Raw genomic sequence first — 288358 nt, 5'->3', positions numbered from 1 at the left:
GCAACCTCTTCCTTTTGATTATCAATATATCTCTTCCGGACAAAGTTACTTGTTTTTATTTTTTATTATTTTTTTTTCATTATTTATTTATTTATTTTTTATTTATTCATCTATTTATTATTTAATGTATTTTTAACATTTGTGTTCCTTAGCAAGGCTGTTGATTTTCTTGGAAACTTAGATACCACTTACCAGTCTGGATTTTGCCTTTATTTATTTATTTTTTTATACTTTTCATTTTTTTTTTTTTTTTTGGGGGGGGGGCTAAATTGATTTGTAATTTTGAAAAAAAAATGTTTCCTTATGGGAAGACCACCCTGCCGTTCATTTTTTTCATTAATATTAGGGGACAAAATTTGATCCTCTCATTCTTTTAACCATGCCCCAGTGTTTTATGAGTGCTTTGAAAGTGTCTGCTTGAACTCAAAAGAGGTCTTGTTCAACATATTCACACCTTATATGTCTCCATTCACTTTCTTTCCATCATGACTACTGCTAAAAGTTTGATCTCGCTTCTCTTGCCATCCCTGTGCTAATCAGGTTTGTATGATGTGTCTTTAAACCCCAAATTTCTCATTTTTATTACAATAATTTGTTTAAAAATTATATTTCAATTTGTCAATGAATATTACTGACAAAACGCTTCTTAACCATTTCGCATGGGAACACGTGGTTTGAAAAAGTCTGTTCCCCTAATCAAAGATTCTCGATACGAATCTTTGTTTGGTTTATAACGTCTCAGTTGATGTGAAAAAAGGGAAAGATGGAAAAGACGGAATAGAATTTGAGATGTGAATAGGAAAGGAAAATATACAGGTCAGTGCATGAAGAGATGGTTGAAAGGAGACAGAGTATGTATGTCCACTGCTTGACTATTTGCAGTCTGGCATTTGTTCACATACAGATGTTCTCCTTCCATAGTAGGCATGTCTCGAGGCATCCTTAGTCACAAATATGAAGAAAATATTGTAATCCAGATCCATTTAAACAAGATTTGAAATCCGACATACATCCATGACCATTTCTGAATGTTGGTATCTTTCTCCAGTAATTCCTTTCTGAACATCAAAGTATCATTTTCCAATAACTCCTTTACCGACCGTCAAGGTAAATTGAAGGTAATCAGTCGTTGTGTTAACATGTTTGTTGAAAGCAAGGTGTATTTGCATTTTAATTAGCACACCTTTGATGTTGTAACGCAATGTCACAATCGTAAGTGGGAGCAGAAATGATCCTTTAATCTTTTTAGCAAACTACTATTTTGTATTCTCTGCAGGAATATTTTGCACATGCCTTGAATATTGATATAGAGTTTGAAAACAAACATTTGGGGGTAAAAAAATGCAACTATTTTCAAACTGCCTGTGTTTCCTCCCGCAATCGATCCGTCCCATCTTTCCAACAACAAAAAAGATCAGAAGTGCAACATTAAAGGAAAATTGTAATAAAAAAATGTTTTTTTCATTTTTCAGTATGATACAAAAGGAGTTCGATATTCTAATGATTTCATTCGGAAGAACTGGTTATAGACATAAAACTTTCCCAAGTGAATGGGAAAACTTCTTGTGAATGGCCAGAACTGAATGTTATCAAATACAATGATTGATCCCCAGGATTGAATCATGAATAAAAACGAATCCCAAATTCTGAGGAATCAATTTACTGCACAGTCAGTGACTCTCTATCACTGGATGCGTTCATACAATTAGGCAAGCCATTAATCACGTTGTGGAAGACTTTTCCTATAAGTGGCTGCATTAATCATTGTTTGAGTGATCAATCAACGTGCAGACCTACGAGGCAACGTGAAGGTGTCTTCACACTATGGGTTGTATGAGACAGGAGTGAATGTGTAAATATGACTGTGTTCACATGTACCATTTCAGTGTACTCTCATTCAGGTTGGAATCGATGGAGATTTCATGTTCAACCTATAAGTAATGTTCAAACAGTATGTTATAAAAGCAATGGGAAGTACCCTTCTTAAGACCAACCTCTCATGGTTTGTGTTTTTTTTATGTATTCAATTATTTGTGTTTAAATGTATTCAATTATTTGAGAGAGAGAAAGAAATGAATTAGTAATGATGAAAATAAATGAGAGAGAGAGAGAAAACAAAAATGAAGTGAAAGGAGAATAATAGAACACAAGGGAAGAGAGAGGGAGGTAGAGAGTATGATTAGTAATGAACCAAAATTCTCTGAAAAAAATAGAATTAAGAAAACAAGAACTTTGTTACCGCAGATGTCTGTGGAGTATGACTACAAGAATGAAAGGAACGTATCCATGGCAGTTGTGTTACCCAATGCAATTTGATTGGATTCATAGGAACAAATGGAAACAGTTTGACAATGTTCTGGACAATGGATGAATTTTATTTTGAGAGCACTTCAAAGACTCAGCAAAGAATTAATCATAGCTTGTTGAACTTAAACTTGAGACGACACATGTTCTCTACCGAGTAGTATTAATTCTGCATCACTGCCCATTTATGTCATCTTTAATCTTGATCTTAAAGTTCTTGCGGTGGGAGGAATCAGTCGTTTGAGAAAAGCATTGTGTCCTTATGTACAGCTGTCTTAAACCGTTGTCTGAACCTATGTTAAGCTTTAAAATTTTGAAGAAATAACATGGATGGAAGGAGGAAAAAGATAGCGAAACAAAAACAAGTACCCTGGTGTCAAATTTGATGTTTTGTAAAGTTTCAGGTGCCAATGGACAAAAGCTTTCACAGCGTAGCCAAAAATGTGTCAATGCCTCCCCCATAAAGACACTCACTCTGCCCCAGTCTGTGTCCGAGTCATTGTGCCCGCCTCTCCAACGCTTGCTCTTTTCATCCCCGATTGTACCCCACTGATGCATCGCCGAGCTGTGGTGGAGGAGAGAACGGCTCGGCAGACGCGCTCTCCGGCCCTCCCACTGAGTAATTGCCTCCATGGGCCCGTATTAATCCCCCCAATTGGAAAATAATTTCATTCAATCCAAAATATTCATCGGCACTAATATACACCAATAGCCCTTGGGTCTTGAGACCTCTGGAACATTGGGTTTTTTGGTGAGGTACAGTTGAGAGGGGTGTAGTCATCAATGGCTTCACCTTTTTAATTCAGTCATATGATTCAATTGGATTTTATCCTTTCTAATTTTGTTCTTTCCCTCTCTCCTATATGATATTGTAACTCTTCTGCGCTCTTATTTTAATGATATTAGAAAAAAATTGAATTCTTCCTTATTTTTTCCTACTTTTTAGTGCTTATAATTAGGCTTGATTTGTTTGTGGGGATTTAGATTTTCAAAGATAAAAATCTTGTATACATTTTATACGAATATCCTTTGTCTTTCAACTTCTTTTAGAAATATCAAAATATTCAGGATTTAATATTTATTCATCCAAACTCCTGATAAAGATACAATTGCTTTATTTTCAAGATTCTTTTAACAGAATTTTGTTGTTATGTTTCTTTGTTTGGGATGTTTTTATTTTCTTCACGTAGGCTATCCTTCATATTAAGAAAAACAAATTAAATCAATTTATTTTTAAAAATCTATTTCCATAGTGTTTAGCCTTGGTATATTTCTCTCCATTTTTTTTCTCACTGATCAGCTAAACGCCTTGGACTTTTTTTTCCATCTCCTTTTCCTTCGTCCATGCAGTTTCTGCTTTTCCACTCTCTTTCTTATTCACGTCCTTTTTCTTTTTAACTTCTGTTTATCATTCTTTCTGCTTTTCTGTCTCTTTCTATCTTGCATATTATCTATGCACTTACATTTCTCTAAATTTCTGTCTGTATGAGTTTATGTCATCAGTCTCTCTTTGTCTAGTACAGGTATCTCTGTTTTTTCTGACTCTCTCTTTTTCTCTCTCTCTGCATATCTCTGCCTATTTCTTCTCCTCTCTGTTTGTCTCTCCTCCATTCTCCTTCATCCATCCTCTTTACTTTTTCCTTTGGTTTGCATCAACGATTCTCCTTTCCTCATCTATCAAAGTTAAGCTCATTATGTCTGTTTCTCTATTCCACTTCTCCACGCCACGCAGTTGCTAATGAAATTTACTCACTTAATGCGGGGATCCCTGTCGGGCCTGCACTGCCTAATTTCTAAAATGGCTCCATTTTCACACTTTAATAGTATCAGTTTATTCCATATTGAAATGACTTAAATCACTTTATGGGACAAAGGAAGCTACAAATAATAACTAGTGATATAAATTATTGGATGAAACTCAGTCAAATAAATTTGAATTGATTTCTATTTTATGATTTTTCAGAATCTGTTTCATATTTCTTCCTCATTTTTTTTTTTTTTTTTTTTGGGGGGGGCTGATTTCAAGTTATGAATTGTAAAAAGAAATAAGTTTTTTGAAGGTCTTCTATAGTTTAATTGCCCTTTTGAACAATTAAGATATTCATCAGTTTTATATTTTTTCTGTTTGTTTCTACATATATACTTCTTCTTTGACAACCTACAAAAAAACTAAGTGAAAATTCAATTTTGACATTGTTAGGCAGTATTAATTTTTGTGCTTATTTTCGTTTTAATGAATATAAGAATAAGAGGACAAAATATATTATGTATTTGGCAAGGCTGTAAGAAATGGCTCTGTGTTATCTTATATTGAGGAAGAATATCTAAAACCTAAAAATTTGTGTGTTTTTTAGCAGCAGCTGATAATCGGTCACTATTTTGTTTTTTTGTGTAATTATGTAATATCTTGAGAAATTATTAAGTAGATATGCTATGGTTCCAGCTTGTTTTGTCTTTTTTAATCTCCTTGATTTTCATATAAAAACTAAAATTAAATGAAACCATTGCTTTAAAAGTTGAATTCTGCATTTTCTTCATACATGTATATTGAGATTCTTTTGTTAACTGAAAACCTTCCTCTCTGCAATATCCATTTTTCTCAAGCCAATCCTTTCACCCTTGACTTGATATACGCCCTGTTTATAGGATCATTATTTCCAGGCCGTAATTCAAACTATATCAAGATACAAGCCTGTAACCGGGTATCAGACATCTACTTTCCATGTAGGAAGCATGGGTTTTGGCGTATTTTATTGCTCGGCTGCCCCTGAATCATTGATGAGGGAAAAATTCATATTTTAGAGCTTCTTTTTCGGGTGATTTATGAAAGTGATGGGATTTGCACAACGGTGCCAAGAAATTGAAACTTGAGCATTCTTTCTCATTAGTCAGAAGCCGCTGATACCCGCCATGGGACTCCTCCACGGTAACGCCAGGCACTGGGAGTCTTGAAGTATTGATGAACTATCTCCATACTCTTTCTCTCTCTTTACCCCCACCGACTACTCAATCTCTCGCACCCTTTCTGTATCCATCTCTATTTCTGTTTTTTCCCCCACCATTTCTCCCCCTTTTTTTCTATTTGAAAACAATTTTATTCAAATTTTCTTCTGCCTATTTATCATTTATTCATCCATCTCTTCCCTATCAGTGCCTGACGAATCTAGTTTAGTCCCACTCTCTCTCTCTTACTTTCTTTTTACATGCTTGCTCTGTCTCTATTCTATTTATCTTTGCCACCCCTCTTCCTTAATCACCCTTTCCCTTTCTTTGTTTTCTCCTCTCACCCTGTTATACACTTCTTTCTGTGTGTATTTTTATTCAGATTTTGCTCCTTCTTTTACTCTTCCCTATTATCACCCAAGATGGCCATTCTTCCTATGAACAAGTCGGTGGTTAGGATATCATTTGTATTCATTGCTTAAAATTAGTTAAATACTTTATTCTAATGGAGAATCAAATGTTTCATTGACCCCTCCCTATTCAGTATTTCTGACACTTGATATTGGCTTCATTCATGTGCAAACCACCTTTGGATTTTGTTACTTTATATGTTTAACTTTCTTAGGACAGACCCTTTGACTACCGAGATAGCTTTAGACCATGGATTTGGGCAAAATTTTTTACTTATGTGATGTTGATGTAAACAAGTTTTATTTTATCCTCCCAGAGTGGCCCTACCCCCTCTAAAAATGGGGGTAAACAGATTGTATATGCTGAAAGTGAAAATTATAGGGTTTTTTATGTACTGCTAATGCCATTCTTGTTCTAAGCCAGTGAAAGTCATTCTGGAGCTCAACATACTACTCCTCTTTAGAATGTTATTTCCTTCATTGTGGGTTAGAGAACAAAGTAAGTGAAGGTCATGTGTGACATATGATCATTTGTCGTTGTTCATTCCTCTTGAAGAACCACAGTTTGCAGGCAAGATATTTGATACAGATATTCCAATAAATGAGGTAATGGTTTGTTAGTAGGTTTTGACCAAGGGAGTAATTTGCTTGGAATCGGGAGGATATGAAATCAATCCAAGGATTTTGCGGGCATGATAGCCATGAAGAGCGCAATCTCGGCGGTATATGATCTCTAATCCCCAACTCCATACGTCTGCTTAACACCCGGCGATACCGTCATGAGCCCATCCAATGAATTTGTAATTTTGGCCGTAGACCCGAGGGTTTTCTCCTTGCTGATTTCTCAAGGGAGACCGAGGGAGTCCCGTTTACCTCCAATTGTTGCTCAGCGGAGAGGGAAAATTGGCTCTTCCAGTCGGATGGCTTGTGCAGCGGAGCCCACGCTCGACACAGGATGACAGAAAGTCTTTGGAGAATAAAACCCCTTCCCAGGAATCACAGAATCTCTGCGGTGATGCACAGTTAAATGTGATTTAGTCATGGGGGCTTCTTCGCAATAATTTTCCAACAGATGTAGTCTTGGTAGTAGCTCCATGCTTCTCATCGCTTCTCGTATGCTTAGTGATCTGCGATACGATGTAGATTTAGGGTGTTGAGGGTCGTCGGGTTTCGTCAAACCAGCCTCATGATTGATTTAATTGAGTAATCCACTACTGGCTCCCAAAAGGGGTACAAATCTTTACCATGTTTACCTTACCCCTCAATCCTCTATCCTGCTTTATTATCATCCCACATACACACACACACTTTCCACTCATTTAACACTCATTTTTATCCTCTTTCCAACAAATTCTTAATTCATTTTACCAAAAAGCTCCATGCATGGGATTAAAGTTTGACTCAAAGTGTTTTTTTTTGCCAAACCTGTCAGTCAAAACACCAATTACTAAATGGGGGAGGTGTTTGGGTTTTTAAATCTCCATGAATAAATGCAATTAGATGAATTAGATCTTGAGAGTATGACATGAAAACAGAAGATAGTGTACTTTCATTACATTTCATTATCTTGTAAAAGGAATTGGACTGAAAACACCATAAGGTGCATATTTTAAAAATACTTTTTTTTCACACATTTATAAAGCCATTAACATATTATGTGGGACAATATTCACTCAATACAGTTGTAAATTACCTCAAGGGAATTACATTTAAAGGGACAGAAACAAAGTATTGCTATATGCATATGTTTCAAAATAACAAATAATGTGGTTAATAACATCTTCATGAATATGTAAAATATTGACTCTGGATAAATTGCTCATTGTGTTATCTAAAAACATCCAATGATTAGAGTCAAACTTTTAACATTGGATGTTTGTGGAAGATGCTTGATTACATTGTCCACAGGACACATATACAGAATGTTATTTCATAATTTTGATAAAAGTTTCGGATTGTTGTTTGAATTTCTTTCATTCAGAAGAAAACAACAGTCGGTTGATAACGGACGATCACCAATTAGTAACTACATAAATAGTAAACAGTGTTTTACCATATTTTTGTCTGATTGACAAAAAAAATGATTAAGTACGACTTTGTAAAAGCAAAGAAAACTTATAAGATTGAATTGAAAGGAAAATGCAGTCATTCATAGATGCAGTTTGGAGAGATACCTGACTGATAGTCAGTGCAATGGCCTATCCTATCCTACCCATCCACCCTCCTTGTGTGATGATCCTCTAGAACGGGTAGTATGGACGATGTCTTATTAGTGTAGAACAGAGGCTCTGACTGCACTACACCTGTTGGGAGCAGCTAAAACCGCTGTTCGGCCTGCTCACCGTTCACCCAGATTAGTTTCTTAACACGATTACTTTGATCTGCTTTCACCAATATTAATCTGTCCATGATTTCCCCGAAGGCGTCACCATATTAGATTCCCTGCGCGCTTCCAGCAGGGCCGAAGATCCGCTGCCAGCATCGAGGCTCTTTTTAAGCCTCCCCGAAAATGACATTTATGGAGCCGTTTGAATTTAATTTTTGCGGGCTGATTTCCCCGGTGACCAGGGTAGGGTGTTTAACACATCATTGATTGTTTTTTAGGAGTTGTTTGGGCGAAAGAGGAAGTGATTAAGATGAGGCCTTAAACAATTTAGCTAACATTAGATGGGCCTGTTTCAGTCGTAAAGAGGCTTTCTTCTCTTACATATCATGAGGTGTAATTTGCAATTGGAAATGTCTTACGTTACGCATCAAGTTGTTCAGTCAAGTCACAGAGAAGAGTCGTCATATTACTCCTTAAGTCAATAATAAAAGTCTATCCATCGCATTTTCTTTCTGTTGGATGCAACGCATATAACAGTTTTGTTAGCTGTTTGTGATTCAAAAGAGATGAGGGATAATTTCTCAAGTAAAAAAAAAATTGAGAATATTAATATATGATTAGGTGAATGTGACCATGGGTGCATGAATCATCCATTTGTTGTTTGTTTCATTTTCTTCAACTTCAAATGATTGTTCACACTTTGTAGAAAACACATATAAAAAATCTCTCAAAATGGAAGTAAAAGATTCCTTTATGGAGGACAGTTTCTACAAAATATATTTAAGAAAAAGGAGAGTATAAAAATAGTGACAATGTTTTTTTTCTGAGAAATTAGTTAAGAATGAATATAGATTGGCAATATCATTATTTACTGTACTAGAGTGACCACAAGAATAGCTAAAAAAAAATAAAGCAAATTTAGAACACATATTGAATGATGTCTGTCATTGTAAATTTACTCCTTAAAATGTGAATGTTTGCACTTTTTTTTAGTGAGGCGAGTTATCTTTAACTGCAGGTATTGGGGTAAGCACACTATGAAATCATTTTCCTTTGTTTGATTTTGAATAATGGAGAATTAATTCATCTTACTCATCACAAACAAAGAGCCAAAGAGTATGATCCGTGATGAGGTCACCGCAATTTTATTTCATAAATAAAAGATCATTGTATCATCTGCAAATAGGTTTACCCTTAACGAACTTGGTCAACATGACCAATATTATTAGACTATCATCTTTGCCGAGGATCACAATACCATATCAAGTCTGGTTGATTTGTCTTTTGACAGTTCCACGTGCAATCATTCTTAACCTAGTTTTCAAAATATTATTCTAGATTGTGGAGCTACGGGGTAAGCCCTGGGGTGTGTTGGGTTAATAAAGAACTCAGTCTGTGGACAAATAACCTACAAATTGTAGCATAAATAAAACCATATGGTCGGGCGTTACAGCGTGCAGTGTTTAGCCCAGTAAGTATGGAAAGCAATACATGAAGTGAAGAATGCTTTGTAAATATTTTTATTTGGTTAAAAAAGTCATTAATGATGAATAGCATTTTGCTTAGTGCTATATAAATCTAATTAGTCTGAAATGATGTAATTTTGTTTGAGTAGCTAGAATAGAAATCCATATGATACATGAATCGGATGAATGTTAATTGATTTTTGAGGTTTCAAGGGTTGCTTTGTTGAATAACATTCCTTGTAATATTTCTCTATGTTCATGTTTGTATCATTTCCAAGTACTATTGCTTACCTGAATAATATAACTTTCTTAAATAAGAATGGTGCTCTATATTTATAAGATAAGAGCATGCATTTAAAACATATTTTCTTACAATAAAGATATAATATTGATATTCTTTTACAATAATGATTATGTAGTTTTGAAATATATTTGATGCGAAAAGTATAGTAACCTGAATTGACCCCTGTGTAATTAACACAGACCTATATCAGGCCTCAAGCTGTTGTTACACTCGATTCTTTTGAGATTGGTTGATTTTTTTTGAGGAGGCATTTGGATTTTATTTGATAGATTTCTTGATAGGATAAAAGATGATGGGATGGAAAAGAAATAAAGAATGGCAAAAAAAAGAATAAAGCAGATAGACAAAGAATAATGAGTGTATGGAGGGGTTAAGAAAAAGAGTGAAGGGAATTAACAACAAAAAATAATGGTGCACTGAAAAATAACCTTCTGAACCTTTTGATTTATGTTTCAGAAGGTGTAAATTGGTGATTATGATATAATTTTTATATTAAAATTGATAAAAATTTATAACAGAACCTTTCTGAATAATTGATAACAGAGCCCACTTAATAGTAACTTCCTGAATATCAAATTTTTTGTTTTTGTTTTGTTTTGAAATATTTAATTAGTCATTGAAAAGAGTCATTATGGGTAATGAATAATATACCTTATTAGGTATATTCATACTAGTCGTTGAGAATATTTATATGCTTGCTCAATCCTTTTTCTTGAAGATCATGTGACCGTAAAAAATGTTCATACAAAGTTGAGGTTTTGAATGATGCCAGATTCATGCCTCCTCACTCTTTGCAATAGCTTTATTAGCTTATATGTTAAATTAATGAACCAGAAAAGTACTTTGAACTACAAAGGAGTAGCAATATTATTTTGTGGTGTTGATGTGGGTTGAAGCAGTTCTACAAAGAATTTGTAAGGTGAAGAAGCCCGAAGTAGTACCCCTAAATTGTTTACAAGAGATTGTCACAAAGGAACTTACAATATAGATTGAAAAGATTTCTGTTCACAGCTCCATTTTTTTTCTCCTTCTGTCTTTGTTCACAACTTCCAAGGTTAAGTGATTTGTGTATGTAGCTGCAGATCTTTTCTTGTCCAAATCAAAAGGAGTAACCATTAGAATTTTCTGCTCAGTGACACCCCAATGCGGGAGTAATCCTGCGTGCTAGCTTTAGCGGTATCTCGCTTTAGAGGGGTGTAGAATATACACCCAATCAAGTTCACCGGACGTTTGTTGTGATTAGCTTATCCAAACATGGAGGTGGGCCATGGTGCGTCTTTCTCCACCGGCTTTCGCTCCCTCTCCAGCGGTTTCTTTTGATGCCAGCATAGTTTATCCGATATATCACAAAAGGGTTTGTTAGTTCATGGCTACATCCTCTCGAGCTGATTTCCATGTAATTTATTCCATTCAAATCACTTCACCTTTACAAACAGGTATTGAAATTGATCTGGGATTTGATCGCTTTATCAAGCTTACATGTGTTTGGCTAGCTGTTGACATGGCTTGCTTTCATCACCAAAGAAAAAGTGCTATCAAAGTCATTTGTTTGGAAAAAAAATCTCATAATATTGGAAAGATGCTGTAAGTAGCCACAGAGTTCAACTACAGTTTGATTCCGACTGATTTAATTTATTGGGACTTTCAGGTGTATTCAAATTATGTAATGCTTCCTGTCACTTTTTAATCAAGTGAAGTAATATTCAAGATTTTTTTTCATGTTTTGGATTATTTAGGCCTACACAAATTTTTACAATTCTCATAAAATGTATACATATTGACAGGCTGAAATTTCTTTATTACATGTTAATATTTCTGAAGTATATTAATGTGGTCATGGATATTCTCTCAGAATTCATAATATTGAATATATCTAAAATTCTAAGCTGTTATCCAACATTGAGAAATCAATTTGCTATTGCATTATATCTATTTTGTACCACTATTGTTTGGTTAATAACATGTTATGCGAACATTGCCAAATATGTTTAAGAATATTTTTTCAAGGACTTTTGAGTCACAGTTTGACACCCTAATTTTCTGATTATTGATACTGTACTCTTATGAGCACATTGTTGTCACCTGTCCCTTCTAAGCTGAACTTTTTGGTGGTGTTAGTGGTGGTTAAAGTCAACAAGGAGAGAATGTTGTTGCTTTGCAACTGTCAAGTGTTGCTTCCACCACACCTCTCCCAAATTCCTTGACACCTGTTTGTGACACCTTGGTGTTATGCCTGCACCCTGTCCCTCGCCCCTCCCCTTCTATTGTGTACCCATCTTGAGAACGACTGGGTTTGTGGTCTGTTCCGTGGATGGGATGCTGGGAGCTGCCCTGGAGCGACTGTGCTAATTACCTCTACTTCCCACCCATCCCCCTGGAACCCTGCATCGGCAAAGCTGCTCGGCGTGTTAGGCTAGCCGGGGTGCAGCCGGCATCCCTGTTCATGCGCTCCCCAGGCTCCCGTGCATGGGACAGTAGAGGCCTGGGGAGGGGCTGTAGGACAGGAACTCCTTATCAAAACGTTTCATCAGTGTGCGTGTGATCCATTATTATATGCCGTTTGTTTCCTTCTTTCTCGAAGATGCACGATGTGGAAGTTGGGGGCGAAAAATCGATGAAGAAGGGTGGGTATGTTACATCTCATAAACATAATGAAGTATTGATTTCAGCTGGAGAGGGATCATTTTAACAAAGGATATGTAATTTATAGAAAGAATATGCTTATTCAAACATTAGACATCCTTTCGGAATACCCTGCTACTTGGCCATATTTTGTATAGAGCCTATGGCCGACTTGAATGTTAATGAAGGTCCTTATCCAAAGGAGATATGAAAACACTGTTTGTGGAGTCAGGCTTTTCCCCTGACTCTCTCTCTCTCCCTGTCTGCCTCATAATCTCTCTCCCTCTCTCTCTCTCACTTTTTCTTCTCTTTCACAATTGGTTTTCTTTTCTTTTTTCTTTTTTTTTTCTCTCTCTCTCCCTCTCACTTTTTTGTTTCTCTCTTTCACCATTTCCTTTGCTTCTATCTCTCCAATTTCCCTGTGTCCCGTCACCTTTCTTTGTCTCCTGTCTTTCTTGTTACTTCTCCTCTTGTTTTCCGTTTTTCACCCAACTTTATGTTTCTTTTTTTCTCATTGATTGGCTTATTTACTATGCCTATTTCTCAATCAAATTACCATATATTCCCAAATCATGTATATATGTTTTCTGTCCCTCTTGTAATCATTCACAGTTAAGCCACGTTTTATGAATTCAATCTTTGTATTAGTTAACGAAACAACCCCGATGTCATTACAAAAACAAGATTGGGCTGTACAGCAATGTTTGAGTTCTGTTTTAAATTACTTAAGTCTTCAAGATTCATGTATTGCCATCGGCAAGCATTCTTTGGTTGATTCTGAGGTTTAGAGCCACCTTGGGATAAATAATCATTACACACAGATAGAATGCAATTACAAACCTCTCCTATTTTCTCTTTCCTAAGCCAACATTTCAACCTCCATTTGACGCTGGTTTTTCCACCTCTCCAACATCAAATCAGCACGCTAGTAGCAGCAGTGGGTGATTGTGTTTGTTGATTCTCTCATTCTGAGATTGTTAAGCTGTCCCAAACTGGTCGTCGCAAAAGGGATAGAATTTGATAAAGGTGTCAGTTCGACACCCACTCAAACAGTGGGCATCGTGCTCAATGGCATTTCCTTTTCATGCAGGGTGTCGATCTCGACCTTGAGAAAAAGCCAAATTAAATTCGCAAGTTTCCTTCACAAAAGGATCGACTTGTTATCTTTTTAGGGAGGATCGGAGGGGGTGGTGTTGTGGAAGATCTGGAAGCTTTATGATTTTTCATGCTTGACGTTGTTCAATTGGAATAAACAGCATGCATACTTATGATTTCTGTAAGTCCTGGGTGTGATAACATGCACAGATATGCTCTTGTTTGGAACGAGATTGAAGGGGTTGTGATTCGAGCGTTGAGATTCCTTAGGGAGACCAAAAGAATTGATAATGCCTCCATGCTGATGGTTTTCATTAATGAAAATCACTGAAATGGAATCAACGGAATTGGAAGAATGATATGAACAATTGCAAATACATTTTCTAGGTGTTGAATCTATAGAAGAACTTGTTGCCTGTAACTTATGGGGTTCTGCTTTGGATAGTTACCGATTGTTCCCCTTGTCTGAACAATTTCCAAATGAGATAAATTGACACATTTCAGTTTCAATTTTGCTTATATTATATGTTTAGCATTATCTATATTGATAAATCATTTTGCATATTAATTTACTCAAAGAGTGAAATAGAATTATCATAGATTAATAATAGAATGATTATACAACCATAAAGCGATTCGTTATTTAAAATAGATGAAAGCTATGCATTTTGGAGTCTTTCTGTTCTGATATTTTTGAATAGTTGTCAATCTAAGCAAGAGAATTTTACCATGGTAACATGGTCATATAGACCTTTTATGAGGCAACTTCTTTATTTTAGGATCTATACGTCAACAAGACAGTAAACTAGTTTTTCATGGATATATTTCGCTTGTTGCTCAACAACCTCAATTGTTTCTTTCCCTTTTCTCTCTCTCTCTTTCTCTATCTTTCTGTCATCTCACCCAGCTGCTCAAGACCCTATATTGAATCGATCATTTTCTTTCCTACGCATCCCGTGTAATCTTAACCCGAGGCAGTGCGTGATTGATTCAGTGGAGCCTCATCCAGACAACCAAGAAAGAAGTCATTCCATTTTTACACTTCTTGTATTATGTTTTGCATCTTGTTCCTCTCTGAGGTATCCTAAATAGCTTTCATTTGTTTCCTGTTCCTCAATTGTTTTCCCATTCTGCTACTTTCACTTCTATTCTCTTGCTTGAAGAAGAGCTCTGGTACTGGTAACAACAGAAAATGAAATGTTCACAGAATCAAAACAGAACTTACACAGAATTTTAAAAACTGTAAATAAATGATATCTGCCAAACAATTTTTTTTTCAGGGAAATGTATAATTACAAAGTGATGAGCATGCATATGAAGAAAAATTACTGAAAATGCCTGTCAGATTATTGTGTGGTCAAATAAGTTCCTGCCTGTACTATCTACACAAGGAGATGCACATGGTAATGCACTGAATTATTTTAATTAAACTTTGTTACTCTGAATGAGCATTCTGACTTATGATAAACACTTAAGGATTGCTCCCAACCATTTCCTATTGAAATTACATTTCTTTACCAGAACTCGAACTTAGCCTTTACTTAGAGATATATTGCATTGTTTTATGCCAGCTGAAGAAGTCAATATTATTTAAAATTAATGATTTTTAACTGGCTTTTCTTGTTAAAGCCAGTTCGATATAATGTATACAGAATTTCCTGATAGATTTTTATAAAATAAAAAGGTGCTTCTGCATTTTTTCCCCTAGTTATCACATTCTTTCCTTTCCCTTTTCTTTAGTATTCATTGGATTTTACATTTTTCTCTTTATTTCTTATCCACATCTTTCCTAAAACCTTATGAAATAAAATTGAATGAGACATATTTATTTGAGGTTTAAATCCAGAATGTATTGGTTCACACCTTCCTGCATTGTAAAATGAATATAAAATGGAATACATTCCATTTCTAATTTAATTTCAATATTGTAAGTTACAGTTGTTGACAATGAAGTAACAGTTAAAATAGAAAAAAAAATGGATGTAATTATTGGTTTTGCAATGGTTTGGAAGTCAATCTTGAACATAATGCCTTTTTGGTTTTACAAGTTTTTGACCATTTATTAGGAATGGGAAAAGTTTGAGAGTGGTATTCCCACAACCTGTCACCATGCCTCTAAACACCATCCCGTTATCCTTCTCCTGGAAAACTCTCACGAGTGCAGCCAGCGTACAAAGTACAAAAAATGGAAATAGTGCTTCCAACTCATCTTGGAAACAAAAGGGAAATGTCAGGGTGACCCCAAGCCTGTCTATCCCATCATATTATCATCATCATCAAAACCCACAACAACAATGGGAGATGATTGGAAGGCAATCACCCCATCATTTCTCCATCATCAACTTGTGATATTCCTCCGTCCCCTGATGTCAAAAACATGAGCCATCCCAATCGAGCTTACATGTGTTCTCTCCTTGTAGGCTGATTTGTTGGTATCGTCTTGGGCTAATGAGCCATGTCCTTGCCTTTTCCGAAGTGGAGAGCCCCTCTTTCGCTCAACCGTTGTTCCGCGGATCGACGAGGAACACGAGGTTGACGCTGATGATGATGATGAGGAACCAGTGTGCGTCAAGGTCCTCCGATTGAATAATCATCTAGGGGAGCCAAATTCAGGGCGACAAGGTCTCCGGCACGTACTTAAGGATCAACGGAATAGGACTGTTATGATGTATAGAGTGATTGTCTTTTAGTGCTGCCTGCCTTAATGACCGCAGTGTTAAGTCACTGCACTAAGAAGATGCAATCAAAGTGGTGGCGTAATCAAGGTGAGGGGGACTTGCCTTGATGAACATCTTTAGTGGTCTAGGAGGTTGATGACCAAAAGAAATCTCCTGTGGTTATTCACTGAACACACACACAAGGTGTACTTTTAATCAAAGTCTGATGGACTCTACTATTTGGTTTCGCTGTCCAAGATCATGGACCTACTAAGAGATTGTCCGGTGAAGTCAATTCCCAGATTCTGTGTAGGAAAACAAATAATTGCAATCTCTTTACCACAATATGATGACAGAGATACCAGTACATCATGGAGTACTGGGGAAGACGTCATTTGCTCATAGTGTGCAGTGAAAATGTTTAAAATTTTATACAACTCTGTTTACTATACAAACCATATATAGTAATTGTTTAACACTTTAAACAACATGCTTATTTTTATTGATAATTAAGTATTGTTCAAACAACCAATGTAAGGTTCATATAGTTTACAGCATTTTTGCTGTGTGGTTAATGTTTAGTCAATTTGGCCCCAAGAGTTTGTTTTAACATGAATTTGTCCTTGCTTATCAAAGTGTAGAACGATATGCGTAAGATAGTATCCAGACGTGAACTTCCTTCTGTTATACTCCAAGTATTTTCAAGTAAAAAACCTTTGTGAGCATCATCTTGCTCGATAGTCATATAAGAGGCTGCGCTGCCATTCATCCGCACGATGCAGCCTCCTGTTGGGTCTCTAATGCTGTAAACCAAGAGGCAGTTTTTACTTGCACGGTGCACATTCACTTTTAATGTATATAAGTGAAATTTCAAATAACTTCACCATGGCACCTCGCACTGATACACAGAATGTTTTCATCCTGGGATAGCTTTGAAGCTGCTGAAAGGGATTATTCTTCAAGGTTCTTCAAAGTTCATAACAACACTGCCATCAGAAACTACTATCACAAGGTTTCGCAGATGCATGCTTTATATTTGTATGACAATATGATAGATGGCATCTCAGTTTTGGATCAAATAAATGTAGTTGAATGACATGTGTTAATCTGTATTTCCATCTTTGCAGTTCATAGACCATAGAGTATTATCACCATCTCTGAAATCATAATGCGTAAAGTATATCCTATCTCTGGAGTTCATTGACCATAAAGTACCATGGTCTGAATCAGGCAGGTTTCTAGCCAGAGCAGTGCGATCTGTAGGAAACTATTGCTATTAGATACCATTTTGCGTTGAAAGTAGTTTTCCAGATAACAGCCAGTGCACATAATATTTGAAATTTATATTTCAAGTTTTTAATAACCCTTGTTTCAATTAAACTGTAATTTTTGTGTTGGAATTCAAGTTGAGTTGGTACTATATACTTTGCTTTTGTCACATCCACAACAATGAAATGTTCCATTCCGTTCCCCGAACAATCTTAAATTTTACATTCAGATTCAAGATAATGGATAGGTAGAGTGAAATTATATATCCCTCATTTCCTGAGCCAAGCAATTTTGATTGCAAAATCAATCTGATGCAATTAATTGTATGGAGTTGCAGTGAACTAGTTACAATTCTCATATTACAGGGTCCAGGCAGTGAAAGAATCTTAAAATACATTTTCTAAGGTACCCTCCTTTCTTATTTACCACCTTGCTAATTGAGTGGACTACTGGAATAATGGACTTAAAACAAACAGCTTCATTACTTATGTTAGAATAATTCCTAACAGTTCCTTTCTTACTTTTAATCATGAAAAAACTCATGTACTTTAATTAGTAATAGTGTAAGGTGATTAAAACAAAGAAAAGGCCCATGTTTGGTCTAGTGAAAACCAGACACAATCGTTAAAGTGATGGAGCAATTAGTTGAAGGTCCACACATGACTATACATATAGTCATTACAAAGGAAACAAATTAGTTGAATCCTTATAAGTGCTATTGACTGCTTCCAATTAGTATTGTGGTCATAAATCTAAACCGTGAAGGACCAGTCTATACAAATTATTTCCTAATATTTGTCTAATGACTTTAAAAGATTTTAGCCCTTGATCATAAGGCAGGGTAACAAGAATCACTATTTTTTTGGCATGCAGGAAAAATGAAACCTAACCTCACAAATGGCCTGACCTTGTGTAAACTTGTTGCACAGGTCATTAACGGCTGCCAATCTTATAAGAGTACACAAAGCATATCCCTTTTCCGGAAAAGAAGGAGGGGTGTTTTGTAATCTTTGTTTGTTTGAAAAATGATTTATTAAAAATCAGTCTAGTCTTGCATGCAACCTCTAAAGTAGTTGAAAAACTCTTTTTTTTTTCAAAAAAGGGGGGGGGGGGATGGGCATGTTGGAACTTTGTTGCGTGGGCCTGATAGTGCTAAGATTAATTGCCAATTTCACCTCAATGCTCATTACACGTAAATCAAATGAGCCATTACATTTGCTTTCACAAACTTTGGGAACTGGCACACAGATAATGCAAAGGCACTTTGCATTATGACTTTCAGGAAATGGATTAGGAATGAGTGATGGGGTTTTAAACATTTAATATTTTTTTAAAAGATTGTTTCATTTTCTATGTTTATTACCAAAAGATAAGCAGAGTTCATGTAGTCTGTTACTTTTGCTCAAACCTATTTAGTGGGCATTTTTTAAATGCACGTAGCATTTTTAAAAGTTTAATAATTTGACTTTGAAAATTTGATGAAGATGATTTTTGTCTCGCCTGCATAGCAGAGCGAGACTATAGGCGCCGCTTTTCCGACGGCGGCGGCGTCAACATCAAATCTTAACCTAAGGTTAAGTTTTTGAAATGACATCATAACTTAGAAAGTCTATGGACCTAGTTCATGAAACTTGGACATAAGGTTAATCAAGTATTACTGAACATCCTGCCTGAGTTTCAGGTCACATGACCAAGGTCAAAGGTCATTTAGGGTCAATGAACTTTGACCATGTTGGGAGAATTATTTTCAAAATCTTAACCGAAGGTTAAGCTTTTGAAATGACATCATAACTTAGAAAGTATATGGACCTAGTTCATGAAACTTGGACATAAGGTTAATCAAGTAAAAGTGAACATCCTGCTTGAGTTTCAGGTCACGTGACCAAGGTCAGAGGTCATTTAGGGTCAATGAACTTTGGTCAAGTTGGGGGTATTTGTTGAATTACCATCATAACTTTGAAAATTTATGGATCTAGTTCATGAAACTTGGACATTAGGTTAATTAAGTACCACTGAATATCCTGTGGGAGTTTCAGGTCACATGACCATGGTCAATGGTCATTTAAGGTCAATTAACTTTGGCCGTGTTGGGGGTATATGTTAAATTACCATCCTAACTCTGAAAGTTTACAGATCTAGTTCATAAAACTTGGACAAAAGAGTAATCAAGTATCACTAAACATCCTGTACGAGTTTCAGGTCACATGACCATGGTCAAAGGTCATTAAAGGTCAATGAACTTTGGCCTTGTTGGGGGTATTTGTTGAATTACCATCGTACATGTAACTCTGAAAGTTTATGGATCTAGTTCATAAAACTTGGGATATAAGAGTAATCAAGTATCACTGAACATCCCTTGTGAGTTTCAGGTCACAAAACCAAGGTCAAAGGTCAGTTAAAGTCAATAAACTTAGGCAATGTTGGGGTAATTGTTGAATTGCCATCATAACTTTAAAAGTTTATAGATAGAGTGAATGAATGTGGACATGGGTGTAGTTGACAAGTCTTAAGTCACCGTTCAAATGTCATTTATGGTCAATGAACGTGGTATTATGTCATTATATGAATGGTGTTTTTGTGAATGATTATTTTATAGTAGTTTTCAAAGTTAGCACTGCTGCTATATTAAATTGCGTAATGCAGGCGAGACTGCCAGAGGCGTTCCACTTGTTTATGTCTTCTGTCAGAAAAAACAATTCATGTTTTCTTTCTCATTTTTTTTTTATTTCTCAAACATAACGAAATACGATTTTGCATATTCATTATCTCTATTAATAATAATAATAATAATATTCCGCATTTATATAGCGCTCGGCATACTACATAGGCTTTCGCATCCTACCGGGAACCCATTTAACACCTGGGTGGAGAGTGGCAAATTGCAATTACTATAATTCTTTGATCATTTGTATATTTCCATAGAAAAAAAGCTTCTCTAATAATGTATAACCTTTTAAATGATAGAGAAGAAGAAAGAGAGATAGAGACAGAAAAGAAACAGTTTTCACAAAAGAATAGAGAGTGAAAAATATATATGGAGAGAAAGTATGAAAAGGGGAGGAGTTGAATTGGGGAAATGACCCCCCCCCCAAAAAAAAAAAAAGATTGATAATACAATAAAGATACATATATATTCCACAAAAGGGATTTGTAATAAAGGTTGATGGCTTCTAGTTTTATGGTGGGAAAGTACCACCCTCATTGAAGAAGAAGCTTTGCAAAGCAATTGATGAAAACACATTTAGGATATGAGAGGGTTTTGATGCATGGATGTGGTTTGCTTCTATCCATTGACTATATTGTTGAAAGGAGGATAGAGTAATAGCGTATCTCTTGTTTGCGTTATGTATCACCTAAAAAGCTATAGTTCTGGCTGGCTGTATATCCTGTCATTACGAGTTTCCTCTTTGTTAAAAGTTTTTATTCAACCATCTTGACTTTTTGAGGTTATTTTCATGCAATGGAGGACATGGGAGTGCTCAGTTGAGCAGTATTGTGGGTTTCTGTTTCTGTTTATGGTAACTCCCACAGGAACTCGGCAGGACAGCATTTTGCTGGTAAACGCCAAGCTGGTTTATAACAATTACCTAGCAATGATTCAGCAATGATTTCTTTTGTAATATTTCTAACTATTAGTAGTTTAATTGTAATATTGATTTAATATCATTTGGATGTTAAAAAAAAGATCTGGAAGCATCAGTTTCATGGATTTCTGTATTAGACTCAATACTCTTTCTTCAATAACTTTCACTGTAAAAACGCTGTTTAAAATTTTAAGCAGGTTGTTTTAAGCACGCCACTCTAACAACTATTGTTTAAACTTTTTAAACAAGTAGTTTTAAAAGTTTAACTATTACAAAAAAGTTTAAACAACTTGTTGTTAGAGTGACAGGCTTAAACAACGTGCTTTTTTTGTTGTTTTTGTTGCTTTGTTGAACCATAACTTTTCATGATTACCATTTTTTAAACTATGTAGAAATTAACTCTCAGTTCTGATATCAAAACTAATTTGAACACTAGTCTAAACAAAAGTGCCACATGCAAAAGGGTTTTAATATATTAATACTGTTAAAAGTCTTTGTTGTTACATTGAGCAAGTTTTGCAGTTTATTTGTAATTGCTCATTCATTTTAATTATGTTCTTAATGTTTGTATACAAATACGTAAAAAAATTGTCTCTGATTGCAACAAATACATTTATTCAACAGAATATCATAAAATACGATTGAGCCTTTATTTATTGCACTATATTTTGGGGTGTATTTTTGACCCTATATCAATATTGGACAAGAGTTAATTGATATGTATTTCTAATTCATGTCATCCAAACTCTGTAAATGACTTCCGTAGACCATTGACAGATGTTTTTCTCCCAACTAGATTGATAGTATGTTTTGCAAGAGAAAAACAACAGAATAACACGTAAACAATCTGGAAAATGACTATTTGCTCAGGGAGCTCGTAATAGCTTTTCTTCTGCCCATTTCATGGCTCTACTACCATGTAAAGAAGCAACTAGGGCATATCAACTCAAGTTGATTGTCGTTGTAAAATACTGTGTTCCACATTCTCGATCAACAATGATTGTCATTGGGGGTAACATCTACAAATTATTCTGTGTTACATCCTCAACGGAGATTACCCTTCTACAAAATCTTGGTGATTAAAAGGGGAATGTCTTTGTGATTCAATTTTACACGGCTGTTACGCTGTAATTTAGCTAATGTAGTGTAAAAATATTCTCACAGGATAGATGTTATATTTTCACTCTAGAGGATAATTTTATTTTTTTATTTGTAGTGGTTATTGATTGTCTGTCTGTGTCTGCATTGTTTGGTCAAGCAAATAAAGACTATAACCATTAATAGGAACTTCACTTGAGTGGGTCAGCAGAGTGTTTTATGAGTCATAAATGAGTGAAAGAAGAAAGTTGATATATTTCTTGTCACTAATTTACAACACTGTTGTAAACAAATTCTGATATTAAAGAGGTTATTTATCATTTGCATTTGCCAATAAGAAGTTTATATTACTTCAATTTACTTGTTGAGTCTCAACTTGCTTTGAAGAGTTTGAGAAAGATCATTTTAAAGTTATTAATTTAGTTTTATTTATCATTTAATTATTGTGCTCACACTTAGATACTTGCACAAACTCCAGGTACAGGAAACAATACTTCATATGTTGCACAATCTTTCAAAATCATGTGCCTCATAAATGGTTCTTTCTGCCAATTTTAATGATTTTCTTTGCCACTATTGAAGCATGCATAGTCGTAATTGAAAAGCATAAAAATATCATATGTAATTTTTGCCCATTTTTCCATATACATGTAATTTCTATTTGTATTAAACAATTAACTGTATGTTTGTTTTCCTTTTCTGTTTTCTCTTTGTTCCCTCCATATTATCGCCTCATCAACCACCAACCCACAGGACTTTATTACCGTAAGTAATGATGTGAATTTGCCAAATTTATAATCATTTCATTTTGGGGTTTATTGTTTTCTATCCTTCTGAAACTCTGTTTTCTAATTTTGTTTCGCCATTAATATATTTTTAATCCATTAAATTTTGCAATTAAGTTGCTTGACTTTGATTAACAGATGTCATTTACAGGATATAAAAACAACAACAAAGAACATGAACACAAAGAAAATGTACATGTGACTCTTACAAAAAATATTTTAACGAGTTAATCAATGCTACGGTTTACCTGGATGTAATATACTGTTGTAAGATGTCACTTTTTGTTGAAAACATACTTTTTCACATTTAACATGTAGTACTATTATTTTCTTTTTTAAATTTCTAATGAGTCAATTTCAAAATAAACCAGGTGCTTTTTAACCCACTTTCAGCCATTTGGCTGGAATAGTAATTTGATTATGTTTTATTTTAGTAAATTTATTGTTATATTTGGATGAAAGGTATTACATTGCTTCAGCTTAAATTTGAAGTAGAAAATCAATATCTTGGATTATCAAGCCAGAATATGATAAGAGAAAATCACACTTTGGAAGCCCATATATCAAATAATTTCTTCAACTTTTAATTAAAATAATGCCTTGAACAACAAAAAATAGAAAAAATAAAAATATCTTGAAGGGCCTATTCATTAAAATGTATATAGATTTTCATCTCATATACGACTTTGTGCTCTATTTTATATTAAAGTTCATGAGTATATTTTTATTCCTATTTTTTATCATATCCCTTTTTGTTTGTTCTCTCATCTCTTTTCTTCTCCTGGACCTGACTGCTTCCTGACCAATCGCTCGATTTTGGGCTTTTCTAAACCGTTGACTGGCCTGGTTATTGTTGCTGTGTGCTGCCTCGTTTTTTGGCGGGTTTTGGTCACATCAGGGGGTGAGTAAGTCTGCATGGTGTTAACAAGATTAGCCCCAAAACATGGGCAGGTTTGATCTATACAGCCGCCATGAATTCATCTCTTTCTAACCCCCATACCCCTTAACAATGAGACTCCAACAGCAAAGTTGTGACAATACAAATTGTTATTGCAGCAATAGTGGCAATTCTCACACCTTTTCTTGTTCTTTTCTTATCATAGTCCCATTCATTTGATTTTATGTATTGAGCTTTCCCAGGATTGCTAATTATTAACCCTGTTGAAATGTTGAATATCTCTTAAATGGCATCCTTTTTTTTTCTCTCTCTCTCTTTGGATATTAGGCTTGACCTTTTTGGTTACTTTGATTCAGCTTTAAAAGTTATATATTAGAACACTTTATCCTAGATAAAATGAAATCAAGCAATAGGGTAGAATCTGGATAGCTCTAAGAATTCAACCTTTCTGAATGATCAAATAGTTTTGGCATTTTAGATTGCTCTAGTATATATATATATGTTCATGTATATCCTGTCAATCTCTTAATTCTTTTCATACACTTTTTATAATTTTATGTGTCCTGTTTCTGTCTCACGTTTTCACTGTATTTTCTAATAACACGTAAAGTCACATTCAATGTTAAACATGCAAAATTAAACATACAAAATTAGAAAAACACCAATATCTTCATTAGGGCTATTCCACGGTTACTCACGTTACATTTGGTGACACCTTGACTCATACTTGGAGCTGTAACTCCATTGTTATTGATAGGAACTAAACATCTCTTTATCACAACATAGTACGCAGTCTGACTATCCTTTGTATAAAAACAAAACTTGGGAAATTTCATTATGCTCCTGGCAAATCTTTGAAATGTGTCGGTTACTCATGTTACATGATTTGGACATGCATAACATGAAAAGTGGACATAAGTGAAAAGTGTCCTCATGCAAGGCTTTTATGAAAGTTGATTATATCCATTTCAAAGAAGTATATTAGGGAGACAAATTTGTATATAATTTAAAAAAAAAGAACACATGGTTTTTACAAGGGGTGCAGATAAAGTGGTTACTCACGTTACGGTTCAGATGGGCTATATGTACAAAGACACATTGAGCTCATGTCCACCAACCTATGGAATTGCCCATTATAATAAGAGAGAAAGAGAAGGAGGTAGAGAGAGGGGGGGGGGGGGGGGGTAAGAAGAAGGATTAGAGGAAGAGAAGTATTCCCCACCTTCAATCCATCAGACTATTCTGCATTATCTATATTTGATATAAAAGTGCGGTTCTTCAGACACTGATAGATTAGCAGTGTTTCTTGTGGAGGAATCAAACAAACAGGTCATGGGATAAAAGGGAACGACAAGAATAAGTGGATGAAAATCCTCCTGTTTGCCCGCATTGTAGAACACATGTCAATGGTGAAGGACTCTTCATGAAAGGCACGTCACAAACATTTCCGCTTTAGGGCTGGGACTAAGGGATGGAATCACTGATGGGATAAGCCGGACATTGGCATCCTACTCCAACATATCGGGGGTCCATCAGTGAGCGATAGTAGAGTGCCTCCATAAGAAGATGGATTAGGATACACCGCGCAGGGGAGCATCGCAGCAATCGCTCAATTGTCCTTTGGCCATTCATTGCCGATTTAGGTGCCTTCGAAGGTGTGAAATAACACTGTAGTCTTGATGTCTTTAATTGAATTAATCCAGTAAGTTTTATGATTGTGGTCAATAGTTTAAAAGCAAAGAGGGAGAGAGAGAGGGTGAGATTGAAATGAAGAGAGAAAAAAAAAACATGTTGCAAGGAAATGGTTTGCCATCTTTTGCTGAAGATGTTTTGATGAGCATTGATGAAGGATTACATGGGTTTGATGAGATTTTATAGGAGGAGGAAGCAAAAAGGTTGAAGTAGCCTGTTGTAGGTTGACACAAAAGCTTGGAGGGGGGAGGTTAGAAGGGGGGGGAACACTGCCATACTTCAGAATTAGATCAAAAGGGATTAAAGATCTTTAAATGTAAATAGGGATGATAAGCTTTTCATTTATTAACTGCTTGGAACACCTTTAATTGACGGCCATCTCAATAGAGGTGACTGGCCGTGGGTGTCCTTGGTTCTCAATTGCAGCTTTTCCAAAGGAAAATGCAGGACGTATAGAGATCGAATTTTATGGGGGAAAACAACTCTCTCACGTTGGAAATGTTTTTGAAGTTTTTGCGACTGTAGAGTATTAAGCAAACATGTTTAGTAAAATGTTAAGAGATTAAGAATTAGAAGAAATCAAATTACAATTGAAAAGTGGGCTGTATATATAGCAAGCAATGCCACCTGGATTTCTTTGATATTCTTCGCTGATGTTTAATTCGAAGGCTGGCATTGAAATCAGAAGAAAATTGAGAAAGTTTGGGAAATAAAAAGTGTGATGGTAATTATGACAAAATGCGGAAATTATTCATACATTAAACTGAAACAGGGTCAAATTGATTATCATAAGCTTGGTAGAACATGCTTAAACAAAGAACTGTTTATCAAACATTGAGGGTTAATCTATGTAGCAAATTGCTATCTCAAAATGACAATTTAATTTCATCAGCAGAACGGAAATCTTTTAAAATCAAAGTGCAGTTTAGAGGTAATTAACAAACATGATCGGTTAATTTTGGGAGATTTAAAAAATAAAGCCCAGATAATTTGAACAAGAAGGGTCACAGAAACACCTGAGAATTTGATAATACTTTCTTTGTAAACAGCAGGAATGTTTGCAAGGAGAGAAATAACTGATTTATTCTTGAGAAGATTGTTGACAGAATATGACCGATAAAGATGTCCGGAGTCCCTTGAATATTGTGTGAAAGACAGACCAGGGCCCCGTCTTACAAAGAGTTACGATTGATCCGATCAATCGTAACTCTATGGAAATCCATCAGTGTCATAATTTTTTCTACAGGAAATTTGCAAATTGTCCTTTGTTCACAAAGGGGAACACACTGAATTACCAAGAAAACAATGAATTTATGAATATTCATCAAATCTGGAATATATTTTGAACAAACATGCATTTAAATGTTGACCTTGCTGGCTTTTCATAGATCTATTTGCGATTGATCGGATCGATCTCTCTTTGTAAGGCAGGCCCCAGGGCCATGTAACATGAAGCTTAGCACAGATTTTAATGATCGATCATACACAATAATCATTGAAATCTATCATAGAAATTAGCCCTAATTGCTGAGGTATATATGACAGGGCCGAGATATGATTTTATGTAGAGGGGATAGGGAGACTTGGTATGGTAGAGAAAATTTGAAAAGTGATTTATGTATATGCCGAGAACTGAGTGGTGGTTCTTATTGACCGTCATGTCAGTCAATTTTGGTCCCAAAAAATACATTTTGAGATTTTTGCAGAAAATTAAAGTACAAGTACAATTTCATACATAAAGAAATTTATTTTAGTTTCTGAGGTATGTGAGAATTTTCATGGCAATGCCATACAAATTGTTGATAAAATGCGCAAATCCCATTGGAAAGGTGTAATGTAGCAAAGCAAACAACAGCTGCGCGTGCTTAATATGCAAATGCGCGGCCAGTCAAACTGTCGTATCTGCACTTCATTAACTCTGCACATGAAAGAGCGATACAACCTTTTGCTTTATCGCGGTCAGGGTTGTTGTATCCCCCATGGCATTTTTGTTCGGGAAAATCTAAACCGCTCAAACTGAAATTACAAGCATGTAGCTCTTTTGCGATATTTTCTCTGATCCTTGGTTTTGTGTTAAAATAAAGATACCAATGTCAAGTAATTGTCTTGGTCTTTCCAACGATGTATTTTTCTGGCAATGAAAATTTTGCAAGGCTGGGGAACGAAGTGTGGAAATTATAGTAAACTTTGAATTTACAGAAAATAAATTACACAAAAATTGAAATGACAATTCAAGTTTACTTTTGAAAAGGTAACATGATGACTTCACTTCCTGCTATAACATCCAGTAATTTATGGTCAGTTAAAAAAAAACACTTTTTAAAGAAATCTATCGCACAAAAAACATGGACAATCCATATCTTATGTTTCTGTAGCAAAATAACCTTTTTATGTTAAGATGTAAAAAGGAATTTGCGGCCATTGAAGAATTAAACCCGCAAATGTGGTCAATTTGTGGTCGTCAGATTAGTTATTGTGTCTTTAAAGTGAAGGCAGATTCAAGCATTTGCATGCATTGCAAGTCTGCTTAGATCCTGTATGTTCCATCTTATGATTTATTTGAAAGAAAATCTTGGAATAAAAGGAAACAAAATTATAGGATTGAGCTGATTTATCTTCTATTACAGGCAAAGTACATTATAACAAGGTGAAACTGATTATACCAAAGCTTAAATGCTTGGTAAAAGGACACTTAGGAATAAAGAAGAATTTATTTAGATATTTAGGGAAAGTTTAATCTCATAAATTGCATTGGGATATTCACTCAATGTTTCATATTGGTGTAAAGCAAAAACAACATTGTTTGCTAAATTAGTTGTGAACAGTTGAGCCTTCTCGTGATATCAGCATTTTCAAGGAAAAGAGGCTAGTGTCAGTAAACATTTTTTTTTTATTTGGACTCTTTTCACAACCTAACTCTTTGATATTTATGGTCAGACTTCAAAGTTTTTGAAAGTAATGAATAGGAGAGGATACATATAACACAAAGATGAAGTTACATTATGATGTTATTATTAGTATTTTATTATTAACAGTAGTAGTAGTAGTATAGTAGTGATAGTAAGAGTAGTAGTAGAAGTAGAAGTAAAAGAAGGAGGAGGAGGAGAAAAGGAGCAGCAGAAGACGAAGAAGAAGACGAATAAGAAGAAGATTCTGAAGAAGAAGATTCTGAAGAGAAAGAAGATTCTGAAGAAGTCTGAATGTGAAACTACCATACCGTGTTCTGTTTAAATGAAACGTCTTGATCTGAATTCTGGAGACGAGACTGGTTGATGATGTATAAGATCCAACATACCTCTAAGGTATCTCAGGATGGACTGCTATTGGAAGTCTGCCTGACTTTCTAATATTGACTCATACTACCACTGTACACGCAATCTGACAATAACCTCACTACTCCCTACAACCCCTAATCCATCTTCAAACAGCATTCCATCCCTTCGGATTCATATCCCTGCAAAAAGAAACCATTGATTTTGGACATAAACGACAACGGCCCGCTTTATGTGGGTTGTTTTCCCCCCAGCCGGGTTTCATTTTTTTCTGTGGGATGATCGCTAAACAAGGTGATTGATGATTGGGTTTTATTCTCTTGCCTAGCACAGAGTGACTAGGAGGAGGCCGGCAGAGATAAGTCAACGCCGTCATCACTTTAGGATGAGAGCTAGGCCGCGTTTAGCGCGATCAATGCGGATTACACACTTCTGTTCAAACACGGAGCTGCGTGCGTCGCATGCTTCTTACGTGGCCAGGCCTGGTCAAACAAGTGGCGACTCCTTGAGCAATTAAGAGAGGAACCAGTCCGTGGTATACCCGCACTCATCCCCGAACCTACTCACACCCCTGGCAGATTCGGTTTGGGAGATGAGGGGCAAACCATCAAATTGTCATGGCGATGGACCTGGTTTTGTCACGTCACGCTTTTCTTAGGACTTTCGTCCTGCAAACACTTGATGAGCTGGAGTACTTGGCAATAGTGTGATAGGAAGGAATGCAAAGAGTAGGAGAATGTAATTCAACCATGTCCCACTCTATCCAGAATCTCTTAATACAAGTATGACTATGAGTGAGAATGGTGTATACGTACTCAACTTACATTTATGAATGGGGAGGATGACAGAATTTCACCGGAATTTTATTTAGAAAAAAAAACCCCACAATCTTGTCTTGTTATTACCAAAGTTATTTCCCTCCTCTGTGTTTGACTGAAAAGTTGAGGATTTTAAAAATCAAAAGGGAGAAGTCTGAGGAATTATTCAACCATCAGTATGCATTCAAACATGTTGAGATGACAAGATAGTGAATTTTGACTGATGGATCTTATACAGACCAAATTTATAAGGACAAGCTTCAAAAGAAAGCAAAATTATTTCTTATATATAGGAAATTTAGGTTTAATGTTAATATAGCATTTTATATCCGTCATAATAATAATCTAGACAGATGATTGGTCTAAACCTTGTCATGTGACCAAAGATAGACTACTACTACTACTTATAATCCTACTACTACTACTACTATTTTTACTACTTCTACAACAACAACGACTACTACTATTACTACTATTGCTTCTGCTACTACTGCTCTTACTGCTGCTACTACTGCTGTTGCTGCTACTGGTGCTACTGCTGCTGCTACTACTACTGCTGCAGCTGCTGCTGCTACTACTATGAATGCAAAGAATTTGATTAGTGTATATAATTGTAGATAAAACAAAATATGTATGCCTATTAATTGATGGGTGAAAGAAATGTATACATGTGAAATTTGTAAGTTAGTACACTAAGATGATCAAGCACACGTTTGCTGCTGATACATTCCTACATAATGAACGTGATGATGAGTAGCTATCATTCAGTAGTTCCGTATATCCCATTGTCATGCCTGAATACACATGTAGGTCAGATGAATCAGCCTCCATCCTGACCCCATTCCTCCCCTCATCACCAGGGTTTAGGCGTTAATGGAAGATGATGAGGGTCATAATATTAGTTGCGTTCATATGGTGGCTGATCAACGATGATAGCTAATCATCAATGATAACAGCTCTTGAACTACGATGATCGTGCATGTGACACCTCATATCACAGAACTGGAAGTGTCACGATTACCCCGGTAGTACGAGGTCATGCTAAATTTTTAGATCTTTTTATGGTATCCTGTTCACATTATGCTTATGAAAATAATAATTATGATAATAATGGTGAGAAATAATAACAAATGACAAATAAATATTAAAAACATTAAGAAATGTATATATACATTAAGAAATGTATATATATATATATATATATATATATGGGGGGCAATATGAATGCAAAACATGCAGAACATTTCAAATAACGATTATGGTTAATTGCAGAATTTTCTATTTTTGATTAATAGATTAAGAAATTGAGATATCAATGGATTCAAATGCAATATAATATTGGACTACAGTGGATGCTGAACTTCAAATAAGAGACAGATTTAAAGTATAAAGAGTTTGAAAAGTGAAAGTGTTAGAATTGTTCATATTTAATGAGTACAATTTTTAATTCAAAACTATGAAGGGAGACCCCCTGAGCTTGTGGATAGAGAGATGGTCAAAAGTACTTTTAATCTTCAAATAAATTAGGAGCTAATCATTCACCTCTGTCAGTTATGAATGTCGTGTGAACCTAACTATTGGTGATATAACTGGTATAGATGAGGATGAGACCATATCAATGCTTCTGATGATGACACTGATATTGATTGGTGATGATGGATTGTGGGTAAATGGGAGATGGGTGATGCCCAAAGGAAGGTAACGAAGGGTGGTCCTTGTCCTCTACCTGTTCTTTATTTGCTTAAATTTTTGGAAATTTTTTATTAACATTATACTCATTTTTTACTGAAACAAACATCCAACATACTGTCAATATACATAGAGAACAGATAGCTGAACACACACATACATCTATCTAGGTCTATTAATTTCATTCATTTGTTTTTCTATATTCTTATTTTTCTATCTACCCTCTCACTCCCCTATCCCCTCTCTCCTCACCCTTTCTCTCCCATGCTCCTTTTTGCTCCCCTCTCTTTCTCTCCCCACTCTTTCCCTATCTATCGATCTGTCATTTCAATTCAATTTAATAATAGTATTTATTTGACAAGTTCAATTGCAAAATATTGAGGTGAAGCAAGAGTAAAGGTGAAATACTGTTAAAAGGTATTGCACAGACAGACATATTGAGAATTAGATCAATAAATTATTGTGAATTTAAAAGATTAATCATAAAAGGTATTGCACTATTTTGAAATCTCTTTGTTTTGCACCTAACTTGTTCATATTTCAGTTCTTTCCTCAGCATGTTTCTGCTTGTCTATCTATCTGCATGTCTATATATTTATCTACATACCTACCTACCCACCCACCATTTTATGTCAATTCTTTATTTTTCAAATATATGTCTAATCAATGCAATACTAGTAGTTCATTAAAGGTCAATTTCACCTCAGAAAAAAGTTGTTTTGAAACAACTGAGAAAAATCAGACAAGCATAATGCTAAACATTTCATCAAAATCGGATGTAAAATAAGAAAGTTATGACATTTTGAAATTTCGCTTATTTTTCACAAAATAGTTATATGCACAATTTAGTCACATGCATATGAGAGAATCGATGATGTCCCTCACTAACTATTTCCTTTTGTTTTTTATTGTTTGAATTATACAATATTTCAATTTTTACAGATTTGACATTAAAGACCAACTTGACTGAACCCTATAATGTTAAGCAATGGTAACTCCACATGTTCAGTGAGAAATGGAACTTTGTTTCATAGGACAATGAGGAGAAAATTAGAATATTTCATATTTCAAACAATAAAAAATAAAAAAGTGAGTGAGTGATGTCATCAGTTCCCTCATTTGCATACCGACCAGGATGTACATATAACTATTACGTGAAATTAAGCGAAACTTGAAAATGTCATAACTTTCTTATTTTACATCCGATTTCGATGCAATTTTTAGTGTTATGCTCGTTGGATTTTTCTCTTTTTATTCAAATCAACTTTTTGTTGGGGTGGACTTGTCCTTTAAGACATCTCACCTGAAAGCTTGCTAGTCCTTAAGTTATATCTGTAATGAGAAAAAAAATGTCTACTATATAATTACATTTGTAAATAATGATGAAATTGATTAATATTTGTTTTTCTTTCATTTGTTTCTTCCATGATTTGTCTCCTATTCTTTTCTTCCGGCTTCTGGTTGCTTATGGGTATTGAATCGCCAACAACAGTTTGTAAGTATCCAGTGATTATCCTTTATTTATATTCTATTTACATTTTTCTTCATGATTAATCCTTCCTTTTTCCTAAAATGTTATGGTACGTGTACAACACAATTATACAATTTTGATTGAAAAATGAGTCATGAATAAGGAGAGAACTTTGTTGTGTGACGCATACAGACAGTTAGATAGAGACATATTTGTATATCTTGTTTTAGATCTCTCATGAAGAGAGGTGGTTTATTAAAACTTATCACGAGAGATCTAGAAGATGAATCATAAATGTTCTCAGGCAAGAAATTGCAATTAAATCATTCAGGCCAATGGTACTAATCCCTCGCCCTGTACGTCTAGCCCACATATCAATATCGCTAGGACAACAATGGCATGAGGGAAAATCTTGTAAAGTTTTGAAAAGATAACAGTCCTTGGACTGAGTGTACAGGTCCTTAGACTCCATGCTTTGATTGAATATGTAGAGACGACGACAACGTTTTGAGGAGCTGAATTGCCGGTTGTGTTTACAAAACTCTGATCCTCTGCCTATCAGCATCCCCGATCTCGTTGCCAGAGGTGATGTGGTATCTGCGGAGTTTGCCCCCCTTCATAATGGAAGATGGAGGGGGCGGCAATAGCCCCCTATATAGGACTCGAGAATAACATACACCTACTGTAAACTCTAACCCCCGGGCTCTGTGCTGCTAGTAGGTGCGAATATATGAGCCCATGTCATTGCGCTGTCATATATGTACTCCCACTTGGTTCCTACGTATGGGTTGGTGTATGAGCGGTGCAATAACCAGGATATACTTTCCTCAGGGTCAAACCTCAGCAAGTGTCTTCTAATCAGGTGAACACCCCCAAGTAATTGCCAATCCCAATACAAACAATCCTATCCTATTTTCCTTTTCAGACATGATTATTTCTTTATTTCTTGTCCTATAAATTCTTCTGTATCTTTTGGTCGACTCGCTTATGTTCGTCTTGAGACCCGGGGAGCATTGCCAGGAGGCAGTGGGGTTACGGTGGTCTGTTGTTAGTGCTATGATTTTCATTTTGTTAAATTAGTGATCAATGTCACTTGTTTTATACCAATGCGAGGAATGGGTATCGGGTATCTAGACCTCTGCATGCTATAGTTCTTCACAATGATTGTTATTTTGCTAATAGGCTATCAGATAGCGAAGGTAAAGCTAGCCCACCATGGCGAAACAACATGTAGTTGGTTTTGTCAGCTGGAGAGGGTTTTGTGCCTTAAATGGAATATCACGTTCAATGAAAATTGACCTCTTCATGGAATGTTTTTGCATTTTTGCAAGTATGATATTTTCCTAATGTTTCAGAAATTAGATATTTCTCTTAGATAAGGTAAAAGGAATACTTAGAAATATCTAAAGTAGATAAATTCTGCGCCTGAAATTGAACATAGATCACACCAAAACACTTTTTAACAATGTCTTTATATCATTATTCCTATACTCTGGCTACCCTAGCTATGTAGGCCCTTGTTCAATTGTTTGTCAGAATTTTCGGACATGCAATTTTAAAACAGGCTAAATTTATATGATCAAGCATGCTTATTAATACCCAGATACACAAATGTAGCTCTATATAGATGGTCATGTGACCTCAATTAGGTCACATGACTATTGTCACCTTGGGGTCATAGAGGGCCCGGAAGAACTATCAAACATGGTTTGTTGTCCCGCCCCCTTCTCAAACTCTATTTCTTCTCCAGTCTGCGTACACTCAATAAGCAGTGATCAGTGCAAAAAAGGCACAAGTGCTTCTTGTTTTCTTTTCAGGAATAGATGAGAAAGTACTCCTATATTCTGATGTCATATATATATAGGTTTCCATACTGGCATGACTTGTAATGATGCTGTCCTTCTGATTTTGAGGAAGGGTAACATGATTTGAGTGAACCGATAGCTCAATGAATTCATTGTCAGTGCAATAGAAGTAATGGTTTTTGGAAAACAGTCTGGATCAATCTAGATATGTATTTGATAATCCATCAGATATAATTTAACAAAACTGATTGAGCTATTCAAACTTTGGAGTTATTAGTATCTTGTCAGAATATAGCAGTCTGCATATCAATGATGAATTCATTATTCTACGTACCACCTCTTGGTAGCAATGGAGTTATATCCTTTTGAATTTGAGATGTAGACCTATCAGGAACAATATCAGTTCCTTTTGTTTAGGACCTGGGGCCAAACACCAGACTTGGAACCAATTAAGACCCCCAATTAGACGCCACTAGGTCCTGTCCTTGGTACTTGACAGGTCCTGCTCTAGCCTCACCTCCCCAGCCGACCTTAGAACATGGATGTCAGTACAAAGAAGACCTCAATTATTCCACATAGTTGCCCCCCCCCCAAGAAGATAAATATGATGGGTTGGTGTATTGCATATTAAAAGAATTAATAGCTTACCCAGTTTTATAGTAGTGGAAAAGATCATTTTTTAGGAGGGATTGGGGGCATGCAGATATATTAACACTTTTCAATGCTCTTTCAGCATTCCTGAGTTGACATTTCACCATTGTATTGGTGTTTTCATGTACACCAATGGAAGTTGAAGTTTGGGTGGTGTTTGACATTTAAAATCATAAAAAATGAAATTAAAAAATATCAACTTATATCCTTAAAATTTGATATTTTTTAATTTGTCACTTCATGTCTTTAGAACAGGTTATGTTTTATAGTAACTTTTCTGTTAAATATTACTGGTTGAAGTTTTGTTTCCTCAGAGTCATTTTGTTGTAGCATGTGGTTGAATACCTCACTTAAATGATGATTATAAAAGAAAAGTTCATATTAGATTTCAAATTTGGATATATGTAGATTCATATTGTATCACCTTTGGCGCAATCTTTAGGAAGATATAGGAATAACTTTCCCCAGACCGCAAAGGTACAAAGGGTCATATGTTTTTCATCTCAAATAATTGAATGGTATTCATTGTATTATATTTTGGTAAATTCACCCTTTTTCAATTATGAATTATTGATTATTAATAATTTAGAAATTTAAAAATTGACTACTCCTGAATGATTTTTCCTCATTAAAGGCTACTTTATAAAATAATATGTAACTAAATTGTTGCTGATGATAATCAACTTATTTTAATCAGTGAAAGTCTGTATTTGATAGTCTAGGCAACCTCTGGATTATAGAAGTCCAATTAAGTTTGACATTAGTATCCAATGCCCTTTCCTTGTCTAGCCTCCTGTCCCAGGATGTCATTGCCTCAGGGCAAAATCACATCAATATATTAGGAAAGGGACATGGAACATTATATGTTCAATTAAAGTAAGGGATGTCTAGTAAGAGAGAAGGAGGGGGGGGGGGAGAAGAGAGTGTGGGTGGGGCCAAGAAGTAATAGAGATTCAAACTGAAACAAATGAGACATATATAGAATGGAATACAAATGTGCCCCCCCTAAAAAAAATGTCAGGGGGTGTTTGGTTGACAAAATGTGTTTGTTTGGGATCGTTAGGAGGGGGTTTTTGGAAGAGGATAAGTGAGGGGTAGTATTCAGGGGGGGGGGGTGCAGCGTTGGTTGTGGTAGTGGTGGTAAATGAAAGAAGAGAGATAGAAGTAATAGATATATGGTCTGTCTCCCAACACTAACAATGTAATACATACTTCCTATGTTTGTAAGAATGTGGAGTGAAATCTAAGCCGATCACTGACTCCAGAGTTAGATGTATTTTGAGAGTGAATGAGTGAGTGGTTAGGGTATGGCTTTCTACTCATATGACCTCTATTGTGATGTACATGTAGATATCCTTATTGTATTTAGCTTTTGTTTTCCTATTTTTTTCAGATAAAATTTTCTCATTATTGTCAGTTTATCCCCATGACTTCTGTAAATCTGCTAGTGCATTAAAAAGGCATTAATATCAATAATACAATAGGCCCTACAGGTATGTAGTTTAATATTTGCTATCATATTTTTAGTGATATAGTTGATTTTTTGTAACTTTCATTTTCTTATTGTTTATAAAATCATTGTGATTTATGATGTAAGTTTATTCACAAAAATACAATACATTATGTAGTTATGTAGTTATGTGCTAGATCTTATTCTAAGTGACATTGAATACAAATCAACAAGGCCTTTTATTCTTTGAAGATGTTATCAGTTTAAGCATGGACCTACCATGCTTTAAGAGCCTTCTGCCACCAACAAGAGTGCAAACCTGTTGAATTGTGTTTGCATGTTGATGTATACTTTGCTAGATGTACCTACACCTTTTAAGTTTGAACCTGATGAAGGTTGTAAGCTTAAAAGCTCTCCAGCTATCATCAGTGAAGAGGGAGTTAGGACCCTGTCACCAAGCATAACGCGACTCCTAGATTACTAAGTGGGTTTTGATATCACAGAATACGACTCCATCATAAACCACACTATTGCGCCATCTCCTTGGATTCCTCCCTCTTATCAATGTAAGTAATTTAGTTACAGCTGCCTTATTGATCAATTAATGTATGATTACAAAACCAGACAATTCAAATTGTCCTTCTTTACTCTGGCTTGATTTTTGTTGAGGGGGAAAAATGAAGGTCGTTGGTTTAATAGGTGCACTTTGGCTCTCACCCCCTGCAAGCATTGCTCCTAAAGGTTCCGTTAAGCTTGGTGAGTGAGCTTGCACTTCCATCCATCCACTCTCATGGAATGTATGGAACAGAACTAAAAGAAACTGATTTATAGGGTAAGTAAAGTCAATGTTGGGCTTCTCAATTTAATAAGAAAAAGGTAGGGAATAGAGGATGGGAAAGAAAATTTACCAGAGACACAACAAGAACAGACAGTTTGAGTAGCCCTGCTTTTCATTGCTATGTAGCGTTTGTCATCTGTCATTTTCTTTATTTCTTTTTATACAAATTAAGTTGCTTATCCGTGCTCACGCTATGTAGCATTATTCAATATCGTGCATACTGCATTGATTAATTATGCTGTTTGTTGGTTTTGGAGAAACAAGAAGGGTCTGGACCATCAAAATCGATTGTATATTATTTTCGTCATTCAAATATTCAACTTTGTCCTGATAAATGTGAAGCCCAAGACTGTTAATTTGTATTCATCACATAGGGGCCAATCATAAAAGTGGTGGCAATTTACTCTAAAAATGCAATAAAAATGATTTTTTAAAGAATAATGAAGAAAATCTATGAATGTCGAAATGTAAAGTATAGGATTAGAGTAAGAATGCAAGCAATACAATTAAATGGGTAAGATTTCAATTTTTTATGTGGAGTATCGCCAGAGTATAGAGAAGCGCATTGGTGTTTTTAGTTGACTGTAACAGGGAAGTGATTATTAAAGGATTTGGGAATATATATATCACTAGTGGAAGAGGAAGATTTTTTTTTAATGTGAAAGGGGAAATGCCAAATATTTAGAAAAAAAATGATGAAGCCTACTGCTCCACTTGGGTGTGAGACACTATCTGAAGAGAAAACCATGTTTTAAAGATGTCAAATAAAAAAAAAAGAATATTAGAATATTTTTCCCAATATTTTACCTTTGAAACAATTGTAAGGATACATTTTACACGTTCTTGTTTTCATTCTTGAATATACTCTGAACCGACAAAGTGGTCAATAAATTCATATATATCTTTTTATTACTTTTGATACATTTTACTTTAATCATTTTCTTTGTTTTCTCGTAAACATATTTCCATCAACATCTCATCAAATCAGATGACACTAACATTATTTCTACTATCTTATTTATCCTATCTGAATCAACATTGCATTAGTTAGGGAGTTACTTGTGGTAACAAGTGTTCCAAAAGTGTAATGGATATTGTGTTATATGTTTTCATGAATATTTCCAGCATATTTGTAGCTATTTAATGAATTCATTCCTTCTTATTTCTACTGAAATGTAGACTGTGTGTATGCTTTGTCAACAGCATTTGAACAATTTTCAGAGGCTTTTGGATGAGCTATGTAAAATATTTCTTTTAAAAAGGATGAGGAAAATAAACTGGTTTATTCATTAACCATGAAATCTACATGAACCATTATCAATTATAGTGCAAACTCAAATAGGAATCCCTATTTTACATAGGTTTAACCATTTTTATTGAAAAAATATAAATTCCCATCGATAGAGGGCAATATTCATCTTAAATGAAGCAGGAGTCTTCCAGTTTCTTAAGCTATGAATATTCATGACTTCATACTTATAACTCCGCCCACTGAGTGCAGGGATTTCCCACTCAGTTGCAAGCTGTCTGGCTTTGTGGAATTGCCTAACTGTATGATGATTGTGATGGATGGTGCGAGATCAATAGGGAGTGCCTTTTATGCCTAACTATTTGACAATGCTAACCGTCTTGTTTAGATCCTACAGACAAGAATCATAATTCCTTAGTTTCTTCAGGGAAATGACTGGGAGCCTACAGATTAATTTGACTATAAAATAAAAATAGAAAACACTTTCCAAAAAGGAAGAAATACTTAAGTAGCATAATGAAAAATATACTTTGCACAGGAAAATAAAAATGGATAGAAATTAGAATTTGGCCCAATGATTATTTTATTTTTTATGTACCTATCCCCCTCTATGTACTTTTTCTCATTACATCTTCATTATTATTATTTGAAATAGATAGTATTGCGGGTTTTTTTTTTCTAAAATGTATTTGATCTTTATGATCATGAAAACCTGCAGTCTACTTTTAATATGAAAAATCATATAAGTATGCTAAATTTCTAAAACATTTAAAATAAACTATAAAACGTAATCAAGTTATTTGTAGAACAAAAATGATTGAATATTTCTTTATATGCACTGTAAGGGAAAACTATTATGTGGGAAGAAAAGTGTCTCAGAATTGGAGGAATAAGGACCCCTACTCAAATTATAGAATGGATCAGAATGAGGAAGTGAGAGTGGGGGGGGGGGGGCAGAGAGGGGGTTGGTTGCGTTGCCAACTTTTGGGAATTTGGTAGTTATGGCTTGGTCATAAAATGGGAAGGCTACAATTTATACTGTGTTGTTTTGTATGAGTGTTAGGTAGAGAAGAGGTTAAGAGGGATAGAATAGAAAGAGACAGATTGATGGAGCTTATAAAACAACCTGAAGGAACCATCATCTCCTACTTGCACTCTTAAAGCGCTTTCAGACCCACTCGAAAACAACAAGTAACTTTCTGACGGAAAAATCTACCAATCATAATGCAGAGAGCTCGCAAACTTTCAAAGCAAATAAAATTTCAATATTCGATGCAACATACAAAGCTTTGACTAGTTTTGGATTAAAACTAGTTTTGTAACCACAGCATCTCCCCAAATGCAGAAATTAGTTCAATTTTTTTTATAATACTTTTTATGCTTCATTGTGAATTATATTCAAGGGGCCCGTAACACAATGCTTAGCAATCATCGTTGAATATTTTTTTACAATTGATTGCATTGACTACAATGTACAATCAATCGTGAAAGTCAAGTGTGCGATTAATTGCTAAACTTTGCGTTACAGGACCCAGGTGTTTAATTTGACATTAAATATGATACTGGATGTAATACCCCTTTCATAAACCCAATTATGCGGCTAATAGCAGCATAATTTGGTCGTAAAATCGGAGGAGGACCAGAGTTATCCGCATTATTTTGATGCTGCAATTATCCGCATAATAGCAGCATCGGGACAAGATTTTGAGTTTATGAACGTATTTCCAAATAATGCGGATAATTGCCATGGTGCGGTCACAAGGTCACCCTTTTCCAACACAACCGCATCGGAGGGGGCGTGTCCAGTTGTCATGACGATTATCCGCCTTTTTCAGGACGGGCACTCGTAAAAATAATGCGGATAATTTTCGGAGTTTGTGAACGCAATTTTTATTGAATTATCCGCATTACTATTAGGAGGCTAATTGGAGGATAGGTTTATGAAAGGGGTATAAGTTGGCCGGTGTCTTTATCTACAATTTATACTCTTCAGTTGGATATACCACTGATGAAATAAAGACTGTTCCACACATGAGGACGAATATCAATTACTTAACACCAAATTGAAATAAGAGGAGTTTGTAAAAATATTTCACAGAGTTTATTCTATTTGTCGTAATATTTTCTTTTTACAATTTGTTCCGGACACTGTGTGAATAAGTAGTTCATCTTTTTCACCCATATTTCATTTTTTTTTTAATTCAGTCCCTTGCACTATGATTTATGTAAGGTGGCTTAGCATAAACTACAGGTAAAATAATTGTGATGCCAATTTTTTAGCATGAACCTTGCTGTGCACAAATAGAGACTCCTAGCTCTGCCGTCTGGCGGCCATCGCTTATCAGTACTTGTCAATGGGAAGTGTTCAATTTCCATGTTCACGGTCTTTGTCCTGCTTTTTTAAAATAATTTACATTTTGTTTCATAATTACAGTAACAAATCAACTTGACAGCCCCTTTTCCTGTTCTTAATCTGTCTTTATTTCTTTATAGTTCAGAATTGCTGGAGTTTGTAGTGAAATGATTGAGATTGGAAGTATAGGACAAATTGAGGAAACTCTCATGAAATTGGGAATGCTAGTGATTTTTATTGAACATGGAATAGTAAAGTTTGTATTTATACTCCCATTTATTTGATTAATTATGTAGAAAGTTTTGTGATATTAAAAAAAAATCAATAGGGAAAGGGAGAAGGAAAAGAAAGAAATAGTAATACTATGGGCCTATAATGAAAGGAATAATGTGTTGGTGTTATGCAAAGCCCTGTTTGTACTTTTCAAAATTTATGATCAAGGAGTACAGAAAACATATATTGCTGCATTTTATGCTTGCTGTACTCGTGATTTGAATTGAGGTAAAGCGGATGTAGTTTTAACTGTTTATGCATAGTAAATGACTGTTTTGAGTTGAGTGTGTCTAAAGTAGTACAGAAGGGGTCTATTATATGCAAATTTTTGCATTGTTTTGTGATTCTAAGGCTTGCCCTTCTTGACTGCATCCTACATATCTTCATTTTGTTATAGTTACAGAAAGTGATTCCCATAGTATGACACGGTGGAAGGAGGCAAACACATCTACCGAAAACCAGTGATGTGTTTATCAATCGATTCAACACAAACATCTTGTTTGAAATAAATCTCTTCCTTGATAGGGCATAATTGTCACCCGCTAAAGTTCAGAAGCCGTTGTGACACAGCCCAGCCCCTTGCGGACCCTCGGTTCCAATAGCGGCAATAAGAGTGGGGCGGGACCAAGCGCCAGGCAGAAAAACAAGATCCAAATCACTTAGCTCTCTCAAACCAATAACTCTCTTAGCAAGTACACAAAAGGCATATCTTTTCCTTGCTCTCTCCTTCCTCTTATCCTTTCTTCTCTCTCTCTCTCTTCCTGTGCAAGTACAAATTCAAAGGTTTAATTTTCTTGATGTGTTTCTAGAGCCAAGACTGATGGAGGTGTCAAGCATAGGGAGACACCAGGTCTACCCGATAGGGGAGCGAGACACGTCGGGCCAAGCGCCCTGACACACTTTGCCAACCCTTGGCTCTGTGGTATGGCCCCCTTGAGAAGGCCAGAATAGTTGGAATAGGAGGAGAGAGAGAAAAGACAGTCAGGAGCATTGACAAGTGAGGGGCGATGAATGGAAGAATTATTGCATATTTCACACCCGGGCCTACCCAGTCCCACATACATGATGTTATGTTGTGATATGAAAGTACATATATTACCTATGTTCCTCATGGCATTCCCAACTAGGGTACTTATGAGTTCTTCATTGTGACATATTTTGGCAATTTTCCCTAGTGAATGAGCAAATCTATGACCTACTTTAAGAAGAGATAAAGGATAACAGGATACATTAAAACTGACTTTCATATGCAATATATGCAAACAGTTTTATCATGTAGGCCTGTATGTGATTTTTTATCAAATATTTTGTTATTATTCCTTACGGAAAGTTGAGAGTGCTACATATTAACATTTTCAAATTTCAAAAGAAACTCAGAAAGCTATGCTTTTATCAATTCTCAGAATTTGTATGCTTTTCCCATCCTGTATCTTAAAGATGTCTTTCAATGTGTTTAAGGTTTTTTAGTCTGTGCAAGTATCCCTCAGGCCTGTATAATGTTCCCTTATATGTTTCAATGCTTACATCCCTGAAATGTGTAACAGTTTTATGTGAGAAGTATGCAGCGGCAAATGAGTGTCAAGTTTATAGGACGCAAAGGATGCTGGAACCATCACATGCATAGCATTGCATGGTTTCCTGTGCAATCAGTTTTCTTGACTTAAGGTTCTAAGGAGGTTAGAAAGGTATGTTGTCTTTTATATCATCCTGGTACATCAAGAATCTTGCTATGGAATGCCAAAACATCCCCATCCCAGACATATCTTTCTCGCCACTCATTTCCGCATACATTTCAGCAATTCCAAAATTGATTGCTCTTATGCAAACAAACAGCTCTATATTGTCGCATGAGCTTGAGAAAGAAAGTGAGCTCTCGTTAAAGTGATCTGCCCAATACACTTGAAGATGTAATAATGAATGTGTGCCAATATTCGCAGTGGCATTTCACATGATCGATATGTAAGGCTGCCGACGACTTTGAATAACTGGCAGTGTTGTATGAAGGGCCTCCAGAACAGATGTAAACGTCACCTTCCCCTATTAAGAATGAGTCGACCATTATGTCCCTCAATTCTTTGGACATGTGTCTGCAGAGGCCAAGTTTTACCAGAGCATTCTTGCAGAGCTGGAACATGGTATGTCAGGAAGTTCAGGGTTGAATGAGTGATAGAGGTCCAAGGTTAAACATGTAACTTTCTCCAAACTTCGCAGATGAATTGCAGATATAGTTTGGTGTCAAATGAATTTCCGTAGAGGCGTAGGCCTACCGACAAGGTAGATCCCATGAATAATCTGAATTTTCGGTTAGTGTTAATAATGTCTAGTTAGAAACAGCAGGTCACCAAAATTACATTAAGTTACTGCCTTTCTAGTTTTGAACAGATGATGATAATGATGATCCTCTTTACCTGTATGGAATTGTACCAACACATTCTCATCCACCCAAGAAGTGAATTAAACAGTATTTTTCATTTTCCTTCATAAACAGATAAAGGAGGGTGGATTGATAAGGTCATTGGGTCTGTGTCCTTCTTTTCTGAACATCATTATTGCTGATTGAGAAATCAGCTTTTGTCGCTTGAGATGAACTGTGGTTATTAACTATCAAATTACTTCATAGTCCTTCAAACATCTTTATTGTCCTTTTTGTATGAAAGTATTGAAGCAAAGCAAATTTCCAAGTGTATCGATTCATATCATTGAATGCAAACTTCAGGCATCCGTGCTTTATTCTTTGTAATTGTTGTGGAAGCCACATTCTACCATATCCCTGACATACAATCATAATCCTATCCTGGAATCACTAATTAATTGAACGATTCATCATCACATCCCAACAAGCAAGTACTTAACACCCATACAGGTTTGATGTGAGATTATTAATTGAGCCTGGGTTGTGATGTAGATGTTGCATCGGTCATCAGCCTTGGCCTAGAACTGCGGAGGGGGCAGCATACCGATGCAGGCATCTGCTAAGGTCATGAAAATTTGCGAGTGGGGAGAATAGAAGGGGATGTGTACATGTAAATATAAAACATTTTTCCTCAATTAATAGAAAGAATCTGTGTTTGAGAAATAGTTGATTCACTTTTGTATTCATTACGTGTTACATGGACAGCTTGGAAGATTGATGGAGATTGGGTGGAAAGTTAGACAGCATCAATTCTGTCCCTTCAAAGAGCGGGTCGGGAAGTATTTTGCCAAGAAATTTATTGAGAATAGGTGGTGAATTTAAGCTAGTGTATATCAACAGATGTAGGCCTCCTCCTATGAGACTTATCTGTTAGTCCATTGGCCATCGCATGGATCACTAAGATAACAGTCTTCTCTGCATTGATATGATTGCTAGCTTTATATTATTTGTAAACATAAAGACACATGACATGGATGTGGTACTGGTAGGTCATTGGTCCTTCTGTCTTGATAAACATGCCATGAAGTAGGATGGCAAGGGGTCAGCAATACAAGTGTATTTTATTGCAGGTTGTTGCTTCGAATGGATGTATATTAAGAATTCGAATTGATTAAACTACCAGCTCCTGATGAATGATTACCATGCAGTTTTGAATGACTAAATCAAGTACAAGCAATTTGTTCTTTGCTATTCACGGATTTGCAAATCTTAAGTTCGCTACTACCCCCCCCCCCATTTTTTTCATCGGTAAGGGTTATTTTAAGTTACTGCAAACCAAGATGTCTGCTGCCAGGCCAGACTTCTTGGCTCTTTTTAGAGACGAGTAATTTGTAAACGTCAGTTTGGTAACAGAAAGTAAGCATTACTGGGTTTGTATAATAGCTTTAGCAGATCAGTTGTAAGTATTCAACAAGCTGGACTTCAACTTCAAGGAACTTGTGTGTATGTGCGGAGCTAGCCAGGGGAGAGGGATAGCGGTGGGGGGAACGGAGCTGATAGAGCTGGAGTGAGTAGTGGAGACCTTCAAGAAGGCCATAGGTTAGTTTGTTGTTCTCTTTCAACACAACACTGGTTACACTACCAGGAACATGTCTTGCTAACTCCCAGACTATTTACCAGCTGTACAATCAACGCATCAATCGCTTCTCCATCTGTTCCTCGTGTCATGCAGGTCCAAGAAAGGTCTAAGAACCCTGAAGACATCCCGGATTCTAAAGAATTTGCTATCTATTCCTTGTCCTGATTAAAGTCAATTATTCCATTGCCAAATTGAGATGACCGTCTCATCCATTTAAAAATTTGTCCCCAAGATATATTACAGTTTTCTGGACACTTGGCACTTGTAAGGAGGCCGAGAAAGAGTTTTGCCTCTACCAAACCAACATCATCCTCCATGCAGAAATTGGCCTCAAGTGTTTACCCCAACATGTACTATTGTTGATTTCCTCTTGCTCCGATGATTATCCTGCTCATCTTTGTTCTTCAGGGGATCATTTCATGAAACAAATGGTCAGTGATTTTCACTGACAATGGTTATAAGCTACTGAAATCATTGCATCCGATTGGCTCAAAACAAATTAGTCAGCAAAAATCACTGATTGTTTGCTTTATGAAGCTGGGGTCTTTCCCAGCATGGGGCTGATGGTAAATCATGCCACAAAGTATGTTTCTTCATTTGAAAGGAGGAGTTGATTTAAAGCTTTTTACACAGGGCAGGAATGGATAATAATCCACTCAATTCTTCTTTCATTACCTTTGCTTTACTACATTTCCAGAGTTCTAGGGACCATTACAACTTAAAGGTAAAATTTGTATAATGGTCGTAAATACAGTATTCTGTTGATACCATAAAAACTACAACTCTGTTAAGAACTCATTTTGTAATGCAGTAGGAATGAGGGGGGCGGGTTAGTAGAACATTTGATTGATTTTTTTTGTGAGTTAATTGAAGAAATTAACAAAATATCAAGAAAAGTAATTTGTTGTTTGTCTCAAATTGATTGTGAAAGAGAAGTTTTTAAATGTCAAAGAAACCTATATATAGGGAAATAAAATGAAATGCAAAAAAAAGAGAAGAAATAACAACATGAAGAATGTAACATTGTAGAGAAATGAAAGAATAATACAGAAAGAGAGAGAGAGAGAGGGAAAGAGAAAGAAAGAAATAAGGGGTGGAGGTAGATGATTAGAAAGCAAATAGTATGATACATAAACCCCGTTCTCAGTATATACTTTCTTCAACTGGTTTCTCTTTAACCAGTTTAGGAAACCAGTTTAAAAGATCGCTTTGCTAGCACTCTCATCGCCATCTCCTGCACTGGTTTCTTGCTACGGGAATGTGGTCACAAGTTTCGGGCAAAGTATGAAACCACAACAAAGGCATCCTACACACATTGTGTGGAGAAGTGTGCTTAAGATTGCTTCCTGAATAACGGTTGGGTCCTCTCCTACGCTTAAACTAGTTTAACGAGGTAAAGCGGTCTTGAAAATCGCATTGCAAGGTGGATTTTTAAACTGGTTTGGAAGATCGCTTCCAAAGCCGCTTTTGAGCATTCCCACTAGTTTCCACTTAACTAGTTTTAGGGCTGTAATGAGAATGGAGTCATAGATATCCTAGTTTGAGTGATCTGCTCTCCAAACCAGTTTAAGTCTTTAATATGACCAGCTTTGGTCCTTTATTGGTTCCAAGGACTGGAAGGTGATTGAGTTGAAAAGAATTATAGTCTCAATAACCAATTTAACATGGTTTCCAAATTGCATTATTGGTGATATTCTAGTAGACCAGGAACTCCTCGTAAATAACCCATATTGTACGGGGACCACATGAGGAGTCCAGGGCCATACTTGCTTGGTTTTTGCAGAAGTGGAGTACATTAGTCTTAATTTCTATTGTACAGATAAGGAATAAGCCATGAAAGACCAATTGTTGCTCTCAGCGTGCTCCTTGAATGAAGCAAGTGGAATAAGGATAAAATGACATATGGCAAACATTTCTAATCACATACAGTACAATGCCCCACTTCATAAAAAATGTTATTGATGTGTTAATTGGTTCAAGTTTTGAATGTTAAATCATTTAAACGCCATGGTTTGTTAAATGAATTTAATATTAAAAGGGTGATAGATGAATGTGGATGGGAGGAAAGGAGCGGGGAAGGGGTTAAAACAATGTTCTGGTTGCATTGTGTTTCTATATCATTCTCATTCTGTTTAGCTTGTCTTGATTACACAAGCAAATACCATGCATTGATACATTCAGAAATAGATAATGCAGTTGGTATAGCAAATAAAAACTTCTTTGTAGTTTGTTTGCAATTCATTATTTAGGTCCTATTATATCCATAAATAAAGCTGAATATAATTTATGTGATGTTTGCCTTTATTTTCAAAACCTCATAGAGAATTGAATTAAGATTTTTTTCATACATTAAGATATAATGCAACACACACAGTGAATGATATTCAGTGAATCAATATGTTATCATCTTCATAAGATTTAAACCTAGAGATCTCAATCTATGAGATTAGGTCTGGACATGTAGAAAGAAAGTGAATATGATCTTTCTTAGGCATCTGCATCTTGATTCTGTATTCATGGAAATACATATTAACTGATGATAAATATGTTTGTTATATGTGTATACATTAAATTGCTTGTTGTAAAAGTAAAACAAATGTAAGTTCACTGTCGAGCAAAAAATTTATTTCATTATATATCTATTTCATGCTTCAGGATTGATTCATTCAGCTTTATAAACTGCTTTACCAAGGCACCCTGCTGTTGAACAAACATCAAATATAAATTATCAATTTAACAAACATTGATAGTGATTATAAATGGTAATTTAAGAGGCATTTATAGCGCTTTTGAATCAAGGTGATTTATTTTCATTTTTTAAAGGTTTTACAAGTCTAAAGTGTGTTAAACAATGTGTAATGTGAACATGGGCCGGGCTGATTTTAATCGTGTGAATTTGTATTGCATAATGTGAACACAACTCGTGGATTTGAATGCCTTATGATGTGAATATTGTTATAAGCTAACAAACGTGAATGTGGTGGGATTGGAAGACAAGGGAGAAGGAGGATATAGAGATATGTATCATTGGATGACAGGTGAGGTTTAGAGCAGATTGATGAGAACCCATCAGGAAAGTGAATGTTCAGCAGAACAAACCCATGACTTCAACATATGTAATCATTAAACTAATTGGCCTTCCTGGATAGAAGTCTAAGGGCATTCATGCTAAACGAGGTCTGTTCACACGGCTCACCCATAGCATTCATCTGGATTGAGGGGTGGAGATTATATTATCTCATATTATAATAATCAAGGTAATTATTGTACTGAAATAGAATGTTTTATGTAGGAAAAGAACATGAAGGAGGACTGGTAAGTATGCAAGAGAGAGAGAGAGAAGAAGATAGGGAGGGGGCTGGAAATTAAAGTTAGAATATAGAAAATAGAATCTAGACATCCGTTTTGAAGTTAAGTATGCTCATATTTGAAAAAAAAATACTTTCAAGCAAACCCCAACCCCTCTCTTGTTTTATCTCCTATGATCTTTTTTAAACATCCAAACTATAATGCTATTCTTGCATTTGCTCAGTTTCTCAATTAAAGTATAATGTAGAGAATCTTACAGGAGTGCATAATGAACATAATGATTCTTCAACCATTTTGTAGGGCCACATGCACTATTTATTGGTTGCATTCTTTGGGAAGGGGTGTTGGGATTGGTGGGAAATTTAGAGGGGGAAAAAGTGGGAAAAGTTCATTGCCAGTTGAAGAGACAGTTGTCATCAGACAACATCCACATACCGGAAACTTGAATCATTGTTTCTCTGCTCATCGATGAGATCCGAAAGAGATCTTCATTTTTTCACCTTCCTGTTATTGTCAGGGGTACGTGTCATCCCTCTCTCATTGGTATGCCTCACTTGAGTGTTGCCCCTCTCTACCCCGAACTGCAGGCACCGAGCTAACCTTGTCCGAGCTCGGCTTGTCAAACATTTGACAAGTACAGATGTCTCTATCGAAGCCAGTTACACCTCAACTGTATTCACGCCTCCCATGCCCCCTCTTTTGTCTGTCGCTCTGGCAATCAGGAGTAATTTGGTCATTGGTGGTAGTGAAAGAGAAAAAGAATGAAAATACAGATGTTTCTTGGAGCATCAATTAATAGATGCCTGGGAGAATACCGACCCCGGTGTTAGGGGGTATGGTCGCCTTGGCAGCTGGAATTGTCAGTTGACATTGTTATCATACCTGTGCTCTTCATTTTCTTGCCATTTTGCGAGGATAGACAAGGTTATGTTCCGAGGGCCGTACAGAGGGCATGGTGGGTAAATACCCTTTACGTAGTCTATCTGTAAGTATCGGAAACAAATCAAAGGATTTTAATCTTGCAGAGAGAACCCCATTCCTTGAAAGATTTTTGCTTTTAATAACAAATTGATCAATGTTGAAGGGAACTAAAGATGACTTACATCAATTTTTCTTATTATTTGTTCATCTGAGGAATGTTTCTTTAAATTTTCTTTGAAGTGAATAAATGACTGTCAAGTTCACAACTTTTCTATCATACTTCAAAGACAAAGGCTCAATGTCATTCCTGTATATCCCAGATACTGGTTCCGTTTTTGCCTTTCTGAAATGATTATTTATCATTATTATTTTGTTGTTGCTTTGAAGAAGTCTGATATCCAAAGGCTAGGATGGTTGGCCATGAACTGCTCTATCAGTACCCATGCTTGTCACGCTGGCAAAATTGACAAATTTCTGACACGTCTAACATTTCTGGGAGTCGCATCCTTTCGCTGTTGGTTTAATCAGGGTAAATTTGTGGCATTCAGTGAGAGCATAAGCGTAGGTGTAAAGCTCAAATTCTTATCTCATTCACATATGGATCATTTGATGTCTATATCATCAACCAATGCTCTGGTGAGTGAGCCCTAGTCTTTGGATCCTTCATGTAGAGACCTGGTTATATTAGGACCAGTACCTAGTTAAGTTATCTTGAGTATTGTCCAAGATGCATAGAATGTTGGATACCATTAAGTGCCTTCCTGTAGACCCGGTAACATGAAGACCTTTCTAGTTATATGGAACAGTGTTAGAAGGCATGAAGTATCAGGAACTAGTTGTTTCCTTCGTATAAATTCATTACAACGATGCACTAGGACCAAGACCAGTCAAGCTATGAGGAATGTTGTTGAAAAGGCATAAAAACCATAGGAACTAAGTAATGATCCTGGTGTTAATAATGAAAATAGACTACATAGACTATATGATGCAGAGTAATTCTAAGCTATAATAAATTATTAATGCAAAGAGTTTTCCATTCATTTATGTTATTTTGAACACATTAAAGCATAATGGTTATGAATAGATTGGATTGAATACAGTAACTTATATTACATACACTTTAAGAAAAAAAAAAACATTTTTGTGAAGTTGTCATGTTTAATTTTATTTTTTTCCCCACATCCAATAATTTTGGGGTTGTGGTGATAAAATATTGATTTCATGATCTTTTCATTCAAGAGGGATATTCATACCAAGTTGATCAAAATGGTCTCAAGTCCAAAACTATCCAGATTTATTGCAAGAGGGTGGAACAGACGAAGAGACGATGGAAAGACTGGAAAATACAGCATCCTCCTGACTGTCTGTTGATGTCCCCCTATTAACTCATTTCCGTTACCCCGCCCTCCTCTAAAGTTTCTCCCTGGTATCATTGTTTGACCCAACTATGAGCTCTATCACCAGGCAATTAGACAACCCTAGTGTGTGAATTAATATGTGGTGGAGACATAGATCATTGCCCTTCAAATTCTTGTCACCAACCAACCGGGTGAGGAACCAATGGCCGAAGTGGTCATTGATACCCTGCTTGTTTGTACCCCATTATCCATGGTGCTTCCGCATTTCCTCTTTTCAGATGTCATTTGCTATCACTTTAGTTAGATGATTTACCTGTGACCGCGACCTGTGATAAGTTCAAACCCAGCATATTATGGAAGATTGCAAGCAGAGGTAGACACCGTTCTCACTGTACTTTCTAAAGCTAGTTTACTGGAAACCGGTTCAGGAAACTATTTTGGAAGATCGCTTTGCGAGTGGTTTTCAAAACCACGTCACGTAAAGCAGTCTTGTTGCTAAATAGATATTCAACACACAGTGTGTGGAGTAGCACGCTCAAAATATGCGAAGATTGCTTCCTGAAGAATTTAACGCTAGAACCAGTTTAACAAGGCAAAGCGATCTTGAAAACTACAAACCGGTTTGGAAGATTGTTTCCAAGACTGTTTCGACTGTTCTCATTACACGTTAAACTAGTTTCCACTAAACTAGTTTTAGGATGGTAATGAAAACAGGGTCATAATAGGTTTTGTTGTATGAATAAATCAGTTTTGCAGGGAATATGACTACCCTGTTTGCTACCAGAAAAAAAAATATGTGACATGGGTTGAAAAAAACAATATTTCAAAAAATAAAAAGTAAGAATAGTTCCAATATTATCCAGCAAAGCTATTATGCATTGTGAATTTTAAGCTTTTACTTAATTGTCATTAAAGCAAGGTGCATTCATATTGATAATATTATTTATATAATCTTTTATGAATTTCATTTTTAAAAGGGAGAAAAGAAAAAAAAATCCACTGACTCCGCATTTCATGGCAGATAAAACAATATTAAGTGAAGAGACAGAGAGAGGGTGTGGAATGGGTAGGGAGAGAGGGAGAGGAAAGTAAGAGAGAGAGAGAGAGAGAGAGAGGGGTGAGGGCAACAAGGGATTTGAAACTGTATCTTTATCTACTGAAGATTTCAACTTATTGATAGAGGATATCTAAACCCTACTTAAGGTTCCATTCTGACTGGGGTATGCACGTTAACTAGATTTTATCAACTTCCTATGAAAATTGAAAGAGTTGGAATATGTATTCAGGATAAATATGAATATAAATCTAGGATTTATACATTTGATTATATTTATCATTCTTAAGGTTTACTACTATGATATATCCAATATAAAGAAAACGACTTCCCCCAGATATAAGTTCTTTATAAAAAGAATCTATGCTTTTAATTATTGCATTTTGCTTGAGATAGGCCTGCTGAAGATTAAACTCAAGAACTGATGTTGTGCGATTCATTTTATACTTTTCATTCCCCTCTCGAGACCTAAAACAATACTTCCAATTTTCTAAACCTGTCACTGGGCTGAGATTTCTGACCCTATCACGACATTTGCCAATTGGCGTGTCAAGAATGGGGTATGAAACGAAGGAGGGAGAAAATATTGAAAGAATCCGGCCCTGCCATCACCAGGGACCTAGTCTCGGCGGCCCAGACTCCATCAGAGGTTAAACACAAATCAGACCAAACAGGCCTCGCAATCTGTTTTATTTATGCTCTGGCAGGCGCACAACGCTGCTTGTTGATGGATAAATGGCGTCGGAAAACAAAAGAAAAGAGAAAGGAGGAGTAACGAGTTTACATGCCTGGCACACATTATTCGTGTACATCTCGCGACTGGCCTTATTGTTGGCAATCACATTCGCATTAGTGCGTTGTAAATTTTCGTAGAATTCTCCATTGAATTGCGCATATTTTTTCCTTTGATTTGTACGCAAAGATTTGTCTTACCAATTTGTTATTTGTTTGTTTTTCTCCATGTTCTGAAAATAATTCCAGATGTTGTTACGCTGAAGCAAATACCCTTTTTTGGTCTTAAAGTCTGCGTAAAGCTTTGTATTGGTAAAGGGTCAATTTTGTGAATTATACTGGAGCATCATTTAACATTTCAATCTTACCAAGGTGTAGTGGCTATTTAATGGTTTTTTTTTCAGTGGCTGATACTTTGTGAAAATTTTAAATTGTATTTTTAAGGTATGTGGTACCCTATTTTGGTAATGTTTTTATTTTTCTTTAAAGATAACCCTTTTTGAGCATTTATCTTCAAGATTTAGTGATTTGACATCAGAAAGCTAAAAACAGATTATTTGCTAAAATTTTGAAATTTCAAGCCCATTTCATGCCCGAGAAGCGATTTTATAATATAAAAAAAAACACCCCACCCAGATATTCCATTTTAATTGGGCTCCCAATCCAAATAAATTTTCATGTAAAATTGCGAAATTTATCAAATAAATACATTTTATTTCAAATCCTTTACATCAAAACTGTTTAAAAGCATACACATTCATATAATCTAGTAATGAACGATATTCATTATTGATTCTGAGGAATTCTAAAACTGAAAATAGGCATAAAGAAATTGTTTTTAGGTTTTTAGCTTTTTTAAGAGCTTTAAGATTTCCGGGTTATGCAAAATATTTTGCTATTATGGCCATGTTTGTAAAGTTCATTCAGAACACAAATGAAATGGGCAGTTGTAAATCAACTCTCAATCATTAGGAATATTTTCTTAAAATGATTACGTGCTTATATACCTAAGCAGTATACATGTCAAAGAAAATGTAATACCTTTTTTATATCAATCAGGGAGTTGGTAGTAGCTGTATTTATTCATCATAATTGAATTATATAGCTAGCTCTTTTCCAATCAAGTTTTTAGTATCTAAACCAGTCATTAAAAGATATATAATGTTCTTATCTAGAAATTAATTTAAGTAATGATTTCAAATTATTACATGCTGTGGATATTGATTTTAAATGGTTTGGTAAAGTGATTTGAACATTCAACCTTTCATTTATATTTTTGTTATCAAGGTTAATAGAGTCAGCATTGTTAAGTTTGACATTTTCTCTTGGATTAAGACAGAGTCCAGCATTTAGGTCCAGGGTTGTTGGTTTGGTTTGTACTTGGCTTGAGTAGGCCCTGGGGAAGATGTAGCCAGAAGCATGGCTCCTTGGTGTTGGTAGTCTGCTTGTTTGTGAAGAGTGGCTGGCGTGAAGGAGATGGTGGCACTGCCGCAGAGAGGGAGATTGAAGAACTTGGATTTTTTGTTTATGTTTGGAAAAAACCCTGCAACTGTAATGAAAGGAATTGATAGTCATATTGAGTAAATCCTGTTCGTGCAATGGAAATGGTGAGAGAAATAAGAGAGGGAGAAAGAAGCAGGGTGGAGGTGTCATATTCTATAGGGAGATGTTTGCTATGTTTTGTTGTTGAAAAAATACTTGATATTGAAAATCAGAAGTGTACTCTCTATCTGTGTGAGTTTCAGTTTTCTTCAGAAATAGGATTTCTATCTGCATTTCTTTTTACCTACTATGTTTTGATCTCAATTTTCTTTTTCTTTTCTGTCTTTCTATCTTTCACTCATCTATCTGTATTTGTCTATCTCGAGTTCACGAGAATAAGGGTCTCTATACCCTCACCTTGGCACTGAACTTTACCCAGCTTGGTCACCAACCCCGTTACTACTCTCACCCACAGCCGCCCTCTAGAGACAACGAGATGCTCATAAAAATGACCACAAGGTGCTGCTTCTACCAAAACAAATGGCCTACCCTGTTGTTGGTTTGCCTTGGTTGTTAGAGCGGTATCAGCACCCCTCAAAGGGAAAGAGACACTCTGTTTGTGCTTTCACTCTCGGTGTTTCTCACAGCTAATGATGTATCGATCACTGTCATAGCGCCAGACACTTTAGGCAAGAATCAAGGGAGAACCGGCTTTATTTATGGCGTGCTTGCCATTCTCTAACCCAACATTGTATAAAAATATTTATTCAACGAGGAAGCATTGGATGAAGAGAATGGACGGGAGAGGGTTGAGGGTGGATGAATCAAGGGGAAAAGATGGATTGATAGAATAATTGAATGGATGGAAAGAAAAGACGAGGGGGGGGGTAAAAGTAATCGGGCAGAGGGGGAAATCAATGAAGGATAATATGGAACATTTTACCCATTGCACAAAATCATTCAGCATGAGAATAAGAAACAGAAGAATCCTGAGAGGGAAAGGTAAATTGAAAATATGATAGAAATGAAGATATGGGGGGGGATGGAGTAGGAATATACCAGATTTCGCATCATTAATTTTTTTAAGATCCAGAAAAGGAAAGAGTGACCATTTTAATTCCATCACCTAACATTAACTACAATATATTTATTGCTAAAACTGTAAGTACTTTGGTTTGGCCTGTTTTTGTTCACTGCCTCTTTATTACCAACCCACTTTATATGATCTATCAAGTGTTTTTTTTATATATTGAAAGTTTCGGCGTCAAGAGAACTTTGCCGGTTTCTGCCAGGAATTTTTTTTTAGTGAGTCTCTCGAATCATGTTTGCAGATTTCTGTAGGAAAAATTTTAAATGAGGTAGTTTCTAAAAAAAAATACCATCTAGGTTTGTAAAAGACTCCATGATTTCTATTTATTGCTTTGAGGAAACAGCACCATTAAAAATAAGAAAAAAATATATTGCATTGCATAGCTTTCTATATTCTTTTACTTTATTTTAGAAAGCAAACAATGAATGTTTTTCTTTTCTTACTCCATTATACTTTAAAAATCTTGAATGATTTTAATGTAATCAATTAAATAAATGACATCTTGTTTGAATGTGACACCTTTTTTCTGTATGTTTCGTTGTAGCTCCTGAGAAAAAAATCAAATTCCAATCCACATCACTTCAAAAGTAGTACCGTTTTTCAATTTCTAAATGCAGTTTAGTAAATGATAAGATGTTGGCTCTTTTATGGGTTAAACGTCCTTAATGATGACTAAGCTTCTCACAGCATCTTCTTGCAGGTTTGCTGCTTTTAAAAGACATACATATATCTTGTCATACATACTCTTTTTATCCCCCTAGATAATCATCCCGATGTCAGAGCCCCTTTTTTAAGTCATAACATGTTCTGTGTCATGTTAACATGGCGTTTGAATGACGGGTCAGCTTGCATACAAGGGATTAACCGACGTACAGCTGCGCCAGAAATGTCTCGCAAACGTACCTGACTCAGCCTCCATTTTATGTCGAAATTTAAAAAGATGACGGCCGATCAAAGAGATGATTTGAGCAGTGTATGAATCAACAACGGTGCACGGCTGTTATAGAGTTATGAGATTAGATGTATGCACGGCTGGCTACCTGCGTGTCGGGGAAAAGGAATTTCTGACGGACAAATGTTTTGTCTTCTTGGGTGTTCGGAGGTTCTTTGACAGCGTATTTCCTTAAAATTTGTCTCTGGCTTGAGGCTGTTTCCTTGAAGTATTATTTTCCCATTTCAAAATTCACAGTCCCCTGTTTGAGGTTTACAGATTTTACCAGTACAGTAATATCTCTCATTTTATTCACCGATATTTTTTGATAGTTTAGTATTTTAAAGCTAAAGAAAAGATAGAGGTGTTATTTTCTTCATGATTTGGTTGTAATGATTGAATTCCTATATACAAGAATACACAGAAGACAAAATCAAATAAGGGAAAATGAAAGCTGAAAGAAACAAATTGTGTTTAAATATATGTATAGGCCTACATGTATAGAGAGAGCTCTGATTGGCTGTATGAATAACAGATAACAGTAAATCTATGTGTAATATGAGTTCCTTTTATTTGAAATTGTCATCAAACTCTAACTGTCTTCAATTAGTATTATAAAGTAATAAATACTTGCATAAGGGAAAGGGTGCAACTATCCCTTTTAAAATAATATGCTTCAAGGTTTCAATATCTGTATATTTGAAATGAGATAAACAAAGGTCGTTATAATCACAGATTGCCATTCAATATCGTTGTCAGCTCTAAACTCATGGAAAGAATCACTCAACATCTACTAAATGCTTTCTGAAACCAAGATAAAAGGAAAATGAAAAAGCTCGTAACCCCTCCCCTGTCCTTACCAGCTGGTTACAAGCTCCCGAAGGAGGGTGCCGTTTCTAATGTTTCATAGCTCGTTACTGTCACAACTACTATACTCCCGTTATACTCTCCCATTGAATGTAAATAGCTATTACTGAAATACCAAACAGAAATAACTGACCCCTCATAAAAATACCACCATCATAACCCTTGAACTTCAACTTCTCTGTTTTAGCACTACTCGAGCAAATGTGCAAATAGAAAGTGACGTTTCTTTGTATGGGTGCTGGTAGCAGTGTCGGTGCAGATGGACAATGTAAGAGAAAGATAGAAAAAAATAGGGAGACTGGATGAAACAAAGACAATAATTGATTGTGAGATGGAAAGAAAAGTGAGGAAAAAATATTGAGGCCGGCCCATATAATTCAAAGCAATAGGATAAAGAGAATTGGAGAAGAATATACAAAATAGGAATCAGAGAAATGACGGGATTCTTTGAATCTCTATCTAGATCATGAAGATTGGAAGACAAATTTAAATTTATCTTAAAATACCATATCCTACCATCAACCAAAATCTTTGCATGTACTTTGGATATTCATTCTCTTTGTATATACCAGCCCAACACTTCAGATCAAATCATAGACGTAAAAAGGATGGAGTGACAACGAACTGCAAATTCATGGATCTTCCAATTTCAAAAGAAGTACAACAAAAAATGCACAGGTGCACTCTAGCCTTTGGTGGCAACCTGTGAAGCCTCAAGTTTCATGGGAAAACTGAAAAGTGATTCAAGTGGGAATATTTCCATTTTTATTTGATTGCACAACATGAATATTAATTACATGAAAATATATCTCACAGCATTATTTGGCCTTGAAATTGGGCAAAATGTTGTATGATAACATTTTCAAAATGTATAAAACCCTCAGAATTTGACAATTTTTAGATGAAAATTTTATGAATTTCCACATTACAAAAAATTAAGTTTGGTTTGTAGGAATATATCTTTGTGTGATGTTATGTGACAGCGGTGGAACATGTGGGCAGTCAAGACATTTCAAATCATATTTCAAGAAAAATTGAAACATTTATTTTTGCTCTCCCTGTAAAAGTTAGAAAAGTGTCAGCTCATATTATTTGTCCAGATATGCCAGAGGCAGCAAAAAGTAATTTTTATCATAAAAGCTTATTTGCTTTTGCAAGTGGTCAGTAAGTCCGTAGATAGCCAGGAATCTCTTGTCTACAATCTGCAAGAAAAATCTAATGAAACATAAACCTGACATATTTTATCCCTGCAGCATCAAACTTGGCTTTAAAGGAAGTGAGTTAGATGGTCCTAGATACCTTTTTTTAACCACCTTGCCCAGATCTAATTCAAAGTCCACATCCAACAACAAGTTGATTTCAACAAAAAGAGGAAAACAAACAAGCATTCACTGAAATTATCACCAATAACTTTAAAACACCAATATCTCCTTTATTCCCATCTGACCGGATGAATGACATTTTCAGTGTTTGATTATTTTTTTGTCTCCATTTATTCCAATGAATGTGTTGTTGGTAGACTTACACTTTACTAAGTTACACCAAGATCAATTTTACCTGATGCTAAATCATGAGTATCACACATCAAGCAAGGAAGGTGATTCACAAGGACTTAAATATGATTGAACATTGCTTTTAAATTTCCAGTTGTGTGTGATATATAGCATATATCATGTGCGCACTGGCACATAAGCATGAATTAATTTTTTGTGAAACACCCCCAAGGTGTAATACTGGAGGGTGAAGGACCAGGTTATGAGACCTTGGCCCCCCCCCCCCCCCCCCCCCCCCGTCTTGCAAAGAGTTATGATTGATCCAATCAATTCTTACTATGGAAATCCATCAGTGTCATAATATTTTCTACAGGAAATTTGCAATATGTCCTTTATAAACAAAGGAGATCACACCAAATTGTCAAGAAATCAATAAATTATGGATATACATTCATATCTATAATTTTTTTTTTAAAACATGCATTTTATATGTTGACTTTGCTGGCTTTCCATAGTTGCGTTCGATCCGATCAATCGCAACTCTTTGTAAGACAGGCCCCTGGGCCCAGTGACACAAAGGTTAGCAATTAATCGTACGCTTGATTTTCATGATTGATTATACATTGTAGTCAATGGAATCAATCGTAGAAAAATGTTCTACGATCATTGCTAAGCTTTGTGTCACGGGGCCCCTGGACCAGGTCCTCTTAAATCATCCATCTCATTAAACTTGACCTCTTCTACCAGGACCAATGAACCACAAACCATTCCCCAAAGTACCCCCAACTCCTTAAACCTTCAAAATATTGATTAGAACTTGTTGAGATGAATTACAATCTCGAGCTGTCTGGCTTTCCATTGTTTACAGTTCATGAGTTTGTTTCATTTGTTTCTGTTTGTTTTCTGTCAGATTTCATTGGTCAAATATTTTTTTCTAAATACTTCATCAAAACAAAATCACCAGGAACCTGCTGCAATGAATCTTCCACATGCTTTAGTTTTTCCTTGGTGTTGCATCCATTGTTTGCATGCACTTGTGAATGAGAGTCAGTGCTTCCACTTTTCAAAACGAAACCTCCTGTAATTTACCCTGAAAGTTACTGGAATTTTACAAAATATCTCAGAATTTTACAAATGTTCTCCAGTCTTTCATAAGATGTTATACTTCTCTTCTACACACAAAAAAGATGAAATATAGGGCCCAGTGCCGTAATGAGCCAAACATTTTGAGGGGCGAAATATGACCAAAGACGTATATCAGGCTACAGAATTGCGAGCGAGCAAAATTGTTGACATTTTCATTACAAAGATCCAATTTTGAGATAGGTTTTGACATAATATTCAGAAAATAATATCATTCTTGGAAATGATAACTTCCCGGAATTTCTCACTTCCCGAAATGATCTTGGAAAATAGCAAAAGTTCCCGGTATTTCCTGGATTTCGGGAAGAGCGGAAGCACTGATGAGAGTATTATTATCATTATACGCTTGTGCTGTCTCAGTATTTTCATCATAGACTGTAAGCCTCTCTTAACCCATTGGACACTGCATAATTTTGCTATATCTCACATTTTCCATAGATTCCAGCCCAAATATACACCGTCTCAGTCTCCAAGGGATTAAGTTTTGGTAAATCTATATAAAAAATGTTGGTCCCTATTCCAGTTCCATTATATGGTTTTTGTAAGTCCTGAAACTATGATGTTTTGAATATGATATGAAATTAAAATATGTTTTAGAGTATGTATTATGTGATTATACATGAAAATCTATTTTAGTTGAGGTCCTCTTCATTTTTTTGTGGTTGAATGATAACCATGTATCAAGTATGAATTTAGGCTTAAAATGTCTGGGTATATTGTTTGTTGTTTTCTGACATGCAATCGCTATGATTGTAAGTACCTTATTAAAAGCATGGACCCTACTGTGTAAAGGAAAACAACTAGCTACAGATCCTAAATTTTTAGGAAGAATTGCATAGAGTAGTGTGCATTTCAAAGACCAGAAGAAAACTAGGACCTTGTTATCCTGGAGAAACCCACTCCTCTCCCCACCCCTTCTCACTCAGCAGTACTCCCTGTGTCCCCCATGGATAGTAGCTTGTAACAAATGAAGGAAGTTGTTACAGCTGAAGTTTCAAGGGAAATGGCTGTACATTCTGTGTCTGTCCCCCATCATTTATGTCTCCAAAACCTCAAGATAAAAGTACAGTCAAGGAGAAGGAATTATTTATGGCATTGTAACTCTCTCTCCTGAACTCCAGCGAGACCCTTTGGTATCAAAAGAAAGATAACTTGGGCGGAGTTTGGGCTTGCTGGGGAGCGGGGCCACAGGGACTGAGGAAATTTCGGCAGGGTGCCGAGTGGGGTTGTTAAACCGATTGTACATGTGTTTGAGCTGGCTTAGGGGGGCAAGACTGAAGTTTGATCCCAGTTCTCCAGAGTCAAATTCACACCTGTCGACATGTTTTTAAGAGCCAGAAGTGGAGGACAAGTTTATGACCACCTAGAGCTGTAGCATTTTGCAGCTTGTTTAAGGTAGGGGGGGGGGGGGTGTCAACCCCACTGTAATGCCCCTCCCCTCTAGCATTTACAGTTTCATTTTCTTTTGTATGGGATCAACTAATAACCCTTGAATTGACCACTTCATGTCTGATGATTGACAGACATCCAACTCTTTGATCCAACTTGAAATGGTCAGTTAACTTTTTTTGTTAAACTATACAATACAGTAAAAGCTGATTCCTATGATATTTAATACCTGAAAATAAACGCATTCAGACATTGTATCCCTTTGCTACAGTACACAAGCTTTTGATGTCCTGGAAACCAAGACAAAATTACAATAGTAAAGTTTTGTTGCATTAATTTAGAATAGGACTTCCACTGTCATTTGCTGCAAAAGTATAAAAATTTACATGTTAAACCAAAACAGACTATTTTGATGCAAAGTAGACTGATAGGACAGTTTGGTTGAAGTTGAACACCAAAAGCACCGGTCTGTAACTTTGATTTTTCAACAAATAAACCTCGCGTTGATCATGAAAAAATTAATCTGCATACTCATAGCTGTATATTTTCAATTTGTATGGAGCCAAATTCCATCTCAATGATTGCAAATAAGAAAAAATACAAGCGCACATGATATAGACTGACATGTTGTTGAATGTTAGAAGGCCCCTCCGCATACCAAAGCACATATCTGTCATTAAAAACTTTATTGCAAGTAATATGCCCCATAAAAACTTCTACAAATCATTTATGAAGCGGAAACAGCAGCCCAGGCAATGGAGGTTATTGTAAATTCATATTCACTTCGGTAGATAATCATCATTCTATTGTTAACACTTTACTTTCTGACGTCTCTCATTCCCATAAGCTTTGTACATGAATTTACAATTTCAAGTAGACAATGGGTCAAATATTAATAGGATGCATGACCACGGTGTTGAATATCAGTGCATTCTGTATTCTCAAATTAAATGTTTAGTATGATAAGCAACCATAACTTGCATGTATTTTTTGTTGATGCTATTATTAGGGGATTGGAGTAGGTGCTGTTAGAACTACAGTTTAGTTACTCATTTCAGGAATTAAACTCTTCTTCTGTTTGCCCTGCATAGGCCTGCCGTTTCCTAAATTACTGCCTGCCTGGATGGCGAAGTTGGTATTAATAGGCTGAGTTTTGAACCTTTATCCTCACATTTTGTAAGTGCCTTTATAGAAGGCAGGAGGATGTTTTCAAAAGTGTTATGATCCATGGCTTCTCATTCAGTCGGGAACTCAAATGCATACATAAAATGTTTTCTATTATGTTTTCCTTTGAAGAAACTGAAACAGGGGACACATCAAAACCAATAAAATGTGGCAAAAAGATAGTATAATCTGTTGGAGATAGCTGTAAAAACAGTGAAAGTCCTTCAGTAAGGGTTGATAGCTTTAGTTCAAGTATAGCATTTTATGTCAACCGTTTAAGTGCACTATGAAGGATAACAGAATATCGCTACTTTTAACGAGTGCATTAAACGCCTATAATTCATACACCGGCCTTTCTCTGCCTGAAGTTACGTGCTGGCAGGTTTACGCTATTGTTTATCAAGATTTCTTGAATATTGTGCAATGATGAGTTATCCCATTGGAACTGACTGATGATGGAATATGTTATGGATTGTTAGTTTCTTTCCAGGACAAGCATTGAGAGATAGATTTTGAAAGGTCATTGAAGTGTTGATGAAGTATTCATTGCGATATCTTTGTTAGATGTGGAATTTGCCAATGTAGTGAAAAATCATCAAAAGAAGGGAAAGGGAAAGATGCTTTTTTTTATATAATTTACCCCCTTGTGATCAAGTTTGGGTTAATGGGGGCTCTACTTTTGCGCAAGTTATGGTATCCCTCTCTTCGCTCGGGATCATTATCATAATCGACAAAGAACAGTCGCCAGGGCCTCGTCAAGAGGCTAGTAACTTGTTTCAGTTCAGCAGATCCTGATAAAGGTTAACTTGAAATCTCTAAACTGCCATTAAAAATTCCATTTCACTGTCAAATATTTTCATCTGTAATTCTGTGGCTATCTGGTAAAGGTGTTTTACCTGGTAGAATTTTAATTATACATTTATTTCATTTAAGCCAACAGCAATTTAAAGTTTCATTTTTTTTAAACATAGATTAGTACTTCATCAAAGCCCTTGTATGAGTAATTACTATATGTGAAACAATTTGATTGCTTGCTTTTAATTTAGTTATCTCCTTGAATATCGGTTTAGATTTTAGATTGGCCTAAAGGCAATTAAAAAAAAAGAAATATTAATATTATTGCTCACTATTTCACCACATTGTATGCACAGGGACCTTCTGTCTCTTATATAAGAATTGAACTTGCAGCCTTTTGCATGTCAGTGGAAATTATATACTTGGCCTGCTTTTTGAGGGTATTTTATACTGTATCCAATGCCATTTTGTAAGGACCCCTTTCATAAATCTATCCCTCATGAACCTTAATGTGCAACATGAAGGCCAAATACATCCTGCTACATTTTAATCACACAATTAACGCCTCATAATCGTTGTTATATGACCTCAAGTGTAGGACCTATCATGGTGCTAGGTTTATGTCACTGTTTGTTTGGAGGTCTGAGCTTTTTTTTCTTGACCATTTTCTTTAAAAACACCTTAAGTATGTTTATTATGACCTCATAAAGGTACTTGCACTTTTTATGACATCCTTTCCAAAATTCTAGACTTTTTTTGTTAACAAAGTCGATTAAAGGCCTACTGTGTTTAAAGGTATTTGTGCCGGCCTACATTTTAGAAAGTTATTGAAGAGTATGGGACAAACATAACACATTTAAATGGGAATCTGACCTTGGTCATAAAAGAGGTGTGTGAAAGAGAAAAAAAATAAAAAGAATGTTGAAAGTTTTCAAGAAATCTGATAGGCACTAAAGATTATCAATTTCTAATTGGTAATGTTTGAAAAGTAGTAGGGACAACTTTCCCATAGGCTGTGTTCTTGAAAGTAAAACTTTTGAATAAAATATTTTTGCCTTTTTTTGCATATTGGAGCAAATGGAAGACTAGCCTACATCTTTAGCCAATTCCAAGTCTCCATAATTATTTAGTGATTACAATTTTTTTACAACTCTTAAAATTCATAACTTTCTTATTTTGAGGCTTGTATTTAAACTTTCTACTGTCTGCTTATCCTTTTTTTTTCTTTTCCCTCTGAAAACAACTTTCATTTTCAAATGATTTTATATTTATTACTTTGCAGCGATTCATCCCTTGTCTTAAATTATACCTTTTTTTTTCTGAGAATGCCCTTGCCTGCACATATGCTACATTGTTTTTTGTCTTTTGACAATCGAAACACAGTCTCTCAAATGTTTAAAGGTTTACCAATAGATATTAATTACTCATTGTTAGAGCCCTGCAACCAGCTTGGTGGTCATCACGTTTACAAAATGATTTGAACGGAGCAACTAGGAAAACACACAGATATATTTATTTGAATATTCATCTCCAGTCATGTAATCTTGAATGTTATTCTTTTTTATGGTATCATTACAGTCTGCTTTACACTGGGGAGCCAAGCATGGAAAGAAAGAAATGATCAGAATGGCAGTGGATAAAGGTCTTGATGTCAACATTAGATCGGTAAGAAAAAAAAACCCATCCTGTTAGTGGTAACACCATAGAGTACCGAAGCGATGACGTCAGTTGCCATGGTGTCACAGCGGCCTGGTTAAAACAATTTTTTAACCTGCCAAATGAAAGCGTGTGTTTCTCATAGGAGAAAATGGCTGCTATCGGAATTTGATCGCTTGCAACCTATTTTTCAGACGAGCCAAAGTCATACAAATGTGTACAGACGATCGTCAGCTGCGACTCTGTTTAGAACCAGCCTGCCATGACACCATGGCAACTGACGTCACACTTCGGTACTCTATTATCCAATGATAACAACCATGGTAACACTGCTCAACAGATATCAAAATCAAGGATTCCATGAAAGTTACCATTGGATGGCAAAGATGCTATAATGATGAATGCTATGCAATAGGGGAAAGCCTGTGAAAAACTTGAAGTTTGCTGCTTGAAGTGGTTGGTTACGTGCCAAGTTGTACAGGGGTATTTTACTAAATCTCTGGCATTGCATATTGGTCCTTATGCAAGGCTAAGCTTATTTTCTCTCAGTCTTGATTTTATAAGCAATATAGAATCATTTTATGGCAACATGATTCTATCTCCCTTTATCTCCAAAACTTGTATAAAATAGAGGCAAGGCGAATATATACATAATTATGAGTTTGACAACTATTTTTTATATATATTGTGTGAAATACAGAGCAGGAGGGTAAAGGGGACAATACAAGTGATAAAGATGAGAGAGGAAAAAGAGGGAAATCGTAGAAAAGAAAAGAAAAGAAAGAAAGAAAAAGTAGAAAAGATTGAACAGGGAAAAATAAATAAGAACTGGTTCTTAGATGGGTTTAGAAGGTTTGAAGTGGAGGCAACAGAGAAAGAGAGAGATGGGGGGGGTGGGAAGAAAGGTTGAGGGATAAGAAAACGGTAAGATAGCATAGCATAGATTGGAGGGGGAAGGCTGAGTTGGCTGAGAGAGAGGGGGGGGGGCGAGGAAAATAAGCCATTGAAAGATGACAAGCAAAGGTCTTGGCTTTAATTTTAAGTAAGGGTTATTAATTACTACAAGATGTTTGTATGGAATGACAATAATGTCATGTAGTATTGGTGAAGGGAGATAGAATCATGGGCTGGCTGGTACCTTGTAGCGGGGTTGATTTATGAACCGGGTCTGGGGGCTGTGTTATCCATTCTTAAGATTGCTAAATCAAATCATCATTAGGTGGCACTCATAGCCTAGTCTGTTTCTGCAAGCCAGAAGAGATATTTGGTTAAAACCATGGTGATAGTTGGCTAAAAAGGTAGATGTTATTATGGATCATGGTTTTGTTTTAACTATAATGTCATATACAAGCAGCCCTTCTTCAAGTCAAACAACTGAATCAAAATGATATATATGAATGTAGACATTCTTAGAAATAATGTTAATTATTCTAATCCCTAGTTAGTCAAGCAAAAATGAATTGAAATGTTAAATAAATGCATGGATTCTCTGTGATGTTATATTAAGTTACTATCACATTGTTAAAGAATTGGTTAAACAGTCACAAAGTGGTACCAGGAAACCTCCCAAAGTCAATGTAGATGAAGAAATAATAGTTTTTTAGTTTAAAAAAGTAAGATAAAGAAATGGCCTAGACAATTCCATCAGATAAATGAATGGGTCCATTATAAGAAAATTGATTTCTCTCCATATTCTGTTTTCCCCTTTGAATCGATAAAGCCCAAGTTTAGAGTTTAGGGTCTCGAGAAATGAGACTGGTAACTGCGTAGTAGAAGAGAGAACACAAGTGCAACATAGAGCAATTACACATACCAGAAATAACATAACCCAAACAATGATAGCATTCAGATCCAGCTGTTACAAACCTCCACTTAACTCTTGAAATACTGGGTAAAGTTATCCCACCAAATGATGTGAAATATGATTTGATTTGGTCTCCTGCATGCACTTGTGAATAAAATTAGGCATTAATATAGCCTCCCCCCCCCCCCCCCCCCGACACACACACTTCTTCAATTAAAGGTAAAAGAAAGTAGTTGTAGCAAACCATTATTTCATGAGAAAGTCTTTAAATTCAAGGTTAAATGCCACCATATTATTGATCTAGTTCTGGCACATTGAAATAATCTTATATTTGTTAAATCATGAAATCTTAGCTGAAAGTTGAAAGTTCTGATGATCACTAACACAAAAAGGCATATGTGGGACAGTATCAATATTGAATGGAAAAATTCCCGACATTTTATGAAATTCAGTGCTTATTTTGCTCATTTCTCAGCAATTACACATTTTTTCCCATAGTTATTTGACACATATTTTTCATTTATACATACAAATACTTGGGCGGTCATTATTGGATTATGTTCAAACTCATTTTGAGATCGTAACCACAACTGGCATTTATCTTCAAGTGATCACCAATCAGATTATTAATTGCACTCTTCACCTCTTGCCCAAATACTAACGTTCAAATGTCTTTAAATAAATGATATAAGCAAAAAAAATGCCAAGCAATGTGTATCAGGGTAAATTGATTTAAGAATGATATGAAATATCATTAAAAAATCGGAAAGAGCAAAGACGCAACAACCTTTTTGGAACAGGTGGGAATGATTGCTCCAAACTACTTTTTGATTGAGGATTAGGGGCTACAGCCCTACTTGACTTTCCTTTTTATATATATATCATCTTTAATTTACAGAAAGTACTCTTAAAATGTATTAACCAAATACTCTGAAATGTGGTTCATTTTTCAGTGGAATTTTGCAAACTAGATTAGAGATTTATATACCTGTAATTGGTTTACTTCATGCCGAACAGAGCTCCAAAGTGGTTGGAATCGCATTTGTGCAAAAGATACATAAATTTTGTTGTCGTTTTGAAATTGAAGTGAATTGATGAGGGGATCAAAAGAGGGAAAATGTTTGTGGAAGAGTTTAGGAGCATGTTAGCAGCAGACATTATAGCTTACAGACATCCTTGTAGTGGAGGCAAGCAAGCAATTAAGTATTTGATTCATGTCCACCAATCATGTCTAACTATCTCCATATTAAACATCCCACACAAAACACACCCATGTTCTTGGGGTTTTATTCCCCCACCACAGGTGTATACATTGGTAGTTCAATCATTCTGTTCACATTGGGCACACATTGGAATAAAATGTAATAAGTAGATTTGGAAAAACTTTGTTATAGTACGTATTTAAGATAGTGAAACTTGTTACAAAACAGTCTTGTATATAAGGATAATTGATTTACCATTATATTTTATACATGCACCAAATATTTGAAAATCAATATTTCGCTTTATTGCCAAAAACAGTATATGAATTTGAATGTTGTGATTCTACAAATAGACATTTGCTCTGTTATAGTAGGAAAAACATGCTATCTGTTGCTTTGCTGTACCAACACCAGTGATCTTCTAGTACATGACTATTTATTATGGAGGTTAATGAATTAGATTAAGTTTAAGTAACTGAGTAAAGCGTAAAATTTTGGCCTTGTGTGAACACGATGATGTAGGAGTACTGATATATGATTTATTGCAAGTGTTAGTTCACTTTAGACTTGTAAGGAAAACTTAATCTAAATTTTAGTGACCTTGTCAGTGGGGTGCTTGGACAAGCAATGTTAGTGTAATGTTAGAAGGTATATATGATGTGATTTATTACAGGAAAGGAGGAATATAGTTTGATCAATTTAAAAGGGGGGTGCTTTTCCTAAGCCCCATTGGAGACGAGGTCTGCTGGCTGGGATGTAAAGAAAATGGCATTTTCATCCAGTCTTCACCGGCTTATCATACAAACTCCATCACATTATTCCTTCATTTATTTTCTTCTGGTACAGTAATTTATTACAAAATTATATGGACCTACATGTATAGATGAAAATCTTGAAATTCAAATTCACTTTTAATCACAATCAAAATAACAAGAATGGATGCAATATAAAATATTTTATTTAAAGAACAATCAATACATGAAAAAAATCAATATAATGACATAAAGGAAGTGTAAAACAAATATGCTGTGGATCTGGTGCAAAAGTGGCCTTTTCGGGGCAATTTATGTTAATGCAATTAGAAAACATAATCATTATGGATTTGACAGTTCAATAGAATTTCTTGTAGGAAATGGTTATAATTTTGTATAGTATGTAGAAATAACACTTTAAGTGGGCTATGTATAAGCGCATCTGTTTTTTTATAAAACATTTCAGAAATGAAAACTTTTATGCTTGAGTTTTCTTGACTGCCCACTAAATGTACAATATTGGGTAAGTAGTGGAAGGGGAACCATGAAGGATCCTTACGTCCTTGGGCAACCTTCAATCTAATAGTGGTAAGATCATTTGCCAAACTCTACAAGGATCTTGCCTAACTCTGATACACAGATTCCAAGTCATTTAGGAAATGAATTATATCAAAATTAGGAAGGACAAAAAAATCCACTAGGTATTCAAAGTTTTTAAAGAATTTGTTATTTAGGTCCATGAATAAGATTTTCATTAATTAGATTTTCAGTAAATCTTTTTTTTAGATTTCTTTGTAGGCTTCATTTCTGGAGCTAATCAGGATAATGAATTACAATTCACTCTGGATGTTTGGTGATATTTGTAAGCACAGTGAAGTCTCTTACATTATTGTATTTTTACATCGTTTCTTATTTTCCCTCCCCCCCCCCACCTTATGCTACCTGGATCATGAACATCAATTATCTGCAACTGATACTGGTCTTTTTAGCAAGGGGTAAGTAGTTTTGACATTATATTCCTTTTTTTTACACTGAATTTTTTTCAGTTTGAAACTAACATATTAAAATAAATTCATTCACTTGGCATTTAATACAAGTGGACGTTTTCTTTAGGTTATACAATATTCTTAATAAAATTGTTCAAATAATCATTACAGATTCATTATTTTTCAATTGTAAATTACCTTTCAAGATGCTGCACTGTATGAGCTTTTAATAGATGTGGAGATGTAGGCCTACATGTAACTGTATTTGTCTGATAACCTGCAAAATGCTCATTTTTTATCATTGTTTAAATTTTCTCTTTCTCTTTATGTGTATTGAAAAAGGCTGTATTAATTCAAGACATATCTATTTACCATCAAATGGGGACCTACCTTGGTCAGAATCTCAAATCACCCCACCTTGAGGATTGACCAAAAACAAGACATCAAATGAGTCATCATGTTCTGATCAATTTCTGTGTTTTAATTGGACATCACCAATGTGTCAAGACACATGTTAGATTGTCAGTTTGATGGTGACAAGACCAGAATTGCGCTGTCTGCTTGAACCCTGAGGCTGTAGCCTTGGGATTCTCAACCAAGTGGCTTGGGGTTATTGCCAGATAGATTGGATTCCGGGTTCTTCCTTCAAGGGAAATATGATTGAAGTGTAAATGAGCGGGATATCTTGGTTTATTGGCAGAAAATTTGATTTTTAATTGTTGAGGATTGATGTCTGTTTGAGTGATCTAAAATCACGGTCAACAGGGAAATGACTTTGAGGTTTTGGGTGATCTTCTGACTATCTCCAGGGGGGAGGGGGGGGGGGTTCTGTCATGGTGTTTGATTTTTCTGATGTCTTCCATGTTAAACCATATGTCTTTGTCTGTTTCATATATTGTGTTTGATGACTTGAATCAATTTATTCACTTGCCTCGTTTACCTCTCCCCAAATTTTTTCCTGCATTCTCCCCCATTTTCGGTAGCTACATGCTTTTTTCAACTTAAAAATCTCTACTCTCTTTCACAGTGGCATGCATTAATTTTGCCTGTCAGTCTGATTGTTATTCTTAAACTTTTTGAATCAATGGCATTTTGCTTCATTTATTTCAGGCAGCTGTTACTTATAAACCATTTCTTATCATTTTCAGGTTCGTTCACTCTCTTTTATTCATGTTTATTCTTGTGTATTTCTTTGTGTTCTTCTCCACTCAGGGATACACACCTCTTCATGTTGCAGCGATGCACAACAAGGAAGCCATCATGCAGTTCCTTGTATCAGAGTACCGTAAGTACAACAGGGCCCCCGCTTTACAAAGATTTACGATTGATCAGATCGACCTCAACTAGATGGAAATCCATCAACATCATCCTTCTTTCTACAGGAAGTTTGCAAAATTTTCTTTGTAAACAAAGGAGAACACCCCTAATTCTCAAGAAATCAATGAATTTATGGATATGCATTCATATCTAGAATTTTTTTTGAACAAACATGCATTTCGTATGTTGACTTTGCTGGCTTTCCATAGTTATGATTGATCGGATTGACCTCAACTATATGGAAATCCATCAACATCATCATTTTTCTACAGGAAGTTTGCAAAATTTCCTTTGTAAACAAAGAGAAGCACACTGAAATTTTCAAGGAAACGATGAATATCTGAATATGCATCATATCTAGAAAATATTTTGAACAGTTTAGATGTGGACATTGCTGGCTTTCCATAGTTGTGGTTGATCGGATCAATCCTAACTCTTTGTAAGATGGGGCCCAGAACCTAAGGCACATAACCTAGACCCTGTCTCAATATACTTTCTGAAACTAGTTTACTGGAAACCAGTTCAGGAAAATAGTTTGGAAGATTGCTTTGGTAGCGTTCCCATTTGGCCACATGAAAGGGGTTTTCAAAACCACTTCACGTAAGCAGTCTTATTGCTTCAGGAATGCTTTCAGTGGGGTGACATGTTTCGCACCAAATTTGAAACTGCAGTGTAGAAATTCTACACACAGTGTGTGGAGTAGCGTGCTCAAAATGTGCGAAGATGGCTTCCTGAAGATTGGTTGTGTCCTCACGCTAAAACCAGTTTAACGAGGCAAAGTGATCTTGAAAACTACATCGCGAGAAAGTTTTCTGAACCGGTTTAGGAGTTTGCTTCCAAGACAGCTTTGACCATTCTCATTACACGTTAAACTAGTTTTCCACTAAATTAGTTTCCAGTAAACTAGTTTACAGACGGTTATGAGAACGGGGTCAAAGACATTTACAATGTACTGATGAAAATAACACACTATCAATAATTAACTTGTTATTTCAGAATGTAGCCTTTAATTCTTTATTCGATTTTCCTATGAGGAATTAGGAGAAATTGAATCAGTATGAAAATGCAACTGAAGGTAGATACTAAGTTTGACTTCAGAAAAAAATGATGTGGAAAATTTAATTTCGGCTGTAATTGAGGCACCACCATGTAGTCATAAAGAGGACTGTTGGTGTTCTTTCAGATAACAAATATTCCTACTTGCAGGTCTACTGTCATAGCAAGTCCATCTATTCTGCCAGGCCACCTTCCAAATTGATCTTCTGATTAAGTGTTGGGTTTCAGTGTATACTTTTTGAAATCCGTTGATGATTTGTTCTCCAACAACCGGGTAATCCTTTTCTTTATTTGGCATCTGGCTTGTGTGGAATGAATGACATGTATTATACTAAGAACAGATTCTAGAACATTAAGTTTAATTTATATTAGAGAGTAATGATTATAATTGTCTCAATAGTACTCAAAACACTGTGTATTATTTAATGTGACATCAGCTTTTCAATAATCATTTGTACCATTCCAGATGCGGACATCAACAAGCGAGACTTCAGCGGCCGCAAGCCCCGGCACTACCTCCAGAGTTCTTCCTCCAACTACATCAAACGTAAGCTGCGTCTTCCCAGTGATATCATAGGGATGGAGGATGATGATGCCCCCCACCCCAGGGAGACAGAGGGGGAGGGGGACCATGGGGAGGGGGATGCTAATCAGGGAGGGAAGACTTTCACAAGGGTCTTCGGGCGGTTCTCGTTCCGTAAGCCCGCCCCTCCCAAGGTGGTAGGACCAAGGCGGTCGTCAGTGACTCCTAGATTGGATAGCATCACAGATACCATGGAGTATAGTTAGATTCCAATGTTAACCGATACCGTGTAGAACTTTCATGATGAAATATTAAGTCCCCAGTTTCCCATGATATGGAAAATGTTAACAATCATATGCAATCTGGAAGAAAAAAATATATACAAAATATAATCTCTTGCAAAACACAATTTAGGGCAATAAAAGTGATAGCCTGAGTACCAGAAAAATTTTGATAAACAAAGCAAAATCCAGTAAAAATAAAACTGCATCCACAGAAAATCTACATCAAACCGAATTGCAGTGCTTAGCCAAAGTTCACTAAGCAACAGTACTACAGTCTGCAAATGTTAAGGAGGTTTTTTCTACACAAATCTGGCTATTTGAAAGTGCATTGTAATGTGTTCTTTACATATAACCAAAGAAAATAGAATTATTATCTTAGAACACCAAGTAACACAGAATTTGCTTTTTAGAAAATGCAAAACTTGGGACTTTTACGAAGTACTATATCTTTGCATTATGTCCAGAAGTTCTTACATTTATTGCATTCCATTACTCTAGAACATGTACTGTATAGGAAAATTATTTACCCATATCATACAAATTATAATCATTCTTATCACTTTATGTCTATTCTAGAGACTATCCGATTGTCTTCTATCTGAAGTATTAATTGAAAAAAAAAAACAATTCCCTCCTCCCCCAAGTGAATTTTTGTGTGTGCAATAGTTATCACATTATGGACAAAGCTATCTTATAGTAATATATTTTTTGTGTTTTTATCTGTACAGATACAATAGTGATCTAAAAAGATACTGTTATTAAATTGTATAATTGGCAACTGAAAGTATTATATTATTTTAAAACATATTTTATCTTCAAAAGATAAATATGTTACTGCTGTCAAAAAGTTAAGTAAGTTCCCTTTTTTGTTGTTATGCACAAAAGGCAACCGAGCTTTTTCTTTATTTCTAAAACAATGATTGCAGAATGTTGGCTCAACAGATTTTTTTCTCAAAATAACTAGGCTATTAATAATAAATATTTTCTAATGTTTAATGAAACATGAAGCGCAATCACAAGTTAATGATTTTCATGATAACTACTGTACACAGTCTTCCCCCATAGTAGTATCTGTAGTTTTCAGAGTTTTTTTTATTGATAGTCCAATATCCATCTACAAATTCCTGTCATGACTTTCTTTACATTTCCAACATTTAGATAGAACAGATCCCAACATTTCAAAAGCAATATCCATTATTATCCTGTCATTCACTTGCACTACTTCTTTTCATTGCTAATTGACTAATTGATTAACACAAATCTGTTTTATGTTTGCTCTATTAACCCCTGTGTGCTTTGACTAATTGCATTACAGTTCAGATTGCATAACAGTTGTCTCGTGCATGAAAATTAGTCTGTGTAATTCAAGTTTATATCATTGTATTTGTAGATTCATAGTTTGATAATTTCTGTTTAAGGCTTGTTTTGCAATGGTCTTTTGTTGAATATGTTACTTTATATTAATTTGTACTTTCTAATTTCAATAATTCAGTTTTTTTCATATGTTGAATACTCAATAAGCCCTTCTCTGTGCAATGCCAGCTGAATATTATTACACTAGGCATGAAAAAATGAAGAGATCCAGACAGATTTGATGGATGAAATATTATTTTGAAGATTAATTTCATTCAAAATTGATATTTCCTTTAACAAGCATGGTTCTCACTGATCAATATGCCTAAAAATATCTTGTTTATGATTTGCTGTGTTTGCTTTAGAACTCATCATTTCAGTGATTTTCTTCTAATCTTAAAGATGTTTCTTTGTCTTTCCATGAAGCTTACTGGCTGTACTTGTGAAAGTGGTGTTGTAGTAAAATGATTAAGTTGTCGCATCTGGTAAGAGTGCATATTCCTTTTTTTTTAAACACATGTTTTATTGAGTAAGCTGAAGCAAAAAATAAGTTATGTATTGTAAATTGTAAGTATTTCTTTGTTTGTCATGGATAAGTACTTAAAAAGAAACAAATCTCTTTCGGGCAAGAATGTATTTTGTGCAGAGTTAATGTTTTCTGGACTTCATATGGTAGATTCAATATGGAGACGCAGTTTTGTTGGAATACTTTTAAATAGATAAATTGCACTGTTAAATTATTAATCCATGGAAAGTTTTCTTTTTACAAGGATGGAATATGGTGGATTTTGTGATAATTGACAATCAAAGTTATGATATAATTATACAATTAAAAAAAATGGTAGAAAAAGAATTTTTTGCCCACTAGTTTGCTGCCATTGAAAAAATAATTATATTGCCAAAACAGTGTGTATATTAATTATGCCATGATATTGGATATAAGTGTGCTAAGGAATCAATTTGTGTATTGACAGTGATCTGTAATTCATTACTCAATTATATAGAAAGTACTTTTGGGGCAGCTTATGCTAAAGAAAAGTAATGAACAGTTTTCGGAAAGTGCCTTATAATTTTTAGAATTTTTATATTGTATATTTCATCTCAAATTTGAAAGGTACTATGAACAGCAGAAAATGCCTATTTTCAGAATTTATGTCGGATGGTTTTATTTTTGAAAAATTATGAATATGTTATTTCTGTAGGAGATACAAATGTACCAAAATAATGTGAGTACCTATATAAATACATGTGAGTAAAAAAATATTTTAGATAGGAAATTTCAGATTTTAATATGTATTTGAATATATTCAGGAAATATGATGGACTATATGATTAATTGTCATGCAAAAATTATTCAACGTAATTCAAGAGATATTCAGTGAAAATTCAATGGGCATTCAGGGGACAATATTGATCGTAGCTAGAAAATCAAAAGATATGAAAGACATGATAGATTCTAGTATAAATAATTTTTAAATAAATTCATTGATCATAATATTAAGGAACATATGTTTTTTAAAGGTGTATAATATCGTCCGAGAAATATTGCCTGGTTTGAAGTACTGTGTATGAGGGAATTTTGGCAGTCGCGATGGGACGTATTTTACAACATAGAAAATCTATTGTCATTTTAAGCCCTTCATGACAAAGCAGTCTTTGTCGTTGATCCAGCTCCCTTGCTGTTACCAAAATGATGGACTTTGTTTCCCGAGGTTTACCCTTGTAAATTGTAGCACTAGTACTCGAGAAACAAACCAGCTTCCATTGCCTTTAGGTGCACTAAACATGATTTATTTACAAAGCTTCGCCATCCATTGTTATCGTACTCTGGAAACCACCAGAGTCTGGCCTCCAGACTTTACATTTTATACATAACATACCCGTCACAGTCAACAATCGGTGAATCAAAACAGCAGTTTCGTCCTGGACTCTGGACAAACGACATATTTGCAATTTTTCATCATCTCAGAATCTTACGACGATCAGCTTTTTGGGTCCACCAATTTTCAACATAGCCCTCTGAGCTATTCATTGTGAGTTGATGAGCATTTTCAATAGGGTTTCTATGTTGTAGGATCTGTCCCTGTCGCGATTACGAAAACTCACTATTTTCAACATGAAAATATTCTTTCTTTCAGTTTCACATTGTTGATTCAAATATGTATTTTAGAATTAGAAGGGCGTTAAATGAAAATATATAAAAATATATGTTATTTAAGTTAGCACCCCATTTCTTCAAAATGTTTGACATGTAAGTGTACTGTTCAACATATATTGTATTACTAAATAGGTTCATTAGTGCAGAATGAAATAATCGCTAGAGGGTATTCATTTGTCTCGCAATCTACTATGGTCAACAAGGAAATTCGTGATCACTCTCGCAAAAAGTGTTCACTAGCTTTCTAGGAAATTCGTGATCACTCTCGCAAAAAGTGTTCACTAGCTTACAAGTTCACGAGCTTTCGAGTGCCGCTGCAACTCTTTATCAAGTGACGAAAATTATCTGATACGGTAGTCAATTTATACCAATACCATATACGCCCGACCAATCACATAACGGATCAGTGTCCACCTATTGTTCCCGCGTTCGTGCGTACGGTCCTGGGGATTGGTATAAATTGACTACTGTATCAGATAATTTTCGTCACTTGATAAAGAGTTGCAGCGGCACTCGAAAGCTAGTGAACACTTTTTGCGAGAGTGATCACAAATTTCCTTGTTGACCATAGTAGATTGCGAGACAAATGAATACCCTCTAGCGATTATATATTGTATTGTTTTCATATGATTATGATTTACATTTTTTAAATGATTGTTGTAGACATTTTTTAGTAATTGTAGATGTAGTTCTGGCTTGTTAATGTTGTGTTACACAGTATATTGTTGTGTTGTGTCACTATTACATTACCTTGCTTCACGTTGCCTGCCTCCTCCTGCATGAACATCAATGTGCTTGGAATGATCTGTTGTAAACCGACTGATGCATCTGAACCCGAGTCTTCTGTGACCTTTAACCTGATCTCACACACACACACGTTTGAATCAGCCAATCACAGACTAACGTGCCCATCTCTCAGTCTGATGAGGAACTTTTATCATTTTATCCCGCAGTGGAGGAGGAGGAAAAGGAGGAGCAGCGTGAAGAGGAGAAATTTGAGCTGGTGGAAGAGCGCCACCGCCTGAACACACGATTTGAACACTCATACAGTCTGAGCTGGCTCAATAAGAGCAGTGTTTTCTACTTTTAAAATTCCCAGTTTTTGTTTTATTTATTTAACTTGAAAAACACATTTTTTAAAATGACCTAATGAGGTGGTGTGATACAGCTAATATTCTTCATGTGTGGGAATGATTACATGTTGCTACAAATAAACTTCACTCTGTACACTCCTCATTACTTTCATAAACGGTCACTGCAATGTATGCGTACTTAATTGTTAAATAGAAATTGTAAATAATAAAAATGTACATTTGTAGCATAGAGATATATATCTAATACCTCAAAATGGAGGCGTTTATTTCATCACCATCTCATTGTGTAATATTAAGAGTATCTTCTATAATGGTTTGGGTTATTTTGAAAATTCTTGGGGTCATTAGAAACATTTCTTGCTTTGGTTCAGAAATTGGTTTATACAATTTTGGGGGCAGGATTATTGTGAGTTTTCACTTGTCAGCTTAACTGTATTTTTATTTCTCTATCTTTTTTTAGTGGATTAAAACCCAATTTGAATGTAGTACCTGCAATATAACTTTTTGTCATCTTGTGTTGGACCTCAAAACTACTGTAGGCTATTAGTTTATTTTGAAGAATGAAAAATATTGTCATTGCTATTTACCTGAAGCCTTCGTTGGTTTGAAAATGAAGTAATCTTGTTTAATCTTTTACTTACAAAGAATGAATTTCAATTTTAGTTAGAAATACTAGTCAAGCATTCTTTTGGAGCACCCCCCCCCCCTCTCTAATGTTATTAGAGTGCTTGAGTGCTGATTTGGGGTATTGCGACAAATAACACATCTCTTTTTGTCTGTATTTTAATATTCTTCCTGTGGTTAAAAATATTGTAATTATGCCATCCCTTCACACTAGAGCTAAATTTCACTGTCATCAACATGACCTTGATAAGGCTACAATGACATGAGCAGTGACCCTGTTCACACTAGTCTGTTAGTATGCTTCAAAACATGGGAGAAATGCTTTTCCTTCTTATCTTGGAGGAGGGATATAAAATTAGATAAAGTGTAATTACATTGGGAATTAATTAGTTTTTATACTACATTTGGGCTGTGTGGTCGCTTGTTTTAGAGAATTTTTTTCTATTTTTGACATTAAGATAATAATTTGAAGATGGATAATTGTTTTAATGTTTTTTTTTTTGTATAGTAGTAAGCTGGCATATGTTTGTATTACACCTCTGTTTGAATCAAGTTTCCATTATCAATAGTATTGATATACCAGGTGTTAGTAGTATTGTATTTTACATTGTGACTGATGGCTTTTCAGCTATAAGCAGGTATTAGCAGCTTTTGATCAGAGGGTAGATATGTAAATCATCCTAAAGTTTTTAGGAGCTTAAAATATGATTATTTTGTGAATCTGAACACCGGTCTAAGATTTATCCATCACCACCACCATCATCCCATCCTCACGGGCGTGTCCTCCAGCGCAGCATCAGCAAGGACCTTGAACCCCGATTCCACTCTACCAGATAGGTTATGCACTTTTCCCTCGCCCCTCTCAAACCATCTGCTCCTTGGCAATCAGGGGAGTATGAAAACCCCTCGTTGTGTCTCTCAATTAGCCCGAGCTGTACCACTCCCAATCTAACAATTGATGTCATAATTTTGGCCTTGTGTCTCCCAGCCTGATGAAGGGAACAGATTTGTGTCAAAATCAAGCTGTCACTCACCCCTGGAGGTCAGCGAGGGGTCATGAGAGTCAGAAGCACGTTCCCTAATCTCGTTAATGAACTTGAAGTTTTTTTTCAATCGGGATGTGAATTGATGACATGATTTTGTCTTGATGCTAATTTTGTGCCCCTCTTGTTTGATAGTTTAGAAAGAACCATAATATTGGAAGGTGATAGGTATTTCTTCCTTTTTTAAAATGAACTTGGGAGTTATTTTTAATTTTGGATGTAAATGTCGATTACATAATCTAGTCTTGATACTTGTTTGGTGCACTTTTACCTCAATGATTTGGAATTGTACAAAAAAATTAAAATGATGGAAGGTGATAGATATTTCTTCAAATTTTCTTAAGCAGTACTTGCACAGTACTGATGACAAAAAGGAAGGACATTAGTTTTTGGTTTGTTTTTTAATTCAAATAATATTTGTTTGTAGTTTTTATTTGTTTCTAGATTGTTAGAACACCTGGTAAATTGTTTTGTAAATTTAGAATGTAGTGTATGTACGTAGACCATGTTTATGTATTTCTGATTCTTGTATATGGACATGTACATGGAATTCTTGCCACTGAGTAATTTCAAGCATTTGTTCATCATATATATCTGGAAATTAATTATTTCACAAAATGGTATGATATGGTATGTATATACCGCACGTTTCAATGGGAAATTGATGAATCTGTACTTACATGCATTCTTGTGAAATGCCCTCCTGTCATTTAAAAATGTGAAAGATATATTCTTTCAAGGTTTAAAAGGCTAAAGAGAGATTGTAGTAGAGGCTTTATTATACACCATGGTTATAAAAGAAGAATGGTCTTGAAAAGAACTTACTCAACATACTTTCTAGTTGCCAATTTCAAACAGAGTTATAATCAAACGCAACTCTTAAAATCAAATACAGCTTGATTTTAAACGATTGCATATACGGGACTTGTTTTAGATTAGTTTAGTTTAAACGCAACCTTTGATTAACAACGTTCAACAAAAGACAGGAAGAAAAAGTGTACTGAAAGGTTGCACATTTTTTTTTAAAGGAAACAGTCTTATGGTGTATCATTAGGCCTCTACTCTCTAGAACATGAATTGTGGTAAAAACATGCTGAAACAGTGTAAAAAAAGGATTACTAACCCTCAATAACACTTCTTGATATTAACCTGCTGAATAAAGAAATATCTTATTCCTCTTAAAAAATAAAAATAAGTGCACACATGGCTAAAAAGAATGCATGTAGCATTTCCATTTATTTGAATATAGGATAAAAGAGTACTGTTGATTAAAATATCTTGCTCAAGAGCACAGGTGCCGTGGCCAGGGTGGGAACCAAACCTAGACTATGGTGCATCGAGTCAGGTGCGTTAGGCAACCGCACACCTTACGATTGGTCTGCGACCCAATTTCAGAATAAAATGTAGTAGAATTTGATGCTAAGATTGAGACTTGGAATATCTTACTGTGTAATGTTCTAAATCATCGTACGAATACCTATGTTCAAATCTGTGACTATGCTATCATCCTTCTTAGAATAAAAGCGAATTTAATATCTAGTCGTAATGACGTCATAGCAGTCGTAGGATTGGCTACGATTTGAAACTAATTTGGCCTTTACTCCAAAATAAAGGCTTGCAATCTTTCAAAATGGTTACATTAGTATTCTTTCAATTAGTTTTAACCTCAAATAAAATGATATGTTCCATTCACATTTTCAGAAAATGAGCAAAATGCGATTTGTTCCAAAATCGGATCGCAAACATTCGTAAGGTGTGCGGTAGCCTTTAGACCACTCGGCCACGGCAACTCCTATTAATTTTGTACAGGGATCACTCAGATCATGTAGGAAACGGGTCAAAGAAGATGCGTTTTGTATTAATCCATGTTATGTTACATATTTTACTAATTTCATCCACTAAAAGTGCTTAAGAGCTGGAGAAAGAATTATATATTGGTTGTATTTTACTGAACCATTTGATTAATCAAATACATATTCACCGGGCTTGGGCCAAGCAAAATGTAAAAAGAAGAAATATTGTATTTAGTGTTTTCATTGATTTACTAACAATTTGTTTCTCTATGTTGTATTGGAATCTAATCCTGTTTGGGTATTTTTGAACATGTGTGACTGTTGGTGTGATTTGTGGTATAGATTGAAAGTTTCATCTGCAAATTTGAGAGACAAAGAAAAACGATGAAAAATACCACAAGGTTCATCAGGAGATAGAATGGCCCACTCTGATTTTGAAAAGACTGAAATGCAAAGAGTTTGAGACTTCTTATGGCACGTTTCGTTTTCAGAACACACACTGACCAGACATTCTTTGGTTATCCAATTGTTTTCTTGGGGAAATCTAACTCTCACAATAACTTCAACCATTCTTAAACCAAAAAGCTGATTGGAGGTAAATGTATATGTATTCTTTGGTTTTCTCAGTTTTCTTGCCTACTCATTTGAAGATAATTCCAAATCAATTTTCTTTTCTTTTGCCAATGCGATGGTTGGTATAAAGTGCAGTTGACTGGTGGCATGAGCTTGATTTTAAAATTGCTCACAAGCAAAAAAGAAAAGAAAAATCAGTTTATAAAGACATTTTGATATTTAAAAGAGGTCATTTTTTACTGCATAATTCCTTATTGCTCCTGCACACCGTCGGAAACTGTTTGAAATATTGTTGTTTGTGGGGTATATATATGTTTTGGATATGATGAATGTGGACAACCTAAACGCAAATGTTCCTTTCAGTATTATCCTTCTTTCACCCATGTACACAGGTGAGTAACCATTATATATATATATCTTTCCTTCCCTTACTCTCAAACCAAGGGGGTGTTTCATGAAACATATGGCAATTTTCACTGTTCTGTTATAAGCTACTGAAATCCTTGCATCTGATTGGCTGTAAGCAAGATTGCTTCATGAAACACGCCCCAGACTTCTTACTAACATGCATGTCTCTCATCCATGTCATTCTTCCCATTTTTTCAATAACGGTGTAGTTTCACGCAGTCACCCTAATCCGCCACACCCACCCTTCACTTGCTGTTAGCCGGCAGATTCAATCACTTTATCTCATTTTACAGAGCACTCTCATTGCCTTTTATAGCGACAGATGAACATACAGTGTTTAGTTCTACATATAATATAGAGCACATCGATTTCACAAGTTTATGATTTCAGGTGTTTGTTAGAAATACATGACGATTTATTATTATTTACTAGCTGTGATTGTATGGGGGCTCTGAATGTAAATTATCTTCTATTGCTTTTTTGATATAGCAGAGAGTAATTTATACCTAGGTTTTTTACCTGACTGCTAAGAAAGCACGAATGCCTGTGAGCAAGCAACCAGGGGACCAACGGCTTAAGGTCCTCTCCGAGGGACCTTGTAATGAGGATAAATGCCTTACCAAAGGGCACTAGCGCACCACTTGGGAATCAAACCCGGGTCACCGGAATCCGAAACCCCCGCTCTACCGACTGAGCTATCGCGCCTCCTCTGAATGGTTTAAATCCCTCGTGATGGGAGGTTTTATAAGTCCTTCTAGTATATAAAGTTATTCACATTTTCCAGACTGGCTAGGATGAACATCTCCTATTCAGCTCTAAAGAGCATTTATTTTCACATTTTATTAATCACATTTTGTGGATGAATTGAAACATTTATTTGGCCCACATTTATGCAGGTTAGACAATCTTACACTCTTTATGTTTTTCAAACATCTGTGAACTATGTTTTATGATTCATAAATGTTTCTATTTACATGTACCTCCCCCCTTCGACCACTTATTTCTGTCTCAACTCCTTGATACACATTTCAATGCGTTTACACACTTACTTGAATCAAAATAGTTTTTCTTGCCTTTGCAATGTTTCAGTTTTAGTCTAACTGCATTTCTCTTGGTTGATTTTGGGTCATGTTTTTTTTCTTTGAATGCTGAATTCACATCTACCATATGGTCATTCCTTTGAAAAAAGAATCAAATTTTAAGTCAATCAGTAAGTTTCATCTTTCATGACTACAGCATGGAGTGAAAGATTATTATTATTTTTTTTTTATTAGGTGAACTTCAAATTGTTTGAATCCTTTGATTATCATTTGCTATATATCACACACAAATGAGATCAACATTTCATTCTGCAAATTCATTTGTTATTTTTTATTCCAAGATTTGCTTGATGCTATCTAACAATCAACACACATACAGCTTTGCTTCTTATTCTTTGGCATCATTTATGTGCAATTATCTTGAAGTGATTTTAGATACTTGAAAACATTATTCAAGCAAGACCAGAAAAAAAAAATGCAGGTCTATGATATAAAAAGCTCTTAAAGATGTTTTTTATGTTGAATGAAGAAATTACAATTTGAAAATTACATTATTTTAGATTTTTCCAGAATACAGAAATAGTTATTTCACTGGTTCATACTTAAATACATATTCTTTATTTCTTTACTGTTTTAACAAGCAAGTTAAATGAATGATTGAACATACAGGGAATATGTCACATCATCTGGGATAATTTTTAACTTTTTCCTTTTCTATTTACAGAAATGATGTTTGGACAGTCCACAGGTAAGAGTACATGGGAATAGTAAGTTATAAGGTCAATGTTTGTAAAACAAGCAAAAAAATAAAATAAAAATGAAAAGTATGAAAATTTTTGATTTTGCTATATTTTATTTAAACGTTGAAACTGTATCATCTTTGACCCAGTCTAAAAGGGATATTAATCAACTATGGAAAGCTAGCGCCAAAGGAACTCATCATCCTATAGCCTGTGTATAATGAATTATGACATTGGCTTTCCATAGTTTACATTTCACTCAAAGAGGGCACACAGATGTAAATTGAGATATACCTACGAATGATCCAGCTGACTGATGGATGTGGGGGAGCTGGGGTTACTATGAAATGGGATTTCATATTAATGATTCTATTACTTTTTATATTGCAATTAATATATCAGAATAATGTCTCCCAGCCCTTTATGACTGATTTGGCCAAAATTAGTATTTGTTGGTGTGTTTTTAAAGGACAAGTCCACCCCAACAAAAAGTTGATTTGAATAAAAAGAGAAAAATCCAACAAGCATAACACTGAAAATTTCATCAAAATCGGATGTAAAATAAGAAAGTTATGACATTTTAAAGTTTCGCTTCATTTCACAAAACAGTTATATGCACATCCTGGCTGGTATGCAAATGAGGAGACTATGACGTCAGCCACTCACTATTTCTTTTGTATTTTATTATATGAAATATTCTTATATTCTTTAATTCCTCTCTGAACATGTGGAATTAGCATTGTTTAATACTATATGGTTCAGTCAAGTTGGTCCTTATTGTCAAATCTGTAAAAAATAAAATATTGTATAATTCAAACAATAAAAAACAAAAGAAATAGTGAGTGATGGACATCATCGACTGACTCACCTAATTGTGCATTATCACATGTTTTGTGAAAAATAAAGCGAAACTTTAAAATGTCATAACTTTCTTATTTTACATCCGATTTTGATGAAATTTTCAGAACTATGCTAGTTTGAGTTTTCTCTATTTATTCAAGTCAGCATTTTCCTGGGGTGGACTTGACCTTTAAGCAATAACAGATATTTTTTATAATGTATCATAATATATTTGCATATATATTTATGTCTTTAAGAAAATGAGAAGATCAAATAAAGATTTCATCTGATGCACATGTGTAACTGTGTACTGTAATATTAAAATATATGAACTTTTGAACTTTCTTGATCATCAACGATTGCTCTGGAGTACTGAGTGGTAATGAAAACATGAACAAATTAACCTGTTGAGGGGGGTGGTTAATTGATATCATTAGATGGATGTGGGGGTGAATTAGAATCGTTTAGATGGTATACCAATCAAGATTTTACAACATGATGTCCAATTTACTAACATTAGAGACCCTATATTCTTTTGTGCCTATCCGCTCATAGCTTAATATCTTGTTTAAGACCAAAACAGCAATCTAAAAGTGTTTACAGGTGTGATATCCATTGAATTATAAATGTTTGATCAAGGGTCCATTATAGAAATAGTTATGCTCAAATGAAATTCAAGCACACCAGCACATATCAGTAATATGCACTTTTGATTTGTTTAAAATCACTATTTCTGCAATGGGCCTTTGGTATATCTTAGCTGTTCACAATTATCAAATGAGAATTGAATTTCAATCATAACAACTACCCTATTTCTGATAGTGAGTTATGTTGATCGTAAATTTTATGGTTTTTGTTTTGTACAGCGGAAGTAATCCAACCCCACACCCTCGCGTCACTGGCTGAACCAAAGCAAGAAGAGAAGCGTCATTCCAAGATAGGCTCCCTCCTACGCTCTTCCTTCAGGCATTCCTTCAGACTTTGGGGATCAGCGGAGAATCTAGAAGACAAAGATCACAAGAGGGATAGGACGCCCCCTGTGACCCCGCCCCCTTCACCCAAGAGCAGACCAAAGAATAGTGTCAATTATAGCCAGTCTTTGGTAAGATTTCTGATTTATTTGTAGTCAGCGTTTCTCTTAAACTCACAGTGGAAAACTGTTACAAGAAAATTAGTCAGTAGCAGGATGAATTATAAGTGTTCAAAACTCACGCATCTGACATTGTATCTCGGCAACTGTTCACTGTCCCTTTTAATTATTTCTTAATGGTCAAATGTGTAATGCCTTTCATGAGCAAACACAAATTTTTGTAACTTCATATATTTTCAACAACCGAAACATAAAAAACATGCAGAAACAAAGTACTTTAGATCTAAGATTGTAAATCATGGATACTAAAACTTGCGCGAATGATGGGGACATACTCAATTCTAAATATGATTTTCCTTTGATCGAATCTGGTACACAAATGAAGAGATGGGCATAGTGCTAAATTTGAGGACTTGTTTGGAGTCCTATTTCCAACACAAACCATTCATGAGCTTGAAAATTTATGTTGTAATTTAACCAATACTTTTATGAATTTGGAACTGGTACTGGGGTTCCAAAAATCACCTCAGCAGAAGAACAGGTAAATTGCCAATTTGTCAACTGCCAACTCATCCACTCACCACATGGTCTACTTTCATTTAGTCTAATGCCATTCTGTCCATCAACTTTTCGTCCAACAACCATTTGGTCCAATCATCACTTCATCTAATCACTATTTCGTCTTTGACCATGTCGTCTCACAACCAGTTGGTCTAATATCCATTTCATTTTCATTTATTTTGCACACTAACACTTAGTCCAATTGGACCAAATGGTATATTGACTAAATGGCTATTGAACCAACTGGTTATTGGATGAAATGGTGAGTGGACAAATTGGCAATTAAACCATGTGGATAGTGGACGAACCGATGGTAGACCAGATAGTAGACGAGTTGGCATTAGACGAATTGGAAATAAACTGAAGAACGGTGTACTGCATGGATTGGAGGCTCAAAGCCAAGTGGCATGTTGTGAATCCCTTTGTTACGCTTTAGAATCCATCAATGTATTGATGTATGCATACATTAGAAGAGTTACAGCTCCTTCCTAACAATTTTTTGATTGGAGTGATATTTCAACCAAAGTTATGCATCATGAATTGGTAATGAAAAAGAGATAGGGTGATTTCAAGTTCAGTATTGACCTTTTGGTGTTGGTGTTAGGTCAATTTTTACTCGAGTATAACACCAAACATAAAATGAAGATGGTCCTGAAAAGTCACTCATTAGTTGTTGAGATGTCAATAATGTGACCTGGATCAGTTTTACAAACTCTGAATAAGTTTTGGAGCTAGGGGAAGCAATCCAATTTTCAACACCGGACTTGAAATCACCCAATGTAGTCATTACTTACTTCGTACCACTGCACTGGCAAACTAACCCCAGACTGACCAGATCTATTACGTTATTTACAATGACATACCATTAGTCGGTTCTGAAGTCAATTTTGTTGATGTAACATAATCAAGTATCAAGTACAGTTCTCTAGAATTTGTTGGAATGTCACAATTATTATTTGATGTTGCCAGGGCAACAAAGAAAAATAAAGAATTTGCTGTATATCCCCATCTCAAGAATGATTATGGGACTTTCAAATTTGTTAAGATGTGAATGTGATGAAGTATGGTAGTGGATCGTATTACCGAACAATTTTCATGAATTCAATCATATCAAACACATTATTCTCATAAAATTCATCAAACTTTCACCATAAATACACAATTACCTTCAAAATATAAATATGTAAACATTTTGCCGAAATCATTTTTTTTTTAAACGATATTAGCTTCCAATCTGACCCCTCTTCGCATGTGAAATATTTTGGTCACTTGAAAAAGGTATCGTTTTACCGAACGTGTGTTTTCTATGGGAAAAATTGAGAAAACAAAATCACCGATGAGCTATTTTGAACATATTTTTATTATTTTTAGAATATTAAGACTTTGAAAATGTGTTTTTGACAATTTTTATCATCTTTCTATTCAAGTTCCCTTTGGAAGGATGTTGCAAAGTTTTGAGCGTATGAAATTATTTTCTGACGCGTACGATGCACGCGTTCGGTAATACAAGGCCGGTCGGTAATACAATCACTCACTATACTTCTTACCCAAAACACTGAATCAGTACTATGCTTTTGTTTTACAACGTTTATCTCAAGGGCAAAGTTTGTAATGCATCATGTGGAAAAAGGACCATCATGTTATTGACTTTTATGTATCTATTTTTCTGACAGTTGATGCCCCCTCCCTCAGGTTACACTGTACCAAACAGGAGTAGAAAATTAAGGAGTTCATCAGATAAAGACAGGTAATCAATTGTTAACATTATAAGACATTATTTTTACAATCAGATCATCACTACGGGACAGGCTCCATTCCATTGGCGTAAATCATTGCATCACACCTAACTTCAGGGAGGGATGATCTATTGTTCTATCCCCCCACTTAAATGGCATGACATCATGGATTTACGCCTGTGCTCCAATCATGAAAATGTAGTTTGAATATAATAACCAAATAATATTTTTTTGGGGGGGACAAGGTTAATTTTACCAATTTTTAATTCTTTTTTTGTGGGGGAGGTAGGCAACTTATATTATTACATAATCCAATAAAATCAACAAGGGCAGCTGTCATTGAACTTACCAATACAATAAAAATAAAGACTTGTTCTTGAAAAAAAAAACGTGACAGGGTTGCATGTTTGTCCATTAGAATTGTAATTTATTTTTGTTCCACTACCTTAATACACAAGAAATGTACCAATGACCATAATTCCCAAATAACATCATTGGTGCAATAAAAATGCAGAATTCAATAAAACAGTTGTTAATAATATTCAATTAAATTACTATGTCCCTTCAATACATCTAAAGTAGAATAGTGCAGTACATGATTTACCAAATATTATTGAAAAACACATTTCTATTACTCTGAAATTAGGCCATAAAACTGCTTATTTCTATTAAAAACATAACCTGACCTTACCAGATACCAGTTTAAACTGTTGCTTTTCTCCCTAGATTGATTTTTTTTTCACATTTCTCTGTCTTACAGATCTGAGACGATGAGAAAAAGTGAATCTGATCCCGATATGATTGTGGAGACCACACCTACTACCTACGTCTGAGCTGGTTATCAGAATAACAAAGGCCCGGTGCACACTTTAAACAATGTTGAACAAAATTATTAAAATCCATATTTTATTGTTCGAAATAGACATGAAATGAAATACTCCAAAAATTTGCTTTGCCCAATTGATCTTGGGCCCGGCAGCCGCTGTGCAGCACCAGATCTACGAGGCTTCATCCCTTTAATCGTTGAACGCCAATCAGGGTAGCAGCAACTCCCATCTTTTAATGTCTTTTGGTCTGACGCGGCCAGGGTTTGAACCCCCGACCTCCCGGTTGTGAGACGGACGCTCTACCAACTGAACCAACACACCGGTGAACGAATTTAAAAGCTTATTTCATTAAATGTGAAAGTTCCAAGAAGTGATATTATTTTATTTGAAGTTCGGTATAATGCTAGGAAATCTTCGACCAGAATTCTGTTGTTTTTGCTGCAAGCCTTCTGGTCAGAGTAAAGTTCAATTCAGCTTCCAGTCGCAGCCAATGATGTCTTCATTACATTTTGGAATTGAATTTGCTTTTATTCCTCCAGGGAGGCTAGAATTGGACTGGAATTCTGATTACAGTACTTGTATCACTATTTGGAACTTTGATCGTGAAAGTTTTATGGGTTGGAATGTTCATATCAAATGCTATTACAATTTCTTTGAAAACTGGATCACAATTGATCGTGTAGTGTGCCCTGAGCTTATCATCAGGGAATATTTAAAAGCTTATCACTAGACAGGCTGAAATACAAGCATATACTACTTAATATTTATAATTAGTAATAGATATCTTATATGTATATTACAGTGAATATATTTTCCCCATCCCCTGTACATTATTTTAGATATAGTGGCGAATCATTATCTTAAATATTTTTGTATTTATCTAAAGGTGATTGATATTACATTCCATTAAATTTAAAAATTAAAAAAAGTTTTCAGCTTGTTTAATGTGGGCATGAGAAACCTTTGACGTAAGTACACACACACTTCCATGTGAAGTCAATAGATTTAATATATGAATCTGTAACTGTACAAAGTGAACAAGAAGAAGACACCTATTTCATAATAATGCCATGGTTTGATTATACATCCATTTGAATTTGTAATTTACACAGCTCTCTTGTTCTTTAGGTATCTTAAACAAATGATTTGAGCAGTTCTGCTTAAAGGGGAAGTTTACCCTGATGATTACCTGCAATGCGGAAAAAAAATAGAGAAAAATATTAGTGAAGGTTTGATAATAAAAGTTTTATTTTGTGATGGCGTGTACTTGTATCTCATCCTTTAAATGCTATTTTCTCCCCCACCAAAAAATAAAATAGAAAGTGATTTTATTCGTGGGGCTGATATATATCCAGATACATCATTTCATACCCCCTTCTATAAGAAAATTATTTTCATTCTTGTTCATTAAATGAAAAATAGAAGTCATCTTACATGATATATGGGGAAGCTGCTTGCATATGACGTCCAATTCAACCATTTATAACTTTCTTATTCTTTAATGGATTTTCATCAAACCTTCAATATTTTTCTCTAATTTGTCTCCTTCATCAAAACCGATTTATCCCTAGGACCTACTTCCCCTTCAAGTGAATTCATTTTGGTGAAATATGAAAAAGGCTCCAAGTATTCAAGACTACATGAGTCTGATAAAGGGAAAGAACATTAAACCTTAAATATTTTGTAAGGAAGAAGGTCAGAGATTGTGAGCAACGTTTTTAAATGAAACCTTATTTATTTAATGCGTTGGCATGTTAACCAAATCTTGTGTATTTTTTAAAAGAACATGTGATTGAGCGATGAATATATAAATTGATGGGTTTTCTATTGTAATATAGTTATCTACATAGACATTGCTTTACATAGACACCCAAATCACCAGTCCTTACTGATATCAATCAAACTCATAAACTGATATGATATAACATGTCTGTTCAAGCATGCTGTAATATTACGAATAGACACTAGTGTGTGATGTCACATTTTTTAAATTCTGTAAAATTGCATGAATTAGAATATTTGCTTTTTGGGGTTGAACAACACCTTGAATACCGAGATATTAATGTCAAAGGAACCAATAAAGAAACAAGTAATCATAGGCGCAGTTAGCTCGCAAAGCTAAATGCACAGACATACATGGCCATGCAATGGTACATTTGGGACAGTACATTGGAAATGGTAAGAAATTTGCATGTTTAAGCTTCCATACAAGCTGATTGATGATCCTCTTTAATCCTCTGTAAGACATTGTAGGTCATACTAAAGTCAACTTGACATACATGTTGAACTGCCAAAAATTTCCTGTATGGTACATGTAGCTATTTAGTGCTTAAAAATAACAGTAAATAATACAATTTATATGAATAGATTAAACATTTTAAACATTGGTTGATCAGGGTTCCATCTTACTCTTGTTAAGATCGATGATCTTCCAGGTATTTGTAAAGAGATATTGCCATTAAATTCAATATGTACAAATTAATAAAAGGATGCTTTGTCTGTATTTATTAAGACTCACTGGTCAGGTTTGAATCTCACACCATAGACAAGATCATGGTGCTGCAGAAAAAGACGAGGCAGTCATTTTGGGGCGATTCCATACGTGTCGTACAGGACATTTTGACAATTTCTCGTATCCTAGCTGAATGCTTGAGCAATAAAATATCCTTTTTGTCAATGATAAAGCTATAGTGGGTAGTCATGTGAAAAACTAATAACCAACACAAAAAAAAATGATTATGTTTAAATTATAGGCAAAAATGCAACATTTTAAGCTTACATTCATCTATATTTTTTGTTGGTTGTCAGTTTTTTGCATGTCTACCCAGTAGTACTTTAATATTACCATAAAGCAAATTGAAGTTCTTTGTTCGTTTGGACAGCAGGTTGAAAATGATGTGAAAATTGCTGATTTTTCTAGCATGGAATTGCCCTTTGTGGAAATCCTATCATCCATGCATTATGTAGCCTTCCAGCAGCCCCAATGACTTGTCTGATGATTGTGGGTGTTAGTGAACGTTGTAGAATGATTGCTCTCAGTTTCAAGTCTCGACAAGATCAAATTTTCTTCTTTTCATGATGTTTAATTAGAATATCATGAATAAAAATGATAATTATCCCTTGGAAGGTTTGCCCTCACATTAAAATACAACAACAAAAAATGGTAGAAACTGTTGGACCGACAATTTGGGTGTATTCCAAGGTCATGTGGAGAGCACATGGTCTTCAGGAGAATTTATCCTTTTGGTGATTCCATTGCTTTACAGCAAACACCAGTTCTTAGATGCAATATAAACAGCCTTTCTCAATCACTTCGAGACAGTTAAGTATCCGGCTATGTATATATAGAATATGGTTAACACCAGACAGATTGTCTAGATAAAGACTGGTATCAAGAACAAATGCCTGGCAACCATCACTTTCGTATACACAAGACAGATTATTAATACCAGATGAAGGGTGTATATGAAGAGTTTGGTATCAAATTCATCATCTCTAATGGATCATACCCAAGAGTAAATATCAATAACTGTTCACACACCAGTCACTCTGTGTAGATGAAGATTTCTATTTGGGCATCATGTCCTTGTCTCTGGTAGACTATCTCTCTCAGTTATGCTTGGAAGAAGGTTAACACAAGATAGGGGTGTATCCATGTTGTACTGCAAGTATAAAGTGAGAGAGCAAAATATTCTAATACTATTTCCTTAAAAATAATTGTCATACTACACAGCACATGTACATAGTAAATGAGGTAAATTGTGCATTGGGACAAATGCAATCTGGGACAAAACAATGTCTCAAAAAATGTTTCCTTCTGAAAAGAGCCTATTTGATGTAAATGAACTTTGAGTTACAAATGAAATCCTAATTCACCAGATATCACATCATCTAATCAGATTCGGTAGGACATATGTGCCAGTCATTAATGCTACCGGTGTATCAGATTGCATCGTTACTAACATGGCTTATTAAAAATGATAGCATGACAATTTCAATTTTATCCTGAATGAAGTTGGAGAGACATAATTTATATCTCATGAGCTTTTCGTGATGGTTGACAATCTACCTTCTGCTCAAGACAAATATATATCATTCATGTATTATGCACCCAGCTCAGACCATCCATCAAAAAATATGTATATTGTGTGAGTTTGGCAATATGATTTATTAAGCATCTATTGAAGAATATCCAGTAATCTAGTTACTTTTTATTTTATAGTGAAAATAATAACTTACCATTCTGGCATCAGTAGTGTTGTTACATAATTGACTGCTTTGAATAAGACCAGAAAGTAGACTCATCTATGGAGAAAGAATGAGAGGGACCCTGAGTGTCATCTTCTCCGTCAACCTGGAATGCATTTATTTAAAAAATAATTTACAAAAGATTGAATTATTGTACAATGTATCCTCTGTGACAAGTGCATAGATAATACAATCTTATTTACTGGGTGCAAGCCAGAAATTTGAATTTTCAATTCCTTAAAATTTATTGTAAATAACAAATACAAAAATAAAAAAAAATAAAAATTTGCGACTAGTCAATCAAAATAATTAATTTCACTAGTAAATGTTAATATCATTTTTTTTTATTGTAACAAGTTCAACGACCTTGCTAATACAAAAATTGCGAGCATTGACAAATGCCTATTAAGGCAAATACATCTTTGTCTCCTGTTTTCAAAGCCATATATGTGGGATGGTTAACATACAATATTCAAATCAAATTTAAATTCAGGTAAACAAAAATTATGACAGTACAGATAACCCTGCTTATGTCAATCTCCTTGGACCATACAAATCTGTTCCACTTAAATTCGACTTACAGAAGGTAAATAACACGTCTCACATAATCTGGTCTAAAAATTGCTTTGACTTTAGAAGGCCAACTTATGAAAAGTTGACTATCTCCTTGAAGTGACGGCTGATGAAACTGCCTCAGGCACCACTTCTGAGAGAGAAGGGGAGAGGGGGCATGGGATGTTTACTTTTCATCCCATGCATCATATTTTTAAAGGGTGCAAATTTGCGCTTGTGCCAGGTGCTTCACCCCCGCCTCTTTTTTCTGATTGGTCTTAATGATTAAAGCATCTGATGCACCACTTCAAATTGTTTCTTGGAAATAGTGAGAATTTAAATGAAAAAATAACTTACAACTGTCAACGATTGACGTAGAGTGGAAGGTGGTCTGGTTTAAGACAGGTCAGGTACACGATGATTCCTACTACACTTCAATCAGCCTCACTTTCAACCTCTAGATGACCTTGGTAAGGGTAAAGGGCAAAGGTCGTGAAAGGTCACTGTCATCCCAGGTCGGTCTATAGAGTGGAAGGCGGTCTGGTTTGATACTGAGGAGAGCATCTCCACTATACCTGGAAATGGTGAAAATAAATGAGATGTCAATTCAAGACAGTCCTGGGATAACCTTCCCTCTCATTCAAGAATACATTGATATTGGGCATATTTGCAAAGTGGAGAAAATTTACTGTTGGATAAGAGTCGTTGACTATGAGAGCTCTAGGTCCCAGGTATTGTTTAACTCTTGACGTATTATGTTGACACCTATCAACAAACTCTATTCCTCCGTGGATGCATTCTCTTCAATACTTTGTTGACTCATTTTGATTGTTTATCAAAATATATATTTATACTTTCATGGTGAACAAAATTTCAAATTTCTAAAAAGTGGACTACATGTATAAATTCAAGTCAGCTTAAAATTCAAAGGCACTGATGTACTTGTTCTTATATCATCATGACTGTGCCATGGACCAGTGATGGCCTGGTGACAGAGTCGCTGACCGGCAATCAGTAGATGAGAAGTTCAAATCCCACTGGTTCCAATATTTGTTCTGACTTGTCCATCAGTGCAAATGTATCTTATTTACTGGGTGCAAGCCCAAAATTTGAATTTTCAATTTCTCAAAATTTATTATAAATAACAAATACACAAATTTATAAAGAAAATCTGCAATTAGTCAATCAAAAGTAACAATTTCACTAGTATGAGAAATAAATGTTAATGTCATTAATATAATTTTGTTAATGTAACAAGTTCAACGACCTTGCTTGTACAAAAATTGTGAGCATTGTCAATTACCTATTAAGACAAATACATCTTTGTCTCTCTCTGTTCTCGATGAAAGGCAAGATGTCTCTGATGATACGTGCTGCTTCTTGACATGATTCTACATTCATAGATGCTTCAATAGCAAGCTTGGTCTACAAAATTTCATAAGAAAAAGTTGCAACTTAAATATTCTGTAACTTCCTAAAAGAGAGAGTCCCTAGGCACTTGAAATCCATTTACTAGGCATTTTTGTTTTGTCCTAAGGGTAATGCAAGAATCTTATTTACAACAAAAATCAACTTGTAAATATCAAATTAAAACTGGAATTAATTGATCAACTACTAGTCACTCTAAAGCAATTATATTGGAACATTTTATTACAAGAACAAGATCAGCAATCAAATGCAAGTTTGTACCCTTCAGGAAAGCATCACTCCACACTTTGCCACTCGTCACCCAGGTGTTAAATGGGTAACAGGGGGGAAGCGAAAGTCAATTTAGTAAGCCTAGCAATTGAAAACTCATGCTCCCCAAGGAATGGAGAAATAGTAAACATTGTGTATGGGCAAGTCAAAATGCAATGACCGGGGTAATCATTTAAAATGCTTAAAAGACATGAAGCATCATTCTGATGTATCAATTGCTACATCAAAGCAGAATATTTATGATTAATAATATAATTTTTTTGGGGAGGGATCTACAATTGATTAATTTTTTGCAATAGTTTGTTAAATATGTAGACTTACCATATGCTCCATACATTCCCAAGAGTGTTCTAAATCCTCCATAGGTTTGATCCAGAATGATCTCTCCGTAGCATGATGAGAACCTTGCATCCAAAACTGTCTCAGCCATTCAAATTCAACCTAATAACATGTGAAGTACAACCACAGGTATAATGAGGTAGAGCTTATTCCAAGGTAGGCCTATTCTATATAATCTATGTAAATGTACTTTATAAGCGTGTTAATCAAAACACAATGATTTGGATAGGGAAAACTTTTCAATTTAAAATTTAATTTATAAAAAAAAATACATTACTGTGAATGAATGTCCAGATTTTTCTTCAAAACATGACAATTTCTTTTAGCATAAAACATACATAAAACGGGAAAAAAATACATATCTAAATTATTTCTTTTTATATTACAACATCTTTCAAAGAACAATGGATAATTTCTTGAGCTCTCCATGACAAAAGTATTGCTAAGTGATGGTGCAACAATGGCACATCAAAGCTCAGTGAAATTTAGTGACGGTGATGGTTACTGGATCCAACATTTTGGGGGTATCCTTGCTACAAAGACATGTAGAGACATCACGAAGTTCAATGCAAAGTTTTCTTTTTTGGGGGGGGGGAGATCAAAAGATGAGTACATACAAACTCTTGCAACATTATTTATGACTCTGCTTTGCCAAAATGATACTAATATGACATTGATTTGTGTTTTCACTCACAAGTTTGTCAATACAAATTTGGTTCTAGAACTAGAGATTTGACGTAAATAATATAACATAAATGAGGCACTTTATCTCATGATAGTGATGATCTACAGCATGAATATTGTGCCATATTTCTGTTAAAAACTTTCATAGGCACAGGCTCAATCAATGATGCTAATTACTACACATCTGCTGAAATAGGTGAGTTCTGACGGACGATAACACAATCACTCTGGATTAAACCTATAGAGGATTTAGAAGTCTCTTGGAAGTGTATGGGGCTTTTAGTCTAATCACGTATAGACAGTACATGATATTTTGCCGAGTTTTGTCGTGCCTTTTCTGAATAAAGTGCACTTTATTAATATGGGGCATGTAATAACAAGAGCTGAAATCAATATGAATATTCAAAAGCACCTTGATTGTCAACCAATCAGAACTCATTTGGGACTTGCGTCTGATTTTCAGAGATGGAAATAAATACAACTCTTTCTGCAAGAGACCTTTATCTCATTGTATGGGTAAGCCATGTGAAGGATTGTTTGTGGGAGCAGACAATTGAACATCGATTGTATACTACAAAAATTAATTTCATAAAGGACAAGTCCACCCCAACAAAAAGTTGATTTGAATAAAAATAAAAAAATGCAACAAGCAAAACACTGAAAATTTCAACAAAATCAGATGTAAAATAAGAAAGTTATGACATTTTAAAGTTTCCTTGATTTCATAAAAGTTAAACAAACATGAGAACGCTGCCTCATGCATTACCAGGGGGAATCCTCAGTTGTTTTCCACCAGTCACTGGGAGTTTCGGCCCGTTAGAAACAATACTCCCTCTTGGTGGTGGGCCAGCAATGCAAAGCACCACCTTCCCCGCTGGTAACAGGAAAAAAAGGGAAAGAAAAGGAAAAAAAAGGGGGAAGAAAGAAAGAAATAAACGACAAAAAGAAGTTGCTTAATTGCTGGTCACCCTCTTCCTTTGGACATACTTGGTCCAAATCCAAGCAGAACCCTTCTCTGCTGCCTCAGAAGCAGCCCTACAAGCATGCTTATTCTCTCTATTTGAGAAACCCAACTCCCGAAACCACCTAGACAATGATTTTGCTATGAACCCACGACAACCAACCTCAAAGGGGAAGCAAAACACCTTCCAGCCTTTGCCTGTACACTCTGCCACAAGTTCAGAATATCTTGTGAGCTTGCGCTCAAAGGCATAGTCAAAATTATCCTCCCAAGGGACGGTCAACTCTCCTAAAACTATTACCTTTGCAGAGTCAGTCCACAAAACAATATCGGGGCGGAGATTTGTAAACATCACATGCTGTGGGAAACTCCCTTTTCCGTCCAGGTCGACTCTCACCTGCCAATCACGAGCTGAGGACAAGATACTGGGCCTCGTAGACCTTGCCTTTAATCTTGGCCTAGCCCCCTCCTTCACAAAATCAATATGGGGCATACCCCCATTTGCAACACCCTTCCCAGAATCATGAGATGTCACCCTTTTTGTAACCGCCTCTTCAACAACCTTCAAGACCTGGTTATGCCTCCAAGTATACATCCCACAACACAGGCTAACCTCGCAGGCACTAAGTATGTGCTGAAGGGTACCTCTCCCTCCACAAGCACTACACTTATCAGGCTCGTTATACCACTTGCTGAGGTTAACAGGCGTAGGCAAAAGATCGTAGGTCGAGCGAACAACAAAGGAGATACGAAGTGGCTCCATCTGCCAAAGTACAGACCATGTCAACCTTCTGGCTTCCGCCCCCTCCCACTTCGTCCATGAGCCCTGCTGGGCCTGGCCAACTGCTGTGGCCCATCTCTTCTCCTCCTCAACCTCTCTGATCTCCTGCACAATGAGGTCGCGCCGCTCCCGGGCTGAAGCTGCTGACCACCTCTTGGTAGAAGTCCAGCGCAGGCCCAAACGACCGGTTTGGGCAGCACCAACCATCTCCTTGTGCCTCAGTCTCGACTCAGCCTCTTCCACTGCCTTATCAGCATGCCACTTCCTTCCCGATTTCACATCAGGCTGGTAATCTCTAATGACAGGATCGCTAGAATCACGAAGCATCATAAAAGATCTTGCTTTCGTCACCTTGACTTCTTCGACCAATGACTTGACGGGGATGTTCAACTTTGTCTCAGTACTATGGAGAGCAATGTTGGTCAGAGAATTTGGAACACCCAGCCACCTCTTAACATAGACATTGATCTTACGCTCCATGGCTTCGACATACGACAAACCTATCTCATAGACAGTTAATGGCCACATGATGCGTGGCATCAGCCCAAACTGAAGACACCACAGTTTAAGTTTGCCTGGGAGGCCACATTTATCAATTGACTCCAGACCTTTCCTGATCTGTTCCTCAGTGTCCTTAATTCTTCCTACATCTTTCAGGTCTTCGGTATACCAACGGCCTAAACTCTTAACCGGCTCATCCTGGATATAGATGGGATCTCCTCCCTACACAACAGGAAGTGAAAATCACTTAGCCTACCTCGTTTCAACACAAGGCTCCTCGACTTCCTCGTCTTGAATTTCATCCTTCCCCAATCCATTAATTCCTCGGGCCTAGTCATAATTTCCTTAGTAGCCTTCGTACTTGGACAGAGAATAGTGAGATCGTCCATAAATGCACGAATTGGAGGTAGTTCCTCTGCACCAGGGAATGTCACACCACATCCGAATCCTCCAGCAGACCTAACAAGGACGTCCATAAGCACAAACAAAATGGGAGAAATCGCACATCCCATTGGAATACCAACTTCCAGGCTCTGCCAGTCTGTGGTATACTGCTGAGTAGAGAACCTCATCTTAAAACCTTGGAAATACTGCATCACATACCTGGTTACCCGAGGGGGAATCCACAAGAAATCCATCGCAAACTCTATCAATGCATGCGGAACTGAGCCATATGCGTTGGCAAAATCAAGCCACACAACTGCAAGGTTCCGTCGCAGTTTCTTTGACTGCTGTATGGTCTGCCATATCATACTGGTGTGCTCTAGGCACCCATGGAAACCTGGGATCCCGGCCTTCTGCACAGAGGTATTAACTAGACCATGATCAACGACAAAGGAAGAAATCCTCTTCGCCAAAATACCAAACATGACCTTCCCTTCAACATTAAGCAAGGAGATAGGCCGAAACTGACCTAGTGAAGTGGAGTTCTCCTCTTTAGGAATATAAACACCATCAGCTTTACACCAGGAATCTGGGACAACACCTTGCCTCCAAACTACCTTGAGAAGACGCCATAAGAACTTCCTCAATCTCCCACACTTCTTATACACCTTGTAAGGGACACCATTAGGCCCTGGTGCTGAACCTGTCCTTGTCTTTTCCAAAAAGCTAACAACCTCTGAGAGCCTTGGCTCAGCAAGGTCAAAGGGTTCTCCCGGCTCAGTAGGCCTGGCCAGGCCAGAAATTGGAGGCATCGGGATGGTCTTCTTATTATCCGAGTAAGTATTGGACAAGTGCTCCTCAAGCTCTGCTTTGGAGATACTTAGTTGACCAGATTTACCCTTGATTTCATAAAACAGTTATATGCACATCCTGGTCGGTATGCAAATGAGGAGACTGATGACATCATCCACTCACTATTTCTTTTGTATTTTATTACATGAAATATTCTAATTTCTCCTCATTTTTAAGTGAAACAACGATTAATTCCTCTCCGAACATGTGGAATTAGTATTGTTTAATAGTATATGGTTCAGTCAAGTTGGTCCTACTTACCAAATCTTTAAAAAATGAAATATGGTATAATTCAAACAATAAAAAACAAAAGAAATAGTGAGTGAGGGTCATCATTGACTGTCTCATGTGCATGTCACTCAGTTGTGCATATCAATGTTTTGTGAAAAATAAGCAAAACTTTAAAATGTCATAACTTTCTTATTTTACATCCGATTTTGATGAAATTTTCAGCATTACGCTAGTATGATTTTTCTCTATTCATTCACATCAACATTCTTCTGGGGTAGACTTGACCTTTAACTAGGCGCAATGTGACCAATTACCTCATTGTGTACTTCCTCAGCAAGTTGGAGAGCCGCAGAATCTAGGCTTCTCAGTGCTGGTTTCCCATCAGACCCCTGTTCTCCTCCTTCAACCGATTCATAGATGATATTCTCCAGTGCTGACTGACATCGTGCTTGGATGTAAGCTAGGGTCCCATGGCCACTCTGTTCAGAAGATCAAATCCCAACAGATTAAGGAGGGGTGTTTCAAACATACACGCAAAGAAGAGAGTGATTTGGTGTTTGGGGGCCGAGGAACCGCCAAAAAATGTCTGCAATGGTCACATGAACTTGATGTTTCCATACCAAAAGAAAAAAAATTACTTACACAAGACTAAAATGCAATTTATTAAAATAGCTTGTATTAAGCTCGAAGCCCATTTGTATTATTTTGGCATACATACATGTACCAATTCTCGCTACCCCAAATAGCGATTTCGCCGAGATCCGGGAAAATCCCTGTAACGCGCATTGCATTATGGGATAGCTTTTCGGTATTACAACTTCCTGATCGGAAGTCCAATGCACTGTTTTGCCATTCAGATCAACAGTGCCGTCATGCACAACAACACAACGTCGCTTTCGCTCGGAAAGTTCGTGATCACAACCCTCTCTTTCACATTTTCACGTGAAATATATTTTTTATTTCTATTTATAATTCAAATGGAATAAAAACTGACCAAATTAGATAAAACGTATTATAATCTGTACATATTACGCTGATTGGCATCGATTTCAGCGTGGTGGAAAACTCAGTATCGCGAACCTCGCGCGAGCATAACTCTGAACCGGAAGTGGTGATGACGACCCGACGAAGTGAAAATTATCTCGTCTCGCGCATTATGAGATTTTTGTCCTATTTGGGGTAGCGAGAATTACGAGCTTAAGAATACACTCAACTTATGTCTTATGAAATATATTCTTGCATGCAATATGAGGCCATCAAATTTTCAATATCCAACATAACTGCTATTTCACATAATTATTCATTACTTACATCTACTACCCTATGGGTTGAGGCAAATCTTGGCTGATCCCCAGCTATGACACAATGCCTGTGAGTATCATTGAGATCTGCAAGCATGAAGTATGCATCACCAGAGGCTAGGGGGGCAGCTAAAGCAGGAGTGACCTCATCCCATGGTTTGTTGATACCTATCATCCAATTTCTACTCTTCTCTGAAAATATAAGAATAAAGATATATTTGAAAGATTACAAAATATCTTAAATTGAATCTTGATAAACAATATATTTGGGCGTGTGTGTGTGGGGGGGGGGACTTTTGTCTGTATTTTTCTTATTTACTCTCTAGATTATCATTGTATATATCTTACATCACATTCTTGTTGTTACGTTCGATATAAGGGGCCCCTCTCACAAGCTCTGCTTCTATGGGGTCCCAAACCTATCATGTATTCTCATTTTTTGTTAAACTGTATAATATGTCTCTTGTTTGATTGGTTTAATAAAACTTGAACTTGAAGTCTTACAGAAAGTAAACTGAACATATAAGATTAAAAGTGCATATAATATTTTATTCAATGAAACAAACTTTATTATGTAACATTAAAACCAAAGTTTTGTACATATAATTTTGTTTGTTTGAATTTCCTGTCTTGTCAATAAATTTTTCTGGTTATTGTTGAATACACATAAAAGAGAACAAGTGGAATGCCTCTGGCAGTCTCGCCTGCATTATGCAATTTGATATAGCAGCAGCGCTGACTTGAAAAATAAAAACACCATTCATATGATGATAAAAAACTAAGTTAATTGACACTATGACCTTTGATATTGGTCATGTACCCTGCAACTCATGCAAGATGATCAGTAATACTTGACAACGTTATGTCAAAGTTTTCATAAAAAAGTACGATATACTTTCAAAGTTATGACATTTCAAAAACTTTACTTTGGATAAGATTTCATTGATGCACCTAATCAAACAGGTGGAAAGCCTCTGGAAGTCTCACCTGCATTACACAGTTCAAAATAGCAGCAGTGCTCACTTTGAGAAGAATTCAGATTACTAGTAATTTATATTTCAAATAGAGGGGGGGAAATAAAATACTAAATGACCCTTGGCCTTGATCATGTGACCTGCAACTCATGATGATTAGTAATACTTTCTGTCTAAGATTAATGAAATAGGTCCATTTCAAATACATAGCCTTGGTCAGGGGCGGATCAAGCTTCCGTCAATAGGGGGATCTCAACATTCAATGCTCTTAACTTTCTCATCGTTTGTCCAATTTTACTCAAACTTTCATTGATATTATTCTTTCATTTTTCTCTTTTCATGCAAGCTGAATTGCTCCATGGTGACTCTATCAACACCTACCTGCCCCATATGCAGACTCACAGATATAGCTGTAGACCGCTACAGTAGACCCTCGGACAAGGTTGCCATCCATGTGCCAAGGAACAGCTAGTGGGCCTAGGTCATAGTAGGGTTCTGGTTTAAGACTCAGCTCTGGATTCAGTGGGTCCATGTAATTGATCAGGGCCACGTTGAAATCTGTTCCTTCGTCCATTGTCTTGGCTCTTGTTTCTTGCCTCTTTCGTTTGTTTCTGTAAATATCCTCCTTAGGTGCATCACCTGAACCACTCCCACTGCTTATCATTGAAGAATCTCCTGGAGCATTGATACTGTCTCCCGAGCCTTGTACTTCGCCTCTAGGACCGTTGCCTTGTTCAGAATCTTCACCAGTTCTCACATTATTTTCAGAATGATCTCTTAATCTTTCAGTTGACCTTTCCTCAATGTCCTCCACATTTGTATCTTTGCTTTCCAAAGTACTTCCGGTTCCTTCATCTGTCCTCTTTGCCATTTTTGTATTTTGGATTGGGACATCTACCTGTCTTTCCTTCAATATCGCACAGGATGTTGCTTTCAAGTACTGATTCAATCTGCCAATGATACTACATGCTTTCTCTACCTCACTAAGCTCCTTTCTATCCTCGAAGGTCCAGGGAAGGGCAAATATTCGGAGTCCTAGATACCTGTAAGTCATGCCTGGGTTACCCACTAGGGTCCTGGAAACAGGAGTCAGTACATGCTTGCCCTGAACAACCACCCAATGGCGATAGAAGAATCCCTCTGACTCCAACTTGTTGAAAGCCCATGCTACATCATGGGCAAGGTCTTCAGAAATCTCCGAGCTTGGTTGGTGAACAAAGTCAGGATATTTTTCTTCTCTCTGCATACAAAAATAATATTTCCCATGTAAAGGAAAAAATGCAGTGTGAATTGGTATGCAATCATTGGAATGTTATAAAAAATTAACCAGAAATTATGAGTGGAATATCAGGGGATATCTAGCATAATTCTCAAGGAATTCACATAACACAGGAATATTTTCATTAATTTTATGCCAATTATCCAAAGGTATCACAACCCATCATAACCTTAAGCTAATCATTTCAAGATAAGTTGATTTCAGAGGAAACAATTATTGTCCTCAGTGTTTTCAACTTTGCAGTAAAAAGGGATGGAGATGAAGAGGATTGTTACAAATATTTTATTAATTGGAAGCTTACTCATTCAGTGGCTATCTGGCAATGGCTCCCTATATTGTGCTCTCCAGTTTCTAGCATTTCTATTAAAAAACTTGGTAATATTTGTTTCACAAAAATATTTTGACAGTGATATGACAAAACATGGAATCAAATCAAATATCATGTTAAAACAAGTTCATGAAATAACCAATAAACATTTACTTACTAAAGGCTCAAAACCTGCATCAGGTGGCATAAGGTAGGGTAGAAACTTCTGCTTTCCTGATGACCAATTATCCATTTTCCTCTGTAAAAAAAAAATAGAGTTCATAATATTTGCCTTCCTTTCACCAAGCAACAAAAAACAAAATTCCATCATCCCAAGATAAAATTGGTGACATCTTTAGAAAATTAAAGTTCTAATACTATAAAAAAGCTGGATGCTGTGATTCCAAGTTCTTTCCCATGAAATTAGAGAATGTCAAACCCTGCATTGTTAGATTGAAAATGGCGAGATAGTTGTTGAGATCACACACATGCACATTACACAATGATTTGTAACACCTTGGGATACGTAGAAAAGATTTTGAATGCAAGCATAGTATGCCTCTATATTCAGTTCCAGGTTTTCCTCTTCAAGATACAGTGTACATGTAGCTGGCTCACTTCCAGGAACAGTATCTTACCTAGTCAAATCTTATTAGCTAATTTTCCCAACATATACATTTACTTGGCCTTGGTACTTGCTTCCCCCAAACTTTTGATTGAATTGTGCAATCAACTGCATCACTGGCGGGTAGCTAGGAGGCTCCTAGATAGTAAGAATCATTCACCAATGTGTGCTTACTCTCCACGGAGCCAGGGATTGTGCATATATCATGTGCACACAGGACAGGCAAATTCAAAATTTTGTCTGGAGTCAAAGACGAAAACTGATGTTTTGATTTACCAGTTTTTGACAGAAGGGCTTTTGACAATAGATGCTCTATGTTCTTGAGACGTGTCGTGGGTGCATGGGGGAAATGAAAACTCCCTTTATTAATTCTAAGAAAACACACAACTACATGTAGTTCAACATAACAAAAAAAAAACATTTTAATAACCTTTTCTTCACATACGAGTGGATATCATTTTCTTCACACTTTGAACATTATGAAACTTTTACACACATGATCTTCGATGTTATGACATGTACGAGATACATGTACATGATGCAATCAAATATGATTCAAGTTACTTGATTCTAAATTTGTAAGATTTTGTACCCCCCCAAAAAAAAAAATGTTTGTAATCGAATTCAATTCATATTAGCATTTCCGCTGTCCATTCAGTATCAAACTAAATTCCCAAACACTGACCCAATTCTTGTCAAGAGCAATATTATTGTTCATACATGTTATTTAATTATATGGAGAATTGGGGTATGATATTAAACAGAAACAGCTCAACTTACGTTTAGGGACATTCGTTTTTTGTATAGAATGTGCCCTAAAATTCTATGCATTAAAAGAGGAATCAATAAAGATGTTGTAATTAATGAGAAATTAAGAATTTTATTACACTCCATATTTGGAATGAATATAGTAAATTATCAAATGATTTGTATAATTTCATAGCAGCATTATCTTTAAAAAATCAATTAAAATGATTTATGAGTCTAAATAGTTTGATCGGGCCGTATATAATGCAATATTAGTAACTTAAGTCAGTAAATGAAATAGTAACTTAATTCAGTAAATGAAATATACATAGATCAATAAGACAACACATCTTTCGATTGTATAACAGGACGTAACATCCATAATTACCACAAAGTGTAGTGTAGCATTCCAAACCATTGCAATTAACCTCTAATAAATAAAATAAAATATTTAGGGATCAATATAATCAAAATTTATTGAAAACAAGTTCATGTAATTAATAGAAAAGGATCAATATGCCGAAGGCGATTACCATATTGTATAGAATATGTGAGTAAATTAAGGCAAGGTAGATAGAGTGAACAGGGAAATACAATGGCGATAAAGGTACCTAAATAGACTGATTTTAAATAACGCAAAATGAGAAGTACATGAAAACCGAGAAGAAGAATTTGGAAGAAGAAGGGAAGATGAAGTAGAAGGGGAAGAAGAAGAAAAAAGAAGTAGAGGTTGAAGAAGAGGAAGACGAACAAAATATAACCTATTATTGAAGAAATTGCCAGTTTACCTTAATAATAGCCAACTTGTGGAGGTTGTTGGGTTTCATCGCAAACCTTTTCTTTGTTAAATCGTTTCCAGCAAGAGAAAACATTCTCTCAGAAGTTAGCTTGACATCGAGCATGAGAATATTAAGACATCGCCGTTCTTGATAATTCTGGGTAAGCTGGTTTCTTGTCAAACCAGTACTTCCTCCCACTCTCCCTCATGGCCTCAACCCCCCCCCCCCCCCTCTCTCTCTCCATTCCCCTACCTCAATTTTAATTTTTTTTAATACTGAACATAGCAAAATATCGCACATACTATACAAAACAATAATAAAACATGACAGAAATACTTCAGATGAGTAAATAAATCAATCGTTGTTTCATAATATTTTGATGATTAACAATACAAATTTACAGATAATTATATCAATAATAATTGGGAAAGATATAAGCACAATCGAATTGTTACAATTTTAATGTTTATTTAAAATGTTAGTCCATGTACATGTAGATGATTTTGTTCATTAGTTTGAACTTTGACCCCCAAGACACATTTATCTCACACTTAATAATATCTGACAATAATTACACTTTCATCAATCTTAGCACTTTCTGTGGTGAGAGTACAACATCTCTTCCTCCAGCATGGTTCGAGCAGGGTTAGGCCTGAGGGGGAGAACTTTGATCTTTGTTATGCAATTTAAAAAAAAAAATTGTTCATTGCATGCGGTCAGCTAGCTGATCCCCTAAAGCTTTGTTTGTTTTGGGCGGCCGACGAAGGTCAGAGATCGAGAGTGATGAAGGGGAGGCAGCATAGCTCAGTCGGTTAGAGCGCATGGCTCGGATAAGATCGTAGATCTCAACGTGAGGGGTTCGAGTCCCGCTCATGCCGAAACGCGTCTAACAAAAAAGTCTGATGCTATAGCGTTGTGTGTTAGCGTGCCTCACCACTGTATTCAGTGCAGGTGTGAATACAGTTGGAAAAACACTCCGTCCATCGGAAAGGACACTAATGTTGGTCCCGGGTCATTCCACGGGATTGGGGCAACAGCACTTTTTTGTGTTCCTTATGAATTGTGAGCTTTATCCTGAAAATGTGTGTGGTGTTTTGATGTTGCAATGTGGTTTTGTTGGAAGGCAGTTGTGTATGTAATTACTTGATGCAGAAATAAAAAAAGTCAAACCGCAAGTATTTTTGATGGTGAGACTTTAAATGATGATGTCCAGACTCTTTTTTTGGGTACCAAGTGTGACATCCAAAATGGTCATTTTCAGTTGAAGATATCTAATTAAAAGATAAACTTAGTCACAATCAAATGGCCATGATTGATAAAGCAACATGTGTTAAATAACAAAACAGTAATGGGATAGCAAATGAAAAGAGGCTTCATATCATAAATCATTCCTACACCTCAGCATACCACCGTTACATGCAATGTCCATGTTTATTTTTTTCTGTAATGGTGGTTAAGTGGTGAATAACTAAAAGTCAGAAATCATTCTTTCCAAAGTTATGTGTCAAAAATAAAGGGCAGGCGGTAAGCAACTTTTCATCAAAAGATTAGCTTTGAAAACCTATCATAATGTCATGTAAATTATTCGAAGGTCGCCGATTTTTTTTGCGATGTCCGGGCCAAATTTGTAACGGTGGTTCAAATTTCATCGCGTATGTAAAAAGGAGAGACCAGAGAAGAGACCATTGTTGTATCAGACGGACGGGATGTTAGCTGAAATCCACGTGCACATGAACCGCTATGATATCGGGCGTTTTGAAGCCTTGCAATTGGGAATCTTCCCCCAATGTCCATGTAACGGTGGATTGGATCTCTGCGAAGTTTTCCCTTTCAAAGCGACGTAAGTACGGATATTTATGCCGATACTCGTATTGTGAAATCAGTTGAACCTTATCATTAAAATGTGGAACTATATTATCATGCAGAAAGTGTTTTTAAGTTTTAAAAAACTCGCGAATTTTCCATGATCTTTTACTACAGTCCCACATGTAGCTTTTCATGTAAGTGAAATATGTGATTGAGACATTGCCGTTTTTGTTCCAGATTTGCTTAACGGCCTCAAAGAAAATACAGTAACTTTTTTATTACTGTGATTCAGTGCAAAGATAATTTGAATGTTAGCTAACATGATTCAATCGCAATTTAGTTATTTTTTACACCAAAATATGTTAATTCAATAGGCCTATGGATACTCAGGAACTGCTCTATCACTGATGATCACGATGACATCTCAAATTTGGCACAAAACTTATCCTTTTTTAAATTGGCTCCTACTGATTCTAGGTAATATGGGTATCAAACATCTGATCAAATTTAAATTTGCAATATAAACTGAGAATTTAGAACCAGTGGCAGCGCCACGGGGGAGGCAGGGCTGGCAGGGCCCCCCCCCCTTTTTTGTTGTTGCTCGTCAGCTGCTCCCGGCCCGAAGGAGAGGGGGGGTGGGGCAAAATAATGTTTCTGTTACTACCCCTTATACATAGTAGGTGTGCTTAGTTTATGATGAGGCATGGCCATAATCTAATTACTAGTACTTCTATTAGCTGTAGGCCTAACCTTCCCAAAACTTTTCCTCCAGTTGAATGTTGATATACTTTTCAGCACTTATTCTTTTTTTCTCTCTCAATATTTTTCCCCTCATTTCTTTCTTCTGTTTTTATTGTATTTTAATTTCTATATATTTAATTGTTGGGAGAGGGGGTGGGTGTTTGTTTTATCAGAAAGCAAAACTATGTGTGATTGTTTTCAATGGATTTTTTTATTGCAATATAATTAGATTTTAAAAACATGTACAAGTGAACAGAAGAAAATGTGACACAGTCAAGTTTGTTTCACAGGCGTTTATTTGCTGTATCAGAAGGTAAATTGCAGATTTGAATTTCATTAATTCATTTAATCTAATAAAACATACATATATTATGTAATTGCTTGAACAGTTAAACTTCAGTGATGAAAATTAAATAGGGTGGTCATAAAAAAACTAAATGGAATTGTCTAGATAACCACCCTTTATTATAATACGGAATAAAATTAGATTAAATTCAATCATTGATAAATCAAATTTAAGTAAAGACAATTTATGAAAAGGTAATGGGCAAGTAATTTTATTGTGAAAACAAAGTAGAGCACAACAAAACAAATACAAAACCCTTGTATAAAACATAACTTTATATTTAATTTATGAACTATGAAATGACAAATTCTATTTGCTATGAAAAAATACAAAGTGAGAGTTCCTGTGAATTGTGCAAGAACAGATCAGATGCATTGTCATTGCCCAAGTATTCCCCGGCTCCCCTTTAAAAATGAGAAAATGTCAAGATATGTAAAGAAGTAAATGATTTAATACAAAATATCATGAAGACAATCAAGCAAGCTTTGTTCATTAATGAATTTATTAATAATGTATTAATTTGATTTGTTTAAAAAAATAGTCAAACTTCCAAATATTATTTTTCTCAAATAACTACAGGTAGCCTCTGTTGAAGGTGAAAATGTGTTTCTTCAGTACATGAAGTGTCAATCTGGTGACCTGTACTCCTGGCCTGATGGCGAGGCACAATTCTACCTTCATCTACTTTGTGACATTAACAGAATCCTCTTCCAAACTGAAACAGTTGTCATTGGGTCACTGGTCTTCTTGAAGTTCCATAAACTCTAATAGTTTTAACCTGAATGCAGAGAGAAATATTGCATGTTATTTCTAAGTCAGGTTTAATGTAAAGTCAAAGAAGTTTACCAAAGAGTTTTTAACCAAAGGAAAGGATTGTAGTTTACTAGTTTTGTGGTTTTATTCTTAAACATTTATTAGAATAGCTAAGTAGATTGTATTTTCTCGCTTACAACTTGTATAAAGGTGGTAATTTTTGTCCTTTTTGCATGCTGGAACTTAATGTTTTATCCAATGTATATAAGTTCCAGTGATGACAAGATTATTTTTAAATTAATGTCACTTCTACACTACCATTTCGAGGACATGATGTCCATGTAACTGAGGTAAAACAAATTAGAGTAATCAAATTGAACAAGTTTTATTTGTAAGGTATTAATGCGTTGTCCATGTCTTGCATTGCCAACTTTGTCTTGTTTTGTCTTGAAAAACCATAGCTTAGAAGAACTAAACTAGTACCTTTTCCATACATCGTTTTCACTTGGGTAATGTATCAAAGGTATCAAAATTATAATTGTGTATGAATAAAAAAAAAATTTACCTGTTCATTGATATGTCTTTCAGAAGCTTGCCTGTAGATGTTGTATTTCTACACTTGAATAAGATGAGTAAACTTGCATTTAGTGTGTTGATACTAGGAAAAAAAGTCAAATATCCAAGTAATACTATTCAATATTACCATGTTACAAGGACATGATGTCCGTGTAACAGAGGTATGTACATTTCAAAGTCATATCTTGAAGGAGATATTCACATTTTAAGGTAATAAAAGATTTGGAGATCATAAGATAGCACTGTTTTTTTTTCCTTTAGACAGAAACATAAATGTTTCCAGAGACAGACTGAAGTGGAACCTTCAGGATTAGTATGATTTTCAATATTATTTGTCAATAATTTTGTACATTCTCCTTGTTTAAACTCTAATTTAAATTGCTTTTATTTGCAAAGAATTTGACATGCAAAATGTTTTTCTTCTAGTAAAATGAATTGGTCTTGTGCAATATTCTTAGGCAGAAAGTGTAATTTGGTATGTAATGACCATTAATGGACCTTAACTTATAATGCTCCAAATAATATCTCCGTTACAGAGACATGATGTCCATGTAACGGTGGTAACACCAAAAATGGAAGGTTAGGCCAGTAAAAGTAGTTGAGTATTTCCAAAGAGAATATTCCATCCTGTTGAGGCATGATTTCTCTCAACTATTTAATTTCTTGACTGGTGAGAAATAAAGAACGACACAGAACACGGCACTGGTATACACATAGAGCATCAAGTTCCATTTATTAATGCTAAATCTTTCAAAATATATATACAATGGCTACGACCCTTGAACTGCTTATGTATTACGTACTTTCGATGCGCGATGCCGTTTTGAAAAACAATTCATAGATAAAAAAAATATTTTATGAATATTAAAACTTATTACGTGATTATAAATAATTAGTAGTAAGATAATAATTATTTATAATCACGTAATAAGTTTTAATATTCATAAAAATTTTTTTTTTTCTATGAATTGTTTTTCAAAACGGCATCGTGCATCAAAAGTACGTAATACCTACGTAATACATAAGCAGTTCAAGGGTCGTAGCCATTGTATTTGCGTTGTTTACATGTGGAACGAGGGGGTCTTCGCGACATCAGTCTGGTAAGAAACCCTATTTTTTATACTTTTTAAGTGACCATTTGTAAAACCTTCCTACGCATTACGCGTGGGAAGGTGTAGAAATTAATAAAATAAACCTATTTCGTGCGATTCTAGTGCACAAAGATGGATTTCCTGGGGAAATCCATCTTTGTGTACTTCCTTCGCTTACGTGTATATGAAACCCTGTTCAAGACTCCCATGATAAGAAGTATATGTCAGATTGATAAAACATCATCATGGGAGTCCTCAAGACTAGTTCACCCGGTGTATTGCACCTGCCGGTCCCGGCAAAATCCAGGTCAAGAACCCGATGCGTTTATGCCCCGGAGGGCCCTGCTTGGTATACATCCAGATCCAGAAGGTCAGGATATCAGGGCGAGATTGATGGGAGAGGTGGGAACTGGGAAGATCATAAAGGCATGCTTGCCGACATCTTATCTTTAGAGAGATTATTTTGTTGAAAAACTTTGCTACACTCTGCAATTGTGATGGTAATAATATGATTTATGTTAATTGTACTCGCGTGTCTATCATGTCTATGCAGGCCGTTAATTCATTCATCACATCACAACGGTGATCGACTGTGTGTGTGTGTTTTGACTTGGCTGTAGGGTGGTGTCACTCATCCTACGAACGAGGTTATAATATGGTGTGTGGCTCGCGATGCTTGGCAAGCGCAGGCATGAAACTTGGTTCACGCTTTGACTAGCTCGATGCTGTTTCGTCGCCTCCATGCTTGAAATTCTTGAATGTATTTGTTTTTAATTTTCAATCCGATCTTTCCGATTTTTATTCTCAAGCATCAAAATCGGAAATCTGAAAAATGTAGGAAAAAGGGAGAAATCGGATCGGGAATTGAAATAAAAATCGGTTACATTACTTTAATAGTTTTTTTATTGATAGATGTCTTTCATTGAAATTTCAATTCACTTTTTGTTCTTAAATTTGCGCAATCACATGCAAGTGCCGCATGCGCCGTGCACAGGAAAATAGCAGGCACGGCACATGCGACACTTGCATGTGATTGCGCGAATTTAAGAAGTCGTGTAGTCATAATAATAGTAGTATTACACTACGAGTTGAGCTCCGCCGCCTTTTGCCGGGTACGAAACGGCGCGGCACCGGTACCATACCCCGGTCCGGCCCCGGTGCCGTACCGGAGCGTACCCACTACTAGTACAACTGACTCAATCGAAAAAGGAGTCAGTCATCATTAGATTTACGAACACTAATTACAATTTTGCGTGTACTTACGATTTTTCTTCTATTGTGTTTGTTTCTTGGAAACCTTGCTATTTTTGAGAAGCTCCTTTTCAAGTAAATCAGGAAATCTTGGCGCGGCATAATCAAGAAAGTTTACACATTACTTTATGACTGGTTACGGTATAATTTATAAAAGATGGGGCAAATAAAAAAGGAAAAATTTATGCCTGCGCTGCAGAAACGCTCAATTTAACAAAATTGGATTTGCATAAATAAGAGAAAAGGGAAAGAGTTCCTTTGGAGACAGCCAACCCTAACCCTAACCTTATAATAATCTGGCCTAATCCAAGCACAAACCCTAGCCCTTACCCTACTTTTTAGATAAAGGAGTTTTTAATGTTCTATAGGATAAACAAAAATACACAATTTCCAAGATTATTCAAGGATATATTTAGCGATTTTATGAATGAAGTCTCAACTGACCAAAACTTTGAATATATTCTTCAGGCAGAACTATGAATTTATACTCACTATCTACTGAGTCTGCTCGCAATTAAATTTTATTGGTTTTCATTCAACCATTGAATGCATATTATTACATTAACACCCATCACGATACATGAAAGTAAAACTCAAGGATAATTCATTTCGAAATGTGGAATCACAGAATTGCCATCATACCATACCAAGGGACCAAGCGAACGAGAATGCTCTCGAGTATGGTAGGCCTAATATCAATTCGATGCACTATCGCCCGCAGGCCGAGGCAATACGAGGAAAAAATAATCTTTTTATAAAGTCTCGCTGATTATTTTGCTAAGCTTTGGAACGGATGAAGAGTATACTGCATCTTTTGTCAGACCATTTATTTCATAAACTTGTACATTGCATTTCATCTATACCATACACCAGATGGAGACATGGGGAATGTTTCATCTGCAATTTTCATCTGAAAAGGTGTTAGGTCACACAACTTTTCTCAACTTTGATTGGCTGAGAATCTCAGTTCCTATGGTTATTGTCGGATAAAACAAGACTTGTCGGATAAAACATCTGACAAGTCCTTTCATGAAAACTTCCCCTGCTCTGCAAATAGGACTATATGAAGAAGTAACGATTGCTCGTTGCTTAATACACGGATTTTATATAGTCATTAAAAGTTATAATGTTTGTCGTAAATTTCATATGATATATTGCAATAGCAGACAGCAGAGGCGTCGATCCTGGGGGGCAGAGGGGCGATCGCCCCACCAATGAAAATATTGGGGGGGGGGGGCAAACATATAATTTTGCCCCCCAATAATTCCGCATGTGCAACTAAAAATAAAATAAGATTGTAATGTTACACGAAAATAAGCAAGTGAGATCGAGATACCAACTAGTTCTTTATTTAAAATCGTGCTCAAAATGTCCGTTTTTCAGATTGGAATATAAAAATGTTCAGCTCGCGCTTTGCGCTCGCACCATTTCTGTAGCAAAAACCCATACTTTTCATGATTAAATAGGTGAATAGAATGTCCCGTTTTAAGTTCTAAACCGCAAAGGAACTTCCGCTTCGATTTGCAATAATCTTTTGTTAAATATATATCTTGTTCTTTATTAAAAATCGTCCATTACACTGTCATTTTTTCAGATCGAAATATCAAAATTTTCAGTTCGCGCTTCGCGCTCGCATCTATTGTTCTTCTAAATACCCATCTTAATGATTGGTACCAAAAAATACTTAGAATAACAAGCTTTCAGGTCAGAATATAAAGAAATTTCAGCTCGCTCTCGGCACTCACATTATCTGTGAAGTGAGATACATGTATCTATCCCCCTCATGAGTTTCTACATACAGTCCTAAACAGTTACCTTTTTCCTGTTTTCATGTCAGTATACTAAAAAATTTCAGCTCGCGCTTCGCGCTCGCATTAATTTGTTGGTGAGGGTGAGATATATGTCTCTTTCTCATGAGTCATATATATATATATATATATATATATATATATATATATATATATATATATATATATATATATATATATATATAGCTTTGATCCAGCTGAGGCATGGCGGCTTGTCATTGTTCAAAACCCACCTTCACCCGACAAAGGAAATTATAATTGGCATGGTGTCGAAAATCTGTCTATCTGACGGTCAATCGGATCTTGGTCGCCCTAGCCACTAACCCGTCTCTGTGGTCTAGTGGTTAAGGCACCGGCGTTCAAAGCTGGGGGCCCGGGTTCGATTCCCGGCAGAGACATTTTTTCGGCATCACCAATTTTTCCAAAGGGTAGATAGCTCTGGGGAACCTTGATTTAAGCTACGCCTACCTTTGTTCTCTTCATCCATTTCTTTACAATGTTTAAATAAAAAAGAGTTGCCAAATGCTGTTGTACATGTGTTACTTTACACATTTATATACATATATATATATATATATATATATATATATGCATATATAATATAGGCCTATGTGTGTGGGTGTGTGTGGGTGAGTTTGTTCGTTTTGTGTGATCGACCGCCTGAACGTTGATTCATGATTTTGCCCCCCCCCCCATCTGAAAAATCGATCGACGCCCCTGGCAGACAGTAGCCCATTATTGGAGTCAAGTCTAATGGAAGGTAAGTGATTGTTTTTGTATATTATTGTAGGGCGGGATTTTTTTTTGTATTTAGAAGTTTTTATTTGTCAACAACTTCAATTCATATACTAAATGAATACATATCATCTCTTTACAAATTAATAGATACATTGAAAACTCATATTTTTAACACTTTACATTTTCTCCTTTTTTCCTTGAGTGTTACAATACACCTGATGAACTCAATATACTCAATCTTTGTTTGAGTGTCAAATATTCACATCATAAAAAGAGATTTTCCAAATAAACAAAAATAAATCATTAATAAAACCTAGTCGAATTGAAGCCAATAACAAATATTTTTATAAAACCCCATCACTTCGGCCTGTTTATTCAGATATTTAATATCCTAACAACATAGTGAAGGTCATTTTTCGTCCCGAGAAATTTGACAAAAAAAGAAAGGTTTAAAAAAAGTGTAGGTAATTTTTGTTACATTTCTCAATTTTGTCACACCGTCCAGAATTTATGGGGGTGCTGCCTATGGAAAATAATACAAGCAGCACCCCCAAGGAAAATGTTGGGGTGCCCTAGCACCCCCAGCACCCCCGCTTCCCAGTGCCATGCCCCCCCCCCGACACTCCCTATCCCTTATCCATTGGACGACTGGCTCTGAGATCCTATAACCATGATAACTTGGTTTCCCATTTAGAGAAATGGATTGTCAGAGTCCCCCTCTGGGTTGCCAATTTCTTTTCCTCTCTTTGATCCCGGCCTATAATACTATTTTTTTTTTCATTCATTTTTTTTTTCATACATTTTTTTTTTTCATTCATTTTTTTCATTCATTCAATGAATGTTATCGATTATACATAAAAGTCCAAACTAGTCGTGTCCATTTGGCAAGTCAGTCTTCTTGACGAGACGACCATTTCTTGCAGACAAATTTATGCACCAGTGTATTTATTCAAGTTCAACTCATAATCTTGATCTTAAAATGATGTAAATTTGAAATACAATAAAAGATCTTAAACCCAGTAGCTGCCAATGTGTAGATCAAGACGCACACCTGAAATGTCGACATTTATTTCGATACAATAACTAGCCGACCATGTTAAAATGAAATCGTTTGTATCGGATATGATTGGCAAAAAATGTTAGGTATTCGTGATAATTGATTTGATTTGATTTGATTTGATTTTATTTCAGCATTTTTCCAACAGAAATAATTAACAAACATAATGTACAACATAAAGAAAAAAATAGTGATACATTTCTTTTTACAAAAAAAAATACAAATAATCATTCATTTGCAAAAATGTATATAGATAGTATTATTTTGCAATATTATAAGTTGTACTTTGTTGAGTAGACAAAAAAAAAAAATGCTGGAGACCGCTACCATAAGCAGTGCTTGACTAGGGTAGCGGCCTCAAAACGTATTAGCGAAATAGACAAAAAAGAACGAAGTACAAATCAAGCATTGACTTAAATTAATTATAAACAGATATTATTAATACGATATTTACATGCAAGAACCTTGTATGCCTGATATTATGTGCACATTTGACGTATTTGCATGTGTTTGTGCAAGTGCAAACGTGTGCGCGTGTGCAAATGTATATTTAAAATTGTATGTGTATGTTATGTGTGTGTGTGTGTTGAGAGTGGGTGTGCGTGTATGTGTGTCGGTATATGAGGGTGTGGGGGTAGTATTAATTAGGAATTATTGAATGGTTCCAGGATACAGCTTGAAATGATAGAAAAGTTTGATACTTAACTTTTTTTCATTTTCTGATGTAACAGTTTGTGAGATCAGATAGAAATTAAAAATTTACCAAGAAAATTGAAAATTGACCAAGACCCGTAGAACTCTTTTTATATATATGCATAAATTATTCAGAATTGTATTTGCGTGTCATAAATTTTTTAAAGGATGATTTGAATGAGTTAAGAGAGGGACATTGTTTTAAGTATTGTGGTAAGGAATTCCAGGTATCTGGTCCATGATGGCGAACTGATTTTTGAGCAAGAATAAGTTTGGGGTTGTGTAGATGATAATCAGAAGAGTGGCGAGTTGGATATGCATGTATATTTGAATTTAAATTGAATAGATTTTGGAATAATGATGGAAGATTATTGTAAGTGTATCTAAACATAAATATACCTGTTTGTAGAGTGTGAATATCCTGTATTTTAAGTGCATTTAAACGCTGAAATAGAGGTTCTGTGTGGGAAATATAATGCGAATGAGTAACGTTACGAATTGCTCGTTTTTGGAGAAGTAGAAGAGAGTTTATTTTCGTTATACTACAGTTACCCCATACAATATTGCAATACATCATATGTGAAAGTACTAGGGAGTTGTATAGAACCAATAATGATTTTTCAGAAAGAAAGTCTTTTAATTTGTAAATTATTCCTATGTTTCTTGATATAGATGTATGTACATTGTGTATGTGTTCATTCCACGTTAGATTGGAGTCAATTGTTACTCCCAAGAATTTGGTAGAGTGTTTTTCAGTAAGAGGTAAACCGTCAATTGATAAATTGGGAGCTGGTAAATGTGGATTAGCTTCTCGAAAGTGTATAAAATTGGTTTTGCTTATGTTAAGTGAAAGTTTGTTTGTTTTAAACCATTGGGATATTTTAGAGAGTTCTGAATTAAGAATATGTGTTAGAGTATCTAAATTAGCATGGGAATAGAAAATACTGGTATCGTCGGCAAAAATTATGAAATTTAGAATTGGGGATGAATTTATGATATCATTAATATAGATAATAAAAAGTAGGGGTCCCAGAATTGATCCCTGTGGTACGCCGCACTTGATATTTTGTTTTTGTGAGTTTTGAGATTGGAAATGTACGTATTGTTGTCGATTATGTAAATAGTCTTCAAACCAGGATAGTGCTTGTCCCCTTATTCCATATGACTTTAATTTATGAATTAATATTTTGTGGTCGATTGTATCGAAAGCTTTCGAAAGATCCATGTAAATTCCAATCGCATGTTCCTTTCTGGTGAAAGCTTCAATAATTTTGTCGTACATATATAATAAGGCATAATCTGTTGAGTGTCCTTCTCTAAAACCGAACTGATTAGGAATAAAAATATCATTGTTTTTCAGAAAAGTAAAGAGTCGTTTATAAATAATTTTTTCAATAATTTTAGATATTGATGGTAGTAAAGATATGGGCCTGTAATTGCTGATTAAGGAGGAATCTTCTTTTTTATAAATTGGTATTACTTTTGCGAGTTTCAGGGAATCCGGGCATTTGCCTGTTGAAAGAGAGAGATTAAATATATTGGATAGTGGATGAGCAATATAATGAATAATTTGTTTAAGCAAATAAACACTAATTCCGTCATGCCCACAAGACTTGCTAGATTTCAGTTGTTGAACAATATTAATTATTTCAAGTTCATTAGTTGGTCTTAAAAAGAGTGAGTTTTCACATGCTGGAGATAGGAATTTAGTGAAATGTGAATCATTTACATGAATGTTTGAGGCCAGATTGGGACCTACATTAGTGAAATAATCATTGAATGCATTTGAAATTGTTTCTGGGTTAGTAATTTCTTGACCATCAACATTAAAACTATTTGCAATATCATGTTTTTTCTTACCTAAGAGATCGTTGACAGTTTTCCATAAAAAAGTAACATTATTTGCGTTTTCCTCTATATTTTTTGAATAGTACAGTTTTCGAGATAGACGAATAATGGATGTCAATTTATTTCTATATTTTTTGTATTTGTCAAATTTTACCTTACATTGAGTTTTTAGAGCTTGCTTATAGAGTTTATTCCGTGTTGATATTGATCGTTTAATGCCCTTTGTGATCCATGGTTGTTTATTCTTTTTAAGGACCTTATCTTTTACAAGAGGTATGTTTTTGTTATAATAATGTAAGAGTTTTTGAATAAATATTTCATAAGCAACATCGGCGTTAGTTTCGTTCAATACTTCATTCCAATCTTCTTCAGCTAAATCAGTTTTTAGTGCATCGATGTTGCGTTGGGTTTCTTTTCTGTGCATTTCTTTTTTGTTTTTATTTGTATGTTGTTGAATTTTAGCTTGATTAGAAATAACAAATATAGGTAAATGGTCCGAAATGTCAGAATAAATTATGCCATTTATGAAGTTTTTGTTAGTTACATTTGAAATGATATTGTCAATGAGGGTTTTAGACGTACTTGATATTCGTGTCGGATTACTAATATGCGGGTGGAAAGAGTATGAAAGCAATGAGCTAATAAATTTTAGAGTGTAATTATTGTCAGTATTAATAAGATTAATGTTATAATCTCCCATTATGTAAATGTCTTTATTTTCCCGAGAAATAAAACTAAGACATTGATCGAGCTTATCTAAAAACAAATCAATGTCACCATTTGGGGGTCTGTACACATTACCTACGATTATGTTTTTATTTTTACTGTTTAAAATTTCAATGAAAATATCCTCCGTGCCTTGGATATGTATATCTGCCCTTACTTTAAAATGTATATCATTGCGCGTGTACAAGGCAACGCCACCCCCTTTACCATGCTCACGGTCAGAACGAATCATTTGATAATTATCAATGTTAAATAGAGGTGGTGAGTTTTTGTGCAGCCAAGTTTCTGATATACCGATAATAGAGAAGGGGTAATTGTTAATATTGGAAAGGAGTAATTCAATCGAATCAAATGATTTATTTAAACTTCTAGCGTTGATGTGCAAAAAACCTAAAGAATGACTAGACAAAATATGATTTTGGTCTCTAGTAATGCTGTTAAAAGATGTGTTGGTTTCGGTTGTAGTAACAAAATCATTCGGTGAAACGTTGAATTTATTATTAAAATCTTCTATTGTGAAATATTTACTTTCTGAGTCTATCATGTCTTGGTCATGCATGCTTTCGTCACGGGGTATCATTTAGACTTTTTGAATGAAACCGTATTGTAGATGAAGAACTGTGTTGTGAACTGAGGGTAGGTGTGTGTGAGTGTGTGTGTTTGTGCGCGCGCGCGCGCGCACGCGTGTATGTGTATATGTTGTGGTTGGTAGATTGTGACGGGTTGTGCGAGTGCGGGAGTGAATGTGTGTGCGCACGGGTAATAACAGGGGAACATACTTGCATGGAGTGATATGATGCATGACATGACATGACATGAAATTCACTGTAGTCAAGCGTGTATACACATTCAATTATAGTTTGCAAGATTTAAAATTATACCGGCAGAGTCCCAATTTACTGCACGGTTCACTTATTATTCATGAAATAATGCCATGTTTACTTATGCAAACCATGGACCTATGAAGAGATGGACGATTAACGCGAGCAATTCTTTGGTCCAATGATAGTCACCGTCGCCTGGTTATGCGCATCTTAATGAGAACATACAGGTGTTGTAACAATAGCAATTACCATGACTACCAAGACGTATCTGATCACCCAAAGACGGAACAGTTTCCCGGTCTTGATTTTAGTTGGCTGATACCCTGTTTCAGCATGTGCCTTTCAGTCAACATGCTTCATATTTGGAGCAGCAAACTTGAAAAGCAGACGATCTTTATGATATAAAATATGATATTATTCGATCCGCTAACTACCGCTCACACATAAGGACCTCAATAACATTGAGAGATACACGATCTATAAATGTTATGTACCACGTATATCTGGAATATTATGGAGAAACTTCGGAAAATTAAATTTTAAATGGTAAACAATCAATCACAATATTGCCTCTATATTACAATATGAAGACATTTCCCCAAATAAAACACATGGAACTAAGATTACCAAATGTAAAAAAGAACTGCACATCGATTTTCCATGATTTAAGTGATTTGTTGTCTATTGCGCATATAATTTGTGAAATATAAATGTCCAGTCACGAACTGCTTCCGTCCCTTCTCACGGTGACGATCATTGAACCAAAGAAGACTAGTATGAAGAGAATGTTATTCAGAGGACAATTACAGTCACCTGTTAGTGAATTCATTAAGTAAGCGATGAATGTCCATCTCTTCATAGGTCCATGTGCAAACAAAGCACTGTCAAAAAAAAGTACCAATCCTTGGCTGGTGACTTGTCATTTTGAACGATTGATTTAGTTATAGTCTATCCATCCAGCAGTGCTCTGAAAGTTTTATTTTCGTTCTGCGTCATTTGGAAACATTATGGTTGACCACACGAATGATCACGAATATGATCTCCATCAGTCGGCCTGTCCGTCTGTGGATAGGCTTAAACTTATTACGGCTTGCAGGGATATGGAAGCAAAGAAGAAGCTTTATAGCAAATGGGCTTCATTCTATGACGAGGTAAGTTTTAACAAACACCGAAATTTTCCATATTACAGTGTATCGATGACGTTCATTTACTTTATTTTGCTGGAATAATATACAACAACATCAACGAAAATGTACACAATCGTCAGCCATTGATAATAATGTTGATATTATTTGTTATCATTGTAATGATTAGAAAAGAAAGAATAATGATGATAATGATGATGATGATGTTAATAAGAACAACAATGCAAACAATGATAAATAAACATCATGGTAATGATTATGTACATGATGACAACGATCAAAATAATGACTATAATGATAATAATTTTAATAAATGACAGTGATGAATCTCGAGAATGTTGTCCCCCAACCACTCCCATCAAACCATTCAAGCCATCCATCATCATTTTCACATCACAAATTATGTTATTCCAAGTGTTATTCGTGTTGCTTTCCTTTTTAACATCGGGCGCCTTCATCAAGGACATGGACGTCCTTGGCTATCAAGGGTACGGTGTCATGGGTAAAAGGGTTACCGATCTTATTACAGATAAGGAAGCGAAGATCTTGGACATTGGATGTGGAACTGGACGTTTCGGATTAGAGGTGAGTTTGGGGGCATGGAATGAACCATACCGATTCAATCCCAGGGGGGGGGGCACTTACATTGACGAGTGGATACCATGCGCCACCAAAAAAAAAAAACACGTAAAAGGGATGTCTTTTTCAAGATAGGGCACGTAAGTTACGTAACGTACTGAGGGTGTCAAAAACACTAAAATAATGAAAAAAAAGGGTATCTATTTCGCTAGGAAAGCTACGTGTTTAGGGTCAAATTAGTGAGGGTAAAAATACTATAAAAAAATAAAGGATGTACTTTTTGCTCCAACAGTCAACACTATACGTGCTTAGATCGAGTCCGACTTGCGCGAGGTCTGGGAGGTGGGGCCGTACTAAACCAAAAGATGTAGGTAAAGGTAAAACCGACGTCCCGACATAATTATAACAAATAAAATATCACTGTACTTGTTTAGGGGTTCATTTCAGGAAATACTCGCCAAGGGTATCGTTTTGTTTCCAATACTTGTTAAGGGTAGTGTTTCACATACAAATACTTGTTAAGGGGTGCATTTTCAGAATATGGAAAATACTTGTTTAGGGTGCTTTTCGAGACCCCCTGGTCGCGCATGGTATCCACCCGTCAATTGAAGTGCCCCCCCCCCCCCCCGAATTCATCATTAATTTGGCCATGTAGCATTTAGACAGGTATAACCGTCTTTTCGTCTGGGTATTTATTTGAAACTTTCTTTCTTTTTTCCGTCATCCCCAAACCCCATCATAATTATGTAGTGTGGCAGAATAGTTTAAGCGGAACAACCGATTTGGTATATACACATACCATTTGGTGATACTGGAGCTTTGGGTTTATCATGTTATGCTATATGCCAGATTGAACCCTAACAATAGTCTACTTTACTCTTTACAATAATCATACCACAAATAAAATTTTGTTCATAATAACAATCTATAAAATGTTGGCGCCGACAATATAGGATTTTTTTCACTCCCACGGTTATAGTTCAAGGTAACACGACCTGCTCATAACAAAAGATATTCAGGTGAGGAGTGCCACCCACAAGGGATATACGAGCAATCAACGAAGTTCAAATATTGGTGAAATTTTGAATAATTGTTGTTCTTATCTAAGTAACCCCTTTCAATATTCTAATCCCGCAGGATATATCGCTCTGTTAATCACAAATAATGCTTCTGTTCGTTATTATATACTGTCGAGTACATTCAGAACGCATGTTACTATGCTAATGAGAAAATAGGCCAGATTCATCCAAATCTTCTCGTGGCTGAATTTACTGACCTCCCTGCAAAATCTCGTGAATTGTGAGATTTTGTTTTTCTCAATTTTTTTTACCACATATCTTTTTTTTTCATCTTCAAGTAAAATTAAATACCATTGGACCATTGGACAGAGTAAATGTTTCTCTTTCATAACGGTCATTTATTTTGTATTGACTATTTTGATATGAATTTCCGTGCAGAAAATGTACCTCAAAACTAAATTTTCTTACTCTGTTTCTGTTTTTTTGTGTGCAACTTTGTGCAAAACTTTTTATTTTGATCATCAACGTTCAAGGGCGGATCCAGCCTTCGCCAATAGGGGGGGGGGGGGGGACCCGAATTTTTTTCAGCCATATTTTCCCCGATCGGCCACTCGAAGATGCTTTTTGGTTTCTTTGAAGGGGTATCCCCAATAGCAGTAGAGCGGATAAGCCGAACAATTGTGCAAATTATGACTAAAGCATGAAACTTTCACAAGTATTAGTATATGCCTTAAGATTTATTTTAAGGATGGGAGGTAAATTTATAAATGCCATTTTCGGCCGTTGCCATGGCAACGGATTAATTTCTCCAAAATAACATACATTCCCATGTGAATGTTAAATAAACATGATATAGAATGTTAAATAAACATGATATAGATGACCAAAATTTTCAGGCTCCCAATTGAATACATATGAAATTTAGAAATATTCAAGATCACCAAGATAGTTTCAATTGGTCCGTTGCCATGGCAACGGCTTGTTTTTCCCCAGAAAAATCAAAATTTTGTTTAAAAAACGTTGTAGAATATGATTTTATCTTTAATTTCCCCTAATTTTACAGTGCTAAAAAAAGATATTTTGGTTGCTAAATGTGTAAATTACATCTCAAGCCATTGCCATGGCAACCAAATAACATCTCATTTACAAATATAATATGGTTGACAAGACAATGGACAGGTGGAAAATACAATTGGAATTGACTTAATCTGTATGCTTAAGTTTTGATCCCCCATTTGAACAAAAAATACAGAAAGTGTTCTGCAGGAGTTCTTTATAAAGATAAAAAATTATGTTGACTCAGTAATGCTTGAATTAAATTTAAAAAGAAATAATTTTGCAAAGGGCCCGTTGCCATGGCAACAGCTTATTTCCCTATAGAAATCCGTCTGAAACAAAAATCGAGATTTAGACCTAAAAACGGGACACTATTCATGTTTTGTAAATCATGAAAAGAATGAGTAAAGGGGATCTTCCTACATTAATAATGCGAGCACAAAGTGCGAGCAGAAAATTTTTGATATTGTGATCTGAAACTGGATAATAGAGAACAAGTTGAGTATCTGAATAAAAATGCGCGCGTGTTTTATATTTAGACCTAGAATCTGGGCATTCTAAATACATCTTTTATCATGAAAATCAAAGCGAGCGCGAAGCGCGAGCCTAAACTATTTGATATTCCGATCTGAAAAAGAGTCAATTTCAGCTCTATATTTCAAGCACTTTGTAGGAAAATTGTGAGGTGGATATGGATCGCACATTATTATTACATTGAGTTTTAACATAGGACCGGACATCCTTAGGACATGCATATGAAAATGATGACTGGGCGGGATTGGGGTGTGAGGCAGTCTGCTGTACCCTTCTGGCTGGGTCTGTTGCAGAGAGGGAGAGGAGGGGGAGGGGGGGGGGTTGGTGCTTGTGTTGATGGTTTTGAGAGTGTTCGTGTTTGAGGGTCTGTGTGTGAGAGAGGGGGGGGTGCAGCGGATTGTACGTCTCATTCCTTGGCCTAGCCCATCAACCATCTTTTGGTATGAATTTTTCATGCACCGATAGACGTCATTGCTTTTTCTCCTGTCCCTGGGAGCCCAACAAGCTTTTAAAATTTTGAAGCAATTTATTCTCGAGTGTCTTGTTTCATAGGTTTATTCATTTTAAATATACTGTTGTCTATTTCATGTCGTTTGCTCTGCCTTTTTATTATTATTGTTATAATCATTTTTTTTTTCTTTTTTCAAATAATTTCAATCGCGTGTATATATTTTAATTTTCATTGATCTGTTTTATACCCAAACCCGGGGGGGGGGGGGCACTTACATTGACGAGTGGATACCATGCACGACCAAAAAACACCTTAAAAGGATGTCTTTTTCAAGATAGGGCACGTTACGTACGTAACGTGATAAGGGTGTCAAAAACATAAAAATATTTCGCTCGGAAAAATATACGTATTTAGGGTCAAATATGCGGGGATGATAAAACAAAATCAAAATGTTTTATAAAGGATGTCCTTTTTGCCCCAACACTACGTGTTTAGAGTCCGATTTGCGCGAGGTGTGGAAGGTGGGGCCGTACTAAACCAATATAATGGTGTCTAAAGGTAAAACCGACGACCGACGGACGCGTGACATAACAATGAAATATCTCTGTACTTGTTTAGGGGTTCATTTCAGGGAATACTTGCTCAGAGTATCGTTTTGTTTCCTTACTTGTTAAGGGGTGCATTTTCAGAATATGGAAAATACAATCGCTGTAGGCCATTCTTGTTAAGGGGCTCAGTTCTGGGAATACTTGCCAATAGTATTTGTTTCCAATACTTGTTAAGGGTAGGGTTTCACACGCCAATACTTGTTAAGGGGTGCATTTTCAGAATATGGAAAATACGTGTTTAGGGTGCTTTTCAAGACCCCGTGGTCGCGTATGGTATCCACTTGTCAATGGAAGTGGCCCCCTGGGACCCAAACATTGGAGATTTGTTTATATACTGCGTATTATATGTTATGCATTGACTTTGTTTTAAAAAAAATGATGACTATCTTCCTATTCCTCTTGCTAAGCGCGAGATGAAACAAAATGAACAATTTAATTATTAAATTGATATCTTAATCATTAATGCCTAATGAGGGTGCGAAATCTGATGATATTATGGCCTGCAAGCTGGACATTTCAAGCACTTCTGTAATTATAAATAGGATGCATCAGTTAATGTATTTTAACCATTAATGCGAGCGCAAATCGCAAGCCAAATTTTTTGATAAACTGTCATGAAAAGGGGATTTTAAGTAGTTTGTTGTATCCAAAACACCGCGGCTCGTCTTGTTTCCTGTGTCCCTCGTTCTTCCCACATTACTCCTGTGCTTCGCGAACTCCACTGGCTTCCTATTACTTCTCGTATCACCTACAAAATTCTTCTTCTTGCTTTCAAGTCATATCATGGTCTAGCTCCTTCATACCTTTCTGAACTCCTTCCTCGATATTAGCCAGTTCGAGTTCTACGTTCTGCTTCTCAATCTCTCCTTTCTCGATCTCATACTTCTTACAAACAATACGGTCAGCGTTCTTTCTCTTATGCAGCTTCATTTCTTTGGAACAATCTCCCCCTACAAATTCGCAATGCTAACAGTGTTAATACATTTAAAGTTATGCTTAAAACTCATCTTTTTAAATCTTAAATTGATCATATCATATGTTTTATTGGCCCATTTGATGGTATTTTATTCATGATCTGGTGAGAAAGTTGTAAATTGTAATATTAGTTTTGATACATTTTGTTGTGCAAAGTATTTCTATTTCTATTTCTATTTCCTTTATACTTCATTTTCCTTTCTCTTAACCGCTTAGAGGCAATTTTGCGATTTTGCGGTATATAAAATTGTTATTATTATTTATTATTATTATAATCATTATTGAGACATACATAACTCGCCAATCAAAATGCGAGCGTGCAGCGCTAGCTGATACGTTTTGACAATCAGACCTGAAAAGGGATATTTTGAAAATTTTATGGAATACACGAAAATAATTGGTACCTGAAAAATCGAATTCTACGAGCGCGCAGCGCGAGCAGAAAATGTTAATATTCAGACCATAAAACTGACATTTTTACAGAGCACTTTATAGAAATCAATTTGTAAATCAGACAAAATAATGAAAGTTCGATTTCCGAGGTGAAATATGTTTTGTATATTGACTTCCAAACTTGACATTTAAACTCCATATTGGACAAGATAATGCGAGCGCAATGCGCGAGCGAAAATTTTATATAGTGACATGAAAGATTCTTTTTATTTTCCAAGTGTTCCCCTCATCTTATTTTATTCACTCGTCTTCCTCCTCTTCTTTTTTCTCCTCTCTTTTTCCTCCTTTTTTCCCCTCCTTTATTAATTTTCCGCTTTTTTTCTTTCTTTCCTTTTTCCCCTTTTTTTGCTCCGCCAATGACGTTATCTCTACCACCACAAAGCTGAAATTCTGTACTTTCTCGCAATGTAACTCTTAAAGGAATGAAAACAACGGTATGTTAATTCATAATTCTTAAAGTTCTGCTTCTCATTGACATTTTTTCAAATTTACCTCATTAGCTGCACTCACTTGGGTACACCAATATTCACGGTGTAGACGGGAATAACAATTTCTTGGAGAAAAGTCGCAAGAGACATGTTTATACCAACCTTAAACAATGTTGGTTTGGCGCAAACGTCATTTCACCCTATGAAAATGGTATGTGAAAATATGTATATTTATTATTCACATCTGATCTTTTATTTTTCATTTTGATTAATTACAATACGTATTGCACTGTTTGTCTGGTTTTCTTTCCCCTTTTCTTTCGAGGCCTCCATCATTTTCAAGCTCTAAGCTTAAGAATAGTCAAATATGACTAATCGCCACTCAAAACATCAGAAGGAGAAGATGGAGGTCTCCCACATTTCAAAATGTATAATGTCGATATATGTATATTTTTTTCTGCCAGATGTTTCAATAATAAAGAAAAGAAAGAAATTTTCAGGTATAATCATATTTTAATTAGAATGCTATGTTTGTATGCATATGTTATTCATTATGTTATTTGCTTATTTTATTTTAAACAACGAACAAAAAATTACTGTATTTGTATATACTTTTGTTATTGGAATGTTTGAATAAATCAAACCAAATAAAATCAAATCATTTCGCCAAATACTCCATTCCCGTCGCAATGCATGTCTTAAATTATTATTTGAAATAAATATAACTTCCCATATTTGACAGGTGCTTTTGATATCGTAGTAGCTGTGTCCTCATTTGGACCTCTAGTACTGGATCATAGTGCATTGCCAGAGATTGACCGTCTGACTCGAACAGGTAAACCTAGGTCACACGACAGAGAAATGGGCCAATTTTGTAAAAATATTTTGTGGGGAGTGTGAGAGGTATGCGTGAGGGTAAATTGCCAATTCGTCCACTGCCAACAAGTCCACTTACCATATGGTCTATCTTCATTTTAGTCTAATGCCATTTCGTTCATCAACATTTCGTCGAACAAGCATTTGGTCCAATAACAATTTTGTCCAATCATCTCTTCGTCTAATCACAAGTTCGTCTATGACCATTTCGTCTCATAACCAGTTGGTCTAATACTCTCTTTATTTTCAGGCAGTTTGCCCAATTAACACTTAGTCTAATTAGACCAAATGGTATATGGACTAAATGGCTATTGGACCAACTGGTTATTAGACGAAATGGTGAGTGGACGAAATGGCAATTAGGTCATGTGGATATTGGACGAACTGATGGTAGACCAAATGATAGTAGACGAGTTGGCACTTGGACAAATTGGCATTGGACCAAATGAAAATAAACCTGTGTGAGTGTGTGCGGTTTGTGTAATATTTAACATTCGGACTGAATTCTCGCTCCACTGCATGTTGAGAATATTTTTTTAAAGAATCAATGCTCAAGTCTGGCACCATGTTATTTTGATTGGGGTATAATAATCTGACGTCATATTTTTGTCAGACTTGAATAATATTATTGTAGGGGTAGTCATGCATGACCCAGATCTTTCATTTAATCTTTTAATTCCTTCCCTTTTCGTCTCTTTTGAAGCATCAAAGGGTCGGTCGCCGCCCCCCTCGCCTTATGGGATGACGACCCTGGTTCAGACCCATTTTGTTAAACTTAATTGGCCGAATGCCATCAACTCATTCTATAATAAAACTTCCAAGGTACGTTCAAAGTGTCCGAATGCGTCAGGAGCAAGGATCAAAACGAGGATGGCGTAAGACTATCCATAGTTGGATGTGACTTTCAAAATTGAGGAAGTTTGCGGCAACAGCAACAATTTTGAGGAAGCACAGATCTTGTCTTGGCCTAAGGTGGGGTGACACGACGTTTGCTCCGGCGACAATTGCTCCGGGTTTTATTTCGTCCAAGATGTAGGGTTAGGGTTTCAATAGTGTTTTATGCCTTATGTAAGGTTTAGAGTTATAGGTGTTAGTGTATAGTGTTCAATCCGAGGTTTGAAGTTGGCCATTCCATTATAATATGCAGAATTTGCAGCGGAGGAACTATCGCCGGAGAAAATGTCATGGAAACCTATAATGGTCAACAGGTAGATTAAGGGACAAAGGGACAGAAGCATGTTATCAATATCCTATTTTACTATTATCAATAGGTGGATATTTCATCCTGTTCATACGGAAATCAAGTCTAGAGATGGAGGATGAAATATTCAATGTCAAGTCAGTCTTTGACGAGTGGATCGCGAGTGGAAAATGGGAGCGACTTGGCGACATCAGCTCGGTTTACTACTCTGGAACGGATGACGAGTCGGAGCATGATGACCGTTTAGTTGAGCATGAGGGCGTTATCGTTACCCTATAAGAAAACAGGCAATTGAGTAACCATTTGAGGTGCATTTGTTTTGAACATGTAGAATGCAGAATACACTAAATATACTATAGTGTAATTACAGCCTATCGGAAATAGACGATTTGCAATTAATAGGCTTACGTATTTAATCAATATGTTAAGTAAAACTACCGGGGGAAATGGTATAGTAATTGTTTATTTAGCCTATAATATCGAATTTGTCTTCTGTAATAAATGCAGTATAAATACACCGACTTTGATAACAAGAGCAGCAGCTGTTCCTGCACAATTTCCAAAATTTACATTTTATTTGTAATGAGATATTGCCTAATTAACTCGCCAAATGCATATATATCCCATCTTCTGTTGGCTGAGACCTCATTGTGTGATTGAACCTTAGTCGGATCCCCAACTTTTTAATTTCTTCCTTTGTTATTTTTAAGCGCGTGTATCACTAAGTACCCAATTATTTCTATAGTTTCAAGGGGGGTCCAAACTGTACAAGCATTGCTTTTAGTGGACCCCTCATTTTTATTACTGTATGCTTTCATTGAAAATATTAATCTTTATTTGTATCTGATTTATATTACTTTGTATTATGTTTGAATGGAAATTTAATGAAATAAAGGAATTAAATGAATCAGTTCACTATATACTGTACTACCATGACGACTCTGAAATGCTGCAAGTTTTTATCAATCAGTGCTCCCCCCCCCCCCCCCGATTAGTAGAAGTATGTGTATAATGTAATAGGGGTCTATAGGTCGGGTCGGGAGATTCGACCTGAGTTTTGCTTTAATACAACTTTGTATATCAAATTATTGTGTGATATGAATTTCATATTGTGCTATCGGTAGATTGATTACTAAATCAAATCAAAACCAGATTAGATTAACAAGGTCTTGGAATTTCATTACCATCTGTCTGAATATTGTGGTCGTGTGGAAAGACCGCTATTATTGATTAAAAAGAATTGCAGGTAGATCGACAATTATTATTGTCTTAATTCCCATCCCCTCTATCTCCTAAAATATATCGGTATACTATACCCTCTTTCATCTTGTCCGTTCTTTTTTATTCAATTCCATTCCCACTTCACACCGCTTTCACCCCCCCCCCTCCTTCTCTCTGATTATATCTTCAATTTTCTTCACGGTCTACCTGCGAATATACAGTATATAATTGACGTGTCCTGCCTGGTCTTGCCAATAAATGAACAACTTCCTAGCTCGTTTGAATGTCACATACATAATGATCAAAGATTCAAAGTGGAATTCTACCGTATTTTTGTGGATATCATCTGACTGAAACAGGTAAGAACTAGAAAATACAAATATGTAATATCGTCATACGTATCGACCTTTTTTGTCGTCTTTTTGAAGGAATATGAATTGGCAACATTTTTATAGAATGTTACGCGGTCTAAACTATGTTAGACTCGATCGGAAACATTCTCGTCTATACCCCTTTCCGCATGACCGTTCTTGCTGTTGAATGCTGGTAGGAACATAAACATTAATTGAATGAATAATGGTTTACTGGCTATTCACAATCAACGTTATTTTCCTCACAATCATTGTAGCGTTTGTGCAGCAGTGGGGTATCATGCGCCGTGTTGAACATTAAAGATATACTGTATAGAGCGCGATCATGGAGTAAATATAAACACACAGAGAGATGTAAATGACTGTGCCGCTATCTATACAACAGCATCACCTAGTATTTGAAAGAGGGAATCACAGTATTTTGAGGCATCTCCGTAAATCTTGGAAATGGTTGGAACATGAATAGCTCTACGATTGGAATATACTTAGCGGATGTGCTTAAAACGAGTGCGGTGCAACTGAATTTGTACTAAAGCTATACCTAAGCGAATGGTAAACATTGATTGACACGTGCCTTATTCGCCTACCAGAGAATAGGAGAAATGTTAATATGTTTTGAAAACCACTTGAAATATATTATTGGAACATTTTATGAACTGCATGCATATGGTATATACGTATGTCTTTGTTGAAGACATAATAGCCTCGGATTCTTCTACATTTGCAGCTCCAGGTATAGTGCCCGGGTGTATAGTGCTGCTCATCAGCTCAGTGCACAAACGAAGCATTGGTTTATCCCGGTGGTTTATACAATTAAGCCAGTTTGAAAGAACCCCGGGAAAGAACCATTCATTTTATTATCTTGATAGCTAGTCAAATGAGAAGTATGATGAATGAAGTGTATATACAACACGAAGTGTATTTACAATTATAGACGGGTTGCGTACATGTTGTACATTCATTCCAGGATGTTCACTATGAAACTGGATATATATGCACCGGATATTCAGTAATTCTGCTACATAATAAAAATGACTTGGAATCGAGTCGATCTGCTTACACCTGGCATATGCACCTTGCAATTATATATTGTATATATGTGTGGAGGAGCTGTGGTGTAGTGGTTCTGACTCTCGTCTTGTAAACAGAGGGTCGTGTGTTCGAATCCCACCGCGGTCTAGCGTCCTTTGGCAAGGCATTAATCCACACTTTGCCACTCTCGACCCAGGTGCTAAATGGGTACCCGGTAGGATGTGAAAGTCATTGTAGCTTGTCCAGTACTGTGTGCGCCTCACAGGCGACTGACTGGAATACTCCCCAGGGAGTGGGGGAGTGAAGGATGTGCACACATTGTGTGCGGGAATGACTGATTGAATCCGATGACCGGGGTAATAATATATCTGTAAAGCGCTTAGACACGTCGTTCCGATGGATTAAGCGCTATATAAAAAAGCGGATTATTATTATTATTATATTCTGGCATCCTCAGGAATGGAAGATTGCTATAGATGGCCAAGAACAACCTTTATAACGTTCACTACGTAGCCTATATATATATATATACTTTTTCATAACTCACCCTTTCTGCGACATTATTTTATATGGCATTCAGTCTTCACTATGGCTAATCTTTATGTCTCAATTCATGCTCTTGGAGTAATCAATTCCAAATTTAGGCATCTTGTTTTCTTTCTTGCGATTCATAGAGGTATGACGTACGGCAAAGAATCTATCTGTAAAACCTCCACAAAATGAGTACGTGAAGGTTCCGACTTTACAGTGTACAGCTAGGGCGTATCAGTAAAAACAAAAATTAGTTTGAAAAAGGTCCTCAGATCGAGGCAATTGAAAATATACCATGGGGGTATTTTTTATATTACCTTGGGCTTCAGTGATTATTAGATTATTTCTTATAATTATTGTATTATTTTGATTATTGACAGAATTTTAAGCTTGAGTAAACACTCTCCACTTATGTAAAGCTCTCAGAAAATGGTTAGCGATTATTCATTCTGTGACAACAAAGCATCGGCGGAAATCCCAGGGGGGACAGGGGGACGCGCGCCCCTACCAAACATAGTAGTAATATCAAATGTCCCCCTACTATTTTTATCTTTTATGATGGAGAAAAATTCATCATTCACAATAAAAATAATACATGTATTTTGGACTAAATGACCTTACATTTCGGGGTGAAAACCCTTTTTTTTTTTTTGCTTGTCAAATTTTCCAGCCCCTGGTCCCCCCTACCTTTTGGGACAGATTTCAGCCCATGCAACAAAGAAGACGGTGATCGTTGTGCTGTACATTCTCATATAAACTACTTTGCATTTTGGGTATTGCTTATTTTGGCCCTAAAGTCAATTATTGAGAATTACTATTCGAAATGGTCCTATTGAGAAAGTCCCTTCAAAATGGGAACAAACCAAATAAACAGAACGAAAATCAGAGAAGAAAAACAATCACCATACTGGTTTAGGGTGCTAAAAATGGTGTTTCTTGTGTGCTGGGGCACAAAACTGCAAAATTCACATTCATTTATTTCATAAAGAGTGGTCATAATGCAAGTCAGTAATCCATTCAGATAATCAACAAAACACTTTTTTTAGAATGTATTGTCTGACTTTTTTTTATCTATTGAGAAATAACAATTCGGGGGTTAATGATTATTCTTCACCTTTTCAAGGTGTGCTCCGAAGTGATCTTTTTTGTATTTAATGTACGTGTAAAACCAGAAATAACGTATACATAAGTATAAAAAAGCAGATAATGTATGATGGGACTAGAAAACGAAAGCATTGATATGTCATAATGTAACATTTGGGGGGACACCAAAGTCTAATATAAATTTATTCATGACCATATTTCAGAATTTTCTATATTATTACTAATTATTTTTTAGGAATATAAAAAACTGTGTAAAGGCTGTAAAAAATAAATTATCTCACTTTGGAATGGTGGTATGGATTATGAACTCAAAAGTCAGTGTTTCCTATGTAACTGATTTAGGAGACACCAAAGCTTATACGGTGAACACATTTTTAGAGAATCACTAATGCCTACAAACATTAATTTCTTGAATGATTTCAGATCTCTATTTTCAAATTAGCTTGTTGTTTATCATCAATACTATATACAAGCGATTTTACCCCCAAATTCAGGCTGTAGTCTAGTACTGTATATTAACAATGAATTAACAATGTCACACATTTTTACCTTAAAAAGTGTTAATTTTATTATCACATATTACTTTGCTGTGGAAAATTAAATTTTAATTCTACCATTGGAAAGTAATATCTTAAACTTAAGCTAGAGTGGACAGGTTTATGCTTTGTCAGTTATGGTTTGATCAAGTCGCCGAAGGTGGCATTTTGCTACTGAGTCCCTTATTTATAGAAACAAGGAGTTTTAAGACGTGGAGAACCATCCAACACTAAACACGTTACGCAGCTATGTATTTCCATTGTACATTTCTTGCAGATTGTAGACAAAAAGATTCTGATACATTGGAAATACTTGAGGGTGGGGAATCGAACCACGTCATTCAGATTGAAGGATTAGAGTCATAACCACGACACACCCACAATATTATAGCAAACATATCATAATTAAGTGGTTTATCCCGGTGCTGTAGCGGTGTGCCTTCTCATTGAAAGAACACCGTATACCGGATAGGATGCGAAAGCAAATGCAGTAGGTCTATGCCTTGTATATAAGTTTGGAGGTTATTGCTGGATCGCTCCTCAAGGAGTGGAGAAAGTGCAATGAATGTGCCGGCAAGCCGGTGTGTGTATAGGCGACCGCACACCTTACGATTGGTCTGCGACTCAATTTTGGAATAAAACGTAGTAGAATTTGATGCTAATATTGAGACTTGAAATATCTTACTGTGTAATGTTCGAAATCATCGTGCGAATACCTATGTTCAAATCTGTGACTATGCTATCATCCTTCTTAGAATAAGAGCAAATTTAATATATAGTCGTAATGACGTCATAGCAGTCGTACGATTGGCTACGATTTGAAACTAATTTGGCCTTTACTCCAAAATAAAGGCTTGCAATCTTTCAAAATGGTTATACTAGTATTCTTTCAATTAATATTAACCTCAAATAAAATGATATGTTCCATTCACATTTTCAGAAATTGAGCAAAATGCGATTTGTTCCAAAATCGGATCGCGAACAGTCGTAAGGTGTGCGGTGGCCTTAAAGCGCATATAGATGCGTCGTTGTGATATATCAATTAAGTGCTATATGAAAGCGGATTATTCTGGTTATCATTATTAACAGCATATGTGTCTGTGTTATTTCAATGTCTGTTCCATAATCGTAAAAATATTCCTCGATGCTTTTTTTTCCAGGTAAATATACAGGAGAGTCTCGAAGAGACTTGAAGAGTCGCGATGGAGAAGGAAGGGCAAATTCGCAACCGTCCCGGGGAACGCATACTAGTAATCGTACTGGTAGTTTTATTCGGGAGCGGTGCATGGGTCTCCGTGTCGGGAGTTTGGACAGAATTACCAATCATGATATCAACTGGACTACCAGAGCAATACCGCATGACTTCAATCGTACACATTCTGATTCAGTTTTCTTTAGTGGGTATGATCGCCTTTTTAATCTGCAACAAACTCGTTGCGTCAACTCGCATTTACCGTCTGGAGATTCCCTGGAACTATGGCATAACTTTCCTAGGAACCATAGCTACATTCTTGCTGATATTCTTCTGGGACACGAGGGCATACGTGTTTGGTGAACTCCACAGTGTGGCTTTCCTGTGCCTGGTGTTCTTCGTATCTCTGGTTGATATAACATCCAATGTCACGTTCGTCGGCTTCATGTCTCTGATGAAACCAAACCTGATGAACTGGTTTTGGATCGGTGAAGGATTGGGTCACATCCTTCCTGCGTTCGTCGTCCTTATACAACAATCAAATGGCAAGATGAAATCGTGCGTCGTCAATGACACTTACCTGAACGAAACCGTGGTTGGGAATTCAACAGTCATGTATAATTGCACCTCTTGGGAAGAAGTGGCACCGCAACTTCTCTTTGAACCTAAGGATTATTTCGTTGTTCTGTTCCTGATGATGCTAGCATGTCATATCTCGTTCATTTGCCTGAATAACTTACCTTGCTCTCGACGGGAATACGTACCTCAGGCTGATGGGCACCACCTTAGAACAGACGGATGTGGTGGTCTCTTTAAACAGTCAGAAACCTTATCTGCAGATGAGGAAGATGGTGATCGCGTAAGACTTATGTCTGTAGTGAGATCACATGAAGACGGTAGTCCGAATGCTCCGGATGAAGAAAATGACAACTCCGGTAACGACTTAGCAGAACAGCACCTCACCAAACGACAGGTGGTATTTCTTTATACCGTCTTCTTCATCAATTTCACACTGTCTTTTGGTATCATGGGACCGATCCTTGGATTTTCTGGCAGTGCTTACGGAAACGATACCTTTGAAATTCTTGTGCCTATGCAGGAGATAGCCATCGCAGTTGCTTACTTTCTGTTCCTGTTGAAACCCATCTATAGCTTTAAAGTAGTTGCTGGGTCCTTGCTTTTGGCTATTGCCTGTTACACCTATGATTTTGTGGTTGCCGCAGCGAGCCCAAATCCACCATTTTACAGCATCATCTTTGGCAAAATATATATTGTAAGTAGCATTTTTCCCGTGTAATTTCACAATAATTTTTTGTTTTAATCAAACTTAATGATTTTCCAATACCACCAAAGGGACATTCATTATATGCAACTAAAGGAAGATTCTCATAGTTAATGATAATGTTACTTCTACTTTGCGGTACTCTTTCTTTGTATTAAAGAGATCAAACAGATACAGAATCGAGAGAAAAGGAAAACCTTCAACCACTCCATTTTTTATACACAAAACATAATTGACTTTCTAATTATGTGGGTATTTTTTTGCATGGTCAGTCCCCCACCCCTTCAAAACCGTTGCGATGCCCTTGGCTGAAGGAAAGTGGAAGGCATGTGAACTGACATATCACATGATTTTTGTACGATCTTTGTACTTTGTACAGTCTCTTTACGACTTTCCCCATGCCTTCCCATGTGGCTTATGAGACAACACAATATCCGTGAATTCATATTATGTTCTAGGCTTATTCATAGTCAGTGGGCAACGCCATCGACTTTGCCCCCAAAATAAACATATCGCATACAATCGCACGAAAATCGTAGTTTAGTCGTACAGTATCCGCCGTCAAAACGTAACTGACTTTGCTATCTCGTTGTCTTCACTGTCCTCCATGCACACAGGTACTAAACGCTGTGACGAGAGGTTTGTCTTCGAGATACTGCCATGCTTCGACTGTTTGGATACTACGTAACAGTACAGATAGTCGCCGACATCTGATCGTTTCTGCTGCTATCGGTCAAGTTGGTGTGTTCATTGGTTCGGTCACCATGTTTGTCCTCATCAATGTCTTCAACGTCTTTGAATCACACCATGAAACCAAATCATGTCCTTCTTTTACATGCTCCATGATGGAATAATGGGTTTATTTCCAATTCGTCTAATGCCAATTCGTCCAATTGCCAACTCGTCTACTATCATATGTTCTACCATCGGTTCGTCCACTATCTACATGGTCTAATTCCCAATTCGTCCACTCACCGTTTCGTCTAATAACCAGTTGGTCCAATGGCCATTTAGTCCATGTCCAGGACCAAGTCTTATTGTGCAAAATGAATGAAAATGAAATGGATATTAGACCAACTCATGAGACGACATGGTCATTGACGAAATGATTAGACGGGGTGATAATTGAACCAAAATGGTTGTAAGACAAAATGTTGATGGACGGAATGGCATAAGAATAAATGAAAGTAGACCATGTGGTGAGAGGACGAGTTCGCAGTAGACGAATTGGCAATTTACCGAATAATATTCCTCACTGTTTCACCCCTTTTCTCAAATTTTAGTTTATTTTTATGGCATTGTTAGTTGACTTGGTTTATTCGAGGTGCTTTATAGGATTTATATTATCTTGAATTTGTATTTATTTCTGGGTTGTTTTCCGAAAGGAGTGGGGTATAAGGAGAAGGTCAACTATATTGGAAATGAAAACATACCAAACATTGCTATCATAAAATACAAGGAATTGTATTATCATATGAAAGAGAAAAGTATAGCTATCGCCCTCTTTAATTTAAAAATCTAACTTTGTAATAGATTTTGACATGATATTCAGTAAATAATCATATTTAACCCTTATTCTTTTCCTTTCCTTAGTCTCCTTTTTTTCTTTTTAGTCGTGAAAGTTTGGGGTCCATGGCTCCCCGAGCCCCCTACCCCCTTCCCATCTGTATGTCAGTGTGCACATAGCACTAGATTCATAGTTATTTTGCTGTCAAAATAAAAGACACCAATCAAAAGTATCAAAATTCTTAATCAAATAAATAATATCTCTCGGGGAAAAAAATTCTTAGGCCAAGTCAGAAATCATTGGACCATTGCAAGTTACGCTTCAATGACGCAGAATGGTCTGAAAATATACATTACATAATGATTCATGTCCCTTCAGACACGGCTGGTCACAATCTGCAACCAGATGACAAACAATAGCTATACATGTATATGTATTTTCTCTTTCATAAATTATAGCCAGGTGAAATTTTTACAGCATAGTTCCTCTTCTCCTGTTATAGTGTTGTTAATATATAGTATACTGTATACCTTACTACCTTAGCATAGTTCCTCTTCTCCTGTTATAGTGTTGTTAATATAAAGTATACTGTATACTGTCCCAAAGATTTGTTACAAATCTTTGGGACACTATTCATCAATACAAGAGGAATTAGTGTGCTATCTCTCTATACAAAAAAAATGATAGGTTGCATGGAAATCAAAATGGCCGAGGAGTAACAGGGTTTTAACAAGGGGTAGAAGGTGCTATCACTCTTTTCCGCTCTTATTTATTTTTCTAGTGTGTAAATGATGATGACTATACTCAAAAGAGTATATCTATGGAAATGTGGTTGCGTAAATTGGAAATAAATGCATAACGTTTTAACAAGACCGCTCGCAGCGGTGGTGATTATAATTGTTGCGGGTAGCTTGAAAATTCGGGGGGGGGGGCACTTTCCTTGACGTGTGGATACCAGGCGCGACCAAAGGAACACGTAAAAATGATATCTTTTTCAAGATTGGGCATGCACGACGTACGTAACGTAATAAGGGTGTAAAAACACTTTTTCAGTATTTAAAAATACTGAAAACATATATATTTCGCTAGGAAAGCTACGTGTTTATGGTCAAATTTGCGAGGGTATAGAAGGGACTATTTTATAAAGGATGTATTTTTTGCCCCAACACGTGTTTAGAGTCCGCTTTGAGCGAGGTGTGGGCGTGGGGCGATACTAAACCCAATGCAAGTAAAGGTAAAGCCGTCCGTGACGTATCAATTGAAATATCGCTGTACTTGTTTAGGGGGCCAATTCAGGGAACACTTGTCAAGGGTATACCGTTTTGTTCAATTTCAGAATATGGTAGCACCCTAAACTACCTGTTTAGGGTGCTTTCCGAAACCCCACATAACCGGTCGCGCCTGGGGGCGTTTTATCAAAATTTTTATCCAAGAAGTATTTAGATCTGACAACTTACCTTAATTATGCCATTGGCTGAGAGGCACTGTTACTATGGTGACTGTCGGATAAATCGGGACTTGTCTGATAAAACGTCCGACAAATTCTTTCATGAAATGCTCCCCTATCCACTCGTCAATGGAAGTGCCCCCCTGGGCTTGAAAAACATTCATATTAGTTTCTTTGAATTTTTCGAGTACCTTAATTGATAGCAATAAAAACAAAATGATCCTCTCTGTAATGCGTTCTGTTCTCTTACTTCGTGTATCAAAACTTAAAAAGGAAGCGGTTTTGAAAAGAAAACTAATTCAGCAACTACATCGATGATACAATATACTGTATATCATGATAGAATGACAATATGAATGATAGGGAATGTGAAGAGATAAACAAATACCCTTCCCTTCTGATCGTGATTGTTTTTGTTTCTTTTTTCATTCAAAAACATATTAACATTATTCACTCTGATTTGACGAGCATGAATAAAAAATCAAGTCATATTTGACCAAGTTTAGCCCATGAAAGATTCAGAAAGAAGGAAAGATCTGTTTAATAACATCAAAATGAAATTCATGGCCGTCATCATGACAGCACATTTTAATACATCTATTCAGCCCCATGTCCCTTAATTCTGTCTTGTCTGAATCGATCCCTTATTATCCCTGCTATTTTTAACAAGTCACACTAACACCAAGTCATTGGAAATAACGTAATAGCTTTGATTGGTCTATATTGCCAGTGCAACTGTGACATTACTTAACAAAAACACCGTCCACTGCCTAAATTGAAACGAATCGATATCAAGCCAAGGCCGAGATCGCTATTCAATGGAAAATAATCAAATATGGTAACGGGTGCAACAGATGATTTAAATTGAAAAACAAATTGTTTGAACCTTCTAAGACAAGTTTACGTTATGATTGTGTCCATGCGAAATATTTTTAAAATAAAGCATTGAAATTTGCGGAATAAAGGCAGCGGACAGTGAAGAAGGGGAAGGGGGGAAATTATTAAAGAAACAAAAACACAAAGAAAGAGAGAGAGAGAGAGAGAAAGAAAGAAGACATACAGACAGACAGAAAGAAAGAATTAAGAAAACAAAAGATTAAAAGGGATGAGAGGAAAGAAATGTTATTCAGAGAGAGAGAAGGGAGGGAGAGGGATCAACAGGCAGATTGATGTGATAAAATTAATTTGTAATTTTTTGCTTTTGGGAAGGGGAGGGGGCATTGACAGAAAATATTGGTAAGTGGAAGCCCTGTTGTAGCGAAATAACAGCCCTTTGTCTTTGTAGAATAGAACAGAAAAAAAAAATATGAAGGCAAAAAATTGAATACTGACTAATTGAAAGTGTGGCTTGAATATAAATGGAAAAATTCAAGGAAAATCTAAAAGACGCTGTAGTTAACAAGAAAATGCATAACATGCTTATTGAGAGAGCACTAGCAGCAGAGATAATCATCATAATTGTTGCTGGTAGTACGACGAAAAATTCTGTTACATAAATCAAATGAGAGAATAATAATTGAGCTGCCATTCCATTATTTGTCAAGGTTGAAAAAATGTCTCCGCTAGCGGGTAAAAGAAACAACTCCGGGGAACTTGATTTAATTTTTTCGAAATTATATCTTTTTTCTTTGATTTGGTATGTATTATTTCCATGAGTTGATGAATACCGGTATGTAATTTGGTCTCAAATGTAATGGAATTATGCGGTGGCTTTACGATGGCGAAGATATTACACCGGTGGGTGATGGGGGACTTTAACGTCAGTTAAAGAACTGTAAATTTGCTGAAGCATGGCAACAAATGTCATATTTGGCTTCAAAAAGGCCAAACTATGAAATTATGATATTTAGTCACAAGACTTGTATTTCTGGAATATCTGCAAAATCTTACACCCGAGATCAAATAATCAAATCAATCCCTGCAAAAATAAATGCTTAAACTCCCCCAAGCCCGTATTCTGAAGTCAGGTTTAACTTAGACCATGGTCTAACTCTGTGCTTAAAGTATAGGGGGCCACAAAAATACACAAAAATGCTTATATTGTATATTTCTTATGTTTACTACTAGTATTTTGTTTCCCTTTGCTTTCATGATGAAGAAAATACTTCAGTTATCATTCTGAGACAGTTATACATAATATGAGTGTCATAACAGTTAATTAATTGATCATGTACTAGTAGAGATGTGTACCCCAATTGGCTCTCCATAATTAAACCACAACTTTAAATCAGGGATTAATTTAAACTTGAGTTCAGAATACGGGCATTAGACTATATATCCCCAGTTCTCCATCAAATTTACTACTTCTAAAACTGATATATTTTGTCTGAAATCAAATATGTCCAACATTAGTCAAAGTGGCAACAAGACACCTGGGCCCCATTTCATAAAAAAAATACATTCTAGCAACTCTTGCTGGAATGTCAACTACCATGGCAACAGTGAAATTCTGCTTCTTGATTGTCAACATTCCAGCAAAATTTGCTATGATACCAACTTTTATGACATGGGGCTCAGGAGCATGTCATGGTATTACTCGACAACATCATTCACACAGCTCTATTATTAAAAAGAACAAATCATGACAGGAGAAAACACAATTAGAATAATATATTAGAAATATATTTTACTTAAACTTTGAGAAAAGAATCAACATACACATAGAGCAGGAAATATACTTGGTGAACATAACTATTTGAATTAGAATGAAGTACAGTCATAATGGGAGCAAAGCCTCACAAATTTGCCACTTTAAAGGGAACAATACAACACCAGAACATGCCTGCCTGCAATTTAAAGATATGAAAACATTACAACTTGAACAAACTGTGATAATTGTCAGAATAAATTCATAATTAATTTATTGCCGATAATCCTAACAGTCACAATTTATTAGTACACATCATCTTAGGGTGGGTGACTATTCTTGTTACAAAAAAGTTGTAACTCCATTAAAGGAATCATTTAACTCTGAAAACAAATAATAATCTTTGTAGTTAACACATAGGTGGTGAAGAAAATTAAAGGGTGTATGTATTTGAGTTTTGTCAGACGTGTATCAATTAGATATTATTTACGTCTGGGACCGACCTTTAACATCACCATCCGAAAGACGTGACCAGGGCTCGAACCTCTGCATCAATTTGTAACTTCCCCACTTAGCTTGGATTACAGGCACAAGCCACAACGCCCAGTTGGGGCATTAGTTTATCATCATATTCAAAATATATCTAATGAAATACTAATCTGTCCAACAAAAATCAATTGTATTCTTAAATGCCCATATGGTTAAGTGTATAGGGTATATAAGAATGATTTGTCATGATAAAATTGGCATTTGTATAATACATAACTAGTTGTGGACTATATATCCCATAAAATCTTTACTTGTATTAAGTCATTAAATAATTATGCATTACATGTTTGTTTATTGAAGGTCTTTATCATACTAAGAGTTAGAGTGATAATTGCTTCATTGACCATCTTCAAGCTTAGATCATCTTCCATATGCCTAGCTTTTCTGATGGCAATAACTATACTCTTCAAGAATAAATAGATACATAAAGTATTTCAGCTTAGTCATAACAATTTGATATGATGGCATATCATGCACATGCTCAATGCATCATATATATGTATGTGTATCCTAAATGGGGAAAAGAAACATGACCATAAACATAAGAGCTGTAGAACATCTACATTAAATAGCAATCTAAGAGACTGATAACAAAACATCAAAGAAATGTACTAAATAATACTTTTTCTTAAGTTATAACACCTTCTTTTCTAGATGATAAATATTTGAAGTAAACATGAAGTAAACGTAATTTCACAGGAACTTACTGACAGTCCCACTGATAATCATACTGAAATTGGAAAAATTATCTTAATTTCTATTTGCATCATCATTTCCATATTACGTTATTGCACACGACTGACCATTCATTTGTTGCAGTAATCAAAGGAATAAATCAATTAACTATGAATTAATCAATATTAATGATGTAAAAGAATTCACTACAAAATACAAGGACAGCCAAATATCTCCCATATAAATGTTGAGAAAAAAATACACACATGCTTAAAACACACAAAGAAACGTCACAAACATTGTCAAGTGAACTGGAGTTGAGATCGTTCTCAATTTGAGTTTAATTTGGATCAAATGCAATTTTTTTTTCAACCCAGGCGCTGAAGCATAAAACATAAAATTTATTGTAGAATCAATATTTCTCCAAAGTTACAATCAACTGGTTACAAGATTCTTGATATTACAAGGTTATTCTTTTGTTACCATGGATGTTACACAGAGTTTACACTGTAATTCATAATCTCAGAGCTTTGTTAGAATATTGATAAAATAATAATAAACATGAAATAAACTTATTTTATTTGAAACTGCTGTAACCATATATGGCAAAGCCTGTTCCAATGTATATAATACAAATATACCTGGCTTTGAGAAAGTGTAGTGGGGAATTATTCATCCGAGGTTGGACTGGCAAGTACTATTTTATATAATCCCTTCTTTAGCTTTTTAACGATAAATCACGTTAATCTTGTCCGAGTTGGTCTTCATCCCCCGTCTGATCCAGATACGTTCAGTCACTGCACTAATGAGATCAGAGACTTCACAGCCATGTCAAGAGATGCCTACAAGAGAAAACCCACTTTTGGGTGTGCCCAGGACTCAGCGAGACCTCTGAATAGTTTTTTAAATATTTTTTACGGGGCAAGACTGTGCATGCTTAATGATATATTGAGCATGCCCCGGAAAATATAGTGAAAAATTATCACTTGAGCACCTACTAACCAATCATTTATTTAGAATATTCAAATGTCTTCTCAGCTTTCATGTAGGAATATTGCTTTCTTAAAAGAATGAAGGTGCAACATACACAGCAACAAAGGAAAATTATCATCCATTGGTTATTGTACAACGCCTACTTAGCTTGTTGTACGCAAGCATATGGGAGACTGAATGTCAAACATTCGTACCGTTGCACACACGACATACATGTACCATCCAAAATGTACCGTTGCACGGCTTTAGGAGGTGACGTCACATTACAATTCAATTTATTGCGCTCAGTAAAAATGAAGGTGCAATAGGCGTATAGCCTGCTGGCTAAATGCGCAATGCTGCCCAAGGTCATGTGCGCTTGTGGGATTTTGCTTTTCGTTTTCAATATTTTTGCTCCCTTTCCATAGATTACTGCAGGGAAAAACTCTTAATTTGTTCATATTTTCGCTATATTCTGAGGCGTTGTACAACACAAATAGCGAATATTCTTATTTGTGCAATGGTGCGAGATTTCGCATTTGGTGAAAGAAAGAGACGCTCTATCCAACTCGGCTAATGCCTCGTTGAATAGAGCATCTTTCTTTCACCTCATGCGAAATCTCAGACCATCGCACTCATGCCTATTTGCTTTTTATATACCAACAGATCTTGTAATAGCTTTGGTCAGTGAACAGCTAATTCAAATATTGTGTTGCCAATTTATTCAATATCGTGATGATTTTCTCAGTCACTATTGGGCAACCGTTTTAGCAACTTACTGCAGCACTTACTAATGCTATCATTTGAAAGCAGATTTTAAAAATCAAAAGCAACTTCAATTTCAAATCAATCACTTTTGCTTGATCTGAATTGGGAGTCGTATTCATGTGATTCAGAACATTGTCCACCGGAGATCACACCATGCTTGCCTAGCATAGCACTACAAAATGCGGCATCTAAACTTACTGCTTCCTGTATGTATGGATGGTGTGAGATGAATATAATGCTATATCACAAGCACTTGAAGGAAAGAAAATCTAAGCAATATTATCCAAAAATATAAAATGAAATGTAAGCCACACTCAAACCAAAACAAATTTGTTGCATATCAGAACCAAATTGAAGATTCCATCAACAAAAAGTATGGTAACAAATGAAAATCTACCATGGCAAATTACCTCTCAGAAACATGTATTAGTTGACTTTGCCAACCCCCCCCCCAAAAAAAGGAGGATATTCTAGATCCACCATATCTGTGGAGAGGAAAATTGTAAATATCATTATACATCACTTATTACTGAAGAAAGGGAAACAGGGAAAACATGTGGAATGACAGGGGGGGAGTTAGTATGCAAGAAGACAATTTAATACATAAAACATCAATACAAGGTAAGTAAGTACACTTAAATCTATCCCTTTTGTTTGATGGAGCCAGGATTAGCTAATAAATTCTATTGATCTTGCAGCATACAATGAGGTATACATAGTAATACATTCTAAAGACAGTCCTGATAGAAGTCCCAATGAAACAGAGGAAGAGGGAAGAGAAGGAGAGGGAAACGAGATAGGGAATTAGAGAATGGGAAGGATAAAGATAACAAGGATGAGGAATAGTAGGACAAGAAGATGGAGGAGAGGAAGAAGGCAAAGATGAAGAAAAAAAAAACGAGGAGGTGGAGGAGATAAGAGATGTGAAATACAGTAAAATGCACAGTCACTTTCGACAGGTATCTCCCTGTTGTTTGGAAGATATACCATTACTTAGGGTATTTCCAAATGTGGTGTTAAAAAGCTGGTGCTGGAGCTATGGTAATAAAACTATTCATCACCTGCTGGTGCTGACTTAACTTGGTGTTGAACTATCAATAATGAGACTGGTATGGTGTTTATAATCAATGTTCATCATATTGCTTCCAGCACCAACACCAACACCATACTTGAAAACTCCAAACTGTGCAACATTTCACTTCTGACTATTCTCTTAATTGAGTTGTAATGCAGATTTCATGATTAAAAAGATATTCACTGCCATTGTCTTCCTTTGAACAGGGGGGAAAAAGAAGTACATAAAGATATGAACTACTCTTCATCTTGGCAAACTCCATTAAGAGTGGAGCCTGATATTGGTATCTTCAAACCCTCTACAGGAGGATGCACTCTCCCTTGGTCTTGGTTGCTATGATACGCATCATCCTCAACAGTTCCTCTTGAATGATCTTCATGGTTAATATGAGTGTTAACACATCCAGGTGTGTTCTCACTCTCAAGGACTGCTCCATTTAATGATACATCGTCTTTGTGATTCACAGATGAACCAATGTATACACTATTGCTGTTTGAATTGTTTTGGCTTTGGTTTACTAGCGTTCGGTGTTCTGCGTCTGTCCTCGATACAGCGGAGCTCAAAATGGACGAGTGCGTCCCGGGTTTCAACGCACCATTTTCTTCCCCTGCATCACTAATTTGGTCCACTACTTCGCTTCTGTCGAGGTTCCCTCTTTCTAAAGTCTCTGTTGACTCCTTTGAAAAACTACTTGATCCGATGAAACCAGATAATCCATCATTGTCCCGTTCTATTGTTTTTAATTCAGATGGTGTCCTATCACTTTCTTCCTCTGGGTTGCCATGGTAACCTGATGATTCAGGTGTCATGTTGTCATGGTAATCATCCTGATGTTCTGGCATCACATGATCCGAGTCACTGTCTGAGTTCTCAATATGGGATGTATTGCTAATTTCTTTGATCAAATCAAAGAATGGTCCACTCTTATCCTCAGTCTTGGTTCGTCTCAGTTTCTTTTTATCAAAGTGCTGGATTTCAAGCTAGAGGTAAGAGAAACATAAAACCACAATATTGGTAATCATTTTCACAAAATCATACTACATGTAATTCAAGCATTTAAGTTTTAATTTCCTTAATGAAATGAGAGTTATGGGCCCCATCTTACAAAGAGCTACGATTGATCCAATCAATCATAACTCTATGGAAATCCATCAGTGTCATAATTTTTTTCTACAGGAAATTTGCAAAATGTCCTTCGTAAACAAAGGGGAACACTCCAAATTGGCAAGGAAACAATGAATTTATACATCATATCTAGAAAATATTTTGAACAAACAGGCATTTTAGATGTTGACATTGCTGGCTTTCCATAGTTGTGGTTGATCAGATCAATCGTAACTCTTTGTAAGATGAGGCCCAGATCACTTCTTTAAAGATTAACCCATCAGTGATTTTGAAATTCTTAGTGTGAAAGTGAGAAAAATAAAGAGAAAAGACAAAACTTGTACCACCCCGTAAAATCCAAAAGTTTGAACAACTCAACAGGGTAAAGGCTCCCAATTTCTGGTTCAAATGATAAATTATTATAGTGAAAACGAGTTAAGTGGAATATAACAAGAAAAAGCAATTAATAACAAGTAATAATAGGTAATAATAAAAGTAAATAATAGATGAGAGAAGAAAGGGGAAATACATATAGAGAAAGATGGATAGTTGGAATGAGAGATAGATGGAAAGAGTGATACAAAAATGAAAATAAAAGATAGAGGAAGAGAAGGCCAAATTATCACATGTATGTCTTACTGCCTATAAATCATTTACATAACCTTATAAGTATATACACAAATAACTGCATGTATAACAACAGATTAGTTGTTCTATAAATATAGTACAGAATATATTGGTTATAATAGCAAACGTGACAAAAATATAATTTTTCAGGCCAAAATTTTCAAAGGAGAATAAATCATATTGTAATGTAAACATAAAACGATAATTTTAAGAATAAGCAAAACGAAAGGATCAAGAGAGAGAGAGAGAGAGATAATTTTTCTGCACAACTGGAGGGCAGAAGCCATGAAAATATCAAATCAAATGGCAAATCAAAAATGAAAACAGAGAGACACTGAAATAGAAGGGGAAAGAGAGAGACATAAGGAGACGGAGGGAGAAATAGAAAGAGAGACAGAAAGATGACAGAAAAACAGAGAGAGCATTACACATGTAGTTGCATTGATGGAAGAAACAACAACAGAATAGATCAGTATGAAAAGATCCAAGTTCATATCTGTAAAACAAAGAAACTGTACATTGCACTCAAACCAACTAATTTTTTTTTAATGCACATTTATTTGGATCATGAATTACTTTTGAAACTGAGTGATTAGGGGTTTATATAAAGACACAATTTGAAAAGAAAACCCACGTAGGACAAGATTTAGTGTTAAATGTGATGAGAAGGCTCAAGAGAAGGGGATAGCAAGACATGTAGAGATAGAGAGAGATGATTGTTAGGGAGAGAGGGTGGGAAGTAGAAAGCAGACAGCAGAAAGAAAGAAGAGGGAGGTATACCCATACAGATAGATAAATACAGAATTAAAGAGGGTGTACATTAAAGAAAAGAAGGGAGAGATGGGGTGGGGGCAAACAAATAAAGTCAATAAACAAAAGAAACCACCATCAAAAACTTGATTCACAGTTTGAAAATATTGGTGTAGAGCAGAATATTTGGATCTATAAATATGGCTAAAGAGGTTTTATAAGCTATAATTATACATCTATCTAAAGGGGAAGACAATAAGATAATAAACTACAAAAAATAGTGAAGGGGTACATTACACTTGTCATGAAATCTAAATTCTGACCTTTGTGCATAAGTTCGTGCCTCATCTCATCCACCCATATACTATCAAAATAATTTGTTGGGTTTTGTATACAGGGAATACAACATGTCCAAGAAATACACCTTTTGTTGCATGGGAAGTAAACGGTAAAAGGTACAGCAACGTCATTGCCAATTTGAGGACAATATGAATATTCATGAGTAGCGATTGTAATTTGTCACCTCTTAAAAGGTATTAGACATATTTTTATATCTGATATGTTTTATAGATGATAAAAAAGAAAGAATTTATATCGCTCAAATCTTGTACATCATCAAGAGATACAATCAATTCATCTGAAAATCATTTTTAATTATTAGCACCATTGTTGGACTAGATTTTGATTTTGGTTGATATCAATATCAATTAAAATCAAGTGGAACGCCTCTGGCAGTCTCACCTGCATCACGCGATTCAATATAGCAGCAGTGCTGACTTTGAAAACTACTATAAAATAATCATTCACAAAAAACACCATTCATATAATGATACAATACTGCGTTCATTGACATTTGACCTTGATCATGTGACCTAAAACTTGTCAGTGATACTTGATTACCCCTATATCCACATTTTATACACTATATCCATAAACTTTGAAAGTTATGACAGCAATCTAATAATTAACTCTAAAATGGCCAAAGTTCAATGACCTTAAATGACCTTTGACTTTGGTCATGTGACCTGAAACTCGCATGAAATGTTCAGTGATACTTGATGACTCTTATGTCCAAGTTTTATGAACTAGACCACTATACTTACAGAGTTATGATGGTAATTCAACAAATACCCCCCACATGGCCAAAGTTCATTGACCTTAAATGACCTTTGACCTTGGGCATGTGACCTGAAACTCGGACGGAATGTTCAAAGATACTTGATTACTCTTATGTCCAAGTTTCATGAATCAGATCCATAAACTTTCAAAATTATGAGAGTAATTCAACAGATACCCCCCCCATGGCCAAAGTTCATTGACCTTTGTCATGTGGCCTGAAATTCGCACAGGATGTTCAGTGATACTTGATTACTCTTATGTCCAAGTTTTATGAACTAGACCAATAAACTTTTAAAGTTATGATGGTAATTCAACAGATACCCCCAATTTGGCCAAAGTTCATTGACCCTAAATGACCTTTGACCTTGGTCATGTGATGTGAAACTCAAGCAGGATGTTCAGTAATACTTGATTAACTTTATGGCCAAGTTTCATGAACTAGGTCCATATACTTTCTAAGTTATGCTGTCATTTCAAAAGTTTTGGTGTTGACGCCGCCGGAAAATAGTCTCACTCTGCTATGCAGGTGAGACAAAAACTAAAATTTATCTTTTATACTTCAGAGAAAAATGTTCATATCTTTCAAGGATTATTTTTCAAATATTGTCTAAATTTAAAAAAGAGTACCAACCTTTTAGTTGGCAAATACCAAAACTTCTTCAAATAATCAATGCTCAACTGACGGTTCATCCAGTCTAAGAGTAAGTTTGTTGGACTTGCAATGACATGATGACTGTCATGACTGCGATTTGATAACATAACTTTGGAACTTGGATATATGATCTCTAAGAAATTCTACTCCTACACAACTATTTACATAATTAAATATGCAGGAAAAAAACATTTGGAATGATGTTATTAGACCAAATTAGCTGAAAATGATATTAGTTTCATCCTGAAACTAAAATACAAAGAAATAGAACTATTATGGTTATTATCATTAACAGTCCTTCACTGAATTTACTATAAACTGATATTAAAAAAAAAGAAATAACACTTCTTTTGCTTGAAATATGAAAATCCTCATTACACTTGAACATGATGTCTATCAAATAAATATGATGAATATTTCATACCTGTTGTCTAAGATAGAGATTCCAGTTCTCCTGGTGCTTGTCCTCAACCTCGACATGTCTGAGTTGACGGGCGGGTTCAAATTCCCTGATGGATTGGTTCAAGGCACGCATAGTGGTACGGTCCGTGTCGCAGAAATAGTTGAAGAGGTCATGGACGCTTAGAGGTCGCGGGAGTGTATCTGAGAAGAAGAGATATTCAATTATCATGAAAAATATGACAATTTCCACTGGAAAGGAATGTTCTTCAAATGCCCTCACATTAAAAATACAACTAATAAGGGCACAAACCATTGGACAGACAATTTGGGTGTATTTCCATACGGTGGTGCTCAAAAAATGGTGAACCCACAAGAGAATGAACATGTTTAACGTGTTCAATTTCTGCCATGTTTTAGATATTTAATTGTGAAATTAGGTGATAAAATAGTACATTCAATAAAGTTTGTTTCTTTCGGCTCGCCGAACTTTGTAGTGCATTTTGTGGTGGGGTTCACTAACTTTTGAGCACAACTCTATGTAATATCTGTGTGCAGTGAATGTGACCTTCAGGAGAATGAGTTGATTTCTTATCACTTTGGTGATTCCAATGCTTTACAACAAACACTAGTTTTAAGGTTCAAAATAATAATAATATATAGCATTTGTGAGGTGCCAATTATCTAGTTGCCTATTTAATGGTGCACTATATATTACCCCAGCTTTAGCTCCAGCTGCTATTAGGACCTTGATGCATTCAAGGAATTAATCCTGCCGGGTACCCACTCACCTCACTTGGGTTGAGTGCAGCACAATGTGGGTAAGTTCCTTGAAGGAGAACACAATGGTTGAGATTCAAACCCACGACCCTCTGAAAAACGAGAGTCGTAACCACTAGACCACATCGTCCCTACTTATGTTCATAATTAACTGCCTTCACAATCGACATAAAACAGTTTCCTTGATTATTCAGATTCACAAATAGGATTTTAGTTTTATCTTTAGATCTTCATTAAACATCTAAGGGTGCACTTACTTTCATTGTTAAGAGGTCTAGGGGGTGGAGGTGTAAGAGGTGGGGGTGGTGGAGCTAAAGGTCGTCCCGTTTCCTGGATAGATTCTAGAGGATCCGTCTGAGAGGAGCCAGAGGATGCGTTGGTCTCCGTCGAAGTCACCGACTCCAGGTCATCGTCTCGTCTCATTGCTGCTTTCAACATCTTAGCAATTTCACTTTGTTTCTGAGGAAATATGGAAATATTTAAGTGGAATGATAAATAAGATATTGTTATTCAGTATTGAACAATTTTCATGATACCAAAATCATAAATATAACTCAAGATGGACAAGTATTTAAAACATAATTTTAAAAAATATTTGTATGCTTACACTACTGGCTTATGGAGTATATACTAGGATATAAAAAAATTGACGATGCTATCATATAATTACTGTCATAATTCATTTATAAAATTGCATAATCATAATTAAAAAAACAATGATAGTGTTGAATAAAACCACCACAGTGATAATTAAAAAAATAACAATAAAAATATTGAGTAAAATAACAAAAATGATAATAGATAATGATAGGGTACCAAACACACCAGAAAGGAAATGCTCAAGGTGTATGTGCAAAACAAAATTCAAATTAAACATATTATTATCTGCATTATAAACAAAATATCAAGAATACAATAGACCCGCGCATTCAGTGGCTTTCAATAAAGATAATTGACCTTCTAACAATATGCACTAACCTGAGTGAGCCTAAGAGGTATCTGCTGTGCTTTGTTCCTACAATGAGGATTAGCTTGACCGCTGTCCAGTAATAACTTGACCAGGGATGTGAAGTTAAACCTTGCTGCCTCGTGGAGGGGCGTATTACCTCTTTGATTGGTTTGATTTACATTGGCACCATACTGGAAAGAAAAAGAAACGTTTCAAGAATCTGTTACAACTGACAAAAATAAAATATGCATTGAAGTACCGGGTAATACCGTAAAAATAGTCAACCTTATTGTTTGTCTAACTCTTGATTTTTCTCCATTCCTGCTTCACTTCATAAACTGCCCAAGCCATGGTAATTCACGAGCATTACCGTACCACTTTTTATTTGACGAGAAAACAGAGAGAAATCATATCAGGAAAGGAATCACAAATAGAAGGTCGGACGTACAATACTTTATGGAATTTCTCCAAAATCCTTCACCCTTGAAGAGTGACATATACATCAAAGTACATCAACCTGGTTTGACTCTGAATTGAATGGCTAAGACGACCAGAAAATAGATGAGCATGAAGTCTTGAGAGTTTTGTCTTTGCACACTATGAAACTATTTTTGGCAAGTTAATCAGTAATTTAATAACTATACCATTCATCTTCTAGCCAAGCCACCCATCCAAATCTTTATTCCTGGTTGATGAAACATGATATAGTGTAAATATGGAATGTATAACAGTTAACAGTTCATAATGTAAGCTCTGTAATATAAACTGCTGTACTTAGGCAAAAGGAAGCATGTTACAAAAGCATCATTTGTTGTAAATGAGCAATGTGTGTTTGTTATTTACATACGCGTCAATGCAATTTAGCAGCATATTTTCTTCAATATCTTTCCATAGAACGATAATTTCTTCTCCAAATTTTGCCTGAACGTGCAACATACAAAGGGTGTTTCAGAAACAACAATAACTCAAATTTGACTGATGTGTCACTTGCTTCCTTTTGCCAAAGTTGGGCAGTACAGGTTTGCAATCAGTCACTAAATAGCAATGGCAAAATCCAGATTGATTTTTTGTTCACAACACAGATCAAACAATCAGTGTCCTCTCAAATTTGATGTCTGCTGCACGACGCGAAGTAATGGATAGCCTTTGCCGGAGAAACATCAGACGGACCAAGGGTCAACTATATCGATGCTCAAGTATTTGCAATAAGCACATATATCACACGTACGTGCAGTCGCCGCTGGCTAACGTCAGCTTAATGGACGCCGCCATATTGCCAGATTCAGGCAGATTTGGCCCGCGCCCTCTCCGGCTAACGCTCGGCTAAAGCTCGAACGCCATTCACCCATACACTAATTCCCCTTGATTACCGTTGTTAAAAACCTCTGTCAAATCTTTTCCAGCATTTTTATGAATTAGCGATTGATGTTTTTCCGTTTATCAGATATCCTTCATTATACACATATTTTTTTCATATTTATAACATTTTTATTTTAATCACAATTTTAGTCCAAACGCGGGTCAGTTTTTGTTAACCCACGTTGTTTGTGCATGCCCACGTATAGCCTTACGCGTATTGAAAGGAATGATGTTGGGTCGAAAAACAGAATTGTTATTGTTTGTTCCTTGTTTGTTGGGGATGAAACTATGATGGCGACCAGTCACGTTTGACTGTACCGCCAAATAGTTAAGATTAATTAATTAAGGTCAAGGTGAGATAAGAGAAATGAGCAAGGGGCATTGTGGTGGGGGAGGGGGAGAGGGAGAGAGGGGGGGGGGGTTACGAGGGCCGAGTGGGGATACAGTTTCATCATGCAGTACAGGGCGTCGATGAACACTTTTATTTTTTTCTCCAAAATATGGAAAGTGACAGAATAATCAGAAAAAGGTTGATTGGTTCTGATTTTGAAAAAAAAAACAGAATTTATCAAGATTGCTGTTATTCTTCATGGTTGTAGAATTTAATTTAGTTTCTCTGATAAGTATAATTCTTTCAAACAACGCAAATTTTGATTAATCGTATTTCATTTATTTCACTCTTTTCTTTCGCCTCGTTTTTTTTTCTTCCAAAAAACCAGGGAGCTGAAAAATATGAGAGCTAGAACCTAAAGATATGGGGTAGCTATGACGTTGGAGGGGGCGCAGCCTCATGCACTTGCAGATCCAAATCAATTTTCACAGGGGACAATTAGAGTAGCCCCTATTTCTTTAATATTATTTTTACAAGCAAAAAGAAGTCAATGAAGACATCAGGCCACCGACAGCTGCCTCGTCAAAGGGGGGGGGGGGGGGCGGTCGATTATTTTGAGTATTTTTTTTTTCATTTTGTCCTCAATAAGGGGGGGGGGTTCAATTAATTCTATATACACTTCTATTGTCTTTATATATGGGGGGGGGGGGGTCTGCTACTGAGCATGTTTTTAAAAGGGCTTAATAAGGGGCTTAATACAACAGAAATTGTACGATTTAATACAATAAAATGTATCATCGAGGTTAATACTAAATTAATACATAATTAATAATTGTTTTAATTGAAAATGAAAATAATAAAGGCACCCATAGATCTTAACATCTCATAAATACAGGCCTAAACCTGTATTGGAAGTTGAACAGGCATAAAGTATAAATGTTTAGCTATATAGCTGATGCTTTGATCCCGCAACCAAATAATGTTATCATAAACTAGTAGATGTTATATCAGTCATGTCAGTGGCGTAACAAGTGAAAATAATTGAGGGTACTACGATATGGCGTATCAGGCAAAATTTATAAAATATATAGTTGCAAGCAAGCGACATAAGCATAATTTTGACTTTTGGTTACAAAAATCCAATTGAACAATTTCGCAAGATTCTCTTACCTTTTCCTTTTTTTTCTTGTTCGTGAATTGGGGGCATGCAAGACCCCACCCCCCCCCCCCCATACAGCACCACTCTTTGTTGTCACTGTCTAAAATTTGATTTAAACTTTGAGAATTTGAATTTCTTATCTAAGTAATCCAAAGGGATAAGACAAAAATATTTGCAGATTACTTATTTCAAAGTATTTTTATACCTATATTATAACTCCCCAACTCTGCTCTAGCTGCACTGCACGTTGCCTAACGGCCTTCCACCAAAGGGCCAGGCCGACTCGCCCCGTGAGCAAGTGACCGCGTTCGCGTAAGTTCACCCGAAGCCATGACTGAATTCTGACCATAAACATCACCTAACTAATCACTCTCTGACAATATTTCAAAGTATCTTTTATTACAGTCGATCCTTTGGGCCATTAAACGATAATATTTCCAATGTTATCATGACAAACAATTTTAATGAGATAGTGGCATTGTAGAAAAAACAAATTTATAAGCACGAAATGGCACCAGATAAATCATCAAACATACAGCGCAGCGTTCGGGACTGGTGAGTGGTACGGCTCTCTTGGAGTTTTCGCCCCGACGAATTCGGCGAAAACGCTACCATTGCGCCGTGCGAATGTTCAATCTGCGGCGCTCAATCAGAGACTTGAATGTCTCTTTTTGCATTATCGAAAATGTATCATAGACTTTGTTTGATTTGTTTACAAGTAAGTTGCACATCCGTCGTGATAATTAGGAAAATCCATGATGTCTTCTTCTAATTCTGTAAAAATTACCTCTTCAAAGTGCCTGTGTCAGAAAATTGCCGGAAATCGTAAAAACTTGCCTAAAATGTCTCTTTTTGAAAGTTCATCCATGGTCTGGAAAAAAATGTTATAATTTATGTAGACGTATACCGTAAACAAATACATCCTCGATCACTGAAATGAAGTGTTTGCTAAGCTTTTATATCTCAGACCGCGTTACCATGGCAACTTGGGAAAACCTTTATTTTTTACTAATAAAATTCTGGTTTTAAGGGTCATTTTAGAGACATAAAACTAACCATATTTTGAAGTATTGGGTTTAAATTTCACATAAAACTGAATTATCTATGTTTATACTTTCGTATATGAATATTCATATTTCTTGTAGAATCTTAGTTTTTGATTGGTCAATGTTTCAGTCATGGATAATAACTGAGCGTTAAAAAATCTGAAAATGCGCATTTTATCGGCAACCAACAAGCAAGATGGCGGAACACATTAAGTTGGCGCTATGCACGTACGTGATCAGGGAGCAATATAGTGAATTGTTCCCTAGTAGTGATAAACCAAATACTAAAGGATGAGTTCTCGAGGCCTGGGAGAAAGAAGCAATCTGAGTGGCGGTCTGCCTATTTCCAATGCCATAGCGAGGAAGGCCCGGAGCATTCACCTCTGGGACCTCTGCCACAAGATGGTGTCGAGGGCCAAAAAATATACGTTCACGATCAGGTGGTGGCCCTCGACCTAAATTTCATCAACTCCACGAAATGGTCCTGGAGGTGATCCCTGACCCTGCATGCAGTGGCTTTCTTGGTCTGGAGAGTTAAGGTGGAAATTTGATTGCTTTACTGACAAATACAGAAGACAGACCACACAGCAGCAAAAAACTGCAACAACAACTCAGGCATGATATTTCCTTCTGAAAAAAAAATCTGAAAAGTAGCCAAGGGTGGCTACGTCCCCGCCGAAGTCCGAGATGCCCCGGTCGGGGTTACAAGCTCTTGCATAGTAACGAAATAGAAAATGATTTTCAAGGTGAGTCTGCATGATAGCTTCATCATTTGACTTTAAAAAGCAGTAAAAAACAGCATGAGAATGTTCTTGGGCAAAGGGTTTCAAGTAAAAAAAAAAAAAAGTCGGGATAATATCATGCCTGACAACTACAGCAGCAGCAACAGCAACACCAAACCAAACAGCAGCAGCAACATCACCAGTCGCACCTAACCCAGCAACGACAACAGCAACTGCAACCATTGCAAGAACAGCAGCAACAAGATCGAAAGCAATATCCGCAACATCATAACCTTAGACAAGGGCAAAAAAGAAGAAGCAGACCTACATTGTGAATTGCTGGAGTGCGAAAAGGAAAAGGTAGATCTGATGAGACAGAGACCAGAGGTGGAAAAAGAACAGGTTAAAGTGTTGATGGAAAGTTTAAAAAAAACTTAGTGACAATGTATCAGAGAATGACATATAATTTGAAAGGCACAAATTTTAAACCTTCACAAGCTAAGCTGTGGAAATTAAACTTGCATTTTCATGCTTTATAAACTTCAGGTTAATGTATGATTTTTTTTTACTTCATTTTTTGTTTCGGATGGAGTCTTTGACATTATATTTTCCAATAGATTATTTTTTTGTAATTTGTATGTTTTCTGTAAATAACAAAGTTTGATATTTTTACGCAGTACTACATGGGGGGGGGGGGTGATATGCTTCCGAGCAACAGCTATTTATTATGCTTTTATCACCCCTGACCAGCATGTAGCACTGCTCTATTCTGTATTGTTTGTTTTTACCATGTATAAAAATTCATATATGTTTGTATCATGATTCGGTCAAATAATAATAATATCAGAAACCTTGGTCAGTCTTGAAGCATTAAAGATAACTTAGTCTATTTTCAGACCATGACAGACACTTTATCTAATTTATCAAGCAGTATTCCATTCTAAGGCTTACAGTAGACCTTATGACATCATAATCTCATAGCGCCCTCCCTCAAAGGCTAAAGGAATATGTATAAACAGATTTGTCAGAGATGCACCAGCTGGAGATCAACAACGCATGCAACTCAATGGCTCCAGCCTCTAAGATGGCGGCGCGGTGACGTCAATGCATAAGGTCTATACCTATTACAGTCTGATATTGGTTTCTTCATGATGCAAAGAGATACAGTATCCATTACAACATCCAACCAGTGGTTAGAGCATTGGACTCTTTGCCGGAGAAACATCAGACGGACCAAGGGTCAACTATATCGATGCTCAAGTATTTGCAATTAGCACATATATCAGGGAGCAATGTAGTGAATTGTTCCCTAGTAGTGATAAACCAAATACTTAAAGGACGAGTTCTCGAGGCCTGGGAGAAAGAAGCAATCTGAGTGGCGGTCTCCCTATTTCCAATGCCAAAGCGAGGAAGGCCCCGAGCATTCACCTCTGGGACCTCTGGCACAAGATGGTGTCGAGGGCCAAAAAATATACGTTCACGATCAGGTGGTGGCCCTCGACCTAAATTTCATCAACTCTACGAAATGGTCCTGGAGGTGCTCCCTGACCCTGTATGCGATGGCTTTCTTGGTCTGGAGAGTGAAGGTGGAAATGTAATTGCTTTACTGACAAATACAGACGACAGACCACACAGCAGCAAAAAACTGCAACAACAACTCAGGCATGATATTCCCCTCTGAAAAAAAAATCTGAAAAGTAGCCAAGGGTGGCTACGTCCCCGCCGAAGTCCGAGACGCCCCGGTCGGGGTTACAAGCTCTTGTATAGTCAAGAAATCGAAAGTGATTTTTCGAGGTGAGTCTGCATGATAGCTTCATCATTTGACTTTAAAAAGCAGTAAAAAACAGCATGAGAATGTTCTTGGGCAAAGGGCTTCAAGTAAAAAAAAAAAAAGTCGGGATAATATCATGCCTGACAACTACAGCAGCAGCAACAGCTACACAAAACCAAACAGCAGCAGCAACATCACCAGTCGCACCTAACCCAGCAACGACAACAGCAACTGCAACCATTGCAAGAACAGCAGCAACAATATCGAAAGCAACATCCGCAACATCATAACCTTAGACAAGGGCAAAAAAGAAGAAGCAGACCTACATTGTGAATTGCTGGAGTGCGAAAAGGAAAAGGTAGATCTGATGAGACAGAGACCAGAGGTGGAAAAAGAACAGGTTAAAGTGTTGATGGAAAGTTTTAACCTAACCCAGCAACAACAACAGCAAATGCAACCATTGCAAGAACAGCAGCAACAAGATCGAAAGCAATATCTGCAACATCATAACCCTCGACAAGGGCAAAAAAAGAAGAAGCAGACCTACATTGTGAATTGCTGGAGTGCGAAAGGGAAAAGGTAGACCTGATAAGACAGAGACCAGAGGTGGAAAAAGAACAGGTTAAAGTGTTGATGGAAAGTTTTAAAAAAACTTAGGGACAGTGTATCAGAGAATGACGTATAATTTGAAAGGCACAAATTTTAAACCTTCACAAGCTAAGCTGTGGAAATTAAACTTGCATTTTCATGCTTTATAAACTTCAGGTTAATGTATGATTTTTTTTTTAATTCATTTTTTGTTTCGGATGGAGTCTTTGACATTATATTTTCCAATAGATAATTTTTTTGTAATTTGTATGTTTTCTGTAAATAACAAAGTTTGATATTTTTACGCATTACTACATGGGGGGGGGGGGGTGATATGCTTCCGAGCAACAGCTATTTATTATGCTTTTATCACCCCTGACCAGCATGTAGCCCTGCTCTATTCTGTATTGTTTGTTTTTACCATGTATAAAATTCTTATATGTTTGTATCATGATTTGGTCAAATAATAATAATATTATTAGAAACCTTGGTCAGTCATGAAGCATTAAAGATAACTTAGTCTATTTTCAGACCATGACAGACACTTTTATCTAATTTATCAAGCAGTATTCCATTCTAAGGCTTACAATAGACCTTATGACATCATAATCTCATAGCGCCCTCCCTCAAAGGCTATAGGAATATGTATAAACAGATTTGTCAGAGATGCGCCAGCTGGAGATCAACAACGCATGCAACTCAATGGCTCCAGCCTCTAAGATGGTGGCGCGGTGACGTCAATGCATAAGGTCTATACCTATTACAGTCTGATATTGGTTTCTTCATGATGCAAAGAGATACAGTATCCCTTACAACATCCAACCAGTGGTTAGAGCATTGGACTCATAATCACAACGTTGTACGTTCGAATCCCCACTCTGCCATTGTCTCCACTTTGATAAAAAGACCCCAGAATAATATCTGTCTTCTATAACGTTAGCCGCTATGACTGATTAAACCTAGACGTAAAATGGTTCCTAGGTATACCAGCTTGGCATTTACCAGCAAAAGCTGTCCTGCCGAGTTCCTACGGGAGTTACCATAAACAGATAAAGATAATAACAATGTCATTAGCAGCAAATGTAAAAATGTTACTTGAAAAACATAGATAGAGTAACCCACCTGTAATAAAGCCTCGGCTGGTTCCAGATGTCCATTCAGGCAGCAGTAATGGAGAGGTGTGTTACCTCTCACATCTCTTATATTGCACTTAGCTGCATGATGCAGGAGTTTGGATACAATCTAAACAAGAAGAAAGAACATTCCAATGACTGAAATAGATCGTTATCAATAAGATTGAGAAGAACATTCAACTATGTCTGGTGGGAATCACACAGATTTTGAGATCATTGTATAGCTATGAATAAATTTCTTTACAAATCATATTACAATCACCGGCATTGTCAAGAATCATGTCCCAGTCATCAGTATCTCATACATAATAAACTAAACAATCATTATTGTTTTCATTTATTACAGTTATGGTAACAATCTGGATATGAGCCATCAAGCATTCAAATACCCAACAAATAAATGACAATTACAGGCAGTTTGCTTTATTTATACAATAAGAGATTTCAGGGAAGACAGATATGTAGTTATATATATTTTTTGCATAGATAACATACACAAGATAATTCTGTGCTCAATGATGCCAACAACACAGTCAGGGTTGGCATCCAAATAAATCGCGAGTAACGACACGAGTCTCGAAGGAACGCACCTTTGGATGGTTGCACTGGCAAGCTAGATGAAGGGGTGTACACTGCTGACTACTGCCATTCTTCTGATTGACACCCGCCCCCCGACGGAGCAACACATCAATCATGCCGTCATGGCCGTGTAACGCAGCAACGTGGAGGGCTGTGTAGCCTTCTTGGTTGTGGGAGTTCACGCTCAGGCCGGTCGCGCTGATCGTGGTACGCTGTATAAGACAGAGGGGTACATACATCATTGATCGGGTGAAAATCCGGGTGAATTCTACCAAAGACACTACAAGGGGAAGACTTGACAGTTAACAGAGCGTGTAATGAAATGCTTAGGAAGAGCGCCCGACAGCATTGAGTAAGTAGACAGTCGCGTATCGCCATTGTTGGTTGTGTACAAAACGTGAGGGAAATGGTGGAGGGGTGAAAGAATAGACAAATTTTACATTTTAACTTTTTTTTTCTTCAAATTTTTTCCTCTAAAAGCAGAAATGAATATATCTTAGAGGTTTCTGGGAAAAAAGGTGGAATTATTCATATGTGCCTCCATTGTGCCCTCTCCAAAACTCCCCTCTCATTTTCCCCATAAGTTTCATACACAGCCGCTTGAGCTGTGCGAAGTTTTACTTACTCTACGCTAGTTGGCGCCCTTCCCCATTAGCGAAATCAAGCATTTCAAAAAATTGCCAAAGTGTCCAGTCTTCCTGTTGTAGTGTCTTTGATTCTACTAATACAAGAATGATAGCAAAGTTTTCTTCAAATAATTCAACAGTGCCACAAAAACATAAGCTTTGTAAGTGATGGTCATTAATAAAATAAAATCATCACGAAATATATCAATGTAAATCGCTCTCATTTTCAAAGATTGAAACCATTGGTTAATGTGTGAACCATCTTGCTTCAGAATACAGATTACATGTACTGTATACATATGTATCTATATACTGTATGTATACACTTTTATACCCATCTTTTCCTGTCTTTTTCAATTCATCAGGAAAGAAAAGTTACATGCCTATATAGGCAGTGAATCATGGCAGAAGACTTCTACTTAATGGCTACTTGCCAAATTCATATCACCTTGACAATCTTATTTGGTAATCTATGCATCACTGCCCACTGCTGGAACACTGGAACACATTGTATGCAGGCAAGCCAGAATCTAAATAACTTAGATCAGATTATAGCTTTGAAGCCCTTTAATAGAGGCAACAACATATGAAGAGTTATTTAGGCAGAAAAATCTTAATTTTTACTTACCTTTTGTAGCATTGCACATTTAGGACATTGACAGAGAGGATGACACAATTTAGAGTCCAATGGAATGTTGTCATCATCGTCGTCGTCATCATCGTATTCATCGTCGCTAAGCCAACCTAGATGATGCTTCATCATTAGAATGTCACCATCGGCAACACTGCGAAGCAACTTCTCAACCTGATAAACAAAATGTCGAAAAAAGTCATACTCAGGAGAGCTTATTCTGTTCTCAATCTTTCTTCAGCTCCATTCCTTTGGACGATACTGTAATTACTGTATATTAATTTCACACAGCTTATAATCCACTGCCACCACAAGAAAATTGAAGATCAATATTTTCTAGCAAACTAGTTCTTTCAACACAACCTGATTCAACAGTAGGAAACATGTCACTGAAAATGCTAAGTTAATTTTTTTTGCTTTTACAGATCACATTGTGACATTATAAATTTTCAGATGTAAAGGTACAAAAAAAGTTAAATTTAAGCCACTTTTTTTTCTCACAATTTCTAACTTTTTTTTACAGGGACATACAAAAGACACGTCGGCATGGGGGCTCTGAGGAGCATATTTTTGCACATGTTTTACACTATTTTTGCCGATTGCAAATTCAACAACCCGCGAAAATGTTGGGACCTCCGCGATTCGCTAAAAATTATGTACGTGAAAATAATAGCTTATACAGTACTGTTTCGTTCCCCGTAATTCTTGCATATAATGGTTTACCTCTTTCTGTGCAGGTTGTAGTTTCTTGGTGAGTCGAGTAACAGAGACCTTGATTGGTGTCACCAGAATATCTTCATCACCAACAGTAGATAGGATGCTTGCTATGGGAGGACTGGTGGCCTGTACAATCAATGTTGATATAAAAGGAAAGACTATTCAGTGTCACCCATGCCTGGGGGATGACAAGCAACTGGGCCCCCATCTTACAAAGAGTTGCGATTGATCTGATCAACCTTAACTATGGAAAACCATCAACGCCCATATATAATATGCACACTTGTTCAAAATATTTTCTTGATTACGATGTATATTCATAAATTCATCGTTTTCTTGACAATTTGGCATGTTCGCCTTTGTTAACAAAGGATATTTTGCGAATTTCCTGTAGAAATAATTGACACTGATGAATTTCCATAGTTACGATTGATTGGACCAAATTGAACTCTTTGAAAGACGGGGCCCAGAATTACAGTAACCTATCAAGTAAGAAATCCAAAGAGGGATCCCTGAAACCACACATCCTATATGATCATACAGGTTTCAACATAACCTTACACTAAAATTAGCAATCTCAGGGGGTGTTGCAAGAAAACATTTGCAATCAATTGCACATTTCTGATGCCAATTTACAATAGATGTATCGATTGTAACTCAGATTGCCTGAACTGCTTGATGCAAGAAGCAGATGAGCAACCAAGAGCAAATTTGGAATTAATTGCAATATTTTATGATGGATATTTTTACTCCAATTGAGTTGCAAGAATCTTTTAACTCCATTACACTAACCCAAGCTCATCAAGACCTGGTGGGCGTTTCATAAAGCTGTACATAAGATACAAATGAATTTACGCACGACTTGTAACCCTTTCTCATGCCAAGTGATATCCCTATGTAATTGAGTTAATTGAGATCATGTTCCAGTCGCGCGTAAAGTTGTGTGTAACTTTACGAAAAGCTTTATGAAACACCCACCTGGATGCCTATTCGTAAGCCCCTATACCGCTCTCATTAACATTCAACATTTTTGTACCTTTAAAAAAAAAATTATTTCTACTTGTGACGTAATGAAAGAATGCACACTTCAGGGTTGGCTTTGCTCTGAAACATTGACATTTAATGCCTCAATCTCCATTTCTAGGTGACTTACATCAAGGACATTGCAAGGGGAAGACTGGACACTTTAGCGATTTCATGAAGCACTCAATTTCGCTTATGGGGAAGGGCACCCACTAGCATTGAGTAAGTAAACCTTCGCACAGTGCAAGCGGCTGTGCATAAAACATACGGGGAAAATAAGTGAGAGGGTTTGGAAGAGGGCACAAGGTAACAATTCTACCTTTTGTTCCCTAGAAGCCTCTAAGATATATTCATGTCTAATTTTCAAAGAAAAAAAATGAAGGAAAAAATCTCATAATTCAAACTCGCCTCTTCCTTCATTTCCTCCATATGTTTTACACACAGCAAAAAATGGCAATCCATGAATGTCTACCTACTCAACGCTGTAGGGCGCTCTTCATAAGCATTTCATAACGTGCTCTATTGACTGTCCAGTCTTCACCTTGTAGGTGTCTTTGCTTACATATAATTTGTGGGCTATTACTGGATTTATGACACCGTCACACCAAAACCACCAACCCCAGGCAAAACAAATCTACAACACTGTTTTCAATGGGATATCATTGTCGGATCATTGGTGTAACTGTAGCAATAACTCACGTATGGAGACATTGAATTCTGGTCGGCCTCATCTTGTGTACTGAATAGAATGGTTCTTGAGATGTTGATATTATGAGAGCACATGAGAGGCGTCTCCTGTCGTCTGTTCCTCGCTTCTACTGATGCACCGTGCTCTATCAGCAGTGATACAATGTTAGCTGAAACAAAACATGACATATATGATGAGTCGGTGTGGATAAGACTAATCAGTGTGTGTTGGAGGGAAACAATTTGAATGAAGTGGTGTTTCACCAAGCTGAAGAAAATCAGGTAGTACTTCAAACGACCTAAAATTTCAGCACATAATCAATGTTCAAATCATGTAGAGCAATATCCACACATCAAAATGCAATGTGCAGCAATGACTGTTGGAGCCAATATGGTGATATACAGATAATTTCACAATTGTTCACTTATTAAGCATATTCATTATTTTGGTTTCATCTTCATGTGGAGATACAGATAAGGACTTTTTGGCCAATGTTGGACTACTAATATTCGCAGACACAAAACCTTTGTAAAATTTCACCTAATACAATACAATCGAAATACAGCTCTGATGAGCCACATCTTTCCCGCAGGTATCCTGCAAGGGTCTTCATCTTTAATCATAACATGTACACCCAAAAATTGAGGGAAGGGAAAGACACTGCTTTTTCTGCAGTCTTTCATGCATTCCTCAACCGTTTGAGTCTACTTGTGAGGATAAAAAGATGTCAAGATTCGGATGGAGGTAAGACTTTTGATCAGGTGTCCAAGACCTGACACTGGACACCTGACACCAGACATGATTTTCTTACCATATCCCCATCTTGATGCTAGGTGTAGTGCTGTATCTCCTCTGGTGTTTATTGCATTGATAGACACTCTCTGTGATGGTCTGGTAGAGTAAAGTAATGCCTTCACACACTGGAACAGAACACACGTAGATATGAGAAATATTTTTATTTATTCATTCATTTATCTATTTGTTTGTTTGATTTGTTTATTTATTTATATATTCATTTATTTATATATTCATTTATTTATATATTCATTCTATTTATTAATTTATACATTCATTCATTCATTCATTCATTTATTTAGTTATTTATTTATTGCAACCAAGACAGTTAGCTTATTATAGTTCAGATTGGTAATGTAACTTTGATATCCCATCATCTTTCACAATCAAATTCATGATCAATAGAAGTGATCACTTGCATACTTCTCAACAAATGTACTGTATCCAGTGTTATGTATGTAGATACATTAGTCAGGGATGGTTGAGAGAACATATCACTTAAAAAGAACCCCAACTTTAGACAGGTATTTTCCATTATAACCAAGCAATCAAACAAAGAAAATAGTAAATTGACAGGTTTACCTAAGAAAAGATCCAGTATTGGATTTTTGCACAAACCATGCATTTTTGCTCAAATGCAACCAAGTACCCAAATCTGTATAATGCCTTAGTGTTTTCTCTTACATTTATTCTACCCTGACTCAAACTCAGTTTGTTAGTATTGAAGGAACTATAAATCCTCTTGTGCTAATAATATCATACTCACCTCTTCATGGCCGTTAGCACAGCAAAGATGCAGAGGTCGATTGCCATCATTGTCCTCTATACTAACAAGAGCGCTTTTAGCAAGCAACAGTAACTGTAAAAAGAGTACATAATGAGTATTGAAACTCAGTCAAACCTGCATATGACTGATATTGGGAAACAATATAACTGTGTGGATGGGTTTTATATATTACAGAAGAAAATGCAAAAATATGGTTATTATGGAGAGTTGGGCAAAGAAAATGTTACTTTGTAATACTGTTGCAAATGGCCCTTCTCATGATCCGAGGAATTTCCATCTTATCTCTATAGAAACATTAGGAAACAGAATCACTATGCTATTTTCCTCTCCTGACTTTTAATGTTTCATTTGAAGCACAAATAAGTATCTGTTGGCTGTTTCATAAAGCTGTTCGTAGGTTAAGAGCAACTTCAAGAACGACTGGTGATCCTTTCTTAAGCGCTAAACCATTGCCAATTAACATTTTGGTGTATACCATTTACCACAAGAAAGGATCACCAGCCATTCTTAAAGTCATACAAGCAGCTTTATGACACACCCACCTAATGCAAGTTCAGTGTTGACCTTTTGGTGTTGGTGTTAGGTCAATTTTTACACCATTATAACACCAAACATAAAATGAAGATGGTCCCGAAAAGTCACTCACGAGATGTTCAGATGTCAATAATGTGATCTGGATCAGTTTTTACAAACTCTGAATAAGTTTTGAAGCTAGGGGAATCAATCTAAATTTCAACACCAACATTAAAGCCAACACCGGACTTGAAATCAACCAATGAACCTCAAGGTGATTCTACCCCAACAGATGAAATGTATTGAAAGTGAGACAAATTCAATTTCTGATATTATTTGTTAACAGCTATCAAACTTGGGTTAAGCAATTGACAAAACACTCCTATTCTGTAGGGATACAGTTGACCCTAAAGAAAGACAGTGACTTAAGGGGTGTTGCAAGAAAATATTTTGCAATCAACTGCATATATTCTTTTGCAATCTTACAACTGATTGATCACTTCTAGCTATTAGTAATCAATCGCAAATTTGTAATTAATTGAAAGACATATGCTTGATTTGGGGACCGAAAACAGACTTGCAATTGATCGCAAGTTTCTTGCAATGCCCCATTAGAATAGTTATCATTGGTAAAACACTACCAATACAAGAGTAAGAACAATACAGTGCATTCATGCACTGTAAGTATTAACACACTGAGTCCTATGCCAGTGATATCTCAGGCTGAGGTCAATGGAGAACATGTGTTACACTGAAATCAAGTCATATTCAATGGGTTAACAAGGTCACTTTACTGCTGACTCACTGTAACATTTTGATGGCCTCTCTGACAAGCAAGATGCAATGGGGTCGATCCGTGATAATCTGTTACATTTACTTCACCTCCTCGTCTCATCAGAATACTGATTATTTCAGGGTGACCTAAACAAAAGGAATATGGAGGAAAACATCGTCTTTTAAAGAAAACAAGGAAACCAAATAAATACAAATTCATATTTGATAAGTTGTGATTAATATAAAGCATTAAAGTGGAACTTGTTATAAGATGTTTTGAAGTTGCCAATTTTGGGATGTTTCATTCAGTAAAAATCTTTCAAGTACTTTTTGTCATTTACAATACTAATGGTAGCTAATTTGTATGAGACGTCCAGCGATGAATAATGCATTTGATTATATTTGGATTTTCGTTGTAATATCAAGATCATGGAAGGAGTCAAAACTGGGAGTTCAAAGGTCACAAGGCTGCTACATAAAAGGTTTCCCAATAAACCAAGGCAATACAAAGATCAGTAGAATGTGACATCAACTTAATCCCTTATTATAATCAAACAAATAATTTATATGAAATACCTTAAACAGAATGGAAGATGAAGCCCCTTCAACAAGCTCGTGTTTCCATTTCCTTACATATGATCATATCAATTCATGTTTTTTTTTAAGTTACCAGTCAATCATTGAGGTATCTAAAAAGCTGGGATATTTATCTCACCATAAGCAGCTGCAGCATGCATAGGAGTACAACCCCTGTTATCTCTTGATGATGCTGTAACTGCTCTGGGGTCATTCCGCTTGCTTCATGAATAAAAAGAGAAACACAGAAATAAGAGAATTATTTTTTAAATACCCAGATATATATATTAAATTCAAACCCCTCATTTTTTTACTTTGTACAATTTAAACCCTTGTTATTCTATTAAATGATGTGGATGGGTTGAGCTTGTCAATGAACAGTGTAGATAAGTTTTTTTTCTAGACAAGAGCTGTTCACATAGGTAAACAAAAAATGATCTACTAGCTAAAACATTCTATTTGTGTAGATTGCATCAATAGCTGGGATTTATATATGAATAAGCAACAATGTATTTCATTTCATTTTCATCAATTAGTTTAATTCATATTTATCTCAATAACATGTACCAATTCAAATAAGTATGGTATCAATTCCAAAATGACATAATGAAATTAATTATAAGGTAACATTTTTTGTCAAAAAACCTTAATTCATAAATATAGATAGGACTTGTTCACACATTATTTCCATGAACAAAGTCCATCAAATAATATACAAATAGCGAATAGGCATGAGTGCGATGGTGCGAGATTTCGCATGAGGTGAAAGAAAGATGCTCTATTCAACGAGGCGTTAGCCGAGTTGAATAGAGTGTTTCTTTCTTTCACCGAATGCGAAATCTTGCACCATTGCACGAATAAGAATATTCGCTATTTGTGTTGTACAACGCCTCGGAGTTTAGCGAAAATATGAAAAAAGAAGAAAAAAGAAGAGTTTTTCCCTGCAGTAATCTATGAATAGGGAGCAAAAATATTGAAAGCAAAATCCCACAAGCGCACATGATCTTGGGCAGCATTGCGCATTTAGCCAGCAGGCTTATACGCGCATTGCACCTTCATTTTTACTGAGCGCAATGAATTAAATCGCATTGTGACGTCACCTCCTAAAGCCGTGCAACGGTACATTTTGGATGGTACGTCTTGTGTGCAACGGTACGAATGTTTGACATTCAGCCTCCCATTTGCTCGCGTACAACAAGCTAAGTAGGCATTGTACAATACGAACTATGACCTGTTTCCATTTCCTGAACAGGTAGGATTGATTTCTTGAGAAGGACCCATTCACATTTGCCATATGAGATCAATTTATCAATATACCTTGCTAAGATCTGTTCACAACTGTCACAAGAGCAGAGTGGATGACACATCTTATTGATAAGCCAACTGTAATCGGTACTGCTGGCCTCTAACATAGACTCAACATCATTCTTGTTTCCCTCCATCACCCACTGGAAAACAAGTGTCAAAAGATAAAGTTCTGTGAAATACATAGCACGCCATGAAAGCCTTTAATTCTGATTGTTCAAAAAGTTTTTAAACCACATACTGATTAAAACTAAATAGGTTAAACATAAAAATAATTCAACATAGGTATATCATTGACAAAGAACAAGAAACACAATTTCTGGTTGGTAAAGTGGTATGCAATATTTGAAACTCAAGTTTGAAATAGATATAACTGACTACTTCACATAAGAAAGTTATCTCCTTTAATGATAAACAAAACCCATAATGACCATAATATAATTCATAATAACCAACAATACAACCATTGAATAGACCCTTTTCCATTTTTATAGAAGCTTTCTATCCTTTCCCCTACAAAAAATAAAGTTTTACTCACGCTAATAAAGTGGTTCAAGAAATGGGCAAGGAGTTTAAAGATGTATAAGAGAGTGATGAAATTGTAAGACATCTGACATGAATGACTGTATAATTATAAACACGGGGAGGGGGATTCATGATTCATCAATACTTCAGGAAGCGAATTAATTGACATTTGACCCCTGTCTGTGCTAAGCCATGTAATCTTAATTCCTGATAATTTGTACCAACCTGAAATAAGATATCTACAGCTGGAGTATTCTCATGATCCGAGGAGTCTATTTTCTGCCACAGGCTCTCTGACCCAGACTTTGAAGGGGAGGAGGGGGGCAAAGAATAGCGGGACCGGTCTATGGAGATGGGCGTGGCGGGGGTGGAGTTACTCATGGCACCGGACTTCACATGCTCCACGGCTGCCTCTATTGACGCCATGTAGAATCTGAGAGATGAATATATTATGTTTGACAGATTTTTTTTATTTAAGTAGATAAAGAATACAACCAAGAATTTAAAGAAAAGTATTAAGAAATAACCACATGGAGCAATTAGAGTAAATTTTCAGCAACATCCTCACAAACTTGCATCAGGAGATAAATCAATTTTGTTTTACAAGTTAGTGATAAAAGATCATTTATATAGATGCCTGATATATATATATAACAGAGTATCACCAGAAAGTTTGAGAGCAGTCAACCAAAAATAAACCATCTGACCTCAGTTTCCCATGAATGCTCTTAAAGATCTGGGACTCTTTCTTAGATGTCCTAAATATGGATTGGTGTCCTCTGAAAATACACGTGCTTGAATTCAAATTCATACAACAGTTTATCAAACTTTGACACAATTTGAGTGACCCATAGTTAATTTCTGTCAAGTGGATAAACTGATACAGGCTTGAGTACTGAATTATTAGTATCCTACTTACCCGAATTCTCCACCAGCAAAGTTTGAGAGACAGAAATTCTGCATGTATGAGAGAGTGGCCAGCCAGTTTGGTATGTCTGATTTGACCACTAAGAAGACTAACAAGGGTAGGAGGTCATCTGATGACATAGCACGAGCTAAAAAATGGTAAAAGGCAACAGAAAACCAGCATTATTATTATCACAACCACCACTACCAAGACCTTTGCCACATCCACTATCATCATCATCATCATCAATATTACCACCACCATCATTAATATTACAACCATCTCCATGGCCACCATCATCACCACCACAAACAATTTACAGCATCACCACTGTTGCCACCACCATCACACTTACCACTATCAAAACCACCAAAGGCACCATCATCACCATAACCACATCACGACAACTTCCTTTTAATATTCAATGTATGCTAAAAACTAGAAATTTGATGTGTCCAAAGGACACAGATGCCCCCACTTAACGCGATCAGAAATTCATTCAATATGATTGAACTTAATATCATGCAGAAACCAATATGCATATATATAATAAACAAATTTAGACCTTTGAACCAACTCGCATACATAATGAGCTGTGACCTTTGACCTGCAGACTCCGAATTCGAACTTAGCCTGTATTTTGGCGTCATCTACCTACACACCCATTTTTTTTAATCTGTTGAATATTTGATAAGTTATAATGTGGATACCAACTCGCATATTTAATGAGCTGTGACCTTGACCTGTGGACTCTGAATTGGAACTTAGCCTGTATTTTGGTGTCATCTACCTACACATCAAAAAAAAAATTAAACCCATTAAATATTTTTCGAGTTATTGCGCGGAAACCAACTCAAATATTTAATGAGCTGTGACCTTTGACCTGCAGACTCTGAATTCGAACATAGCCTGTATTTTGGTGTCATCTACCTACACACCAAATTTTTTTTTAATCCATTAAATATTTTTCGAGTTATTGCGCAGAAACCAATTCGCATATTTAATGAGCTGTGATCTTTGACCTGCGGACTCCGAATTCGAACTCAGCCTGTATTTTGGTGTCATCTACCTACGCACCAAAATTTTGTTAAATCCATTTAATATTTTTCGAGTTATTGTGCGGAAACCAATTTGCATATTTAATGAGCTGTGACCTTTGACCTGCGGACTCCAAATTTGAACTCAGCCTGTATTTTGGTGTCACCTACCTACGCACCAAATTTTTTTAAAATCCATTGAATATTTTTCGAGTTATTGTGCGGAAACCAAGTGGGGGGACGGATGGACGGACGGACAAAAAGAAGGATGGACGGACGGACAGGGGCAACGCTTAATGCCCCCTCCGGACTTCGTCTGCGGGGGCATAAAAGCAAGAATGGGAGGTGTGATATAACAGGGCTTGAACCCACAACCTTTGTATCTAGAGACAATTAAACCAGTTGACTACATCATACCTCTACAACACCCAGTCTTTCCACTCACCACCATCATTGATCTTCCCTCTGAATCCCTGCTGTGTGATCGCAAGGACCGTTCTCCTAAGACACTGCATCTTGCCAAGCGGGGTGCTGAACTTGTTAATGGTGGACATCTCTCTTCGTGCCCTTGGGACATTAGTGGTGAACTCTAACCTCACACCCACATCCTTGACCTGCAGTTCAGACAGGTTCCGGGTTATCTTGTTCAGATTGGCATCCTGGAAATCAATCAATCGAAATCATAATTAAATTCCGACAAATCATTTCAATTATGAATACTTGCAACACAATTCAAAATCACACATGCTTTATACAAAACATACATGATAAGTTACATATTTAGACCTTATTCTCTCTTTCCCTCCTTAGTATCAAGTAAAAATAATGCTTAAAAAGGATAAATACAAGAAAGAAATTTTTATATCCCATTCACTATCTAATTCTTCCATTTTTGTCTAAAACTGTCAAAATATCTCATTAAGGCTAAACCGTATTTTAATGATAAAACAAAAGGATATGCATTTTTGTGGGAGGGGGTGAACAAGGGTTATTATCAACTGCTCCAAACTGCATTTAATATTTCTTTGCTCTAATCTAATATCAACACCACCATCATGCAAATCAAACCATCATCATCATCTCCTTCACCATCATATTCAATCACCACAATAATAGTGCCTTTGACCATGCTTTGAGTGAATCTTTTATCATCATCATCTTCAGAATCAAAATCAGCATTAATCACTAAACAGTCCCTTTATTCTTATATTTTTCATAAATCCAATAATTCATTCTGTCTGTCAGCAAACGTTGGATGACTTCAATGCAAGATTCATGCATCACAGATCCCGAGGCATACTCTATCCACACGACTAAACAACCATTAAAAAGGAACATATGGAGAATCCAACCTCATGCTTTGTAAAGTATGGTACAGAAATTCACATGGATTTACATTTCCATGTCAGCATCATCATTATACTCCAACAATGTTATGCAAACTGTGGATATCACAGTTTTAACAGGACATTATTTTTTTCATCATTAATGCAACATTCTTTAAAACAAATTGTGCTCAGGACAGGGTAACAGATGCATTTGTATGATAAACTATATGATTACTGAATATTCATATTGTGAGAAAAACAATTACATACAGAAACTGAAAAAAAATATGTACCTTACGTGTTTTGCTTTCCTTTTATGATTATATTAAAGTGTATATCAATAGTAAATCGTGAAAAATATTGGAAATTATCACATTCATATTAAAAAACAAACAAACATAATCTAGATATCTGTTTGTGTGATTACTTTACAAAATGCTTTTATAAAAAAATACAAGCATAATCAAAGGGGATTGTCTTTGATCAACTTAAAGGAGAATGAAACCTTTGGAACAAGATAGCTTGTGTAAAAACAGAAAAATCAAAGAAACAGATCAACGAAAGTTTGAGAAAAATCGGACAAATAATGAAAAGGTAATGAGCATTTGAATATTGCGATCACTAATGCTATGGAGATCCTCAAATTGGCAATGCGACAGAGATGTGTGATGTCACTTATGAACAACTCTCCCCATTACTTAAGTATATATTTCGCTTCAATTGCCTCTTTTATCACATCTATCAGTAGATCATGTGTTCTTTCTATAGGAGGGCATGTAATACAGAGTTTAAAAAAATACATCATGGATGAAGAGTTTGTATCACCATAAGAAAGTGCAAAAAGGTACATTTTAGGCGTATTTTATAGTCCCTCACAGGAAAAGTTGTTCACATGTGACATCACACATCCTTGTCGCATTGCCAATGGGAGGATCTCCATAGCATTAGTGATTGCAATATTCAAATGCTCATAACTTTCTCATTATTTGTCTGATTTTTCTCAAACTTTCTTTGTTCTTATTCTTTGATTTTTCTGTTTCGACACAAGCCTACTTATTCCAAAGGTTTCATTCTCCTTTAAATACTAATCACCAGCAATAACAAAGAATGAAAACAAAACACACAATCATTAAGAGCCAACACAGATTTCTGGTTGATTGCAGGACTTGAATCATAATATTCTATTTGGAAAATATATCAATCAATATACCTCAACTGCAAAGAACTGGCTGACTGCCTTGAAAACCTTGGTGTAGATTCCATTCATGATATAAGTTTCCATGGCAATCTTAAGGTTATCCATATGGCCTGCATTCTTCTGCATTGTACGCTGAATAATAGAAAAAAGTAAATCGCCATACAGTATAGTTATTTGTGTCAAAGGGAAGTTCACCAATGCACTAAGCTGGTTTTAATAAAAGCAAAGAAATTGGAGAAAATGAAAATCAAAGAATAAGATGTTAAACTTCAAAGGAAAAAAATGTGCAGCCGATAGAGTTCAATGAATCATATCCTTAAAGCATGTTTCACATGATCCACAGTGGACACAGTGATATAAACAGATGCAGTCATGCATGAATCGAGTGACCCTGTACTTGACCACCAGAAGCAGACAAAATTGATGGTCAATCATGTGGTGGGCAGATAAAATGACAGGAAATACATTGTTCTCACTCAACGGAGAGTCCATTGAACACAATACACTTAATCCATAACCACTGACAATGTGACCTATGACAGTTGGTGTCTGGAGATTTAAAAAAAATCAATATGTCAGTTTCCTACACATCTGTTAGTGTGTGAAAGGCTAGTAATGCAGTTCTGTACTTGAATGACAAGAAATTAACAGTCAATCTTTAAGGAATAAAGCTTTGTTTAGAAGTTCTTGAACTCTGTCTGCTGAAAAATAATGGGGTTTCCCAACACAGAAGCCATCTTTCATATGCATATATTGCAATTTACCCCCCCCCCCAAAAAAAAAAAAGTTGATGTGAGCTCATCTTTGTGTATCATACCTGTGGTAGAGTCAGCTTACTGCTGTTGCCTACATATTGGCATCGATTGGACTTACATAAAAAGAAGCAGCTTAGTCTAAAACATAAATAATAATTGATATGCATCTGTAAACTCACTCCTAATTCTGTTGAGAATAATAAAAAAAAAATAATAATTTCAAGCGTTAACTTACCAGGAACACATCTTTAAGAGCAATCTGGATGCATTTAGTAAAGATAATTAATTTCCCTTTTTATCTCGAATGACTGATTGTGGTTATTATTCATACATTGTACCTGCTATGGTACTTTTTGTAAATATCCATTATTATTATTATTAAAGAGTGTACTATTAGCATCTATGATCTGTCTAAGGGTATCAACTTTCCAACAACAGTTGCAACAACTGTATCAACAACACTATCTACCCAACACTCCAATCCCTGACTTACCAAGACCACATCTTTAAGAGCAATCTGGATGCATGTTAATAGTGAAGAGCATACTAGAAGCATCTATGATCTGTCTAAGGGTATCAACTTTCCAACAACAGTTGCAACAACTGTTTCAACAACACTATCTACCCAACACTCCAATCCCTGACTTACCAAGACCACATCTTTAAGAGCAATCTGGATGCATTTAGTGAAGAGTGTACTCGTAGCATCTATGATCTGTCTAAGGGCATCAACTTTCCAACAACAGTTGCAACAACTGTATCAACAACACTATCTACACAACACTCCAATCCCTGACTTACCAAGACCACATCTTTAAGAGCAATCTGGATGCATGTTAATAGTGAAGAGCGTACTAGAAGCATCTATGATCTGTCTAAGGGTATCAGCTTTCCAACAACAATAGCAACAACTGGAACAACACTATGAACACAACACTCCAATCCTTGACTTACCAGAACAACATCTTTAAGAGCAATCTGGATGCATTTAGTGAAGAGCGTTCTAGAAGCATCTATGATCTGTCTTAGGGTATCAACTTTCCAACAACAGTTGCAACAACTGTATCAACAACACTATCTACCCAACACTCCAATCCCTGACTTACCAGAACAACATCTTTAAGAGCAATCTGATGCATTTAGTGAAGAGCGTACTCGTAGCATCTATGATCTGTCTAAGGGTATCAACTTTCCAACAACAGTTGCAACAACAGTATCAACAACACTATCGACACAACACTCCAATCCCTGACTTACCAGAACGACATCTTTAAGAGCAATCTGGATGCATTTAGTGAAGAGCGTACTCGTAGCATCTATGATCTGTCTAAGGGTATCAGCTTTCTGTGATGTACTACAGAACTGTTCCATTAGGTCTTCCACCTTCTTCTGAGATGTCTTGCTGTCTGTAAGTTGTCAAAAATCAAATTAGAAAAGATACAACAGACTTAAATATTTTAAAAAAAATATTCACAATGTATGATTCCATTAATCCAAAGAGCTCCATCCAAGTAAGTTGCAAAAATAACTTTTGAAATAAAAGAAGATAATTGTACGGGGATAAAATGAAAAAGTAAAAATATACCCTACCACTTAAAGAAAAATTTGAATAGAAAAACCTAAGGTAATCCGACGTTTAAATGAATTAAGTTAAGATTGTTTCTACATGTTGACTGATGGCACTTCATAAATAGTTATCCATGCACTGCATAAAAGAAGTAAGAAATTCAAAAAGGTGCATACATCTATATTAGTGTAAAACTCATTATGACTGAATGACTTCGTGACATGTACAGTATATTTAGAACAAATAGTTCACCAGAGTGAAGTGGCCAATATCATTTCTGACAAATTTTCCTACCATCATAATGCTCTGTCTCAAGGTATTACCTATAACCAAAATATTCCGAAGCAGACTTTCCACAAAAAAAATACATATTTTGCGATTATAAATATGTGATAATGTCCCTGGTACATTCATTCTTATACCAACAAAGATGAAATAGCTTACGTTTGTTTCCCCATAGGAAATCACAGCAATCTTCATAGGTCTCAAGACAAGTCAACACTGGATCTTCAATAATATCTGGATGAAAATAAAATGAATACTATTACTCTACTGCAAAAGATATCAAAGAAGAATGTTAACAGATGCCAAAACATAATACACTGATCAGGGGTCCTGTTTTATAAGAACGTGTTGTTATAATAACAAATTTCAATCAAAGCTACTGAAATCAATCAATTTGAGTGGCTGGTAACAAAAAATTGCATTTATTACAGTATATTAAAAAAGATTCTTTCAAAGCTGCACCCAGAACTGATACAACAATTTAAGTATCTAAAAATGGCTGCTGAGAAAACAGACAAAAAAGCAGTGTTATTTTTCAAAAATGGAACTACACTTAAATACTTACAATCAAAATATTCAACATCCTCTTTGAAAGGCCACCAGTTTGTGAGAAAATCACCAGTTAAAATAAATCCAACCATTTTGTCAAGATACGGATTAAACAATGAGATAAATGTATCAACTGTCTCCAAGATGTCTCCAAGATGTCATGCAAGGGCAGAAGCTCACAGGAACATCACCAGTTCTGCAGATTTATTTTCAGCACCACAAGCATTATATACATGGAAATGTAGGCTCCAAAATCATAGGGTCCAAATCAGATGAAGGTTTCAGAGAGAATCTCCCAGGCTCTGGTTTCTGAAAACATAGCATTGTTCTGCGTTCACTAACCCTTCAAGAAAGATAGGACATGTGAAACACATGCAAAACAAGACTCAACAAAGCATGATGAACAAAGGCCCCAGAGATCGGACTTGAATCCAGACAAGGTGGATGAAAGAATTAAACATAATTTGTTCATAAAAGACAAACTTCCTGTTGAGCTGAACATTCCTATTGAACAAAAATGTTCAGAACTTTTCTAGAAACTCAATTTCACGTAAAAAATAAATAATTACCATGGTAGAATTTGTTTTAAAGCATTGTATTGGGCCAATGGCGTTCTCCATCTTTTTTTACATGGAAAAATTAGCTCATCATTTGAATCATAAAAGGATGGAGCAAAGTCTATATACTAATGCCAATGCTTTTCAAATAATTGTAAGATTAACATGAGAAAAGACAACCGTATCACTAACTTTCTTTGGGTTATGAGAATCATTTGATATTCATGTGCCTATCAATCAGGTTTAGCAGACTGAGCCACACTTCACATGGATATTATTTTCAAAACATTCAAGAGTTTATTTTCAAACATTTTATTCACAATCTTATCAATATTTACTATATTTTCAGTCTGTAAAAGTGAAGGTATTTGAATTGCATGGCTTCTTCAGGATAGATGAATGTCAGGCAGTCACAACATGAACAAAACATTTAGAATCTTTAATCTTTAACAAGATTCTAAATTCACAAGTTAAAGCTCTTTGAGAAATAAAATACTGTCCAAAATTCTGCTATAGTGACATTTAGATGATTTAGTTCTGTTTTCTTTCTTCACAAAGAATATACAAGTAGAAATCATAGATTGCTGAGGTTTCTCAAAAATCAAAATGCAAGCTGAAAAATCTTGTTTTATTTCAAATGCTGACTATCAGAGAAGCAATCTGGATGAATATGAAGAAAATCAGTTTATCACCATTGATGTAACAGAAGACTTCAAACGTTCAGTTTAATTCAAGGGTGACATTTAATCTCCAATCACTTCACTTAAGTTGAGCTTTCAAACCTGAACACTATGAAGCATTTATAAAAATTGTTAAGTAGAAACCCCTCAAGACTTTTCATGTACAACAAGAAATCCAGCTTCCACAAAATACAATCCAAATAGATGAACAAAGAAGTACTGTGAAAGACAGAGAGGAAACCCTCATGAACCACTCACAACAAAGAGAAGAATACAAATGATGGCCCAACAAAGAATAGACATTAATTTGGAAACTGAACAATGAACTAACACCAAAATGAGTTCAAATCACCAAAATTTCCTTCAAAATATCTATAATTAGTCAAAACAACGTAACATCAGCAAGTTCAATAAAACAAGCACAATATGGTAAACTTAATAAATTATCATTTATTCAAGAAATTTGTATGCAGGTATAGTGGCCTTAAAGATGAAAGGTCATCAAATAAATGTGGGTAATTTTGAAGTCAAACATACTAAAACAACAATTCCATATAAACAAAGATTCTCATGTTGATTAACAGATCAGTTTTTAAAAAGCAGTAATTTTGCTCCTTTACAAACGTTACACTCAACCTTAATTCACAATGCTCAACCAGAGATAAAATCAAAGATTCATATCAAATTATTTTGAATAAATCCCCCTCTCATCGATGATGACCATCTAAATCTCTATAGGTGGCAGCTGATATCAAGGCCAATTAGTCCTCAGTACGTCATACATTAGTCGGCATGATACAGATGCAGATCGGTAGGTACTGTTCTAATTCTTTGAACCCAGGGGTTAACTATAATTGGGTCAAAATCAAAAGCCCCAATTGCCAAGTACAGTTGAAACTGAACTAGGGCTGCATTATGGAAATAATATTGAAATATTGTGGCATTGTGGCATTAACTCACTATGTATTGTTACCTGTTTTTTTTAAGAGATGAGAAATAAATGAATTTGAATTTGTATTAAACTTCAATATGTCCAATGTAGCTTACTACTGAAAGTTTCAGTTCAGGGAAACATGCTTGTTTACAAGCCCCCCCCCCCCAAAAAAAAAAAAAAAAAAAAAAAAAATGTGATGAAAATATGGGGAAATCAAATAAAAATTGGGGTGGGGATATGGGGTGAGGAATTCATCATTATTTCTTTTATATATTTCTTTTTTCTTTTTTTTTCAATTTATTCATCTATTTTATTTATATATATATATATTTTTTTTTTTTTGGGGGGGGTCACTAGTTCATATTTATTCATTTTATGCACTCACACAAGTGTGTGTGTATATTCCATCACATTTGATTACAAAAGCTTTTTTTCACTGGGGAAAGGGTACGGAAATTGCTTTGTTTCTTACTTGTTCCTCCTTCTAGCAGTCTGTCAATACATAGCACTCTAAAGCTCTCCTCGTTGGCATTGTAAAATGTCTCATCGAACAAGATGTGTACCTACATGTAGAACAGAATCAAAAGGGTAGATATTGAATGCAATAAGCATTGATAGCAGGTAACTGAGAGTCCCAACAATATCACTACTGCATTTTCAAAGGGTAGTGGAGTGTGCTATATTATATTCTTCTATTTTTTTTTGGGGGTGGTGGGGTTTGTTTCATATGATTATTAGTATTTGAAAAGCAAGTACTCATAGTTATCACTGCTTTCTGTTTTCTCATTCACTTCCACTCGAAATTTCCCCTCTCATATCTTTTGTTTCCCCTTCTATTCCTGTCTCTCTCCCTATCCCCCTCTCTCTTTCTCTTCCCTTACCAGTTCTTTCTCCTTCAATTGTTTGTTTCCTGAACCAAACAGAAAGCAAATAGTGATGCACAAGCAATTAGTTTTTTGTAATTGTTGCAGTATATAGTATACTTATGTAAGTATATAACATAATTTATTTATCACTAAGGGATTTTACGGAAAATGACATCATTTATGCAATACTTACAGACCTAGCCTCTTTAAATCCCTCTTCAGTGGTAATATCTATGCCAGTTACTTTAGCTTTCTGTATAGAAAAACAAATCATACATTGTTGAAGACATAAGAGACTCTAAGTAGTGAGTATTAAACAAGGAACTAGAAATTGCCCGAGATAGACCGTTGGAAATTCACAAAATATTCTCAATTATAGAGAATAAGAAGAATAAACAAATTAAAAAACGTGAGAGAAATTTTGGAATGAACACTCAAAAACAAAATATCAATGTCATCACAGACGACAAAAAAATGAACATTCATTGTATGGATTTATTAGCTCTAGGGAGAATACCTTTGCTATCCAAGGCATTCACTACAAACCATTTATAGATAGCTCAAATTTTCCTGAATTCTCCTTTATGAAATTGCCAAAAGATGCCCCACCCCTATGGATCAATTGAAATATTTATTATTCTTTATGAGTAATAGAATAAAAAGACAACTTTTAAAATTATCTCCTGATTTAATGAGAAATGTAAACCTCTGCACAAGAGCCCCCCCCCCCCCACCCCTTACTATGTATTTTCTCACTACCTCTCAGTATTCATTGTATCTTTAATGCATGTTCTATAAATACACATCACACAGCATGTACACCCAAGTACTCAAACCAGCTTAGTGTCATAAAATCTCAAATTAACAAATTGCATTACTTTATAAATGCAATATGATCCACTGTGCTAATCACCAAGCTTAATTTGAATGAAACTAAAGCTGCAATGCAACTACTTCAAAGTTCAAATGACAATGCAATCATATTCATATATCATGTACATTTAAATACATTATGTACATGTAGAAGTGGTGTATTACCGGCTTTATTCATAAATGATCATTGTTGTGAGAATGCATCTTTTGTATTAAAGGAGAATGAAACCCAAAATGTAATACCACATAATATCATTGATAAGTAAATGATAATCAAAATGAATCCACTTATACCCAAATCCGATTTCCCAGAGTGGAGTACCACCTCTTCAAAGTTGGGCTTCTTCACGTTCAAAGTCTCTGAATGGAGATCGCCATTGTTGCGAGGTTCGTTCAAAATTGTGACGTCAGCGACGTACAACTGCTCTTGGTCCTAACTTCTATGTGCAGCTAGTCACAGGCTGAAACCAACCCCGAGTTTGCATAATATAGATACTTTTTTTACAAGATATAAATATAATATACACAGAAAACACTTTAAAATATTATCAAAAAGCTATTCAAATTATTTTATGGTTTAAAACACAAATTTATGAGTTTTGATGAAAATGTTTACACATTTATTTAAGATATCCAAATTGGCAAATTTGACAAAGCTAAACGTTCGTAGACAGTACAGCCGTGCGGCCACCCACTCATCACACGTATTGCGAGGTAGTACTAAGCTAGCACCGTGTACCGTGTTTTTCAGTGGATTTCTATCTAGTGGGTCGCGCGTGCTGGGATCTTCCTTCTGGTGTCCACAACACACAACTTCCATGGCTTGATTTTTCTGTGCGCGGCAGCATGTAATGAACCCTTGAGTGCAGACCGCCGGCCCCTGAACCGAGTGATCGTGTTAACTGTTATGTTGGAAGTTTGGTTGTCTATCCCGTTTGAATATCGGTAAATTGTTAATTGTGCTATATTTCAATATATCTAACGTTGTTTATTATTTGTTACCGTCGATTTAAGTATTATCGGACGTTTGTATTGAAATAGAACTTAGTTAGAAGGCCTGAGAGCCTACGACTTCGAGCCCCAACACTCGGCCAAAGAAATCGGTAAAATACTCACTACGAACAAAATCATTTCTCTTGAATTTGGAAGAATTGTTGTATTTCTCCACCTTTAGTGCAGCCAATCATTTTTAAATTAAGAGATTTCTGGCCTCTTCTGCGGATCAGGGAATTTGGCAAAAGCTGCATTTTGTGCCCCTTTCTGACCAATTTTCGGCAGCCAGATCCACTCTGGCCCATGTATTTTATGCAAGCAATCAAAGGCGAGTGCCGAGGTCGGACACTGAGTTGTACGTCGCTGACGTCACAACCCCCCACAGAGATATAGGGAGTATGAGCAAAATGGCGATCTCCACGGGTCTTTCAAATATCAAAATATTGATAACTTTGACTTGGCATATCATGGGAAATAGGAAACCGTTCTGCCTCATTTTAATTTTTTTTAAATCAGTGAAATGTAATCAGTTTATGACCAGATAATAAATCTATCCTTTCATTTTCCTTTAAGGGAGGTGTATGCCATCCACTGACAAAAGGAAGCAATTCTGATTTTTTTTTTTGGGGGGGGTTCAAAATTGATTTTTATTTCTTGACTTAGGATTATTTCTGTATAATCTACATGATGCTAAAGAACTTAGAGTTGCAGAGTCCCAAACTAAATATTTCCATAAGTATTAAATATTTCCATTTAAATCAATGACACATTTTCAACATTTACTCATTCTACAGACTTGCTTCCTTTTGCCATTAAACAGCAGTAGGGCAATTCCATAAAATATGTACGTCCGACCCCCTTTATGTGGGACTTCATGAAATTTTCTGTCTCTGATTTTTTGTTCTTTTGACAGTGTGTAGTGCTCTCAAATGACCATGACTTGGTCAGTTTATGAAGTGAAGTAAAATTTGAGAAAAATGGTAGTCGGACATATAAAAAGGTTGATTATTTTATGGAATTGCCCAGTATTATAAACTCTGGTCAGTCTATTATGTCCACCACCAACCTTAATCTTATAAATGAAATATTCATTAATTCAAGATATTTCAGGTTTCCCCTCCCTTATTGGCAACCAATATACAAAGTACATTGTAAATATTTGATATCACACTCATGCAATGTACATATGAATGATGTTCATGGTTTGAGAGATAGAAGGGCATACAATTTGAAATGAATTCATAACTTGATTGCCTTCTGTCTCTGAATGAGAAAGGTGGGCAGAGGCCCCCTGTCATGTCCTTGAATTTGATGTACAGTATATTGAATTGGATCATGAGGAAGCGAAGGATGACTATAATTTTTTTTCTCTCGATCACATTGAGTACATACATGTACATATGTGAGAGATCTATGGCTCAACCGCACATTGATATTAAATGTGTTTGCATGAATTGAGCATGCAGTGACATGTAAAAAGATATACATAAAAGACAATAAAGGCCTTGCCCGTGCCTAGTACATACATGTTTAGTGGGCAATACAAAAATTAAGGAAAAACTACATGTGCTATTTCAGTCAAAGGTGTCATGTGCGAAAGGCGGGGTGGTCTTTGTGCCAAGATGAATCTAATTCATGGTCTTCAAATTTACAGGTGGTTTTTACATACCCCTGATCATACAATGGTAGTTCTACATGTACATTAACATAATTATGATAATTTGCAAATATATAATAATAGATCAAACTATGCCTACATTTTCTGAAGAAAACAAGAATCCACTCACATCATCATTAGTCACAATTGACTACAGTGCTGTGACTGTGAGTGTCAAAATCTCATGTTTGGGCTAGCTACGCGAATGTCATCAATGGTACTTGGCATTTGATAAAGAGTCTCTATTTGTCATTGAGTACATGGACTGCACACAATTATTAAACAAAACCTTGACTGACGTATCTGTAGTATTTCCTTGGCATTCAAACAATAGTTAGGCCTATAGTGGTTGGTATTCAAGGCAAAAGTCATGAATTGTATCAGCTGACTGGAGGTGATTTGAAAACAGGCTTACATAATAGCTGCAAACAAATTTGACAAAAACATCAGTTACAATATATCATACAGTTAAAGGAATAATTATTGGAAACAATTCATGGGCATTGTGAATATTCAACTTCTTTAGAATAGTGTCAGCACAAGACTAAAAGGTATTATTTTAAAAAAGAGTACATCAGAATACATCAGTACAATATCATATAGTTAACAGAATAATTCTTGGGAACAATTCATGGGCACTGTGAATATTCAACTTGTTTAGAATAGTGTAAGCACAAGACTAAAAGGTATTATTTTAAGAAAGAGTACATCAGAATACATCAGTACAATATCATATAGTTAACAGAATAATTCTTGGGAACAATTCATGGGCACTGTAAATATTCAGTCAATAGAACAGTGTAAGCACAAGACTAAAAGGTAGTCTTTAAAAAAAAATAGAGTCAGAATGAAGACTAAATTCAATTTTTGAAGAGAACGGTCCTTGACCCATCCTCACATGACATATCTCAGGATAGAGCTTTTCTCCTTTGATATAGATCAGCAAAAGTTTACGACTTGTACCTGTACCGTAATATTAACTTGGTTCATGTGTAACCCAAACCTTATTGATAATTGTGATTAGTCATTCAGAGTCTTCTGTTCATTTACATGTTATTGCTGGTCAAACAAGTATTCAAATCAAACCCTTTATTTTATTCTTAGTAATGTTCACTATACACATGGACGCCCCGGCCTACAGAGTAAAATGGAAAACTTTACCTTTTAAATCAAAATAAACATTGTTATGATTAAATGGTATCTGTTTTGCTAAAATTTTGAAAACTTAAAATTTAAAAGGGCTTGCAAGCAACACTATCTTGTTTCCTTCCTATAATTAACGAATTTATATTATAAGATTTTTTTGGTTTAATTTTTTTTTTTTTAGCCCAGACTTAATATAAAAAGAAGTATCATGTATAATTGCATAGTTTACATTTGGTCTAATATGCAATTTTGATTAATGGCTCTGACAGTATCTTAAATATAAGTTCTTCAAAGAGCATAAATATTCACACATCATGCAGTCAAATGAGCAAACGTGGTTAAAGTTCATGTTTACAACAGAGTAACAACTACCAGACGGTTCATTCACACAAAGTAAGCCATACAGTACAGTAGTACATGTATGTATGTACGCAGATTGAAAAGCTTCATTCATAATGATTCGGCATTTTCTGAAGACTTGGGAAATGTCTGTCAAATCAATAGTTACCAAAGTTACAATGGCGAATACTTCACTAGCAGCCATCATAAAAACATGGCTGATAAATTTATGAATCCCATGTAACTAACATCAAAGATCTAAAAACTAACTGGAAATCGTACACTGTTACAAAAATCTCCATGGAATCTGGTAAATTCATAACATACTAATCAATAGATTTCCCCATTTGTTTTGACTTCCAACACTCTTAAATGTTTCAGAGTGGTCTGTATTTTGTCTATATTTCACATGTTATGGATGCTCTACAATTCAATATTGGAAAAAACATTTTGCAAATCTTGATAGTAAAGAAAACTTGGGGGGACAATAAATCTTTTTGGTGCACACATTGGTATCAATATAAATTTATTAAGTTGATGTGAGAAGAGCAATGTAGAGTGCCTTGCCTGAGGGCAGTGCCATGAATTGAACCTTAAGGGGATGATTCGGGCTGAAAGTAGTTATAGCTTAATAAATAGAGTAGAAGTCACTGAGCAAAATGCCGAAAATTTCATCAAAATCGGATAACAAATAACAAGGTTATTGAATTTTAAAGTTTAGCAATATTTTGTGAAAACAGTCGTCATGAATATTCATTAGGTGGGCTGATGATGTCACATCCCCACTTGTTCTTTTGTATTTTATTATATGAAATTAGGTTTATTCAAATTTTTTCCTCCAAGAACTAGAAAAATTGGATTGACAACTGATTTAGTGCATTAGATATTTATTGCTGCAACTTATTTCATTATAAGGAGACATATTATTCACACAAGTATGAAAAAATGATGATTTTATGTAATAACATAACAATTAAGTCAAAAAGGGGCCTAAGCTTTCGATCCTAGCAGAATCTTCGTCGGAGGCAAAATGACAAACATATAAAGTGGAACAACCATAATATAGACCACAAACAAGCTACAGCAACACTAGAAACAAGGAGACAAAAGGGGCATTAGTGAGTAGAGAAGACCAATCAGGTTAGTGAAGGGGATGAAAGAAAAGGAGTAGGCAGACACAAAGGGAAGTTAGTGTAAGTAAGGCCAAGAGGGATTAAGATAATGAGGCAGGCAACATCAAACAGGATCTGGAACAAAACAGTGATAGAGGGATGAATAACTAGAGAATTAGTGAGAGGTGGGTCAAACAGGTTACAAAGAAAGGCTTAATAAACTGGTGCATAAGAGTGGGGGGGGGGGGGGGGAAAGAAGAAAAAGAATGGGGAACAACTGATAATGTGCAAAAGACATATAAGTATATATGATAAAGCATTAAACAAACTAAGAGAAGAAGGTAAGTGTAAATATGTATCTATAAGTGATATGTATATAAATATATCCAAAAAAGAAATGTATATGAAAAAATATATAAATATATACACATATGGTGTAACTGATATGGTAATCCGCTAGGTGTGACGGGAAAAAACATAAGACTATATAGTAGGAAAGAAAAAAAATCTGTATATGTGAAAAAGAGGAAGCAAATTGCCTAAAAAGGTAAAAGCAAATATAGAAGAGAGGGGGTGTATTATGAAGAAACCATAGTATACATGTAAATAAGCAAATGTGGTAAATCTAAAAGAGGTGAGTGGAGAAAAAACAAATATATATATATATATATAATAATTATTATATCGCCTGAATAAGGAAGGAAAAATTGGAGCTGAGCTTGTATGAGATATGGGAGGAAAGTAGAGTAAGAAACTATAATGTAACTATTCAAAAGAGCTGAGGGGAAAAATGATATGTATATATAAATTGAAAGTGGATAGGAAAGAAAAATCAGTCGTTCCCCTCTTGGATGTTCAGGCCATGAGGTTGGGTGGTGCGAAGTCGTCTCATCCAGAGCTTCTCCCTGCTAGTACGGACTGAGTCAGGACGGGTACCTAAAGATTCGATGCCCTGTAGCATCATGTCAGTGATGGAGTGGTTGGGGAGGTTAAATGGCGGCCAACTGGAGTGTCCAGCTTTGCTGTGTTGACGGTGGATCTGTGCCCGTAGAATCGTTTCTTGAGTGTGGTCTTGGTTTCCCCTATGTATTGTACCCTACAAACTCTGCAAGTGATGAGATATACAACATTAGTGGTAGTGCATGTGAGGGTAGTGCCCTCGTGAAGGTGTATTTCACATATGATGCACCTGTTGCTGGTGCATTTGAAGGTGCCATGCTGTATGGGAGAAGAATGGTTAGTGAGGGAGGGCACTTCAGCACGAACAATGAGGTCCCTGAGATTCGGTGGGCGTCGGTATGCTAGAAGGGGAGTATCGGGAACGGCCTGTTGGAGACGATCAGAAGTGTGTAAAATGTGGTGGTTATCAAACAGGATTTTGCGGAGAGGGGGTAGATTGGGATGGAAGGTGGTCACAAGCGGTATTCTGTCGGTGGTCTCCTTGTCACTTTTTGGTTTGAGAACTTCAGATCTGGGGAGAGAACGAACTTTGTTAATTGCCAGTTGGACTGCCCTGGCCCCGTGGCCCCTAGCACAGAGATGTTTCTGCAGATTCCTGGCATGGAAGGAAAAATCAGGGTCCTCGGAGCAGATACGGCGAAGTCTGAGGGCTTGACTGTAAGCGATGCCGGTTTTGCAGTGACGGGGGTGGCAGCTGGATGAGTGGAGGTACTGGTGGGTATCTGTGGGTTTAGAGTATAGGGTAGTGGTGATACCATTAGACTTTTTCTGGACTGTAACATCAAGGAAGTGGGTTTCCTGTTGGGAGAAATCAGAAGTGAATTGGATGGTCCTGTGGAAGGAATTGATGTGGTCAATGAATGTATGGAGGCTGTCTTCATCCCTGGTCCAGATGAAGAAAATGTCGTCTATGTAACGCCACCAAATCCATGGGCGACAGGGGGCTGAATCTAACATCTGCTGTTCCAGCTTTGTCATGAAGAGACAGGCGAATGAAGGAGCCATCCGGGTGCCCATTGCTGTACCGAATATCTGTAGGTAGTGCTTGCCCATGAATGTGAAGTTGCTTTTTGTTAGTACATGAGACATCAGAGATTTGATATCGGATATGGGGGGACTGGAATGGCCACTGGCGGCCAAGGCTTCACATGATGCTTGGATACCTTCGTCGTGGGGAATGCTGGTGTACAGTGAAGAAACATCGAAAGTGCCGATGATCGCAGTCTCTGGTATCTGGTCCTTGATGTCATTTAGTTTCCTGAGAAAGTCTGGAGTGTCGTGGATGTAAGAGGGTGCACGTGAGACAAGGGGCTTAATGTGGTAATCAACAAAAAGGGAGATGTTCTCTGTTGAGGAACCATTTCCTGAGAGGATGGGTCGACCGGGGTTGCCAGGTTTGTGGATCTTCGGGAGGAGATAGAAGCGGGCAGGTTTAGCATTAGTAGGGGAGAGAAATTTGTGGGCCTTCTCAGAGAGATACTCGCGTTCTTTCATGTCATTCAGTGTCGATTGGATCTGTAGGGAGAAATTACAAGTAGGGTCAGAATCGAGGAGTGCATAGTGAGATCGATTATTGAGATGTTTCATGGCTTCATCGATGTACTGCTGGCGGTCCATAACAACGACGGCTGATCCTTTGTCTGCAGGCTTGATGATGATGTCGGACCTGTTTTTGAGTGATGAGAGAGCCTGGCGTTCTTCTCGAGGAAGGTTGTCATGTGCTCTGGTGTCGAGGGTATCTGTGGAGCGAACTTGGGATGAGACAGCTTGGATGTAAGTTTCAAGGGAAGGAACTCTATTCTTAGGTGGAATCCATGTGCTTTTCTTGTAGAAGGGCTCGGGATCAGAAGGGGGTGCATCTAAAAAGAACTCTTTGAGACGTATCCTGCGATAGAATGTAGAGAGGTCTTGGCTGAGAGCTATCTGTTCAACTTCTGGTGGCGTGGGGCAAAACTTGAGACCTTTAGAGAGAAGAGAGGTTTCTGCTTGGGAGAGAGGGGAGGATGAGAGATTAACAACCAAATGGGGGGATACATCATTGTTGTTGGTATGTCGTCTAAATCTGTTTGACCGTTGTCGCTTCTTTGTGAGGTTGCCTATTTTCTTGTTCCTGCGTTCAGTGAGGAGAGACCTGTGTTTAGAGAGATCAGATTCAATTTCATCATTATACTGAAGCCATTGGGTTTGGGTACAGCAAGAACGTAGTTCGTCTTCCAGGCTACTGATGTCAGCTGAAAAAGAATCAAGAGAAGCAATACACTGTTCAGAGAGGATGTTAATTAATCGAACTGAAGCTCCATGTAAGGTCTGGTTCCATCGTTTGCGAAGTTCAGGTGTGAGCGTACCGAGACCGGGAGTGCAATGAAGTTGGAGGCCTGTGGGTATAATGCGATTAAGGGAATAAAATCTGTAATTGTCCTGGTGAAAAGAGGTCTTGAGGGCCTTCAGCTTGATCTTCCTGAGCTGGTGAAATAAAGATAGATGGTTAGTCATGGTAGAAAAGAGACCTAGAATAAAAAAAAGTGCAAAACAAAGAAAATGGATATTCATAACAAATCAAAATATAAAGAAGGAGAAAAGTCGAGTAGATTTGAACTAGACCTAAAACAGAATGTTAATAAGAATACACAAAGTTAATTGAATCAAGCTGAAAGAGACCTAGAATAAAAAAATAAAAAAGGTGTAAAACAAAGAAAATGGAAATTCAAAACAAATCAAATATAAAGAATGAGAAAAGTCGAGTAGATTTGAACTGGACCTAAAACAGAATGATGATAAGAATACACAAAGTAAATTAAATCAAGCTGAAAAGTAAAATCGACCAGACAAAGATACCAGAAAAAAACAAAAAACAAAGTTATGCAAGTTTAAGTATGGAAGGAAAGTAAACAAGAAAACACTAAAATACAAATACAGAAAATCAAACATATATGGATAAAACAAGACAAATTAGATAAGGAGGATCACATGGGAGTGATACAACAGCAGAATAGGAGATCAATGGCAAAAAGAAGCTGCTGAAAACTGCTTATCTAATAAAAGAGAGCCAATGGAGTAAATTATTAAGTCAAAAGGGGCCTAAGCTTTCGATCCTAGCAGAATCTTCGTCGGAGGCAAAATGACAAACATATAAAGTGGAACAACCATAATATAGACCACAAACAAGCTACAGCAACACTAGAAACAAGGAGACAAAAGGGGCATTAGTGAGTAGAGAAGACCAATCAGGTTAGTGAAGGGGATGAAAGAAAAGGAGTAGGCAGACACAAAGGGAAGTTAGTGTAAGTAAGGCCAAGAGGGATTAAGATAATGAGGCAGGCAACATCAAACAGGATCTGGAACAAAACAGTGATAGAGGGATGAATAACTAGAGAATTAGTGAGAGGTGGGTCAAACAGGTTACAAAGAAAGGCTTAATAAACTGGTGCATAAGAGTGGGGGGGGGGGGAAAGAAGAAAAAGAATGGGGAACAACTGATAATGTGCAAAAGACATATAAGTATATATGATAAAGCATTAAACAAACTAAGAGAAGAAGGTAAGTGTAAATATGTATCTATAAGTGATATGTATATAAATATATCCAAAAAAGAAATGTATATGAAAAAATATATAAATATATACACATATGGTGTAACTGATATGGTAATCCGCTAGGTGTGACGGGAAAAAACATAAGACTATATAGTAGGAAAGAAAAAAAATCTGTATATGTGAAAAAGAGGAAGCAAATTGCCTAAAAAGGTAAAAGCAAATATAGAAGAGAGGGGGTGTATTATGAAGAAACCATAGTATACATGTAAATAAGCAAATGTGGTAAATCTAAAAGAGGTGAGTGGAGAAAAAACAAATATATATATATATATATAATAATTATTATATCGCCTGAATAAGGAAGGAAAAATTGGAGCTGAGCTTGTATGAGATATGGGAGGAAAGTAGAGTAAGAAACTATAATGTAACTATTCAAAAGAGCTGAGGGGAAAAATGATATGTATATAAATTGAAAGTGGATAGGAAAGAAAAATCAGTCGTTCCCCTCTTGGATGTTCAGGCCATGAGGTTGGGTGGTGCGAAGTCGTCTCATCCAGAGCTTCTCCCTGCTAGTACGGACTGAGTCAGGACGGGTACCTAAAGATTCGATGCCCTGTAGCATCATGTCAGTGATGGAGTGGTTGGGGAGGTTAAAATGGCGGCCAACTGGAGTGTCCAGCTTTGCTGTGTTGACGGTGGATCTGTGCCCGTAGAATCGTTTCTTAACATAACAAAACGGAAAGTGGAGATGTGACATCATCAGCCCACCTAATGAATATTCATGACGACTGTTTTCACAAAATATTGCTAAACTTTAAACTTCAATAACTTTATTATTTGTTATCCGATTTTGATGAAATTTTCGGCATTTTGCTCAGTGAATTCTACTCTATGTATAAGATATAAATGTTTTCAGCCCGGACCATCCCTTTAAGGCTTAGGCTTTCATGGTGTAGTCATGCCGTTTTAAGTACCGATAACTTACTGTATGATTTTTTGCTCCACACCACGCCCTCGCTAAAGATAGTCCGCACCATTGCGTTCAATAACTATAGAAGACCATAACCGATTGTTCAGCTGGCCATAATTCAATATCAACAACAGTTTATCAATTATGCTTGTATGATTTGATTTTTGATCACTTTATTGACAATTTTCATTCAACAAAAGAACATGGGAGTACAATCATGAAAGAATCACAATATTCACATACATTGTAAGAGTTGTCCAGGCCATGATTCAGAACTGCTTACATGTAAGCAGTAAATACAGGACAATACATAGAAAAGAAGATCATTAGCATCTATATACATGTACGAAACTAAAATCATTTAGATATCGTCTAAATAATTTCTTAAAACATATAAATAACACATATCCATGGAGGAATTGAGCATAAATTCTGGTTGTGGTCACAAGCTCAAAATGAGTTCAAACAGAATCCAATAAAATGACCACCCCAAGTACTATATCATCTCCTTAGGCCTATAAATGAAAAATATATGTCCAATGGGTTCCATGACACTTGCTCCGGCGACAATTGCTCCGATGGATAATCTGCACGTTTGGCCTAACACAAAATAATATAATAATAATAATATGTCCATTTATATAGCGCTGTTACTATGTGCATATACTCAACTGCGCTTTGATACTTGGTATCATATCATTATCCCGGCTGTAGCTAAGCCGCCATATTAATAGGCGCTAAAGCGTTCAAGGAATAAATCCTACCGGGTAACCATTCACCTCACCTGGGTTGAGTGCAGCACAATGTGGATAAATTTCTTGCCGAAGGAAATTACGCCATGGCTGGGATTCGAACCCACGACCCTCTGTTTCAAAGTCTGGAGACTAATCCACTGGGCCACAACGCTCCACACCTGCAGATCTAAATAAACCCTAATCCTTATTTTTACATTATTCTGTTCCAAAAACCTGATTATAATCCTAACTCTAACCCTATGGCTTCTGAGATATTAAAGACCAGAGCAAATGTCTGAGGAGCAAATGTTGTGTCCCTGTCCAATGATTGTTGAGAAATGAGCAGGGCATTCCAGCCAGTCTCATTCCAAGCAAAAATAAAACACTATCCCACATGCTTTTTTGTGTTGGTAATCTTCAATGTGATAATTTTTCAGCTTAGATTCCATGATTTCACAAAATTAGGTTTATGTAAATCTAGAGGATCTAGATCTATGGTGATTTGCTGAAAATTAACCTTGATGTTGAAAACTTTCTGTTTCTCATAAAATCACTCCTTGCTGTAATGACATCATTTGTAGTTTTAAAAATTCAAGAATGACATACCTTGTTATTGAGGGTTTCATAGATGTTGAGTTGCTCATCTTGCTGCCGCAATATATGATTCTCGAAGTCTGTTTGGCTTAATGATATCCTTGTAAATACACCTGTCCTTGGGACACAGATCTAGAATAAGAATAAAATAGAGTGTAAGATCAATCTAAAGACAAATTCTTTGTTTTTTTCATTAAGGTCTCAGGTTTATCACCCCCACCCCACTAACTCCTTCTTTCTTCGTCTCCTTTTCTCCTTTTCCTTTTTTTCTGTACAACTAAATTAGATAACAAATTATGAAGAAATTTAACCAGTCAGGGATTGTCTAAGACATGTTGGTTCATGTTGAATGGTATGAAGTAGATTACTAAAAATAAAACAATAACTGCTAGAAAAAATAAACTAGATAAAATTTCCTTTCATAATAATACCCATCAATCTCTCAAGAAAGAAAAGTGTGACTAATAATATGAAATGCATTGGAAATTTACATACATATATACATGTAGAATCACTGTTTTATCCCATGCAATAGTTGGATAGATCTACATGAAGCTGACACACCTACAAATTTCATTCGCTTTAATACATTTTATAGAGTACTGTATAGAAGCAGAATGAACAATTATCCAGGATGAACTCTCTGAAGTCTGTCAGGAAAATATAATGTGCAAGTACAGTGTCCTCTTCAGAAAAGCTTTTGCAATATCTTTTGATCATTTAGGCCTATTTCATTCTTGATTTTTTAAAAGTGAAATTCACAAGAAAACATTTCTCTGGCAAAATAAATAAAACGATCAGTGATACTTGATTGCCCTTATGTCCATGTTTCATTAACTTGATCCAAATAAACTTTCAAAGTTATAATGGCAATTCAACAAATACCCCCAACGTGGCCAAAGTTCACTGACATTAAATGACCTTTGACTTTGGTCAGTTATACTTGATTACTCTTATGTCCAAGTTTTATGAACTATCCATGGACTTTCAAAGTTATGATGGCAATTCAACAAATACCTCGAACATGACCAAAGATCATTGACCCCAAATATGAAATCTGAACTTGGTCATGTGACCCGAAACTCGCACGAGACGTTCATTGATACTTGATTGCTCTTATATTTAAGTTGCATGAACTAGACCCATAAAATTTCAAAGTTATGATGGCAATTCAACAAATACCACGAACATGGCCAAAGCTTATTGACCCTTAATGACCTTTGATCTTGGTCATGTGACTTGAAACTCACACAAGACGTTCATTAATACTTGACTGCTATAAGGTTAAAGTTGCATAAACTAGATCCATAAACATTCATAGTTATGATGACATTTTAAAAACTTAACCTTGGTTATAAAGATTTTAATATGTTGACGAAGACGCCATCGGGAAAGCAGCGCCTATAAGTGCAGTATTTCATCTGACAACCTATGTTACTGTTTATATAATATTTGTAGTAATTATTTATTTGGTTCCATTATCGTTAGTTCGCAAGTACTTAATGGAGAGCTACAATTATACTATTTAAAATGCAAATTTGCATATGATTGATTCAAATTTGGAATTAAACATGTACAATTCATTTTGACTCATGTTAAATCCACATTTTAATTTCAAACTATGAAACAGAGTAAAAAACTATTAATTGTTGTCAATTAGATGACTGAAAAGTGATTAAATCAGATTTAGAATCATGCACCTTTTTATAGGTTACAACAAAAAAGAGAGATTATTCTTACCATACATCTCTGTTGAGTTGCTTGATGATATAGCTGCTTATGTTTACTCTGTAGAGTAGTAAAGAAGCGATTCTCTGTAATATCTTCATCATAAGATTTCTCCATCTCACTCTCTCTCCTGGTCAAAGAGAACCCCTCTTTTCACATCTCTCAAATCTATTGATGATCTCAGCGAAAACTCAATTCTCTGCAAGATAAAAATTAATTTTTTTTTTTAATGTAGAGCTTCGCAAATATTGGACAGCTGAAATGTTTATTTCAAGAAGTTTTTTTTTCTTCTTTTTTCACATTTTTTGGTTTTGTCTTCACATGCGGCTAGCCATCTCGCACAGTACTGTGAGGGACCTACAAATGTATGCCCCACAGGCTCCACAAACAAGTCGAGCATACATGTACCTGGCAGTCTCACCTGCATTACGTGATTCAATATTAACAGCAGTGCTGACTTTAAATAATTATTCACAAAAAACACCATTCATATGATAATAAAATGCTATGTTCTTTGACCCAAAATGACATTTGACCTTGATCGTGTGACCTAAGACATGGGCAAGATGATCAGTGATACTTGATTACCCCCATGTCCATATTTCATGAACTATGTCTATAAAATTTCAAATTATGATGGCCAAAGTACATTGACCCCAAATGACCTTTGACCTTGGTCATGTGACCTGAAACTCACGCTGCATTTTTTTACTTGATTACTCTTATGCCTAAGTTTCATGAACTAGGTCCATATACTTTCTAATTCATGATGACATTTCAAAAACTTAACCTTAGTTTACTTCAAGATTTCAATGTTGACGCTGCCGCAGCGCGCCATTGCCACAATCGGAAAAAAGGCGCCTATACATGCTCTGCGACGAAGGTGAGACAAAAAACCAGGGTTTTGATTTTTAATGATTCTTATTTTGCTCTAAAATTTCACCAAGGTGGTGTTGAATACTAGATTCTGATTATTTTTAAAAATTCAATTATTCAAAGATCTATCTTTTCATGAAAAATGTTGTAATAACAGTAAAATTAGATAATTATTGTGGGGATAGTTTCCAGTGGCTGTACAGAGTATAAGAATGACTTCAGTCAGTTAAAGGACAAGTCCACCCAAACAAAAAGTTGGTTTGAATAAAAAGAGAAAAATCAAACAAGCATAACACTGACAATGTCATCAAAATCGGATGTAAAATAAGCAAGTTATGACATTTAAAAGTTTTGTTTAATTTCACAAAATAGTTATATAATACATCCTGGTCGGTATGCAAATGAGGAAACTGATGACATCATCTACTCACTATTTCTTTTGCCTTTCATTACATGGAATATTAAATATTCTAATTTTCTCCTCATTGTCATGTGAAACGAAGTTTGATGATCCATGAACATCTGTAATTATCATTGTTTTAGCATTTTTTGGTTGAAACAAGAGGGTCCTAATGTCAAATCTGTCAAAATTGAAATATTGTACAATTCAAACAATAAACAAAACTAGGTCTAGGTCTAGTGAGTAAGGGACATTATCACCAAGTTGTGCATACATCAGGAACTCGATTTTAAGGTGCGCGAGAGCGATCGCGCGCTACATGCGCGCCTTAATCAATTTTAGGTAGCGCGATTAATAGCGTGCCTCGCGATCGCTGAGCTGCGCGGAAATGCCTAAAGTCGCCCTCGAAATCACCCAAAATCATTGCCGAGTGATAACAACTCAACGGCCCACTAACGCCATATGTTCGAGCTCCGCTTACCATTTAAAAATCATCCAAAATCCACACTCAATATCATGAATAAGCCTTGAAAATAGCGAGGAGCGCAGTTTCAAATTCCAAAGTTGCGCCTTTTTTTCTGTACCACGTATTTCCATACACATGGTACCAGGTATGGAAAAAAAATCAACGCAACAGTCGGGAAACAGTTGCATGTATAGGGGTCCATTATGACTACCACGCACCATGTGCAATTTCTAATGCACATGTTTACCCTACAGATATAACAATTCAGAGCCTAGTAACCTAGCATTGGTGAGTTGTCATTCGGCTTTGCTTTTCAAAACGGCCTATTAACATCCAAAATAAGCTACCTTATTTATTAATTATAACTAAAAAATCATTTGTTTTCTTTTTCTAGGGGATGAGGTAAATATCAGAAAATAAATCATCAAACAAAGCTCCATCTATTTTACAAGGCCAGCGGCAGGCTCACGCACGAACACATTGGCGCATGTAGCCAGTCGGAGCTCTGTCTCTCTGCCAGTGCTCTGGGGGACAATTCGCTCAGTAAAGGCCTCTATGATGGTGATTTTCTGTTTCAGACAGAGTTTACATTTCAGAAATATTATTCAAAACTGCCAATAAAGTTTGATGATTTCTTCATTGTCATATTTGAGTTCTTAATGAATACATTCTCACCAAATTTAGACTCCCCCATAGAGAAATGCAATTTTCATGGAGATCTGCGTTTTCAATGAACTTCAGGAAAAGTTAGGGTATGTGGGCCTTTATTACATGTACATGGCCGAGTACAGGGAATTGTACTGGAATAGACGGAGTAGAAATTAGGTATTGAATTCATTTATATCCAAGTCCAACTCACAGTCACACATACACGCACAGTGCCACACACCCACACACACCCACACACACCCACATCCAAGATTCTAAGCATGAAAAAATAACTTAAAAAATCATACAATATTTAACAAAAAGTAATAATTCATTAATAAGTGAACAGGTATTCCTCAAAATACAAAAAAGTAGCATTTAAAAAGAGCCCCCGAAATGCAAAATTAGCCCCCGAAATTTGACAAAAAAATTAAAATGGAGCCCCGAAAAAAAAAAATTGTCAGTGACTTAACTTTAAGCCAAAGTCAAAACCTCACTCAAACAGGTTTTACAATCTAATTACAATACATTGTAAAACAATTATAAATATTGCATATTCGATTGTTTCCTTCCTTTGGTTGTTGATTGTAACTTAGTACATATATTTCCTCCATCTGTTTTGTTAATTGGACAAAAAGCTCCCCTTGTATGTCGAAGAAGAGCTTTTTGCAGTGCTCCTCTACCGCTCTCCTTAAAAGTTCTAGGAGAGCTTTTTATTGCTCCCCTCATAATTATAAAACTGAGTCCCTGCATACATGTATAACTGTTTTGTGAAAAATAAGCGAAACTTTAAAAATGTCCTAACTTTCTTATTTTACATCCAATTTTTAATGAAATTTTCAGTGTTATGCTTCTATGATTTTTCTCGTTATTCAAATCCACTTTCATTTGGGGTGGACTTGACCTTGAACAGTTGAAGCAAGAAGTGGTCTAGCTGAACAACTGACAAAACAGTAACTGAAGCTTCCACTCTCAACAATGCCATGGCGATAATTGTTAAATGAATCCCTAGAAACGATGGTTATTCCTGTCTAATATGACTAGCCACCGCAGTGTCACTGTAGAGTAAAACCCCCAAACATTGGACGAGGATGTGCGTCTTGTAGCTTTGCAAAAGACAAAAGTGAACAAGATGGCGACGTAAACAACGCGGCAAGTTTACCCCGTCTTTTCAAGATATCTTTTTGTTTTATAATGAATTTTTTGTTTAAAAATGGAATTGATATCTTAAAAATGTCGGGAATGAAGATGTACATTATCCCATTTACATGATTTAGGGCTAGATCTTTAAAGGAGAATGAAACACTTGGAGCAAGTTAGCTTTTGTGAAAGCAGACAAATCAAAGAATAAGATCAACAAAAGTTTGAGTAAAATAGGACTGGCAATAAAAGAGTTATGAGCATTTGAATGTCGAGATCACCAATGCTATGGAGATCCTCCCATTGGCAATGCGACCAAGATCTATGATGTCACAGATGAACAACTCTCCCCTTTTGGACACTGAAAATATACCCCAAAATATCTCTTTTTGCTCATTCTAATCATATGACAAACGATTCATCAATGATATAATGTTGTGAAACCTCTGTGCTTGTCCTCTCATAAAGAGAACACCTCATCTTGTGATAGACTCTATAAAAGTGAGAATATAAGTGAAATAAGTACTAAAGTAATGAGGGAGTTGTACGTGTGTGACATCACAGATCTTGGTCGCATTGCCAATGGGAGGAACTACATGGCATTAGTGATCTCAATATTCAAATGCTCATAACTTTCTTATTATTCATTCAATCTTCCTCAAATTTTCAACAATATGTTTCTTTGATTTTTCTCTTTAATATGGATTCAGCTGGTTTCAAGGGTTTCATTCTCCTTTAAGTAGAAATCTCAGGGGCGAAAATTTCAGTTTTTTGCGGTACGTACACGCACATGAATGGGACATAATCCCTGGCTCCGTGGAGAGTAAGCACATGTTAGGAGCCTCCTGGCCAGTATCTCAGAATCTCAGAAAGGGGGTAATCCAGACATCGCTTAGAAGCACTATCGTCTAGATGTGATGACGTCGCTTTCATGCGATGTGCAATTTACTCTGGTGAATGACACCTTTCGAGGTATGATTTGAAGGACTGTGTGGAATTGAGGTTTTTTTAATCCCTGGTGGGAGATTGTTCCAGTCTTTTATTGTATTTGGTATAAAACTATTGAGGTAGGTTTTTGTTCTACATTGAAGTGGTACCAATCTGCTGATGTTGGCTCTTACTGATCTTGGTCAGTAGAGGCGCACGGCCAATATTGGAGACTGTCTCCAATGTGGGAGATTATCTCCAATATCAGAGACTTTTGTAAAGAATTTGGGTATCCAATTTCAGAGACAGTCTCCAGTTTTGGAGTCCAATTTCCTTTGTTTACATTTGCTGCAAAAGGATTACCTTGGCGGCAAATAAAAATGTGATAAGCAGATTCCTCATGAAAAATTACCCCTTTTCACCGTCTACTTTAAAAATTCACCGTCTACTTTTATTTTGATAAGGAATTTAGTTGTCAATCACACACAAAACAAATGGGCTTCTGACCTCAGTGAGACAAAATTTTGGGTGGAAAAAATCATACTTTTGTTGGTGTTGTTTCTTTTGTCCTTTTGCAAAGCAAGTCTCCAATGTGGGAGATTGTCTCCCCTATTGAAGAGAGTCTCCCATATTGGCCGTGCGCCTCTACTGTTGGTGCTTCCAACACATTCACATATTCAGGGATGTTTACAGCGGCTTCCTTATGGTGAGCTTTGTAGAATACGGTTAGTCTGCTGACAGTGCGGTCCTTTCTTCGTTGTAACTTGTAAGTAGGACCCTAAATAATTTCTGTTTACCATATTTTTTTCAATTCTAACTTTTTATGACATTAATATTCAACATTTGTACTATGGAAATACACATGATTTTTATTTGATTCAATGATTGTATTATTGTTTTGGTCGAATTATGCTTAAGTGTCCGATATTTGGGCACTTTACTCTACTGGCTATACGAGATTTATAGTATATCTATGACAACATACGTGCTATACCAGGTGATTTAGCTCCTGTGCAATTCCAACTACTGCATCACAAAAACGTGTTATCGCTACCTAGAAACGTGTACATAAAGCATCGCACACTGCTCGTGCCAATAGCCTCCTATGCGCCACTGCACCCTCTCCATATCGTCATCGTCTTTAGACTTTTAGTGAATGATTGATCCATTCATCAATCATGCATAAATATATATGAAACAGGGACAGATAGATTCATACCAAGCATTTAACAAAAAATAGGCCTACTTACAATCACAAATCTAAGTAATGGAGTCGCAGAAAGAATCTCGGGAATCAGTCGTCACAAATGTCAAAATTTGTTGACGAAGCTATGGTACCTTTGAGACTAGTATTTCCACCATCATCAAATTCAATGTCAACTTTTGAATCGATAACGTACCGTACGTATGAACTATACTAGTGAACTACAAATCTGACGTAGTAAATTCTTAAATGCGTAAGTCTCTCAGGTCCAGATTTACTCATACTTGTTCAAGAATGTCAATGACGGGATCAATGCGACCAATGACCAAACTACTAATTGTTTATTACAAATAAAAAGCGAGAGCTGAAAATATCTTATATACTGACCAAAAATTGAGATTTTTGTTGGAATTCCCCACATAATCATATAATGCGAGCTTTCGCGAGCTGATATAAAAAATCGACAATACAACACTTTTCTTGTAGCCATGAACAGGATTTTGGGAAAGTCTTCCATATGCACCCCCCCACTATTTTAGAACACAAAATAATGAAAACTATTTCCAACCAGACCAATTTGTGAATATGACTTGAAAACGGAATAGAATAAATCCCCATGTTCTTGAGGAGATTATTATCTCCCTTAACTGGCAATGCGAGCACGAAGCGCAAGCAATTTTTTTATTTTAATTTAATAATCTGAGTGTGTGCTCCCAGCTCTTATTTTATTCACTTTTATCCTTCCTCGTTTCTTTCTTCTTCTTTTTTTTCCTTCTCTCTCTTTTTTTTTGCGGCGCTATGGGGGGGGGGGGGGGGCACGGCATCTTCGCCCCAACTCTTGGATCCGCCTATTGTATAAGGTTGATTTTATGGGATCTCTGACCTGCTTCCCAAATGGGGCCGAGTCGTCCCTGATTTGATTTTCAAATATTTAAATCTTCTATATTGCTTTCTCTGAATTATGTATAGGCTTTTTTAAAAGTCCTATTTCTCTGGGTACTTCTTTATCAAATATCAAATTACGATTCCTGAATTTGATGAAAGTTTGATACTGGTGAGTTTTTCCTGCCAAGAAAAATTAAAAGAAGAAATATCCTTAAAAATCGGTTGGATTTAAATCTGAAATCTACGCACAGAGCATCTTGTTTATTTCTTGTCATTTTTTTTCCCTGCTAATGATGAATTATCTCATTCCTGACAAATAATTGAAAATGGCTGCTAAAAGTATTTAAAAAAAACCTTCACTATACGGACTCAATCACCTCACATTTTCTTTCCGATCATTGATGATACAAATAATAAAAACTTTAAATATATCTACCGTGTACAAACATAAGAGGAAATCATATAAATCAAGTTTTTAATCTGAAAAAAAATAGCATTGCATATTTTTAAGCCTTCTTGTAAAACCAGATATACTACATATAATTTTTAAAAGCATTATGATGTAATCATTATACTGTATACAATTATATCTTTTGGTCTCAGCACCTCAGCGCTCAGCCGCCATTATCAAGGTTTATTTTCATTTGGTCCAATGCCAATTCGTCCAATTTCCAACTCGTCTAATATCATTTGGTCTACCATCAGTTCGTCCAATATCCACATGGTCTAATTGCCATTTCGTCCACTCACCGTTTCGTCTAAATAACCAGTTGGTCCAATAGCCATTGATCCATATACCATTTGGTCTAATTAGACTAAGTGTTAATTGGACAAAATGAATGAAAATAAAACGAATATTAGACCAGCTGGTTATGAGACGAAATGGTCATAGACGAACTGGTGATTGGACCAAATGGTTGTAAAACAAACTATTGATGGACGGAATGGCATTAGACGAAATGAAGGTAGACCATGCGGTGAATGGACGAGTTCGCAGTGGACGAATTGGCAATTTACCATCATCAAATAGTGACTGTAATGTGTAATGTTTTGAACAAGAGATGGCGCTAGACTACATTTTAGATACCGCGTTGACTTCTACGCATCTAAATTCGATTATAATGTTTATAACAAGAGATGGCGCTAGACCTCTTTTTCGGATAGATGGGATAAGATGGATTGCCAAAGTCCGGGCAAACAGTTACTCATGTCTCTACCTATTCATTTACTTTGCGGTACAAAAGAAATAAAGTTGTATGAGTATATTATATACCTTCTCAACTTAAGAATAATGAATCATTACCTAGAATAATAAAAATCATTCAACCGGTACAAAGAATTTGCCAATCAATGTGGTTTAGGATACCCGTTTAACGTTCTTATGGCCATCTAACTTAATTTTAAGATAATTAATGTGTTTTCCTCATCGACGATTATCATTTCTGCCTCAGTTGAAATTATCTAACGTGAGAAGGTTCAGGGTATACTTCTGCTTAATAATCAAAAGACATTATCTACAGAAGAAAAATCCCATATCTGTTTTACTTAAAATAAAAAGATTTATAGGACAAAGCTCAAAGTGATTTGTCAATTTCCATAAAGGGCAGAACGTGCAATTTTTTTTTATCTGGTGAAAGATAAAAAGCAGGGTTGTTGTATTTGTCGTTCTTTTGTCTATATCCAAATATTATTTAAAAAATAGCGATAACCAATCTTTATTAATAATACTATTATTGTTATAATTTTATCTATGACTCACAATGATGAGTTAATGATTTGCCGATTCCTACAAAGGTTTTGAAGATGCAAATAAATTTAGAAATTGAGACCGTGATTTGGTAAATGTCATCCCCCCCCCACCACCAAACCACATCATCCCCGTCCTATGGCCATAGAATAAGAGCTTTTGTTTCTCCATTGTTCTTTGAAATGTTGCCATTCACTAGCTATTATACTTCCAATTCGTAATGGATTGGACGTTTAGAATAAGTTTAGATTAAATATGCCTATGTCTAATGATACAATTAGAGCTATTTCCTCGGGGAGGGCACTATTGCAGTAATTATAATTATTGAAATATATATTATCAATACTTACTCCCTTAATGTTTTCTACCTGCGTACTAACTTCCAGTCCTGATCAACTATCCACTTCTGGAACAAAGATGTGGCATAGCGCCATCTCTTGTTTAAAACATTACAGCCAGGCCTGACAAGAGTAAAAGCAATTCCCTTTTTCAAAGCCACCCAGATATTCAGATAATATTATTTTCATTTCTACATCTCAAACGGGATGTAGACATGACGAGATCCAAAATCTCGCATCCCATCTTATAACCTAAGAGATGTAGACATGGCGAGATTATCATCTGAAAATCTGGGTGGCACTTTTAAACTTCCATTCTTTTTAGTGATATTTTATTACTACTACGTCTTGTCAAATAAATACAAAATAGAAAAATATATTTAAAAAAAATCATACATAACAATAATTATTCAGAGTTCAACAATTTCCATCTATCAAAATAGAAATCTCAATAATCAAAATCTGACCCTGAGAGCTCTCATTCAGAATGACAGCTCTGAAGACATTGAGTGAAGCTACGCATCTATTATTCTCTCATTTTCATTTATTTCACTGTTTATCATTTACAAGAGAGTTGTCACCAGTTGTTTGCATTTATCTCAATTCTTTATATACATGCAAATAAACATAGTCTACGGTACAATACACATAACAAAACTACATTTACATTTTTTTTAATGAAAAGGGTAATACATAATTACATAATCATGTTTAATTCAAGAATTAACTTGAATCAAAAACGTTTTTGCATTTACAAAATAATTTAGAATCAAAATAATTATGAGGAAGTTATGTACAATACAGGGCCCTATCAATAAAACAAGGGAATATTTTGGGGGAAAAAAGTCTTAGAAAAAAAAATAACCTTGGGATTTTTTTTTACATACATATATTGTTAGCCTTCGACCTTTTCTTTTGCATCATATTATAGTGTAGTTATTGCCAAATTATAACGCGTAAGTGAACACTGCCCACTTTTGTAAAGCTCACTGAAACCGATTTTCGCAAAAATGCTATTTTTCACACTGTATCTATTAGAAAGAGATTCAGAATAGCATACATATTTCATTTTACAGTATTATATTTTTGTTATCATAGTATATTTTTCATACTTGCTGTATATTACTTTTTCATATATTTTAATAAACACATATTCATATCAGTAATATACAGAGCACTTTCATAAAAATAGGGTATAAAGTGCTAAACTGTTCAAATCATATTATTTTCAGCCTGTAGTACCCCTCTAATAGTTTCGAATAAGTGATATAGCGCCATCTTGTGTTTAAAACATTATAGTGAGGTCTTTGCTCATATAATGTACTACGTATAGTAATAATTTCGAATTAGTGATATAGCGCCATCTTGTGTTTAAAACATTATAGCGAGGTCTTTGCTCATATAAATGTATAACGTATAGTAATAGTTTCGAATAAGTGATATAGCGCCATCTCCTGTTTAAAACGTTATAATCAAAATGAACGTATCTTTTTACACTGGAGTGGGCAAATTTCCGCCAACTGCTCTGACATTGGCTCACTTTCTGTATCCTGGTTTTATTTTATTTTATCTTTTTTTTTCTTCAATGGACTAGTCCGTAACCGATAGTCCTGTACAAGCTGGTCCTACAGTTAAACAGGACTAAGTCTTCTTGTACATCATATTTTAAGCCTTTTTTTCTTCTTGAAATCAAATAAATAATTTATTAGAAAATAAATAAGCCAATGTTCTTTTCAAGGCTCCTAAATTATTTTTCTTTATTGATACAAAGGTCTAAACACCAATTAAAGGGTTTTATTCATTAATTTCTTATAATTATCCCCAGAGATCATGAAGATTGAAATTTAGTGATCCTTTATTTTTTAAATATTTTATCTATTCATTTATTTGATTATTCATTTAATCAATTAATTTACTTATTCATTTATTGGAGAAATCGATGGTGGAAATTCATAATAGATATAACGGCACTCTGCTTTTGTTTAGCTAAAAAAAAAAAAACATTTTTTTATATGGGGGAGGGCAACTCCATCATTTTGGTGATGATATGGCTTATTGGTCTAGGGACGCGGACCAAACACACACACACATGAAAGTCTGGATTTGATCATGAGCACTTCAAATAATTATGCTTTTGAGCAAAGAATCTGTTGTCTTTTATCGTATATCAGTCATGAAAACGCCCTAGATATTCAATCCGACTTCAGATTAAGCTTTTAGTATATAGCCATATCAACAATAACTGGAAGAGGGGGGTGGGGTTGCTTCCAAAAAAGGACGAATCCATTTTCACCAGGGTTATATACAATTAGACTAATTATTAGCCACGTGGGTTGCTTGCTATATCATTGCATAAATTCTTCTTCGTTAGGCTTACTTGAGCCCCCCCCCTCCCCTTCGTTCGAAATCACCATACAAACGACACCAAAATCGAATTGGCTGTTATCGTGATCAACATTATGCATTAAAAATAATCTAAACATGATTTTTATTTGCATCATTATGACCAAATCTTTAAAAAAAAATTATTCGAAAACTTTTTGCTAATAATTATCTGTGAACGCTGATTACTTTCTCCCTCAATACAGCCCGAGTAAATGAAATTTCATGTAATTTGATTCGTTTTATTTATTTATTCATTTATTTATTTTTACATAAATGGAAAGTGGCAATAAGTGCATACCCCATTGCCCCATACCAAGCGCCCACTGGACTCAATATGTCAAATATTTGTTCTGTAGATAACCAACTTTTTGAACCCTTGTTTTAAAATAATAATAATAATAATAGGCATTTATATAGCGCCATCTATCTAGAAATATTCTATTCCGAGGCGCACAAGAAAGAAAGAAAGAAAGAAAGTTTGGATGAGTGTCAAAGTGCCAATAACTAATACTGTTAGAAAAGATAAGACTTCAGTTTAGATTTGAAGGTCTCCAGTGATGGTATCATTCTTAAATATAACGGCAAATTATTCCAGAGAGAAGGTGCTGAGGCAGAGAAAGCTCGCGCACCATATGCTACACGTGTCTTGGGAGTCTTAAGGACGTTCCACAGTTAAAGTGAAATCCATGTCATTTTCACCAAACTTTGCACATAGATACTTTAGAACCTTAATATTCGAAATATGCAAAAATTGACATAGGTCCATGTGCTTGATTTTTTGCTATAGTGCTTCAAAGTTCACCCAAATTGATGTTCTTATAAATTGCGCATTCAAAAGAATTTGGAATTTTTAGACCGCCCAAGATTACTACAATGAGTTTAAACCTCTATTACTCAGTCAAAATACATGAAAAAGTCATCAAATTTCGCAAGAGAGTTAATAATTGTATCGTTAGAATGGATAATCTATTTATAGTGCTATTTGTTTGCAATTTTAAGTTTAACAGCTCTGTCAGTTCTTAAAAAAGGCGTAAACGATAACAAAATCCCAATCTGAAAAATGTAAAATTTCAGTAACAAACTACAAACGTACAATAAATGCTGCACTTTATTCAAAATCCATGTCATTTTCACCAAAATTTGCAGAGTTGTAGAGGAAGGTATACCTAAGAGGTACAAACATTGAAAAATAGGGGTTCATGTGCTTGTTTTTAAACTATCAGCATTTTTATTAGAGCAAATGTGCTTTTTAAAACACCAAAAATGCGCCGAATGCTTTGTATCTATGTGAAGAAAAAATCAAAATCACTCTACCATTTATTCAAACTCGGGGTAATATCCGTGATTCTTGGCAGCAATGCAGAGTAAAGTATTTTGAAATTGTAGAATTTTTATTTGAATGGTCCATGGAATAATTCAATATTTTAGCTTCATGAAATAACGCATCGGATCTGCAGTTAAAGTGCAGGAGATGAGAAAAATCAGCTCATACCCGCAGCTAATTAATCACTTGTTCATCCATTGTGACGTCAGCGCGCAGAGTGTAAACTATGCGCAGATCATAATGCGCACAAACATAACTGTGGAACGTCCTTAAGTAGTTGCTCGTGTGATGATCTTAGGATACGAGCTGGTGTATCAGGCATGACAAGGTCTTGTATATATGTTGGTGCCAAACCATTTAACACTTTCCAAGTGAGAAGAAGTATTTTAAATTATATACGCTTACGGATTGGCAACCAATGTAACTATTGGAGAATTGGTGAAATGTGTTCATATTTTGAACTGATGACAAGGCTTTAATCAAGGAGTCCCCAACCTGTATAGTGCGGTCCTTAATCAAATGACTTTGTGATTTAGAACTAATAATCAACAACTCTGTTTTACTTTCATTTAATTTCAACTTATTATTTAGCATCCATGACCGCATATCATCTATTGTATTTTGTAAACGAAGCCTGGCAGACAACTCACTAGCAGGGTCAGTTGGATCAAACGAAACATACAACTGTGTATCATCCGCATACCTAATTATGAATATTTATGTTTATGCGCATTTTTTGCCAGAGGACAGAGGGAAAAAAACAACGGCCCGAGGACTGAACATTGGGGCACGCCGAAAGGAAGTTTAACAGGAGATGACATATTTTCACCAATCTTAATTGACAACCTGTGATCTTTCATGAAGATAAGATGAAAACCAATTAAGTACAACTCCTCCTATACCACAATATTTCAAACGATCCAAAAGCAAGTCATGGTCAACAGTATCAAATGCTGAATAAAGATCAAGCAGAAGGAGGAAAACAGCCTTCTTGTCATCAACAGCACAAAGAATATCATTTGATACACGAACCAAAGCAATTTCTACCCCATGACATTTCCTATATGCAGATTGGAAAGGTTCACACAATTGATTATCCAAAAAATGGTCTACAATGAAAAGCAAACAACAATCAAACTTGATGCTGTGGTGAAATGGCTTCTTGCAAGAAATATATCATCATATATTTTTTTAATTGAGTCTGGAGACTGTATTGGCAGAAGGGAATTAAAGACACAGATTTCAGCTCCGGTTCCCAAATCATCTAAATTATTCTACGACATTTTACTTTCTCCTAATCCATACAGCACCATCAGTAGCTTATAACAATGCCTTTTAACTTGTTAATAATTATATAAAAATATATCTACTGGAACATACACATGAAATCATAATACAAGCTTGTTGGTACACCTAATACAAACAACAGCAACAACATCTGAATCAGAGAGAGAGAGAGGTCGCGGGGGGTTGAACTTGGTTGGAGGAGACATTAAAACAGGGGGGTCGTCCATTAAAGTATTAGCTAAACTTTCACCGAAAAAAATAAACATGCGTGACATAACTTTGTTTTTCCATTCTGTTCAAATTATTATTTGCAGCCTGGTGTATCACTTTTCGTAAATGGAATTGACAAACTTTACTTTTTGGTGTTGTAAAACCTAAAATGGCAGTATTGTCGATTGTGATTTCGTTAAAAACATTAAAACTTTCTATTCTTAATTCATCAAATCATCAATATTGGGTCCCTATCAATGTTATTAGTCCAAAAAGTGCAGGAAGGATGGAAAGAAAAATAAGGAGAAGAAGAAGAACTGAAGAAAAAGAAGAGAAGAAGAAAAGAAGAAGAATTAAGAAGAAGAAGGAGGAGAAGAAGAAGAAGATGATGAGAAAAAGAAGAAGAAGAAAGGAGAAGAAGAAGGAAAAAGAAAAAAAGGAAAAATAAGTAAAAGAAAAAGGAGAATTTATAATTTGAAAAAGGGTTTGTGCATGTACTTAAAGCTGACAAAAATTTGAGGTGGTTTTTCTTTTCCTGTGCACAATTCTTATAAAAGTCAGTAAAGAGTTCTTAAAATCGTGAAAATACAGGGTTGGTTAAAAATAAAACAATAACTTGAAGAAAGACATGCTATTGTGGTCTTTTGTGGGTCATTTTTGGGGAAGCAGGGTTCAGTACAAAACGAATAAGACACGAAGAATAAGAAAATCAATTTACTCGCAATTACAATTATTTTTTAATGGATTTGTGGCAGATACCAACTGAATGAAATTTGATGCAAATAAATCAAAGACGGTGCGACAGTATTTAGGGGAGGGGGAGCAAGATGATAGCCTCTCTTTTGACATTCTTTCCCTTTTCTTTTCTTTTCTTGCTCTTTTTCTTCTTCACTACTTGAAAACTCCTATAGAGGGCTGGTTGTCCCTCTACTCTCACACAGCACCGCCCCCCCCCCCCCCGAGTGGAACACTAAATTTTCAAAAAGTGGACCGTCATAATTCTATTCATCATACATTTGGGCTGCTCACAAAATTGAATCGCCCCATTGGCGGATTTATTATTTGGGGAGGGAGTAGTACTAGAATCGGAGTGACCCTCGCCCCTGGATCCGTGACCCCGAGTGAGTGCCCTTTTTCTAAAAAGAAAAAAATGTCACTCTGAATGGAACAGTTTTCTGAAATGGTTCGGCCGATATACTCCTCAGTCGAACATATCAAATAAATTGAAATCCATGAATTGTTATGCAACATTAATGAAGGGAAGAGAGCTTGCTCTGCTGATAAGCCATGCCCAGCTAGCAGCTCAGCTGTGCAGTGGACCGGATGCAATGGGTGCGAGCTTGCGCGATGATCATGTTATGCACAGTTTGGTAATTTTCATCCCTAGTTCCGGGTTGCAAAGTGGGGAAGATGCAGTTTCGAAACCAACTCATTAATTGCAAGCAAAACTAGCTCGCATTATTACAGATCAACGATACAGGGAAAGTTGTGACAGAAGCGTCCACACATCTTCGCCATTCTTCGTCTGTCTCTCAATTCATTTGAAGATGGATCGTTTTAGCTTGTTGCAAAGAGGGAAAGTGATTGCCCTGCTGCTCACCATCGCCCTCCTGCCAGCGGCCTGGGCCGTTGGACCGGGCGGAGATATCATCGAAGAAGGGTGTGAGGAGTTCGTGGCTCACCATAGTGCAGACTATAATGAATCAAATGAGGAACCAGAATCGTATGAAATATTGTCAGTCAATTTCCTGGAGGTGGTCACACCCCTGGTTCTTAGTTTCTGGATCTTGGTTGCTGCTGCCGCTAAAGTCCGTAAGTTCCACTATAACCAACATCATTTATTACTTTTTACTCTACTCCAACTTCACTAAGTTTAGTCTTCACCAAGTATCGAGTGTGTGAAAAGTGAGTGCAAGTAAACACCATGTGCATCAGTGTGAGTGAGAAGGGGGGGGGGGGGGATACTAACAAGTTCATAATCTAAATTAGGCCTCCTTGAAATAATATGTTGATAAAATTAAATTATCTATTTGATCCATGTAAACAAGAATAACATTGTCAGAAAGGGAATTAGAAATTCAATCAGAAGAATAAGGTGGAAGTCTGGATGATGATCAATAACACGTTTGTTTGTCAGCATTTTACAGCACATTGACTACTCAGACAATAAAATCAATATTTCAGCGGGACTTATTTCGAGCTAAGTGAACTGTTAATCTGCTCTGTTTAGCTTTTGGTGTTGTTCATTTAGGAATAAAGGAAACAAAAATTAGATATTGAATAATCAATCAATTAAAGCCTTTTGAAAGAAGCACCTCAATTAGTTGGGGTCAGAGATGTTTAGCAATTCAGTAAATTGTTTGTTTAAAAAAACTTTTAAGGCCTATAGCAATGAAATTATCCTTTGATATGTATTCAAACTCCAAAGAATCAAGATTCTGTTCCTACAACATGGAAACAGTTTGGGAACACTATACATGTAGGCTTTCTGTTCTGTCTATGCTGGGTTGTCAAGTTGAGAGATGTATCGGTCATTCATTCTAACAGACCATGTTTGTGAGCTATGAAGGGAAATAATTTTTTTTCAAATAAATGTCTTTCTAAATTATAGAAGAAGGACTTTTCTATTAAAAAAAAAAAAAAAACGTTTCTGTTTATGAACCCTTTAGCTTTTTCCCAAACTCCTAGAGAGGATGCCATTCCGAACATAAATGACTGCTCTGCAGGTACACCTCAAATTAAAATTATACAATCAAGTTTTACTCAAATACTTGAAGCCAAATCGTGCTGTTCATGAATTCACCTGTTTACAGTTACAATTCACTAGCTTGTTATTTCTGATATTAAAGAGAACGTTAAACACTTACAAACTCTTTGGCTTTCCAGCTTGTATTAAGTAGATGCCATGTCTTCCTATAAATTGTGTAAGCACTGCATTTTCTTATCTTTCCATCCTGTGTGGTGTGCGTGACTTAATCTGTGTATGTAGTGGGTAAGGCTATGAGATACAGCGAATTCAATAAAATTCAAATACAGTGACTCATGCTAAATAATGATGAACATCATTTGTATACAGCACCATTCAACTGTACACGTTCGAATGTGCTGGCTTTCACAATGCATTATTCACACAGCTGCTGAAAAAAGAAGAAGATAGGTTTTAGTTCAGATTTGTAATTCTCAAGGTTCTTAATCACTGAGGTGGATTAGAGAGAGAATTTGAAAGACAGGCAACAGACAGAGAGAGAAAGAGAGAGAGCTCTATCCCTGTATGTTTTTATGAAGGTACTAGGTACTTGAATATTCCAGCACAATAAAAGCTATTTTGAATTGTTTGTTGTCTACATGTACCTATCTACTCTCCAACATAGAACAGTAATATGAAATCAGGCCTGCCGCCCTGGGCTGGAAATATGCTCATTAAACCATACATGTACGCTTTTGTGGAACTGTTCAAATCCTACTCCCTCAGCTGCTTCATTTGGCAAAATTTGAATTTATCACTCATTAAGTGGTCAATTTCTACATAGGCCTATTGTCACAGACATTAGTGTTAATGATCAGAATTGTTAGCGTCTGCAACAAGAATAATTATCCCCAAGAGAGTGAGGCAGTATGTTATTTACAGTACTTCCAATCTGATAGTGATCTACGGGGATGACATATCTCCCAGAAATTCTGTATACTCTGCAGCAACAAATGGAAGAGGGTCGCTATCAGGCCCTGACAAAAGAATACAAGCATTACTTTATGGCCAAATGACCAAAATGAGCAACAGGTTTATCATAACAGTTTAAATATTAAAGTAACTTAATATCACATAATTTGTCTGTAAATGGTGACGAAGTAGAGTGTTGGCGCCGTATGAAGCATTAATCAATTACACCTACTCACCATATCATCAGATGTACCTTCAGTAGGCCTCGATGAAAGAAATTGAAAGTACATGTTGGCATGTTGAATGAGGTGTATCTATGCATCGCTGTGGATCACTTGTGCATGTAATCAATCAACATTCCCAGGTCAGTATCGTTCATCACCAAAACACAGCCACTCTAGCCTGATTAATCTTTGATACGGCTTAGATTAGATGAAGAAATCCCATTTTCATTAGCCCAAGAAGATATCTCGCTTGAAATGTGACCTTGTACTGCAGATCGTGTAGCACATTTAGGTGGTTTCAAACCGCCCCGATCAAAAGAATCCCTGTTAAATTACGAGAACTGTTTTAGGCTAAAAAATACCCATTAATTATTCCTGCATTCACAACGCCCCGAAACATACCCTTCGGGAAAAGTTCCTGAAGTTACAAGCATGCGCAGTATGGTCTGATAAGCAGGCAAGGCGCGAGATTCAAAATCACTAGCTCAGCAGCCACCCACGGCGCCCGCGCCCAACTACACGTTGGGCTAAAAGTTCCTGTAAATTGCTTTCATATTGCCAAAATACCTGCGACCTTGGAAAAATCCCTGGGAAAGTTCTCGTAATTTTGACAAGTACCTACTATTTAGTGGATATTTTATTTCGGGGAGATTACGCGTAATTTGCTTTCACATTGCCAATATTACCTGGTATTTTCTGATCGGGGTAAATTTCCCGATCAGAAAATACCTGGAACTGACGAACTTCGAGGCGGTCTGAAACCACCTTTTGACTCCATGTTTGAATGTAACGTTCAATAGTATGGCACCTAATCATACAGATCTAAAATCCATTTTCACAGTTTGCAAGTTAGCTTGATGATTGACTGCCGTAGATAAGGTAGGGTTTTATTTCACAAAATATCCTAATGTAGGGAATGTATTGTCAAGATGAAGGTGGATATGCAAAAATAGATTACTAAATTGTGTCTTTACTTTAAAATAATCTCAAGAGTATTCTGATTGGGTTGATAAAAAAATTGGCATGATCAGAAATAGGCAACTAACTTGGGCTGATGAGGACAGGCCTAATACTGAACTAGTAATGTGCCCCATGTGCTAATCAAGGATATTTCAATTAGTGACTGCATATATATATAACAGGTGTATTTCCATATTGTATTGTCTTGTAATCCACATCTTGTATTTCATTACCAATGTGTATGTAATTTATTCTGTATATGTATCTATTACATTTTAAGTGGTTGATTTATACAGTCTAGGGAAATATGATTGATCTAGATATAGCTGGTTGTTTATTTGCTTAAGTGTGTACAATCCGTCCTCATTTATTTCTTTTCTTTTCTTTTATTTTCTTATATCCAATTTCAGAATTGAGAAAGGGTCCATTTTACATTTTTGAAAGTAGGAGTGTTTTAAAGTAGCATTCTGTCCTTGTTTTGACGTAAAATAGGGTGTAAATTGTGAAAACTTTCCATGTAATTTACCTCAAAGGGGATAATTTTTTTTACTGACAAATGCATCCGTCCATAGGCTGCCAGGACAATGAGTAGATAAACACAGATTTTTTAAAGAACATGAATTCTGTTTTGCAACTCTTTTTGAACTTTGATCACCTATACCCATTTCCAGTTTTTGAAAGAAAATATGTTGGCCAGTGTACAGCCACAATGTTGGCCTTATGGGACTACTTTTCCCTGGTTAAAATGGTGCAATACAGACTGCTGCGAAGTGTAATATTTTAAAACATATTTAGGAAAGTTGATAAACCTGGTCACTTACAGAATATGTATAACTTGGTAGGGCCCTGGGAACAATTTGAAATAGGGGGTGCTGAATAAAGGTGATTTTGGTCAGAAAAAAAAAATGACAAGCGAAAAAAAAAAAAGCTTTTCACTCCAAAATGAAGGTGATTTTGGTCTGAAAAAAATTGGTCAAGCATACACGTAGGTTTCGCTGATTCGCTTCCCAGCGCCATGAAACTTGGAGATATTGATCATAGGAGAATATGTCTTCTCACTCGACACACAGTCAGACTAGCCCCAGACTTTCTTTCAATCAGTTGATGAATTACCAAGGCCTCTTGATTAGGGTTGATTGAAATACATGGAGTGGGGTCATAGACAAGTTCATTAATTATTCTGTATGTCATCACTTAGACCTTCCATACACTTTTGCTATATTGAAAACTCCTTGTGTAGTTAATACCAAACCATATTGCATTATATATCAAGAAATATTATTACTCATGTCAACAAGTGAAAGAGATATGTGTGGTTTGATTTATGATCATAGCATCCTCAAGGGAAAAATATACTTGAGTGCTGTTCAAACGATTCCTTTATATTTTCTGAATGCCGTGAACAACATAGCGAATTCTTACCTTTGTAATGATATAAAATTTGCATTTGGCGGAGGAGACATTCTTTCAATGAGGTGAACACATCTCATTCTAAATTTACATAATTTAGTACTGTAGTGTAGCACTCATCAGCTTTAATCACTAACTGCATGCAAAGTGTTCCATTAATATGATTGGTCTTACCAGGGACGTGAGAGGGCTCTCAGGTCCCTGGTCTTACGTAGTTTAACAAATGCTTTACAGTACATTAGATCCCCCTCTCACATCCCTGGTGCATCTCCACCAGGATAAAATGAGGTCAGAGTTCAAACTTCGTCTGCCTTCAGTCTGATGAAGAAGAGATGCAAACAGAAGCTCTCTTTAGCCGATCCACCTTACATGTAGGTATATTCAGACCGACTCAAAGTTTGACAATACCAGGTGTTTTTGGCAGTGTAAAATCATATTGCTCATGATATTCCCAAAAGATAACACCCACTTAAAAGTAGGTACTTGTCAAAATTATGAGAACTTTCACAGGGATTTTTAGGAGGTTGCTGGTATTCTTGCAGTTTGAAAGCAAATCACAAGAACCTTCTCAATCTAGCGAGTAGTTTGGCGTGGGCAGTGTGGTCGATTTTGAATCACACATCTCGCCTGCTAATCAGACCACACTACACATGCTCATAATTTTAGGTAGTATCTAACTACCTCGAAGTTCGACAGTTCCAGGTATTTTTTGATCGGGATGTTTGCCCTGATCTACCCCGATCAGAAAATACCAGGTAATTTTGGAAGTGTGAAAGTAATTTTTTAGTATTAATACCCCCGAAAGAAAATTCCTGCTAAGTCATAAGTACTAGTCAAAATTACAGGTGTATAAAAAAAACTTTCGCGGGGATTTTTCCAAGGTACCAGGTATTTTGGCAGTGTGAAAGCAAATTACAGGGACTTTCTTAGCCCAGCGTGAAATTGGACGTGGGCGTCGTGGATGGCTGCTGAGCTAGCAATTTTGAATCTCGTGCCTTGCCTGCTTATCAGACCATACTGCACATGCTCAAAATTTCAAGAACTTAAACGTATGTTTCAGGGCGGTGTTAATGCCGGAATAATAATCAGGCATTTTTTAGCCTGAAGAAGTTCTTTGTAATTTAAGAGGGATTCTTTTGATTGAGGCAGTTTGAAACCAACTTTTGAGAACTTTCCCCAAAAGGGTCTGCTTAAGGTCGGTGTGAATGCACAACCATGTCATTCTGATGAAGACAACAACCTTTGCGCTAAAGTGTAATACCATACCTCCAAGATCAGGGCCCCGTTGCATAAAAGTTACCATTTTGGTAACTTTGCCACCCAACTTGTATGGAATCCTTGGTTTTGATTGGCTGTTGATCAGTATTACCATGGTTGGTAGTTACCATTAGATGGCAAAGTTACCATAAGAGTAACTTCTATGCAACGGGGCCAAGATCAGTGAATCAAACTCCCACTTCCCTGATCAGATCCTGCTGTAGTGTGCATATACACAGGAAGCAGGAAACGGTATACTGCTACATCATCCTTCCGAAATGAGGAAATGTTTTGATGAATAAAAAAAATTAGGTCACTTTATGAATTGTACATAAGTAATGTATTTGACAATGTGAAAGGTTGAAATGGGGCATGAATAAATCAAATTAAAGATGAAGTCCATTATGAAATAAAGTTTTGTGCAAGATTATAAGAGTAGCTAATCAAAAGTTTCAGGAAACTCTGATTTAATTTCTTAAAGCTCTAAAGTGTTTCAGAAAGCTCTTTGTAAAGTAATGCATAACTTAATGCACGACTGGAATATGTTCTTTGGTGCTAAGTGAGGTACGTGCATGTATGATTCATCTACCGTTAAGCACAGAGAAGGGTCACCAGTCAGTTCATTAGCAGTTTAATTGAACAGCACACAGTGTTGTGAAAATTTCTGTTTACTAATAATTGGGGGAAAAGGGTGAATCAATCCAGAACTTCTTCATGTTCATATCTTAAATTAAAGTATTTCATATATTCATATATAGAATACAATAGAAATAGTTTGTGTCTCTCGTTGTTAACATATGAGCTGTGTTGTGCATTAAAATGAAAAAGCAGAATGTTTAGAATGTTAAATATTTATCCCTTTTTTGTTTTACTTCCGATTTTGATGATTATTTGATTTCCCCTTTTTATTCAAATGAACTTGTTGTAGAGATGAACATGACTTTTGATAACAGGATGGATTTGTTCTTTAAAGATAGTCTTTCCATTAGGGAGAAGATAGTCTTTGGTTTCTAAAGGGAGCCCAAAGATATGAAACTGATCAAGTATAGTCTCGCATTGTTTGCCTGGCATAAAAAATAATTTGTATGAGCTTGTGTAATATTCCTTTTGTTATTTTTGAGTGGATGCTAGTTTTAAAAAATATTGAATGTTTGAAAATAATGAAATATTATGATTTAACCATTCTGACTGCTTCTAGCAAAATATTAAATGCGCTGCATTGTTTATGGAATGGTTCTATAGAACTACCCCATCCAATTTAACCAGGTGGTGAATGTCTTGGGGTTTTTAAAAGAAGTTTTCATGGATTTGATAACTCAGGATTCACTCAACATTTATTAATTTGTTTTCACAATTTTGATTTTGCTCATTTTGTAAAGCGCTGTGATACAATCATTGTGAAGAGCGCTATATAAATACTTATATTGTATTGTATTGTATTGTATTCAATAGTTCAATTCTCGGGATTGAGCAAGGATTTAACCCCAGATTCATTCAGACCAAACAGGATTGTTGCCAGTATATATTATAGTACATCGTTTTTGCTCCTGTGGATATAAGCAGATTACATTTTGCTCGTTGGAATTTTCATGGTGATTTTATTTTCATGCCTCTGAATCCCAATAGGTGCATGGTTACAAGAAGCATGCTGTTTTCAATTCTTCTCTCTGTAGGCGGTGCTGCACCATCCCGGGTTTGCTCAATCTCGAGATTTTAGCCCGATCGGCCCTCTTCGCGATTAATCTCGAGATTCAAGAAACCCTGTCTCCACCATCGCAAGAAGAGTGATTCCTGCTCGAGCGAGGCATCGATGCATTATGGTCTGACGCCGTGAATAAATAATCCCGAGTGCGTCTGCACCTACGAATTAGCGCGATAATTCATAAAATAGCGGGCTATTTTGCAAATAATCCCAAGTTGACTTGGGATTGCAATCTCGAGATTAATCCTACGAAATAGCGCGCTAATTTAAAAACTTGGGATGGTGCAGACAGCCCTTGTCTGTCTCATTTTCCTTCTCACAGTCACAATAATAAACAGAAGGGCCATTCATTTAAAGCATCTAGGCAGGGGGGGGGGGAGCTGGTTGGACTCTGCAACCTTAACTGTAATTCATTATTCTTAATTGAAGAACAGATATATTCACTATCTTGAGTGAAATCTGAATATATATTTACCTAGTGAGTATGCTTTTTATTTGTGACCCTTGTGTCTTTTATGTCGTGCCAATGTTGGTTATATGTTTCCTGCTAACTTTGTCAATATTTGTTTAGATAATCAACAGAACATAAGGGGTCGATGGGGCAACAGTCCTATGCCCTCCCCAAGAAAAAATCGGGGACATTCACAAGTTAATCCCATTCATTTGTTGCATTTCACATGTAGTTGCTTCTTGAATAGTTCTTTGACTTTTCTTGATGTGATCATCCTGCCAAAATCACATATATACATTCTTTTGTTGTTTTTCTATATTTATCCATAGATCCTTATATCAATTCATAATATTATTCGTATGAAAAAATGAAATTGAAAATCCATATTTTATTGCTGAAACTGAAATTAGAAATGAAAATCCTTTGAAAATTCATTTTGCCCAATTAATTGTGGGCCTGGCAGCCACTGAGCAGCACCAGATTGACATTGTTCTATCCCTTAAGTTGTTGAACACCCAACATGTTTGCAGCAACCCCCATCTGTTAATGTCTTTTTTTTTTTGCATTTATTTATCTATCCACCCATACATCCACCCATTTTCCAATTTATTGATTTTTTTATTCAGCCTTTCATTCATTCATCCATCCATCCATTCATCAGTTTGTTAATTCATTTAATTCATTCACTTATTCATTCATTCATTCCCCTGATAATTCATTTGTTTATTTTAATGTACTTTATTAGTTTTTTTAACGATAATATGATTTATGTCATCATTGTGCATTTATTACAAGATCTATACATATATTTGGTTTAATATCGTTCTTCAACAAAATGTGATTCATTTATTTTCAAAGCAAAGTACAGTTTTGTGTTCTGTGTGCAGTACATGTTCATGTGTAATTGTGTATTCATTTTTCACATTGTGAAGGAGTTGTATGTCATAAATTATTCAAACCATTTTAGTTTTTGCAATTTGATGGGACCTCTACATTACTACCCGTCCCGCTCCCTCAGGAATAAGAACTGCTACATTGAATTTCAATCGTTAGGCATCTGAATATAGGAGTTTGTGTTTCACCCTCCAGATTAAATAAAATTTATCTCCAACACCCATTTACCTATTCGGGCCTCTGTTATCCTTTTTTTGGCTGTTATCATTTTTAATAAGCATTTGATAATGGGGGTTTTAATTCATCCCTTCAAATCAAATTAATTCCTCCCCTGTCCTTCCCAATACCCAACACCTCTCTCTGGCCTCTGGGATCTCCCCCCCCCCCCATGTAGACCCTTACCCTCTCCTTGGCTTTCGTATTCCCAAAATACCCAATCATATTACTAATCGTTTAACACCTGACTGGGGTATAACTTTGATCCCATGGAGCGAAGGTGAGGCATTTATTGGGCCGAGACACCTTAGCGCTGAACTGGAGAGCAGAAACCGCGTGTGTATGTGGATCACCTGATTGGTTGACTCTTGTAATATATTAGATTATTTGTAGTCATTAAGTCACTTATCATAAATGTTGCTTGTTTTCTGCCTGCCTTGACATTTATGTTCTTACAACAAACACTTTTAGCCTTGCTGCTTGCTGCTGTTTGGTAATGAATACCACCGTGATCGAATTTCACCCCTGTGTAACCTGAATTACTGGGTCGGTATCTATCGCTGCAGTATTATTAAAATCCTGACGAGTATTCATGAATCATGTAGGTGGAAAATTGGATGCAGCCATATATATCAATTTGCTTTTCAGTCGCATTCGCTGACTAAACCCGAAATATGCTCGCGTGTCTCATTTACGGGAGAATCTATCTCTGTGCATCTCGTGTTTGTCTCCTGCGCTGATAAGGATAACTGGTCACCGGGATTGTGTAATTCTTGTCACTTCAGCCAGTGTGAGCGGCTATGTTGAGATCTTTTGCCTCTGATCGTCGCTTGCTTGTGCCCCTTTTCAGTGGATGCTATATGAATGCCTATACTTTGATTATTATTATTATCATTATATTGATTCATCGTGGAGGCACACAGACATGATTACTTTCTTGTCATCGATCTTATCAGCATTGGAAAATCTTTGAGGTTCTGTACTTGTGGATTTTAGACAGCTTTTGGAATATTCTAATTGCTTTATATGTTTCTGTTTGATAGATTTTCGCTATTCAGTTGATTCTTCACTGTAAGGCAATTGACTATGGCAAAACTCATATTTTAATTTGAAATTTACATCACCATATCTTTTTTTTTCATTTTCTTCCAATTTTTCTTGAGTATTCTGTAATTTTTTATATGTTTTACAATGTATAATGGAGCTTAATAGTAAACGTAGGCCTGCTCTGTTATTCTGTTTGCCAGCTATATTGGTCATGATCCTAATTCTTAGCTTTGAAAGTTGCCTAAACCAGGTATGAAATAAAAATCATTGGGGGGGGGGATGTTCATACTGCTTTTTTCACCCCTGTCATGTTTTATGTTTAACCTAATAAATGATTTGTGGAGGCTGTTTTTTAAATTCTGGGTCTAAACTTTCTTGGATTAGATTTCCCTTGGACATACTTTTTTTTTCTTTCTTTTTTGCTTGACAAAACCAAATAAAGCTTTTCTTTCTTACCAGCCCAGAGCAACCATAATCATATCCCTTCATTACAGAAAGCATAGACTGCCTAATACATTATGGAAACAGAGCAAAATCAATGTGGGGTCACTGTGGCCATGCCATCTCATTGTAGTTCTATGCAGAATGTGTACATTGTACATCTTCAGACATCTACATTCGTCTATGACAGAGAATACATCCATCCACTGAAGTCCGCAGTAGATATTATTGGAATTGATATTCTCTTGAAGCAATAACCAGGGCATGGGATCGCTTCTATGATTCATATTTCATCAAATGTTGCTCTCAAGTCAATGTAGAATACGGTGTATGTTTTTGTTTATACCAAAACCTTTTTTGTTGCCTTTTTGCTGTTATGTAGAATCCATGCATGTTGGTATATAGAAGCCATGCATGCTGTAAAATTGTTCAGAGATTATTCATGTTTTTTGCTCTCTGATATACGATCAGTTTGTTATTGTGAAATATAAATCAGTGACATTTATTTGCTGTTTTTACCCCTATTTATCTTCCATTGTTCTATTATACCAGTAAGTAAATATCTATTCATACATATGTAAGTAAATATCTATTGAATTCTATTCATAGATATGATTAAAAAAGATGCTATTTTCATGTAGGCTTGAATTGTAAGTCATGTTCAATCTGGAATTAAAAAAAACGGTTGACTGACTTGGTTTTAAACTGTTTAAAACTGCCATCACATGTAATGATTAAAATGCAGATATTTTGGTATTACCAATATGATGTTCTATTGGCTTCCTGGAAAAACATGATGAAAGACCTGGAAATGAATTGCAATGTAGGTCCTGACTTTTGAGCCTGTGTTAATCACTGGGCAACAAAGCTTGAATCAAAACCAGTGAATCTAGGCCCTACTGTTTGTATAAGTTTTCTGTCAATATTAGTCTGGTCATGATTGGACATTTATTGTTTCTTTCAAATGTGTTAGTTGTGGTTTTCTTTCAAGTATTATTTACTAAGGGTGCGTTTATCCGCCACTTTTTTACCCTAGAATCATGATTTGAATCATGATTCAAATCATGATTCTGCAGAATCACGATTGCGTTTAGTCGAAATTGAATATAATCATGATTAGAATCACAAACATGAAACACGAAAAAAGGGGCGTTTGGAAAGACGTTTCTGCAGAATCACGTACGAAAATGTTCGAATAAACGATATCGTGATTACAATCATGATTATATGACCTCACTGTTGTGTCGGGCTACTTTCGGTTTGACTCTTGCCAAGCTCAAGACGCTCTATATGCTCATTGTATATTCATTTCTTGTCATGTTCAAGTTCTGTGTTGGTCATCGCATCGTCCACTACTTTTCATTTTTTGGTCATGTCTTCAACTTCAAGTTCTAGTAAATGAATTAACTGGACAGACAATGATCTCAGTTGTTGTTGAGTATACAGTATCAATATCAAATTGGATCTACGCTGAAATTCACTTCCGAACACCATTTTGGATAAACTAACAAGATGAATAGAAGCATATGGACCCTTTATGATAGAAGTAAACAAAATGAGGTATAGACTGAATTCTGATGGAAGCAAAAGAATTTTCGAGAGCCGAAACACTTGCGAAAAACTTCCTCTGTCAAACTGCGCACTTGTGATGCGCACTGGATTGGCCCGAATCTGAGGAGAAACAGCATTGGAATGAAGGTCGTCTAAACGCTGATTCTGTGATATTGTGATTCATGTTTGTGTTTTGAATCATGATTCAAATCATGATTCAAATCATGATTCTGGCTTGAGGTCGCATAAACGCAGCCTAACTAATATTTGCCAAACAAAGAGACAGTATACCCTGAATTTTATGCTGTGATGCTTAGTCTGGAATTATTTGTATGTTCTTTTAGGATTAGTCAATCATATTGTTGTTTCTTTTCACTAGATGTCTTCACTTTTCCCAGTGTTTGTCGAAACCCTTCCTACTAATGTGTGGAGTCTATTGACATCAAACAGAACCAAGTTTTATTGAGGCTCATAATAATTTTTAGTAGCATAATTGATTTTAAAGTTCAGATTTGTTAAACATACAGTCTCAGCTTGCACACCTTGAATGAAGATACATATATCATCTTGTGTTCTGCCTTCTGCGGCATGATTTGGAGGGGATTCCCAGGGAATTTCACCATGATATGATGGTCAATTTTGACTGACATTTACATTGCCATGAACCCTTCACCCCGACTGTAGGGTCAGATCACTAAATAAATGAAACTGCATTGGTATTGTGTAGATGTATTGGTCTTTTAATTTGATTCCTAACAGAGATACTGTCATTTTTGCCAATGATGAAAGTATCTGCCCATTTTGTTTCTCAATTGTTTTGTAAATTTTATCTTGAACCTTAAAAAAAATTTATTGGTTAGGTTGCTACATAAGCACTTGCCCGATTGCCCGGGGCAAGTAAAAGTTAGAGTCGGGCAAGTGTTTTGAAGTAAAGACCAAAACTACTTGCCCGAATTGGACAAGCAAAATTCTCACAGTAGAATGACCAAAATTAGGGTCGATGATATGATATTGACCCTAATTTTAGTCATGGCGGGCAAGATAAAATCACTTTGGAAAAAGAAATGCAATAACAAGGTAGATCAGTTCATGTCAAAAGAGAGAAAAAGGTCAATGGTTTATAAAACCGCAAAACTTTCTTTTGAAGAGATAAAACTTTTTTTTTCAAGGATTTTTTCGGGCAAGTGAAATAGATTTTTGGGCAAGTATTTTCCAACTTTCTAAAAATTTACTTGCCCGACTGGGCAACTGCTTCTAAAAAGTTATGTAGCACCCTGTCAGGTACACCTGTTTATCAGGTTCTACCAAAACTGGAATTTAAGAAAATTTATACTTGTGGAGTTGGAGGAAAAGAGTTCATTTTTATGGGTTATTTAATATTTTGTTATTGGTTAAAAAAAATACTCTGATGGAAATAGTGAAATTCAGGCATTTGGAAAAGGCACTTCACATTTTGTCAATTAGGATCTAGGGCATAACATGAAAAAACCACATCCTTGGTTATTGAAAAAGTAAGGTTTGGATGACTTGCTTCCTTAAGACTTTTGCAGTTATTTCTTTGAGAACATGTTTTCTCCTGTCAGGGAACAGTTGTCTGATTTTTATATTCTTATATTTGTGAGTATTGCCTTTTTTCTCCTGGGACCTATAATATTTGGTTGATGATAATTGCTATATTTGTTGGCATCATCTCTGGATGACTTCTCCACCTTTTAAATGCTTTAGGAATGTGCTGCCTCCGCATCAATGACACACCTTGAAATCATCAAGTATTCAACTATCGCATCCATGCTTGTCCTCTAAATTACCAAAGAGTCTCTGAACGGATAGTACTATTGTATTAGACCCTCAAGCCTTGTGTACATGTAAGCACTTGATGTCCAAAGAATAACCTAACAGATCTACCTCCAGACATTAAACCTGACCGTGCTTGATAGACAGATCAACCTTGCATACTCTGCAACGATGAGGAACACTGTTGATATTCTTTTACTCGCTGTCATCGCTTTCTTAACAACATTGTTGACCTCCTGCGATGCATTTATATCAGAGGATCCTGGTCAGACACACTGTGATGAATTGAACATTACTGAGATCACGTCTTACAAGATCGCATCCATTGAATTTGAAGAGGTTTCAACCCCGTTCATTGCTGTCTTGTGGATAACCGTTGGAGCTCTGGCAAAAGTGTGTAAGTTAAACTCTCGAGTATTGGCGTGCAAACTTTTCTGATCTTTTCATTCACTTTCAATGACCAATTGATATCTTGCTCTAAGAATAACTTACTGAAATCTTAAGATAATGTGGTGGCCATAACAGGTGGGGGTGGGGGGTTTCAGTGAGGAATAAAAGCACTTTCAATGGGCTATGCTATGAGTAAGGTGTGTTGCAATGTCAGAACATGGATATCCTTTTGCTAGTTATACCCGAAGGCCACCCTCTGTGACAAATTACTATGAAAATAGATAGGCCTGGGTCAGAACGGACGGAATAGCGGAATGTGTCCGATGTGTGCGGGTTCCAGTATTCCGATAAAACAATGTAATACATAGCATATAGTTTAACATTTTCTTCTTCTGAATATCTTAACATAATTATCGAGTGTGTTTTATTCAGTCTTACCAATCATAACCCAGGTTTTTTTGTTACATTTCAGGTGACCACCGAGAAAAATATGATGAGAAGACGGGAAAAAACTTGCCGATGTTTACGTGGCCATCTTGTTCTCTTTGTAAGTAGCTAAGCTACGAGATGCATATAGAGGGCGGCAGACTATATATGCGTCTCGTAGCTTAGCTACTGACAAAGAGAACAAGATGGCCACTTAAACATCAGCAAGTTTTTTCCCGTCTTCTCATTGTTACTTATGGTTAATGGGCCGTATGCATGTAGCTTTTTTGCTATTAGACATATCCTGGGCAAACTTTTCAGTTTCCCCAAAGAAAGTAAGAAACATTTGTTTTTGATACAGATTCAATTCATTATTCATTGTAAAAACAAAGAATATAGATAGATCTACATGTATGCTAGTAAACCTGTCTATTATAGTACAAAATATTGATAAACTTGTAGAATACCCAATTCCTGTAAAACCATACCCTTTGAGGTTTCTAGCTCTACATTAAAAAAATAATTGATTGCTTTATATCCTCTGATGTAGTCATCATTTCCAGCATCAAAGCAATATTCAACGTTTGTTAGTAATGGATTTTCATGTTGAAAGAGTCTGGCTTAAATTGATTTCTGAATATTTCATCATCCAGTAGATTGGATGTTTAGATTGATCAGTCATATCCGTTGATTCTGATTGGAGCTGTAATTGATCAGGTTATTCTTTGTCTTGGTGTATTCAGTGTATAAAGAAAAAAAAATCTTTTTTTAGATCTCAACATTACCTTATGGTTGGGGTAATTTCTGCATAGGACAAAGTTATCAAAGACAGATTATTTATAATCATCAATCATCATATCACCATGTGCACGTATTGTATCACCTATTATAAAGCTGTTCAGATCATTCTGTATCACTTTGTGAATTATTGGAATATATAAAATCAGAAATTGTAGGCCAAATGCAAAGCTTCCTTACAGTCATGGATTTACATTACAAGTGGCATTATGAAATGCCTCTCCCCCCTGGAAGCACATAATTGGCCAGACCTTTTTTTTTTTATAAAGTCAAATACATTCACATCTAATCAAGATCATATCCAACTACCAATGAGAGATTGGATATTAGACTAACTGGTTATGAGACGAAATGGTTATAGGCGAATTGGTGAATAGACGAAGTGATGATTGGACCAAATGGTTGTTAGACAGAATGTTGATGGACGGAATGGCATTAGACTAAATAAAAGTAGACCATGTGGTGAGTGGATTAGTTGGCAATAGACGAATTGAAAAAGTAGAGAGGTCTAGGCCATCTAATTCTAACCCTAACATGACGTCATATTTATTTCATCTTGCTTTATAGGACACCTAGGTAGATCCTTTTAATTTGATTGGTTGTTTGATATCGATCATTCAGCCCATTTTACAGTGATGTCATCATCCGTGCAAGTTTGGATCCATTCATTGTGCAATATTGGATCCATAAGATTTTGTCCACTGCACGTGCGTCGAGACCACCGGCGCTCCAAGTGTGTTTGAAGTGCGTGTGCTGAATCAGTGTATGCGACAATCGAAAGACCGCGTTTGCACTGAATGCACTTTTATTCAAATTTGTAAATGTCAAATGACAAGGATATTTTTTAGGTGACATATAAAATAAATAGTGAATGTTTTTTTCATTCGTGCAATGGACAGAATATTTCATTAGGAGAAAGATGAAATGAATGATCCATTCCACTCAGCTACGCCTCGTTGAAGGGATCATTTCATATTTCACCTCATGAAGTATTCTGTCCATGGCACTCACAAACATTCATTATTTGTATACTATCCTTCTAAATACCCTGATTCCTCCCATGTGTGAATTACCCCTTTCTAATGAGCAACTAGCAAAATAAGAGAACTGAAACAGTTATGTTTTCCTTTTTTATTATGTGAATTATATTTGCCTGTAAAACTATATCATTCTTTTGTATATTCAGCAGTAAATCTGCATGATTATCAATAACTTGTTTATAAACTCGTATAAATACATGTAAGGTTATGATCCGAACATAAACTGTCAACACCATTTGCCGTTGATAGTTTATGTTTGGCGATGATGAAGCACTTTTAAAATAAAGGAAAGTAACTTCACCATATCACTGGATGATCTCACTATGATGGAATTATGTTTTAATTCTAACCTTTTTCACTGTGTGAATAGTTCTAGGCATTGCGATTCAGATACCATTCAAGTGGTTTCCGATTTGCCTTTGAGGCTGACGAATTTGAAAGCAGATTACACCACCTTGATCCCGCAGGCTATGAAATGAGATCCAACCAAAGAGATAAAGTGAACCAATGCAATAAAAGGAGCTAAATGTTATTAATGCCCAATAAGGGCGGGGGGGGGGGGGGGGTAGAGAGAGATGAAAAACAGACTTACAGGGATAGAAGAGAGAAATAGAAAGAGGGGGGGGGGGGAGGTGCCCCAGAGTCTCTTCCGATCAGTTATTTAATTTAAAGGGTAATCTATAAAACCAAATGTTATTTTGTTTTGAGTTAAAAAAGAATCAACAGAAGAAGCAGATAGGTAAATATTTTGAACAAAAAATTCGACACAAAAGATATTAATTAATTTTTTAATTTATAAAAGATTATAATCACTTTGTATCAATCGCAAGCCTAGACTGGTAGAGTTTGAATGATGATTTGTTATGCACTTATTCACAGAGATGAAATTTGACATCATCTTTCTTAACGTACTGTATATGCAATGCAAAATACATTATATAACTCGAAACAGGAGCTCCTTCACGACAGAGAAAATTACAAATTATGAAATAAAGATATGTGGAAAATACATGGAAAAAAGGAAACAAAAATAGTTTTCTGCACATACATGCACTCGTACAGTTTGTTTGATTATTTTGATGTGTTCTTTGATCTTATGACCACAGAATAAACATTCATCTTTTTTGCGGTCGGATATGAAAAGCTGAATTTTATTGTTTTTTATTGAATGTTTGCCACATCATCAAATAGGAATTAACTTGGAACGAGGAAATACAATTTTGAATTAATGGTGTATGATTTCTAAATCATGCATTCTCATTCAAATGAGATTGCACATACATGTGCATTAGGAAATGCTTTTTTTTCAAAAAGGTATACAATGTGATGTAACAATATTTGTATACCAGAACTCAAATGCCATGTTGAATATGTTTCATAAGTTAGAAAATTGGATCATCGCAGCGGGGCATCCCAGCTTCGCAAAGTCAGCCATTGTTATACTGACTGTAGGCTCAAACATGATAGATTGTGCTGTCTGTGTTGTTTTTTCCCCGAAAAAAAGAGAGAATGTGATAAAATAGTTGCGCTGTGCCCTGATTTACTGGAGAATTACCCTGTCTAAGTTCTTTCGGTAATTTGAGTGAGATATTTTCATTAAAAAATAATGTGGTTGTAGGTAGACTATATTAGAAAATGTATGCAAGCAAAGTGAGTTAGCTTAGGAATTTTGATTGCAGATTGAAATCTCATTTCCCCCATGTACTTGATTAAAAAAACAAATCTTGGCAAGTATGCGTCCGGATAATAGAAAGATCCGGATAAGAGTGGTCGGAATGTACAACAGAAACATATTAGTTTTAGATATTAAATTCCAATATTTTTATTGTGTTATGTTTGTCACATCCGCATCATTAGTATTTCAATATTAAAGGAAATGTCATTCAATCATAAAGCAGTGTAGCTGAAGACACATATTTTTATTTAAAGATGATTGTTTTAATGATTTGTCACATCCTCAGGCAAAAGTGGAAATATCATCTACCTGTTATGTTATGTGAAAGGATACAATCTTAAAATGCCAATCTATTCATTGGGTTTGAACAAAATACAGAGATGACATATTATTGGAACTCTGTGACTTGAGATTTTACTATCAAAATGAAATACCTCTAATTGGGCATGAATATAAAAATGTTATAACTTATGATACTATGGTATTTGTATTTTCATGCAGCTCTAGTTAAATGGTTTATTCAACCAATTTTTATTTCCTTTTATTTATCTTTCACATTAAGATTTAAAAAAAAGATCAAATGCCAGTGATTTCAAAAATACAATAAAAGCAAGAGAATTGTGCAATAAATCTGCAACTTTTGATACAAACAAATGACTCTCCTTTCTTAAACCAACGTATTTTCCAGCTGAACTTCCCCTTTCACAGTTGAAGGCCTCCCACTTTTCAACACTCAATAGAGTGATATCTCCTTGGTAATATAGTGTGGAATGTATACTTCAGAGGTAGCGTTTATATTGACACAAACCTGTTTACAACTTCAAACACTGTCACACCTTCCCCCAGACAGTAGCTGCCTGGTGTAGAATGCAAGATACTAATGAATTTACCTGCCTGGTGTAGAATGCAAGATACTAATGAATTATTCATGAGAACGTCACCCCAGCTGGTAAATCGAGTCTCGCTGGTTATAAGGAAACCAGACATGTATAATAATTGATAGTGTATTTTATTTGTCATCAAAGTCATTACTTTGTAAGATATTGGTTTGCCATCGGTTATCAGGGAATTCGACTTTTTTTAGGGGAAAAAGAAAAATTAGAAAAGTTGATAGGTAAAAGTTTGAACATTATCGGACAGACAAAAAGAAAGGTATGAATTTTTATAAGTTGTAAAAATTGGTAATCACTATACCCCCCACCACCTGTAGTGCATAGGAGTGGGCTGGGGGCGGAGAAGTTCACTGCCCCTTTAATAAATTCTAGTACTAAAAATGTGAGAGAGAGAGAGAAGGCTGGGGGGGGGGGAGTTGCTTGTCCCTTCCCTCATGCATTTTATGACAAAGACTCCAACTAAATGAATGTCAATGTATCTTGGTAATTGGTATACATCATTTTACAACATGTACAGTTTGGAGAGGAAGTGTATGTGTTTTTCTTACAGACGAAGGAGAAAAATCAAGTCACAAATCACGAGTAGATGTTCCAATCCGAAGGTAGACCTACTCCTAAACAATGCATAGATAGGTCACTCAGGCTGACATCTGCATTGTCAGATACAAACAACATTATTTGATCTGGGATAATAATGTACACCCCTGCTGTTTGAATATGAATGCACATGTTACTACTGTAAAATGAGGAAACAATCTTCCTCCAGGGTTACTGACTTCAAAGTCAAGTTATTCTATATGACCTAGTTTCATGCATATTTTTTTTTGTAGTGATGTAGTCTCTTAAAAGTATTTTCATAGAATATATAGATTACAAATGATGTTTGTGCACCATACGACAATTGTTTTTGCTACATAGCTGTAAGATACATTCATAAAATTTAGTTCAAAAGTTAGCGAGCACTGTATATTGTGTATGGATATGATAGTTCCATATAGTTTCATATGTTCACATTTTGTAAGTAATCATTTAAATGTTACTTTGTGGAAAGTAAATGCAAAGTAATGTATTTTTAGTTTCAGCTTCATGTATAAAGATATTATGCATTCTTTCTTTTCTTCTGCAGTCTTCCATTTCTCACCTCTGCCCAAGTATGTCCCCGAGAGTTGCCTCCTCATCGCCATCGGCTTCATCATCGGAGCCCTGTTCCTGGTCAACACGGCCTCCCCGTTCAACCCAGAGCTCCAGGCCCATATCTTCTTCCTGTACCTCCTGCCGCCCATCATGATGGAGGCCGGTTACTTCATGCCCCAGACTGCCTTCTGGAGTAACATCGGTAGTATCCTCATGTTCGCCGTCATCGGAACCCTCATCAATGCCTTCACCATCGGACTCTCCCTCTGGGGCATCTCTGTCGGGGGACTCCTACGTAAGTGTGATGATATTAGATAAAGGAGGTATATAGATGAATTAACCATTAGATCATTCAACTAATATGTATGAAATGAAAAACAATGCCACTGAAAAGGATGATTGTTTAGAGGTATACATGTACCTGCAGAAGGTCTTCAACACTTGTGGATTATAAATGTCCCAATTCACATTAAACTATATGAAATAGTGGCCTTTCATAAAATCCCTCCAGCATGACACAAGGTGTTGCTGTTTTTTCATAAGGCAATATTTAATTATTTACAGGTTTGCAACCTACTTCCTTGGAATACCATTAAAGTAGACAGAGCTCTACTAAAAAAATATCAAGTTTATATATTCCAGACACCTTCCTTAAAATGTTAAAATGTCATACCTGTGGGTTAGATAAAATTGCTTTCTCTGAGCTGCACCAAGGTGCGTTAAAGTGACTCCAAAGCAAACCAGGGACTATACCTCAAGTGACCCACGCTGGATTGCAGTTCAGCCAGTCCTACACCTCAAGTATGAAATGAACTTAAAATGAAATTCAATAGTAATTCCTAGTCAATCTTAGCTCTGATGCAAACATCAAGTTCCAATTAGGCATTTCCATCCGGGACCCATCAGGGTGCCAGCAGTAGCGTACCGTGAACCGCAGGAGACAAAGCATTGGGGGGGCAGTGCATTGTCTGTGAACAATGCTTTGCCCCCCCAATGCTTTGTCTCCTCCGAGTCACGGTACGCTACTGGGTGCCAGTAAAACAGTTCCTCTTGAATTACTTAACCAACTTTTTGCAGAATAATGATGGAAAGGATTTCTTAGGATTCAAAACACCATTTCGATTATACATATCAGTGCTATTTCCTAGGGCAAACATTGCCAAAAACCTTGCAGAATTTGACAGCAATGTATTCTTAGGATGCACCGTAATGTCTGAATTGTGTCATCGATTCTCTTTAAATCCAGATGGCAATACGACCATCAATTTCTTGGAGTGTATGACCTTCAGCAGCCTGATCTCTGCTGTGGATCCGGTCGCCGTCCTGGCCGTGTTCGAAGAGATCCATGTCAATCAGGTTCTACATATTCTAGTGTTTGGAGAATCACTTCTGAATGATGCTGTCACCGTGGTAAGTTCACATGTTGAATTGCCATTTGGTCTACACCTGGGCCCCGTCTTACAAAAAGTTGCGATTGATCCGATCAATCTCAAGTATATGGAAATCCATCAATGTCATAATTTTTTCTTTTGGAAATTTGCCCGATGTCGTTTGAAAACAGAGAGAAGCAAACTGATTGGTCAAGAAAACAGTGCATGTATGAATGTTCGTCATTTCTAGAAAATATTTTGGACGAACAAGCATTTTAGATGTTGACGTTGCTGGCTTTCCATAGTTGCGTAACTCTTCGTAAGACGGGCCCCTTCTTTGCCTAATTTCTGCTTGGTCTCATCCCACTAATAGCTCGCCTACAAGCAATTCGTCTTCTCACCATTTGGTCTAATTGCAATTTAACCTGTTAACTATTTTGACTAAATTCCAGTTAGACCATATCCGTCTCACATTCACTTGCCCTAATAACACATAGTCTATGTGATTAGATGAACTGTTCATGAACAAAATTTCATTTGACAAAGTGTGAAATTATAAGTAGACGAAGTAGTAGACCGTTTGAGCATTAGACCAAAATCAGTTAGCCCAAATGAATAGGTAAGTGACTGTTTGACCATACGGTTAGTAGACCAAGTGGGTTTAGCTGTGACTGTATTATTAGGGATCTGAGAATAGGACCACCTGCTGTTAGATTAAGTGGGTACTTACACTGGCTGATATTATAGAGATTACCTAGTTTTTTTCTAATTTTCTTTTGTATTTCATTTGCTCAGACAGAACAACATCTCTCTTGCTGCAAATAATTTATATCAATTAAGAATTATTCATGGTATCAAAGAAAATTATTTGGTCAAATGATAGATATTGATTTTTGTTGTAACCAGTATCAGAACTTATTAATGAAAATATTAAATGATTTACAGAAAATATATATAATGATTTTACACTCCAGTGAATTGATTATGAAATGGTGTCAAGGTGATTTTTAAGGTCAATTTTCAAGTGATTGTACTGTCGGTACAAATATGAAAATTCTTTTCAAGCGGTCAATTTTGCAAAAATTTTGTCAGGACAGTTAATTCCTATCCAATTTGCTTTAATATCCCACTTGACGAGTATTTTTTAAAGGGGAATCCAGCCTTGGCCATAAAATGTTGTGTTGGGAAGGAAAAAAATAATTTAAACAGAATGGTGAAAGTTTGAAAGAAATCGGACAAGCAATAAGAAAGTTATAGCTGCTTTAAAATTGAGATCACTAATGGTATGTAGATTTCAAATTGGCAACTGGGTAAGTAAATTATGACAAGGGGCAAGGACAACTTTCCCATAGGCTATGTACTTTATTATCAGGGATTGTGGTTTTCTCCTAAGTACCCATTCCCCTGGGGCTGTAATCTAAATATAACCCAGGTAGTATATTGTTTTATGTCCTCATGAAAGAAAAATATAATTTGAAATAAAACTTTTGGGAAAAATGACATTTTAGCCATAATAAGTATTGGAGTACATGGAAGAGTAGTCCTTGCCTTACATCACTATGACATCCCATATACCGCCAATTTGAAGTCTCCATGAGTATAGTGATTACCAATTTACAACTTCATAACTTTCTTGTTGTTTATCCAATATTGTTCAAACTTTCACCTATCAACTTGTCTGATTTTTCTTTTTCTTATAAAAACAAATTTTTATTTGGGTTGGATTCCCCTTTAATATCTGATCACAACATCACAACAACTTGTAAAATCATTTTCATCCACCCTATATCTGCTTCAGCATAGAGGAACAACATTGACCACAAACCAGCCAATTTACTTATTAGAAAGTAAAACAATATGTTTTAATGCATCTATCAGAATATTATAAGATTGGTACTGAAATGCATTCACAACATACTTGATCTGCATGGTGCTTGATATTTCTCTACCTTATAATGAGTTAACGAGGAAGAATGTACTGAGCTGTTGTCGCACAAAGTCATTCGCTCTTACCCCACATTTCATCGCATCATGCCATTCATGTTGTGCATTGCCTTAAATGGATGTGGTTCCCTGCATAATGTCTAAACAGGGATTTGACACTCCTCTCAGTAGCTCATGATTTTTTTTGTCCGCACCAGGCCTGCGCTACAAATAGTCCGCACTACACAATAAACATTGCATTCAGTAACCATACCAGAGCCACAAAAAAACTTGGGCACGCAGGCCTTGCCCTGGTCTGATGCTGATAAAAGCAGCACCAAAGTAGCCCGAGCCTGGCTCTGGCTCTATAGCCTGCGCCATTCATTAACTCAAAATGTTACAACTTAGTCCGGGACTGGCCCAGATCAGCAAGTTACTGAAAGCAGTTTATGTTCAAACCAGGGAAGGGAGAGAAAAGCAATGGAAATTTCCTTAATTTATGCATCATTTATACAAATATGCATATTTTGAATTTATAAAGCATAATCTCATGCAACAAAAGTCTTTTTTCCTGGGGAGACACCAATTAAATTACCAATAAATTATTGGTAAAACTACAACGCAAATTTCAAAATCCATATGGTATTTTTTTAAAATAATATATTATAAAATTCTCAAATAAAGTCCACATGTGACTGAGATATTAGTGATCAGGAATATCACTCCCTTTCCCTATTAAATAATGTATTCTTAATTCTAACCATGGGAAGATTAAAAATTAGTGCATTCGGTCATAGATCTAAGTTGATAAAAGCATATTTCAAAACAATTTTCCCTGGTTGTATCAATATTAATGTAAACATTAGCATAGTATGGCATTGAAACTTTATATTCAGATTATTTACACAATAAATTCAACCATGTAAACTAATGGAGACATTACTTTGAAGTTTTAGAAAGTGGGGTAGAAGAATAAAAAGTTCTATTATGTGTTTTTGTGATTAATTACATCAGGGAATAACTACACAATATGCAATAATCTCATACTAGTACTCCCTTTAATTTCTAATTTCCCCATTTCATTGGAAATAAAAACTTGTTAGGGCATAATAAAATAAAGTTACTGTAACAACTACATGTATATTATTTAATAAGTGGTTTCCATCATGAACTTTGACCATGATAATGTGGAGCTGATGGTAGTTATGGTTATAAACATACATTGCATTGAATAATTTACTCCAATTTGATTGACACTTTGAGATGAAGGGAGAACACCTATAACCAGGTTCTGGTCTGTCCTGTGTAAAATCCTGCTACATCGTGTTGTAGTCATACAGAAATCAGTTGGAAATTACGATGCAATATTATCAGGAAAATTATTTCCTGCATTGTCATTGGCATTAGTTGGCAATACCATAGTCCCGTCAAAAGACGTGTTTATCTTGGTAAACTGTCGAAACCAAAATTAAATGAAAAGTCATTATCCTTTAGGTAAGCCTATTATTTTGCTATTTGACAGCATTAGCTACTTGACAGTTGTCAATTATTTATTACCGGTATACTTCCTCCAAGCCTGATGAGATCTCACTCTTCATACTTTTTTATGCTGCATCTGTCCTTTTTCAAATGATGTTAGTGGTCATGTGTGGTAATCAGAAATGAAATATAAATGTAAAGAGAAACATATCATTCTACCAGTATGATTTATGAAACAAATACAGATTTATAAGAAATGTATCATTAACCCATTATACTTTATGAGCATCAGTGATTTCTTTTATAACAATTGGTGAGGAAACGTAAAATATGCCAAGGCAGAGTTATAACTTTTTAAATGATTCATCAGAAAGCATATATGCTAGGAAGCTTCATGTTAAAAGTGAAAATTTATTTTGTGATAGGGCGGGGTTTTCCCCACTTTGATCACCTTAATTAATTTTGTGTGTATTTGCTGCAAACTGCATGATACAGCACAACTTCCTCTGTTGATTGTGGTTCGTGACTGTCATGGTCATTATGAAAAACATACATTATTAGTATCATTACCACAATAGTCAAAATAAACCTTGATATGTAGTCATAACTTAATACAAAATTTCATGCATGATCAGTCCTCTGTAAACCTAGCCGAAATCTGTTTGAGTATCAATCAGTACTTTGCTACAATGGAAAACCTGTCTATTAAAAGGCTCTGTATCTCTTTTACTGATTGGGGGTTTTCACTGGTGTATGCACTTGAGAAAACCTGTTCATAACCCCCCCCCCCCAAAAAAAAAAAAAAAAAACCCTCTACTACTGAACTTTACATCATTTTGCCATCTGGGCTGTATGAATTGTGTGTACGTTATGCAGGAGCTATAAAGACTACTCTTCTTTCAGTTACCATACAGGCAGTATAAATATGTCACATCCATATATTTTGTCTTAAATTAATAAAATATGACCTCTGATTCAAGCCAATGTGTTTCTGTGGAGAAAGAAATTAGATTCCATTCTATGTACCATTATTATAAATTGTGCTGGTACCATTTTGGATATAAATTGTATTACACCATGTACACTGTAATAAGAGCTCTTTTAATCATTCTGTATATTAATCATAGATGAAGCTATAATTGATCTTGTGACACTCTCACATAGCGACAGGCAAGGGAAATGTGGAGGATTGATTATGTAAAAGAAAAATGTATTTTTGAAAAAAAGTATGTGATTTCACATGCATATTTATTTTGGTCTGTTGCCCTGGAATAAAAAAAAATCTGCATTTATAAAGATATAAACCACTCCTCAAGCATGTAAAAAAACTGAAAATTTCATGGTATAATCCTTGTTTGTAGTGTTCTGTTAATGTATCTCTGAATTTATATTTTAAGGGCACTTTTTTAAACAAAAATAAAAATGTTAATGAGAGGACGCTGCTCAACCAAACATTTTTAATTCAAATTTTCACAAAGAATCAAGGAGTGGAAAATGATTTAACAGCCACTACATATTTGTAAGATTAGAATATTAGAAGATATATAATTTACATTATTGACCCATTAACAAAGCTATAGACAGGCTTTAACACCTACATGTACTTAAGTCATCTTTGATGTGAATTGCACCTTTTCTCACAGAGATTGGATGGCCACCTCCTCTAATATTGGTTTCCTACTTTCCTTTGCCCACAATCTCAGGTGCTCTATCGCGTCTTTGAATCTTTCAATGAGATCGGAGGAGAACATCTTGTGGCCCAGGATTACATCTTCGGCATCATCTCCTTCTTCGTGGTTGCGTTTGGTGGTATCCTGATCGGTGTCATCATGGGGTTCCTCACGGCGTTCATCACCAAGTATACCTACAAGGTCAGAGTCATCGAGCCCATCTTCGTCTTCGTCATGGCCTACCTTTCCTACATCATTGCTGAGATGCTAACCTTGTCCAGTATCCTTGCGTAAGTACAGTGAATCCTTTTTAAAAGCCTCCATCAGAATCAGGAGAAATTGGAAAAATTGAAAATTCAGGAAAAACACCCTCAGTTGTTAAAATAAACAACACTGTTTGGTGTTTAGCCGACCACACCCTCAGGTGTAAAAAACAACACTGTTCAGTGTTTAGCCAACCACACTCTCGGATGTTCAAAATAACATTGTTCGGTGTTTAGCTGACCACACCCTCGGGTTTTAAAAGCAACACTGTTTGGTGTTTAGCCGACCAAACCCTCAGGTATCAAAAACATCCCCATTCAGTGTTTAGCCAACCACACACTCAGGTGTTAAAAACAACACTGTTTGGTGTTTAGCTGACCGCACCCTCAGGTGTTAAAAACAACCCCATTTGGTGTTTAACCAACCATAAGTAATGCGAAACAACATTTAGAAGGTGCTACGACAACACCAAAGGATGTTGAACTAACACCTTCAATTTAACACCATTTATTTTTTGGGGTGTTCAGTGAATACAGTTACTGTACATATATCATCTTCTATTTGTTTGCTACCTCATGCTCTTGAATATTCTCACATAATTACTAATATTTTGGTGAGGTCCTTGATGTAAAGAGAATTTTTCAATAATAAAGAATATCTCATAATAATTACAAACGATAATATCTACGTACATGTACGGTATCCTTATAAATATCAAATTAATTTAAGTGTATAGACTGGAGAAAGCTTTAGACATAGCCTGTGGATTTCTAAACCATTTAATTCTTTGCATAGATCCTGAAATGACAGTCCAACTCCCCACCCTAAGATCTATTGTGAACTTCTTTTGTAGCTACTTTTGGAGTGTCTCCTGTAGTTGTCTAGTTTCTAAAAGAGGGTAGAGTCACATGGTAAACACACTTATGTGCATTTTTTTGGTTCTTTTTAGAGGGTGAGTTGTAAGTCCTAGGAGTGTTTTTTTTTTAAAGAACAAACATGAATAAATTCTCAATGATTAAATTTGTTGTGCAGTACTGGATTTTCATCATTCAATTCAAGCTTCTCCCATACGTCATGCGTTAAATACATTTATACTCAGAAATAATGAATATTCAATTTGTCTATAGACCTAGACTAGATACAAACAAAATATAATGAAATGGCAGAAGAGGGGGTTACATTGGGAGATTTTTAAACCACTTCTAGGTTTTGTACATAACTGTATATAAATGAGCCCATGCACAAGATAAAAGAAGATAAAAGGAGAAGTTTCCCTCTCTGAAAACAGCAGAGGATGTTAAATTGCTTGTGAAATTTCTCATCATTGAAATTTTATCCTGTCACAACATTCCTATGAAAAGAGAAATAAACAAGACTAAAAATTTAATTATTGGAATGAATGTACCCGCTTTTCAACCTCTATACAAGCCTTGTTGAATGGTGTTATTTGCATTTCCTATACATCGAAGAGTACTAGTAATAGAACTTTACAAACGACATATCATGGAAGACGTGAAAAAACATATCTTTTCATTGGAAAACTGATCAGGAACCACATACGAACCAGGTCTCATTTTTTTTAATGGTTCCAAAGTTCCCTTTGCTCTCCCTGTGCCTTTCGTTCCATAATAATGTGATTTTTGTTTGGCATTTGGTCTCTATTTCATTTAACACACTATCTTATTTCACTGAAAATGTGAACACCAGTTACCACGCATAAAACACATGCAGTGAAAATATGTCTCATTAGCCGTATTCATTTTAATTTGATTTGATTTTTCTTTAGTTTCTATTTATTATTTCTTACATTTTATTTATCTTGAGTAGTAGTAATATAATTTTTTTTTTTTTGGGGGGGGGAGATGGGAATGTTTAAGTTAGGATTCACTTTGATTCTGAAGCTCTGTATGTGAGCAATATATCCGTCTGTACACTGACTGATAAAAGGTTTATTCCTTGCTTCAAACTATACCACTCTAAAGAATCACAGTCAAAGTGTGAATGATATTGTGGTACCATATTTAATATGACAAAGGGAAAAGGGATATATATGACGACATGATGATTGTATGCATGGATGCGAGGTCCACCATCAGTGACACTTTCTTTCTAAACGTTTTTTTTTTAGATAGGTGCAGTGTGTCTGCATAGTCTTCAGCTGATACAAACACCAAAGAACCCTTTATTGTCCTAAAACAAATATTTGGTGCATGAACCAGAAAAGGAAGTCACATCTTCAGCATAAAATGTTTGAACAATCTCTGAGGAGGGAATTTCCTTTCTGGAGATTTCCTCATGTTTAGAATGGATTGTCATTGATAACGTCTTTTCATCTAAGTAATTTGGTCCAACGTCCAAGTTCAAGAGCAAATTAAGGCAATTTCTTTTAATCTTTGAGATAATCAGCCATTGTCAACTCATGTTATCAACACTTCATTGTCATTTATATCAATCCCACACTTGGTATTGAATTAAGAGATAGGAGATTTTACAATGAATTGCAAGACTCATGATTGTTCTTATCAGTTGTAATTTTTTTCAAGATGGATGGGAGGTGGGAGGTAAAGAGGTGGTCAGATCCCTGATATCAGTAGAAACTAATGTTGTTTTTAAATGGTGATGTGAAAGTTGTCCCCAGATTAGTGATAATTGATACACACTCAAAACTCGTACATGTAACCGCAATGATTAATCCAAAACCTCTAAATGTTTATCAATACTAGATTCCAGTAAACTTTTTTCAGTTTATTGTTTCCAAACAGACACTTCAAAAAACCATATAACATTATTAAGCCACATATTTGACCATAGAAAACTTGATATTGATAAGAAAAGAATATAAAGCCAACTTGAGATGCTGAAGTGTAGACTAGATTTCAATGCTACATTAGGTGGTTTCAGACCGCCTCGAAGTTCGCCAGTTCCAGGTATTCTCTGATCGGGAAATTTACCCCGATCAGAAAATACCAGGTATTTTGGCGGTGTGAAAGCAAACTACGCGTAATATCCCCGAAAGAAAATACCTGATAAATAGTAGGTACTTGGCGAAATTACGAGAACTTTCGCGGGGATTTTTCCAAGGTCGTGGTTATTTTGGCGGTCTGAAAGCAAATTACGGGAACTTTTAGCCCAGCGTGTCATTGGGTGCGGCGCCGTGCATGGGTTGCTGCTGGGCTAGTGATTTTGAATTTCGCGCCTTGCTGCTTATCAGACCATACTGCGCATGCTCGTAACTTCAGGAACTTATCCCGAAGGGTATGTTTCAGGGCGGTGTGAATGCAGGAATAATTAATGGGTATTTTTCAGCCTAAAAAAGTTCTCGTAATTTAACGGGGATTCTTGTGATCGAGGCGGTTTGAAACCACCTATTGTAGCATTCTTCTGGGTTTATCTATGTTGGGTGGAGTAATAAATTTCAGATTAATTTGTTTTCAGGCTGGATCAATCAATGTTTTTTTTAGAGAGAGAGAAGTAGAAATTAATCACAATTCTTATTTAAAATAGGGGCCTTCACTGGAATAAATTTCTGAACCTAGGAATTCCAAACTTTGTCATTGTCTATGTCATCACTCATCGTATAGATCTAGGTTTAAATGTTCATTTTGATAAGGGAAATGATGAATTTATTGTATGTCTAGACTAGCTGAGGCTCATTTTTTTATGAAAATAGACTGCTTTAAAGTAATATGAGATGGAAAATCTATTTATATTCTTCAATTCTAAATCTAGATACAACATGTAACATGTATTTGAGATATGATGTGATTGAAACAGCTAATCTTAGTTAAATTACTGATTTTATTATTTTGTGTGTGTGCAGTGAAGGCTTCGACTATTTATATTTCTCATAAATCTTCTTTAATGCAATCTTATGTTTGCACTTTTGTAATAATTACAGTTACTTATTGGATGCAATATCGTTTCCTTCCTTGACTTTATATATATCTGAAGTGTTTGTAGATAACACCACTGATTTGTTTAATATTTGTTATTTATCAGTTGAGGGTTTCCCCCCATTATTTTCCTGAGCTGAGAACATGGATCTAGTTCATGAAACTTGGACATAAAAGCAATCAAGTATCACTGATTGTCTTGCATGAATTTCAGCTCACATGATTGAGGGTGAGGTCAGAGGTGATTCAAAGTCAATTAACTCTGATCATATTGGGGTGTTTTTTGAAATGCCATCATGTCATAGCTTTGAGCAAGGCCTGGGACTAAAACCCGGGTTCCTGGGTCCTGCTTGTAAGCCTCAGGGACCTGGGTAGATACCCAAAATTGCTTACCAGTGTATGTATTTCATTAGTATTGCATAGTGTAAGACACGTTATTACTCCTTCCGTCTGGACATGGACGTTACTCTTAGTGACATCGAAATTAGGCAATTGCATATTTCCAAAATGTGACTTGAATATCCCTTTATATGACAAATATCCCCGATATTTGATCAAATACCAGTACATAAAAGACAGAAACATAGAATTTTGTGCAGCAATCCTTCGCAATGGCGAAGACAATGAGCGTGCCTGCGATTGAGACGTTACGTTGCCAATGAAGGAACAATTTATCAAATAAAAGGAAAAGGAAATTTTCTCGGCTTAACAAATATTTGACTGTATTTCGGCTTGTTTAAACTATTAAAATTTTTCCACGACAAGTTTCTTAACTTTACATTATTTAGATCTAAATGATCTTTTCAATGAACAAAAGTGTTTTGTTTTTAATAGTGTTAGATTAGCATTATCTTCTTGGTATTTCTAGCCAATTATGGGGTTGTTCCACCAGTCATATTTCATGCGACATGATTTTTGGGTACCTGCCCGAAAATTACAGCGGGTACCCGAAGACAAAAATACCTGAAAGTCCCAGGCCTACTTTGAACATTTATGGATTATCCTTTATACATGTTGTCAGTCATACTATTCCAGGATTTAAGCAGATCTCATTTTATCTTTTTTTTCACAATTCCTCCCTTGTACACATATGTACTTTTCTAGGCATGTACACTGTACTTTAGATTATTTTTAAGGCTCAAACACAGGGCATTAATTGGAAAAGGTGTGTTATATAAGGTATGCATATGCTTACTGTAAATGCATATTCACAGGAGTACTGTTAAAGGTAAAAGTCATTAGTTGCAGCAAACAATTATTTCATGAGAAAGTCTTTAAATCAAAGTTAATTGTCAAAATATTATTTGGTACATTAATGTAAACTTATCTTTGTAAAATCATGAAATCTTAGCTCAAATTCGATAATTCTGATGATCACTAACAAAGAAAAGCATATGCGGGACAGTGTTTTAATATTGCTTTGAAAAATACCTTACATTTGATAGAATTCCGTGCTTATTTTGCTCATTTCTCAGCAATTTTCTTCTAGAGCTATTTGGCACATATTTTATTTTTATATACAAACACTTTGGTGGAAATTTCATTAAATTCTGTTCGAACTCATTTTGAGATTGTTACCACAACTGGTATTTATCTTTAAAAATCAATGCTCCTTGAATGGGAGAATGCTATGTTGACCTGGGGAGGAGAGGTCAAGTTGCGATCTTGATCAACCAGAAACTAAAAACATTAACCTAATAGGTCCTCCCCAATTCTTGTTTCTTTTTATGCAAACTCAACATTTTTTTTCTTATGGCTTATTCAACAATAAACAGTACTTAGCATATTACAGTACATAGAGCATGGATCATATATTAAGATAGGCCAACATGTGTGCACCATAAACATGTGCGCCACATTTTCACGTATAGCACCCAAAACACCCCACCCCTACCCCCACTTAAAATTTTTGGCAACCAATCGTATTATGTAAATTTTTGTATTGTAAATGGCACTTTACACTTTTGGATATATATTGGATACAGATGAGGAAATTACGTCTATGGTTACTAATAACCCATATTTCCTATTTTCTAACTCAAGGTTTATACTGGCATTTGTAATAATTATATGAAATTTAATCCTGCCATTATTTTAATTAGATCTTGATGTGTATTATGTGCTCCACTAGCTTTTTAAACACTCTCAACCTACATTTGTCATATGTAGGGGCTTCCAAACTATTTTAAAGAATAATGGTCTGTACAATAAGTATCATGTGGTGCTATGTCAGTACCTATGACACATATCCTATGGCCAGAAGGAAGTTGCTTTGTAAGCAGTACTATTCAAAATTAATTGATCTCTGCATATATAGCAAACTAAATTATCTATACTATTCCAATTCGTTGATGTGCATGGTCAGTTTCCACAAATGCCCAGTACTGTATTGTACTGAAGTTGCGGCCCCCAAAATGTCTGTTCTTATAGTGTTATTTTAGATTGTTGGGTATTTCAAATTTGTCATGGTTGATTGGATAGACCTAATCTAGGTGCTGCTTTCATTGTTGTGGAATGATGAATTGAAAAGAATGATATAATAGTCAGTCTTCACTGTATGCATTTGCATTCATTATCTGAAAGGTCATATGTCTATAATCTGGGCCCCGTCTTACAAAGAGTTACGATTGATCCGATCATCGTAACTATTGATGGCCAGCAACGTCTACATCTTTTATGCATGTTTGTTCAAAATATTTTCTAGCTATCATGCATTCATTGTTTTCTTGAAAATTCACTGCGCTTCTCTTTGCATACAAATTGTGCAAATTTTTTGTAGAAAAAAAAATGACATCGATGGATTTCCATAGAGTTACGATTCATCGGATCAATCGTAACTCTTTGTAAGACGGGGCCCTGGTCTACGGTCAGAAGTAGGTGGACTGTATGTGAAATTACAGTGTTCTGTTTAGAGTGTTTATCTCCCCTACACCTACCTACTTTAATATGTAGATTTATACACATTTTTGTTTGATGTACATTATCTTTTATTAAAATATGGATACATGTATACTTACCTATATGCTCAATCTAAGGTCTATCACTTGACCTACATACGTGTACATGTACCTAAAATGGTATTGGAAGTTTGGAACTCTGGTTGGATGGATTTCGCCTTAGGCACATTTGTCTCCGTGTTGTCTATCATGAAGAACTTTCTGTTATTTCAAAATCTTTTTAATATGGTGCCAATTTCATATTGTTTATTAATCGATATTCATAATCATAATACTTCATCTTAGATTTAAGCGTCAAAAAATATAATTTGCTGTTTTTTGTGAATATAAATGGACCATTCCATGGACATAGAATATCTCTCTTAAAGGGACTTTCCCATTTTTGTTTGCATTAGGATTATAACTTGATATATTTCATATATGACTTGATTTAATTGCTTTCCTTGCATAGAAATCTTGGTAGAAAAACACATATGATTTTATATATATATAGTATCAGTTCTCCAGCGATAAGTGGCAAATATATAAAAATGCCTGGTCAAAATGAAACTCACATATTCACTCACAAACAGGATATATGGACTTGTTCAATTGTAGATAGTGTGATAACCCATTCTTGACTCAACAAGGAAGTTAAAACATGAAAAAAAAACTTATTAAAGTATAATTTGACTGTAATTTTTATGTATAAAGCTTTTTTTGATTGCTTTATTAATTTGTACTTACTCTTTGTCTTTCCATTGATATTTGATACTTTGCAGAATGGCAATGACTTTTTGATAAGATGTTTTTTTTTACATGAAAATTCAAGAATGGGAGAGTCAACACTTGATCATCAACTTCTAATAACTTTAAATCCCCCCCATGTCAAGTTAGTTTGATAAAAGCAGGAAAGTGGGAAAATTTTATATTTTGCAAAAATTCAACAATGTGCTACAATATGTCAAAAGTCTTGATTTTTGTTAGTGATGTCACATGCAAGCAACTCGCTCATGTGATATCAATTCCATAGAATACATTTTCTCAGAACAATGTAATAGATTTTACCTGTACATTCAGTTTTGTCTCATTTCATACACACTTTATGAGAAAGCTGCTTTCAGACATGGAACATACAAAATGAATGAATGAATGAACTTGAAGGGAAAGTTCACCCTGACGAAAAGTTTGTTGCAAAAATACCAGGAAAATACTAAAAAATATTGGTGAAGGTTTGAGGAAAATCCATTAAAGATTGAGAGTTATTAGAATTTATTTATTTTTTTTTTATTTGTGACATCATGTAGGAGCAGTTACCCCATTTGTTATGTAATATAAAATGAATTTCATTTTGTTAATGGTTCATAATGACTTATTTTCTCTTTCTCTCTTTGAGGTGTGGGTGTGAAATAATTTTTCTGTTGATATACTGAAGGTACAATAAAAAGCATTTTCAATTTTTACAGAAAATGACATTTCATTGATTTTTTTTTCAATTCATGATACATGGGGGTGGTGCAAGCATATATGATGTCAGAAATAAAAAAAATCATAATAACTGTAATACTCTTTGATGGATTTTCCTCAAACCTTCACCAATATATTTATTATTTTGTCTGCTTTTTTTTAGTACAATAAACTTTTTGTCAGGCTGAACTTCACCTATAAGGAAATATATTGCATTGCTTATTTGGGCAGCAGCTGCTCATACAACAAGAACAACATTTTCGAAAATTAATAACTGTTATTAAATATATCTTTTTATAGAGGGTTTGCCATACTTTCAATAATATTTTTTGTTGTTTATCGTCTTTTATTCAAACCAAATTGATGGCAGAGTGAACTCCCCCTTTTAATCAATCCCAGGCCAGCATGCAAATTTGCTATCAGAACCGCACCTTAACAGATAATATGAGTCTGCCAAATGTGACATAAATCTTTCTTTCAATAAATATTTGATTTATCAGTGGTTTTGGTATCTTAGCTGCTAAAAGCTGTCTGGGATTTTTTTTGGTTTTTCTTTTATTTGCAATTTGGGCACAAATCACCTCTACATGTAGCTCTTGTGTATCTTTTTTTCATTGAAACCAACATGTCATCATGGTTGTCTTGGGTTTAAATCCAATCTTCTTTTCTCTTCCATTACTTCAGGATTGTCTCGTGTTCGATGTTCATGAAACCGTACGTGGAGCAAAACATCTCTGCCAAGTCGCACACCACCATCAAATACTTCCTGAAGATGTTGAGTAGCGTCAGCGAGACCATCATCTTCATCTTCTTGGGGACTACATCACTTAATAAGGAGGCACACCAGTGGGACACTGCCTTTGTTCTCTTCACTCTTCTGTTCTGCTCTGTGTATAGGGCAGTAGGTCAGTAGAAATTCTTCACCTGTTAATTGTTACCAAGTGGTCCTCCAAACAAAGTCTGTGCAGGACGAAGGGCCAGTCCACCCCAATAAAAAAGACAAATCAAACAAGCGTAAGACTGCAAATTTCATCGAAATCGGATGTGAAATAAGAAACTTATGATTTTTTTTAAAGGACAAGTCCACCCCAACAATAAGTTGATTTGAATAAAAAGAGAAAAATCCAACAAGCATAACGCTGAAAATTAATCAAAATTTGATGTAAATTAAGAAAGTTGTGAAATTTAAAGTTTCATTTAATTTCACAAAACATTTATATGCACATCCCGGTCGGTATGCAAATGAGGGAACTGATGACACCACTCACTCACCATTTCTTTGCATTTTATTATATGAAATATGAAATGTTCTAGTTTTCTCCCCATTGTCTTGTGAAACAAAGTTTTATTTCTCCCTAGTATTAATCGTAGTAGTAATAGTACTCTTTGTATTATTATTATTATTATTAGTAGTAGTAGTAGTAGTAGAAGTAATAGTAAGTAGTAGTGGTGGTGGTGGTGGTGGTAGAAGTAGTAGTAGAAGTAGTAGTAGTAGTAGTAGTAGTAGTAGTAGTAGTAGTAGTAGTAGTAGTAGTAGTAGTAGTAGTAGTAGTAGTAGTAGTAGTAGTAGAATACATTTTTAAATTTTTGGTGGGTTTTTCTGTTAATTACTATGTAAAGCATATTTTTCACATCCATACATGTTTGATTTCCTCTAGGTGTGGTCATACAGGTTACGGTCTTGAATCGCTTCCGACTTTTCAAAATCAACAGACGTTCACAGTTCATTATGATGTATGGAGGCATCCGTGGTGCCATTGCTTTCTCGTTGGTGGCGCTCTTGTGCTCAAAAGTCATTGGAGCGAAGCCTATTTTCTTCACTACAACGGTAGTTATCATCATGTTCACTGTCTTCATACAGGTAATTATAGGGAAAGAATTCTTCTCCCTCAAAAAAAAAAAAAATATATATATATATATATATATATATGGAAAAAACAAGTAGCTAGATCCGCAAATTAGAAGCTATTTATACAAGTGTGTGTTTATATTTCAAGGTTTATAGAGGAACAGAAGTTAGGAAATTGAAAAAGTGATGTGAGAAATATATTGAATTATGCTATGATTACATTCAGTGCAGTCTTATGAGGTGTTGCAAGAAAATTGCAATCAATTGCGAGTCAAGTTTGGGTCTCAAATCAATCATAAGTCTAGCAATTAATTGCAAATTTGTGCTTGATTGCTGGTATTCTTCTTGTAGTAAGCACTTCAAATAATTTCCTGTTAGTTATTTCAATCATGTATTTGCATCCGTAATTTGTAATTGATTGCAAATATTATCTTGCGAACGCCCCCTTAGTTTCCTGCAGTTATTACACACTGGGGTGTGTTTTCGTATCATTCGTGAGTCTATTTTGGAATTGGCATTTATCATGGATTCATATGTGTGGCTTTTTTGTGAGCCAGAGAGTGATTCCAAAATATTTAATCCCTACTGAGATTCATCTTTACTCAGTATTCAGAGACTTTTTTTTTTCGAGAGTGTCAAGGAAATCCAAAATATGTACTTCAGAAGCAAAAGATTTGGAAAAGGTCTGTGAATTTGCATAGCTATTTTGTTTTAAATTCAAGGGGAATCTTTCATGCAAGAATCATTTTAAGTTAATGGTCAACTTAACAAAAACTTGTAAGAATTTTGATTTACTGATACTAATCACGATAGACAGTGCGTATCAAAAGTTTACACTTAGAAAAAATCCTGTAAAATTATATATTTGTAATATCCTGAAGATTTTTTCACATTTTAACATTGGTAAGATCCATTTAAGCAAATGACGATATAACTGTCGAAAAAATATTTCCGCTTGAGTGAGCACTACTTGTGAAACGTTATGTGAATAAAAGTAGAGCTTAATGATGTAGAACATGTGGAATTTAGCTAGTAAAGTTGATTTTAAGATATCTTTTACCTTTTCTTAACTTGTTTCCTTGCCCAAAACACTTCAAAGAGTGCGTTGTGCCCCACCCCACTCCCCCACACACCGAGGCCATCGTGACAATATTTGCTTTACACTGAGCTGTGATTTACATGAAATGGCTTAGGCTTGATTTTCATTTTGTAAATCTTGGTCAAGCTTGGGAAAAGTGTGGAGAAACAAGTATTAAATGAAAAATGAAATGTAAACCCACTTTAAATGATAAGAGGTTAGTAAAAAAATGTTGGAGATGTCTGATATAAACTTTTGTTCAGATTCAGTTATGTCCTCAGATCCAGCTGGCACAAAAAGGGTAAAGGGTGTGCTTACTAAGTGTTAAAATATTTGGGTGGCAAAATTGTTACAAAATGCTTGAATGTATCTGTTTTATTTCAAGTGACTAAAAGTGCAAGGGAAATGTATGAGAAATGTTTCGCAGGGTAAGTTTGATTTCGCCCTTTCCCCTTGACACAGCGTGCAAACGAGCATTTCTGGGCAAACAGATTTCTGCGAGCTTTACAAATATGGACAGTGCTCACTCAAGTGTAACATTCTGTCTAAACTTTTACTTTCATTGGATAGATGAGACCCAAACCCAAGATTATGTGTGAAAAAATTACCCACATGTATATTTTTTAATTCCCAGGGCTTTTTCAAAGTGTAAACTTTTTTTTGATACGCACTGTATATCCCTCTACAGACTTATGATTTAAAGCCTTTTTGAAGTAGTCTTTAGAGACTAATCACTCCCCCATCAATAGTTTCTATTGTATTGATGTGTAATTGATATTCTTCTAGTTTCTATTGCACTAAGAGATGATTGTTTTCCTTTTTGATAGTAAAGAATGGGTTGTGATACATGACAAGGCCGTTCTGTTCTTTTTATGGTATTCAGTGGGAAGATAGATGCATGACTTGAAATCAAAAGTGATAATTATTTTCCTAATTACCTCTCAAGTGTCGGATGAATTGAAAACAAAGACACATTTGAAATTAAGAAAACTTTTAAGACTTAGACCCGTATTCTGAAGTCAGGTTTAACTAAGACCATGGTCTAACTCTGTGCTTAAATTATGGGAAGCCAAAAGTGTCAAAATTTTTATTAAGTTGTATGTTTCTTATGTTTACTGTGCTCTTTCCTGATTCATCGATGGTGAAGACAATCATCTATTTATACTTCCTACACCATTATGAATGATTTGAGAGCCAAATGAGGTGAAATATTATATCTCTACTGTTATTGATTTATGTAACAATTGGCTATCCATACTTAAACCACAACTTTAAACCAGAGTTTAAGTTAAACCTGACTTCAGAATACGGGCCTTAGTATTTATTGATCATCCTGATTTCAAGAAACTGCCATCAAGCCGCAGATAATATGGAACATATTCTTTCCGACATGTACCGGTTGACCTTATTCTATATGTCATATACATAACTATTTAAATTAAAAGAAAAAGATAAATAATAGAAATTTGATTTCTTTTCATTTTATTGATTTCTTCAACTTTGTCATATACAAATTAACAAAGAAAATACAAGAAAAAGTTCCTAACAAAATTTCTAGCAATCAGTTAAAAAAAAAAAGTTGTATTTTCTATACGATTTAAGAAGGTTGCAGAGGTTGCCACTATAAGCTTAGCTTGACTCGCCTTTCAAACAGAGGGTTGTGGGGTTCGTGTCCTAGCCATAGCATGTTTTCCTTCAGCAAGAAATTTATCAACACTGTGCTGCACTCGACCCAGGTGAGGTGAATGGGTACCCGGCAGGATTAATTCCTTGAATGCATGAGCGCTGAAAGGCAGCTCGAGCTAAAGTCGGGGGTAATGATAATAATAATAATAACAATGCGCCTTGAAATAGATTGTGTCTTGATAGAACAAATGCCTATTATCATTATCATCATAGTGTGTCCTAGGATTATTCAAGTGAATGTTTTGACAAGTTCATGTTGGAAATGAATGCATATTAATATAACATGAAAAAAAAAAAGGTAACTGACACAGGGGTAAGTATTTTACAATGATATTTATACATGAAAATAGCTACTTGTATAGTATTTGTATCATGTATCTTATATGGTTTAGACAATAAAGAAAAGAGTGTCAGTGAGAGACAGGTTTGCTGGTTTTGTGCAGATTGTTACAGCTTTCTCAAGTTTGGTTTTACCAGTTTTCTCAGATTAGTTTGCAGTAATTGATATATGAGGGGAACCAATGCATTGTATATCATAAGAAGTGAATGCTATGGCAAAAAATGTTTTAATTTGTACAATATTTATTCAGATTCCTTCAGCTTGAGGATATATTGGTTACCTGATAAATGTTGGTCTATCATTGTACCAAGGAATTTTACATATTGTTTGTTTATCTCTAGTTACATTATCAATTGATACGTTTTGTGAAAATCTGTCATTCCGATGAGTAGTTTTAAAATGAATAAAATGAGTTTGCAGAATTTAGTGATTTATGAATTTGTTGCATTTGCCTCTCGAGGACACAGAATGAAGAAAGCAAAACTCTTTTTCCTCACTGCTTGAGAGTACAGTAAATCTCATGAAGAATCTTTTATCCCTCTTCATAACAAATTATATCGACCTTGTGATTAATTTGTTTATTAATTTAATTAATAATTGTCCAATCATAGTATCAGTTTTCAAAGGTGATTAATTTCCTTTCTTCTTATTTCTTGTCTAAATCAGGGTATTACGACCAAACCACTTGTAAACTTTCTTCATATCCAAAAAGCGGAGAAGCGCAAACCAACTATGAATGAAGAAATTTCTTCATAACAAATCATATCCACCTTGTGATTAATTTCTTTATTAATTTAATTAATAATGGTCCAATCATAGTATCAGTTTTCAAAGGTGATTAATTTCCTTTCTTCTTATTTCTTGTCTAAATCAGGGTATTACGATCAAACCACTTGTAAACTTTCTTCATATCCAAAAAGCAGAGAAGCGCAAACCAACTATGAATGAAGAAATTTACGAGAGGGTGAGTACTGCATAAAGAGAAAATTCACATTTTTTGTGCTCAGGATAATATCTTGCAAAATTTTATTTAATTTCTGTATTTCATGCAATATTAACACTGATAGTGCACTATTAATGATAAAAATATAGATATTACTGTTTCAATATTATTTTGCTAGAAGAATGCTTGAGAACCAAAATAGCAATTATATTGTGGGTGAAGATTTTATGAAAAAGGACATAACACATGTTATGTAAATGTTTTATTTCTGTTTTTGTTTATTATTAGGGTTATGAAGCAAAAGAATGTAAGTTACTTTTGGCCATTATGAGATTATGGGGCATAAATAATCAGTAAGATCTTTAGATTCTGAAAGCAGTCAAGCCACATTTCATAATTCCTATAATAAAGCAGATTAACACTTTATCACATTTCTGATTTTTTTTTTATCATAGAAATTTTCTCAAAATCACTGTATTGTGACTGAAGTTTACTTTTTGTAATTTCTCTATTTAAGTCAGTAAAATGGCTTAAGTGTGTTCCTTATTTGGTAGTGCCTCATTGGATATGCTATAGTTTATCGTTCTCAGTTGGTCATTTGAATGTGAAATGCAAAAAACTGAAATAAATAAAAAGATTTCCTCCTTCTTATAAAGGTGTCTTATACTGGATTATAATACTCCCCTGTACTTTGAACTACACTGGGGCTACAGTGTTCAGTAAGCAATGGGTTTAATAGTAGATATTAGACACACATAGACAAAACATGCAATATTTAACCCAAAATGCTCATTACCCATCAGTAAAATGTAATTTGTGTCAAATGGCCAGGAGGCATACATTTCTCTGTGAAAACTCACACAGCTTAAACACCTGAATTAGCAACCGGCGAAAATGTATATATGGATTATAGAGATCACTTTGCACTGAAGGTTTTGGGTCAGGAGGCTTTGCTTCCACCAAAACTTGGGTTATGTTTCATAAAACTTGTTATAATAACAAATGTGCAATAACGGTTTATTAAAAAGCTACAGAAATCCTTCACTTTCGATTGGCTGATAGTAAACTTGTTATAGAAATTGTGCATTTGTTATAATAATGAATCTTTGTAAAAGAGAACCATATACTAGCCCGTGAAGTTGATGAACTTTGTGATGATTGATTCTCATTTCCCCAGTTTAATAGTCATCTAATGGCAGGCGTTGAGGATATAGTTGGTCACCATGGTCATCATTCACTCAAAGAAAGGTAAATTTGGCTTTTCTTTTGCATCATAAGGATGGTAAAATAATGATTATGATAATTACTATGGTAATTACTCACATGTGTAATGCACCTAATTGATTCAAATGTACATGTATGATCCCTTTTTTCATATGGACCTGGTGACAAGGTCTTTCTTTCACCAGTTTATAATAAATAAGCTTCAATACTTAAAATCAAAATTTCATATATTAGTTGTTGCCATGTTTGGCAAGCCTCCAGCAACTTTGTTTACTTTTTAGGTGTTTTAAGAAGGCAATGGTAAGAAGAGAGAGAAACAACAAGAAAAGTAATTAGTATTCAAAAGTAAGGAGGACTTAAAGGACTATGAATATTCATGTGCATGAATGACAAAGAGAAATCCAACTCTTCTATGAATATCCATGAGCATTTATGATGTAGATCAATATAATTCTCCATGAATATCCATTAATGATATAGATCAATATAGCTCTTTATGAATATCCATAAGCATTAATGATGTAGATTAATATAATTCTCCATGAATATCCATTAATGATGTAGATCAATATATCTCTCTATGAATATCCATAAGCATTAATGATGTAGATTAATATAACTTTTCTATGAATATTCATAATTATTAATCATGTAGATCAATGTAACTCTTCTATGAATATCCACAAGCATTACTGATGTAGATCAATGTAAATTTTCTTTGAATATTCATGAGCATTTTGATGTAGATCAATCTAAATGTAGATCTTTCTATGAATATTTTTTAGCATATATGAAAAGTTATCAATCTAACTCTTTTCTGAATATTTTTGTTCAGGTGGGAGGATGGAGCCTTTTTATCTAGATCAATCTAAATCTAGATCTTTCTATTATTTTTGAGCATATATGAAAATTTATCAATCTAACTCTTTTCTGAATATGCCTGTTCAGGTGGGAAGATGTCAACCGTAAATTCTTTGAGAAAATACTGGTGAGAGAGCAAAAAGAGAGCAGCAACTACCAAATCCTTGACGTCTACAAGCGACTGAAAGAGAAGGAGGCTCGGGAGTTGATTGAAGAAAATAAATTTCATCTATCGCCTTCAACTGCGGAACTCCTACCTAGAAATCAAAGTGAAAGGTAATCACCACAGGAAGAGAATTTTTCTTTGCTCCCTTTGCTCTGTGACACAAAGCACAGTAATCAATCTTAGATCAGATGATTATGATTAATTGCATATTTTAATGTAAATTCAATTCAATTCAATCATGGTTTATTTTGTATAAACAATACATGTTACACAGCCAAAAGGCTGAGATTACCATGTTTTACAATAAAATGTTCACGAGTCATACATGGGTAAAAGCAACAATTACAATCTAAACAGGTACATGTAAGGATTTGTGATGTATGGTAGAGGGTCCTAAAGCTGTGCGGGTCCTAAAGCTACGCACCACTCATCGCGCATACAGTTTTTAATAGCAAATGCGCACTCTGTGTGTGAAACTGACTGCAGAGTGGCGAACGATTCCTATTCAATTTTTTCTACAGAGGCTTCAGTAAATCTCTAAATGCAGAGAAAACCAACAACTGTTTGGAATTTTTGAGTTATATTGGCTTAAATTTCATTTTATCCTCTAATAATATGAATATATTTTAGAAATTGAGGCACAGGAAATACTATTTTTTTGCATGATAAATCGAGTGTGTAGCTTTAGGACCCCTTCTACATTGGGTGGCGAAATCAAGAGGTGTTCGGAAAACACGGCGGGATTTTCGTATTAGTGAGTTTTGCGATATTTTCTTCTTGGTTAATGATCTTTATAATGTTTGCCACAAATTAGTGAAAGATATTTGTTGAAATAGTAAAATTGGGATGGTTTTTTATTGTTTGGAAACAAAGTGCGTAGCTTTAGGTCCCCCCCATCATACATAGATGATGAATAATTTTAAAGAGCAAGTGGACATAAAAATTCATTAAATATGATAAAATAGAATTTAAAAAACACTATGTAAATACAATATTTAATAGTGATGAATATTAGACAATTAAAAATTCAAATATTAATTGGATTGAAATGGAGACTAAAACAATGGTAAAACTTTGAGTTGATTTCAAGGCTATGAAAGTAAACATTTATTAAGAATTTAGTAAATCAATGAAATATGGTATTGCACTGAAAAATGCAATGACAAATGTACAATCAATCATTGAAATCAATCCTACGATTGTTCACTAAGATTTGTGTTACCGACTTCAAACATTCATTTCAGTTGTTGTAAATATTAAGAGCCAAAAATTGGGATTCATTGTTCATTTATTTTTATTTCATTTTTCACTTTGCATGATCTGTGCTATAGATGTAGAAATAAGTTATTGACTTACAATGTTAAGTAGGTCTTCCATGTTAATGAACGTTTGAGGCGCATGTATCATGAAATGCACGAACGATTAAACTTTATTTTCTTTCTCGTTACCAGTTCTCTTCTTACGCCAAATGTATCGGATCCAACAATTGGACAGCCTCTAGGACTAGAAAGTGCAGAAAACGAAGCACAGGAAGGAATACCAAGACGTAGGAAATCATCCTTTTCAAATCAACTAGATGCCTTCAAGAAGAGCGCTTACAGACCCCGTAAAGTTGTAAGTACTTTATCTGTCTTTCAATGTAGAAAATTTGACGTGAATTATTATGGTTTCCAGTCCCTCGTGGCACAACCTGGACCTGTTTTTTGGACCAGAGACCCAAAGGTCCAAGTTCACAAAGGTGGTTTTGAAAACCCACGGTTGAGTCCATGGTTTATGCAGATTTCCTGTATAAATTACGCTTAATTTAGCACGTATCGGGCGCATGTATAAAAAATTCCAACGCCGATGCGCGCTTTTGTCACAGTGCGCCAAATTGACGCCTGTTGCCGTGGTTATGCACGCTATTTTATTCATGAGTCCACTAATTTTATTCATGAGTCCACTCTTCAAAACAGTGGACTCATGAATAAAATAGCGTATCTAACCATTAGTCATCTATGTAGCTTTACACTTATAATTAATTTTTCTTGTGATTTAACCCTTCAGCACACCGTACGTCAGTCCCGTTATTTCTTGCCCGATGAGGAGGAGGTAACGGACAAAGCACACCAACCTCTTGCAGAACGTAGCCTTCAAATCCTGCATCGACACAAGACAAAGAAGATACGAATGAACAAAACTCTAAAGGGCAACGGTCGCAAGCGCTCCGGGTCCCACCTTCGCAACATGTTCAAGAGCCGCAGTGGGAACAACCTAGATAAGCAACCTAAAGGTATGTCAGACGAGCTGCCAGTGATAGGCGATGTAAATAAATTCCAGAAGTAATACGAGAGATTTTATTTTCTTGACCAATTGTTATCTGGCATCTATTTTAACATGGAAATGAATGGAGTTATCTTCTTCATTACAGAATTCACAAATGAATTGAAATCAAGAAAGCCATAGCTAGGAAAAGAGTGGGAGCTCCATGTTATGTTCTTTATTTCACAATTTTGGGGCTACAAACCCAGTTTCTCAATTGGCAATATTTTCTTTATTTTTCTTAATAACAAGAAATATATATATGTATATTCTAATTTCTTTTAAGCAAAAAGATGAAATTCATAGTTACCATACTGTGAAGAAAGCATTACCTAGGTGCTTAATATCAATCATCTCTTATGATTTTTTTAGAGGCAGAAAGGCAGTAATATAATATATCATTTTAACCTTGAGTTGCATTCTTCATTGAATAATTACTAAACCAAAACCCTAGTTTACAATTCTGAAATTCACAACATTTGGCTGCTTTATGTTACAAGCTGCATTTTCTTTTTACTAATATATTTGACTCTATGACCATGAGCATTTTAGTTCTGCTGGTTAGTTATGAAAATGCATCCTTCTCTTTTGAAAAAAACATTTAGATTTGCTGGGACTTTTGTGTTTCTCGAGTCACCTTTGCAACGAAATATTTTTGCTAACACTTCCAGCAACAAAGGTGATGGGAGATAGAGTTGCATTAATCCTGAAGAATGTTTCATCAGTATTTTTTATACTTGAAATCCTTGTCTCTTATTGGCTGGGAGCTTATCAGTCAGTGAAAATCGCTGAAGAAATTCTTCAAATAATGTTTAGAATTTGCGCCACATATGGAATAGAACTTCTGCTTTGATTTATTTTTAAAAAATTCAAAAATGATATTTTTCCTCAAAATAATCTGATAGGGCGGTTTTGTTGAATGCCGACAAATTACCGGCCATCCAAATTTTAGTGAAATATAGTACATGGATATGTGTTGCATACAGATGATTGTACATGTTCGACATTTCCGGATGCTTTATGTCGAGTGCTGATCTTCACACACCACAATGTTTTGTTTTACTTTTTTTTATTTGAAAGTCAAACCATCATGGGAGTTGTTGAAAAGTAAAGGTGAAATGCTATAAAAAAAAAAACATTGTCTTGCTGCTACATTGTTTTATCATGCATAGAACTTAGATTAATTTGCTTTGCCTTGGGTGTTTCACCAAGATTTAAATATGGCTTAGATTGAATGTTAAGTTGGGTGCAATATAAAACGCATCACTGCATTGGCAAAATCGTGTCCAGACGACGCACACAACTGCGTAATAATCAATAAGATTGCACGTTAAGTATCATATGCTCGTCTGAATTTAAGCATGACTTTATTAAAGTGACACTTAAATCTTTGTGAAACAGCCCCTGGAGTTCATTTGTTGATGAGATTTTGAAAATTGATTTTCTCTGTGAAATATCAATCTAACTTGCATGCATTTTGTTTTCTTTGCAATTGTTTCATTTTCCATCATATGTCGCATGCACCTTTATTACGTCTTATTTGGGCTGTGTTCACATGCTCAATGTGAACAGATTTATCCAGGAAAAGCTTAACAGGGCCTCCTCCCTCCATAGTCATCACCCCTCATACGCCAAGTGCGGACAGCGATCAGGGAATTACCTTCAGCACCAAATCGGCAACGACTCCGAACGGCAGTAAGTGCATACCCAGGATAGGACGTATTCCTGCTCCATCAACAGGATGTATTTTAGTGTTACTAATCTTGATTCGTACATATTCAAACACTCAGAATTTAATCAACAAAAGTATTCAGGTATCGTGGAGTTGTAGGTTCTCTTGTCTTCGTCCCCACCCCTCCCTTACTCTCTCTCTCTCTATCTTTCTCTATCTCAATTCTATTCTTCTTTCCCCAGTTTGTCTCGCCACTCTCTTTCTCCTTGCTTTTGTTGCCAAAAAAGATATTAGAGACTAATTCTAACTTCATAGATGGAGCATTCAAAGTGCAGAGAGATCTGCAACAAGACTCTCTTACCTATCAAGAGGATTATAGGTTTTACTTTTAATTTTCAACAGAGTTCCCTCCCCCCTCCTAAATCCCCCATTAACACACTGTTAAGTCAACCTCAGCTATGCCAAAATTTCCCAGGACTGGAAACAAATGACTGACTTTTGTGATTATCGACTTAAGTGACAGTTATGCACAAGTCAAATAAAATCCAGTGATGTTTACAAGTATTAATCAATGTGAATGAACGTGTATTTTAGCTAATCCATATCTTATATCACAACTTACACTGCTATTTGGTTATTGCATGGCATTTGGATGATGACTTGTATTGGTGACACTGCTTTACTAACTGCATGATGCATCTAATAATTAAAATTAACAGAAATCAGTTCTTGTGGGACAAACTAACAATTTGCAACGTAACCATTCACATATATCAAAATTATTGAATGTAATGATACATTATTGTTAGGCAGTCAGTTCATGAAAGTAGTCTGCATGGGGAATATAAATGATATCTTATTGGGAGGTATATTGGTATTGATTTTTTTATTCATCAGGGGTAGTATGCAATATCTGATAGTGGTTACTTTTTGCACATCTCATTTAGATAATGAATCATATCGAAGACTTGAGAGTGAATATATTTAAGTTCACTGAGTAGGATGTCTTTCTATCCAACACTAAAGGTGACTTAACACTAGAGCAATAGCCAAAGTCAGCTTGGATTATATGGACCAAAATTTCACTTTACTCGTGACCATATCAAATGATATTCAGAATATCTTTTAATTTAGTTGAATTGCTGAAAACCCCTAGAAAGATAGGTAAGTATTGCATGAAGTTGAAATGCAAAGTTTATTGAATGCAAGGTAAAGCCAATGAATGCATTTATTACATAGAACACAATACTTTATGAAGATACTTCAAGTAGGACAATATCCACCCAAAACAAATGCAGGAAAAGTTAGTTTCCTGTGGTTTCTCCGTTAGTCGCTGCTACAACGCTAGGAAAGAATTCCCTTTTATGTTGCCTTGAACATCCTGTTAGAAAGTACACTTGTATGAGAAGGAAGTTGATAAGCTCTCTCATCCAGTATGCTAGTCAATAGTATCTGTATTGTGTTCCGCAAGCTGCAGTTTTGTCACATTGTGTATGTTGTATACTCAATGTAAACTCAATGTTGCTTTTTCAGTCAGTAAAGTTACAGCTATTGATGTTTGTTGCATAGAATAGAAATAATGTGCTTTCTGTAAAATATGATGTGTCTGTGGTTGGCTAATGTTATCTCACCTAGAATTAGGAAATGAGTGAATTGTAAAATGTATCTGTGTGTCATGTTGAAAGTAATGTCATTCAAGTTGCTGATATGAATGTTTTTGTCATTCTCGTTCAATATGCTTAGTGCTCTCATATTAATTTTTCTTTGATCTTGTGACTAATAATCTCTTGTAATTTATGTTCCGTAGAAGAAGATGCTATTGAAACTGGAACCGATGCTTTTGCTGCTGCTGCTGAACCAGTCCAATATGAGGTCGTGATGCCGTCGACCAGTGATAGCGATAGGAAGAGTTCACCAGAAGATGTCCAATTCTCCGTCGAGGATGAAAAATCAAAAGATAAAGAGACTGCTTTTTAGCCTCGCATCTCATTCAATCACCAGGGAAGCTTTTCATGATGAGCTTTGTCAATGACTCTCACTTATTATCCATTATAAGCTACTGAAATCCTTGCATCTGATTGGCTGAGAGCTGATTTGTCACTGACAACCACCGATAAGATGCGTTGTGAAACTTTGTGAATTGTAGTCTCTTCTCGTTTGCCTTCCATCGTCAACATTTGAAATAGTAATGATCAAACTATTGTCTTTCAAACTTTTGTTAAGTCATCATCTTAAAATGGAGAGGTTAGATTGAGATGGAGATTGTATATCAATTTGTCAAAGATGGTCGAACTTAACATTTGTAATGTACATTTGTGTAAAGTTGTTCAACTGAATGTGACTAACCTTATGGGTTGAAGTGATATGCAAATGTATTTGTAATAACCATCATCTTGCATTGTTCGCCATTTTGATTTATGTACCACCTGTGATTGTTGGAACTGTGAGTAAATAGTCTTTCTAGTATTACTAGTTATATCTCAGTTGTAGAATTATATACATAGATAGTCAAAATATAGAATGGATTATACTTTTTATTTGCAATATCTTTATGATGGAATAAACTGAGAAATGTGAATGTTTTCCATTACCATTTGAAGTGTGTAGAATATGTTTGAAATTGTGAAGATGGACATGAAATGTCAAGATCATGTTTGAATAATTGGTCATCCCTGCCCTCTTGCATTACATGGGAATATTTCTATTTGGGAGCGGTAAAGTAAACACCAGGGGCCTGTTTCATAAAGGACTTGCAACTGTTGTAACTTTGCCATAATGGCAAATACCATGGCAACATAGTCCAGCAGCCAATCACAATCAAAGTGTCCATGGTAATTGCAATAATGGCAAAGTTACAACAGTTACAAGTCCTTAACGAAATGGGCCCCAGCTCTTGGAAAGGGTAAACATCAGATATGAAGAATGTGAAGAATATCTTACCTCTGCTCTCAGAATGACAAGAAATATCTGAAAAGTGTGGTTGTAACATTCATTCCAGACAAGTGCAGCCCCATTATACCTGTTTCTGTGTGCAGTTCAACTGCCTTTTGACCACAAAGATTGAAAATTGAGGATAATTGCTGAATCTCTTACTAGACATGTCTATGTTATGATAAAGTAATATAACTTTGTCTTTAATTGGTTGTTGTCAGTAAATATATACATTCCAAGAGAAAACGCAGTAGTCACCTATGTTTGTTATTGTTTCATGCAAAATATAAAAAGCAGCGATGAAATTGCATTACAGATTATATATAAGGAAGATGTGCCATTTTTTTATATGCACAAAGATAATTGCACAAAATCATGTACAGTTGAGAGGAATAGAACAATATTTATTGATGATTGGTACACAAAAGAAAGTGTTTTGAAATATACTCATAGATAATAGGGGTATATGGTAATATTTATAATGATAATGATAAATCACTATTGATGTGAAAAAGCTGAGTTTTTCTCATGTCCAGATATCAACCTTTTCTGTATGTGAAAAGCTTGGTCTCAGAAGGTACTAGTCCACTTTTTAAGAAATGTACTTATTGATATTAGGCTGTTGTTCAGGTATATACTTGTCTGTGAACAAGAGCTTAATCTCAGGTTTTTAGAGATTCTGTTAGAAATACACACTCCCATGAAATCTTAAGAAATCTTTGGGTTGGTTAATATTTTTATTTTGTCATAGATACCTGTGATAATATGGTTAAAAGTGTGTTTTTATCTAAATTAACAAAGATAGATAGTACCTTTTGGAACTGCGGTATCCATTTGCATTCTCAGAATTAATTATGCACCAACTCAACAATTTTGTTTCATAAAATATGTTGTGGACTTCTTAAAGATGGAAAAGGCAACTTAGAACTGTGCAAACATTTATATTTTTGTTGATTTATGATGGAATATATCATTTGTTAGTTCATAATCGTATTGTAATATAGTTGAGGTTTGTATCATCTGGATAAAGTGCTATATAAATTGAGAGCTTTCTTTGGGAAAATTATGTGTGTATTTTTGATTTGCTAATGTGATGGACTTTGTGGAATTGATAACAAAGTTAGTTGGGGGTAATTACAGTTGTTATTAGGAAAATGATATATATGAATTTGTTCTATATCTATGCAAAATTCACCGTTTTGAGGAAATCATGTATTGCAAGAAATTCAGTGCTTTGGAAATGATTATAGTATAATGTTGCTATTGAGAAGAAGAGTATATTGCTTTGATAATGTTGTATTATTTCTTAGGCAATTTTATATATTTTTAAGTAAGTGCCCATAAAGTACTTTCATAAATATGATAAATTCATTTGTAGTAGATGATTACCGAATTATCGCATGATAGATTGATAGCCAGACAGCGCAACCATCAAACAAGTAGAAAGGTTAAAATAACATGTTTTGGTAGTATTCATGTATTTAATCTTGTCCGCATAATGTCGAAATGTATGCTTCTACTCAGCAAGATAAGAAAGCTAGAATCCCCCTAAGCAGACAAATACAGAATATTAATACATCCTAAATATATGTTCAAATAATATATTATAATAATTGTTAACATGAGTATATTAATATATTTGTACAGTCATAATTACTGTTCATCTTAAAACTTTTTTTTCATTCAAGGCAATGCTCTGCCCCTACTTTATCCCCTTTCCTATTTCTTTTATGATGTTGAATATTCACTCACTTTGTTTGTGTGTACTTTGTTTACTTCCAAGTAGTCAATTACTACAAAAAAATATATTTAATGATCAGTACTTACAATAGTCATTCCATGTCAGTTCATTTGTTGATTTATATATTTTTTTTTTTCTGTTCCATGTTGATATTGATTCTTTTGTGGTTAATTTTTCTCTATCATTGAGCCTTATCTTTGTCCTTTTTAAAGACTTATTTATTCTTCCAAATGACCAGCCCGTACTGCACATTGTTTATATTGAGGTCAACTTTTGTTTGCAAATGGTACTCAAAAAGATGAGAAAATTTTTTGTTTTAATGTTATGAATAATTGGCAGCCTAGCATGCACTATGCAATACATCTCCATTGATGAAGATCAAAACATTTATACTACTGTATGTTGTGGGCATGGAAACAAATATATGTTTCCCATTAGAATAGAAATGTCATTTCTCATTATTGACAGTGAGGTATCATTAAAAGGTATTTATCAAAATTTGAAGGCATATTGTAATCTCCAGCTTTGCTTGGGGGTAGTATATCTTACCCTGATCCCATAGTTTTAAAAATAACTTTCTGGAGATAGTTGTCACAAAATTGTGCCAGCTTACTCTCTGTCCTAATGATAGCCTTCAATTCAGCCATAGAATGTTATATTCGGCATGGGCGTTGTGGCATGCGCCTATAATACAAGCAGTGGGGAAGTTACAAATTGATGCAGAAGTTCGAGCCCTGGTCACGTCTTTCGGAATGTGACGTTAAAGGTCAGTCCCAGACGTAAATAATCATATCTGATTGAATACACGTCTGACAAAACTCAAATACACACACATACATGGAGAATAAGACAACGAGCTCACCATGAGGTAATGTGCATTACATAATTTATGTTTGTTATATAACTTGGCATATGGATGTTTCTTAAAATCAAATCCTCCAGCAGTGCTAATAATGGTAATATTGCTTTAAGAGATATGGTGATGGTGAGGTATTCTTTTTGAAAGGTAAAACATTCATCTGCCGCAGATTGAGGTACAAATGATATTTCTCACTTGGGACAGTATTTCTTATTCTGCCACAACATTTTCAAAATGAAGTACGGAATAAACATGATCGTATCTTCCATTTACACAGACACTAATGCAATACAACGGTGTCTTGCCTGTAATATCTCTAGGCCTCGTGAATGATCATGGATTCCAAGTTGCATAAGAAAATATTAATCAAAATCTTGTTGATATGTTGCTTGCCTACTTACTACTAATAACTAGGGCACTGTTCATTCCACATGCAAGTGTAAATAGTGTGAATTATTTCACTATGTGTAGCCTTGGCTGTGCTTTCACATAACTGTGCTATATTATATATTCAAAGACAATACTAATCATATTTTTATGTTGTTATTTGCATGTTTATTTCATTAAATGAAACAATTATATGTAAAGAAATTATGATTATTTTATTATAATAGATATGGTAAAACTTGTTTTACTTTGTAATACTTTACTAACCTGAAATTGTAAGTACATTGTACGCTTAAAAAATCAATCATAAAAAGAAAAACGATTAGATAACATTTAAATAATAGTGATTGAAAAGGATAATTGCATGCCTTTTGATACAATAAATAAAGGTAGAAAAAAAAACTTTTTTGGAGTTAGAAGCTCTCATTAGATATGGCTCTGTCAATGTTAATTGAGTAATATTATGATTGTTATGTGCCAGTTATACACAATAGCCTTTGTATCTGATGAACTTATTTTTGCTTCTGTTGGGGGAAAAAGATTATCTCAACATATATTTCCTATTAAAATACATTTTACACTTAATATGCAAAATTGGTTTATTAGATCTTGATGCCTAACAAATCTTTAGTTTAGAAATCTCATATTTAGTAGCATTGTGCTATCATTTTTCCATGGTTGTAAAAATGAACGGTACTACAATCATGATAAAATGTATTTATTTTGCTTTTTTTTGGCAAAAACAAGTTTTGTTTAAAGAATATATGACAATAAGAAAAAAAAATATGCTGGATACTTGAGCTTGTTTCCACATATATGTATATATTTATATATTCAAGATGGAAATAAAATGATATGAAAATGAATTTGGTGTATATTCAATTTTTTTATCCTGTTAGGTAGGCGACATGGCGCTGGGAAGCGGGGGCGCCGAGGGTGCTGAAGCACCGCCAATATTTTTCCTGGGATGCTGCGTATTATTCTCCATAGGCAGCACCCCTGTAATTCTGCGTGTGGCAAAATGGAGCCAAGCAAAAATGGCCTTCATTTTGTAGTGAAACCCTTATTGGGGGGGTTGTCAAATTTCTTTGGACCAAAATGACCTCCATTTTGTATTAAAAACTTTTTTTGTTTTTAAATCAGCACCCCCCATAAATATATATCTTCCCGGGGTCCTGGTAAGCAAGGACAATGGTGATGATGATGGTGATGAAGATTAGGAGGAAAATATTGGAGAAACTGACATTAGTGATTTGAATAATTTGGATGGCGGTGAATGAGAAATGGTGGTTTCTGGGAGTTAACAGATGAAGATGGAGATGATGGTGGTGAAGATGATACACATAGTGATCATGATTGTGATGATGATGATGATGGTAAGGATGATGATGATGATGATGGTAATGATAATGAGGGTTATGGTGATGAGGATGATGAAGGTGATAAGGGTGATGATGATAGTGATGAAGATGATGGTGATGAAGATGAGGATGATAATGACGGTGATGATGGTGGTGGTGGTGATGATGATGAGTTATGATAATGGTGGTGATGGAGGTGACAATGATGTAGGCAATAAATCTTATGACCAGGCAGATGATGATGACAAGGAGAAGTAAACAGATGAAGATGGTGATGATGGTAGTGAGGATGATAATGGTGAAGATGATGATGGCGACTCGTACGATTAAAAGTATAAATTTGCCCCCCCCCCATAATGGTTACAGATTAATCACTAATTTGAAAGAGCAATTCTTATTGGTTCCTATTCAATCAAAAGAGCGAAATGTGCATGCAACGATGATCTTGATTGGTCATTTCATTGAGCGATTAATCGCTTACCTTTGTGTTACGGGGTGCTATTATTATTATTTTTTTTTTGCTATTTATTGAATTCATTCAATATGAGTAACGAAGTTTGACGTTAGTTGCCATGATTTCATGACGGGGGCTGGTTCTAAACAGAGTCGCAGCTGACGGTCATCTGTACACTTTGGCTCGCCTGAAAATAGGTTGCAAGCGACCAAATTCCGATTGCAGCTATTTTCTCCTATGAGAAACACACGCTTTCATTCGGCGGTTTCATTTGTTAAGAACCAGGCCGCCATGACACCATGGCAACTGACGTCATCGCTTCGGTGCTCTATACCAATACAATATCACATTTCTTTCTGCTCGATTAACATAATACAAATAAAATATACATAGTTGTCTCATTTTTCATTTGACTTGATAAAAAAAAACGAAAAGTATCTGCAAGAATTATAGTTATCTATATTTTACATCATACTGATTTGTAATATGAAACTCATATATTGTGTACTACCTTGTACTGAATGAATTAAGTAAGTAAAAAATATATAAACAAGGACAGGAAACCCCATATCATACACCTAAACACCCAAACAACAACAATAGAACAAACACAAAAATATAAAATCAGTTATGGCTGCGATGGGATTGATGTCATTTATGTTCGTTAACTATCATCCAGAACTGGGTCAGAAAGTTCAACAAACTTTATTTGTAAACAAAAACTGCGTCTGTATGTGATGTCACAATGCATGCGCTTTGTGCGCGCATGTATCGCGCGCATGCTTGCGCGCTTGCAGTTACAAAGAAGCATATTCTTTATGACGTCACAATAACTTATTAATATGTGAAATGTATACAAAGTGCTTAGTTACGTAGTCCATGCATGTCTTGTAAGTGAACGTCGTCATCTTTTCGAGCTGTAAGTAAAACGAGCATTTAGCAATGAAAAATTAAAACAAAGCAGTAACCCCCCTCCAAAGATTCCTCGACACATATTTCAATAGATTCGACAACTCGGAAAAGCAAAATGGGGGAGAAAATCTCTTTTATCATGGATGATGTTTTAGTTGTTCGTACTCCCGACAGAAAGGTTTTACTCACAGATTCCGATAAGCGTTGGAATCCTACAGTTCGAATTCCACGTCATCACCTGGTAGGCAGTGAGCAACAACGAGTTTTTAAAAGACTTTATGATGGTTCTAAGAAGATGTTAGGATGTCCATGGTGTATGAATGATGGCTCTATTTCGGTCCCATCACATCTTGCTTGCCAGAACGGTAAGATATCAATCATGCCTATTATGGAGAGTTGTTGGATTGATTAGAAAAGGGGGCGGTGGCGGGCTATTTTTATTTTCATTTGAGAGGGCGACAAAACTTTGACGTCTTTATATTAAAGAATGAATGAACTTTTTTATGCCCCCCCCTCCACAAAATTCAGTGGTTAACGAGAAGAAAACAATAACAACATCACCTGAAAATAATCATACATACATAAATCTCACAAGGAGCCATAACCAAAAAAAAAGAAACAAAAACAAAACGGAAATATGCTTTCCATAACAAAGTTGAATGCAACCGACTGAACAAATTCACATGATACAAAAAAAGATGGAGAGGGGTGGAAATAAAAAAAAAACACTATTAAAAATCATTAATGAGAAAACGAGAGAAAGAGATATGGAGGGTGGGTGAGAGAGGGGGACTGAAATGGGGAGGAGGAACTTTAAAAGGACAAGTAAAAACAACAGATCAAATTATCAGAAAACATAATTACGACTGAATCCCGACTTAACGATATTGGTAGAAATGAACCAAGATTTGGCAAGAAGGTACCGAGAGGTTGGATTATTATTTTTTTCGCCCACATTCCGGACTTACCTTTTCTCGTAGCCAATGAAGCCAAACCCTCCACCGTACAATGCTGTCGGCTCCACATGGCTGCCTACAAGGCAAACTACGAACAACGACTTCAAGCAACGACTACTCGTCCATTCTGCGATCACCGCTTCGATGCTTGCCTTCCTGCTCGAAAAGCAGCTCGATTACCGTATCAACCCGACGTTCTCATGCAGACTATCCAGAGAGACCTCGAAAAGAACGCGAGGAAACAAGTTCCCTTATCGACCGTCATTGTCAGGTGAGTCGACGTCACTCTCAACTAAAAGATAGTTTCTCGTCAGGTCTTTGGTGTCCATTTATTTCTTTTTCAGTATGTCCATGCAATGATGTAATAGGAGCGTGCAGAGCTAGTTTGCCCACTTGGAATCAGTGGCGTATTCCGGGCGTATCTATCCAGGGGAGGGGGGTCATAAGTTGAAAGGGTGCAATTTTATCGTTTTCCTTTTTTTGATGTGCCACTGCCAATGATACGTTTTAGGTTTGGGAGTAGATCAATATTGGTCATTAATCGGTCAGCCTCCCCCTTCCTCCATCTCTGTCTCTCTTTCTTTTTATCTTCTCAATATTCCCACTCCCTTCCACCAACCAATGGTCTTCCATTAACTTTTCTCGTTACATTTCTCAACTCTTAGATCTTGAACTTACACAAAACATATCATTGTGGGGAGATGCCATAATTAAAAACTCTTTACTCTCATCGGAGGTTCTATATATCCAGAGCGAAGTAATTTCCATAATCGACATCATTTAACAAGTTCGTTATATCTCTAAACGTCATTGACATTATCACAATCATCATCATCATCGTCATTATCACTATCATCATCATCGTCGTCGTCGTCATCATCATCATCATTATCATCATCATTGATATCTCCATTATCATTCCCATTACCACAAAAGTTAATTTGAAAAATAAGTACACATCTACGGTAGATGTATTTTAATCATCTTTGTATAAATATGTCAAATTTAAAGCTTCTTCTTCATTTTGCTATTCTATCATCTTCTTGATCTACATATCACTTTGTAAAGGTGGCATGCTAACAGGCGGGATAGCGGTTACTCACTCGACACAATCTACTCGGAACTGGTCAAATTTGGTGACGTCACTGACATCGTACGCACGGGTGAGCTGTCCGCGCGGGCCACATTTCGTGATCTCGCCAGCGCGTGCGACGCGGTGAGTCGAAAGTATCTTGGACGCGATTTCAACCCGTTGATGATTCTCTGGTATCACAGGACTTTGAAAAACAAGACTTTCCATTTGTGGAACCGGCACCTACACGTTCACGTGGACCCGTTTACCTAGTCAAGTACATGCAAGGATTTCTTGGGCATATTGAGATCAGTCGTCACTTGAATGGTTAAACCAAGCCCCCGAAGCTACCGCCATTTTGTTTAATCCATTAGAAGCTAAAATAAGCCCTCATTAATATTAATTTCGTACGATGCTCCCTCGTCGACTGTGGTTTTGTACGTGTATTAGACAATACGCACATCAGCGCAATGACAAAGGTCAACTTGGCAAATTCATTAATGTATTCATTTTGTTACGCGCTCGTGACGCGAAGGATTCAGCGAATCAAGCAAGCGCAAATCTGAGACGATACATTGCGCTCAATAAAGTATCGATATCACAATCGATATCACTTAAAAACAAAGCATTGTTTGTATTGTGTCGTATAGGCCTATAAAGGGAAGATGAAAAGAGTAGTCTTCAAGTCGTGATTAGTTAAAGAGGTCTCAAGTGCTTTTGCCATCCCCAAATTGTCGCATGTTAAGATATACAGCAATCTTAGTTTTTAACAAATGTAAAGAATCAATATTAATTAATCAATATTAGGGGGGCCTACATTATACAAGCTCTGCTTTTCAGTTGGCCCTCCCTCCCTTTCAATCATTTATATTTCGATTTGATAATTGTCTATTGTAATTTAATAATGTTGTCAATTTTTGTATGTACTTCAATTGTGATTATATGTTACTTTGTCAATTGTATCATAATTGTAAATATGAAATTGAAAGTGGAAAATAAAATAATTGAATTGAATCTAGACTCTGAATAGCCGGCAGAGGCCGCCGAACGGATCAAAGGGGGCTGTTGCACTGACCCAAAAGTCTTGTTTTTTTTTTTTTTCTAGGGGGGGGGGGCGGGTGGGGGCAGAACATGGTTATTACAATTTGATGGTAATTTTCACTGGTTGAGTATGGTTACTGAAAAAAATAACTGTCACCACTAATAGAGTACATTTCTTGTTACAAATTTCGAGAAGCAAAAAAAAAAATCTTTTGTTCAAGGTATAATACGTAAGGGGCCGGCCCCGACCCTCAAGGATCCCCGTGCCTGTTTTCTTCATCTGGCGTCCGTTTCATTATGAATTACAGCTATTTAAACATCGCTGTTATTGTGATTACCGTGGTAACCTAGATTATGATTGGTTATAGCAGTTACCATCGTAGTTAACTACGATGGTAACGGCTATATATAACCAATCATAATTACCATACTTGTAACTCATGATGAAACGGGCCCCAGTTTATCATGTTTAATACGTTTCCTGTCCCCTCTATTCTCCAGCATTTCTTGCTCTGTTTTTCCATTTAATAATTTTCCCACTCACGTTATTTTGGTGCCGCCTTTCTCCTACATATATTTCCTTCTTCTTTTCCCACTTGTTATCTGTCTCCTGGTTTCCATAAATCTCGTCTTATTTCTCTTCCACCCCTTTGTTCCTACTTCCCACCATTCGTGCTCTCTTACCCCCCCCCCCCCCTCTAAATTATCTCTTCATATGTGCCCCTCCATTTCTTTCTCATCTCTTTTCAACCCCCGGCCCTTCTCATCACTCTTTCTCTCTCTCGATCTCCATCTCATTTGAATTTTGCCAATTCCAAATCCCTTTCATTTTAGCTCTGTACAAATACTATATGAATACAAATGAAAGACATGAAGGCATTTTCTGGTTAGTTGTGAATTTTATTAATAGCCAGAAAAAATATCACATTATCAGAGGATTTAGCCTTACTTTTTTCTTAAGCGTATGTTAATACTTTGAATCGAACAAAAATGTATTTTGTATGCAGGGGCAGCGATCCTGGGTGGCACAGTTCCCCCTACTTTTTGAAGCACTGAAAAGTGCCTTTAATTTTATGTAAGAAAAATGCCCCCTCACGAACGTGAACTGTGTCCCTTTCACCTGACGAGAACCTGTTTTAGGTGTTACCAAGTGCTCTTTCCTTGTGTGCAAATTTTTACCAAAAAATGCCCCCCGAACGTGTTCTGTGCCCTTTCATCTGAGGGCCCGTTTTAAGTGTTAAAAAGTACCCCTCGCCTTCTTGTAAGTGCCCTTTCTCGAATAACTGCCCCCTTTTACCCAAGAAAAGTGCTCCTAAAGAATGACGAGTGCCCTTTGAAACAAGAAAACAATAAGGAAATCCTTTGTGCATTAAGTTTAATAATTCATGTGAGTGGGGGTAGATAAGCAGTTCCGTACACTACAGATGGAGGGGGGGGGCCCCCCAAAAAAGGGTGAAATATATCATTCTGAATATTTTGTCGAAATCTATCACAAAATTGGATTTTCTTTTTTAAAATGTCAAAATTTTGCTCTCTCGCAACTTCTTTAAAATTTCACATAATACAGCATTTTCCCTGTGCCCCCCCCCCCCCACTTTCAACTTCACTTCGCCGCTCCTATTTGTATGTTTATAGCTTTTCCTTTTGCAACCAGTTTTAATGAAAATCGACAGGAAATTTCATACTTCATGAATTTGGGGTTGTGATGATAATTAAAAAAAAAAAAATAGGACTTGAAAAAAAAAAACCTTTTCCATCTTTATCAAGTGCTTCCTAAGCTAAGTCACTTTTCAGTTTGTTGGGTTTCTTGAATGAAAACATCTGTTACACCAGTCCTGCAGATTGAAAAAAATAGAGAAAGAAAATCAATGAATTTAAATTAAAATTGTCATGATTTGTAAAACATAAATGTTTTAAGAAAAGTAAGACTATACATACCGCCGATACCGGTATATAAATTTCTTCATCACATAACATAGGAAATCTTACTTCTACTAATTATAAACTTGTACTTCTACAAAGCATATCACTTAAACCTGTTCTATGCAGTTTGCATACCACTCTCCATTATAACTACATGTACTCTATAAAAAAAAAATGTCAGAGATTTCCCATAAATATGAATATATAAATTAACATATATAAATTATATATAATAGTCAGAATTAAAGATGATGTTTTGTTGCACAGAATATTTTGATCTGCGAATAAAAACGACACCTATCTATAACCTAAAATCAGAATTGAAATGTTTTCTTCAAAGGCAGGTCTATTTGTTGCCTAAAAATATTGTGAAAACCCCCCATTATTAAAAATAATCACTTATTAACTCACTCATATAACTGCTGTAGGTTGTATTTCTCTTTGTGGTCCTATCACTGTTCTATTAGGCCTACTTCACCAATTGTTTATCATCATCAATCACCTCCATGGAAATTGTAGAGCTGCATCATCCTATTGGACAAAATGTAAAATAATAAGATTTAAAAAAAAATTGTAAATCTACAAATATGAAATATGAATATCACACTAAAGAATGAATAAAATGAATTTTCTGAAATATAAAACATGAAAAATAAATATTGCTTTGTTTATAAACAAATAGGAAATAAAAAGGCCATTTAAATAATAGTAGATCAAGGACATGACCTTATTTTATAAATTTGCCCAAGGTACATAACTTTTGGCATTGGTTCTATTTTAGACTCGAGAGAGTCGAGAGCCTGTATATATAAGAAGTGTATATTCAGTATAGATCCTACCTCTTAGCAGTGGCTCAGGTGATTTCTATTTAATGTAAACATGGTTAACATTCATTTCAATGCATGTAATGTATCTGTAATTTTTATGGGTTAGTTTAACTTTTATACCTGGATGAGAATCTGCAAAATGATACATGCACTTATGATCATCATGTTTAACCATAGGTACTGGGTAGACCTCTACTGTTTTACTTGTTCTTCAAACTCAACCTGTTTGTGAAAGAAAAGAGAGAACAATAAGTGTCAAGTGATCTCTTTCATGGCCGTATGTACACTGTTAAAAAAAACCTGATTTTACAGAAAAAAAAACAAGATTTTGCAGAAAGCAATAACAGAATCGTTCTGTAAATTCATAAAACAGGAAGTTTTCTACAGAACAGGTCTGTTTAAAAAGAGGAAAATGGTGTTTTATGTAAGGAAATTTGTAAGGTTCCATACACCAAATACCAATTTCCTGTAATTTTACATGATATAATGTAAGATTATGCAATCTGGTAAAATTACAGGTGTTCTCGAGACTCTGCTGCAGGAACTTCTTTTATTTTAAGAATAAAATTTCTAACAGTGTAGGGGGAGGGGTTTGGGTGGGAGCTGAAATGTGAAAACCTTCATAAAAAAAAAGAATTGCATGAAATCCTTCAATTCTACTTTAGAAAATGCAAAAAACAGCCCTAGGCAATATTGGTAGGTTCGGGCCCTCACTTTCTGAATTTCAGGTTTCTCTAATTGTTTTCACATGTCTGCCCCCCCCCCCAAAAAAAAAAAAAATTTGATTTTAGCAACATAATTTCATAATCTCATGCACTAGGTCTAGATCTATTTGTAAGGAAGTATAGATCTAGTCCAACCAGAATCAGTGCTGCGTGACAGCATTCATGTATCTAAATAAGGTCTAGCCTAGATCTAGACTATCGATAGACTCTCGATCTAGATCTAGACCTAGATCAATGTAAAGCTAACCCTTCGGTGACTTTACCTAGATGTATATCGATTTAGAAATTTTTGATGTCTGACTTTTATTCCTGGCTAAACCTTCATTGCCATTATTGACCGAGAGTAGATCTATCATCTAGATCTAGTCCTTGGTCCACCGACAGTCTAACCCAGGGAGCTCCCGCTGCGCGGGCGGGAGCTCCCTGGGTTACCGACAGTCATACTCATGTAAATGTAGTCGTTTAGGCCCAGACCTACATCTAGGCCTAAAATTAGAGACCTAGATCCTAAGCCCTGGGGGTACGTGTCGAGGGTTGGGAAAGTATAAGTTAGATGACTAGATTTGAATTAGGTAGGCCCAGATAGATCTACGTACCGGTACCGTACAAGCATCGATGGATAAAAGTAAAGTAACATAAACTGATAAAGTAAAATAAAGAAGAAAGACTAGGCTCTGTTAACCAGAAATTAGATCTTGATCTATTGATAATAAGAGTGAGACAAACATGCAGAGCAGCATGTTATTTCTAATAGTATTAATACCGAGTCTAACTATATAAATAACAATAAGAATTAAAATGGGTGGGGGCTAAATAAATGCAGAAGAAGCCTGAAGTTATGCAAAATAAATTTGATCATATAGTAATATAGGCCTAGAAACTGACGAGAATCTAGTGAGGATTGAAACAATGATGACAGGCATATCTTCTTCCACACTCCGCTTCACAGTATTCCTGACTGAGTCTCGATCTACTGAAGATAGATGCAGATCTCCCTCTAGATCTAACGTTATGCAGTGTACAAAAATAAGCTTCATTCTTCTTGTTTTAATCAATCGTGGGCTCCCGGCCCGATTTTCTCTCGATGCCCAGCCGGCTAGGAGCCCGTACAAAATACATGTGGTTGACACAGCGGCATAACCACTGAAAAGCAACATACAGGCTGCACTGGGCCGGGCGACGATGACAATCTAACTTCAATTTCAAAGACCAAATTCTGCTTTTCTTTAACAGAAGAATGATAACAAACTCTCTAATTAGTTACAGAAATAACCTAAGATCACAAAATACAGTGTGAAATGTGTAAATAGTCCACAGAATTAATGTGGTTATATCAATTTATACGTACTCACCGGAGTGTTTGTAGGTCCATTTTTGTGTGGAAAGAAAAGTTTCATAATGAATAAATTAGATGACGTAATGAGGTCAAATGAATAATTAATTCTGTAACACGATACCACTAGTATCGATGACAAAGAATCGGGGAAATCGCGTATTAATGACGCTCTTAGCCAATGAAAAGGCCGGATTATGAATATCTTCATGCTCATGAATGTCAATGAGGGCTTATTTTTGTCTTCAAATGATCGCGGTAGGCGGAGCCTAATCTCATTTGTTTTGTGCTGAACGCGCACGCAGCTTTCGGTCTAGTAATATATTATAAGGTCTTTGGGTTAAACGCTGGAGTACAGTTTGCATTTTCGCCTATTGAGCACACAATTTTGTTTCTTTTATTTATTTCACTTTAGCAAGTAATTTCTCGATTGTCCTGATAATGTGAGGATTTGTGCCATCAAGTTCTTTGGAAGTGTTTTATTGTATCAGTGCTGTTTGGAGATGTAAACAATAAAAGATTTTGATATGAGATTATTACATTAAAAAAATTGCAATTAATTGTATCTTTGCCATCATCAGCAGATACCATTGTTAAACAGCATATCAAAAATGAAATATGTCATTTTAGTGCATTTTTATGAAAAATGACAAGTAGTCGCTAAAATTACAACTGAACATGATTTGTCAAAAGAGTCTAATCACTCAAGTGCCATTAAAATGGCCACCGGTTATGCTCTCATGATATTTACATGGGGTTACCTAAAATACTTAATTATACTATATTGAGGGACATAAAATGCAGACCCTGTTCTAATATTTTCTAGTTTCGACCCGTCTGTGTATATGTGTAAATAACCATTCCACGCAATTCCAGTTCTTTCTAGAACGATAGCTTTCATCTCAGCCGTTAGCATATCTTTCTTTTTAATATTACGATGAACATAAAACGACACAGGAGGGCGGGACACTCGCCATTCTCGGAATTTAGGTAATAAATTATCCTGATTTTCTACATGTACCTCATCTCTACAGGCACGAAGTATAGAAGGCAGTGGCGTACCTAGGATTTTTCACAGGGGGGGCAAAATCTGCCGCCAAAAAATTTGACAAGCAAAAAAAAACAAAAAAAAACAGGTCTTCAATAAAAAAATAAAGCTTTTCGTACCAGAAAAAAATTTGACAAGCAAAAAAAAAAAAAAAAAAAAAAAAAAAAAAGGTCTTCAAGCTCGTCAGGGGGGCAATAAAGGTCTTCAAGCTCGTCAGGGGGGCAAAAAAGGTCTTTTAAGCTCGTCATGGGGGGCAGGTATATGTCTTTTGTATGGGTTGTGGCTCGTCAGGGGGGGCAGAGTGCCCCCCTGCCCCCCCGTAGGTACGCTAGTGATAGAAGGTCATTGCCCTTCCTTCCATTCGTGTCTGTTCGTACACAGCAAAAATTGTGGTGTTAACCGTTGAACATAGAGGACCACAACAGATATTTAACACCGGTGTTAAATTGGTGGTGTTAGTTTTACACCTATAAGTGTTATTACAACACCTATGGTTGTTACATTTACACTCTTTGGTGTTATGTTCAATCTCTAGGGTGTTATTTTAACACCTCAGGGTGTGGTCCTCTATTAACACCAATTGGTGTCAGTTTTAACACCACAGTTTTTACAGTGTATGGTTAGTAAAAATGTTTCCATACTTTGATGGCATAAAATGCTAAGCAACAAATAATATCTAAATTGATCATTAAACAGTTTTCTCCGGAGAGGAGATACAGAAGTAATTCACCGGTCAAAACTTGTAAAGGCTCTAATGATGCATTGTATATTGTGCTTGTAATGATTTTCAATGCACTACATTGGATAGAGTAAACTTTTTTCTTCAGTGATATACAGGCAGAATCATGCATTTCACTTTCATATTCAAAACTAAATAAAATAAGTCCTTTATCATCAAAATTTCACATTTGTTCCCCAATGAAATGCCCGAAAATCCAACCTTATCTTACATTTATCAATAATCGCAATGATATGGACAGACCTGGGGAGCGTTTCATGAAAGGACTTGTCGGACGTTTTATCCGACAAGTCCCATTTTATCCGACAGTTACCATAGTAACAGTACCTCTCAGCCAATCAACATCAGAGAAAGATGTCAGATCTGACAACTTGTCGGATGAAAATGTTGATGAAACACTCCCCAGGGGCCCGTAACACAAAGCTTAGCAATGATCGTAGAACATTTTTCTACGATTGATTGCATTGACTACAATGTACAATCAATCGTAAAAATCAAGCAACGATTAATCGCTAACCTTTGTGTTACTCGATCCAGGTGAGTTTAGAGGTTGCGACTTAAAGCTGACGTCTATTTTATGCTAAAGACCTAGTTAACTTTTCGGAACCCCCCACAAAATTCAGTGGTTAGGAAGACGAGAACAACAATAACATCACCTGAAAATAATCATACATAAAATCTCACAAGAGCTATAACCCCCCCCCCTAAAAAAAAATCGCGTTCGAATGCTTTCTATAACAAAGTAGAATGCAAACAACTGAAAATAAATCACATGATAAAAAGATGGAGAGGGGTGGAAAGAAAAAAAAAACAATATTGAAAATCTTTAGTGAGAAGACGAGAGATAGAGATGTGGAGGGTAGCAAATGGGGAGGGGGAACTTTAAAAGGAAAAGTAAAAACAACAGATCAGATTATCAGAAAACATAATTACGACTGAATCCCGACTTAACGATATTGGTAGAATTGAACTAATATTTGGCAAGAAGGTAGAGGTTGGATCATTTTTTTTTCGCCCACATTCCGGAATTACCTTTTCTCGTAGCCAATGAAGCCAAACCGTCCACCGTGCAATGTTGTCGGCTTCACATGACTGCTTACAAGGCAAACTGTGAACAACGGCTTCAAGCAACGACTACTCGTCCATTCTGCGATCACCGCTTCGATGCATGCCTTCCTGCTCGAAAAGCAGCTCGATTACCGTATCATCCCGACGTTCTCATGCAGACTATCCAGAGAGACCTAAAAAAGAACGCGAGGAAACAAATCCCCTTATCGACCGTCATTGTCAGGTGAGTCGACGTCACTCTGAACTAAAAGATATTTTCTCGTCAGGTCTTTGGTGTCCATTAATTTTTTTTCAGTATGTCCAATGATGTAATAGGACATCCGCCCACCTAGTAGAATCAGTGGCGAAACTATACAAGGGGGAGGGTCATAAGTTGAAAGGAGGGAATTCTGTCGTTTTCCTATTTTTGATATGCCACTGCCAATGATACGTTTTAAGTTTGGTAGTTTGGGAGTCGATCGATTGGTCATTAATCGGTCATCCTCCCCCAACCTTTACTCCCTCTTTGTCTCTATTATCTTCTCAATATTCTCATTCCCTTCCACCAAACATGGCTCTCCCATTCACCTTTCTCGTTATAGGCCCATTTCTAAATTCTTTACTTTAACTTTTAAATCTTGAAATTACACACAAAAAAGATCATCATTGTGGGGGAGATAGCATTATCAAAGTCTTTACTCTCATCGGACGTCCTATATATCCAGAGTGAAGTCATTTCCATAATCGACATCATTTAACAAGATCGTTATATCTCTTAACATCATTGACATGATCACCACCATCATCATCAACATAATCAAAATCATCATCATCATCACTATCATCATCATCGGCATCATCACCATCATTATCATCATCATTTTCATCTTCTTCATCATCATCATCATTATCATCATCATTGATATCTACATTATCTTTCCCATTACCACAAAAGTTAATTTGAAAAATAAGTCTACATCTACGGTAGATGTGTTTTAATCATCTTTGTATGAATATGTCAAATTTAAAGCTACCTCTTCATTTTGCTATTTTATCAACTTCTTGATCTACATTCCACTTTGTAAAGGTGGTATGTTAATAGGCGTGATAGCGGTTACTCACTCGACACAATCTACTCGGAGCTCGTCAAGTTTGGTGACGTCACCGACATCGTACGCACGGGTGAGCTGTCCGCGCGGGCCACATTTCGTGATCTCGCCAGCGCGTGCGACGCGGTGAGTCGAAAGTATCTTGGACGCGATTCCAATCCGTTGATGATTCTCTGGTATCACAGAACTTTGAAAAACAAGACTTTCCATTTGTGGAACCGGCACCTACACGTTCACGTGGACCCGTTTACCTAGTCAAGTACATGCAAGGATTTCTTGGGCAAATTAAGATCAGTCGTCACTTGAATGGTAACGCCGGAGAACAGTTTACATTTTCGCCTATAAAAAAAAATTTTACTTTAGAAAGTACTTCCTCAATTGTCCCAATAATGAGAGGATTTGTACCAACAAGTTCTTTGGAAGTGTTTTATTGTATCAGTGCTAATTGGAGATGTAAACAATAAAACATTTTGATCTGGGCTTAATACATAAAAAAATTGCAATTAATTGTATCACTGCCATCATCAGCAGATACCATTTTTAAACAGCCTATCAAAAATGAAATTTGTCAAATTAGTGCATTTTTAAGAAAAAATGACAAAGAGTCGCTAAAATTACAACTGAACATGATTTATCAAGAGTCTAATCACTCAAGTGCCATTAAAATGGCCGCCGGTTATGCTCTCATGATATTTACATGGGGTTACCTAAAATACTTAATTATACTATATTGAGGGACATAAAATGCAGACCCTGTTCTAATATTTTCTAGTTTTGACCCGTCTGTGTATGTGTAAATAACCATTCCACGCAATTCCAATTCTTTCTAGAACGATAGCTTTCATCTCAGCCGTTAGCATATCTTTCTTTTTAATATTACGATGAACATAAAACGACACAGGAGGGCGGGACAAACGCCATTCTCGGAATTTAGGTAATAAATTATCCTGATTTTCTACATGTACCTCATCTCTACAGGCACGAAGTATAGAAGGTCATTGCCCTTCCTTCCATTCGTGTCTGTTCGTACACAGCAAAACTGTGGTGTTAACCGTTGTACATAGAGGACCACACCAGTTATTTTACACCGGTGTTAAATTGGTGGTGTTAGTTTTACACCTATAAGTGTTATTACAACACCTATGGTTGTTACATTTACACTCTTTGGTGTTATGTTCAATCTCTAGGGTGTTATTTTAACACCTCAGGGTGTGGTCCTCTATTAACACCAATTGGTGTCAGTTTTAACACCACAGTTTTTACAGTGTATGGTTAGTAAAAATGTTTCCATACTTTGATGGCATAAAATGCTAAGCAACAAATAATATCTAAATTGATCATTAAACAGTTTTCTCCGGAGAGGAGATACAGAAGTAATTCACCGGTCAAAACTTGTAAAGGCTCTAATGATGCATTGTATATTGTGCTTGTAATGATTTTCAATGCACCACATTGGATAGAGTCATCTTTTTTCTTCAGTGATATACAGGCAGAATCATACATTTCACTTTCATATTCAAAAATAAATAAAATAAGTCCTTTATCATCAAAATTTCACATTTGTTCCCAAATAAAGTGCCTGAAAATCCAACCTCATCTTACATTTATCAATAATCGCAATGATATGGACAGACCAGCTAGGGGCCCGTAACACAAAGCTTAGCAATGATCGTAGAACTTTTTTTTCTACGATTGATTGCATTGACTTCAATGTACAATCAATCGTAAAAATCAAGCAACGATTAATTAATGTACATGTACGTAGTTCAGACTATTTCTATGCCATGTTATTAGTCCATATATTTTATTTTCGATTCTTGCCTTTTACCTGTTTGTTGTAAGAGTCTGATATTTTAAGCTTTTGTTATCTTTTAACTTTTTTATGTATATCTATATTTGTGATTACACTATTGTATTTCTTCCATGCCCCTGAAGGGGCCGTATAAGAAATGAAAATCACTGTATCACTGATTAATCGCTAACCTTTGTGTTACGCGATCCAGGTGAGTTTAGAGGTTGCGACTTAAAGCTGACGTCTATTTTATGCTAAAGACCTGGTTAACTTTTCGGAACCCCCCCCCAATATTAAGTGGTTAGGAAGACGAAAACAACAATAACATCACCTGAAACTAATCATACATAAAATCTCACAAGAGCTAACCCCCCCCCCCAAAAAAAAAAAAAAATGCTTTCTATAACAAAGTAGAATGCAAACAACTGAAAATAAATCACATGATAAAAAGATGGAGAGGGGTGGAAAGAAAAAAAAAACAATATTGAAAATCTTTAGTGAGAAAACGAGAGATAGACATGTGGATGGTAGGAAATGGGGAGGGGAACGTTAAAGGAAAAGTAAAAACAACAGATCAGATTATCAGAAAACATTATTACGACCGATACCGTCTTTACGATGTTGGTAGAATAGAACCAAGATTTGGCAAGAAGGTAGAGGTTGGATCATTTTTTTCGCCCACATTCCGGAATTACCTTTTCTCGTAGCCAATGAAGCCAAACCCTCCACCGCACAATGCTGTCGGCTCCACATGGCTGCCTACAAGGCAAACTACGAACAACGACTTCAAGCAACGACTACTCGTCCATTCTGCGATCACCGCTTCGATGCATGCCTTCCTGCTCGAAAAGCAGCTCGATTACCGTATCGACCCGACATTCTCATGCAGACCATCCAGAGAGACCTCGAAAAGAACACTAGGAAACAAGTCCCATTGTTGACCGTCATTGTCGGGTGAGTCGACGTCGACGTCACTCTGAAGTAAATGATATTTTCTCGTCAGGCCTTTGGTGTCCTTAACTGGGCCTGGGAACGATTTTTTAAAATCTATTTATTTATTTTTTCATGCTGGGGTGCTGAGGTAAATTTGACTAGGAAAAAAAGAAAAAAAAAAGGTTTCCACTCTAAAATGAAGGTCGTTTTGGTCCCAAGAAATTTGACAAGCCCCCTCCCCCCCCCCCAAAAAAAAATATATAATAAGCTTCAGCAAAAAATGTTTGTCATTTTCCGTACAACCCTCCAATTTGAAACAGCTACCAGATTTTCAAGGGGTGCTGCCTATATGGAAAACAACACGCACTACTGCAGTACCCCCTGGGAAAATCTTGGGGGGTGCTTCCGCACCGGTTACACTTCGTAATTCCGAAAGTTAGTAATTCCAAATGTTCTTTATTCCGAAGGTTCGTAATTCTTATTCCTATTTTGTTTCCGGATTAACAAACCTTCGGAACAATGCCACAAATTTTAACGAACATCGAGGTAGGCAACTAACGTGTTTCGGAATTACGAAGTGTAATCAGTAGAAGAAACACATTTCCCATAGGTTATGAAGTACGCAAAAAAAAAAAACCGCATATGCGATATATTAAAAAAAAAAGATTTTTCGAATGCTTATAGCCTTAGCATATTTACACAACACATATTTCACTTAGGATCGGTCAAAACTTTTTAATAACAATGGATGAATTGTGTGATGAAAAAAATGTATGTATGTATATATATATAATGAGATGAGGCGAGGCGAGGCCGACTCAACAGATGACGCAGGACACTGTAATTTGCTTTAGCTTTCGTCTTTTAATTGAGACTTCGTCAGAAGCGTCTGTAATTACAGACTATTGTGATAGTTAACAACTCAACAGCGATTGGTAAAAGTAAACTTATCATCACACACTATATATATATATATATATATATATATATATATATATATATAACACAAAAACAAAATTAACCGAGTATAAAACGCAGCAAATGAATTTCACTGAGAATCCGCCACGTTTGCTATTAATAATGGGGGCATTATGTGCTTCTCAGGGGGGTACTCCTGGCTGAAAATAATTTAATCTGAAAAGAGTAAAAGAAATTACAGAGCAAAACGTTGAAAATTTTACCAAAATATGATAAAAGATAACAAAGTTATTGAATATCAAAGTTTATTTTGTGAAAACAATGTTGTGCGCGGCGTCATAAATATTCATTAGATGGGGTAATAATGTCATGTCCCCTCTTTTCTTTTGCCTATGGTATTACATGAAATCATGATATTTCATATTGGGTGTAAACTGTTTCCCTTGTAACAAAATAATTTGCAGTAATGATTTTGTTATGAATCAAGTCAATGTCAATCCTTTTTTTTTACAATGATGATGGACAAAATTATTTTGAATAAATAAAACAAAACACAAAAGAATACGTGGGGATATAACATATTCGTGACGACATGCAGGGCCGTCGCTAAAGGGTGGCGTGGGGTTGCGACCCCCATACTCGTCATACTCGTAATACTCCCCACCCCCCCCCCCCCCACCCGATATCGTCAAGAATATCTACGGGAAAATGAAGAAAAGGACGTGAGGGGTCGAGGAGGGAGAAAGAGGAGAGAAAAAGGGGGAAGGGGGGCCAGATAATTTTTTTTAAAAGAAACAAAAAGAAAGATAGCAAGAAATAAATAAAGACAGAATGTGGGCACAGAGAAAGAGCAAAACATAATGAAACAAAAGGAAAAAAACAGACGGAGGAGACGGGGTAGACGAGGTTTTGTATAAGGTAAACATCTGTGTCAGCGTAATAAGATAACATAATCAAAGATCTGAGATGCTGGTAAAATGATAAATTGTCTGTTACGCAAGCGCTGATGGACTGACGCCTGTCTGGAAAAATTGAAAACTGTCGGGTCACACAGGGCTGTTCCAACTGATTGATTGATTGATTATACAGCGCGTCCCAGAAAAAACGAAACCGAGATTTAGCGATGATTTATCATAACTTAATCATAAATAAAATAGACAAATGACCTACCAATGTAAAGCTTAGAATCTCCTCTTTCATCTGATATTACTTAGATTATTCCTAATTCACGCATGAGTGAGCAAAAACAATTCGAAGAAAGGATGCCAAAAACTCATTTGGCGGGGGGTATCTGAATTTCAAAAAGAAAATCACATGAATAAAAAGTTCAATATCTGCTCTTTTCTTTGATACCTTAATCATAGAAAATGGTCAAGAAGTAAAAAAGTTATGATCCCTCGAAACAATGCTTGTATTTCCATAATTTCATTAAATAAACGTGTTTTCACCGGTTTCCCACAGAAGCTATCGCACAGTAACAAAAGACTTAATGCATGGCTGATCGTCAACAAAACGGAGTGTCGAGTGAGTTTGAACGCTAGCCTGTAAAACCTCTTCATTTTATGAAATTATTGAAATTCAAGCCTTATTTAAAATAACCAGAACTTTGTTATTTTTTTACCATTTCTGTAATTGAGGTATCAAATTAAAGAGCAGATATTGAACTTTTTAGAAATGTGGTTTTCTTTTTAAAACCCAGATACGGCCCGCCAAGTGACTTTTTGGTATCCCCTTTTCAAATTGTTTTTGCTCACTGATGCGTGAATGAGAAATAATCTAAGTAATTTCAGATGAAAGAGGAGATTCTAAGCTTTAAAATGGTAGGTCATTTGTCTATTGTATTTGTGATTAAGTTATGATAAATCATCGATAAATCTCGGTTTCGTTTTTTGTGGGACGCACTGTATATATATATATATATATATATATAACAAAATAATAATGCTGAAGATAATGCTTTCATTGCCAATAAAGTTTTTTATTGGCAATGAAAGCATTATATTCAGCATTATTTTGTTACCTTACAGAAGCCAATACGTGAATTTTTAATATATATATATATATATACATATACAACCCACCACTAATTGCAACACAGGATATTCCAATGCCATACGTTCCTGGAAGGTCCCCTAAACAACATACTTAAAGTCCCCAAAAATCCAAGCAGTGGAAATTTATGAAATTTGCATATTATGCAAATTAGCCATAAAAAGTTTTAAAAAATAAGTAAAATAGCCCAAAGATAACAAATTGAGTGTCCAAACAATTTAATTTGAGCGAAAATTTATGATAAATAACTGTATTCAATGTTTTGTTTTTATCAAAAGTGTAAACAAATCTACCTCATTTGCATAATATGCAAATACGCATCCTTATATGAAAAAATGTCAAGGTATCGTGATTTTTCTCTCATTGGCTGCTTGAAAATTTCATTAATGTTGAAATTAACATGCTGTTATCACTAAGGACGTTGAATACATTTGTATTCAGCTCAGTGTCTGTAGTGTAATTTGCATATTATGCAAATAAAAGTATCTAACATGTTATAAATATTCAAGAAACACACTGGTAATACATCCCTCAAAAATTGCAAGTAGATTATCTATTGAAATTGGAATATGGCAATTCCTTAAATATACAAGCATATAGGAAAATCAGAAAATTTGCATTTTATGCAAATTAGCCATAATGAGTTACAAATAAGGAAAATAATCCAAATATTGGAAATCAAGTGCAGAAAACAATATGAATTGAACTGAAGCCCATGATAAATCTACCTCATTTGCATATATGTGAGCATCCTTATATGGAAGTAAAATCCAGAAATTTTTATTTTCCTCACAAAAACAGTTATGAAAACATTTCAGTCTAGATCAATATGATGTGATCACTAAGAATGGCCAATACATTAATAATCAGCTTAATATCTGAAGTGTAATTTACATATTATGCAAATAAGCATCCGACATGTTATGAATATTCAAGGAAACACATACGTGATACTTTCCTCTAAAATTCCATTTAGTCTATATTTCCTAACCATGATGACCTTCCCTACACTTCTTGCTTGGTTGATATTGACTTTTTTCATGAGCAGTTACCCCACTCATACTGTACAATGATGAATCCGTTCTACATAGATCCCACTGCTTGAATGCTTCATTATTTCCATCCAAGTCTTGCTCTCTTCTTGACTTTGTAGAGTCTTTACGTTTCTTGCGAGAATGTCCACCCTAGCAAGCTCCTGGATTGCCAAGTGATCAGCACAAGATGTCACACCCAGTACAAATAAAATAAAAGCCCATTAGCTTCGAATATCTGGTCCTTGTAGCACACCACTTGTCTTGGTGATGAATATGAGTACTTGCTTGGATCACAAGTTCTCTGGGCATGGTAATAAGAGTAACAATGAGCATTTGCCTATACGAGCGAAGTGAAAGCCATTCATAAATTCATGATGAAGGCTTAAAGTGCATTATAAACATATTTGCAGGAACCGTGATTAGACGTTCTTGCTGAATCCAGTTGCTGCTTCAGGATGAAGCATCCATTTTCTGTTCTTTCCTCTTTGATAAATCTCCTAAGGATGGCAACCATATCCCAATATTGTAGCTATAGTTTCTAAGCAAATCGTATGCAAATAATAATATTAATTTCCTGATATTTATGGCAAACAGAAATTCCTCAGTGAGACAATGAACAAACCAGATGGAGGACTAGGCCAGATTATTGCCTTTCCAACACGAGGACACAACAAAAAGGAACACCCATAACATTACCATCAAATACCATCCAACATTGATTAGACAGTGTGTACCACTTCCAGGATTTATTTGCCACGATGTGTTACTCATCAGTATACTGTGAGGGTATACAGAAGAATATGGTACGACCATGAAGCTATAGCTTCATGGTACGACTAAGAATGTTCTTCTGGAGGAATGTTGACTTTAATAGTGTCATGCAGATGTACTTTGGACAATCATACAACTCTCTGTACTGAAATCCACAAGTCGAGCATAGGAGACTGAATGCCAATCAAGAGGACTTTAACAAGAACACACCGTTATCCATGTCTTCTTCCGACACAAGTTGCCTCAATGAGACAATGGACATAAGTTGTGTCGGAAGATGTCCAGAGTTTTAGAGAAAGGCTAGGAAGGCTATGTAGACAAGCCTATAATACATAATTTGTAGACCGGAATGACAATGATCCAGGCTGTAACAATTAGCAGGTTAGAAGCCCTTGATATCATATGATATGACTACATTGGAATAGCATTATTGAAGGATGGCAAACGATTTTTAGTATTAGTATTCCCCACTGATCATGATGACGATGACGCTGATCTACAAGTCCTGAAACCCAGTCCTGACCCAGATATGGCCAGATAACATATTGTTTAGTCAAGCAGGTATAGCCAGACTACTGAAGAAATTGTTAAAGAAAACAGCCTGCATGAAGCTATTAGGCCAGATGGGATCTCTGCTACACTTCTTCATGAGACTACTCATCAGATCTTATTTGCCATAAGTTTGCTTTTCCTGGCCTCCCTTTATTCGGTGAAATTTCAAGAAAGTCTAAATCGTTCCCATCCATATAAAGAAAGGGTTGTCAGCTCTAACAAACTACACACCAATTCAAATTCTGTGCTTTGTTCTTGCCAATCCCATCATCTTGTCAGACTAACAACGTGGCTTTAGGAAGCGAAGAACATATTTCCAGTATTTTTCCTTGAATATGAATCATATTAGGATAAATTTGAATGCTTAGTGATAGCAGCATATTTATTTGAAAAACTGAAATGTTTTCAATGCAGTCAATGTGAGAAAAGAAATCAAAATTTCTTGACATTTTCTATATAAGGATATTTGCATAATATGCAAATGAGGCAGATTTGCTAGCTTTTTTGAATAAAGACATTGAACCTATTTATTTAACGTGAACTTTTGTTCAAATTACTTGCTTTGGACATTTAATTTGCAATCTTTTTATTATTTCCTTATTTTATATTTTTTAATAGCTAATGTGCATAATATGCAAATTATTTTTTCAGGCATTGAGATGAAATTTCATGCTTAGTGATAGTATCATATTAATGTCAATATTAATGAAATGTTTTCAAAAAGTCTATATGAGAAAAATCACAAAATCTTGACATTTTGTCCATATAAGGATGCTTATTTGCATAATATGCAAATGAGGTAGAGTTTTTTGCACTTTTGATTAAAAACATTACATTCAGTTATTTATCATGAATTTTCATTCATATTAAATTGTTTTGGACACTCAATTTGTAAAGTTTTGGATTATTTCCATTCTTTTTCTATTTTTTCATGGCTAATTTGCATAATATGCAAATTTCATAAATTTCCACTGCTTGGATTTCTTGGGACTTTTAGTATGTTGTTTAGGGGACCTTCCTCAAAAGCATTTCAGTGGAATATTTGTACAAAATAATACGAATAATTTTTTTTCTGAAGAAGAAATAAAGAGTTTATTTTTGTTTTTTGACAAGTCCATACAATATTACAATATGAAATATAAGGCAGTATGATAGAATTATGTATAGTAAATAATGTTTGGCGAGGAATAAATGATTTGACATTATACACTGCGTATCAAAAAGAAAAGTTGACACTTTGAAATAGCCCTGGGAATTAAATAATATACAACATGTAGGTAATTTTTTCATATATATTCTTGGGTGTGGGTCTCATCTATCCAATGAAAGTAAAGGTTTTGACAGAATATTACACTTTAGTGAGAACTGTCCATCTTTGTAAAGCTCGCAGAAATCTGTTTGCGCAGAAATTTTC

At 35.7% G+C, this 288358-nt stretch overlaps 6 protein-coding genes and 2 long non-coding RNA genes across 18 annotated transcripts; 4 read left to right on the top strand and 4 right to left on the bottom strand.

Moving 5' to 3' along the window:
• The first annotated feature begins 64626 nt into the window (after positions 1-64626).
• Positions 64627-90989, top strand: LOC129270427 (ankyrin repeat domain-containing protein SOWAHB-like). 2 transcript variants are annotated; one of them, XM_064095214.1, is made up of 8 exons: positions 64627-64707; positions 69446-69451; positions 70655-70727; positions 72282-72362; positions 83433-83456; positions 85155-85390; positions 87613-87686; positions 88436-90982. In XM_064095214.1, exons 1-8 carry the CDS (start codon positions 64660-64662, stop codon positions 88506-88508), a joined length of 615 nt encoding a protein of 204 aa, XP_063951284.1. In that variant the 5' UTR covers positions 64627-64659; the 3' UTR covers positions 88509-90982. The 2 variants fall into 2 exon arrangements, with proteins under 2 accessions (XP_063951284.1, XP_063951283.1); XM_064095213.1 differs by lacking the exons at positions 64627-64707; positions 69446-69451 and having other exon boundaries at positions 70659-70727; positions 88436-88553; positions 88842-90989.
• LOC129277446 (alpha-ketoglutarate-dependent dioxygenase FTO-like) lies at positions 89489-112461 on the bottom strand. Its single transcript, XM_064095212.1, has 10 exons — positions 112322-112461; positions 103773-103853; positions 102390-103248; positions 101045-101226; positions 100048-100212; positions 95322-95441; positions 94606-94727; positions 93660-93877; positions 92742-92856; positions 89489-92164 (listed from the first exon to the last, which is right to left on the bottom strand). Exons 1-8 carry the CDS (start codon positions 112409-112411, stop codon positions 93760-93762), a joined length of 1737 nt encoding a protein of 578 aa, XP_063951282.1. The 5' UTR covers positions 112412-112461; the 3' UTR covers positions 89489-92164; positions 92742-92856; positions 93660-93759.
• Positions 112462-121006: 8545 nt separating this feature from the next.
• On the top strand, positions 121007-130254 carry LOC129253935 (methyltransferase-like protein 27). The gene is made up of 5 exons (XM_054892375.2): positions 121007-121154; positions 121611-121733; positions 127324-127462; positions 127994-128086; positions 129399-130254. Exons 1-5 carry the CDS (start codon positions 121011-121013, stop codon positions 129605-129607), a joined length of 708 nt encoding a protein of 235 aa, XP_054748350.2. The 5' UTR covers positions 121007-121010; the 3' UTR covers positions 129608-130254.
• A 514-nt stretch (positions 130255-130768) lies between these two features.
• Positions 130769-139778, top strand: LOC129270455 (riboflavin transporter 2-like). Of its 4 annotated transcripts, none has more exons than XM_064095209.1 (3): positions 130769-130908; positions 135284-136588; positions 137215-139778. In XM_064095209.1, the coding sequence occupies exons 2-3, from the start codon at positions 135326-135328 to the stop codon at positions 137449-137451; spliced, it is 1500 nt and encodes a 499-aa protein (XP_063951279.1). In that variant the 5' UTR covers positions 130769-130908; positions 135284-135325; the 3' UTR covers positions 137452-139778. The 4 variants fall into 4 exon arrangements, with proteins under 4 accessions (XP_063951279.1, XP_063951278.1, XP_063951281.1 ...); XM_064095208.1 differs by lacking the exon at positions 130769-130908 and adding an exon at positions 130931-131653; XM_064095211.1 differs by lacking the exon at positions 130769-130908 and adding an exon at positions 131010-131346.
• Positions 139779-142151: 2373 nt separating this feature from the next.
• On the bottom strand, positions 142152-181989 carry LOC129253936 (ankyrin repeat domain-containing protein 27-like). Of its 2 annotated transcripts, XM_064095206.1 has the most exons (22): positions 181062-181989; positions 180475-180565; positions 177442-177516; positions 176688-176836; positions 174688-174807; positions 172595-172808; positions 171125-171260; positions 170431-170638; positions 169693-169823; positions 168515-168597; positions 167831-167946; positions 166492-166584; positions 165742-165850; positions 164942-165099; positions 163226-163345; positions 162500-162676; positions 161257-161457; positions 160656-160775; positions 152587-152748; positions 151866-152067; positions 150854-151032; positions 142152-147157 (listed from the first exon to the last, which is right to left on the bottom strand). In XM_064095206.1, the coding sequence occupies exons 1-22, from the start codon at positions 181140-181142 to the stop codon at positions 146414-146416; spliced, it is 3669 nt and encodes a 1222-aa protein (XP_063951276.1). In that variant the 5' UTR covers positions 181143-181989; the 3' UTR covers positions 142152-146413. The 2 variants fall into 2 exon arrangements, with proteins under 2 accessions (XP_063951276.1, XP_063951277.1); XM_064095207.1 differs by lacking the exons at positions 180475-180565; positions 181062-181989 and adding an exon at positions 177848-177998.
• An 11808-nt stretch (positions 181990-193797) lies between these two features.
• Positions 193798-201339, bottom strand: LOC135153317 (uncharacterized). Its single transcript, XR_010292775.1, has 3 exons — positions 201215-201339; positions 195520-195706; positions 193798-193911 (listed from the first exon to the last, which is right to left on the bottom strand). It is a non-coding gene; the product is annotated as an uncharacterized LOC135153317 (long non-coding RNA).
• A 9330-nt stretch (positions 201340-210669) lies between these two features.
• Positions 210670-265211, top strand: LOC129253937 (probable Na(+)/H(+) antiporter nhx-9). 6 transcript variants are annotated; one of them, XR_010292663.1, is made up of 14 exons: positions 210703-211156; positions 231298-231600; positions 232552-232715; positions 237781-238037; positions 246992-247212; positions 247966-248168; positions 252135-252224; positions 253381-253451; positions 254376-254564; positions 255906-256068; positions 256501-256726; positions 258328-258450; positions 260235-261109; positions 261289-261597. XR_010292663.1 is itself a non-coding variant. In XM_064095203.1 (13 exons), the coding sequence occupies exons 1-13, from the start codon at positions 210892-210894 to the stop codon at positions 260402-260404; spliced, it is 2445 nt and encodes an 814-aa protein (XP_063951273.1). In that variant the 5' UTR covers positions 210670-210891; the 3' UTR covers positions 260405-265211. The 6 variants fall into 6 exon arrangements, 4 of the variants coding, with proteins under 4 accessions (XP_063951273.1, XP_063951274.1, XP_054748352.2 ...); XM_064095203.1 differs by having other exon boundaries at positions 210670-211156; positions 260235-265211; XR_010292664.1 differs by lacking the exon at positions 258328-258450 and having other exon boundaries at positions 210685-211156.
• Positions 265212-269446: 4235 nt separating this feature from the next.
• Positions 269447-273093, bottom strand: LOC129265645 (uncharacterized). Its single transcript, XR_010292774.1, has 3 exons — positions 273012-273093; positions 272476-272595; positions 269447-271976 (listed from the first exon to the last, which is right to left on the bottom strand). It is a non-coding gene; the product is annotated as an uncharacterized LOC129265645 (long non-coding RNA).
• Between the last annotated feature and the right edge of the window lie 15265 nt (positions 273094-288358).

Source organism: Lytechinus pictus, chromosome 2 (assembly GCF_037042905.1).
Source record: "Lytechinus pictus isolate F3 Inbred chromosome 2, Lp3.0, whole genome shotgun sequence".
Taxonomy (NCBI): Eukaryota; Metazoa; Echinodermata; class Echinoidea; order Temnopleuroida; family Toxopneustidae; genus Lytechinus; species Lytechinus pictus.
This window is presented reverse-complemented; position numbering and strand designations above follow the sequence as displayed.

Bases quoted from the DNA above. Each gene is read 5' to 3' on its own strand.
- LOC129270427 (XM_064095214.1), top strand. From the start codon at position 64,660: ATGATCAGAATGGCAGTGGATAAAGGTCTTGATGTCAACATTAGATCG. The intron at 70,728-72,281 runs GTAAGTACAACA...GTACCATTCCAG, and splicing joins GTTCCTTGTATCAGAGTACC to ATGCGGACATCAACAAGCGA. The intron at 83,457-85,154 runs GTAAGAGTACAT...TGTTTTGTACAG, and splicing joins GATGTTTGGACAGTCCACAG to CGGAAGTAATCCAACCCCAC.
- LOC129277446 (XM_064095212.1), bottom strand. From the start codon at position 112,411: ATGCCGCGCCAAGATTTCCTGATTTACTTGAAAAGGAGCTTCTCAAAA. The intron at 100,213-101,044 runs GTAAGTAATGAA...TCTTCTGAACAG, and splicing joins CAACCCATAGGGTAGTAGAT to AGTGGCCATGGGACCCTAGC. The intron at 95,442-100,047 runs GTAATTGGTCAC...ACATGTTATTAG, and splicing joins CTGAGGAAGTACACAATGAG to GTTGAATTTGAATGGCTGAG.
- LOC129253935 (XM_054892375.2), top strand. From the start codon at position 121,011: ATGGTTGACCACACGAATGATCACGAATATGATCTCCATCAGTCGGCC. The intron at 121,155-121,610 runs GTAAGTTTTAAC...GCCTTCATCAAG, and splicing joins GGGCTTCATTCTATGACGAG to GACATGGACGTCCTTGGCTA. The intron at 121,734-127,323 runs GTGAGTTTGGGG...TTACCTCATTAG, and splicing joins CTGGACGTTTCGGATTAGAG to CTGCACTCACTTGGGTACAC.
- LOC129270455 (XM_064095209.1), top strand. From the start codon at position 135,326: ATGGAGAAGGAAGGGCAAATTCGCAACCGTCCCGGGGAACGCATACTA. The intron at 136,589-137,214 runs GTAAGTAGCATT...CCATGCACACAG, and splicing joins TCTTTGGCAAAATATATATT to GTACTAAACGCTGTGACGAG.
- LOC129253936 (XM_064095206.1), bottom strand. From the start codon at position 181,142: ATGATTTGTTTTTCTATACAGAAAGCTAAAGTAACTGGCATAGATATT. The intron at 171,261-172,594 runs GTGAGTGGAAAG...ACCATTTTTTAG, and splicing joins AGGGAAGATCAATGATGGTG to CTCGTGCTATGTCATCAGAT. The intron at 152,749-160,655 runs GTGGGTTACTCT...TTTTCTTTCCAG, and splicing joins CAGCCGAGGCTTTATTACAG to TATGGTGCCAATGTAAATCA.
- LOC129253937 (XM_064095203.1), top strand. From the start codon at position 210,892: ATGGATCGTTTTAGCTTGTTGCAAAGAGGGAAAGTGATTGCCCTGCTG. The intron at 238,038-246,991 runs GTAAGTACAGTG...CCATTACTTCAG, and splicing joins ACCTTGTCCAGTATCCTTGC to GATTGTCTCGTGTTCGATGT. The intron at 248,169-252,134 runs GTAATTATAGGG...TGTCTAAATCAG, and splicing joins TGTTCACTGTCTTCATACAG to GGTATTACGATCAAACCACT.